The sequence below is a fragment of the Moschus berezovskii genome, chromosome 8 (genome assembly GCF_049115385.1).
Source record: "Moschus berezovskii isolate FMDL1 chromosome 8, NW_MosBer_1.0, whole genome shotgun sequence".
Classification (NCBI taxonomy): domain Eukaryota; kingdom Metazoa; phylum Chordata; class Mammalia; order Artiodactyla; family Moschidae; genus Moschus; species Moschus berezovskii.
In genome coordinates, this window is record NC_142467.1 from 81,947,474 (window position 1) to 82,212,266 (window position 264,793).

The 264,793-nt window shown below is 41.4% G+C and overlaps 2 protein-coding genes and 1 long non-coding RNA gene across 7 annotated transcripts; 2 read left to right on the forward strand and 1 right to left on the reverse strand.

The window, feature by feature from the left end:
• The first annotated feature begins 5,328 nt into the window (after nt 1-5,328).
• On the forward strand, nt 5,329-190,459 carry SNX24 (sorting nexin 24). 3 transcript variants are annotated; one of them, XM_055431322.2, is made up of 7 exons: nt 5,337-5,667; nt 110,735-110,818; nt 131,321-131,425; nt 182,559-182,653; nt 184,375-184,407; nt 184,928-184,992; nt 189,290-190,459. In XM_055431322.2, the coding sequence occupies exons 1-7, from the start codon at nt 5,608-5,610 to the stop codon at nt 189,355-189,357; spliced, it is 510 nt and encodes a 169-aa protein (XP_055287297.1). In that variant the 5' UTR covers nt 5,337-5,607; the 3' UTR covers nt 189,358-190,459. The 3 variants fall into 3 exon arrangements, with proteins under 3 accessions (XP_055287298.2, XP_055287297.1, XP_088694927.1); XM_088838801.1 differs by lacking the exon at nt 5,337-5,667 and adding an exon at nt 100,262-100,382; XM_055431323.2 differs by lacking the exons at nt 182,559-182,653; nt 184,375-184,407; nt 184,928-184,992; nt 189,290-190,459 and adding exons at nt 158,859-158,929; nt 160,656-167,258 and having other exon boundaries at nt 5,329-5,667.
• Nucleotides 190,460-193,791: 3,332 nt separating this feature from the next.
• PPIC (peptidylprolyl isomerase C) lies at nt 193,792-219,324 on the reverse strand. 3 transcript variants are annotated; one of them, XM_088838800.1, is made up of 5 exons: nt 219,128-219,323; nt 214,030-214,143; nt 213,198-213,291; nt 210,309-210,493; nt 193,792-194,766 (listed from the first exon to the last, which is right to left on the reverse strand). In XM_088838800.1, exons 1-5 carry the CDS (start codon nt 219,242-219,244, stop codon nt 194,710-194,712), a joined length of 567 nt encoding a protein of 188 aa, XP_088694926.1. In that variant the 5' UTR covers nt 219,245-219,323; the 3' UTR covers nt 193,792-194,709. The 3 variants fall into 3 exon arrangements, with proteins under 3 accessions (XP_088694926.1, XP_088694925.1, XP_088694924.1); XM_088838799.1 differs by lacking the exon at nt 193,792-194,766 and adding an exon at nt 205,026-205,732 and having other exon boundaries at nt 219,128-219,324; XM_088838798.1 differs by lacking the exon at nt 193,792-194,766 and adding an exon at nt 205,026-205,647 and having other exon boundaries at nt 219,128-219,321.
• LOC148777107 (uncharacterized) lies at nt 211,223-218,161 on the forward strand. Its single transcript, XR_016038060.1, has 3 exons — nt 211,223-211,842; nt 213,952-214,201; nt 216,670-218,161. It is a non-coding gene; the product is annotated as an uncharacterized LOC148777107 (long non-coding RNA).
• Nucleotides 219,325-264,793: the final 45,469 nt, after the last annotated feature.

Below are 264,793 nucleotides of genomic sequence, written 5' to 3' on the forward strand. Positions count from 1 at the left end.
GGGTCTTGTCTGCATCTTAAACTGCTCCCAGATTCCTGGACTAACAGAAACTCTATAAGTACTTCTTGCTTTAAGAAGCTAAAATTTAGGGATGACTTGTTACTCAATAATAGATAATTTATACAGTTTTGGTTTTTTTTGTCTGCTTGCATTCTTCTGGAAATTCCCTGTTCATACTGTGTCCATTTTTTACAATGCTATTAAGAAAAATTATATATTCTTTACACATAAAATGTACACTAATCCTTTGTTATACATGTTGCAAAATATCTTTTCAGTTTATTGAACATTTTTTAACTTAATGGTCTTGTTTTACATTAATTTAAAATCCTTATTTAGCCTTATATAGTATAATCTTTCCCCCAAAGTCTTTGTTTTGGTTTTTGTAATAAGGCTTTGTCTTCCTTTAGGTGTTTTACAGTTCTGTTTTTCCACAGAGCTTTTTTACTACACGTGGAATTCATTTTAAAAATAAATTTTGCTTTCAGGTGGAGAGTCAGTTATTCATAAACTATTCATTACACCATTTATTTATACTATTTTTAACATTTACTAAAACTTTAGTATTTAAATATTTATTAAAACTCAGCTATTTATTGAGCAGCTTTTTTTTTTTTTTTTTTTTACTCTCATGGCTTTGAAATACCGTTGTTGTTTCATATTATGTTCCTATATATTAGGGAATCTATTTCTGAGCTATTTGGTTCCCCCGCCATGTGTCTAATTTTAGCTCCCCTTCGATGTCATCTGTCTAATTTTGCTCTGGGATCATACTGGTTTAAATACCATGACTTTATAGTATGTTTTGATGTCCTACAAATTAACTTATCCTCTCATTCTTTCTTTCCTTTTTTTGTTCAGACCTGCCCTGGCTATTTATTTTTCAAACAAGCTTGTCCCTTTTCTTAGCATGTTGGTTATTTGATTGTATTAGCTCTGTAAATTGTTTTGGTGAAAACTTACAAATAAAGCAACAAAATATTGATTCTTCTCATTCAGAAATGGGATACAACTATTTTCAAACTTTCGTGTCCTTGCATGTCTTTTTAGTTTCCTTCATATAAATCTGGCATGTTTCTTAAATTTATCTTTAGAAATTTGTAAGTTTTTAATATTGTTATTCATGAAATTGTTTGGTTTTTCCTTGTTATTTTCAAATTGGTTAATGTTGGTGTGTGTAAGCAAGTTATTGTCTATGAAATCTATTGATTCCTATGTAATGATTTACTCTCTGGCACCTTATGAAGCTTTTATTCTAACAAATTTTTAGTTGATTCTGTTTTATGTATCTAGATTGTTTCATCTACAAATAACCTTAGTTTTATATATTCCAATCCAGTGTCTGTAACTGTTTATTTTGCTTTTCTTATTGTATTGAGTGGGGCCTCCAGCAAAATGTCAAATAATAATTGTGATAAAGTTATTAAGACTATTCTTATGCTTCCTCCTGTGATGTTTAATGGGATATTTGCTCTAGGGCTGTGGTACTTTTATCAAATTAAAACTTTTTTTTTTTTTTTTTTTTGCTGTTTCTAGGCTGCTGTGGGCATGAGTTTGAGTGAACTCCGGGAGTTGGTGATGGACAGGGAGGCCTGGTGTGCTGTGATTCATGGGGTCGCGGAGAGTCGGACACGACTGAGCGACTGAACTGAACTGAACTGAAGAATTATTAGGAAGAGGTGTACTGATTTATTAATGTTGCTTCAGAATTTACTGGCATACTCATTTATCTTTGTTCTTTTCTAATCTGACAATGTTGATATATATATCAACAGATTTTCTAATGTTTAACTGTCTTTATATTTCTGGAATAAATCTTGTTTGGTCATGATATGCTAGTCTTATAACAGAATGTTGAATAAGTAATATATTTTAGATAGATATTGGTCAGGACTTATAAGTTGGTATTTAAAGCAGTTTGTCATTAAATATGTTGAAGTATTTGTCTACCAAATACTAGGTTTTGTATTTTCAGTGCACGGATTTCATATTCTGATTCCAGCAGAATTTTTTTCTCTCTTTCTTCTTTTTCCCCTCTCCTCCACCCCTGCAGTGGAAGTGCAGAGCCCTAACCACTGGATTACCAGGGAAGTCCATTTTCTTATGTAATGTTTTTGCCTTTATTAACAGATATTAAGTGTACAACTTCTTATATAGTATTTGCCATGTATTTTTATTAATGTTGTGAGGAGATACTATTTAGCTGACCTGTCGGAGTGTAGAGAAGATATGTAAGAACATCAGGATAATACATTGGCCATGTTCTCTTCAGTTCAGCTCAGTTGCTCAGTCATGTCCAACTCTTTGTGACCCCATGAATCACATCATGCCAGGCCTCCCTGTCCATCACCAACTCCCGGAGTTCATTCAAACTCATGTCCATCGAGTCGGTGATGCCATCCAGCCATCTCACTCTCTGTCGTCCCCTTCTCCTCTCGCCCCCAATCCCTCCCAGCAACAGAGTCTTTTCAGTGAGTCAACTCGTCACATGAGGTGGTCAAAGTATTGCAGTTTCAGCTTTAGCATCAGTCCTTCCAATGAACACCCAGGATTGATCTCCTTTAGAATGGACTGGTTGGATCTCCTTGCAGTCCAAGGGACTCTCAAGAGTCTTTTCCAGCAACTTTAGTGCTATTCTCTTCTTTCCTTTATAGTGGTTAAAACCAGCAACCCGCTTGGCAGGGATCCCTCTTCTCAACCCACAGAACTTGATTAGAAATTTACCTCTTCTAATTATTAACTAGAATAATAATTAGCTCAGCTGGTGAAGAATCCACCTGCAATGCAGGAGACTCCAGTTCAATTCCTGGGTCAAGAAGATCCCCTGGAAAAGGGATAGGCTACCCACTCCAGTATTCTTGGGCTTTCCTGGTGGCTTAGATTGTAAAGAATCCGCCTAGGTCAGAAGACCTGGGTTCAATCCCTGGGCTGGGAAGATCCCCTGGAGAAAGGAATGGCTACCCACTCCATTATTCTTGCCTGGAGAATGCCATGAACAGAGGAGCCTGCTGGGCTACAGTCCATGGGGTCACAGAGTCGGACACAAGTGAGCGACTTTCACTTTCAATTTCATAGTTATTTATAATCTCTGAGCTTTAATTATGCCATCTGAAATAATTGAAATAACAGTTGCAGCTGAGCTTTTAGTCCCTCAAGAACACACCTGAGAGCCTGTATATATTTTCAGCAAGGCAAAATTAAATTATACACAGCTATTAGTAGAATACAGCAAAAAAGAAAAAGAAAAAAAAGATTCATTTGGACCACTTGTCAGATCTTCTTGGACCCATACATTTCTGACTCTTAAATTCAAAGGTAAATAGGTGAGCTATGCCGCCAGACAAAAATACATATGCCAGGCTACTAGCAGGTTGTTGTGAAAGGATCATATAAAAGTCATATTAAAAGTTTGATTAGCAATCTATAGCGCAGGGATTTTATGATTACACAATCCTCATTTACATTATACTCTCGAGACCTTAATAACCTGTTTCAACCAATCTTGAAATTGTTTTTTGGGGTGGAGTCTGCTGTCATCAGTAGCCATTATTTTAAAATAAAAACAGGAATACTACTTCTTAGTCCTTTAAAGTCCTACTGTACATAACACTTTCTCACATGAAGCTTAAATGAGACATGGGATGTAATAACATCCCACGTGATAACTGCTGCATCCCATTGGTTTTGTAAAGATGAGCATTTAAATGCTTATATAAAACTTTGAAGAAAAATGTGTCTAGCAATATACCAAGAAGGGGATAAAAAAATTTTTTTTTTAAATACTTTCTCTAGAATCTAGGAGATGAGGCAGGTAAGTACATGGCACAATACAGTGTGATAGTCACACAGAGGCTAAGGGGAACCTACAAGCTGGGCTCTGAACCCGGGCAGCGTGGAGTCCACAGATCTATTTGGTCACATCTGGAGGTGTTGGCTGGTGGAAGGAAAGAGGAGGGCTAGTCTTCACAGGGCCCAGCCTATGGGCTTCTGAGGGGCAGACACAACCTGGAGCTGCAAGTGTGTGTGTGGGTGAGGGCTTCACCTGAGGTTAAGGTCCACATCAGACAATTTCATAAAGCAAAAGGTCTGATTAGTCCTCTTTTCCATGACTAAGGTCTCATCATAAACTTAAGAGGCGTTTCAAGCTGAAAGGCCCCCCTGGCCTCAAGAGCAAACTCAGTTCAGTTCAGTCGCTCAGTCGTGTAGACTCTTTGCGACCCCGTGAATCACAGCACGCCAGGCCTCCCTGTCTATCACCAACTCCCGGAGTTTACCCAAACTCGTGTCCATCCAGTCGGTGATGCCATCCAGCCATCTCATTCTCTGTCCTCCCCTTCTCCTCCTGCCCCCAATCCCTCCCAGCATCAGAGTCTTTTCCAGTGAGTCAACTCGTCGCACGAGGTGGCCAAAGTATTGGAGTTTCAGCTTTAGCATCAGTCCTTCCAATGAACACCCAGGATTGATCTCCCTTAGAATGGACTGGTTGGGTCTCCCTGCAGTCCAAGGGACTCTCAAGAGTCTTCTCCAGCACCACAGTTCAAAAGCATCAATTCTTCAGCGATCAGCTTTCTTCACAGTCCAACTCTCACACCCATACATGACCACGGGAAAAACCATAGCCTTGACTAGACGGACCTTGGTCGGCAAAGTAATGTCTCTGCTTTTTAATATGTTATCTAGGTTGGTCATAACTTTCCTCTCAAGGAGCAAGAGCAAACTAGGCGCAGCCATTTACCTGCAGCCCAAGAAGCTCTCTGTACAACACACCTTCAAGTTTCTATTCTGCTCCCTGCTCTAACCTAAGAAAGAAACTCGTGGTTTGCAAAGGTATCCTGATAACCACATTGCTCAGCTGGAGCACTTTTATCTTTCAGGTACTTTCAGGTAATTAGCTTCTGGCCCGAGGGGCACATTCCAGCCCTTGCCTTTCTTTTTTCTTTTTCTTCTGTTTTCTCTTATAGTTAAGAAACTCTATACCGACAGCATTTTAGAACTGGAGCAAGAAGTCGGAATGTTTGTCTCCGTGAGCAGCCGACTTTCGGGCTCTGTATTCTGTGGTTCGACGGCTAACCCAGAACTAGACGCTGACCCTGGCATCGAAGGAGAATAGTAAAGTCTTGGTAAAAAGTAGTGCAGGGTTCGCTGCTGTTCATGCCAACCGAGAGTTAAAGCGAAAACTCAACCAACCAAAACAAAATCCAGAAGCTCCATGCTTTTCTGTTCCTCGTCTCGCGATCTGTTACGGGTGGTGTCTTGCAAACTGCAAATCCAGTGCCTGCTCGAGCCTCCAGGGCAGGGAGCGCCTGGGCGCGGCCCTGTCCCCGGCGCGGTGGCGCGCACACCCCTTTTCTGCAGACTCACAGGTTTCCAGGCCCCGCCTCCTCCGGGCCCAGCTGATCGCCGCCCTTCGGGCCTGGAACCCAGGCGCCCGGAGAGAGCCCCAGGCCGCCCCGGGAGCGGCGGGCGGCGGCGGAGCCGGGCCGCAGCCGCGCGGAGCCGGATCCCGCGGGCCCGGGGGAGGGAGGCGGGGCGGCGGGGCGGGGCGGGGCGGCCGCCGCGGCCCTGAGCCCGCCCCTCCTCGCCCTCCGCCGGCCGGCCGGCGCGACCATGGAGGTCTACATCCCGTCCTTTCGCTACGAGGAGAGTGACCTGGAGCGGGGGTACACGGTAGGTCCGGACCGGGCCCCGCGAGCCGGCCGCGCGGCTGCCGAGCCCGGGAGGCGCCCGCGGCCGCCGCCGCCCCTGCGCGGGGCTGTGTGTGTGGAGGGATTCCTTCGCTCCCCTCCCTCCCCTCTCCTCCCCTCCCCCGGCCCCTTGGGACGGCTGCGCCCGGGCGCGGTTGTCAAGGAAACGGGCGCCCCCTCCCTGGCGCGGCGGGCTCCCGGGGCGCCCCGGTGTGGTCCCTTCCCCCTCCCAGCCCCGCTCCGGGCCTGCGGGCTGCAGCGCCGGGAGTAGAGTCCTCGGACGCGGCCCTTGCGGTTCTCCCCGCCGCCCGCCCCCTGGAGCCCGGGATGGGCTGCACTGGTTCTGGCTCAGCTGCCCGCTCCGTCCAGACAAGTGGCTTTTGCGGCGGGCTGATGCTGTTGGTTTCCAAGTTCGGGAGGGATTCATTCAGATGGAAAACATGCTCATTAAGAAAAATAATCATCTGTAGAATTTATTCGCCGAAGTGAACCCGTGTGTTGCTCTTAAATGAATTCCAAAGTTTTGTTTGTTTGCTGTTTCTAGTTCTGCAGTGCTTTGAAATGGCAAAGTCAGGTATTCACTGAGCACCTGTTCTGTACCTAGGAGGACTAGGGTCTCAGGAATGAGAAATGGTCCCTGCTTTGACTAGTGGAGGAGTGGCGGGGAGGGCAGGGACCATGCCTGGAACCTCTGGGTGATAAATTTAGAAAGGGAACAGTTGATTTCCCAGTGAACATAGACATCTTCGTCTAGACAGTCATTGCTAGAGGGAGAAATGCCTCACCCTGGAGTTGACCTTGGACAATTTTATTTCCACTTAGAGAGCTGGTGGGCTTTGGAGGGACTTGCGTAGGGCACTGTGAAGGATTTTTTTTTATTTACTTCTAATTCACTCGCTAAACTCCAATTGCATTAAATTGGGAGCAGTATTTTAATCTCTGTCTTCTCTAAAAATTGTTGGGTTTTGGTCACAGTTTATTTGGCCCCTGTTTTTCATAAAGAGGATTAAATCACCCTCTCAAAGGAATTTTTAGAATTAAGAGTAGTGATTGAAAAAAGAAAATCCAAGAAGTACTGTGGGTTTCTAGAATTAGTAGACTGCTGGGTCCTTGTACCCCCCAAACAAGTTCTCAAAGTCCCTTCCCTTGGTGGGGGGATGGGGACACTTCAACCAAGGGAGAGCTGGGCTCCGTGGCCACTATCTATATAAACAAATGAGTTATTAATTTGATTAAAAAGATACCATCCGTTCTGTTCCGTCGCTCAGTCATGTCCGACTCTTTGCGACCCCGTGGACTGTAGCCTACCAGGCTTCTCCGTCCATGGGATTCTCCAGGCAAGAATACTGGAGTGGGTTACCGTTTCCTTCTCCATATCTTATTTTAAAAGGGAGGGGGGATGAATTTGAATGTGAACCTATTGATGCCTTTTCCTTAGGCCTAAACCGTTGGTTGTCTTTCATTCTTTCAGATGTCTCACCTGTCCCGTCAGCCCCAGTCAGCATCAACAGTCACGGAAGGCCTTCCATCTTCAGGGCATTCTTTAAGGATTTGGAGATATAAAAGCTGCTTGTCACAGCCCTTGGTCTCAGTAGTCCAAGCTAAAAGTTAATTACCTTCTCAAATAAGCTCTTAAGTGAATCAGAATGATTGATTTTCTTCCGTTAGAGGATCTGTGTTCTTAACCCAAGTTTTTGTGTTTCTTTTTTTACTGGTGTTATGGCCAGGCATGTGCCAGACCTCCAGGTTGTGGATTAAACTGATTTGGAAGGCACCTTTGTCTTGGTAAACTTGGTAGTTAGAAGATTGCTTCTGTGAGGAGAGTTTGTGTGCTTTTTTAAAAGTTTACTTTAAAAAGCAATCCTAATGTATTTAGGTTGGTAGCAGTTTGTTACTTCTGCAAGTGATTTTTTTCCTTTGTGAGTTTGTGAAGCAGATACTTTGTATCCTTGGCATAACAGTTTTGTAATTGTTTGGCAGTTTATTCATTCAGCAGGTATTAACTGGAATGCCTGCTGTGTGTCTCTATTCTGGATGCTAGGAAGTTAGCACCTTCTTACAAAAACCCAGAATTTAAAAGTTTAACCTCAGTTCTAATCTCAGTTTCCTAGGTAAAATCATGTATATGCATGTGTGCTAAGTCGCTTCAGTTTTGTCCAATTCCTTGCAACCCCATGGACTGTAACCCTCCAGGCTCCTCTATCCATGGGATTCTCCAGACAAGAATACTGGAGTGGGTTCGCATTTCTTCCCAACCCAGGGATTGAACCAGACTCTCTTAAGTCTCCTGCATTGGCAGGCAGGGTCTTTACCACTAGCGCCACCTGGGAAGTCTACAAATAACTTATATTTTACTGTAAAAGCTACATTTTTACTTTAGTGACTGTGCTTTAAATTTAAGAAATATTAAATTTCAATCTAACAAATTCAGTGATAGGACATTTTAAGTAGAGGATGACTTGCCCTCCTTGCTTCTTGTCCCATGCCCTCAGAGATAAGGCATAGGGATAATTTCTTAGAGACTTTCCCCCCTATGCTATGAAAACGTGTTTTTTCTTTTTTAGAATAAACAGCAATATTTCATTATAGCTGTCATCATATAACTTACAGATATCTTTCGGTGCCAATATGGACGGGATTGTATCTTTCTTAGTGATGGCAAAGGGATATTTCACGGAAGGAATGTACCATAATTTGTTTACACGGATCTCTGCTGATGGCCTTTGACATTTGCTTCTAATTTTTTTAGCAACTATGTCAAATATGTTGAAATAAGACATCCCTATACCTGCCTTTTTATGCAAGCTACTAGGATTTCTGTAGAACCATAAAAAGAAGGGCTACTTCTGGCCTTCTAAGTTTTTATCAGTATTGCTCAAGCCCTGTTATTCAAAAAACATATGCAAAGTTATGCTCTGTATACAAAGTAATTTACCTTTCAAGAGTGAATGTTTGCCCTTTGATTATTTAAACATTTACTGTGGGCCTGCACTGCGTGCGTTAGGTGGGGAATGGTGGAAGGATCTTGTTCTTCCTTGGGGACTCTCAGGCCATCCTGAAGGGGCCCAGTGGGGAAGAGTTAGGGTGCTAATGTCAGCTGGAGCCTTGAGGAAGAGGAGGAACTGGGCAGTTCTGCTGTGCCTTAGGGTGGTATGCTGGGGGTGGGGGTAGGGTGCTCAGGAATGCTGACTTTTGAAATCTGATGAGGTTTTTGCTGGGATTGTGAATTTTAAAAAGAGGAAGTGCAGGGCAAAATTTCTTCACCCAGTGTCGGGGGGAAGGCATTTTAAACTCCCAGATTCACCAAAATAAATAGACAAAACAACAACAAAAAAGATACTTCTACATCATTGTAGTTTACAAAGAATCAGGAAAGGATATTGTAACAAAATACAGGTCAACCCTTCCCACCCCAGGCCCACCCGCCACTGTGTGTTTATTTAATATCTGTTCCCGTTCTAGGCTATAAGCTTTTTGAGGCTAGGATAGTGTCAGTCCCCTATGCTTATCCGTGTTGTCCTGGGCTCATGCATATTGTCCAGGGTTTATCCATAGTGAAAATTCACTATAAATAGTGAATGACTGAGTCTTCCGATAAAACAAAGTCAGTCACTGGAGAGAAATCACTGGGCTTCAGTGATCCTGACGTGTGAAACAACTCCTCGAGTTGGACCTGGCTGGTGCCAAGTGATTCCTGATGGAGAGAGGTGTGGAGAGACCAGCTCGCTAGCTTTGAGAACCATAAAGGAGTATGGACTTCAGCTTCAGACCGTGGGACGTCGCTGGAGTTTTAAGGAAGGAAGTAACATGACTAGCTTTGCATTTAGAAAGATGACCCTGGAGCATTAATCATGGAGAAGATGCTTGCAAAATGACCAAAAAAGAGAGGATGAGGGCTGAACTAAGGCAACTGGGCAGGGAAGGGGGAGGTCTTACAGGAATCCCCAGGCTCTGGTAACTAGATGTGAGGCAGCAGGGTGACTCCTGCAAGCAGGGGTGCCGGTGACCAGAAAAGAACTGGCGCGCAGTCAGTTTCCTTTGGGGGCTTACTGGGCCTTTCTGTAGCAGATGAAGCTATTTTGCTCTGGAATTCAGGATACACAGAGCTCCAGGCTAGAAATATGGCTCCAGGGGGTCTTTTAGCATCAAAGATGGAAAAAAACCATATAAGTTGATGCTCTTCCCAGGAAAAGCAAGTAAAAGTGAGGAAGGAGGCAGGACTGAAGGTAAAGCCCTTCTCAGCACAGCAGCCAGAGCAGCAAGGAAACGCAGGGGTGTGAGGCAGGAAGAGAAAGAAAAGTAGATGCTTTACAAGGAGCACAGTGCTGGACTGACTCTCTGGCCTTTCCAGGAGAGGATGGAGCACAGCCCATTGGACGTGAGAGCAAGCAGGTCCTGGGTGCCCATCCTATAGGCTAGTATTGATATTTTCCATTTTCAGATACGTGGTCGGTAAAAACAAAATGGGCTTCCCTCATAGCTCAGTTGGTAAAGAATCTGCCTGCAATACAGGAGACCTGGGTTCAATTCCTGGGTAGGGAAGATCCCCTGGAGAAGGACATGGCAACCCACGTCAGTATTCTTGCCTGGAGAACCCCATGGACAGAGGAGCCTGGCAGGCTACAGTCCATGGGGTTACAAGAGTCAGACATGACTTAGTGACTAAAGAGAGAGAGAAAACAAAAGAAAACTAGAAAGACTGTTCAGGTAACAACGTAAAAGTCTGAATGTATTAGATTTCATTTTCCATAGCTGTAAAAATCAAGGCATTGAATTAGATAGATTTTCAAGTCCATTTTAATTAAATGTGTGTGACTGAGTGTGTTGTGCTTATACAAATATGTCTTTTTCTTGTGACTCTTTCACTGGTTTACTTCCTATCATGTTTTTTAGTGCATAAGGCAACTCCATATATACATGGTCATAATATTGAGATATATGTAGGGATAGTTACTTTAATATTTTCTGGATTGAAATACACAAATTGAACAATATAATGAACCACCATTTGCTCATTACCCACCTTCAATATTTTACAATACTTATTTCATTCACCACCTTTCATTCTTCCATTTAAAACAATTCTGCAGTATTGTAAAGCAAATCCAAAATAAAATTTCAACTGTAAATATTTTACTGTGAATATCTGTCAACTAGACTTTAAAGAAACATAGCCAAAAGGTAAATATTACTGCAAGGTTAGCAAAACCTTAATATCATCCCAATTCTTAGTTGTTTTTAATATAACCCCAGTGCAGATATTGCCTGAGAATTAACAGTGATCTGTGGCAAGTATTATTACTGCCATTTTATATTTGTGAGAATGAGACCCGAGAGATTGAGTAAGGGGGCCTGGCCACTTCCTCGCTCTGCTTACCTTCATCCTCAGAGTAGCTTCCACCTAGTGACAAAATGGTAACATGTTTCAGATTTAAAAAAAACAGAAACGTTGTATTCTACAACATCCAGAGGAAGAGAGGACGCTTCTTCAGAGCAGGGGCACTTTTCTTCCTTTGTATCTCATTGTCCCTAGTTGGTTCCTCAACCGATGCCGTTGCCAGGGGGATTCTGTGTGCTGATTGGCTGTCTTCACTATGTTTCATTACAGTCACCATGGCAAGGATAAGTTAACCAGATGGAGTGAAAATAGTTTGGGGGCATCTCTGGAGCTAGGAATGAGGTCAGTTCCTTCCGGCCGCCTAACCCTGTAGACACCGCAGTGGGAGAAGGTCAGAAGGATGGTGAAGCCACAATGCCCACAACAGTATCTTCCAGTCGCCCTTTCTTTATAAGCATCTTTGCTGCTGAAGGCCTCCGTGTAACAGGGCATAGCTGGCACAGTGTTGCGACCCCATGGACTGTAGCCTACCAGGCTCCTCCATTCATGGGATTTTCCAGGCAAGAATACTGGAGTGGGTTACCATTTCCTTCTCCAGGAGATCTTCCTGACCCAGGGTTTGAACCAGGGTCTCCCACATTGTAGGCAGATGCTTTACCATCTGAACCACCAGGGAAGTCTAAGCGGACATTAAACATGTGTCGAGTGATTAAGTCAATCATGTGTATGTTCCTTACTCTGAAAGACAAGACATGCAATTTGAAAAGATTCTTGACCATTAACAAACAGAATGCTCCATTCACTTGGAAATTCAAAATTTTACAAGACGATTGAATTTTCAAGGATGGTGCTTATATATTGATCGATTCTTTTCAAATAAGCTTTTGGTTTTGAAATAATTTTAGATTTTCCAAAAAGTTGCAAAATTAGTACCAACAGTTCACATACCCCTCACCTAGTTTCCTTTTTAACATCATCCATTGCCATGGTAATGGCAAAACAAGGAAACTAGCATCAGTACCTTGCTAAATAACTAAGCTCCAGACTTTTTGGATTTCACCAGTTTTTCCACTCATGTCCTTTTTCTGTTCCAGAATCTCATCCGGGATACCACAGTGCATCTAGTTCCATCTGCTTTGAAATGATACTGTGTTTGTAGTCCCAAGTTGTAGCACACTTCCTCTAAAAATGAGGCAGGCGTGTTATTAGATATGAACCTGTATGGCTTAAATCAAATTTTGATTATTTCAGATGCTTCCTTGGAAATTTTTGCCATTTGGCAAAGCCCTGTTGATAACATTCCACCAGTTTATGACAGAAGCTGACACAGCATCACAATGAAAAGCACGGGCTATGGAGGGACTCATGCTGCGCGCCTCAAATGTTGCTCTCAGTGCTTAGCCCAAAGTCGGACTTTGAGCAGGCTTCTTAATCTCCCTGTCTTATTTTCTAATTTGTAAAAGAAAATACTATGGGCTTTTTTGGTGGCTCTGGTGAAGAATCCGTCTAGTCACATGAATGTTTTGGTTTCCCAGAACTATAAAAATTATATTTATATTCTGCTGCTGCTGCTAAATCGCTTCAGTCGTGTCTGACTCTGTGCGACCCCATAGACGGCAGTCTACCAGGCTCCCCCGTCCCTGGGATTCTCCAGGCAAGAATACTGGAGTGGGTTGCTAGTTCCTTCTCTAGTGCATGCATGCATGCTAAGTCACTTCAGTTGTGTCCAACTCTGTGCGACCCTATGGACAGTAACCCACCAGACTCCTCTGTCCACTGGATTCTCCAGGCAAGAATACTGGCATGGGTTGCCATTTCCTTCTCCAGTAGTCTATTAAGTGAGTGGTAGCATTATGCCTAAAAAACCAATATATACACCTTAACTGAAAAAATACCTTACTGCTAAAAATGCTCACCTTCGTCAGAGCCTTCAGTGGATGATAATCTTTATGCTGGTCTCAGGTCTTGCCATGATATTGGTGTCTGCTGACTGATCAGAGTGATGGTTGTTGAAGGTTGGGGTGCTTTGGCTATTTCTTAAAATAAGACAACAGTGAAGTTTGCTGCAGTGATGAACTCTTCTTTTCATGAATGATTTCTCTCCAGCAGGCAGTGCGGTTTGATAGCATTTTACCCACAGAACTTCTTTCAGAATTGGAGTCAGTCCTTTCACACCCTATTGCTGCTTTATCAACTCAGTTTATGTCATTTTCTAAATCCGTTGGTATCATTTCAACAGTCTTCACAGCATCATCACTGAGAGTAGATTCCATCTCAAGAAACCACTTCTGTTGCTCATAAGAAGCAACTCCTCATCCGTTTAAATCTTATCACGAGATTACAGCCATTCAGTCATTTCTTCAGGCTCCACTTCTCGTTTTCTTGCTGTTTCCAATACATCCACAGTGGCCTCCTCCGCTGGAGGCTTGGACATCTCAAAGTCATCCATGAAGGGTTGGAAGAGCCTTCTTCCAGACATCTGGTTGTGTTGATGTTTTGACTTCTTACCATTAATCATGAATGTCCTTAATGGCATGCAGAACGGTGAATCCTTTCCAGAGGTTTCCAGTTTACTTTGCCCAGCCAGATCTATCAGAGGAATCACTGTCTATGGCCGCTATAGTCTTAGAAAATATGTTTCTTAAGAAATAAGACTTGAAGGTTGAAACTGCTTCTTAATCCGGGGCACAGGCTAAAAATAGATGTTGTGTTAGCAGGCAGGATAGCAGTATGAATCTCTTTGCCTTCATCAGAGCTTTCGGGTGACCAGGTGCATTGTCAATGAGCAGTCATATTTTGAAAGGAATCTTTTTTTTCTGAGCAGTAGGCCTCAACAGTGGGCTTAAAATATTTGATAAGCCATGTTGTCAACAGCTATACTGTCACCTCGGCTTTGCTGTTTCATTTAGAGAGCATAGACAGAGCAGATTAAGCATAATTCTTAAGGACCCTAGGATTTTCGTAATAGTGAAGGAGCATTGACTTTGTCTTCAATCACAATTTGCATTAGCCGCTAACAAGAGGTTTACCCTCTCCTTTGAGCTTTGCAGCCAGGCCTTGACTTCTCCTGTCTACCTATGAAAAGCCCTCGATGACATCTTCTTCCAATAAAGGCTGTTTCACCTACACTGAAAGTCTGTTGTGTACCGTCACTGCCTTCATTCATTATCTTAACTGGATGTTCTGGATAACTTGCCGCAGGTTCTACATCAGCACTTGCTGCTTCACCTTGCGCTCTGATGTTGTGGAAACGACTTCTTTCCTTCAGCTGCATGAACCAAACTCTGCTAGCTTCAAACTTCTCTTCTGCAACTTCCTAACCTCCCTCAGCCTTCACAGAACTGAAGAGAGTTGGGGCCTTGTGTGCATTAGGCTTTGGCTTAAGAGGATATTGTGGCTGGTGTGATATTCTACCCAGACTGTTACCTCTTTCTCTGTGTCAGCAGTAAAATTGTTTACCTTTTTTAATCGTTTGTATGTTCACTGGAGAAGCGCTTCTAATCTCCTTCAAGAACTTGTCCTTTGCATTCGCAAGTTTGGTTGGCTGTTTGGTGTTAGAGGTCTAGTTTTCAGCTTATCTTGGCTTTCAGCATACTTTCCTCACTAAGCTTTCATCATTTCTAGCTTTTGGTTTAAAGTGACAGGTGTGTGACTCTTCCTTCCACTTGTACACTTAGAAGCTATTGTAGGATTTTTAATTAGCCTGACTCCAGGTTATGTCTATTGTGTGTATATTGCTGTGTCTCAGGGACTAGAGAGGCCCGTGGTGAGGGAGAGAGACGGTGAATGGTCAGTTTGTGGAGCAGTCAAGCTCAACATTTATCCGTTAAGTGTGCTGTCTTACCTGGGCAGTTTGTTGTGCCCCCCAAACAATTGCAGTAGTAACATCAAAGATCAGCAGTCACAGATCACTGTAATAAAAATAATAGTAGTGAAAATGTTTGCACGAATTACCAAAATTGACACAGACACGAAGTGAACAAATGCTGTTGGATAAATGATGCTAACAGACCTGTTTCACGTAGGGTTGCCACAAAGCTTCAATTTTTTAAAAATGCAATTTATGCAAAGCCCAATAAAGCAAAGGGCAATAAAACAAGGTCTGTCTGTACCTACTTTGTAGGATGGTTTAAGGATGGGGAGAGAATCTTTACAAAGTGCAAGGAATGCTGTCTCTAGCCACGTTCATGATTTATTCATATTATTTCAAGTATGAACTGCCTTGAAGTTTACTTTTAAAAAAAGTTATTTAATGTGAATTAATAATGTAAACCAAAGTCCAGAATAAATATTTGTGCTATATAAGACAAACTCCTTGTAGATACTTTGAAGTACTACAGAAGGAACAATTACATTTAACCAACTTGTATTCTTATTACAGCTTTTGACTGTGTGTTCAGTTCAGACTTAGTTTTCTAGCCTTATTTACTACATTTTTTTATTCCTTCAAGATCCTAGCAACTAATATCTTTACATAAATGTTAGGATGTCTTCTGGAGGGCGTGGGGACACACATTTCCCATCTTCTCCATTCTCTTCCGTTCCCCACTGCATCTCTCCAAAACAAGTGAGTCATCAGGCTCATACCTTGTATTCTTATGATGGTTTTGCAAGTACTCATTCAGATTTTTAATGCAATTTCCTGTTATTCTGCTTTATATGTGTCTGTTCTAATTTTCAATTGTTGAATGTCTTTGTTAACTTCCTTGCTTTCTAGTATAACAAGATGTTCCCAGTAAATCTTTTACCTTTCCAGCCCCAAATTAGCTTTTTCTCTAATGGTCCCTGGTTCCCTTTAGTGGGAAATGATTCAGGGACCATGATCTGGACACGAGATACATACAGTCAGCTTTCTGGGTCTCTGTGGGCTTCGCACCCATTCAACCAACCAAAACTTTTCACAGTTTGTTGAATCTGGATGCCAAATGGGCCAATATGGGGAGCTGATTGTGTTCCCTGTACTGTGCCCTTTTATGTGAAGGACTTGAGCATACACAGAGTGTGAGGTTGGCTGGGGCTCTTGGAGCTCATCCCCCAGGGCTTCCAAGGGCTGACTGAGTTTGTGGAGATTTCTAGACCTTTTCTGTGGTCAAGGTAGGAATTTATCTTCTTAGTCTCTTGTGTCTTCAGCTGTGTCTTCTTTTTCCCACACTAAAAATCTCAGTTCAGTTGTCCCTCATTATCTGTGACCCGTTGGTTCCAGGATCCCATCTGCATACTCAGATTGGAGGATGTTACAGGCCTGTGGTCAGCCTCTGATTACACCAACTAGCTACCCATTCTCATTTTATTTTATACTCTTGTTAAGTGTTAAAGTGTTAGTCACTCAGTCATGTCCAGCTCTTTGCAACCCAAGAATGTAGCCTACAAGGCTCTTCTGTCTATGGAATTCTCCAGACAAGAACACTGGAGTGGGTAGCCATTCCCTTCTCCAGAGGATCTTCCCCACCCAAGGATCAAACCCAGGTCCCGGGCATTGCAGGCAGATTCTTTACTGTCTGAGCCTCCAGGGATGTTTAAAAATTAATTTTGTTTTGAACTTGTGTAAAGTATCTGCTGCATCAGGTGTATCTGCGGAAATCTGGCTTCTGTTTGTGTCCTTTTTCCCCTCAGAGGGTGCCATCGATGTCCATGAGGAAAAAAGTTATGCTTTATCCTTATATTTCAAATACATATGCACAAATACAGATATACGTGTTCCCCTACTCTTTTTCTTAGATTAAACAGTAGGCCACTGAGACATCTTCTTCCTCCTGCTTTTTTCTTCTTTTTAATGGAATGGTGTATCCTGGAGATGACCCCACGGGCATGTGTGGAGATGCTGTGTTCTTTTCTGTAGCTCTTTGCTTTCTGTTGTTGGCCGCATCACTACCCTTGTCCGTATTCTTTTCGTGTGTTTGTCAGTGTCTCTTTAGAGTCCTAGCAGTGGGTTATGAGATCAAAAGGCGAATGGGTATGTAATTTTGCCAGGTATTGTCAAATCCCCTTCCTGGGATTGTGTGACTCTGCACTCCCATAGCAGTTTATGAGAATACCGGTTTCCTCACAGGCTTGCCAACTGAGTATGTTGTCAGGCTTTTGGATTTTTGCCAATCTGATAGGTGCGCAGTATCTCCGTTTCAGTTTGCTGGCTGCATTCTGATGACTCGATTGGGCGTATTTGAAACAGCCTTGTGTCCCCTCCTAGTTGCTGTCCCTCCCCGATGCCCACCCCCCCCGACTTAAGGGAGTATTGTGGGTATTTGAAATACACGGTTGTCGTCTAGTTGATTTTTATTTAAAACACAGATTACCCCAGGTTTTCACCTTGCAATTTTTATTCTAAGGTAGAACCAATATGTGGGTTGAGTCTCACCGTCTGCTTTTTCTTAGTTCTTCGAATGTAGATAAATTTAGGAATTTAGAAGTTTTAGAAACTGTGAGCTCCTCTCTTTTCTATACCTTCCATGTTCTGTCTACCTTGCTAGTGGAACTTAATCTTATTTTCAAAGTCACACAAGCCAACCCCCACACCCCTATGGTATTACACAAGCCCATTAGAGCAGAAATTTGTTCTTGTGCTTATTATGTGCCTCTCCTCGCTCAGGCAATGCACTAGTATTGGGAATGCAGGGTAGCTGACCTCACGCCTGTCCTGGAAGGATGATGGAAGGTTGGCCAGTGTGGGAAGGGGAGGAAGATCATTTCAGGTTCAAGAAAGGGCCTGGGGAAGGATGAAAAGTGTGAGTGGTTGTAAGGAGGGTAGGTGGTGGGGGCGGGACTGGAGTTTGAAGGTTGGGTTGAGTGGTTTAGTGTCACTGTTGATGCCCAGATAAAATGTTGTCCTGGAAGCACTCCCAAGTAATGAGAGTACTTGTTTGCTTTTAAGAGGAGAGAAATATCAGAGGCAAAATAGCCAAAAACATATGATAAGATAGCCTCACTGGCAATTAAAGAAGGGCAGAGTTGAAAATGAGTTTTTGGTGTTTTTGTTTTTGTTTTTTTGTAATTTCAATAGGCAAAATGAAAAAGGTTGATAAAAACCAGTACTGATGGAAATGGGGGTGAGGGGAGTCAGGTTCTTTGCTGTCTGTTGGACAGACCTCTCTGAAGGGGCAAAAAACATGAAGATATTCGTGTCCCATGTGAATGCTTACCGAAGGGACCTCAGCAGAGGAGGATTTTAGTAGTCATGTGGATAGGAGGACCTGTTCTGTGGGTGCAAGTCAGCTTCTTTCCCCAGCCACCCCTCTTTCTCATCCCTAAGGAGCTTATGAACAGGTAGCCATGGTGGCAGGGATGGAGGTTATGCATGACCTTCCATTCACCAAGGCCAACCTGGCTACAGCCACTGATAAGTGCTAACCTGTCATTGCTTTGCCCTGTTGGAGAGGTCTGGTCACATGTCCTCTTCACATGTCCTTGTCATCATTTTCCAGTCGTGTTCTTTCCAGTTCTCTGATCATCCAGCCAGGTCATTGCTCACAACCTATGATTCGGTATGTGGTAGCATGGAAGGTAACATCTGGTTATTTCTCCTTCCTAGCTAAGTGAACCACCAAGTACATTGCTCATAGTGCTACTTACTGAATAATTAAAATTAGTCTTATTCTTAGGGTGGATTTCCCTTCATCAGTGTTGTCCCTGAAAGGGGCTTATATTGTTGCAGGTGTCCACTTTCAGGTAATGCCTGCCTTTGGTGCAGGACCATCTGTCATCATCGTCATTCAGTCACTAAGTCGTGTCTGACTCTTTGCAACCCTATGGGCTGCAGCATGCGAGGCTTCCCTTTCTTTCCTGAAGTTTGCTCACACTCATGTCCATTGAGTCTGTGATGTCATCCTACCATCTCATCCTCTGTCACCCTCTTCTCCTCCTGCCTTCAATCTTTCCCAGCATCAGGGTCTGTTCCAATGAATCACTCTTCGTATCATGTGACCAGTGTATTGGAGCTTCAGCCATCTGTAGACCAGGCTCGAGTCTTCTTCTATCACTTGATCATGAGGAATTCCCCCAAGAGGCCATAGGTTAGACTAGGAGACAGAATGTAGTATAGCTGGAGTGGGAACCATGGGCCATTTGGGCCACTTCTTCCAAGTGACTTGCTTGGACCGTCACAGCCTTCTTGGGCCCCATCACATCTGTGCCACTTTGATTTGATGATGGAGTGTTACTGTGTGTGCCCAGCGTTATGGCCTGGTGAGTCTCAGGTAACACCCAGTTCATGAGGAACAGCTCAGGGTGCTTGGTAACTTGGTCCATGACTAAGTGTGCAAGCTCTGCTCAGGCTCAGTAGCAGGTAAAGAGCTGTTTCTCAAAGGAAGAGTTGGTATCGACAGAGGGTAGCAGGGCTTTGCTCTAGAATCCTATAGGCCTGTGCTGTGATGAGCCTACAAGGTCCTGCCAAAGGCTCCAAACGTCGTCCCCATGTGCTGCTGCCCTTCTGGCACCATTGGATATGCTGGATCATCATGGAAGTGGCAAAGCAGGTTGAACAGCAGCAGGACCAATTGCAGAGCCTCCCCTTGTTCTGGGTTCCACTCAAAACTAGCAGCTTTTAGGTCATTGGTAAAGGGACCGGGATATATTGTGTCCAAAATCCAAAGAGGCCCGTGACAGTATGGAGGGCAACTTGCTTTATTCAGTCTACCAGTTTAAATATTAATCTCATCCCAAAACACTTTCATAGAAACACCTGGAGTAATGTTTAACTGAATATCTGGGCACCTCGTGCTAAAATTAACCATCACATTTGCTTCTAAAAGTAAAATCAGACACTATCCCTGTATAAACATTGTGATGTTGTTCTCCCTTTTGTTGTTGTTCAGATGAAAGTAACACGAGAAGATGAGCTCTTATATTTTATTATCTGAGATTTATTTTAAGTTATAATTTAGTCCTTCCTGTAGTTGGAAAGTTTGCTCTTCAAATACATACTATGGAAAGTTTGTACCTCCATTTTTGAAAAGTGATCATAGTGCAGGGAATAAAAGTTTATAGAGATGGTCTGTTTTCCTTGTTTATTGTTAGTGAACAATTAGATCCCATTGTCAGTAAAAATTGATGGCTGCAGCTTCCAAACTATTGAGCTTGTGCTAATAAATGCAACAGTTGTCCATAATTTGGTGGTAAATGACCTTTAAATGTAGATGTTTACAGAGACTGTCCTTGGGGAACAATTTAACTTCCAAATGACACCCATGAGTACTTGTTATCATTTAAATATGCTTCCTTTTGTCAATAGCAGAATAACAAATACTGGTTAGATTTCTAATGTTGATTCAGATACCAGGAAACCTGCTGAATAAATTAGTGTACATTTGATTTATATTGACCAAAATTTTTTACATTGCAGTGTTACAGGTCAAGGTGACATGCATTTGAATGCATTTAGAGCAGAGGTCATGCTTGACTGACATGAATGCTTACACTGTTTTTAATTAACTTTTAAATATTATCCTAAAATTCCTTCTCAACTACCAATTATTAGGTAGAGGATTGAAATTAACTTAGGACACTGGTGGATACCTTATTTTAAAAATCAATAGTCTTGATCTCTCCCATAAAAATTATTGGAGTAAATTATTGCTACATTTTATCTTATAATTTCTAGGGAAGTTAGATCTGTTTTTCTCACCGTAGACTCCAAATTATTGTCTGCAGGTTTTCCATTGACGGTTTTGCAGAAATAATCTGAGATAGCATGGAAAACATTTGGCAAAGTAATGAACAAAGTGTTACGTAGTACAGGAAGTATTTTATCAAGCAAATACATTTTTTCAGTTCCATGAACTTTTTTTTTTTTACTGATGTTGTGTATGCCTAGAAGGGGGATAGTTTTCACAGTAAAGATATGGATTAATTTTGTCAGCCATTCATTAGTAGCCCAAAGTAGTATGTGTTTTAAGGAAACTTTAATCAACACATGACTTGGTCTTTGAGAGAATATCTTCATAATGAATGCTGCTGCTTTTTGTTTTCAGTGTAGTTTTTTTCACTTGTGTCCTTTGTAAGAAGGTTTACATAATTCAGAAGTTTAGAACTGAAATGTGCAAAGGTTTTTATTCTTCTAAACTGTGAATATTTGTTATCAATCAAAGAGTCTGCTTTGGGAATTTTGGGATAACCTTCTGAGCTTTGCTTCTCAAGGAAAGAGAGCCCGAAGCACCTCTATTTTAAGGCTTTTCATGTGAACATTTACAGCTGTAAGCAGAACTACCCTCTAGAGCAGGGGTCCCCAACCTCCGGGATTTAATGCCTGCTGATCTGACCTTGGAGTTGATGTAATAATAATTGGTATAAAGTGCACAATAAATGTACTACATTTGAATCATCCTGAAGCCGGTCCTCCTGCCCTCATCCACCACCATCCGTAGAAAAATTGGCTTCCAGGAAACGGATCCCTGGTGCCAAAAAGGTTGGGACCACTGGTCTAGAGCAAAGAGGATGACTGCTCTGCCCCCCACCAGTGAATGGCAAGAGTCCTGGGATGTCAGGTTAGTTTCAGCCACACTGTAGCTTTCGGCCCAGGTTTCGGTGCCCAGAACAGCCTCAACCTCATATGGTCAACAAGGTCAGAAGAAGTGACAGTGTTGAAAATGTGAATAAATGAGAAAAGGAAGTGGAGATAATAAAATTGAAAGTGGTGAGAGACTGACTCGTGTTCCCTGCGGGTATGAGATGAATCATTCAATAGCAGGAATGATTCGGAAGGACCGAGGGGAGAGTCAGGCAGCATTGCTCGTGAGCGGACAGACACTTGTGACTGACAGATGGGAAGACCAGGGTGTCAGCCACAACCTCGGGACAAGGCAGGGAGTTGGAGAAAAAGTCCAGTGGTTGATGTGACAGTGCGACTGGTGGATGATTCGCTGGGATGCTGTCCAAATGACAAAGTGAACTTCTGGTGCGAATAATTACCAGCTAAAGCCGTGGTGCTCAGCTCTTGCTGCACTTTGGAATCACCTGGAGATCTTTATAAGCTAGAGATGCCCGGGTCCCACCCTCAGAGTTAGATGGGTCTGGAGCATGGGTTGAACACTGGAATTTTTTAAAGTCCCCTGGGTGATTCTGAACTGCACTAAGTGTCCCCACAATGCTTGTAGAGATCACTAAGGCAGGTCACTTGCCCCAGCACATCTTAATAGCAGAAGTCATTGGTTCTTAAGAGAAATTTCAGGCTCCACTCCCAGAGATTCTCAGGTGGGAGCTAAGGCCCAGGCTTTGGTAAGCTGAGCCCTTCGGGTGATTTTAATTTGTAGCTAAGCTGGCAAACTGTGGAGTAGCTGGTTTTGAAAAAGACGCCCTGTAGAGTGTATGAGGAGAGTGAAGAGTGTATGAAGGAGAAACGTCAGGTTTGTGTTAAAGCTTTAAAGGCTGATTTATATTCCAGTTCAGCTGAAGGGCACCTATGACTGAGTGCTTAACACCCTCTTAAGTCTTTGGATCCATGAACAAATGAACTTGAGAAAAGCGTTCGTGACGTCAGCAAGTTTGAGGCACTTCTAAGGAAAGTCACTAGCAAGCTTTGGTGTGAGATGGATCTGGTTCCACGTTCTGACTTGTAACTTCCCAGCCAGGGAACTCGTCATCACCCTCCCCCGGCTCCCTAAAGTGCTGGCCTCAGTTTCCTCTCAAGGACCCCATGGGACTCGCTGTGTGGGGCAGCTATCGTTATTTCCAATCCTTCTAATTAAATTTTTGCCAGTAGAGTTTAATATGTCATCGTATATTTTACCTTGCTTTCATCTATTAGGAAATTTTTTCACCTTTGAGTAGTTTCATATTTTATTCACTGCTTTAAATGAATGATTGTTTTTTATTTATCTTAGATTTTTATTGTATTTATTTGTTTGCTGATTTACAATGCTGTGTTAGCATCAGATGTACAGCACAGTGATTCAGTTATATATATATATTCTTTTTCAGATTATTTTCCCTTACAGGTTATTACAAGATATTGAGTATAGTTCCCTGTGCTATACGGTAGGTCCTTGTCGGTTGTTTATTTTATATATAGTAGTTTGTATATTTTAATCCCAAACTCCTCATTTATCCTTCTCCCCTTTCCCTCTTGGGAACCGTAGTCTGTTTTCTATGTCTGTGGGTCCATTTCTATCTTGTAAATAAGTTCATTTGTATCTTTTTAAGTGAATTTTCAAAAGCGTTATCAATAGACCCTTGCAATGCTTTCAAATTAGAGAATGACATCTGAAGTGTGCTTATCACCCCATATGTAAAAATAAATGAAGAATGTTGATTATGTGGTCAAACAACCAATTTTTACAACTGCTGTCTATTGATTGATCACTGAGTACCCAATGAAGTTCCAGCCCCTCTTCTTCACTGTAGTCTCCTAACAGTGTTTGCAGGTAAAACTGAGTTGCTTTCCTTCTTTCTCCTGATATAAGAAGGTCTTTTTGTAAGAAGTCAGACAGCCAAAGCTAAGTCTGTGTTTTAGCACACGGCTCTGACCTGGCAGTGGGGCTGGGCCAGTCCCCACCCAGACCCATGCTTGTACTTTGCTCTGAGCAGAAGTAGAACTTTTGACTTCTGACTCATCAGCTTTAGCCAGGTTCAGATGATGCCAGTTTGAAGAAATGTCATTACAACCTGGAGTTTTGTGTTAGAAGCTGTTTCTGCAGCCAGGGTTTGCTCCTTTAGTGAGTTCTGGGTCTAGAGAAGTTGTATGGAGTTCATCTTTCTCTGATCTAGAAAATTCTAAATGCCTGGCTGTGGAGGCTGACAGTGTACTCATTGGAAGCTTAGGTCAGAGTTCATGTGATTAGGGTGAGCACGTCTGTGTACAGGCTGCTGTGTAGGGCCTCAGGGGGCTGGCAGGGAGAGCCCAGCAGGAGTAGCAGGCATAGGCCAGAGCTGTGCGAGGGGGCAACGGGTGCAGGCTGGGGCAGCAGGCATGGAGATGTGGAGTGTGAGGCTCAATTTCATCAGCCCTAGTATTTACTTACACGCATTTATTCAGCTAGTGGTGGTTCTTCTTTTTTTTTTTTCCTTTTGGCTGTGAGGCTTGTGGAATCCTAGTTCCCTGACCAGGAATTGAATCCAGGTCCTTGGCAGTAATAGCATGGACCACCAAGGAACTACCCAACCTGTGGTTCTCGAAGGCCCGCAGTACAGCCTGTGTTGCACTGCTTTCAAATTACCAGGAATGCCATCACTTTGAGCACTTTCTTTCCAAAACCCTCAAGAAATCCCAGAACTCTCTTTCAGAAGATTCTTCCTGTTTGTGAACACCATGTAATCAACTCATCTGTGTCACTTCCTGGAGAGCTAAATGTATAACTACATTTATGTTAACAAGCTTAAATGTGAGCAAACTGTTAACCTCAGTTTTCTCATCTTAAAATAGGTGAACGATAATACCTAGCCATAAAGTCATTGCCAGTATTAAATGGCATGAGGCGTGTGAACTGTCTGGCAGATTACATTTAGTGCAAAAACAATTGCCCCTGTAATCGGGCCTCTCTCTGCCTTCACACCTTAGCTCAGTCCTTCTCTGAAAGCCAGGCACTACACAGTGAAGAAGCCTGTGAAAGACAGCCAGGACCAGGGTCTTCCAAGTTTCCTTGCTATCTAAATGCTCCCTGGGGAATGGATATGATTGTCCAAGTAGAAAGGAAAATTGATGTGTGTCTTTGGGTGCTAACCAGTATCAGCGTGTTCTGCTTGTTTTAATACTGGCCCATACAGCATCGGGCATCCCAGGTGGCACTAGTGGTAAAGAACCCGCCTCAATGCAGGAGACAAAAGAGATTCAGGTTCAATCCCTGAGTGGGGCCGATCCCCTGGAGGAGGGCATGCAACCCGCTCCAGTATTCTTGCCTGGGGAATCCCATGGACAGAGGGGCCTGGTGAGCTACAGTCAGGATCACAGAGTCAGACATGACTGATGTGACTTAGCCCCATATCGAATGAGAGCCAGCTTTTGTGAATCAGGAAGATACTTATGTTTATTTTGTAACCTTGACCTCCTTGAGAGGACTTTCAAGAGAAGGGAAGTAGCAATACCATTGAAGAGTGGACCTTGGATGTCTTCCAGCCACTCTCTAACCATGTGTTTAATGGGCTCCAGTTGTTTAAATCCTCTGAGCTTTGGGTCCCATAAATAGGGATAATAGAAACTGCTTCATATCCATTTGGGATTATTTTAATCAAATGAAATAATAGGTGTAAATCCCTTAACATGTGATTGGTTCTGTAGTAGTTAGTTTTTGGCATTTGTTTCTAAAAATTTAAATCTACATGTTGGATTTCTATGGCGCATTCCCTGAGTTAAGCTTTTGTGGAATTTCTGATTTGAATACATTTGATACTATAACCCCCTCTCCTGATCCTTCTTTTTACCACCAAAGCAAAACAAAACAACAAAAATAATGCTTTTCAAGTAAATATTTGATAGAAATTCCAGTGTAGCAAAGGGATTTGGGATTCATGAAGTTGAATTAAAGTTTGACCTATATTTGTTTTATTCATGAACTGTTTAGAGCATTCTCATGTCCAGTAGAACCAATTAATGATAAAGTTTTACCAAATGCAAAATTTGGTGCCATGAATAAAGTTTGTTTAGAACTTGAGAGTTCAACTATTATCACTTCATTTTGATGGGGAAAAAGTAGATGAGTCTTATGGATTGGCCATGCAGATATGCAGTTCTAAAATAATCTCCTTTTAATATTTTTCCATCATTTGCTTGAGGCTTGTGGAACAATGGACTGGTTCCAAATTGGGAAAGGAGTACATCAAGGCTGTATATTGTCACCTTGCTTATTTAACTTATATGCTGAGTACATTATGTGAAATTCCAGACTGGATGAAGCACAAGGTGGAATCAAGATTACAGGGAGAAATATTGATAACCTGAGATATGCAGATCAGTCAGTTCAGTTCAGCTGCTCAGTTGTGTCTGACTCTCTGCGACCCCATGGACTGCAACATGCTAGGCTTCCCTGTCCATCACCAATGCCCAGAGCCTACTCAAACTCATGTCCATCGTGTTGGTGATGCCATCCAACCATCTCATCCTCTGTTTTCCTCGTCTCCTTCTGCCCTCAATCTTTCCCAGCATCAGGGTCTTTTCCAATGAGTCAGTTCTTCGCATCAGGTGGCCAAAGTATTGGAATTTCAGCATCAGCATCAGTCCTTCAAGTGAATATTCAGGACTGATTTCCTTTAGGATGGACTGGTTGGATCTCCTTGCAGTCCAGGGGACTCTCAAGAGTCTTCTCCAACACCACAGTTCAAATGCATCAAATCTTCAGCGCTCAGCTTTCTTTATAGTCCAACTCTCACATCCATACATGACTACTGGAAAAACCATAGCTCTGTACCAGTGTATATGATTATACAGTGGAAGTGACAAACAGATTCAAAGGATTAGATCTGATAGAGTGCCTGAAGAACTATGGATGGAGGTTAGTGACACTGTATAGGAGGCAGTGATCAAGACCATCCCCAAGAAAAAGAAATGCAAAAAGTGAAATGTTTGTCTGACAAGGCCTTACAAATAGCTGAGAAAAGAAGAGAAGTGAAAGGCAAAGGAGAAAAGGAAAGATATACCCATTTGAATGCAGAGCTCCAGAGAATATCAGGGAGAGATAAAGCCTTCCTCAGTGATCAGTGCAAAGAAATAGAGGGAAAAAATAGACTGGGAAAGACTAGAGATCTATTCAAGAAAATTAGAGATACCAAGGGAACATTTCATGCAAAGATGGGCTCAATAAAGGACAGAAGTGGTATGGACCTAACAGAAGCAGAAGATATCAAGAAGAGGTGGCAAGAATACACAGAAGAACTATACAAAAAAGATCTTCATGACCCAGAAAACCACGATGATGTGGTCACCCATCTAGATCCAGGCATCCTGGAATGTGAAGTCAAGTGGGCCTTAGAAGCATCACTATGAACAGAGTTAGTGGATGTGATGGAATTCAGTTGAGCTATTTCAAATCCTAAAAGATGATGCTGTGAAAGTGCTGCACTCAATATGCCAGCAAATTTGGAAAACTCAGCAGTGGCCACAGGACTGGAAAAGCTGAGTTTTCATTCCAATCCCAAAGAAAGGCAATGCCAAAGAGTGTTCAAACTACCGCACAATTGCACTCATCTCACATGCTGGCAAAATAATGCTCAAAATTCTCCAAGCCAGGCTTCAACAGTACGTGAACTGTGAACTTCCAGATGTTCAAGCTGGATTTAGAAAAGACAGAGGCACCAGAGATCAAATTGCCAACATCCGTTGGATCATCAAAAAAGCAAGAGAGTTCCAGAAAAACATCTCCTTTTGCTTTATTGACTACGCCAAAGCCTTTCACTGTGTGGATCACAACAAACTGTGGAAAATTCTGAAAGAGATGGGAATACCAGACCACCTGACCTGCCTCCTGAGAAATCCGTGTGCAAGTTAAGAGGCAACAGTTAGAACTAGACATGGAACAACAGACTGGTTCCAAATCAGGAAAGGAATATGCCAAGGGTGTATATTGTCACCCTGCTTATTTAACTTACATGCAGAGTACATCATGTGAAATGCTGGGCTGGATGAAGCACAAGCTGGAATCAAGATTTCTGGGAGAAATATCAATAACCTCAGATATGCAGATGACACCACCCTTATGGCAGAAAGCAAAGAAGAACTAAAGAGCCTCTTGATGAAAGTGAAAGAGGAGAGTGAAAAAGTTGGGTTAAAACTCAACATTCAGAAAATTAAGATCATGGCATCCAGTCCCATCACTTCATGACAAATAGATGGGGAAACAATGGAAACAGTGAGTAACTTTGTTTTCTTGGGCTCCAGAATCACTGCAGATGGTGACTGCTTGCTCCTTGGAAGAGAAGCTCTGACAAACTTAGTATATTAAAAAGCAGAGACATTACTTTTCCCACAAAGGTCCATCTAGTCAAAGCTATGGTTTTTTCAGTAATCGTGTATGGATGTGAGAGTTAGACTATAAAGAAAGCTGAGCACCAAAGGATTAATGCTTTTAAACTGTGGTGTTGGAGAAGACTCTTGAGAGTCCCTTGGACAACAAGGAGATCCAACCAGTCCATCCTAAAGGAAATCCGTCCTGAATATTCATTGGAGGGATTGATGCTGAAGTGGAAGCGTCAATACTTTGGCCACCTGATGCGAAGAACTGACTCACTGGGGAAGACTGAAGGCAGGAGGGGAAGGGGATGACAGAGGATGAGGCGGTTGGATGGCATCACCGACTCGATAAACATGAGTTTGAGCAAGCTCTGTGAGTTGGTGATGGACAGGGAAGCCTGGCGTGCTGCAGCCCATGAGGTTGCAAAGAGTCAGACAGGACTGAGTGACTGAACTGAGCTATGCATTCTAAGGGGAGTACAGTGGGGCAGAAAGTGTCTGGGCTTGAAGCTAACCCCGAGCTGGGTGCTCACCTGGATCTGTCTCTTCATGGCAGTCTCCTCATTTGTAAGGTTGCGGGAATGCTGGCACCGTGAATCTTGAGGATAAATATGTAACTGAAATAATAAATGAAAAGCACATAGTATGGTGCTGGATATACAGTAAAAAAAAAAAAAAATAGTTGCTGTTACTATCCTGGATCCGAAAAACAGGAGGAGAATGATAGATTTCTTTATTGCAGCAGCTCACAAGAAGCACGTGATTCCCCTTTTCACATGTCTTCTCTGCCTCTGGCCTGGGCATCCCTGCTCTCCTGCTCAGTGTCACCTGCCCAGGGGTTCAAAGTCCCTTGGAGGTTACACTGCACAGGAGGAAACTGTTTGGCCTGCCAGGTAGATTGCACATGATAAGCCTTGTGTCTGGAGATTATAGTGAAGAGTGCTGTGATTCTCACGCTGTGAGAAGTGTGTGTGGAGTTATTCTTGTTGGGACCAATGTGCCAGCAGCCCCCGTAAGCAGAGCTCCCCCTGAACCAGCTGGACCGCAAGGGCTCTGGCCTTGTTGCTGCCCAAGTGGTGATGGTGGAGGGGCATTATCTAGTACCGTGTAGGAAGTTCCTGGAATTTGGAGTCAGATTTGGAAGCTATGCACCCAGTTCACTGGGAGTTTAATTTTGGCAACCAAGGAGTTTTCCAGTATTGCTATTAAACATTGGAGAGAAACTTGAAACAGAAACTCGGTACCAGGAATATAGCTCATCAGAGAATGAATTTTCGTAATTGGAGGGAGTGTTTTGTAAGCATTAATGTTCAGTAATGTGCAGAGTTAAAATACAGGAAACATTCTTATATTGAATATGGGTATAGAACAGGGTAGTGCTAGTGATAAGAACCTGCCTGCCAACATAGGAGACAGAAGAGACACGGGTACAACCCCTGGGTTGGGAAGATGTCCTGGAGGAGGACAACCCACTGCAGTATCTTGCCTAGAGAATTCCCTGGGCAGGGGAGCCTGGCGGGCTACAGTCCATGGCGTTGCAGAGAGTTGGACATGACTGAAGTGACTTAGCATCTATGTGTGCATGGAACCAAAAGTTCCAGGAAAAGTTTTATTAAATAATAATAATGAAAAATGATTTAAAATTTTGTGTGTGTTAATATTATGTGAAAGGTAGACTAAGTGATTCTTTTGTTTGATTTGTCCAGTGTTTGCTTCCTTTTGCTCCCCTGGGTCTGTGCAGGAACACCTCCTGGCTGGACACAGAACTGTAGAGCTATGACTTTCTTCCTGAGTTTCCCTGCCCCAGTTTGTATTTTTGCCTTCTAAGCAGTTCCACTGATGTTCCTCAAGTGATGTATGCACTGTTCTTCAATGAATGTGGGTAGGCCCTCGATTCTCAGTGGCTTCCATATTGTTATTTTGAAAGTATACATTTTCCAGGTTTTTACATTTGGAGAGTTTTTAAAAAGCAGCATTTGCTTTATGTTAGAGATATTTTCTAACATTTGTTTAGCATTTGTTTTAGCATCAGTTTATGTAAAAATAAAGAAACATTAGTCTTTGAAAATCCCTTAACATAATTTGAACTGATCAATTGCTTAATTTATTCATAACATTGCAACAGTTCATTTTTAGGGATAGTTCCATGAAAGATATATGGAGATGGTTAATGGTGACTGCCTTTTAACCTCTTGTGCTCTTAGCCTTAACATATAAAGGAATCAAAGCTTTTATCTCTAAAAAAGTAGCATAATTAATCAATATAACTTAGTAAATCAAGTCTTTGAATGCCTGCTTTGCCCACTATGGGCAATTGACAACAATAAGGCATGATTCTAACCCTCAAGGAGTTTGCAGTTTAGTTCCACACATATGACTCAGCACTCATGAAGCTACAGTGAATGCTTTATGATAATATGTAGGAAAGTAACAAGTCGTATTGAATGGAGGTTTTGAGAATGGCATCAATGAGGACTGAAGTACTAGGCAGATTTCCTACAAGGAATTGGGCTTATGCTGCATTCTGAAGTGTATGTTGGATCTAAATAAGCATATGGAAAGGATAAGGCTTTTGTGAAGGACCCCCCCACTCAAGTTAAAAACGTGAAAATGAATTTACGTGATGGGAGATGGGAAGAGAGCGGTGTCCAGTATGCAGGAAGTCATGGTGAGTGGAGAGGGAAGGACTCCAAGTGCCCAGCATCAGAGGTCCCCGTGGAGGACCGCTGTTTTCTGTTTCTCCTGGAGGGTGAGCACCACCGGTGTTGAGGTGTCAGAGTCCATTCCATTCTCAAAGGGTGGCAGGGAGAGGAGGGCACATTCCAGTAGGTGGAATGTCTGAATTGCTTGGGGGTGGAGAGGAGAGAACTCCCGTCACCAGTGTCAAGTAAGAATGGGATTGGAAACTGTGAAACTGTGAAATCTGATAACTTTATGCAGAAATAGACATCTCCATATCACCTGCCTGGTGCCGGTAAGGAATATCTCCATATCTAGAAGACAGTTTTAGGTTATAACCATAGAGATTGCCAGGAGAAATACCAATAATCTCAGACATGCAGATGTTAGCACTCTAATGGCAGAAAGTAAAGAGGAACTAAAGAGCCTCTTGATGAAGGTGAAAGAAGAGAGAGGAAAAGCTGATTTGAAACAGCATTCAAAAAAACCTAAGATTATGGCATCTGGTCCTATCACTTCATGGTAAATGGAAGGGGAAAAAGTGGAAACAGTGGCAGATTTTATTTTCCTGGGCTCCAAAATCACTGCGGACAGTGACTGCAGCCATGAAACTAAAAGATGTTTATTCCTTGGAAGAAAAGCTATGAACAACCTAGATAGCATATTAAAAAGCAGAGACATCACTTTGCCAACAAAGGTTCATCTAGTCAAAGCTACAGTTTTTCCAGTAGTCATGTATGGATGTGAGAGTTGGACAATAAAGAAGGCTGAGCACCAAAGAATTGATGCTTTTGAACTGTGGCGTTGGAGAAGCTTCTTGAGAGTCCCTTGGACTGCAAGGAGATCCAACCAGTCCATCCTAAAGGAAATCCGTCCTGAATATTCATTGGAAGGACTGATGCTGAAGCTGAAGCTCCAAAACTTTGGCCACCTGATGCGAAGAACTGACTCACTAGAAAAGACCCTGGTGCTGGGAAAGGCTGAGGTCAGGAGGAGAAGACGGTCACAGAGGGTGAGATGGTTGGATGGCATCCCCGACTCAATGAACATGAGTTTGAGCAAACTCCAGAAGATAGTTTAGTAGAGGGAAGCCTGACATGCTGCAGTCTGCTGCTGCTGCTGCTGCTAAGTTGCTTCAGTCATGTCCAACTCTGTGTGACCCCATAGACAGCAGCCCACCAGGCTCCGCCGTTCCTGGGATTTTCCAGGCAAGAACACTGGAGTGGGTTGCCATTTCCTTCTCCAATGCATGAAAGTGAAAAGTGAGGTAAAGTCACTCAGTCGTGTCCAACTCTATGCGACTCCATAGACGGCAGCCCACCGGGCTCTTCCGTCCATGGGATTTTCCAGGCAAGAATACTGGAGTCAGTTGACATTGCCTTCTCCATGCTGCAGTCTACAGGGCTGCAAGGAGTCGGACAGAACTTAGTGATTAAACAATGTAAGTCTGTATGTCCATTTTTGTTAAGTACCTATGTTTATTGTGGACAAGGTTCATTATTTAGATTTAAGGGACTAGATCTGATTGATAGAGTGCCTGATGAACTCTGGACGGAGGTTCGTGACATTGTACAGGAGACAGGGACCAAGACCATCCCCATGGAAAAGAAATGCAAAAGAGCGAAATGGCTGTCTGAGGAGGCCTTACAAATAGCTGTGAAAAGAAGAGAGGCGAAAAGCAAAGGAGAAAAGGAAAGATATAAACATCTGAATGCAGAGTTCCAAAGAATAGCAAGGAGAGATAAGAAAGTCTTCCTCAGTGATCAATGCAAAGAAATAGAGGAAAACAACAGAATAGGAAAAACAAGAGACCTCTTCAAGAAAATTAGAGATTCCAAGGGAACATTTCATGCAAAGATGGGCTCGATAAAGGACAGAAATGGTATGGACCTAACAGAAGCAGAAGATATTAAGAAGAGGTGGCAGGAACACACAGAAGAACTGTACAAAAAAGATCTTCACGACCAAGATAGTCACGATAATGTGATCACTGACCTAGAGCCAGACATCTTGGAATGTGAAGTCAAGTGGACCTTAGAAAGCATCACTACTAACAAAGCTAGTGGAGGTGATGGAATTCCAGTTGAGCTATTTCAAGTCTTGAAAGATGACACTGTGAAAGTGCTGCACTCAATATGCCAGCAGATTTGGAAAACTCAGCAGTGGCCACAGGACTGGAAGAGGTCAGTCTTCATTCCAATCCCAAAGAAAGGCAATGCCAAAGAATGCTCAAACTACCGGACAATTGCACTCATCTCACACGCTAGTAAAGTCATGCTCAAAATTCTCCAAGCCAGGCTTCAGCAGTATGTTAACCGTGAACTCCCAGATGTTCAAGCAGGTTTTAGAAAAGGCAGAGGCACCAGAGATCAAATTGCCAACATCCGCTGGATCATGGAGAAAGCAAGAGAGTTTCAGAAAAACATCTATTTCTGCTTCATTGACTATGCCAAAGCCTTTGACTGTGTCGATCACAATAAACTGTGGAACATTCTGAAAGAGATGGGAATCCCAGACCACCTCACCTGCCTCTTGAGAAACCTGTATGCAGGTCAGGAAGCAACAGTTAGAACTGTACATGGAACAACAGACTGGTTCCAAATAGGAAAAGGTTGTCAAGGTTGTATATTGTCACCTTGCTTATTTAACTTATATGCAGAGTACATCATGAGGAACGCTGGGCTGGAAGAAGCACAAGCTGGAATCAAGATTGCTGGGAGAAATATCAATAACCTCAGATATGCAGATGACACCACCATTATGGCAGAAAGTGAAGAGGAACTCAAAAGCCTCTTGATGAAAGTGAAAGAGGAGAGTGAAAAGGTTGGCTTGAAGCTCAACATTCAGAAAACAAAGATCATGGCATCTGGTCCCATCACTTCATGGGAAATAGATGGAAAAACAGTGGAAACAGTGTGAGACTTTATTTTGGGGGGCTCCAAAATCACTGCAGATGCTGATTGCAGCCATGAAATTAAAAGACGCTTGCTCCTTGGAAGGAAAGTTATGACCAACCTTGATAGTATATTAAAAAGCAGAGACATTACTTTGCCAACCAAGATCCGTCTAGTCAAGGCAATGGTTTTTCCCGTGGTCATGTATGGATGTGAGAGTTGGACTGTGAAGAAGGCTGATCGCCGAAGAATCGATGCTTTTGAACTGTGGTGTTGGAGAAGACTCTTGAGAGTCCCTTGGACTGCAAGGAGATCCAACCAGTCCATTCTAAAGGAGATCAACCCTGGATGTTCATTGGAGGGACTGATGCTAAAGCTGAAACTGCAATACTTTGGCCACCTCATGCGACGAGTTGACTCACTGGAAAAGACTGTGATGCTGGGAAAGGTTGGTGGCGGGAGGAGAAGGGGACGACAGAGAATGATATGGCTGGATGGCATCACCGACTCTGTGGACATGAGTTTGAGTGTACTCCGGGGGTTGGTGATGGACAGGGAGGCCTGGCGTGCTGTGATTCATGGGGTCGCGGAGAGTCGGACACGACTGAGCGACTGAACTGAACTGAGACTTTCTAGATATCCTGAAGTGACAATGCATGATAAAAAGTAAAGCTAATGAATTCACCCATTTGTAAATATCTTTGTTATAATTAATTTTTTTTAAAAAGGCAGCATTTCAGGCATGGACTTGCTAAACCATCAGGACTCATTCAGTAGGTTGGCAGCAGAGGGGCAGAAGGAAGTATAAAGGGAGGCATGTGTGTGGATGTGTTTAATAACAACTGAGTGTGCATCTCTTGGCTGTCCTATAGGAATGCATTGTTAAGTAACTCAGTGGAAACATACCTCCTTGCTGATACTTTAATAGTTTAGGTAGACAGTGACTCCTCCTAGAAGCATTGTACTTTCTACTCTATTGCTTTATGTCTAAATATCTTTATCTAGAGGCCCTTTGCCATTTTTGTCTTTTCTAAAATTTTTGTCTCCAAGCAAGGCAGGGTTACATTTCTTTTTTCCTTCTGGATTGAGTTGGTGTAGTGTATTCTTGGTTATCAAACTACCCATAGCTTTGGGACCTTGCTTAGCTGGTAAAGAATCTGACTGCAATACAGGAGACCCCAGTTCGATTCCTGGGTTGGGAAGATCCCCTGGAGAAGGAAATGGTTACCCACTCAAGTATTCTGGCCTGGAGAATTCCATGGACTATATAGTCCATGGGTTGCAAAGAGCTGGACACAACTGAGTGCCTTTCACACTTTGGGATCTTGAAATGGTAAATATTGATGATGTGTGAAAAAGCAGTATACATATGAAACCTGGAAGTACACATCAAACAGTACACTGGTTGTGATTATGGATGACTTTTGTTTTTTGCTCCTTGTGTTTTTTGGTTTCCTATTATGTACATATTAACTTTCAAGAAATAAATGATATTTAAAAAACCTTAATAAGAGAAACGGGGCTGCAGATCATATTTCTGCACAGTGTAGTGACATGAAAATGAGGATATCATGTTCATTAAACTTAACCTTGATGTACAGAATGTTTCCAAAAGGGGTTGATTTCCTAATGCAGGAAATGTAAGAGATGCAGGTTCGATCCCTGGGTTGAGAAGGTCCCCTGGAGCAGGTCATGGCAACCCATTCCAGTACTCTTAACTGGAAAATTCTATGGACAGAGGAACCTGAAAGGCTACAGTCCAGAGAGCCACAAAGAGTCGGACATGAGTGAAGTGACTTAGCATGCACGAAAGCCTCATTTCAGTTCAGTTCAGTCACTCAGTCGTATCTGACTCTTTTTTTTTTTTTTTTTTGATTAAAAGAGGATTTTTTTTTAAATTTATTTTATTGGAGGCAAATTACCTTACATTAATATATTGGTTGGTTTTGCCATACGTTGACACGAATCCGCCCTGGGTATACATGTGTTCCCTTTCTTGAACCCCCCTCCCACCTCCCTCCAGGTCATCCCCCTGCACCAGCCCCAAGCATCCTGTATCATGCTTCGAACCTGGACTGGTGATTCATTTCACATATGATAATATACATGCTATAATGCCGTTCTCCCCAATCATCCCACTTTCACCCTCACCCACAGAGTCCCAAAGACTGTTCTATATACCTATGTCTCTTTTGCAGTCTCGTATACAGGGTTAAGGTTACCATCTTTCTAAATTCCATATATATGCGTCAGTATACTGTATTGATGTTTTTCTTTCTGGCTTACTTCACTCTGTATAATAGGCTCCAAATTCATCCACCTCATTAAAACTGATTCAAATGCATTCTTTTTGATGGCTGAAAAATACTCCATTGTGTATATGTACCAAAGCTTTCTTATCCATTCGTCTTCAGATGGACATCTAGGTTGCTTCCATGTTCTGGCTATTATAAACAGTGCTGCAATGAACATTGGAGTACATGTGTTTCTTTCAATTCTGGTTTCCTTGGTGTGTATGCCCAGGAGTGCGATTGCTGGGTCATATGGCAGTTCTATTTCCAGTTTTTTTGGGAATCTCCACACTGTTCTCCATAGTGGCTGTACTAGTTTGCATTCCCACCAACAGTGTAAGCTGCTGCTGCTGCTGAGTCACTTCAGTCGTGTCCGACTCTGTGTGACCCCTTAGACGGAAGCCCATCAGGCTCCCCCATCCCTGGGATTCTCTAGGCAAGAACACTGGAGTGGGTTGCCATTTCCTTCTCCAATGTGTGAAAGTGAAAAGTGAAAGTGAAGTCGCTCAGTCGTGTCCGACCCTTAGCGACCCCACGGACTGCAGCCCACCAGGCTCCTCCATCCATGGGATTTTCTAGGCAAGAGTACTGGAGTGGCTTGCCATTGCCTTCTCCGAACAGTGTAAGAGGGTTCCCTTTTCTCCACACCCTCTCCAGCTTTATTGCATGTAGACTTTTGGATTGCAGCCATTCTGACTGGTGTGAAATGGTATCTCATTGTGGTTTTGATTTTCATTTCTCTGATTATGAGGAATGTTGAGCATTTTTTCATGTGTTTGTTAGCCATCTTTATGTCTTCTTTGGAGAAATGTCTGTTTAGTTCTTTGGCCCATTTTTTGATTGGGTCACTTATTTTTCTGGAATTGAGCTGCAGGAGCTGCTTGTATATTTTGGAGATTAATCCTTTATCAGTTGCTTCATTTGCTATGATTTTCTCCCATTCTGAAGGCTGTCTTTTCACCTTGCTTATAGTTTCCTTTGCTGTGCATGAGCTTTTGATTTTAGTTAGGTCCCATTTGTTTATTTTTGCTTTTATTTCCAATATTCTGGGAGGTGGGTCTTGGAGGATCCTGCTGTGATTTATGTCAGAGAGTGTTTTGCCTACATTCTCCTCTAGGAGTTTTATAGAATCTGGTCTTACATTTAGCTCTCTAATCCGTTTTAAGTTTATTTTGGTGTATGGTGTTAGGAAGTGTTCTAGGTTCATTCTTTTACAAGTGGCTGACCAGTTTTCCCAGCACCACTTGTTAAAGAGACTGTCTTTTCTCCATTTTATATTCTTGCCTCCTTTGTCGAAGATAAGGTGTCCATCAGTTCAGTTCAGTTCAGTTGCTCAGTCGTGTCCGACTCTCCGCGACCCCATGAATCACAGCACGCCAGGCCTCCCTGTCCATCACCAACTCCTGGAGTTCACTCAAACTCATGTCCACAGAGTCGGTGATGCCATCCAGCCATCTCATTCTCTGTCGTCCCCTTCTCTTCCTGCCCCCAACCTTTCCCAGCATCAGAGTCTTTTCCAGTGAGTCAACTCGTCCCATGAGGTGGCCAAAGTATTGGAGTTTCAGCTTTAGCATCAGTCCTTCCAATGAACACCCAGGATTGATCTCCTTTAGAATGGACTGGTTGGATCTCCTTGCAGTACAAGGGACCCTCAAGAGTCTTCTCCAACACCACAGTTCAAAAGCATCAATTCTTCAGCAATCAGCTTTCTTCACAGTCCAACTCTCACATCCATACATGACCATGGGAAAAACCATAGCCTTGACTAGACGGACCTTTGTTGGCAAAGTAATGTCTCTTCTTTTTAATATACTATCAAGGTTGGTCATAACTTTCCTTCCAAGGAGTAAGCGTCTTTTAATTTCATGGCTGCAATCAGCATCTGCAGTGATTTTGGAGCCCAAAAAAATAAAGTCTGACACTGTTTCCACTGTTTTTCCATCTATTTCCCATGAAGTGATGGGACCAGATGCCATGATCTTTGTTTTCTGAATGTTGAGCTTCAAGCCAACCTTTTCATAGATGCGTGGATTTATCTCTGGGCTTTCTATTTTGTTCCATTGATCTATATTTCTGTCTTTATGCCAGTACCATACTCTCTTGATGACTGTGGCTTTGTAGTAGAGCCTGAAGTCCGGCAGGTTAATTCTTCCAGTTCCATTCTTCTTCTTCAAGATTGCTTTGGCTATTCGAGGTTTTTTGTATTTCCATACAAATTGTGAGATTATTTGTTGTAGTTCTGTGAAAAATATCATTGGTAGCTTGATAGGGATTGCATTGACTGTATAAATTACTTTGGGTAGTATACTCATTTTCACAATATTTATTCTTCCAATCCACGAACACGGTATATTTCTCCATCTATTAGTGTCCTCTTTGATTACTTTCACTAGTGTTTTATAGTTTTCTATGTACAGGTCTTTTGTTTCCTTAGGTAGATATATTCCTAAGTATTTAATTCTTTTCGTTACAACAATGAATGGAATAGTTTCCTTAATTTCTCTTTCTATTTTCTCATTATTAGTGTATAGGAATGCAAGGGATTTCTGTGTGTTGATTTTATATCCTGCAACTTTACTGTGTTCATTGATTAGCTCTAGTAGTTTTCTGGTAGAGTCTTTAGGGTTTTGTGTGTAGAGGATCATGTCATCAGTGAATAGTGAAAGTTTTACTTCTTCTTTTCCAATTTGTATTCCTTTTATGTTTTTTTCTGCTCTGATTGCTGTAGCCAAAACTTCCAGAACTATGTTGAAGAGTAGTGGTGAGAGTGGGCACCCTTGTCTTGTTCCTGACTTTAGGGGAAATGCTTCCAGTTTTTCACCATTGAGGATAATGTTTGCTGTGGGTTTGTCATATATAGCTTTTATTATGTTGAGATATGTCCTTTCTATTCCCTCTTTCTGGAGGGTTTTTATCATAAATGGATGTTGTATTTTGTCAAAGGCTTTCTCTGCATCTATTGAGATAATCATATAATTTTTGTTTTTCAGTTTGTTAATGTGGTGTATTACGTTGATTGATTTGCGGATATTGAAGAATTCTTGCATTCCTGGGATAAAGCCCACTTGGTCATGATGTATGATCTTAATGTGTTGTTGGATTCTGATTGCTAGAATTTTGTTAAGGATTTTTGCATCTATGTTCATCAGTGATATTGGCCTGTAGTTTTCTTTTTTTGTGGGATCTTTACCAGGTTTTGGGATTAGGGTGATAGTGGCCTCATAGAATGAGTTTGGAAGTTTCCCTTCCTCAGCAATTTTCTGAAAGAATTTGAGTAGAATAGGTGTTAGCTCTTCTCTAAATTTTTGGTAGAATTCAGCTGTGAAGCCATCTGGACCTGGGCTTTTGTTTGCTGGAAGATTTCTGATTACTTCCTCTAGTTCCGTGCTTGTGATGGGTCTGTTCAGATTTTCTATTTCTTCCTGGTTCAGTTTTGGCAAGGTATACTTTTCTAGGAATTTGTCCATTTCTTCCATGTTGTTCATTTTATTGCCATGTAATTGCTGATAGTATTCTCTAATAATCCTTTGTATTTCTGTGTTGTCAGTTGTGATCTCTCCATTTTCATTTCTAATTTTATTGGTTTGGTTCTTCTCCCTTTGTTTCTTGATGAGTCTGGCTAGTGGTTTGTCAATGTTATTTGCCTTCTCAAAGAACCAGCTTTTGGCTTTGTTGATTTTTGCTATGGTCTGTTTTGTTTCTTTTGCATTTATCTCTGCCCTAATTTTTACGATTTCTTTCCTTCTACTAACCCTGGGGTTCTTCATTTCTTCCTTTTCTAGTTTCTTTAGATGTAGAGTTAGGTTATTTAGTTGACTTTTTTCTTGTTTCTTGAGGTGTGCCTGTATTGCTATGAACTTCCCCCTTAGCACTGCTTTTACAGTGTCCCAGAGGTTTTGGGTTGTTGTGTTTTCATTTTCATTCATTTCTATGCATATTTTGATTTCTCTTTTGATTTCTTCTATGATTTGTTCATTATTCAGCAGCGTGTTGTTCAGCCTCCATATGTTGGCATTTTTAATAGTTTTTCTCCTGAGATCTAATCTTACTACATTGTGGTCAGTATCTGACTCTTTGCGACCCCATGGATTGCAGCACATCAGGCTTCCCTGCCCATCACCAATTCCCAGAGCTTGCTCAGGCTCATGTCCAGCAAATCGGTGATGCCATTCAATCATCTCATCCTCTGTCATCCCCTTCTCATCCCACCTTCAATCTTCCCCAGCATCAAGGTCTTTTCTAATGAGTCAGTTCTTTGCATCAGGTGGCCAAAGTATTGGAACTTCAGCATCAGTCCTTCCAATGAATATTCAGGACTGATTTCTTTTAGGTTGGACTGGTTGGATCTACTTGCAGTTCAAGGGACTCTCAAGAGTCTTCTCCAACACCACAGTTCAAAAGCATCAATTCTTTGGCGCTCAGCTTTCTTCATAGTCCAACTCTCACATCCTTGACTACTGGAAAAACCAGAGCTTTGACTAGACGGACTTTGTTGGCAAAGAACTCCCTCAGCTTTTTGGTATGCTGTCTAGGTTGGTCATATCTTTTCTTCCAAGGAGCAAGCTCTTTTTAATATCATGGCTGCAGTCACCGTCTGCAATGATTTTAGAGTCCAAGAAAATAAAGTCTGTCCCTGTTTTCATTGTTTCCCTATCTATTTGCCATGAAGTGATGGGACCAGATGCCATGATCTTAGTTTTCTGAATGTTTGAGTTTTAAGCTAACTTTTACCCTGTCTGTGTCCAAGGGCAAAGCAGAAGCCCCAGAAAGATGGTAGAAGGGGCACAATTGGGTTTAGAATCAAACCCTATACCTGCCAGAGATGCTCAGAGGGCTCAAACAAAAGTTTGTGTGCACCAGGAGACCCCACAGAGACTGAGCCAGACCTGCCTTTGAGTGTTTGAGTGTCTTCTGCGGAGATACAGGTCAGCACTGTCCTGCCCCAGGGGCAGGGGCTCTGGTCTGCAACAGACCTGGGTGTGGCATAAGCCCTCTTGGAGGAGGTCGCCATTAACCCCACCATAGAGCTTCCAGAACTTACACAGGACTGGGGAAACACTTTTGGAGGGCACAAACAAAACCTTGTGCACACCAGGACCCAGGAGAAAGGAGCAGTGACCCCACAAGAGACTGACCCAGACTTGCCTGTGACTGTCCAGGAGTCTCCAGTGGAGGTGTGGGTTGGCGGTGGCCTGATGAAGTGTCAGGGGCACTGGGTGTGGCAGTGCGTGCATGGGACCTTTGGAAGGAGGTCACCATTATCTTCATTGCCTCCACCATAGTCTTGTCTCATGTCAACAACAGGGAGGGAACACAGCCCTGCCCATCAACAGAAAATTGGATTGAAGATTTACTGAGCATGTCACCCATCAGAACAAGACCCAGTTTCCCCCTCAGTCAGCCTCTCCCATCAGAAAGCTTCCATAAGCCCCTTATCCTTCTCCATCAGAGGGCAGACAGAATGAAAACCACAATCACAGAAAACTAATCAAACTGATCACAGGGCCCTTGTCTAACTCAATGAAACTATAAGCCTCATTTAGTGATTAATTAAGGCATGGCTTCCCTTGGTGGCTCAGTGGTAAAAAAATCTCCCTGCAATGCCGGAGCCACAGGAGATGAGAGTTTGATTCCTGGATTGGAAGATCCCCTGGAGAAAGCATGGCAACCCACTATGGCATTCTTGCCTGGAGAATCCCATGGACAGAGGAACCTGGTGGGCTACAGTCCATAGGGTTGCAGAGTCAGACACGGCTGAAGCAACTTAGCATGCACGCATGGGACTGTTGCGGTGGGCCAGGCTAGGGTAGGGGGTTGGAGAAATGACCAGATGAAGGTTGGATTGGGCGGTCCTGTGAAGTAAACGTGAGAGATTCCAGAACAGTGGTCTTGAGAAACTGTCTAGGATGGGTAACTAAGAGAAAAAGGTAAATACAAGAATAAGATGTAGCATCCCCCGCCTCTGGTCTCTTCACTTGGCACTCTCTGACCTACATGCCTGAATGTACCCCACGCCCTCTGTTGCTGGAGGACCTGGCCTTCTCACGCCTCTGAATCTCGCATTCTTCAGTCTGCAGGAAGCCCACCCCACTCTCCCACCCACCTGCAGTTTCTTCGCTTGTGTCTTCCCTTTCTGAACCAGTTCCAGTTTCACTTCCTCCTAGGAGCCAGTGACGAGACTTTCACCTTTGCCCCAGAGTTGGCTTCTTATTCCTTCGACAGTGCCTGCAAGTCTGTAGGCCGGGCCCTGAAGGTGGCTCTACACATTTCCACTGTTTGGATGATGCTTGAGGCTCAATGTGGTTCTGGGCAGGAAAGGCAAGGGGAGAGGGCTGTTACCTGAAAACTGGGTTTGCGTCTTGGTGGTTGTTGAGCCAGCAGATACAGCCAAACCACAGATCTGGAGAAGGAAGGATTTATTGGCTCGCAGCAAGTTAGGAGAACACTGGGGATCTTTCCCAAAGCAATGTCTCCCTGAACAGCAAAATTGGGGAAGTTTTCAGCTGAGAATACGTGTATGTTCATAAAGGGGCTTGAGCAGAGAATTTGCATAGAATTGGGGTGAAGTCCACAGAGTCCAAGCTTTAGTGGATCGAGGTCAGGAGGGTCAACGCCATCATTCCGTCCTCCACCTGGTGGGAGTGTTAGTTCCTGCAGAGCTCTCAGACTGTATCAGATTGTGGTGTGTATCCCTTAAGGAGGAACAGGGACTCTAATTGCTGAACTATTCTTTCTTGATGGCTTTTCCTTTGTTTCTGCTTCCTCTCACTCCCCTTATGATCATTGATGAACATGTTCAAGGACAAGAATTTTGGCCAGCCTTGGATCACAAAATGGTTGAGGCCAAAATGGTTTCTCTTATGTCAAGGAAGTCATGCCAGGGACTTCCCTGAATGTCCAGTGGTTAAGACTTTACGCTTTCACTGTGGGGGGTGTGTGTTTGATACCTGGTTTGGGAACTAAGATCCTACATGCTGTGGCCAAAAAAAAAAAAGCAAGCCATGCATGGTTCTCTTTCTGCGGGGGCCCCCTACCCTATCTGCTTACAGGACCCTACAGCAGAATCACGGTCCACCAGGGAGGATCCATGCACAGCACAGCTGCCATGAGCCAAAGAATTCCTGGATAATGAGAGAGCATCGTCCTTGGGACCAGCGGTGGGAGAGTGGCGTTTTGAGGGGGAGGTTGGTGCCATGACCTTTTTCGTTCTCAGAGCTTGATACACAGGTTTCCGGCCCTCTCTTCCAAGGTCCTCATAGGTGGTCAGCCCAGTGGAAGCGTGTGGGTAGGTAAGGCCTGCTGTGTGGCTGGGGGCCCGGCGGTTGTTCTAGAGAGAACAGAGAGGTCAGGAGGACGAAGTGAAGATGGGGAACCTTCCAGGAGCCATCTTAGCGTGGGGGCTGGAAGTCGGGCTGCAGTGGATTAGGGAAGTTGGAGAGAGGGTGAGGAAAATGGAGGGTGGGCCCTTCCTGTGCTCTGACAGTGAAAGGAGGGAGAGAAAGCCCAGCGACAGGGAGCAGCGCAGGGTCAGATCAAGGCCCTTTCTAGATCAGAACTCTGACAGGAGCGCTTCAAGGGCTGGGGGGGCACTGCTGTGAGAGCCTGAGGATTCTGAGAGTGGGAGAGCAAGTGGGAAGGGGGCCTCCTGCCAGGCAGACTCTGTTCTCCGAGTTACTTTTCTTTTGACCAACTTGTGTCGATGACTCAGCCATGTAAAGATCAGCACCAGGTATGAATAGAGAGCACGTCATCTCATAGAAATATAACGCAAACGACATAGGATTTTAAATGTTCGAGTAGACATATTTTTTAAAGTGTCAAGAAACAGGTGAGATGAATTGTAATGATAAATTTTATTTAGCCCAGTAAATCCAAATAGCATTTAACTCATCATCACTATAAAATTATTAATGAGAGAGTTTATGTTTTGTAGTAGTTCTCTAAATCAGATGTGTTTTACACTTAGAGGATGCCTCCCTTGGGACTAGTCACATTTCAGATGTCCAATAGCAGTTTGTCGTGAGTGCTGCCATGCTGGACAAGGCAGGTTTGGAGAGTGGAAGTCAAGATATTCACTTCAACTACTGATGAGAATTTAATCTCACCATTATTTGTCTATATTGTCAAGCTGAGTACTTTCCAGGCTCTTAGTTTCTGCTCAGGTGAGGTTATGTCATGCTTGTGGTGGAGCTGACCTTGAGTAGCTGGAGCTATGGAAATAGGAAGCTGTATTCAAGGCAGCTCAAGTCACTCTTCGGCTCAGTTCCCAGCTGCAACCACTTAGTAGCTGTGAACTCACAGAGCAAGTTACTTTACTTTTCCTTGCCTCAGTTTCCTGATCTCTAAAATGGGGATAGTAAATGACAGTCTTTATTATATAAAATTCTGTACTCGTGTCATAGTGTTGTTGCAAAAGTTAAGTGTGAAGGACTGACCTATACTTAAGGCCTAACGAAGTTTAAAAGAGGATGTTCAGATTACTCTGTGTCAGTGTTAGCCATCATTATAGATTTTTTTTAAATAAACTTTTCTAGGAATTAGAACTTTATGCAATGTTACTCGAGGTTGGAGTTTAAACAAAGCACCACCTCCTTCAGTCTTGTATTTTCCTTTGGAAAAATATGAAGGCTTCATTTCAGTTTAGTTGTGTCCGACTCTTTGCGACTCCTTGGACTGCAGCACATCAGGCCTCCCTGTCCATCACCAACTCCCGGAGTTTACTCAAACTCATGTCCATTGAGTCGGTGATGCCATCTAACTGTCTCATTCTCTGTTGTCCCCTTCTCCTCCTGCCTTCAATCTTGCCCAGCATCAGGGTCTTTTCCAACAAGTCAGTTCTTCGCATCAGGTGGCCAAAGTTTTGGAGTTTCAGCTTTAGCATCAGTCCTTCCAATGAATGAATATTCAGGACTGATTTCCTTTAGGATTAACTGGTTGGATCTCCTTGCAGTCCAAGGGACTCTCAAGAGTCTTCTCCATCACCACAGTTCAAAAGCATCAATTCTTTGGTGCTCAGACTTCTTTATGGTCCAACTCTCACATCCATACATGACTACTGGAAAAACCATAGCCTTGACTAAATGGACCTTTGTCAGCAAAGTAATGTCTTAGCTTCTTAGTATGCCATCTAGATTGGTCATAGCTTTTCTTCCAAGGAGCAAGTATCTTTTAATTTCATGGCTGCAGTCACCATATGCAGTGATTTTGGAGCCCAAGAAAATAAAGTCTCTCACTATTTCCGTTGTTTCCCTGTTTGCCATAAAGTGATGGGACTGGATGCCATGATCTTAGTTTTCTGAATGTTGATTTTTAAGCCAGCTTTTCCACTCTCTTCTTTCACTTTCATCAAGAGGCTCTTTATTTCTTCTTCACTTTCTTCTGTAAGGGTGGTGTCATCTGCATATCTGAGGTTATTGATATTTCTCCCGGCAATCTTGATTCCAGCTTGTCTTTCATCCAGCCCAGCATTTCAAATGATGTACTCTGCATATAAGTTAGAATTCTTTCACAAGTGAAATAACAGGCTTGAATGTAGAGTCTCTTGTGTTTCTGAGAAGCGTGCCACGGACAGGGCAGCTTGGTTCTAATTGTATCCCAAGTTGGGAAAACTTTTTTATTTTGAATATCTGAGTACGAGCTGTTAGGATAGAGCTGGAGACAAGGGGGAGGGGAACAGGAAGTAGAAACTTTGTAAAAGCTGCTGCTCATGTGCTCTTCATCTGTCAGTTGCCCATTTTTCATATGAGCTTTTGCAATAACCTGGTAGCAGGAACCCATCCTTAAGTGAGGGTTGCAGGAAGCGGCCTGTCTGCTTTTCCAGCTCACCCTTTCCAACTGAGCCCAAAGTTGAATTTTGCCTCTGAAAGTGGAAAATGAGACTGATGAAAAATGTTTAGTCTGCCAGGCCTTGTTTTATTTATCATATCAGAAAAGAAGAACAATGTTGTGTTGTGCTGTGGTCAGAATAGAAGCCGACCTTGCTTGTTCACAAAAGCTCAAATCCTGGAGATAAGGGGGCAAAATAATAGAGTACAATGGAAAGAGTAGAGTGTAATTATTTGTAGCTTGTCAAGGGAAGCCCTCTCAAGCCCCAAGCGATTCAAATCTGGGAACTCTGCACAATTCTGTAAACCAACCCCAAGCAGCATCAGAGAAATCTCCCCTGACCCACAGACAGGGCTGAAATTGCATCCGTTTGTCATGCACTGAGCATGCCAGCCTCACACAATATCATTTGGTTGCAAATGGGCCTGCCCCCAAAGCCCTGAAATACATTCTGCGGTATCTGACTCTTGGCCTGCGATTTGTCATGTCCCCACTGCTATCAGTGTACAGTAATTTTAATAGATTCTGATGGCTTCGTCGTAGAAACATGGAATGCATCTGGTTTGGGCGTAGGACCCCGAAGAAACTCTTCTGGTTGAAAACAACAGGAGTGCATACAGAAAACATTTGCAATGCATTTTATTTCATTAAAAATTGGTTTTAGGTTACATGCTTGTGTTTTCTGAATTACAAAGAAAAAAAAAATCCCTGCACAGTTTCATAGAGGTCGAACAAGCTTGTTTTTCTCTTTGAAGCGGTTAACTCTTTAGACGTGTATGGCTGGCAGCAGTCTCAACTTTTAGAAGTCACAGCTGTTAGGATGGAATCAGTCTAGTAAGTGTAACTCTCTTTAACCCCCTTGCTACTCTGCATGTGGTCCATGGAGCAGCAGCAGGCGTGGGAGTTTGTTAGAAATGTATTCTTAGGCCCCACGCCAGACATAAGGGAGTCACTCTGCATCCTCACAAGATCCCCAGGAGATACACAGGCACAGGGGAGGGTGAGAAGCTGAGAATCTCAGGCTTAGAGCTTCCAGTCCGAGAGCTGTGTTCAGATTCCATCTTCCTGACTGTGTTTGACTTTGGGCGATTGGTGCTAAAGCTCCAGATTGCTCATCTGCAGAGTGGGGTTTATATAACTACATCATATGGTTATTTTGAGGATGAAATTAAGTTATGATTATGCACAAATATATCTCTACCTATACCTCTGTATATAGCCGTGGTGGTTGTTCATTCTCTCAGTTGTGTCCGACTCTTTGCAGCTCTCCGGACTGCACCACGCCAGGCTTCCCTGTCCTTCACTATCTCCTGGAGTTTGCTCAAACTCATGTCCATTGAGTTGGTGATGCCATCCAGCCATCTCATCCTCTGTATTTATATGGTGCCTGTATTTATGCGGAAGGCATGCATGCGTGCTTAAGTCATGTCCAACTCTTTGCAGCCCCATAGACTGTAGCTTGCCAGGTTCCTCTGTCCAAGGGATTCTTCAGGCAAGAATACTGGAGTGAGTTGCCATGCCCTTCTCCAGGTAATCTGCCCAACCCAGGGTTCTAACCCACGTCTCGTACGTCTCCTGCATTGGCAGGCAGATTCTTTACCACTAGTGCCACCTGCAGCCACTAGTGGACTGCAGCCCACCAGGCTCCTCCGTCCATGGGATTTTCTAGGCAAGAGTACTGGAGTGGCTTGCCATTGCCTTCTCCGGTTCTGTCATGACTTAGAGTATACGGCGGAGTGAGGGACAGTGCCAGTCCCTGGAGAGGTATCTTAGATGCATCCACCAATTCCTGGAAACCGGGCTCGGTGCCACCTCAGCTTCTGCCAGGTCCTGGTTGTAGACGATGCCCAGCCCCCTGGTCCAGCGTGGAAGAAGCATGCTCTCCTCCATAGGCCCTGTGTTCTGGTCCCACAGTGGGTGCTCAGGGCTGTCTATCTTCCCAAAACCTCTTGATTGTCACAGGCAGTGGGTGCAGGCACTTTCTGCTAGTGTGGGCCTGCTGGGGGAAAGTACAGAGACATAAAGGAACAGGGATATAAAACAACTTTTCTTTTTTAAATTAGGAAACGCTGATTTTTCCTCCCTTCATCTTTTTCTCCCCCACACCCCCCCTTCTAATCTCTCAGTCTCTGTCTGTAAATGTAAAATTTTGGGCTCACTGGCTTTTAAAATTATACACCCATGGCTGACTCATGTCAATGTATGAAAAAAACCACTACAATATTATAAAATAATTAGCCTCCAAATAAAATAGTTAAAAAATTGTGAACAGTAACATAAAACTTTAGTTAAATCACTCAAAGATAATATTTTATTTCCATATCTTGACCAGGTAAGGCAGTGGAAGATATAAGGGAGAAATGGGAGGGGGTGAGGAATTGGGGAAGACTCGGCACAGAGACAGGGGAACATGGTATAGGAGCGAACAGGTGAGCAGAGAGGAAGGGATGGTGTGCAGAGCAGGACGTATAGAGGCAAGAGGGAGAGTCAGATAGGCTACCAAGGTTTGTGCAGGATCAGTTGTGAAAGTGAAAGCCACTCAGTCACTTCCAACTCTTTGTCACCATGTGGACCATACAGTCCATGGAATTCTCTGGGCCAGAATACTGGAGTGGTTGCCATTCTCTTCTCCAGGGGATCTTCCCAAACCAGGGCTCAAACCCAGGTCTCCCACATTGGAGGCAGATTCTTTACCAGCTGAGCCACCAGGGAAGCCCGAGAATACTGGAGTGGGTAGCCTGTCCCTTCTCAAGGGGATCTTCCTGACCCAGGAATCGAACCAGGGTCTCCTGCCTTGCAGGCAGATTCTTTACCAGTGGAGCTAAATTAGCTAGCACATCTATGTTTCAGAAGATGGAGGCAACTGTCCCTCAGTGAGATTTCCTCATCTTGAAACTACACGTAAAATCTTGCACATTATGTGTATGTATGTTTCCACAGAGGTCTGTAGATTTTCACATCTGTGACCCCAAGAAAGGCTGAGAAATCATTTACTCTAAATCACAATTCCAGGTGACCTTCCTGTCAGAGATGAAATGGCTAAGTTGTATTTCTGTATATTTGATTTCCTCTTTTGTTAAGCAGTCTTGTTCATGTCATAGCATCTTTCTGTATTTGTTCACATATGCTTAGTATCTAGCCCAATTTCTTGATGAGTCTTGAAATGAACAAATGGCATATCTTTCTGAATATTACATCTTTTTTCTTTAGAGATGGTTCTCTTTTGCCATAACTCTCTGAAATTCTGTTAATGTTTGTGCATTACGTTAAGGAGTTAATGCATCCAGTAGGCTTTCAGAACTGTCAGAAATGTATTACCCAAGATTGTCATATCATTGATTCTTATGTTAGAACTTTGCCTGGATAGATTGATAAATATTTCCTGTGGTAATCTCATTGGTTGTATAGAGGGAGCAGATTTAGTGTCAGAGTATTAATGACATGGTTTGATTTATTCAATTGAGTATCTGAGTCCATTTTAACTTATGAAATTAGAATTTGGACATCTCAGATGTGAAATACATTTTCTAACTTTTCCTTGGGTTCATATATGAATTTTATATGAATTTATATGAATTATGATTCTTCTTTCTACTTATTGTGATGTTGAATTACCCTCAGTTTTTTTAAACTTTTTATTTTATATTGGGATATAGCTGATTAATAATGTTGTGATAGTTTCAGGTGAACAGTGAAGAGACTCAGCCATACTTATACATGTATCCGTTCTCCCTGAAACTCCTCTCCCATCCAAGCTGGCACATCACATGGAACCGAGTTCCATGTGCTGTACAGCAGATCCTTGTTGGGCCCTCAGTTGACAAAACATACATCAGACAATCCATTTCTTTCCACAGTAACATCTGTACTCAATACTTACAGTCCAGCTCCAGCTGACTCATCTTAAACTTTCATAGAGCTTCCCTGGGGAGTGACTCAATGGTAAAAAACCCACCTGCTAATGCAAGATGCAGGTTCGATCCCTGTGTTGGGAAGATCCCCTGGAGAAGGAAATGGAAGTCCCATGGACAGAGGAGCCTGGCGGGCTATAGTCCTTGGGGTCACAAAAGAGTTTGGATGCAACTTAATGACTGAACAACAAACTTTAATAATACAGAGTAAGCAATAGAGACTGTACAGTATGTCAGGTGAGACTAAGGGAAAGGTTCTGACAGAAGAGTGGGCAGATGAGATTGAACACAGACCCCTCATAGAGATGTTCTCCAGTCTTGATACCCATACAACTCCCCACCCCCCGCAGTTCTTGACACCTGTTATTCAATATCAGCATATTAAACAGAGAAAGGGCAGGTCATAGAGGTAATGGGACCAGAGGAAATGTATTTTAAATTTTATTTTGAAATAACTTCAAATTACAGAAAGTTGCAAGAATAATACAATGAATTCTCATTGCTTTCTAACCAGATTTACCAATTTTAAACATTTTGCCACTTTTGTTTTATCTTCTTCCCTGCCTTCCTCTCTAATATACATAGTTTTTCTTTCTGAACCATTTGTGAGTAGATTGTGTACTTTATACCTCTCTTAACATAACCACAGTGACATTGTCAAATCAGGAAACGTAACATTGACCCAGGATTATTTGGTAGGCTGTATCACAAGCTTGTCAGTTGTCTGAATAATATCCTTTAGAGTAGAGGGCCCCAGTTTCCAGGACCTAGTCCCTGATGATCTGAGATGGAGCTGATGTAATAATAATAGAAATGAAGTGTGCAATAAATGTAATGTGCAAGAATCATCCTGAAACCGCTCCCATCTTGGTCTGTGGAAGAATTGTCTTCCACAAAACCAGTCCCTGGTGTCAAAAAGACTGGGGACCGATGCTTTAGAGCATTTTATTCCTGCTGGTACAGAGTCCAGATAAGCGTTTTATTTAGTTGTCATGTCTTTTCAGTCCCCTTTAACCTGGAATTCTCTCTCAGTCTTTCTTTGTCTTCCATGACACTCTTGCTTTTATAAAAGACAGTTCAAATAGACCATCCTTAACTTTAGTTTTGTCCTCTGGCTCCTAATGGGTAGAATCAGGTCATAGATTTCAGCCTGGAAATCCCCATTCATATCATTTTGTCCTCGGCAGGATTTCACATTCAGAGGCACTTGGTATTTTTGCCCCAGTTGGTGATGATTGTTTTGAGCACTTGGTTAGGTTTTGTTGAGTTTTACTGTTGTAGATTTACTGTTTTCGCTTTTGTAATTAATAAGTAACATTTGAAGAGCCATTTTATGATTACATAAATGTTCTCTTCCTCTTGAGGGTTCCTCCCTGATGCAGCACCCACTGATGATTCTTGCCTGAGTAAGTTTTTCTGTGATGGTGGCAAAATGGAGATTTTCTAACTCCATCATTCTTTATCATGTAAGGAAGAGGTTTGCCTTTAGAGGGGCTTTTAAAAGTGCAGACTTAAACAGCCTGGTCCTAAAAATTAAGCCCCAGTGTTATCCTCTCTTTGACTGAAATTGATTATTTTTAAGGAAATGTGCCCTAGATGTGCAGTGACTATAATAATAATCCTTTTTTAACCTATTCAAAAACATTATTAGTTAAAAATTTTATTCCTTCAATAACTTCCAGTAAGAGTTATAAAACACAGCAGAAGGGTGTGAAATAGAAACTAAAAGCCTTTTTTCTTCCCTTTTGCTCATCTCTCAGAGGTTATAGGTATATATGCCCTTCAGACAAAATATAATTATCATTCGACAAATTGCTTTTTTCCTTTTTAAGTTTATTTGGCTGTGCCAGGTCTTAGTTGCAGCATGTGAATCTTGTTTCCTGATCAGGGATTGAACCCAGAACCCCTAAATTGGGAGCTCAAAATCTTAACCACTCTACTACCAGAGAAGACCCAAATTGCTTTTTTATTTTTTTTTTCAATATTTCTGCAGGTTTATTAACATCGTAAAATACATTTCAACTAAAATTCACAAATCTAAAAACCTGTTAGGCATTTTTAGGCGTTTTAAGATGGAAATGAAGACCAATGTTACATCGTAATATGCCAATTACAAATAGTACTTCAAATAGCAAATACTACAGTTTGTCCCAAACTTTAAAAACTATTCATGAACTCAACACTGAACTATTGATGGCTATGAGAATTGTTTCCTAGCCTTTTTGAAAATTTCAACCCATTTACGTTTAAGGTAATTATTGATAAGTACGATCCCGTAGCCATTTTCTTTATTGCTTTGGGTTCAAGTTTATACACTCTTTCTGTGTATCCTGTCTATAGAAGATCCTTTAGCATTTGTTGGAGAGCTGGTTTGGTGATGCTGAATTCCCTCAGCTTTTGCTTGTCTGTAAAGCTTTTGATTTCTCCTTCATATTTGAATGAGATCCTTGCTGGGTATAGTAATCTGGGCTGTAGGGTATTTTCTTTCATCACTTTAAGTATGTCTTGCCACTCCCTTCTGGCCTGAAGAGTTTCTGTTGAAAGATCAGCTGTTATCCTTATGGGAATCCCCTTATGTGTTATTTGCTGCTTTTCCCTTGCTGCTTTTAATATTTGTTCTTTGTGTTTGATCTTTGTTAATTTGATTAATATGTGTCTTGGAGTATTTCGCCTTGGGTTTATCCTGTTGGGGACTCTCTGGGTTTCTTGGACTTGGGTGATTATTTCTTTCCCCATTTTAGGGAAGTTTTCAACTATTATCTCCTCAAGTATTCTCTCATGGTCTTTCTTTTTGTCTTCTTCTTCTGGGACTCCTATGATTCGAATGTTGGAGTGTTTAACATTGTCCCAGAGGTCTCTAATATTGTCCTCATTTCTTTTAATTCGTTTTTCTTTTTTCCTCTCTGTTTCATTTATTTCTACAATTCTATCTTCTAGTTCGCTTATCCTGTCTTCTGCCTCTGTTATTCTACTGTTTGTTCCCTCCAGAGTGTTTCTGATCTCATCTATTGCATTATTCATTGTATATTGACTCTTTTTTATTTCTTCTAAGTCCTTATTAAATCTTTCTTCCATCTTCTCAATCCTTTTCTCCAGGTTATTTATCTGTAACTCCATTTTGCTTTCAAGATTTTGAATCATTTTCACCATCAAAATTTGAAATTCTTTATCAGGTAAATTCCCTATATCTTCTTCTTTTGTTTGTGTTGGTGGGCAATTATCTTGTTCCTTTACTTGCTGGGTATTTCTCTGCCTCTTCATCTTGCTTATATTGCTTTGCTTGGGGGTGGCCTTTCCCTCTTCTTGCAGTTTGTGGAGTTCTCTTTATTACGTAGTTTCTTCGCTGTGTGTGGGGTTGGACGGGTGACTTGTCCGGGTTCCCTGGTTAGGGAAGCATGTGTCGGTGTTCTGGTGGGTGGAGCTGGATTTCTTCTCTCTCCTTTAGAAGACAATGGGCTGCTTTTCTGGGAGCCTGATGTCCTCTGCCAGTATTCAGAAGTTGTTTTGTGGACTTTACTCTTGGACGAGGGGTATCTCCTCAAGGCCGCGCCTCCTGCTTTGAATGTAGATCAGCTCCTCTCGGCCCTCCGGTGCCCAAGCAGCCACCGCCTCCTGAACGTGGTACAGCTCCTCTCGGCCACCGCCCTAACCCTGGGCGCGGGGTAGCTCATCTCAGCCACGATTCTGCACGTGGTCGGTTGGGCCGGAGCCGGGCGTCTCCCGCGTCTGCGCCGCTGGAGTCGGGCGTCTCCCGCCCAAATTGCTTTTTTAAATTGAGGATTTATGTATCAAGTCTTTCTGACCTTATAAAACCTTACCCAACACTTTTTACCTGACGATATTTTTTCTTTTTCCTGTTTGGAATTGTTCAGAAGTGTTGACTTTAAAGTGCTTATTTATTTGAACATTAACACAGTCTGTTTTAAAAAAATACTGATGAGTAGGTAACTTTAAGAACTCTCTGTAGAATAGTGTTAAATAATAATAAAAGCAAGTTAAATTAAAAAAAGAAGTTGTCAGAAGCTATATATAGTATGAGGGCTTCCCTGGTGGCTCAGAGGGTAAAGCGTCTGCCCGCAATGAGGGAGACCTGGGTTCGATCCCTGGGTCGGGAAGAACCCCTGGAGAAGGAAAAGGCAACCCACTGCAGTACTCTTGCCTGGAAAATCCCACGGACGGAGAAGCCTGGTAGGCTACAGTCCATAGGGTCGCAAAGAGTTGGACACGACTTAGCAACTTCACTTCACTTCATATATAGTATGAAACTGTGGGGGAAAAAAACAAGTCAGCTTTATTTTTTCAGGTACAAATATGCCAACATGATAATCATAGCTACCTCTAGGGAGGATAATGTAGAGAGGGGAAAATGTGGGAATTTTAGCTTTGTTTTGCTTGCATTTTTTACAGTGACAATATATCCATATGAAAAAAATAAAGTATAGTCTATTTGTTAAAAGCGTAAGTTTTGCAGTTACCTCAAATGTTCATTTGTCTCCTCCAGCACTTATTCACTTTCCAGTAATAATGCATCCTCCCAAAAAAGGCCTCTCATTATTCTGGAGAAATATTACTAGATCTTCAAGTTTTATTAAAAATTAAATTGGCTTTGGTCTGAGTTATTTATGAAATAAATAACTGACTATTTCAAACTCATTATTATATTCAGCTGTATTATTCTTTGAATAGATTCTTTGGAATAGCCAGGAAAATTAATGTTTCTGTGGAGGGATGTGTAGTGAGTGGTAGATACTGACTTATGGGCAAACACATAAGAACAAAGAGTGTGTGTAAGTTGGAGACCGTCTAGTGACCAGTGCTTCTGCCATTGAAATATGACTAGTAAGGGTAAGAATACGATGTTGTGAGGTCAGAAGCATATGTCTTTAACATAGCACCAACGAACAGTGGAGTAGTCCTTGTAGCAGGTTGATTTCTTTTTATTTCTCTTCCCGTGATTTATTTTGGAGGAATCCTGGTGGCACAGTACAAACAGTACTTCATTCACTCAGTCGTTAACATTTTGCCACTTTCGCTTTTTTCTCTCTTTCGCACACACACAAATTTATTTTGGACGAATCCTTTGAAAATAAGTTGCACGGTTACTTTCACCCCTAAATTGCAACATTTCATTCCTTTGACCCAGTGGTTAACTACAGTAATGGTCTTTGGCCTGGTTAAGCCATTAAATTGATAGTTGCAAAATGATTTTCTAATTCCATCATTCCTTCCGTGTCTATTAACTGGCATTCTGCTGTGAAGAGGAGCTTCTCCCCTTCCTAGTTCTCCCCTTACATCTCTATAGACTTTTTTAAATTAAAAGTTTTTTCTAATGTTGTCATTATTCTTTTAATGCCCAAATTTGTCCCATGGGATCTCATTGAAGTCAATGTTTGTGTCCTTTTGACATGACCCTATTTGTCTCTGGTCACCATTTCTTGCTTTCTGTTCAACAAGATACGAAGGTTCACCATGGACTTGCCCAATTCTAGACTTTCCCAAGAACCTTGCTTCCTTTTAGCAGGGAATGACATCTAGAAATGAAGTTATGGATGCTAAGTGTGCTATAGTTTATCATTGCTACCAGACCCTTTCACTTGCTAGAACAAATATAGTTATATAAAATATATTGTATACTTATTATATATGCATGTGTTATATATATGGGATATGTATATATAATATGTATATATTATATTATATACAATGCTGCTGCTGCTGCTAAGTCACTTCAGTGTCATATGAATATATACAGTTTAAAATTTTTGACATTTCATGAATCTCTTTTTTCTTCATACATAAAATTTCCAGCATTTCAAGCCCAAAATCATTCTAACAGTAAGCCTACTGAATAAAATGTAAGACCTTTATGCAATCCTCTTTATCCTAGAATATGACCTGTTATGTTTGTGTGGTTAGAGTACTGTGTTCAAAAGTTACTTGAATTATTTACTCCATATTGTTATGTTAAAAGTTTAATATACATTCAGGTTCCTTGTTTATGTTCAATTTGTGGGTTTTTTTTTTGTTTGTTTTTAGCTTTTTAAATTTAAATTTATGAATATATAGGACAATTTATTTGGTTCAAAACAATATAAAAATGTACTTTTGGAAAAGTGAGGCTCCCCTTATGCACATATCTACAGGAGTTAGTGTTACTGTTCTGGTTTATACTTCTTGTATTTCTTTTTTTGTACACACACACACTTATCCTAATGTATCTCCATTCCTTAGTTTACCATTCATAACAATTAATATGCCATATATAATCTTTCTTATTGTTTTTTCAGTTGGCATATCCTAGAAAATGCTCCATATGAATTCATAAGAATCCTCCTTATTTGTAATGGGTACATGGTCCTTCATGTGCGGCTGCTGTCCTATGGATGGGCATTTGGGTTTTCATTGTTCTGCTCTTACAAATAATACTTTTGCAGCAACTTTTAATGAGCAACTGCTATAGACACAACATTTTCTCAGTACTGCTTTGTGACATGTGCTGTTCTGTGCTTAGTCACTTCAGTCTTGTCCGACTCTTCGTGACCCCATGGCCTGTAGCCCGTAAGGATCCTCGGTCCATGGGGATTCTCCAGGCAAGAATAGTGGAGTGGGTTGCCATGCTCTCCTCCAGGGGATCTTCCCAACCCAGGGATCAAACCCAGCTCTCCCACTTTACAGGTGGATTCTTTACCATCTGAGTCACCAAGGAAGCCCCTTTGTGACATAGTGAATAAGGTTTATTTTCTGCCCTTGAAATGCTACAGTCCAGTGGAGGGAGGCTTTTAGAAGTGGACTAGGAAAATAAATGGCCCAGTATCTAGTAGTTTAATATAATCTAGATATTCTCAGTAACTTTTAATTATCTAACTGCACATTCTCATAGAGACAACATGAGACAAATATATGGGAGCATATATTATGCTGTCTAGCTTCCAAGTAAAAATAAAAGGAAAACTTTTATGGTAAATACTCTTCAATAAATCAGCACTAATTTTATTGAGCTACAAGTGCTAGGCTTTATGAAATTGTCTTAGTTTAGCAGCGCTCTCTAGATGTAAAATATAGTTAGGGAAATTTTTCTTTTATTGGTATTATTCAGCCAAAGTCTGAATAATAAAACAGGGAAGTCTGTCTTATTTATTTTCTCTCTTTTTAAAACTTTTTATCTAACTTGCATTCCTGCACAGTGAAAACAAATATGGTTGCATGACCCATTCATAGTTCTGGAGGACTTGTTGCCTTGGTTTCAGACAATTTGTTTGATTTTTCAGTAGTCTTTAGCGTCACACTCACATATTTAATGAATGTGCTTGCCCACATGTTCAGTCATGTTTGACTCTTTGTGACCCCGTGGACTGTAGCCCACCAGGCTCCTCTCCATGAGGGGATCTTCCCAATCCAGGGTTCGAACCCAAGTCTTCTACATGTCTCCAACATTGCAGGCAGATTCTTTAAAGCCAAATACCTTTTTAGTCTCATGCAGTTATTACTTGGTATTACAGAATATTTCATGTAGATGTAGACATGTACTCTGAATACGTTGGCATTGCTACATTCATTGTAAATCACGTGCACTGCGTTATCCATATGTGATGGCTGCCTTTTTGGCTTGTGGTTACACCTGGACTATAATACATTTTGGCTCAGGGAACTTAGAGATTGAGCACATGGCCATGGTTACAGTTCTAGCTGACTTGAGCAGTATCTGGCCTCTCTCTTTCTGAGTTCTCCTTCCTCATTGTGTAGCCTTGTACCTGCCTGTTGCCTGTTTGCATCCTGGCATTCATTCTGCCATGCTCAACCCCTAAAACCTATAGCTATTAATTTTTAGAGAAAGTTTCAAATAAATACTCCCTATGTTTAAAGGACAGTTTTGTAAATCTTATTAACTTGTTTCAGAGATAGTTTACATTTTATTTTAATTGGGCCAACCCCCCTCCCCAACAAAATCTATGAAAAACTTAGAGATTATACAGTTTTAAAAAATATTTTAATTAATTTCTTTATTTGTCTGTGTCAGGTCTTGGTTGCAACATGTGAGATCTTCCTTGCATCACACGAGGTCTTGCATTGCCATGCACAGACCTTCTAGTTGTGGCCTGTAGGCTCAGTGGTTGTAGCACACAGGCTTAGTGTTCCATGGAATGTTGGATCTTAGTTCCCTGACTAGGGATCAAACCCGTGTGCCTTGCATTACAAGATGGATTCTTAACCACTGGACCCCCAGTGAAGTCCCAGAGATTATATAGTTTTTAATAGTTGTGGAAGGAATGGTGATCTTTTGTTTTTAAATTACTTTCAAAGAAAATAGTATGTATCTGTAATAGAAAAGTTGTAGAGGAATAAATAAATAAACCTAAGGGATGGGTTTAACCATTAATTTGTTTATGGCCAACTGATTCCATTTACATTAGTTTTATGTAAAACACATCTCATTTTACTATGATATCATGTCTGCTGCTGCTGCTAAGTCACTTCAGTCGTGTCCGACTCTGTGTGACCCCATAGACGGCCTCCTACCAGGCTCCCCCGTCCCTGGGATTCTCCAGGCAAGAACACTGGAGTGGGTTGCCATTTCCTTCTCCAATGCATGAAAGTGAAAAGTGAAAGTGAAGTTGCTCAGTCATGTCCAACTCTTAGCGACCTCATGGACTGCAGCCTACCAGGCTCCTCCGTCCATGGGATTTTCCAGGCAAGAGTACTGGAGTGGGGTGCCATTACCTTCTCCAGATATCATGTCTAACTAATGTAATACATTATAGGCTGGTTTAAAGTTCCAGTGATTCAGTGGTGGAGAAGCGAGTTCACTGTTTGGATTTATGTGTCAGCCCCCCTGAGGTAATTCACACCATCTTGTCTTCCACATCTTGGGCCAAGAGTATAGGCGCCCTGGGGTCCTGGTGACTTGACACACAAACTGGGCTGTGTTCTTTGTGTTAAAGACCCTCAGCTGTCACCCCTGAGGGGGTGAACCTCTGCATAGTCTGTTCCATGAGAACCAGCAGTCACACCCATTTCAGGTCAGTGCCCTGCCTGCTTTAGCAGTTGTCTCTGCCACCTTTCCTGTGTCTTTCCAGCCAGCCAAAGAAAATCTCCCTTTCTTATTTGAGCCAAAGTGGGGCTGTTTCAAAATAAATTTTACTTGGAAACAAAGGCAAAGACCAAAGACAAGAAAAAAATTGCAGCAGGATAGACATGGGTAAAGTTATGAAGCAGAGTTGTTTTTTAAATCTTAGGATAATGAGGTTGCAGATCTTTGGCACATGCATTGTCATTTTTCTTCTCTGTGTCCATGGCAGACATTGCTAATCAATCCCAGCACTCTTTTCTGTTGATTCATCCTTGGGAACCTTAGCAGTGCAGTGCAGCCATCCTTGGCAATCCGACTTGGCAGGTGAGATGCTTATCCTGTTCTTAAGGTAACTGCATTCTGTCAACAAGTTCACTTCACAGTCAGAAATTACCAGGCACATGTTTGTGGCATTCTGTCTGATTCTGCTTGACTGAGGCCGATTTAGTTGCTGCTGGCCAAGGCTTGTCTGCTTTCATACCTTGGTGGCCTCCATGGCAGGCAGCCAGCCACCATTCCTATTCTCTTGGAAACCTCTTGTCCTGTCCCAGCCCTTCTGTTTCTTTTTTTTTTTTTTTAAGTAATCTTAAATTCCATTTCTATTTTAGAGTTAGACCACTTATAGTTTACTAGATTTCTGATGGATCCTCTGTTCACTTGCCCATATTTTCCCCACCAGCTTCATCTAGAGTTTATTTCTCTCCCTATGGCCAGATTCAACAATAGCACATACTAGTTGGGGGAAGAAAAGTCTTGTAAGTCTTGCCTTTTTCCTATGATGCTGCTGCTGCTAAGTCACATCAGTCGTGTCCAACTCTGTGTGACCCCATAGACGGCAGCCCACCAGGCTCCTCTGTCCCTGGGATTCTCCAGACAAAAATAATGGAGTGGGTTGCCATTTCCTTCTGCAGTGCATGAAAGTGAAAATTGAAAGTGAAGTAGCTCAGTCGAGTCTGACTCTTCGCGACCCCACGGACTGCACCCCACCAGGCTTCTCCGTCTATGGGATTTCTCAGGCAAGAGTACTGGAGTGGGTTGTCCTTGCCTTCTCCATTTTCCTATGATAGACCACAGCTGATTGTAATAGGACACAACTTATTTGTAATATCCCACAGCTTGTTTATAAAGCAGGTAGTTCCTCCCAACTACTATTTTCTTGGTTTATACATTTTTAAAAAATTATCATGTAATGCAACTGCCCTCAGCCAAACATACTGACTCAGTGAGGTCTGAGGTTTAACTCCAGCCACTGAAAATAAATGCTTATGGCTTTTGGAAAATGTGAACTGAATGTTTAAATCTCCAAAACCCCATGTGTGTCAGTTTCACAGCACTTCATAACTTAAAATTGAAAGCCCTAAATGTGGGCTTTCCTCTAGCTTATTTCTGACATTAGATCAGTACCGTGCTTTAGAACATCCTACTAACTGAAGTGTCATTTAACATAAGGGGCATGAACATATGTATTTCAGAGGTCTCTGCTTATGCGTAAATTTCAGATCTTCCTTGCCTCATAAGTATGCCAGTAGGTGTCACTGTGTACATTAAATGGAGATCAAAAGCTGTCATTAAGCAAATTTCCAAACTTAAGTATCATTATAGTGGTTTTCAAAAAGAGAGCTTATAAGAGTAAGCAAGAATATTGTTACCCCTTCCTGTTTTTATTTTAATTACCTTCTTAAGCTGTTTTAAGAAAATATGGCCCAATTCTTTCTTTCATGCTATGTTAGTCTTTTCTATGATCTTTTACATACATGTACAAACATTTGTTTTGAGTATATTCACAAGAAGCAGAAGGCAGGATCAGTTCAGTTCAGTTCATTTCAGCCGCTCAGTCATGTCCGACTCTGCGACACCATGAATCACAGCACGCCAGGCCTCCCTGTCCATCACCAACTCCCGGAATTCACTCAAACTCATGTCCATCGAGTTGGTGATGCCATCCAGCCATCTCATTCTCTGTCATCCCCGTCTCCTCCCACCCCCAATCCTTCCCAGCATCAGAGTCTTTTCCAGTGAGTCAACTTGTCGCATGAGGTGGCCAAAGTATTGGAGTTTCAGCTTTAGGATCAGTCCTTCCAATGAACACCCAGGATTGATCTCCTTTAGAATGGACTGGTTGGATCTCCTTGCAGTCCAAGGGACTCTCAAGAGTCTTCTCCAGCACCACAGTTCGAAAGCATCAATTCTTCGGCGATCAGCTTTCTTCACAGTCCAACTCTATAACCTACCTATTAAATGGAAAGAGTGGCTGTCACTTTGCTGATGTGGAACTTGATCATACCAGCTGTTGTGAGGAGGGGTATGATTTCTTCATTCCAAATATTTTGTTGTGACAACATAACAATATTTTTTAAAATCTAACAAGGTGCAGTGAGTTAATCTGTTAGGGCACAAACACATGAATCACAGCACGCCAGGCCTCCCTGTCCATCACCAACTCATTCTCTATCGTTCCCTTCTCCTCCCGCCCCTAATCCCTCCCAGCATCAGTCTTTTCCAGTGAGTCAACTCGTCGCATGAGGTGGCCAAAGTATTGGGGTTTCAGTTTTAGCATCAGTCCTTCCAATGCCTGTAATATTAGTGGAACTTAATTCTTTAAATATCTGAGACTTTAATAGATTCACTGTTCTCCTGAGCCCTTCAAAACAAGTGAAAGTGTTTGAGTTTTTCATAGGAAAAAGGCAAGACTTACAAGACTTTTTTTCCCCCAACAGTGTCTTCTATTATCTTTGGTGGTGGGGGTGGTGGAAACAGATGTTCGTTTATTCATTTATAAGGCTTTAATGTGAAGGCAATGGCAAGCCACTCCAGTACTCTTGCCTAGAAAATCCCATGGATGGAGGAGCCTGGTAGGCTGCAGTCTGTGGGGTTGCTAATGGTCGGACATGACTGAGCGACTTCACTTTCACTTTTCACTTTCACACATTGGAGAAGGAAATGGCAACCCACTCCAGTGTTCTTGCCTGGAGAATCCCAGGGAAGGGGGAGCCTGGTGGGCTTCCGTCTATGGGGTCACACAGAGTCGGACACGACTGAAGTGACTTAGCAGCAGCAATGTTAAGATCAGAGGTATTGATATAGTAGTTACAAATCAAGATGATACAAATGTTCTCCTGTGTGTGTATTGTGATCTGTGTGTGTTGGGTGAAATGTGATTTTTCTGTTCAGAAGAAGGTTGATGTTACTGTTATATAGGGACTTAGAGAAGATTCACAGTGTGAAACTTTAAGGCATAGAAGTTCTCCTATGGAGTCAGTGTTAAATTGCCTTCAACTTTATTTTCCCCGACATATATTATAAAAGTGGAAGTGTATTCTATTGATGGCAAGGGGAAAGTTGGCTGCGATTAAAATGCAGCAGGTCTTACTTAGAATCCCTTTCCATTTTTAAATAATAATCAAAACCCAGGTTCCTGCAGGCAGGGTGGTACAGTGCAGCCGGCCATGTGCCTGGGGTCAGAGGCAAGCTCTGGTCAGTCCACTGGCACTCCCAGTTGTGTATTTATGGCAGAGCTTAGGTCAAGGAAGGAAGGGGATGGGTGGTAATGTGAAGGTTAAATATGGCTTCTGCTGAATCAATAACATTTCATTCTTAGAGGAAAAAGTGAAATCAAAGTCAATATGGAAAAATGTAAATATCTGTCAGATCTTAATGACTATGGATGTGTCTGTTTGTACTGTTTTCTGCCCAGAAACTCTGGTGCAATTGGTCAGGATGAAGGCCTGGACATTAATGATTTCAAACATCCTTCAGGTTTATAGACCAGAGCTGTGAATTACCAGGACTTTTTGTTACCAAGCAGGGCTTTTATTGTTGCTAAGAGCTTTTTGTTACCAAGCAAGTGGGCCAGATGTGGTGATGGGGCAGTTTCCAAATCGAGGTCTGGGAGTTGGAGTCAAAGAACCTTGAAAGTGGATCCCATCCATTGGTGGATGTGTTATTTGGTGGCTAGAGGCTTCATGTATCTGCATTATTGGTGGTGGGCTATCCTGCCCATTTTTGAGAACTTTTTCTAGGTGTGAGAACTTTGCTCTTTGCCATTCCCAGTGGATTAACTTTCAGCACCTCCTGCCAGCCTCTGCTTTATCTGAAGTAGCCTGGTCTCTTCTCTTGCCCTGCCATGGTCATCAGTGTCCACCTGGGAGCTGTCATAATGACTTTGGAGCTAGCACAATGCATCCCTTGCTGTTGGTAGATTTCTGGCATCAGATGCTCTATCACTAACTTCAATGGATTTATTTCTTCAACTATCATGAGGTCAATGGAAATTTATTGCTGCACCAGGAAAAAAAAAGTCTTCACATATAGTCTATTGATTATGCTTCTGTTGAGTAATATAAAATTCCTTCAGCAGTTACTTGAGCTTCACTTTTTGTTGGATGCTTCTGACAATGATGAAGGAATTCAGTGAAATCTACATTTTGAGGACAGCATATGCTCTTATAAGGATAATCCTCATAGCAGAGGAAGGGGAAACTTTTTAAAGAATGATTTACTCACAAATGGAAAAAAAAAAATAAGGGTCTTAGTAGAAGCAGTTTTTAAAAATGCGAAATACAAAACCTTCTTTAAAAATTAGAAGCAGGGAAAACACAAGTCTTTGCATTGGAAAGTACACGTGTTCAAACTTGAGTTCTGTAAGGTTTCAGCGCTACTCTCTCAGTGCATCCCACCCTCTTCCTCTCCCACTGTGTCCACAAGTCTGTTCTCTAAGTCTGTCTCTATTGCTGCCCTGCAAATAGGTTCATCAGTACCATTTTTCTAGACTCCGCATATATGCGATAATATACAGTATTTGCTTTTCTCCTTACTTCACTCTTCAGTTGCCTGGTCATGTCCGACTCTTTGTGACTCCATGGACTGCAGCACACCAGGCATCTCTGTCCATTACCAACTCCTGGAGCTTGCTCAAACTCATGTCCCTTGAGTCAGTGATGCCATCCAGCCATCTCATTCTCTGTCATCCCCTTCTCCCCCTGCCTTTAATCTTTCCCAGCATCAGGGTCTTTTCCAATGACTCAGCTCTTCTCACTAGGTGGCTGAAGTATTGGAGCTTCAGCATCAGTCCTTCCAATGAATATTCAGGACTGAATTCCTTTCGGATGGACTGGTTTGATCTCCTTGCAGTCCAGGGGACTCTCTTTTCCAACACCATAGTTCAAAAACAGAAATTCTTCAGCACTCAGCTTTCTTTAGGGTCCAACTCTTACATCGATATGTGACTACCAGAAAAGCCATAGCTTTGACTAGATGGACCTTTGTCAGCAAAGTGATGTCTCTGCTTTTTAATATCCTGTCTAGGTTGGTCATAGCTTTTCTTCCAAGGAGCAAGCGTCTTTTAATTTCATGACTGCAGTCACCATCTGCAGTGGTTTTGGAGCCCAAGAAAATAAAGTCTGTCACTGTTTCCATTGCTTCCCCATCTATCTGCAATGAAGTGATGGGATCGGATGCCATGATCTTAGTTCACTCTGTATACCAGGCTGTAGTTTCCTCCACCTCACTAGAACTGACTCGAATTTGTTCTTTTTTATGGCTAAGTAATATTCCATTGTATATATGTAGCACAACTTCTTTATCCATTCATCTAGGTTGCTTCCATGTCCTGGCTATTGTAAATAGTGCTGTAATGAACATTGGGGTGGTGGTGATGTTTAGTTGCTAAATCATGTTTGGGTCTTTGTGATCCCATGGACTGTAGCCCACCAGGCTCCTCTATCCATGGGATTTCCCAGGCAAGAATACTGGAGTGGGTTGCTGTTTCCTTCTCCACAGGATCTTCCTGACCCGGGGATTGAAGCCATGTTTCCTGCATTGGCAAGCAGATTCTTAACCACTGAGACATCAGGTCAGTTCAGTTCAGTTCAGTCACTCAGTTGTGTCCGACTCTTTGCGACCCCATGAATCACAGCACGCCAGGCCTCCCTGTCCATCACCAATTCCCGGAGTTCACTCAAACTCATGTCCGTCGAGTCGGTGATGCCATCCAGCCATCTCATTCTCTGTCGTCCCCGTCTCCTCCCGCCCCCAATCCCTCCCAGCACCAGAGTCTTTTCTAGTGAGTCAGCTCATCGCAAGAGGTGGCCAAAGTATTGGAGTTTCAGTTTTAGCATCAGTCATTCCAGTGAACACCCAGGATTGATCTCCTCTAGAATGGACTGGTTGGATCTCCTTGCGTCCAAGGGACTCTCCAGAGTCTTCTCCAACACCACAGTTCAAAAGCATCAATTCTTCGGCGATCAGCTTTCTTCACAGTCCAACTCTCACATCCATACGTGACCACGGGAAAAACCATAGCCTTGACTAGACGGACCTTGGTTGGCAAAGTAATGTCTCTGCTTTTTAATATGCTATCTAGGTTGGTCATAACTTTCCCTCCAAGGAGTAAGTGTCTTTTAATTTCATGGCTGCAATCAGGATCTGCAGTGATTTTGGACATCAGGGAAGCCCAAACATTGGGGCACATGTGTCTTTTAGAATTGTGATTTTCTGAGGGTATATGTCCAGTAGTGGAATTGCTGGGTCATATGGTAGCTTTTTTCCTAGTTTTTTGAGAGAGCTCCATACTGCTCTCCATAGTGGCTTTATCAGTTTATATTCCTACTAACAGTGCAAGAGGGTTGCCTTTTCTTCATATCCTCTCCATCATTTATTATTTATAGATTTTTAAAAATTAATTTATTTTAATTGGAGGCTAATTACTTTACAATGTTTTGGGTTTTGCCATACATTGACATGAATCAGCCATGTGGTATACGTGTGTCCCCCCAGTCCCGAACCTCCCTCCCACCTCCTTACCCATCCCATCCTTCTGGGTTGTCCCAGTACACCGGCTTTGAGTGCCCTGTTTCATGCATCGAACTAGGACTGGTCATCTACTTCACATATGGTAATATACATGTTTCAATGCTATTCTCTCAAATCATCCCACAGAGTCCAAAAGTCTGTCCTTTATATCTGTTTCTCTTTTGCTGTCTCGCATATAGCGTTGTCGCTAACCATCTTTCTAAATTCTATTTATATGCGTTAATATACCATATTGGTGTTTTTCTGTCTGATTTCCTTCACTCTGTATAATAGGCTCCAGTTTCATCCACCTCATTAGAACGGACTCAAATGTGTTCTTTGTAACAGCTGAGTAATATTCCATTGTGTATATGTACCACAACTTTCTTATCCATTTGTCTGCCAATGGACATCTAGGTTGCGTCCGTGTCCTGGCTATTGTAAACGGTGCTGCAATGAACACTGGGGTACACGTGTCTCAATTCTGGTTTACTCAGTGTATATGCCCAGTAATGGGATTGCCGGGTCGTATGGCAGTTGTATTTCCATTTTTTAAAGAAATCTCCACACTGTTCTTCATAGTGGCTGTACAAGTTTGCATGCCCACCAACAGTGTAAGAGGGTTCCCTTTTCTCCACACCTTCTCCAGCATTTATTGTGTGTAGACTTTTTGATAGCAGCCACTCTGACTGGCGTGAAGTGGTACCTTATTGTGGTTTTGATTTGCATTTCTCTGATAATGAGTGATTTTGAGCATCTTTTCATGTGTTTGTTAGCCATCTATATGTCTTCTTTGGAGAAATGTCTATTTAGTTCTTTGGCCTGTTTTTTGATTGAGTCATTTATTTTTCTGGAATTGAGCTGCATGAGCTGCTTGTGTATTTTTTAGGTTAATTTTTTGTCAGTTGCTTCATTTGCTATTATTTTCTCCCATTCTGAAGGCTGTCTTTTCACCTTGCTTATAGTTTCCTTTGTTGTGCAAAAGCTTTTAAGTTTAATTAGGTCCCATTTGTTTATTTTTGCTTTTATTTCCTTTACTCTGGGAAGTAGGTCAAAGAGGATCTTCTGAGATTTATGTCAAAGAGTGTTCTGCCTATGTTTTCCTCTAAGAGTTTTATAGTTTCTGGTATTACATTTAGATCTCTAATCCATTTTGGGGTTTTATTGTGCATAGTGTTAAGAAGTGTACTAATTTCATTATTTTACATATAGCTGTCTAGTTTTCTCAGCACCACTTATTGAAGACACTGTCTTTTGTCCATTGGATATTCTTGCCTCCTTTGTCAAAGATAAGGTTCTCATAGGGGTGTGGGTTTATCTCTGGGCTTCTGTCTTGTTCCATTGGTCTGTATTTCTGTTTTTGTGCCAGTACCATGCTGTCTCAATTACTGTAGTTTTGCAGTATAGCCTGAAGTCAGGAAGGCTGATTCCTCCACCTCCGTTTTTTATTTTCAAGAGTGCTTTCGCTCTTTGGAGTCTTTTGTGTTTCAATACGAAGTATGAAATTTTTTATTATAGTTCTGAGCAAAATGTCATTGGTACTTTGGTAGGGATTGCACTGAATCTGTAGATTGCTTTGGATAGTAGTTGTTTCCACAATATTGATATTTCCAGTCCCGTAACATGGTGTATCTGTTTATGTCGGCTTTGCTTTCTTTCATCACTATCTTCAGGTCTTTTGTCTGTTTCAGTTCAGTTCAGTTCAGTTCAGTCGCTCAGTCGTGTCCGACTCTTTGCGACCCCATGAATCACAGCACGCCAGGCCTCCCTGTCCATCACCAACTCCCGGAGTTCACTCAAACTCATGTCCATCGTTTATTCCTAGGTATTTTATTCTTTTTGTTGCAGTGGTGAATGGAATTGATTTCTTAAATTCTCTTTCTGATTTTTCATTGCTAGTGTATGGGAATGCAAAGGATTTCTGTTTATTGATTTTGTATCCTGCAACTTTACTAAATTCACTGATTAGCTCTAGTAATTCTTTTATAGTATCTTGTTAGTTTGATTAACATGTGTCTCAGTGTTTTTCCTTGGGTTTATCCTGTATGGGACTCTGTCTGCTTCTTGGATTTGATTGACTATTTCTTTTTCCATGTTAGGGAAGTTTTTGACTATATTCTCTTGGAAAAAATGTTCACATCCTTTCTTTTTCTCTTCTTCTCGCATTCCTGTACTTCTGCCTCAGTTACTGTGCTATGGGTTTTTTTCTAGAAAAAAATTTTTATTTCACTAATTGTGTTATTTATCACTGTTTGCTTTTTCTTTATTTCTTCTAGGTCCTTGTTAAATGTATTAAATGATTCTTGTATTTTCTCCATTCTGTTTTTGAGATATTTGAGTCATCTTTATTATCATTACTCTGAATTTTTTTTTCAGGTAGTTTGCCTGTTTTGTCTTCATTTATTTGATCTTGTGGGTTTTTACCTTGTTCCTTCATTTGCACAGTATCTCTCTGCGTTTTCATTCTGTCTAACTTTTACTGTGTTTGAAGTCTCCTTTCCCCAGGCTATAGGGTTGGAGCTCCTCTTGCTTTTGGTCTCTGCCCTTGGTGGGCGTGGTTAGTCCAGTGGCTTGTGTCAGCTTCTTGTTGGGAGGGACTTGTGCCTGTGAACTGGTGGGAAGAGGTTGAAATTTTTTTCCCTCTGATGGGCAGGGCTGTGTGAGGTGATTATGTTCTGGGGTGTCTGTGGGAAGCTTGTCTGCTAATGATTGGGTTTGTATTCCTGTCTTGCTTGTGGTTTGGGTGAAGCATCCTGCTCTGGGTGATGCCCGCAGATGGGTGGTGCCAAGTCTTGGATACAGGTGGAGGTCTTTGTGGAAGTTCCCACTGATTAATACTCCCTGGGATCAGGAATTCTCCAGCAGTCTAGTGTCCTGGACTCAGGACTCCCACCCCCGAGGTTCAGGCTCTACCTGTGATTGAGGAATCAAGATCCCACGAGCCATTTGTTATGGCAGTAAAGGGGATTAAAGCAAACAAAAACAACAAACAAAAAACAGGAAACAAAAATGAACCCCAGACAAATGGTAAAAGTAGAATCAGACAAATAGTAGAAACAAAAGCAAAGGAACACACACACACACACACACACACACCCCCAAAACAGAACAAAAGCAAAGGAACACACACACACACACACAAAACAGATCAAAGAAGGCCAAGTACAAGAGAGTGAGTCAGTGAGCAAAGGAAACCAAAAATGATATCAGTCAATTAAAAACAAAACTAATTACAACAGAAAAAAAAAAAAAGACCAAGGCAGAGTGCCAGGTGAGGAATAAAGCAAGGAAAACAAAACAAACAAGCCTGAAAAATAGAAGAAAAAAAAGAAAAAGTTACATAGAAGTATATTAAAAAGATCTGTATGTATTAAAGAATAACTGCAACAAGAAAAGAACAATAGCAAAAAGTAAAGAAAAAAAGAACCACAGAAACACAGAAAGCCAAAGTAGAAGTGGATATATGTAAAAGAAATAAAAAATGTGATTAAAAACAAAACCAAAAAAGTTCTCAAAACCCTCAATAGAGATAATAGTAATGAAACAACAGCCACAGCAACAAGAAAAAAAGAGAAAAAAAAATCCAGAACCAACTACAGAATGAATCCAAATATGAGAATAATAATAAATGTTTTTCTTGGGTCTCAGCTGTCAGTGTCCTTTCCCCCATCGTGAGCCAGAGCCCACCTCGGCCTCCCTAGGAGGCCCTCCAATACTGTGGCAGCTGGTCTCTGGACCTGCTGTGAGGACAGCTCAGGCCCTAATCTAGTCCTACTCCTGCATGTTCTTGTCTCCAGTGTTCACAGCTGCCAGAGCTAGGGCTTTTTCTTTTGTGTGAATACTCATTGTCCTTTTCTGTAGTCTGCCGACATAGAGTCTACCTGCTTGATCGTGTGGATTTAATCTGCAGCTTATACAGCTGGTGAAAAGGTTTTCGATCCTCTTAGTCACTCTTCCTCTGAAGCTCATTTGTGGTTTTATCCCTACCTCTGCCTGTGGATCATCCACAGGAGTTTGCTCCTGAGGCAGTCCTGGAGGGCTTGGGTCTGCCCCGGTGAGGACTGAGCGTGGAGGTAGTGCAGCTGCTTGGATCCCAGCAGCAGTAGGTGTGCAGGAAGTCAGCAGCCACAGGTGCAAGAGATATGGCACTATTCAAATTCTTTTCTAGCTTCTGGCAGCTAGTGCTTATAGGGCCTCCCTGACTAGGGCCCTTCTCTATTACTCGCTGCCTCAGGCACTCAAAGGGCCCCCCTCTCTAGGGTTTTTCTCTACTGATGGGCTGCCAGCGCTGGCGTTTGCAGAGAGAGAAGCTACAGTGATGGTTTCACTCCCTGCACATGACTCAGCGGTAGTGCCCTGCCTCCATGGCTGCCCAGCATTCCTCCAAAAGCACTCCCCACCGTGGACTTTCTCCCCACAGCCAGCAGCAGTTCTTGCCCTGGGATTGCTGTCCAATGCCCATGCTCCTCCAGCTCCCAGCCACCGTGCACTCTGGTGGCCTTGCGTTCCTGTCCAGAGTATGTAGGGCTGTGGCACAGATTTTCTGCGTGGTTCTCGCTCCATTCAGACTGTCACAAGAGAGCTGCTGCAGTTTCCAGCAGTCTCAGAGGCTTCCCCTCTGTCCCAGCCGATGCCCCCATGTGGGGATCTGACCGCTGCTTCAGCTCCTTACCCCCCAGGTGCAGGTCAAGTATGTTCATTCTCCTCCTTCCTTCGTCTTACCGAGTTTTGAATGGTATTATATCTTCCTTTCTGATGGTCAGAGACTCCTGACAGTACCCAGCTAGTTCTATGCGAGATCTTCTGCACCTGAAGATATATCCCTGATGCATCCGTGGAGAGACATACTCCATGTCCACCGGCTCCTCCACCATCTTGACTGTTTTTCTTTGAGTGAGAAAAAGACCTGGATACTTAAGAAGAAACTATTTATTGGAATATAATTGCTTTACAGTGTTGTTTGTTTCTGCTGTATAATGAGGTGAATCAGCATATGTACACATATATCCCTCCCTCCCACTCCACCTCCATCCTACCCCTTTAGGTCATCACAGAGTCCCGAGCTGAGCTTCTTTTGCTTTATAGCAGGTTCCCACTAGCTGTCTTACACATGCTAGTTTTTATTATGAGGAACTATTCCATACTGATACTGAAGCTGAAACTCCAATACTTTGGCCACCTCATGCGATGAGTTGACTCACTGGAAAAGACTCTGATGCTGGGAGGGATTGGGGGCGGGAGGAGAAGGGGACGACAGAGAATGAGATGGCTGGATGGCATCACCGACTCTGTGGACATGAGTTTGAGTGACCTCCAGGAGTTGGTGATGGACAGGGAGGCCTGGTGTGATTCATGGGGTCGCAAAGAGTCGGACACGACTGAGCGATTGAACTGAACTGATTCCATACTATTTAAGTTTTGAAATTCTTGAACTATAACTTCTTTTCTTTTCATTTAACTAGTATTTGTTGTTCCTACTTTATGCCTTGCACTGTGAGTGACACTAAGGAGAATGTACAGGATCCATAAAAAGTAATTTCTTTCCTTTGAAGTATAGGCTATTTGAAGATACTGCAGTTATAACAGTGAAAACCAGTATATGGTTAAGGATAAAATGCAAAGAGATAATAAGTGGTCTTGGAATTCAGGAAAGATCAGCCTGGTCCCTTACTGCCCACATTCTCCTTGTTGCTTTAAAGCAATTATATTCATTCATGTAAAGCAAGTATATTCCCCTCGTTGCTCCTCTGATGGCTTTGTTGCGTACTGTACCCCAGGGTTTACCTGGCCTCTGACTCTTTTGACTTTGTCACCTGTCACTGCCCCTTGGACTCCACACATTTCTTTCAGGATCTTGACCCTCCATCCTCTCCCTGAGAGTGTCTTGCATATTTGTTCCTGTTCTGTCTGACCCTGGCCTTGAGGTAGACACGGTGCCCTCCTCCATTGTCGTCCCTTTGGCATCACCCTTCTGTGTCTTGCTTTTTAATGGTGTCTGTCATGATACTCTGTAGGTACCTAAATTCAGGAGGCCCCAAACTGATTTCATTGCCTCCTTTCTTTCTCTCTTCTAGAAACAAACAATGGTTTTTTTGCCTTCTGTATCTTTGAGTCTGGGTCCCACCATCCACCCAGGTTCCTGACATAAAACCCAAGATGATCGTTGTTTCTCCCTCAACTGGGATTCAGCGATTTATGGGCAATATCTGTGGCCCCAGGTCCCTGTTCTCGGTCCCCTCCGTCGCCCCTGTGTTCTCACAGTGGCAGTGTCAGCTCAGCCCTCTAGAGGAGCCTCTCCCTCATGATGCCCCTCCACGCCCTCTCTTGAATTTTCCTTTCTGCTGCCTCTTGGCCCTCTGCAGCCCAAAGCTTAAAGTTGTGGGTAAGAAAAGCCCCTTCCTGATCTCATCCCAGTCTGCCTCTTCACCTCCTCTCAACAACGCCCCCACCTTTCTCCCCTCTCCCACGACTCAGCCAAGCCTCACCTCCCACCAGTTGATGAAGGCCACACAGGTGTATCGTATCAGTTCTGGATCTCTGTCCTTGTTGTTCTGTAGTCCTGGGGCCATGTCTGCCCTGTAGACAGAGAACCCAGTCAGCACCCAGCTCAGACACTTGCTTCTCTTCGGATCATGGGCTAACGGCCCCGGGTGGAGTTGTTCGTACTGTCTTCTGTGCCTCTACTCTATCCCGTTTATGTCTTTTATACCAGTTTTTGCATTGTGTTACAATGATCGGCGAGCAGGCGTGTCCCCCCTCCTGGCCTATGAACTCTGACCTGAAGATTATGCTTTATGCATCCACTTATATCCCAAGTACTGGGCATCTTCACGGTGTTCAGTTCATATTTTTTTGGATGAAAGAAGAGTCATGTTGAATGGAGTTTTAAAACATGGGGAGTTTTTGGCCATGTGTTTAATATTGAGTTTTGTTTCCTAAATATTCTTAATTTTGGTTTACTGTAGTTTATCTGCCCCCTTGTTCCTATAGTTTAAAGTGCAAATACTTTGTGAATCTGTTTGAGAAGGGTATGTTTCTAAACTTCCCTACTTTTGATAACATGCTTTGTTCCACTGATGATATGGTCCCATCTGGGTGGACTCCTGTTCCTAATTGAATTACTCCATTTACTGTACAAATGCGTCTGGTTCTCTTCTTTTCCTAGTTATACAGTATTTTCTAATAACTGCATCAAAAGATGTACAAGCATAATGCATAATCAAATGAAAAACAATTTTATGAATATTGTGTTTAGTTGGTCCTAGAGTAAATGACACAGTATGGACAAGAGACCTTACAGTTGTTTTTTGCAGCCCTTGTAAAATCTTGAGTTCGGTGGGTTAAGTTGAACACAGTTTTAAAAACTAGAGCAAGAGAGTGAGTGAGTGATAGTCGCTCGGTCGTGTCTGACTCTTTGCGTCCCCATGGACTGTAGCATGCCAGGCTCCTCTGTCCATGGAATTCTCCCAGCAAGAATACTGGAGTGGGTTGCCATTGCCTTAATCACTTGTTGAAGTAAATCAGTCACCCAGTGGAACGTTTCGTCTTTTAAAAATTATGTTTCTTAATTATTTTAAGGTCATTAAATGTCTAAATGCCTTTTTTACAAATCCACAATTATATGCTCTTAGGTTTTAAACAAAATGTCTTATAGCTTTTGTCTATATTTTATAGACTCTTAAATTACTAGTAATTTACATAATCATCAGTGATTTGGCTTCATGTGTTTAATCCTGTTCAACATGCTATTTAAAATAAACTCTGGAAACACAGTTACGAATGCAGAATGTTTCTTGATAATAAATCCAAGATTAGTTTTGCTTTTGACTTTGACTTAAGCTCCATGGAGTTTAAGTGAAAATAAAAAGAATGCCATTGGGTTAAGTCATAGGCCATGTGGAAGAATACAGCCTTGGTCCAGGCACCTGCCCACCCCTGAGCTGTCACACTGTCGAATTCTGGGGGCCTGGCGAGGGTCTTAGCTACCGGCGTCATTTTAAGTGAAAGATATCTCAGTTCAGAAAAGTTCTTCGAAGTCCTTAATATCCTCAGTGGAAGTATACGTGAGAACGTAGTGTGTATTTATAACCCACATTCCAGCCGTGAAGATGTGAACCAGGACTCCAGTAGACATGTTTGATTTTAAGGGTTTTCTGGTAGGTGAGGGTCCTGACTTCACTCTGAGGTTATCAGCAGGGGCAGAGGGTAGAGAAGCACGTGGGACCCTGGGAGGTGGGAGGAGTGTGTGAGAGGGTCCATTCCTGACAGTTGGGTTCATTCTGCCAGTGCATGCGAGACAAAGCCTGAGATTCTAGATCTTCACTCTCTTGGTTAGGGGTAGCCTGTCTAAGCCACTCATTCCAGAGGTTCCCTAAATACAGGTAATACTGGCTAACTGCATCCAAAAATCTTCGTGGTAAAGCGTTGCAACTTTCTCCTGGGAACACTTACTTGAAGATCTGCCCACATTTTCCAAGCACTTGTCCTTACTTTCCACCTCAGATGTTACTCCTATCTGTAAGATTCGTAATTTTGGTTTTCAGATTCACAGACATTACTTAAGAATTTCAGTTTAAATGAATTTCACTTGGCCATTCACCAGTTTCCTTAGTTAAATTCCATCCCATGTTATAGTCTAGTTTATTGAGTTGAGGATGTCTTGGGATGAATCATTCAACCACAGATAAGTACCTACTATATGGGGAGGTCTCAATTAGGTACTAGAGGCAGAATTAGAATAACAACTAAGAGTCAGGGGAAAGATGCATATAAAAATAAATATGTATAAAACAGTGAGCCGCAAAGACATCAGTGTATGTAAAGAGCCTTAAGACCACAAAAACCTGCATGGGGTGGGATGTTCCTCTGCATTCTTAGGGTGGCCACAAAATTTATCATCCAAACTGACATACTTCTGAAAGGGAAAGGGCCGTTTGATTGGGCTGGGATAAGGGCGTTAAAGCTGGGCTCTGGGGCTGGTGGGGGTGCACGCTTGCTTTCTGCACTTACCACTTGCACCTGATGGTCTGGGTTTCACCATGATGCTATGTCTGTTTCCTGTCATCGTGTACCTTGCACAATTATATATAATGGTTGTCATGTGCCATATTAAGTATTAGTACAGCAGGATGAATCTGATTGAGCCAATTTTTTGCTTCCATGTAGGAAGCACGTTTAGGGCATGAAACAAAAGTATTTGGAGAATAACATGCGGCCTGTGACAGAAGCATTTTATATGGTGTGATTTGTGAAAAGTCAAAAAAGTATTTCTTGAAACACTGACATGTTTGAAATAAAGATACTAGAGTGATCTGATGGCATTCATTTCACCCACTCCACGCCATGCTTGTGGCCAGCCAGGTGCTCAGCTGGATCTGAGGCTCAAGAAGCTGGAGGGTGGATGAGAGGGTGTGAGGGGATTTGAGGCCACTGTCTTCAAGAAACCTCAGCTCTGAAGGGGCAGGCAGCTGAGTTTGAGTGAAGTGTTACTGGAGCCTAGACAGGAGCTTTGCCAGAAAGAAGGGATCAGAACCTGGGTGAGGTGGGGAAGGAGAGCTTTGCCAGCAAGGAAGCTGCAGAAATGAGTTTGAAAACCCTCTGTATTTTCAACTCCATTTTTTCCCTCTTTAATCTGTGTGCTTCTCTTTCTCTTTTTCTCCATTTCTTTTGTTTCTTTCTTTCTTTTTTTTTTTGTATTTTAGCCTCGCTGCATGGTATGTGGGATGGTTCCCTGACCAGGGATCAAACCTGGACCTTTAGCAGTGTAAGCACCAAGTCCTAGCCACTAGACCACAAAAGAAGTCCTTCCGTTTCTTTCTTTTCTTCATGTACCCTCTGCCTTGAGCTTCTTCTGTCCTCTGTCCTTTTGTTTTATGGTTTTTAAACTCAAGGTATACGCAAGGAGATGGAAAGAAAGGAATAACAACAACTATTTTCTTAATGTTGCCTACTATGCTAAGTAGTGTACATGCATGATCTCTTTTACTCCTCAGAATAATTCTTTAAGGTTTGTATGTAGTCAGAATCTCCTGTTACAGATGAGGGGAAAGTAAGGCTCATCAGTCAGTTCAGTTCAGTCGCTCAGTCGTGTCCGACTCTCTGCGACCCCATGAATCACAGCATGCCAGGCCTCCCTGTCTATCACCAACTCCCGGAGTTCACTCAAACACATAGAGGTTCAATAATTTGATGGGGGCCATACAGGAAGTGGGAGGGATGAAATTTGAACCCAGCTCCTGCTCATTCACTGTACTGTGCCTGTGTTCCCTGGGTTTGAATATGATGCCAAAAATTCACTTTCTTTGTACATGCATGCTAAGTCACTTCAGTCATGTCTGACTCTTTGTGACCCCATAGACTATACCCTGCCAGGCCATGGGATTTTCCAGGCAACAATACTGGAGTGGGTTGCATGCCCTCCTTCAGGGTATCTTCCCAACCTAGGGATCAAACCCACATCTCTTATATCTCCTGTATTGGCAGGTGGGTTTTTTACCACTAGCACCACCTGGGAAGGCCTCTCTGTACACTGGTGCCAAATCAGTTCTTGGAGACAGAGTTTTGGGTGAAGTAGAGAAGGATAAGTTTATTGCCTTGCCAGGCAAAGGGGAACACAACAAGCTAATCCCTTCAAAACTGTGTGTCCCAGCTTTGGAACAATAGTGACAAGTTTTATAGTAATGGTTCAAAGAGGACATATCAGCTCATGGACATTCTTCTGATGGGCCAGTGGTGAGGTAAGTAGGAGTCAGCATCGTCACCTTTCAGGTCCAGCTGTCTAGGGTATACATGCAGCATACCATCGTTAATCATTAACTTCTCCCAATGGGAGGGGGTTTCTGTGTCTGTAAAATTGTTGTTTGTTGTTTAGTCACTAAGTCCCATGTCTGACTCTTTGTGACCCCATGGATTGTAGCCTGCCAGGCCGCTCTGTCCATGGGATTTCTTAGGCAAGAATACTAGAGTGGGTTGCCATTTCCTTCTCTAGGGGATCTTCCTGACCCAAGAATCGAACCCAAGTCTCCTGCATTGGCATTTGGATTCTTTATCATTGAGTCTCCTTGGAAGTCCCATCTGCAGAATAGCTCAAAGATACTGTTGTGTGTATCCCTTGGTGGGGGAACAGGACCTTGCCCAAGGCTGCTCTTCACTGTTTCTCCCTGGTCTCCCATCCCCTCCCTTCTCTAATTAACAACTGCTTGAATCTGGGAAGGTCATGGAGACTGAATGAAGGCTGTTGCCTGTAATCAGAGACATGGGGGACACAGAAAGGCCATGTGCCCAGGAGCCCCACAGGACCCTGCACAGTATCAGATACAGGCCACTAGTGCTACAGGGCATGATTTCAGTGGTTACCCGCACTTTCAATAATTCTGATAGACAGGGGAGAAGGTTCCTCCTGTTCACTTACCTTTTCATCCTATGCCATTTTGCCCACCACCTAAAATTTTTCCAAAGCATTTAACTTGGCTTTACTTTGCTGATCTCCCTTTCTCAGGACTGGAGCACAGGCTGCAGGCTTATAAGCTTCAGCAAGAAACATGATTTTAAAACGTGTTTCTCTTCTTATTCACCTTAAAGTTCTCTTTAACTTTTATTGAAGTAAAAAGGCTATTTAAAGAAAAATACTGAGTCCAGATAAGATGCAGATGTGGACAGGTTGTGAAGGTGCTGTGGGAATGCGTAATCTGGGAGAACACGCCTGCCTCAAGGGAGGAATTAAAGACAGAAGATGAAAGCCAGACAACCCTCAAGGTAAAGTTTTAGCATTTTTTCAGCTAGGAGTCAGGGAGGGCTGGTGATTCTGTCCCATTTGCTGACTTTTCCTTTCTTTCTGCCTTTTCTCTTAGTTTGTGGCAAAACGTTTTGAATCTATTTGGCTTAATGATCCTTCTATCAGACATGTACTGATTTATAACTTTATAGTCAACTCTCTGCCTGCATTGACGGTGGAAATGGGAAATTGTTGAAATGGTTATCTTTAAAACAAAACAGAACAGTTTGTATGCCGAGGGCCTTAATCTGGTGTTTTTTAGTGAAGTTACTCTTCGTATCCAACCCTTTGCAACCCCACGGACTGACTATAGCCCGCCAGGCTCCTCTGTTCATGGAATTTTCCAGACAAGAATACTGGAGTGGGTTGCCATTCCTTCTCCATTTTAGTTCTTAGAAATAACTAAAATTTCCCATTTCTTTAAACTACGTAGTTACGGCCCACTAAGTGGTAATTCTCTTTTTCTTTTTTTTAAGGACAGCGCAATTAGATTTTAGCAAGATTGAGATTTCAGTGTCTTTTGGTCTATTTGTCAGGACAGACCACGAGCAGTTTGCAAGTGTCCATGAACAAATCAGGTTAGCAATACATTGAAACCAGTGCAAATAGATTGTGCTCATCACCACATAGACAAAACAGTCAGGAGATGGGCTTGGTGCCGTAAGCACAAGTGGCATGATATAATGAAGTTGTATTCCATTAAGCTCTTGTGTACGGGGAGCAAAATGTCATCACCTGAATGTGGCTGCATTTCTGCGATACAACCTCATCTGTTCCGTCAACTAGTTTTGCTCTGATCAATAAGCAGTTTTCTGTGGCCTTTCACTGCTGTCAGATGTCATTGAGTGATGTAAATGCACGTCAGAAACTAGAAACTTGACAGCTCACCCAGAGTGGGAAGGGAGAGAGGAGAGGGAAATCACAGCAGAAGACATGGTTGACAGCTGACATCTCCTCAGGGTAACTGACTGGATACTGTAGCAGCCAGCGCTTTTCCCCATAGAAACACGAAGGAAGACGATCCCGGAACGTGTAAAATAGAGAACAGATGTCCTGAAATAATTTAAGAGAAAAGTTATTATTGTGAACTGAAGCATAGTGATTGTGTAAATTGTTTAGGTAAAATACACCAAAAGTAACTAGTTGCTCTTTATTTTTTGACTAAGAATGATCTAGGCAGATGACAATATATTTCTACCCATTTTCTTCATCACCCACTGCCAAGACTACAATTAGGAAAGTTTGTGTCAATCCAGAAAGATGTAGCCAAAAAGACTTTTGTTCTAACAGTATCCATGTAAGACAATATTATGTGACAGTAAAAGGCGGGAAAGGACAGTCTTGTGTCCTCCTATGGGAAAATGCTGGGGTCCATTGCTAAGTGAAAAAGAAGAGGTGGAACGGTGTGTGAGGTGCTGCCTTTGGCGTTAAAGTGAAGAACGTAAGGCTGACTCAGTCAGGTGTGCACGTAGCGGGGCTGAAAGGGCCTGATCACAGCATCCGAAGTAGGGTGCAGCCTGGTCACAGAGTGTCGGGATTTCAGGGGAGGCTTCACTGTGTATGTTTTCATATCTTTTTTTAAAAAAGGCTTTTAAAACCATAGGAACATATTCAGTTCAGTTCAGTTCAGTCGCTCAGTCGTGTCCGACTCTTTGCGACCCCATGAATCACAGCACGCCAGGCCTCCCTGTCCATCACTAACTCCTGGAATTCACTCAAACTCATGTCCACAGAGTCGGTGATGCCATCCAGCCATCTCATTCTCTGTCGTTCCCTTCTCTTCCCGCCCCCAATCCCTCCCAGCATCAGAGTCTTTTCCAGTGAGTCAATTCGTCGCATGAGGTAGCCAAAGTATTGGAGCTTCAGCTTTAGCATCAGTCCTTCCAATGAACACCCAGGACTGATCTCCTTTAGAATGGAATGGTTGGATCTCCTTGCAGTCCAAGGGACTCTCAAGAGTCTTCTCCAGCACCACAGTTCAAAAGCATCACTTCTTCAGCGATCAGCTTTCTTCACAGTCCAACTCTCACATCCATACATGACCACGGGAAAAACCATAGCCTTGACTAGACGGACCTTTGTTGGCAAAGTAATGTCTCTGCTTTTTAATATACTATCAAAGTTGGTCGTAACTTTCCTTCCAAGGAGTAAGCGTTTTTTAATTTTAGTTACCATATTTAACAAAGGACACATATTCCAAGACCAGTCTTTCTAGACTCTTCATTTCCAAAGGGAGTCAAAGACATTCAGTTCATTTCAGCTGTATTAAATGAGGGGTCATTAAATACTAGTTCAAATAGTTTTAGTAGCATTGACTAAAATTCAGGGATACTTAGGTCATGAAAATGTTTTTTTTTAAACACTTGTTGAGTGCTTACTGTATGCTAGACACCCTACAGTGCATTTGTAAGTATTAACTCATTTAAATCCTCACAGAGAAGGTGTTATTTCTATTTAACAGATGAAAGTTTTGATGCCCAGTAAGTTTAAGTAACTTAAATAATGTTGGAGTATGAACCTGGGTTTTTGGTCTCCAAGGGTAAGTCTAGGGTCTGAGTAGCAGAGTGGAGAAAGCTATATGCAACCCAGGCCTTTGTAAACCCTGAGGACAGTGGCCTTAGCCTGTCCGTCTCATCCAGGTAGTCATTTAGTCACTTAGTCATGTCTGACACTTTGTGGTCCCATGGACTGTAGCCCGCCAGGCTCCTCTGTCCATGGCATTTCCCAGGCAAAAGTACTGTAGTGGGTAGCCATTCCCTTCTCCAGGGGGTCTTCCTGACCCCAGGGATCGATCCTGTGTCTCTTGCATTGGCAGGCGGGTTCTTTACCACTGAACCACCTAGGAAGCCCCATCAGGAATAGAGCACAGTGTTAAATCACAGGGTGGTCCTTACTTTCCTAGGCTTCCCTGTTAGGATAACTTCCTTTCAGCTCCTATTGCAGTCATAATCATGCACTTACAAGTAATTCATCTCTGTCTCTTCTCTGAGTTCCATCAGGGAGAGACTCTCTCTCTCTCTGCCCCACTGTATGCCAGCTCAGAGCCTGATCCACCAGAGTACTTAAAAATTACCCACTAAGGGAATGACTTATTTTCAGAGGCAGGCCCTGTAGTAATGACTGGATCACATTACATTGGTGTGGTTATCTTTTGCAAGCTACCTAATGGAATAATCCTTTCTAGTGCATGCTTTTCACTATTGAGGAATGCAGCTTTGAGGCCAGAGAGGATGGAGGGCTTGTAGGTTCAAGGCAGAAGGATATCAGTTTATTCTATAAATAGTCAACCATCACTTTACTATTAGGAGTAGCAACTGTAAAGGGAGACGATTAGGAAGTTACAATCACCAGAGATAAAGTTTGCTTTGACAGTGGGAAATGTAATTAAAATAATCCAATGTAACAGAGTTGCATTAGAACGTCCAGGATCTGAGGCACTCTTTGCCTCCTGTCTGGGTGTCTTGAGACCTCCCCTCTCCTTGGCTTATCCCCTGGACTCCAGCCCAGGCTGCTGCTTTTTTCATGGTCATCACATCGCCACTCATTGTGCTGTCACTTTTACTTTTGAAGTTCTTTTCCCTTTATTTCAGGACCAAGGTTATAAGAATATGGTGGTGGTGGTTCAGTCGCTGAGTCGTGTCTGACTCCTTGCGACCCCACAGACTGCAGTGCACCAGGCTTTCCTGTCCATCACCAACTCCCGGAGTTTGTTCAGACTCATGTCCATTGATTCCATGATGCCATCCAACCATCTAATCCTCTGTCACCCCCTTCTCCTCCTTCCCTCAGTCTTCCCCAGCATCAGGGTCTTTTCCAGTGAGTCAGCTCTTCTCATCAGGTGGCAAAGCGTCAGTCCTTCCAATGAATATGCAGGGGTTGATTTCCTTTAGGACTGACTGGTTCAAAATAGGGCCATCCCAACTAGTCTTCCAAGCCCTAGCCTGAGGCAAGATAGGAATTGATGAGTGAGTGGTGGGGGAGGGAAGGATGTTAGATGGGGCGACTGTTGAGAATGGAGACAGAGTAGGTGGTTCCTGGCCATCTCTCCTTTTAATCAGACTGAGGTGGCGAGCAGGGCAGGGGGACGCAACTAATGGGTATGTGAAAAACTCTGCTTTGATTATTATCAGTCCCTTCCCTATCCATCCCCTTTTGAGGACTGGCTTGCTCTATCCTCAAATGCTTTCCACAATGCATGAGTAGGCTACCCATACTCCCAGTCATGTGCTGGATAGGAACCAGGCCTTGGTTGGTACTTCCTTCCTATAGTTCAGAATTATGTCACCAGCCTAATCATTACATAGTTTTGACAGAACCCAGGGTTGATCTTTGTAAGATGGAATCCCAGTTGTAAGTGGAATGCATCGCTTCATCCTGATGAACACAATCCTAAAGCTTGTAGTTTGTAACCCATCTTTACCTGGATCCCCATCCCCAGATACTTACTTAGCATGTAGAGTTTATCTGGGGACCTCAGAGTTCTTCCCCTATGGTATCCTTATGGGACAAGTGAAATAGTTCTGATTCTCTTTCAAAATGCTCTCTCAGTGGTCTTACCCCCATGGTGACTTTGGTTTTCGTATATCCATTGATTTTTGCTCTTTTCTGTTTCACCTCAATGGGCAACTGACTTCACCCTTTGTCCAGCACTGAGAGGGCCCTGAGAATGCCTTCTGCTTTTGCATTCTCCTTCAGCCAGCCTTTATAGTATTCTTGACTCCCAACACCTCTCCTCTCCCTTTCCCCCCCAGTCCCATCCCTACTTTTTTCTTCATTTGTTTTGTTTCCTCTGGGGACACCTGCAAACTGCCTTCATTGCCTCAGGGGGCCTCCACACATCCCCTGTGAGGTGGAAGACAACCAGGCCCCTCTGTTCCTCCTTAGACCAGTGCCCACAGCCTACAGTGATTTTCTCTGTTGTCTTAACCAGCAGAGCAGCCTTCTCTTGGTCTTGTGTGGGTAAGGAAGGGAGAGTAGCCTTTGAAGAGAGGGGTATTAAAGGGTCCTCGTGACTTCCTTTTTAAAAAGGCCAACTATTCAACGTTTGATGGGTGAGTTTTATAATTGTTATATGACTGAGTTCATTTTAAAATTGATACATGATAATTATAAAATGCTTAAATGAAAATGTCCAAAACATAAAATTTTCAGCGTGAAGCAGAACATTGGAGAAGACTTTATTAACTTCCTACTCAGTCTTCCCCCATCCACTCTGAACTGTTTGGAATGCAACATTTTGCAGTCAGCATGATTTTTCTGCACATCTGATCAGGTTGGCCTCTGCTTACCAGCACTGAGCAGCTCCTCATTGCTCATTTGGTAAAGGCCAGTCAGTCTTTAGTGTGGCTTAAGGGGCCCAGTGTGGTCTGGCCCCTCCCTTCCTAAGGATCTTTTCTCCTGGCCCTGAGTTTTAGTCTCACAGTCCAGTTACTCAAATGAATCTTCTTTAGTTAAAGTAACCTGTCCCTTGGCCCTGCTCACCTTCCCCTGAGGCTTCAGGTCTCAGTGTCTGCATCACTTTCTCAAAGACTTAGCCCTGACTGGGGTGTCCTATCTCAGCAGTTGTCCTTTCTGGCAGAGCCTGTGTAAGGCCATTCATTGTGCTGTTAGTTCACTGAACACAACAGCGTCTAGCACACGTTTACACATAGAAGTGAACTGTATAGTTTCACTAGATGGGTGGATGGGTAGATAGATAGGTAGACAGACAGAGTAAGATCAGAAGTTAGAGTAAATGACCCTTCAGGGTAGCATGGCTACCTAATATCAGAATTAACACAAAACCCGAAGGATGTTACAGGGTATCTAGTTTTTGCTTCTTTGTTTGGAGTCTGTGTCCACACATATGGCTTGTTTATTCTACGTGATGAAAATGTGCTCCTGGCTCTGTTCTCAGGGTGAGCTGGATCTCTGCTTTTTGTTCCCCTCTCCTCTGTGGATTTGGATCCTTTGGGTGCATTTTCTGTGTCCCCTCTTAAGGTTCATCACTGGATTTGTTCCCTTGGTGTTTCAAAGCTGGAAGTTGAAAGTTTACCCCCTTGTCTTAATTCTTTTAAGTGACTACTTCAGATTTTGTGTTTATAATTATTTGTGCTTTTGTGTTTTAGAAGCTTTTACTCTGGATCTCGGTCCCTGGGCCTCCTTGTAAAATGGTTTCCTTTGAATAGTTAATCTGAGGTCTTTATCTTTAATATTCTGCATCTCAGATTTTATGTTAGTTATTTCTCTGGCTTAATGACACCCGGGCCCGTATTGACTCACTCTAATGAAAGGGGCTGTTTACTTAACAGTGGCATGCAATCTGTTTTCCCCAAACACAATCTTTGACCAGAGAATGGGTTGAATAGTAGTCCTTTTTCACATAAGCTGCCTGGAAGCTGTCCGTTCAGCCTTATCTGGTGGGTGACTTGAAGTGTGGGCTCATTATGCTTGCATGGCAAACTCTTAAGTCACAATCCTTTTTCTCAGCTTTAGACTATATGGCAAATTTACTAGCTGGCCTTAATTTTGTTGTTGGGGTCGATGTAACTTCACCATGATTCCTGTATTCATTTGCTCTGTAAATATTCAAAGATTGCATTTGCTCCCCCAGAGTAAACATCTTTCCTTGCTCCTCAAATGCCACAGGGAAAGGCCTCTGGTCCTGCCAAGGCTTCTCCATGGAAAAGACCCTGCCTCCTGCGACAACGATGTTCTTAAAATGTAGCTTCCACCTTGAAGGGTGATTCAGTATGGACATAGTATACAGGTTTTCAACTTAGAATTAAAGGAAGAACCATGTGGTTTGTTTGCTTGATGGCTTCTGTTTCCCATTTTTCCCCCTTGACTTCTAATTTGGTCGTTTAGACCTTCATGAAGGAGGATTTGAAGCATGGTTTTGAGTTTGCAGTTGTCCCTTAATGGTAGTAGTGATGATGCTCAATGTAAACTTTAAAGCTTCGGTGTAAGGGTGAAAAATCACAGGGACAGGGGCTTCTATGGACTTATTCAGCAATTAATTTTGCAGAAAGGCTACTAATGATTGTATTCCAGAAGACAAACCCCTGATTAGCTATGAGGCTTCTGAGAAGTCATCCACTTTTCTCATTCTCAGTCTTATCTTTAAAATAATGACACTAACCTGCACCTTCTGCCTCTCATGAGTTAATAAATAATATCATAATACTGAGATAAAGTTGAATGGTCTGAGATAAATGTGTCACTACATGCCTACCAAATGTTTCAGAGGCATTTTGGTTTGGGGACAGTGGCTCCATTCAGAGTTTGTTGTTTGTGACTATATAGCAGATGTTCCACTATTTGCCTATAGATAGAAAGCCAAATTATATAGTTTGGATAACTGTCAAAGAAGCTGTATCCTCCATTTCATATGTACAGCTATTCCTTAGGACATTTTGGAAAATTAATTTGGTTTATATCAGTGGATAGCAGTTTTATATATTGCTTTATATTTATATTATTAATATTAACTATGTTTATTTTTCACTAAATTTTAAGCTTTGGAAACTGTGTAATACTGAGCCTACCAGAGATTAAGCATTTAAAAAATGGTTCATAGAACTTTAGGCTAAAAGAGTACTTGGTAGCCATCCAGTTTAACATTCTCACATATTAATATTTATAGCTGTATGGAATGGAGAAGGCAATGGCAAGCCACTCCAGTACTCTTGCCTAGAAAATCCCATGGATGGAGGAGCCTGGTAGGCTGCAGTCCATGGGGTCGCTAAGGGTCGGGGACACGACTGAGCGACTTCACTTTCACTTTTCACTTTCCACTTTCACACATTGGAGAAGGAAATGGCAACCCACTCCAGTGTTCTTGCCTGGAGAATCCCAGGGAAGGGGGAGCCTGGTGGGCTTCCGTCTATGGGGTCACACAGAGTCGGACACGACTGAAGTGACTTAGCAGCAGCAGCAGCAGCAGCTGTATGGAAAAAAAGGATATCTAGGGGAGTTAAGTCCTTTACGAAAGTCATAAAGTCCTGGAGAAAGAGCAGAGTGTAGCTTTTTTGAAATGGCCTTTCTGTTCTTTCCAGCACAGAGCACTGCCGTTGAATAAAGTTTCAATGCAGGTTTGAAGAGAGCATGCTCTATATATTATTTTAAATATGTCTCCCCAGATACAGATTCAAGGGTGTATATGTCGAATCCATAGAAAATTTCATTTTATACTCTTAGTGCAATTACAACTTTTTACCACTTATTAAGACTTCAAAGATACAAACCAGTAGCTCAGTAATTGCTTTCTTGAATCTGCCTTTAATAATTACATTTAGTAAAGCTGTATCGAAAATTAGAAAGGCAGAGACTAATGGAAAACTAGATTTTTCACTGAATTAGAAAGCAAGACAATCCATATATTGACAACACTTCAAGTTGAAACAGATCAGGAAAACTGTTTTGGACTGTTTGTGCAGAGAGGCAAACCTGGGCCCTGATGGGCAGTGGCACACGCATTTTATGGAAGCAGAGAAACTCTAAGAGATTTCATGTAAATCGGCATGTTGAGAGGAGAGAGTCCAGGTCTGATTTAGAGACAAGTCATTTGAATCTTTTAAAGCCTGGAATTTCTCCTTCGTGCTAACAAAGCAGTAAAAAAAATGAAGAATTGTGTTAATGAAGTAGGAATATCTTTAGATTAAAAAAAGCACAAAACTCAGTTGGAGGTTATATCTTGCAGTCAGAAGCAAACCTGGAAGGGAAAGTGGTGGAGGGCTTCTTTTAACTTGCTTCTGTAGGGTTTGGTGCAGTGTTTTTACTTTGTTGCCAGAAAAATTAGTCATTTTAGTTATACTTATTTCAGAAAGCCTATTAAAGAGATACCAACAGTAGATTAACTCCAGGTTGCTTAGATATTAGAAAAATAATTTAAATGAGATATAATGATGTTAACTAGAAAAGCAAAACAAAACCGGCACCTCAAGGACCTGCTGCACGGAACTCTGCTCAATGTTGTGTGCCAGCCTTGGTGGGACAGAGGTCTGGGGGAGAATGGATCCATGTATATGCCTGGCTGAGTCCCTTCGCTGTTCACCTGAAACTATCACAACAGTGTTAACTGGCTATACCCCAATACAAAATTGAAAAAGCAAACTTGGTACCTCTTCACCTGTCAGACAGACAGTGTGCTTTGTCACAGTGGCAAGAGAGGGGTCTGAGTAGCCAACTAATGGAACTGCTCCCCACTGGCGCCAGACTGGCTGCAGAGCTCACCCACATCAGGACCCAGCACACCCTTTCATACTGTAGAGGCACAAGATTGTAACAGCTTCATAAAAATGCCTTTCAAAGGACCTGCTTTTATGTGTCCCTTTATCCTGGTTATCCTAGCTGCATCCTTTCAATAGCAAGCGGTTGGCCACATCCGTCCTTTCCCGAGTAAGTGCGAGTATGTGCTCACAACCTCTGACAATGCTGCTGTACGTTCCCCTCCAAGGCAAGAGGAAGTGTCTAGGAACTAGAGAACTCAGGCGAATAGTCGCATACAGGGCCTACTGCATTCACTTTCAGACCAAGGAAGAAAGAGGGGTGAGCATTTTGGAAAAGAAAAAGAAACCGTGGGATGAGAAGTGAGCAGAGGATGTGTGGTCTAGTCTCTCTGAAAGCCATTGTCTGGCCCAGATCAATGTAGGGCTGACATTTGAAAGAGCACCCTGATTTCACAGCCAGATATTGCACATCCAGTAGGAAAGATGGGGCATGCGTGCAGGCTCAGTTGCTCAGTCGTGTCTGACTCTTTGTGACCCCATGGCATATACATGGCCCACCAGACTCCTCTGTCCATGGGATTTCCCAGGCAAGAATACTGGAGTGGGTTGCTATTTCCTCCTCCAGGGGATCTTCCCAACCCAGGGATCGAACCCTCCTGTCCTGCATCTCCTGCACTGGCAGGCAGGTACTTAACCACTGAGCCACCTGGGAAGCCCTAGGGGAGGATAGCTGCTGCTACTGCTAAGTCACTTCAGTCATGTCTGACTCTGTGCGACCCCATAGATGGCAGCCCACCAGGCTTCCCCGTCCCTGGGATTCTCCAGGCAAGAACACTGGAGTGGGTTGCCATTTCCTTCTCCAATGCATGAAGGTGAAAAGTGAAAGTGAAGTCACTCAGTCGTGTCGGACTCTTAGCGACCCCATGGACTGCAGCCCACCAGGCTCCTCCGTCCATGGGATTTTCCAGGCAAGAGTACTGGAGTGGGGTGCCATTGCCTTCTCCGCTGAATTTGCTATGTGATGAGACAGAGAGAGAAAAACAACTAACTGAACAGAATCTGACCCTGAAGACAGTGATTTTGAACAATAGGGGTACACATGCGCAGTTAGTTGTGAATGAGTTAACATTTATTTGCCCTGATCATTGGTTATGCAAAACAAAGCACAGAATACATGCATATGGCACAGTCCCTGCTGTGGAGTGGATGTGGAGAAAAATGCATGTGGCAAAGCAATATGCGGTTGTTATACTATACATAAGTAAAATAGTAAGAGATTAGAAAGCATCTGGTCAACACCCTCATGTTATAGATGATGAAAGGGCATAGTACTCAGAAGTGGTTTTTCTATCTTTATGGCTAATAAGGATCAAAGAGGAACCTGGAACTCAGGATAGCTGATTTACAGCTTATTTCCTCTCACTAGAGAGTATTATCACTCAAAACTTGAGAAAACAATATGAGATGTATCTTCAATGCAGAAAAATTGGAGGCAAAAACCTTGAAAAGTGAAAAGAAGAAAAAACATTATTCATCCCTTCAGAACATTTTAGTGTTTTATTTTTCTTCTGACTTTTTTAGTACATACCATATACATACACTCATGATTATGTATTTCGTTAAACACAAAAGTGTACTCTCTCTATAGTTTGCTCTTATCTTTAACAAGATTAACATCTCATTTCATGTTAATAAATCTTCTATGACATGATGTGAATGTGCTATGTTTATTAACTCTTTCTACTAAATATTAGGTTGTTCACATTTTTATAATTATGAACATACTTTTTCACCTTTGAAAGTCATATTTCAATTTCAGTTTGGTGCCACTGTGTGGAGCAAATAATTAATATCAACTTACATTCACATGTTAGTTGAGAAATAATTATCCTTATGCATTTTTGTTCTATGTTCTTCATATGTATCTTTGCAGATTAATATACTTTTGTAGTATGTCTCTGAAAAGTTATATAATAAAATGGATATAGCTCCTCTTTTTACTCTCAACTATTTAAATTGAATGTACTGTTTATCTCTGAGGGCCAAGCAGCTCACCCATCTGGAAATGCTTTCATGTTTCCATATTACACTGATCTTGTACATTTCAGTTTATAAAATTTAGGATCACTTTGGCAAAGCCTTGGTGAGGAGCAGAGTGCCCAGACACTCACAGAGCAAATGTCTGGAAAAGGGGATGGACCAATCCTAGCTGTAGGTGTTAATTCCCTAAATGGTGAACCAGTTTCTTTTGTCCAGGAAGAGACATCAGAGAGTTCCCTTCAAATCTGTGTTGTGCTCTGTGGGGGAATGCCTGGGCACAGGGTTCACAGTTGCACCGACTCTGTCCATGCAGAAACACAATGAAGAGAAAGAAAGCAGATGATCACACCCAGGTGTTGAAGGTGATTTAATTGTGAGTGTCATTAAATCTAGAGGTACGGCTTAGGGAAAGTCTTCATCCTTCCTGCCCTCGGGAGCGGTTTTAGACTTTTCAGATGCTGACTGCTTTAGATTTAGCTCAGGCCCTCGGGGAATGGCAGGAATTAGAGTTAATGCTTTTTTTGTTTCTCTATAGAGACCACATATGTCATATTACTAAGGTAAAAGTGACTCATACAAACAACAGAATCTTGCAAAATGATTCTATTTTTGCAAGTCAACACTTTTTCTTGAATTCATCATTCTGTATCTTTAAAGGAGTCAGACAAATTAAGTGATTATGATATATCATGTAACTAGGAAAATCTCTTTGTTTAGCGTAAAAGAAATCAATACAAGGAACTCTTGGAATATTTCTTTTTTGTTTCCTCTTTAGCTGCTCCTTCTATATGGATTTAGAAATGCTGATTCTACGTGAAGAATGGCAATGATACATGTTGAGTCCTGGCTCGTTAGACTTCAAACTTCTCTCTGAAAGTCTTTGGCAGTGGTGTGTGTTATATGGATTTGGAAAAGGTGGTGCTTGTTTAATTAAAGACATTTGCTTGTAAGTTTTTTATTAGATTAACTCAGTTTTTAAATAGTCCTGTATCAGTAAAATTTTAAAAGTAGGTTAATTTGAATTGTTTTTTTAAATCAAAGTGTAGTTCATTTGCTTTCCTGGTGATTCAGACGGTAAAGAATCCGTCTACAGTGTGGGAGACCTGAGTTTGATCCCGGGGTTGGGAAGATCACCTGGAGAAGGGAACAATACCCACTCCAGTATTCTGACCTGAAGAATCCCATGGACAGAGGAGCCTGGCAGGCTACAGTCCATGGGGTTGCAAAGACTCGGACACGACTAAGTGACTTTCACTTTTTGTAGTTCATTTACAGTGTTTCGTTAGTTTCAGGTGTACAGCACAGTGATTCAGTTGTGTATATATATATTCTTTTCTAGATTCTATCCCGTTATAGATTATTACAAGACACTGAATATAGTCCCCTGTGATATTCAGTAGGACCTTATTGTTTATCTATTTTATATATGTGATAAGTCGCTTCAATCATGTCCAACTCTGTGCGATCCTGTGGATTGTAGCCCTCCAGGCTCCTCTGTCCATGGGATTCTCCAGGCAAGAATACTGGAGTGGGTTGCCATTTCCTTCTCCAGGTATTTTGTATATAGTAGTGTGTATGTGTTAATTCCAGCCCCCTAATTCATCCCTTCCGCTGCCCTTCTCCTTTTGATAACCATACGTCTGTGAGTCCTATTTCTGTTTTGTAAATAAGTTTGTTTGTATCTTTTTGTTATTCACGTATAAGCCATATTTATGATATTTGTCTTTGTCTGACTTCTCTTAGTATGATAATCTCTAGATTCATCCATGTTGCTGCAAATGATATTATTTCATTCTCCTTTAATGGCTTGACTGATACGTTAAATTTTTTTAAATTATTTTTTAAATTTTAATTGGAGGCTAATTACTTTACAATATTGTATTGGTTTTGCCATACATTGACATGAATCTGCCCCAGGTATACATGCGTTCCCCATCCTGAACCCCTCCTCCCACCTCCCTCCCCATCCCATCCCTCTGGGTCATCCCCGTGCACCAGCCCCAAGCACCCTGTATCATGCATTGAACCTGGACTGGCAATTCATTTCACATATGATAATATACATGTTTCAATGCCATTCTCCTAAATCATCCCACCCTCGCCGTCTCCCACAGAGTCCAAAGACTGTTCTATACATCTGTGTCTCTTTTGCTCTCTCGCATACAGGGTTATCGTTACCGTCTTTCTAAATTCCATATGTATGTGTTAGTATACTGTATTGGTGTTTTTCTCTCTGGCTTACTTCACTCTGTGTAATAGGCTCCAGTTTCATCCACCTCATTAGAACTGATTCAAATGTATTCTTTTTAATGGCTGAATAATACTCCATTGTGTATATGTACCACAGCTTTCTTATCCATTCATCTGCAGATGGACATCTAGGTTGCTTCCATGTCCTGGCTACTATAAACAGTACTGCGATGAACATTGGGGTACACATGTCTCTTTCAATTCTGGTTTCCTCGGTGTATATGCCCAGCAGTGGGATTGCTGGGTCGTACAGCAGTTCTATTTCCAGTTTTTTAAGGAATCTCCATACTCTTCTCCATAGTGGCTGTACTAGTTTGCATTCCTAACTTAAATTTAAGAAAACAAAACTCTTACTAAGTTGAGTTCTGTGATACAGCTTCATCACCTGCCCTTGCCATCTCAGTGCTGTCCAGCCATTCTGTTTAAACTTACAACTCCACCCCATTTTCCTCCTCCCTTCCTGTCCCCCCACAGCACTCCTAGTTCCTTTTACCTGGTTCTGTTTTTTCCTCCCATACCAGATAATCACTTTTTAAAGCATACTGTATAATTTACTTATTTTAAAAATATATCTATTGTTCTCTGTCTTCCCTGCTAGAATGTAAATTTCATTAGGGCAGTTCCCTTTGCCACTTTACTTCACTAATAAATATCAGACACTTTGAATGGGAATTAGCACATAGTAAGCTGATCGCCGAAGAATTGATGCTTCTGAACTGTGGTGTTGGAGAAGACTCTTGAGAGTCCCTTGGACTGCAAGGAGATCCAACCAGTGCATTCTAAAGGAGATCAATCCTGGGTGTTCATTGGAAGGACTGATGCTAAAGCTGAAACTGCAATACTTTGGCCACCTCATGCAACGAGTTGACTCACTGGAAAAGACTCTGTTGCTAGGAAAGGTTGGGGGCAGGAGGAGAAGGGGACAACAGAGAATGAGATGGCTGGATGGCATCACCAACTCTGTGGACATGAGTTTGAGTGAACTCTGGGAGTTGGTGATGGACAGGGAGGCCTGGCATGCTGTGATTCATGGGGTCGCGGAGAGTTGGACATGACTGAGCGACTGAACTGAACTGAACTGAAGTGCTCAATAAATATGTGGATAAATAAATATCATCATCATCTGTTTTTAAACGAAACATATATTGGGAACATAAAATACTTGATATTTTTTCTCATTTGGAATTTTGAAAGAAGGTGGAGAATTCTACAGTCTTTAAGAACTTCCTTCCTTTGTGTAAGTGGGCATTTTAAAAATGTGGATGCCTGCCTTCTAATACTATCTATAGAACAATAAAAGCCTCTTTCCCTTCAGCAGGAATAACAGGGTGTTTCTTCAGCATCCTTGCTTGTAAAGTCTATAAAACAGTCTGTATTTTATTACGGAAACAGAGCTTGACCTCTCCACCTGCTCTCTGCCCATGTTTCAGGGTTGAGCAGCAGAGCTTTGAAGCTGGCAGGCATATTGCAAATGGCCTGTGCTCATATAAACTTCCTCCGTGGGGTCCACTGAGGACCATTAGTTCCGTGCTGAGAGAACACAGGAGGGTCTTGGATTCTTGGATCTTAAATTCTTGATGCCAATAGAAAGAAGCTCAACTTGTCATGAATAAGCAGTAGTTCTTCTCCACCCAAGCTTACCCTTTGCACTTCTTTGAGTTAAAAAATAATCATCTGTCTATCCTTATTTATCTATGTGCGTATATATGTTTGTGTGTATATGTATATTCATAGTGTGTGTGTGTGTGTGTGTGTGTGTGTGTGTTCAGTTGTGTCCAACTCTTTTGCGATCCCATGGACTGTAGCCTGCTAGTCGCCTCTGTCCATGGAGGAATTTTCCAGACAGGAATACTGGAAAGTGCATTGCCATTTCCTTCTCCAGGGGATCTTCCTGACCCAAGGCTCCAACCCCCATCTCTTGTATCTCCTGCATCAGCAGGCAGATATTTTTTCCCATTGCACCGCCTGGGAAGCTCATTATATAGAGAGAATACACATTCTAGTCTCTTCCCAAATGTCATTGGGAATACTTGAACTTTTGAGTTGCATGATTTTTTGTGAGGATGTTTTTTGAGATAGAAGCATAGTGCATCATAGAGCTTCATGGTGTGTTAGAGAATTGGAGGTTATTAATGGCCTCAGATTCCGTTCAGATTTGTGAAAAACCCAGTGACATTTGGGAAGAGACTAGAATGTATTGGGCACCAGTCTTGTGTCCAGTGAAGAGCCAAGTGCTTTATATACCATGTCTTAGATATTTACTCTGCCACCGGCCTAAAGAAACAGGTATTATCATCTCCATTTTCCATATGAGGAAATTGAGGCTCAAAGTGAATAAGCAATATCCTTAAGGAATCACAGCTGGCAAGTGACAGATCTGGGTGTCAGGTGTCTGACTCTAGATTGGCATTCTTTGTACCATATCATGTAGCTTCTCCACAGTGGTGCTAATTATTAAGACGGGTAGTTTCTTTTTAATGAAAGGGCTATATTTCAAAACTCTTTTCATAGCACTCATGCCCTCGTGAACAGTATTCTTTAGACCAGCTACCACGAATTTTTCTATAGGAAATGATCTGGTTCTGCACTGTCTGTTCTATCATGTCTAACTTACTGATTTTTCTCTCTGACAAAAATACTTCATCTTACTCTTTTTTCCTGTCAGACTGCTGGCCTGGGCTGAGTCGTGGACGTGTCCTTCCCAGTGTGCTGTCTTGCTGTTAATTACTTGTTCACCCTCCTTCCCCTCTTTGCCTCCTCATTTACTTCCTGCATTCAGCCTGCTTTGTTGCCAGATGTTGTTAAAGGCTGGAGAAAGAAACGGCAACCCACTCCAGTATTCTTGCCTGGGAAATCCCATGGACAGAGGAGCCTGGTGGGCTATAGTCCATGGTTTCGCAAAGAGTCAAACACAACTCAGCGACTAAACAACAAAACAACAGCAACAACAAAAACCCTAAAGTTGATGGTCAGTAAGGGGACCGGTGATGGGCAGGGAGGCCTGGCATGCTGCGGTCCATGGGGTCGCAGAGTCAGACATATCTGAGCAACTGAACTGAACTGAACTGAAGGGGACTGGTGTGCATAGACCAGGATAAGTAAGAGGAGGATTAGGAGATGTAGAGGAGAGAGGGGCTCTGAACCCTGTGGGTATAGGGCTTTGTAGGCTACAATAGGGACTGGAATTTTACTCCAGGAGTGGTGCAAATCCATGGAATGAGTGCAACAGAGGATTCATGTGATCTGGTGGAGACCTGAAAAGGGCTACTGTGAAACACAGATGGTTACAGGGCAAGAATGGAGCAGTGAGACCAGTGGGGAGGTTGTAGAATGAGTTTTCGGGCCTGAATGAAGGAAGGCTACTGCAGACTCTCCAATGACACAAGGCTTGGCAGAAACACTGGCTTATGATTTGGATGACAGCATAAATTTTCAGAAAACTTGCAGCATCCTCATATGATGGGTGGAAATGGACATGGTCCTTTGTAAGCCTGACCTCAGTTCTCACAATCACCTGTTCCGTAATTATCAGGGAAGGCCTAGCGCTTTTGTTTGACCTCGAGGTTCTCCATGAGCCAACAGTGAACTGCTGCTGCTGCTACTGCTAAGTCGCTTCAGTCGTGTCCGACTCTGTGCGACCCCATAGACAGCAGCCCACCAGGCTCCCCCGTCCCTGGGATTCTCCAGGCAAGAACACTGGAGTGGGTTGCCATTTCCTTCTCTAACAGTGAACTAGAGCTTCCAAAAAGATTTAGGAGAATACGGGTCAAAGATAAGGAATCTTAAACTAAGATCAAGGGAAGTTAGGATTCCACTGGGTCTTAGTGGATGGGTCTTATCAGCAATGCAGGGTTCTGAGTGGGTGCTGATAGAGGTGAGTGCAGGAGCCACAGGTTTGCCCTGTAGTCTCAATCACCTCTGCTGATGGGAGAAAAGTCCCTCCTCCCTTGTGGAGATGGATGGATGTGGTCAGTAGTTACACTCCTGTGGGGTCATCTTTTTTCCCTCTCTATCCACCAAGTCTCCCTCCCCCGTGCTGATACAGAAACAGCTGTGAAAATGACTAGATGTTAATAATGATATCAATAGATAACATTCTTGTTTGGGTTCTTGCTAAATGCAAGGTAATGTGGTAAATTATTGACACTGATAATCACATTTAATCTTGAAAACAAACATATTTGAAAGGTACCATTATAAGCTTCATGTTACAGATGGGGAAATTGAGGTTTATAAATGTTAAATAATTTGCCCCAAATCATGGAGTGCTACCCAAGTCCAGCAGAGAATTATAGAAAACATAGGATTCAAACCCAGGCAGTTTGATTCAAGGGTCAGAAGTCTTAACCACTGTGTTATCCTGCAAAGCTGGTGGGTGAAATAAAAATATTATTGTTGGAGAAGGAAATGGTAACCCACTCCAGTATTCTTGCCTGGAGAATCCCATGGACAGAGGAGCCTAGCGGGCTACAGTCCATGGGGTCACAAAGAGTTGGACATGACTGAGCATGCATGCATTATTTCATGTAACCATTATATAGAGGACAGAATCTGTTAGAATGAAAGGTGGCTTATGATGTTTAAATGGAAAAAATGTTACAAAATGTAGGTATGATGTGATGACTCAGAGTCTTTTCTATCCTCTGTTATTTGCTTGTTTTCTATAATGAACATGTTTAATTCTTCAAGTAAGAAAGAGTTCTTTATAAAATGGTGAGAAATTGTATTCCTAAGATCTCATAGAAGCACAGGAAGAAATCTACAATAAAAACATGTATATGAATAATTCCTACCAAAAAATATTATTGTCATTTCTGCATATATGGGCTAAAGTGAAGTGAAGTCACTCAGTCGTGTCCGACTCTTTGTGACCCCATGGACTGTAGCCTACCAGGCTTTTCCATCCATGGGATTTTCCAGGCAAGAATACTGGAGTGGGTTGCCATTTCCTTCTCCTGATCCTTAATACAACTCAAAAATATGCAAAATTCAGAAAGGTCAGTTCAAAAGCTTAAATTTTACATCACTTACAATTTCAATAATGCTGACATTTTAATTTAGTATTGTGCTTATAGTGCTATCCCTATATTTTGTTCATAAGAACAAAAGTCCAACATTCCCTGCTATATAAAATATTCATGTTCATATTTTAGAGATATATTTATATAAATATGGGCTAAACAGGGTTTTTTTTATGAGTTGAAATCTTTTATACTTATTATATGAGAAAATCTGTGTTGAGTTTTATTTATTTTTTTTTGGTTTTGAATTTATTTATTTATTTTTCTTTTTTTTTTTTAATCAAATAATCCAATTTTATTTATTTTTTTTTCAAGTTGAACAGACTAAATTTCTTTAAACAAACTTACTTATACTCCAGAGTCCTTTAAAAACTTAATAGCATTTATACATTGAAGGTATTTGATTTTCTTGTAACTAGCACTTCAAATGCAACAAGCATTTGACCCAACAAGTAAAACTTTCTACAGTTCATAACTTTTATAAATAAAATAAATTAAATGTACAGTGAATAAGTTCTCTGAAATATTTCAATATTTCTGCAGGTTTAGTAACATCGTAAAATACATTTCAACTAAAATTCACAAATCTAAAAACCTGTTCGGCATTTTTAGGCGTTTTAAGTTGGAAATGAAGACCAATGTTACATCGTAATATGCCAATTACAAATAGTACTTCAAATAGCAAATACTACAGTTTGTCCCAAACTTTAAAAACTATTCATGAACTCAACACTGAACTATTGATGGCTATGAGAATTGTTTCCTAGCCTTTTTGAAAATTTCAACCCATTTACGTTTAAGGTAATTATTGATAAGTACGATCCCGTAGCCATTTTCTTTATTGCTTTGGGTTCAAGTTTATACACTTTTTCTGTGTTTCCTGTCTATAGAAGATCCTTTAGCATTTGTTGGAGAGCTGGTTTGGTGATGCTGAATTCCCTCAGCTTTTGCTTGTCTGTAAAGCTTTTGATTTCTCCTTCATATTTGAATGAGATCCTTGCTGGGTATAGTAATCTGGGCTGTAGGGTATTTTCTTTCATCACTTTAAGTATGTCTTGCCACTCCCTTCTGGCCTGAAGAGTTTCTGTTGAAAGATCAGCTGTTATCCTTATGGGAATCCCCTTATGTGTTATTTGCTGTTTTTCCCTCGCTGCTTTTAATATTTGTTCTTTGTGTTTGATCTTTGTTAATTTGATTAATATGTGTCTTGGAGTATTTCGCCTTGGGTTTATCCTGTTGGGGACTCTCTGGGTTTCTTGGACTTGGGTGATTATTTCTTTCCCCATTTTAGGGAAGTTTTCAACTATTATCTCCTCAAGTATTCTCTCATGGTCTTTCTTTTTGTCTTCTTCTTCTGGGACTCCTATGATTCGAATGTTGGGGCGTTTAACATTGTCCCAGAAGTCTCTAATATTGTCCTCATTTCTTTTAATTCGTTTTTCTTTTTTCCTCTCTGTTTCATTTATTTCTACAATTCTATCTTCTAATTCGCTTATCCTGTCTTCTGCCTCTGTTATTCTACTGTTTGTTCCTTCCAGAGTGTTTCTGATCTCATCTATTGCATTATTCATTGTATATTGACTCTTTTTTATTTCTTGTAAGTCCTTATTAAATCTTTCTTCCATCTTCTCAATCCTTTTCTCCAGGTTATTTATCTGTAACTCCATTTTGCTTTCAAGATTTTGAATCATTTTCACCATCAAAATTTGAAATTCTTTATCAGGTAAATTCCCTATATCTTCTTCTTTTGTTTGTGTTGGTGGGCAATTATCTTGTTCCTTTACTTGCTGGGTATTTCTCTGCCTCTTCATCTTGCTTATATTGCTTTGCTTGGGGTGGCCTTTCCCTCTTCTTGCAGTTTGTGGAGTTCTCTTTATTATGTAGTTTCTTCGCTGTGTGTGGGGTTGGATGGGTGATTGTCTGGGTTCCCTGGTTAGGGAAGCATGTGTCGGTGTTCTGGTGGGTGGAGCTGGATTTCTTCTCTCTCCTTTAGAAGACAATGGGCTGCTTTTCTGGGAGCCTGATGTCCTCTGCCAGTATTCAGAAGTTGTTTTGTGGACTTTACTCCGCGTTCAAATGTTCTTTTGATGAATTTGTGGGGGAGAGAGTGGTCTCGCCATCTTATCCCTCCGCCATTTTGTTCCTTCCTCCCCAGAACACTGGATTCTTATATTCCACTTGGTCGTGGAGTATCTCTTCCCAGCTGCTCCAGCAAGGCGCAGCCGCTGTACCTTACCTTGGACGAGGGGTATCTCCTCAAGGCCGCCCCTCATGCTTTGAATGTGGATCAGCTCCTCTTGGCCCTCCAGTGCCCAAGCAGCCACCGCCTCCTGGACGTGGTACAGCTCCTCTTGGCCACCGCCCTAACCCTGGGCGCGGGGCAGCTCCTCTCAGCCACGATTCTGCACGTGGTCGGTTGCGCTGGAGCTGGGCGTCTCCCGCGTCTGCCTGTGTTGAGTTTTAAACTACCTCAATTGTAGATTTTGGAGACATAATCCATTCACTAACTGGGAAATGGCCATATTTTCTTAAGTCCTGGATTCTATATTTTAGGTGAACAGTGACAAACTATATTTTAACAGAAGGTGGGTCTTCTGAAGGACAGCTAGAGGAGCTAGAGAAGTTTCAATCTGGAAGGGGAAGACTTTCAAATGCAGCAAAGTTTTCTCATACTAGAATGGAAAACCATAAGCTCTGATATGGTCTCAAGACTGCAGAATAAACTTCTCCTCCTAGGTAATCAGATCCTGTCTCCTGACACTAGATCACATTCACAATTAGATGATTCCCAAATGTATATCTCTGGCCAAGACCTCTCCCTAAGCCCCAAACGTGTAAATTCAGTCCACTGAACATCTCCACTTAATGTCTATCTAACATGTATCTCCAACTTAACGCAACAAGTGCAGAGCTCCTATTTGCACCTGCCCCCACCCCCGATGGTCTTCCCAGCTCAGTTACTGGCACCACCATCCTCCAGATTGCTCAGATTCCCAAACCTCACCATCGTATTTGTTTCCATTTCTTTCTTTCATTATTATTTTTTTTTTTAAAGAAACTCCACATCTAATTATGTTAGCCTGTCCTTTGTTTCTAGTTCTACTCACCTCTCTCCACTGCTATTCAGACCTTATCTCTGACTCTTCTCCCTCCTCATCTCTTTAGGCACATAACCATGTCAAGTGTTTAATCTTCCACCTGCCGGGACCATCCTGCCCCCACACCCAGATATTCTCACTTCCTCTAGGTCTGTGATAAAAGTAATAGTGGATCCCCCAAAATGTCTGCACCCTAATTTCCAGAACCTGTGAATGTTTCCTGATATACAGAAGAGACTTAATGGAGGTGGTGAATATTACAGACCTTGAGATCACAGAGACAATTTAGCTTATCTGGATAGGATCAATATAATCCCATGAGTCTCTCACTTAAAAAGAAGGAGAAGCAGAAAAGTAGGTCACAGAATCAGGACATGAGAGTCTTGGTCTCCTGTTGCTGGCTTTGAAGATTGAACGAAGGAAGACAGGTGCTTTCTAGAAGCTGCAAACTTTACCCTTAACTGAGGGTCGGCAAGAAAATGGAGACCAAGTCCTACAACCACAAGGAAACAGAAACGTTTTCTCCCAGTGAACCACTGAAAGGAGCCTAGCCCTGCCAATACCATGATCTTAGCCCAGTGAGTTGTTGTTGCTCAGTCGCTAAGTCTTGTCCAATTCTTTCTGACCCCATGGATTGTAACCCACCAGGCTTCTCTGTCCTCCAGTGTCTCAAGGAGTTTGCTCAAATTCATGTCCATTGAGTCAGTGATGCTATCTAATTGTCTTCTCCTTTTGCCTTCAATCTTTCCCAACATCAAGTGGCCAAAGTGTTGGAGCTTTGCATCAGGTGACCAAAGTACTGGAGCTTCAGCATCAGCATCAATCCTTCCAATGAATATTCAGGGTTGATTTCCTATAGGATTGACTGGTTTGATCTCCTTGCAGTCAAAGGGACTCTCAAGAGTCTTCTCCAGCACCACAATTTGAAAGCATTAGTTCTTCAGTGCTCAGCCTTCTTTATGGTCCAACTCTCACATCCATACATGACTACTGGAAAAACCATACCTTTGACTGTATAGACCTTTGTCGGCAAAATGATGTTTCTGCTTTGTAATATGCTGTCTAGGTTTGTCATAGCTTTCCTTTCAAGGAGCAAACATCTTTTAGTTTCATGGCTACAGTCACCACCTGCAGTGATTTTGGAGATGAAGAAAATAAAACCTCACTGCTTACATTTTTCCCCTTCTATTTACCATGAAGTAATGGGACCAGAAATAGATGTTTTTCTGGAACTCTCTTGCTTTCTCCATGATCCAGCGGATATTGGCTATTTGATCTCTGGTGCCTCTGCCTTTTCTAAAACCTGCTTGAACATCTGTGAGTTCATGGTTCAAATATTGCTGAAGCCTGGCTTGGAGAATTTTGAGCATGACTTTGCTAGCGTGTGAGATGAGGGCAATTGTCCGGTAGTTTGAGCATTCTTTGGCATTGCCTTTCTTTAGGATTGGAATGAAGACTGACCTTTTCCAGTCCTGTGACCACTGCTGAGTTTTCCAAATTTGCTGGCATATTGAGTGCAGCACTTTCACAGCATCATCTTTCAAGATTTGAAACAGCTCAACTGGAATTCGATCACCTCCACTAGCTTTGTTCGTAGTGATGCTTTCTAAGGCCCACTTAACTTCACATTCCAAGATGTCTGGCTCTAGGTCAGTGATCACGTTATCATGATTATCTTGGTTGTAAAGATCTTTTTTGTACAGTTCTTCTGTGTATTCTTGCCACCTCTTCTTAATATCTTCTGCTTCTGTTAGGTCCATACCATTTCTGTCCTTTATCGAGCCCATCTTTGCATGAAATGTTCCCTTGGAATCTCTAACTTTCTTGAAGAGATCTCTTGTTTTTCCTATTCTGTTGTTTTCCTCTATTTCTTTGCAGTGATCACTGAGGAAGTCTTTCTTATCTCTCCTTGCTATTCTCTGGAACTCTGCATTCAGATGCTTATATCTTTCCTTTTCTCCTTTGCTTTTCGCTTCTCTTCTTTTCATAGCTATTTCTAAGGCCTCCTCAGACAGCCATTTTGCTTTTTTACATTTCCTTTCCATGGAGAAAGCAAGAGAGTTCCAGAAAAACATCTATTTCTGTTTCATTGACTATGCCAAAGCCTTTGACTGTGTGGATCACAATAAACTGTGGAACATTCTGAAAGAGATGGGAATACCAGACCACCTGACCTGCCTCTTGAGAAACCTATATGCAGGTCAGGAAGCAACAGTCAGAACTGTACATGGAACAACAGACTGGTTCCAAATAGGAAAAGGAGTACATCAAGGCTGTATATTGTCACCTGGCTTATTTAACTTATATGCAGAGTACATCATGAGGAACGCTGGGCTGGTAAGAAGCACAAGCTGGAATCAAGATTGCCGGGAAAAATATCAATAACCTCAGATATGCAGATGACACTACCGTTATGGCAGAAAGTGAAGAGGAACTAAAAAGCCTCTTGATGAAAGTGAAAGAGGAGAGTGAAAAGGTTGGCTTGAAGCTCAACATTCAGAAAACGAAGATCACGGCATCTGGTCCCATCACTTCATGGGAAATAGATGGGGAAACAGTGGAAACAGTGTCAGACTTTATTTTTTTGGGCTCCAAAATCACTGCAGATGCTGATTGCAGCCATGAAATTAAAAGACGCTTACTCATTGGAAGGAAAGTTATGACCAACCTTGATAGTATATTGAAAAGCAGAGACATTACTTTGCCAACCAAGGTCCATCTAGTCAAGGCTATGGTTTTTCCCGTGGTCATGTATGGATGTGAGAGTTGGACTGTGAAGAAAGCTGATCGCCGAAGAATTGATGCTTTTGAACTGTGGTGTTGGAGAAGACTCTTGAGAGTCCCTTGGACTGCAAGGAGATCCAACCAGTCCATTCTAAAGGAGATCAATCCTGGATGTTCATTGGAAGGACTGATGCTAAAGCTGAAACTCCAATACTTTGGCCACCTCATGCGACGAATTGACTCACTGGAAAAGACTCTGATGCTGGGAAAGATTGGGGGCGGGAGGAGAAGGGGACGACAGAGAATGAGATGGCTGGATGGCATCACTGACTCGATGGACATGAGTTTGAGTGAACTCCGGGAGTTGGTGATGGACAGGGAGGCCTGGAGTGCTGTGATTCATGGGGTCTCAAAGAGTCAGACACAACTGAGCGACTGAACTGAACTGAACTGAACTGAATGGGACCAGATGCCATGATCTTAGTTTTATTTGAATGTTGAGTTTTAAGCCAGCTTTTCTATTCTCCTCTTTCACTTTCATCAAGAGACTCTTTAGTTCTTTGCTTTCTGCCATTAGAGTGGTATCATTTGCATCAGTTCAGTTCAGTTCAGTTTAGTTGCTCAGTTGTGTCCAACTCTTTGTGACCCCAGTAAATGACTACTGGAAAAACCATAGCTTTGACTAGATGCACCTTTGTCAGCAAAGTGGTGTCTTTGCTTCATAGTTAGCAGTTTTTTAAAATTTTTAATTGGGGAATAATTGCTTTACAGTGTTCATAGTTAGCGATTTTTTATTCCATTTCAGAGCATCTTACACACCTCCAAGACATTTATTATTTGACAAACTAATACGGTAGGTATCATTTCATCTTCTGTATTTTATTAATGAAGATTCTGTGGCTCAAACTCTCTGTTTCTTTTGCCCAAGTTAGGAAGTAGTGCAGATAAAATTTATTTATCTATTTTCCTTCTTTCAAAGCAGGTCATAAAATAAAATAATAAGGTTCATATAGCATCTGTCTTCCAGAATGCTTAATTGTTTAACATAATATGCCATATAAAATTTATTGCTGTAACAATTCAGGTAAGCAAAGAACTAGCAGCATTCACATTTTATAGAAAATCTAAGTTAAAGTTATATGATATTGAAACTAATGAAAAACTATGTTAACCAATCAATATGTATGACCTGATGTATTTGAGTGCATTTTTTCCCTCATCCTGAATTGATTGATTGGGTTTGTGTCATAGATGTGGCTGAAGAGGAAAAGTAAAATGAAGACTTTTCATAATCAAGTAATCAGTCAGGGAGCTGCAGCTAAAATTAGTCAGTAGTAGGGTTTACACTGAAAACCTGTAATTCTGTAAATATTAATAAACTCAAGAGAATCTTTGCTTTATAACGAGAGAGATGTAAAACAAAAACATTTAGCAGAGGTTATGTCATTTTTCGGTTATCTGACAGTACGTCATATACACGGAAAAAATTTCGACACTTCATAAACGTGTAAAAGGAAAAGTAAAATGTCTAATACCTTCTAGAACCAGAAGTTAGTTGAAAAGTTACTAATTTATTTTAAGCAATGTTACTGTAAGTATTAATAATATATCTGAATTTCTATTTCTTGGTGTCTTGGAAAATCTCTATGTCCCTCATAATCTCTTAGAAATATGAATTGAGTTGATTCCACTCCTGTATTAAACTCTCCTCTACTCCATTTTCACTATGTATATGATTTTAATTTCATAATTAAAATCTTTATATTTGTTACTGTGTAACTTGAACAGCTTTCATTCGCCAGCTTTTAAGCAGCATGCTTTGACTGTCAGTTATGTAAGATGGAAAGATTTGGACCTGGTTTACTTCCTTTACACCCAGTTCCTTCCCCATTCATCTCTCGTTTTCTGCTAGTTACGCCATTAGGTTTTATACAAAAAATATTTACAGTCTGTTCTGTAAAAATAATTGTCTTCTCTGTTGTATAGATTGATTCTAAAAGCTGAGGACAATAATTAATGTTCCCATATGATAATTATATGTGTGTGTGTACAGATATTTATTTATGTTTTTCACCATGTAATCAAGTTTTTGGAATTGTAAAGAAGGAAAGGTAGCCTTATAAATTGTTAACCTGTACTGCTTGGTGGAGAATGTTTCAAGCATTGCTTCAAATGGACAATCTTGTTCAGGTTTTTGTTTTTTGTTTTTGATGTGGACCATTTTTAAAGTCTTTATTGAATTTGTCACAATATTGTTTCTGTCTTATGTTTTGTTTTTTTGCTGTGAGGCAAGTAAGATCTTAGCTCCCCAACCAGGATAACCCTCACCCCCACCATTGGAAGGGGAAGTCTTAATCTCTGGACTGCCAGGGAAGTCCTGACACTCTTAATTCTTTAAACTGTTTCAGGTCATGTTGCATTTATTTTGCTTTATATTTGGAGCTGTACATTGTATACAGTTTTGTTTAGTTGATTTTCTTGAAATTCTTAAGCACTTTTTTTTTCTTAACAGAGGAAGGTGAATGCTTTGATGCTATCACTAAAACCTCATTAATGATAATAGGTATTAATCACACCCATTTTGTTCTTGAAAGCATTCTTCTTGGAACCCTTTGGCTTCTTACTCTAATTTGAATACTTTTTAGGCCGCATAATTGGTATTTTAGGATTCCCCAATACCCACATATTGTGTCTAGATTTCCACCGTTTCTTGACTGCTTTTTTGAATTCCTTTTTTGAAAACAATCTTCAAAGAGAATTTCATAAACATAAACATAGTACATAAAGTATTCTCTCTCCAGCATGTCTGAGACAAGCACCTTCCCATCTTCCTGGTGGAAAATTTGCCTAGTATATATATGTAGATATATAAAGAAAAGTCATTTTGAAGCTGATAGTGTATGTTTATGTGTATTCTTAGGATAATGCTTTACTATATCCTTATTATAATGCATTAGTGACCCAAACTACTTGGAAGACTGGACTTAAAAGTTTAATTTTATATAGAGTTTCCATCTTTATTTGTAAGGCACCTAGAAGTTATTTATTAGACACTTTTAGGTACGAAAACTTTTTTTTTTCTTTTGTTGAAAATAAACGACTATGAAAGATATGAGCTTCTGAAGATGGAGATCATTCAACCTAGAACATAAGTTAAGTCCTTCTTTAGCTTAAGTTTATTTTGTTTTTTTAGGTACATTCCTGAAAAAAAAATGTGTGTAAACCAAATTATAAAATATTTTATCTTTGATTTACAGTTTAACTTCAGAGATGTTACTGAATTGGGGGGGGGGCGGGAAACTGACTCTAACAGGTAGTCAAAACTGCACTTACAAATTGAAATCTTCTCTTTAAAGTAGTATTTATTTTTCTTTTCAATTGGAAGTCTAAGGACTTAATAATGTTCTTAGGACTGTGGCCAAATAATATGAACAGTATAATTTCTTTTTTTAAACACACTTAAATGAAAATCTTAATATGTTTATTTAGTTACATGAAGCTTCCCTTGCTTTATATAGAGGAATTTCTAGAAATCTCTGAAGGCAAGGATGTCTCCAAGAGTAGAGGGCTAGACGGATAGGTCAGGTCTCTATGTGTTTTTATGTAAGACAGTTGGAATGGAAACTTATGCTACTATAAACCCTGGGCAAAATATTCCCAATTCGTTCTCATTTCCTCATCATACTGCCAAAGTGACTGGTAGCCAGTGTTGGTCAGGATGAGCCAGGCATTCCATATCCTTTTGGTGGCAGGGTAACTTAGTACATTTGAGGGGGATGAATGTGGTAAAATTTTTGGTAATTTTCTTCTGTATGTGTGTGTGTAGGTTCATACACAGGACCAAGAATGAGATGTGTATGTCTATACAGATACTTTACTCATTAACATATATAAATAAAATATATGTAGGTATATGCAGATGTAAAGAAATAAATATATATGTACATATTTATATGAATAAATGTATATAAACATATTAAAAATATACAGTGAAAAATACTCCAGTAACTTAATATTCACCTTGATTAGGGCCCTAATTAAATAAAGTGTGGTAACAACATACTTGGAAGTACTATGTAATTAAAGAATGAAGTATGTCAAAATGTGCTCATTGATGAAGGTGTCTATGTATTAAGTAAATAAGGTAAAAAATAAAAGTAGTAGAAAAAACAAAAGTAGTAGAACTATATGCTCTAGCTACAGCTGTATTTAAGAAAATAACTTATATTTTATATGTACATTAAGAGCTTATATGAGTATAGACAATTTCTGAAAGGAAACAAGTAGCTTAAACGGATCCAAAAAGAAAACTTAATATGGTTTTATCCAAGTCTCTTATGTATTAAGCATGCTTTGCAGTTTATTTCCTTTGGACTTTTGAAAAGTCTTCCTTGTAAGCGTATATTTTTGTAGCAAAACCGTACAAACTGAGTTTTGGGACAACAATGTAAGGAGACTGACTGAGGAGGTGGTGTGGGCGCAGATCCTGGCAGAAGTATTTTTTCCACTCTGCAGAATTGTGTGCCTTCTACATAGATCAGTGTTTGTTTGAGAGGAGCACAGGCTGTAGTTGGGGGTAAATTCCTCATGCCAGCATCACCACCACCCTCTCTGCCAAGGGTCCTAGGTTCTTGCAGAGCCTCCTTGAGAAGAGACTGTATGGAAGGCATTGTTCTCACTCTAGAGTTTTTCTCCCCACTTGCAGGTGTTTCACTTCCCCTAGTGAACAGGACTATACGGGAGTCTGTTCATTGGGAATCAGTATTGTGCAGTGGTTAAGAAGGCAGATGCAGGAACTGAATCACTGAGTTCAAATTGTAGCTACCATAGGCAAGATACTTAACCCATGCCTCAGTTTCTTTACCAGTAAAATGGGGATCATACTACCTATCCCGTGGGGGGTTGTTGTGAAAGTTAAATGATTGATTGTCATGATAAAGGAGCTTGGAGCAGTGCCTGCATATAAGAATTATCAAAGTCTTTGTTATTGTTGTTATTATTGGTCTTACTATTTGGGAAAAATTCCTAAACACTTTAAAAATAATGATTAAAAGTTTAACACTGAATCATACGTTGATTTTTTATATGCCATTTTACATCGAACATATTTACTTAACCGAAATGTATATGCATTGACTCACTCTGACAGGAGTGAGTCATTGGTTATTTATAGAAACATTTGAAAAATTTGTCCTCAAACTTATCTTTCTTTTCTATGTGACATCTCTGTTTTCCTCCAGGTTTTCAGGTTTTCTCTTTCTTACTGGTTTTTAACAATTAGATTATGTTTTGCCTTGGGTTTTTTTTCCCCTGTTTCTTGTACTTGGTCCATTGGTCATCTTGGACTTACAAGTTTATAGTTTATATCAAATCGGGGAAATTCTTGATCAAGATTTCTTCAAACATATTTGTCTTTCTCTCCAACCTCTCTCGCCACATCTCACCTCTCCTATGAGTACTCTAATTATACATCACTTTGATGTTTAAAGTTGTCCCATGGTTCACGAATGCTTTGTTGATTTAAGTTGCTGCTGCTGGATTTTTAACTTTACTTATCTTTTCTTCTGTAGTATCTTACCTGCTGCTAATCTCCTCCAGTGTATTATAGTTTTATTCACAGACATTTTTCACTCTTCAGGAGGACCCAGGCCTGTTATCTAAGTCTTGCTTATATCTTCCATGCCTCCACTTAACATAGTCAACCTTGCTTCTAGATTCTTGAACATAAGAAATTTTCTTATAACAAGTTAATGCTTTAATCTGCTAATTTTATCACCTGTGTCATTTCTGGACTAGTTTCTATTTACTGTTTTTTCTTCTCATTATGAGTTGGATTTTCTTGCTTCTTTTGGATTAAATGCCAGGCTTTGTACATTTTGTCTTGTTGGCTGCTGAACATTTTTATGCTCTCAAAAATATTCGTGAACTTTGTTCTGGCACGTGGTGAAGTTACTCAGAAACAGCTTCTGAAGAACTCTCTTCAGGTTCTTGCTTTTAAGGTTTGTTACTCTGGATTAGAAAAGCTTTTCGTTAACAGTTACTTTAGCTCTACTACTGAGACAGGACCCCTCTGAGCTCTCCAACGAGTGCTTCCCACAGAGGCTTTCTACCTTGGCTTTTGGGAACAAGCGCTGAGCCCAGGTGTCTGTGGGCTCTGAGCCCTGGTGCCTCTAGTCTCTTCCTGTCCTTGGGTAGTTTCCTCAGTCCCATGTGCTGATGAGGGTTCAGCTGAATGCTGGAGGGAGACGTCCGGCCAGTCGCAGACATTTCCTTCTTCTGTGGCTCTCACTCCTCTCCAGAACTGGGCCCCGGAAATCTCCATGGCTTCCTGTCACTCTCTGCTCCCTGTCCCTAATTCGGGCCACCCTGTGGCCTGGGGTAATCTTAGGAGTCACTGTTTCCCATCTCTCCGTGTCATTCATTTCCTCATGTCCAGTGTCTTAGGAGCCACTTCTCCCACTTACTTTGTCCAATTGTATAATTGTTTCTCCTTCTCTGGATTCTTCAGCCAGAGTTTTCAGCTGGGACGGTTATTGGACACTGTTACTCGATCTTGGCCAGAAGTGGAAATCACCCTGCTCTAGGCTTTACCTTAAATATGGGGGTGGGAGGGGGGAGGAAGGAACAGAAGCAAACAGTCCTTGTCCACCCAGTCTGAAATTCCAGAGGCAGCCACATTCAACTCCTGCATACACTTTTTCCTGGTATTTCCTGTCAGATTTTGTACCCCTCATTGCCTCTGGGTTCAGAGAGACCTCTTCTTCCCAGTGTCTAAAAGAGCACCGTTGTCCAGCTCTGTGTTACCCTGCTGTATTCTCCACTGCCCTTTTGTCTCTCGACTTCACCGTGTTTTTTTATATGTGTATGATCTGCCTTCCTCACTGGATACTTTAAAGGAGGTGTGCTCCGTGAAGTCTGGGCTCTTGCTTGTCTTGTTCTCTGCTGAATCCTCAGAGCCTCAAACAACTCCTGGGCCCATTGTAGTCCTTCAGTAAATATCTGTTAAATAATTGAAAGAATGAATGCCAGATACCGTGCATTCATTCCAAACATCATCTGTGCTGCCCCCACCTTAGAGGCAGATAACAGCTCCTAGGAGTTTGCCAGGAAAGGCAAGAGGGAAAATGTTTTCCAGGCAGCAGGGACAACATGTGTCAGAAACTATTAAGAAAAAAAAAAAATCAGTCTGCTATGGAATTTAGGAACATAAGATTTATTAAATGGACTCCATTTCTTGCTTCGTATTGTCATGGAAATTCTGATTAAGAAACTTCCTTTCCAAGGTGTTTTCCCATTTAAAAGAAAAATATCTTAACAGTATTAGGAATATTGTGCATTTAAAAAATAACAACCTAATAAAAATATTAGAATTAAAATTTATCACATACTTTTCTCTTTGTGTCTGTGTGTGTTACGTATACCCCAGCCCCTCCCCACCAAAGTGAAATTTAGTGATTGTGTGAAGTAACTGTGGAACTTGGTAATGGAGCCATCTGGTCGATAGGAGGGGTGACATTCCATGAGGCAGCTGCTGTGTAATGTGTCGTATCGGTGGCCTTCAGGAGGGAGCACCTGAGGGCAACCTAGTAAGCTGAACCTTTCTGAGTCTTCAACTTTCTCCTTCTCTGGGTTCTTCAGCAAACGTGCCAATTAAAGTGGTGGTTTTTGTGATGAAGCCTCAAGTAACTGAACTCAGAACACAACTTCATCTATTCCATACAGCTCTGAAGATAGAAAGTACTTCATTGCTCCCACATCATCCTGATTTAAATCTGAGACCTGACACTAAAAAGGAGACTCTGATTTCTCTTAACCAAGCCCCTGAGTTGAAGCTGTGCTTCTTTTGTTTGCATTTCTCAGGGTGATTTTCTCATTGTATTCCTGGCTTTGAAGGATCTTTGAAGAAGACGGATTTGCTTTAGTGAACTAGTAAATTTTTTTTCTAAAAAATAATGTATATATATCTTAGAGTCTGAAGTATATACATATGTTTTTTGAAGAAAATATTTTCACTAATTCACCAAAGAAAAAGTACTTTTTAGAGGGATTTCTTGAGGAAAAAAGAACAGTTGGTTAAATTGATAAAAATTTAACTTATTTAATAAAAACAGGTTTCTTAAACTGAATCATGGAACAGAAGATTTTGTTTCTAATTGGAAGAAGTACAAAAATATGAACACGTTTTGTTTGATGACATGATTGCTGGCTTTCCAAAACATTCATATTTACATGTAAGACAGAAATTTAGAGCCATAGAGAGGTATTTTCATAATGAAGGTGTGTGATCTTGTATCTCATATGCTTAAGTAGTTATTTTTAGGGTTAGCATAATGTGTTTAACACTCTTTAGTGTCACGCAACCTCAACTTTAGTTTTGTTTCCTTCAGAAGGGCAATTGAAATGGGAAACCAGGCTTTACTAGGTCATGGAACAATTCTCCTTCATCTTGGTGATGACAGACTTTCCCTCAGCAAAGCAGACAGAACCAAAGACAAACTCTTGGAAATACAGAGCATCTGCTCTTCAGCTCCTGCCGAGCATCCTTCCCCCACCTACCTTAGTGTTGTGTTCTCAGGAGCATTTCACCATATTCCTCATCCCTTGTTCCCCGTCTTGACCCATGACCTAAGAATCAAGAAAGTGTCATGTTAGTGCTTACTAATTAGTGCACCCAGAGAGCCTTTTCATCTGGCCTTTCAACCTCCTGAAGGTGGGAGCACAAGCTGTCACTCGTATCATGCAGGGAAAACGAACCTTTACTACATTTTCCCCATTTTGCAAACAGCAGAATAAGCCCAGCTGAGACTGGAGATGAATATGCAGGTTAGAAAGAAATTAACCTAAAATGTACTACTGTTTGCTTGGTTGTCTTAAAGACACAGCCCTGCCGTCATTGGAATACCCATAATGGGCCGTGATTTTTGACAGACTGTTTCTGTGGCATCATGCTGTATTTTGATGCCACCATATGCATTTAGTGAAATAATTTTAGGAGAGGAGTATTCTCTGATTAAAAAGTTAAGGAGCATTTTAAGGCATTTAAGTTGCCGCTATTTTTAAACATGTTTGTGGGGTTGCTGTCGTTTGTTAGTGAGCATTTGACTCCAGGGCTCATTAATCAGTGCTGTTGGGCCATGGTCTCCTGAGCCTTCTGGGTTTTGGGGGATCAGCTACTGTAATTAAAGGGATGAAATATATCATGGTCACAAACTTACCACATCAGACAATTGAGGGTTTGGAACTGGTGGAATTAATCTTTTTTTTTTTTTTTCTTTAGGTGTTTAAGATAGAAGTTCTAATGAATGGAAGAAAGCATTTTGTTGAAAAAAGGTACAGCGAATTTCATGCCCTGCACAAAAAGGTAACTTTTCCCCCCAACTCTTCTCTACAGGGCAGATGGTATAACATTAAGACCGCTTTCTGTGGTTCCTTAGAGCTTTAACAGTTCTGAGAACAGTATGATTTCTTTTATCATGAAGTAAATTTCCTTTTAAAATGAATTGTTCAGTCTTTTCAAAGGTATGCTTTCTGAGTAGGTGGATTTTCCATGAAGATCTTTTGCATAAATAGATGTGTGATGGCTAACTGTATTGTACTATGCTGGATGTTGTAGGTTCGGAAAGAATAAGACTCAGATCCTATTTTATCCATAAAATATCCCTAAAGCTTTACGAAAACAGAGGGGAGTCAAAGGATTATTTTACAGAAATAAATTTATCAAAATCAACTTATACTTAAATATATCTGCAAAAGATGACATCTGTGTCTCATGTATTCAAGGACTGTTTGGGGATCATGTAAAGTGGGCTCACGGCTTTCTTTTGAATTATCAAGGCCATGTTACAAGACTGGTTTTTCAGTTCTCAGAACCATTTCGTTAAAGCCTTTGAGAAAAGGAATAAGAATGCAAAAGGAATAGCTGAGGTTTTGGAAAAATGGTCAGTGAAAAGGAGAAGAGAAAATACTTTTTTTCTATCAAATTTTAATATTTCACAGGTTATAAATTATTATTATTAAAGTGTTAAAATACCTTAATAACTAAAATATCTCATGAAATTGCCCAGGAGATCAGCACATATGAGTTAACACAGTTTTAGCATTTTTCTTTCTTATAATGCATATTCATATCTTTGTATATGTATGTGTGTATATATACTTCCTGTATATGAACATGTATTATTATATACATACACATATATAAAATGTGTGGCACAGTTCGGTTTCTTCAAGGTTAGAGGTTAGATTGGCGGGGGGAAGCTGGATGGAAAGATAGTATGTTCAGAAATAATATATGCTTTTATTTTTTTTATTTTTTATTTAATTATATTTATTATATATTTTATGATATTTAATCTATGCTTTTAATTTCATTAAGGACAACTTAAATTTTTCTGGGAAATATCAGTGCATAAATGATGTGGTAGTGGGCTTACTCTGTATTAAAAGCTGTGTAGCATTTCTTCTGTATCATTTTTAAAACTTAAAATTTTTATTTTATAATCAGAGTATTGAGTACAAAGTTGAAACAGATTATACTGGGAAGTGAGTAAGCCTTTTTCCCCCTTGTCTGAGGTTATCTGTACACTTTTCCATTAGGATAGCAAGGGATAATTGACACTGAATTTTCTACTTAAAATTGTCTTACCTCCAGGTTTACTTCCGCAAGAAACAGCACAGGTGAAGCACAGAATTAGGCTGGGCATTGCCAGCCGACTTTACAAAAGCTCCCCCCACCCAAGGGCCTCACAGAGAAACAAATGTGAAGTCTGGACTTCACTTCCTTCTCGAGGAATTCTGGTTTTGTTTGCTTGTTTATTGAGGAAACAGATTCTAGAGAGATTTCTGCTGGGGCCCTTATGAAATCTGTCCATACAATGAAATTAAAACTTGAACTCCTCCCCCTCCCCGGCCTGATACAGTAGCTGGACCTGGCAGCCTGTCACATGCAAGCCTCCTTCCTACCCTGCCAGGTCTCCATGACCCCAACACAGCCCAGCTGTCCCCCAAGATACTTGGGGGCCAACTCCACCCGAGGCACAGCTGGGTGACTGCCAATTAGGCCTGCCCTGAGCAAGAGGCTGCCCATGCTGCTTATCAGTGGAGGGTCACTCATGCTCTCTTCTCTATTACGATTTATTTTCTTCTACAGAAGAGGACCCTCTCCCCAGTGATTATAGGCAAGTTCTTAGATTCTCACAGTCAGAAAAAAATTCCTAGATTTCCTAGGATCCTTCTTTCAGCTTCTACAGTTCTGTTAATAATTTGAGCTATTCTTAAAATTATATCATCAAGGCGATTAGGATTAAGAGAAAATAGAAATTCTCAAATCTCTCAGTTTTGCATGTTTTTAGCAGCCTCGTTAAAACATGATTACAGGGATTTGGAGAAAAATATAACATTGTGCGATAGAGTTTTAGTGGGGAAACACTGACTCAAATGTATTATAGAGCAGAAAGTGGCTGTTAGAAGTCCTCTTTATTTGTCCCATTTTAATTGTATTAGATTTGGCAAAAAAGTAACTAAAAAGCAATAAAGTGCAAATAAACGCAGGGTGTAAGAATAAATATAAATCTGTAATCCTGACTGTAAATTGTAATGTTAAGGAGGGATTGACATGGGCAAAAATTTAATCAGAATACACAAGCTTTACTGATCATTGCTGCCATGGTGTACAGTTTTATCCTCTTATTAGAATTTTGATACTCCAGTTTTCATGTTTGAATTTTGTTGTGTGCTTTGAATGTTCTGTTTTTACCTAAAATATTTTCTCTTTAAATCAATTATTTTTTTTTGAATATTCAATTATTTCTGCAGTGGATGCAGTTTGCTCTGTTGCCAGTGTCCTGGTTTTTCTTACACTGTACATTGTATTTCTCACTTATTAAAAGTTTTTAGCCAATGTTCCCAAATTAATTCTAAAATCATATATGAACTATTAATAAGTGCTTTGTACCTTTAAAATAATAGATGCATGGTTTATATCCATTTACCACAAACACACAACAATGCCTCCTGGCTTACTGTCAGGCCCATTTAGAAACAAACCAAAACCGTTACTCATTTGACAGTTTATCTACTTATCTGAAGATTATTATTATACTTCTCTCAAGCTCATAATTTTGTATAATTATTATCCTTCTCGCAAAACATTCTCATCCTCTACACTTTTCTTAGAATTTCTTTCTAATTTTTTGAAAAATTCAGGAGGGTTTTTTTTTTCCCCTTTCCTATGTGCTTTATTTTCCTCCCGTCAAGTAGGCTGAGTTGTTTTTGGATAATAAAGCTAAATCTTGCAGAAAGTTTGGAGGTGGGGGAAATAACCCATTGTTACATATATTTCTACCGTGCTGCTACAATTACTGTTTTCCTTCCTTCCTTGCCTTGCAGTTTTTTAAACTTTATTTTATTTTTATTTGGAGGAGAATTATTTACTTTATTGTGTTGGCTTCTGCCATTCATCAGCATGAATCACCCATCGGTATACGTATGTCCCCTCCCTCCGGAGCCTCCCTCCCACCTCATTCCGCATCCCACCCCTCCAGCTTGTTACAGGGCACCAGCTTTGGGTTCTCTGTGTCATACAGCAGATTCCCACTAGCGATCTACTTTACACATGGTAATGAATGTGGTTAAATGCTACTCTCTCGAATCATCCCGCCTCTCCCTCCCCAACTGTCTCCAAAAGTGTGTTCTGTATGTCTACATCTCCTTTGCTACCCTGTAAATAGGGTCATCAGTACCATCATTCTAGATTCCACATATATGCATTAATATATGATATTTGTCTTTCTCTAACTTCATTGGAAGGACTGATGTTGAAGCTGAGACTCCAGTACTTTGGCCACCTCGTGCAAAGAGTTGACTCACTGGAAAAGACTCTGATGCTGGGAGGGATGGGGGCGGGAGGAGAAGGGGATGACAGAGAATGAGATGGCTGGATGGCATCACCGACTCGACAGACATGAGTTTGAGTGAACTCCGGGAGTTGGTGATGGACAGGGAGGCCTGGCGTGCTGTGATTCATGGGGTCGCAAAGAGTCAGATATGACTGAGCAACTGAACTGAACTGAACTGAACTGAACTTTGTGTAATAGGCTCTAGGTTCATCCATCTCATTAGAACCAACTCAAATGCATTCCTTTTTAGAGTTGAGTAACGCCAGGCCTCCCTGTCCATCACCAACTCCTGGAGTTCACTCAAACTCATGTCCACAGAGTCGGTGATGCCATCCAGCCATCTCATTCTCTGTCGTCCCCTTCTCCTCCCGCCCCCAACCTTTCCCAGCATCAGAGTCTTCTCCAGTGAGTCAACTCATCGCATGAGGTGGCCAAAGTATTGGAGTTTCAGCTTCAGCATCAGTCCTTCCAATGAACACCCAGGATCGATCTCCCTTAGAATGGACTGGTTGGATCTCCTTGCAGTCCAAGGGACTCTCAAGAGTCTTCTCCAGCACCACAGTTCAAAAGCATCGATTCTTCGGCGATCAGCTTTCTTCACAGTCCAACTCTCACATCCATACATGACCACGGGAAAAACCATAGCCTTGAGTAGACAGACCTTTGTTGGCAAAGTAATGTCTCTGCTTTTTAATATATTATCAAGGTTGGTCATAACTTTCCTTCCAAGGAGTAAGCGTCTTTTAATTTCATGGGGTCGTGGAGAGTCGGACACAACTGAGCGACTGAACTGAACTGAATAGTCCATTGTGTATATATACCACAGCTTCTTTATGCATTCATGTCAGTGGACCAATAGGTTGCTTGCAAGTCCTAGCTATTGTACATAGTGCTGCAGTGAACTTTGAGGTACATGTGTCTTTTTCAGTTATGGCTTCCTCAGGGTATATGCCCTGTATTGGGATTGCTGGGTCATATGGTAGTTTTATTCCTAGTTTTTTAAGGAATCTCCGTACTGTTCTTCATTTCTTGCATTTTCTAATGAAACAAATGTTACTGTGTTGCAGGATTCCCTCATGGTGATAATATGGTATAAAAACTAAGTGTAGAATTTCTGGTGACAGAATGTTCCTGAACTTGCCTTTACCTTGGAGCAAGTTGAGTACCTCCATTTCCCTAGTTTTAATATGGGAACAATGAAAGTGCTAGCTGCATAGGATTGTTTGATAGATAAATGAAATCGTGTTCTTCACACAGTCAACTTCTGATGATTGATAGTCTTCATTACATAATTTTTTTCCCCAATATCCAAGACAGTTTCAAGCTAGATTACAAAAGGAGCATTCTCTGTCAAAGAGTATATCTATTTTTACAGCTTTGGTTGCTGCTGCTGCTTCTGCTAAGTTGCTTCAGTCGTGTCCAACCCCGTGCAACCCCCTAGACGGCAGCCCACCAGGCTCCCCCGTCCCTGGGATTCTCCAGGCAAGAACACTGGAGTGGGTTGCCATTTCCTTCTCCAATGCATGAAAGTGAAAAGTGAAAGTGAAGTCGCTTAGTCGTGTCTGACTTAGTGACCCCATGGACTGCAGCCTACCAGGCTCCTCCCTCCATGGGATTTTCTAGACAGGAGTACTGGAGTGGGTTTCCATTGCCTTCTCCGACAGCTTTGGTTATGTATTGCCAAATTATTTTTTTACAAAATGGTTTTAGCTGGTTTGTAATGCAACCAGCAAGCATGAAATTACCTCATCAGCTTTGAATATTAGCACCCCCACCATGATATTTGTTTACTTAGCAAGCAATGTGTGTTGCCTTGTTGCTGTTTTAATTGGTATTTCTTGCATTTATGATTGTAGTCCCTCTTTTTGGAATTCCATTTATGTGCTTACCCATTTATCTGCTAGGGCCTCTGTTGTTTTTGCTTGTTAGTTTGCATAGCCTATTAATAAAATATTAGTCACTTGATAAAACTACTTTTCACTGTGGACTTTTTTATTTTGGCTATGACGTTTTAAATTATAAAAGTTTAACATTTTTATGATCTCAAATATATGTCTATTTTCACTCTTTCAGATTTTATGTAAGATTGTTTTTTCTTCCAGCACTCGAAGAATTCTATTTCACTTTCTTTTAGTTTTTCTTGATTGGTTATTTTTTAAACTATGAATTTTGGATGACTTGAATCCAAACAAATGTTTATTAAATTGCAGATTCCTGGGCACCACCAGGCATGCTGAATTGAATCTCTGTTATGGAGCCCAGAAATCTGCATGTTAAACCAGCATCCCAGATGACCTTCATGCTAATTGAAGCTTGAGAATTCCTATTGTGTGGTTCCATTTTTAAAGGCATCTCATAGACATAACCCTCCCTACATTACCCCCATCACACACACTGAAGCCACAAGGTTTGAAACCTTGAAAGTCTTTCCTACCTTTCTCTTCTCTTTCATTTCCAGAGTGTCAACAAGCCTATTGATTCATTCTTCCAAACTTCTGTAATATGTGCCATTTAATTTTTCGTTTTCTGCTCTTATCGTCTCAATTCAGTGTCTTGCTACTTCATGTATTTCTTTAACTGTTTCAGATCCTTTTCTTTTTATTCATCCTCTGGTACAGATAATCTTCCTAAAGCACTATTTTCATCTTCATTTTTTAGCTCAAAAACATTGAAATCGGCCTATATTATCTACCAACTCAATGAAATGCACGTTGCCTTTCAAAACCAAAAATCTTAAACTGCGTTAGTTTTCTGTTACTGCTATACCAAATCATCACAAACTTAGTGGCTTAAGACATTTGTTATTTCACTTTGAATGTGTCAGTAGGGGTAGGTTCGTTCTGGGGGTCTCTAGAAGAGAATCCATTTCCTTGCCTTTTCCAGCTTCTAGAGGCTGTCACTTTTCATGGCCTTCTGCTGTCTTCAACGTCAGAGAGCGCATCTTCTGTTTCCATTGCCACATTTCCTGCCATCACATCCCCTCTCTCTGACCTAGACACTTCTGCCTTCTCCTTCAGATTACATCGGGCCTACCTGGATGTGCTTAGTTGCCCAGTTGTGTCTGACTCTTTGTGACCCCGTGGACTGTACCCTCCAGGCTCCTCTGTCCATGGGATTCTCCAGGCAAGAATACTGGCATGGGTAGCCATTCCCTTTTTCAGGGGATCTTCCTGATCCAGGGGTTGAACCTGCATCTCCTGCATTGGCAGGTAGATTCTTTACGGGCTGAGCCATCAAGGAAGCCCAATCTTTCCATCTATAAGTACTTGTTTTAATCACACCTGTGAGGTAGTATATTTAGAGGTTCCAAGGATTAGGACGTGGACGTCTTTGGGAGGACCAGGATTCTGTCTGCCATATACCCCTTTACTGGCCAGCTGTATTTCTCGCTGCTTCTCCTAAGAAAATGCTAGTGGCAGCCAAGCCAGCCTTCCCCATCAAGCCAGTATATGCAGATCACTGCCTCTCTGACTTTGCCATGCTGCTTTCCCTCTGTGTTCTCTTCTATTTAAATAAAACTGAAACATTCCAGGTTCTTCTTCAAGGTGAGTTTCTTTTATTCCTGAATCTCTCTGTCCTTGGAACTCCTTTCCCTTTTAAAATAGAGATTTCTACTTAAATTAAGAACAGGCTTCCCTGGTGGCTCAGAGGTTAACACGTCTGCCTCCAATGCGGGAGACCCGGGTTTGATCTCTGGGTCGGGAAGATCCCCTGGAGAAGGAAATGGTAACCCACTCCAGTATTCTTGCCTGGAGAATCCCATGGATGGAGAAGCCTGGTAGGCTACAGTCCACAGGGTCGCAAAGGGTCGGACACGACTGAGCGACGGAACAGAACAGAACATGAGATAATTTAAACTTTTTTGTTGTGTTAGTCGCTCAGTCATGTCTGATTCTTTGTGATCCCATGGACTATAACCTACCAGGATCCTCTGTCCATGGAATTTTCCAGGAAGGAATGCTGGTGTGGGTAGCTATTCCTTTCTCCACGAGATCTTTCTGACACAGGTCTCCTGCAGTGCAAACAGATTCTTTACTATCTGAGCCACCAGGGACGTCCCAATTAAAATTTAGTTATCCCTGAGTTTTATCTAACTAGAAGATACATTCTAAAAAACTAGGAACTATGTCCTTAACTAGACTATCCAGGTGATCATTTTATATTGCATAGAAATATCCAGTCAGTACTAGGAACTAACATAGTGTTTGTAGGTTAATTATACTTCAAAAAAAAATTCATAGAAAAGAAGTCAAATTTGCGGTTACCAGAGGTGGGGGTGGGTGGAGGTTTGGGGAGTGTGTTGGGGGAAACAGAATTGGATTAAGGTAGTCAAAAGAAACAAACTTCCAGTTATAAAATAAATAAGTACTAGGGATATAATATACATCATGATAAATATAATCAACACTGCTGTACATTGTATATGAACACTGTTAAGAGATTAAATCCTAAGAGTTTCATCACAAGGAAAAATAGTTTTTAATTTCTTTAATTTTATATCTATATGAGATGATAGTCACTGAACTTATTGTGGCAACCATTTCATGATGTATGTAATTAAAATCATCTTACTGTACACCTTAAACTTACGTAGTGCTATGTGTCACTAAAATCTCAAAGAAAACTAAAAACGAAAAAAATAAATGAATAAATAAAAATAGGGAACCATGTCTTTGATATTCCCCACTGTCTGTTAGTGTTGGGCACATATTAGGCATTAACTAAGTATTTGGCAAATGAGATATTTGGAGAACATTATACATTTTTATGAATTACCAGAGGAATATTTGGTCAACAAGAACAGTTTTTATTGTGGGAGTTTAGTTTACGGAAAGTCTAACCACATCCCTGGTGGCTCAGATGGTAAAGTGTCTGCCTACAATGTGGGAGACCCAGGTTCTATTCCTGGGTCGGGAAGATCTGCTGGAGAAGGAAATGGCAACCCACTCCAGCACTCTTGCCTGGAAAATCCCATGGACGGAGGAACCTGGCGGGCTACAGTCCATGGAGTCACAGAGAGTCGGACACGACTGAGCAAGTTCCTTTCACTTTCACTTAACCCCAGGTTACACTTGCCCCTGTTCTATAGGTCTGCTAGTTCTGGGTGGGAAAGCACGACCACCACACTGAAACCAAAACAGAGCCCCCCCCACCCCATCCCGTTCTTCTCTGGTCACTCTTAGCATGCATGTGCGTGCTTGGTTGCTCAGACGTGTCCAACTCTTAGTGACCCCGTGGACTGTAGCTCTTCAGGCTCCTCTGTCCATGGGATTTCCCAGGCAAGGATACTGGAGTGGGTTGCCATGCCCTCCTCCAAGGGATCTTCCTGATCCAGGGATCGAACCCACATCTCCAGCATGGCAGGTGGATTCTTTACCACAGTGCTACCTGGGAAAGTACACTCTTAGCATAATATCTTAAAACAAAAATTGTAGGGTTCTCTCCTTACAGCTCAGACCCAGGCTGTGACAGGGTAAGACAAGAACCTTCTCCATGCTCCCCCCAGCCCAGGCTCTGCCCCTCTGCAGCCAAGGTATTTGCACTGTCAGTGTTGGGTCCTTGAAAGCAGCTCTGCCTTCCTTGGCCCAAATCCTGGGTGTGGAGAGGAAACATCCCCACCTGGCAAACTGCTCGACACAGTTCATGTGGCCTTCCCAGCTGTTTCCTTTCCATTCTCAACCAGCCTTTTATTCACAAAGGTTTCCAGGAAACCTGGTGCTGTTCCTTCCTAAATGAACGAGTTCTTGTGCCTGCCTACTTTTGGCTTATGTAGACTACTGCCTTCTCTAATTTAACAAAGTCCATGTTTCAGAAGAACCAAAAACCTGCTGTATGGGGTTAAACTGGGGGTATAGCACCTTGTGAAGTGTCCTTCAAGGGAACCCTGAGAAGACAGGATGACAACATGGAGTAAAAAGACTGAATGCCCACCCCCATACCCACCATGAAATGTTCCCCACTTCTTTCTTTAACATTTTTTTTTCCCTTTTCATCGTTTTATTCCCGTGCTTGGGGAAAGTATTTTTGGTCCTTTTGGTGGCAAATGGTTGCTGTCACCAGTGTACATATGGCAGGTCTTTGTGGGGTAAGTTCTGTGTGAAGTCCTCTAACAGTATGAAAAGGGAAGGGAGTGGTCCTGCCAGGCAGAGGGGGATTATGTTTGTGGCATCGTGGAATCTGGTTGCTATCTTTGGGGATCAGAAAGGCTGTTGGTCTGGACGCAGCCCGGCCCAGACAGTTAATCATCGGATGGAGCCGCAGAAGAGCGTTTTTCTTGTAAGCAGCTGAGCCCTCCTGGAAACATATTGTCTTGGGTTTGTCTCTCCTCATCTCGAGCCATTCATTACTCACCTACAAATGCTGTCACCGAGCCCGGCAACTGCGATGATTGGCTTCCTCAGTACTTCTGACATAAATACAAAGGGAAAATCTTTTCAGTACTGTATCTTCAAGATTTTTTTTTTTTTTAAGAAGGAGAGAGAGAGACAGATAATGGAGTTGATTTTCTATTCTGAAACATAAGAAATGTTGTGGTTCAGTTGTGTTAAAGGCAACTTCTTTGTGTTTAAAGTAAAACTTAAGAAGCTTATTACCGCAGGATAATTAGCATTTTTTGGCTTTGTTCTTGTTTGAGAAATACCTCAGATAGTGTAGCAATGAGGTATATATTTATTCCCTTACAGGTATTCATCAATTATTCCTTTCATCCCACCCAGGACTGAATTAGTCTAATCAATAAATGAGTATGTTATAATATTTCCCATTGAACATAATAGAACCTACTTTGACTCCATGCTTCCCTCCTATGTTTACCGCCTTGCTCTCCTCTCTCAGTATAATTCCTGGGAAGAGGAGTCTCTGCCTTCCTGCTTCTTGGCGTTTCTGATTTTGTAGTGTCTGCACAGTCTGATCATGTCTCTTCTAGAAATACTTTCGTTTGTTTATTTATTTATTTGTTCAGTTCAGTTCAGTCACTCAGTCGTGTCCGACTCTTTGTGACCCCAGGAATCACAGCACGCCAGGCCTCCCTGTCCATCACCAACTCCCGGAGTTCACTCAAACTCATGTCCATTGAGTCAGTGATGCCATCCAGCCATCTCATTCTCTGTTGTCCCCTTCTCCTCCTGCCCCCAATCCTTCCCAGCATCAGAGTCTTTTCCAGTGAATCAACTCGTCTCATGAGGTGGCCAAAGTATTGGAGTTTCAGCTTTAGCATCAGTCCTTCCAGTGAACACCCAGGATTGATCTCCCTTAGAATGGACTGGTTGGATCTCCTTGCAGTCCAAGGGACTCTCTAGAGTCTTCTCCAGCACCACAGTTCAAAAGCATCAATTCTTTGGCGATCAGCTTTCTTCACAGTCCAACTCTCACATCCATACATGACCACTGGCTAATTACTTTATACTAATATATTGGTTGCTTTTGCCATACATTGACATGGATCTGCCCTGGGTGTACATGTGTTCCCCTTCTTGAACCCACCTCCCTCCTCCCCATATCCTCCCTCCAGGTCATCCCCGTGCAGCAGCCCCGAGCATACTGTATCATGCATCGAACCTGGACTGGTGATTTGTTTCACATACAATGCCATTCTCCCAAATCATCCCACCTTCACCCTCTCCCACAGAGTCCCAAAGACTGTTCTATACACCTATGTCTCTTTTACTGTCTCATATACAGCGTTAAGGTTACCATGTTTCTAAATTCCATATATGTGTGTTAGTATACTGTATTGATGTTTTTCTTTCTGGCTTACTTCACTCTGTATAATAGGTTCCAATTTCATCCACCTCATTAAAACTGATTCAAATGCATTCTTTTTGATGGCTGAAAAATACTCCATTGTGTATATGTACCAAAGTTTTCTTATCCATTCGTCTGCAGGTGGACATCTAGGTTGCTTCCATGTCCTGGCTATTTATAAACAGTGCTGCAATGAACATTGGAGTACATGTGTTTCTTTCAATTCTGGTTTCCTGGGTGTGTATGCCCAGGAGTGCGATTGCTGGATCATATGGCAGTTCTATTTCCAGTTTTTTGAGGAATCTCCACAGTGGCTGTACTAGTTTGCATTCCCACCAACAGTGTAAGAGGGTTCCCTTTTCTCCACACCCTCTCCAGCATTTATTGCATGTAGACTTTTGGATAGCAGCCATTCTGACTGGTGTGAAATGGTATCTCATTGTGGTTTTGATTTGCATTTCTCTGATTATGAGGGATGTTGAGCATTTTTTCATGTGTTTGTTAGCCATCTTTATGTCTTCTTTGGAGAAATGTCTGTTTAGTTCTTTGGTCCATTTTTTGATTGGGTCATTTATTTTTCTGGAGTTGAGCTGCAGGAGCTGCTTGTATATTTTGGAGATTAATTCTTTGTCAGTTGTTTCATTTGCTATTATTTTCTCCCATTCTGAAGGCTGTCTTTTCACCTTGCTTATTGTTTCCTTTGCTGTGCAGAAGCTTTTGATTTTAATTAGGTCCCATTTGTTTATTTTTGCTTTTATTTCCAATATTCTGGGAGGTGGGTCTTGGAGGATCCTGCTGCAGCAATCAGAGCAGAAAAAGACATAAAAGGAATACAAATTGGAAAAGAAGAAGTAAAACTTTCACTGTTCGCTGATGACATGACCCTCTACACAGAAAACCCTAAAGACTCTACCAGAGAACTATTAGAGCTAATCAATGAATACAGTAAAGTTGCAAGATATAAAATCAACACACAGAAATCCCTTGCATTCCTATACACTAATAATGAGAAAATAGAGAAATTAAGGAAACTATTCCATTCACTGTTGCAACGAAAAGAATTAAATACTTAGGAATATATCTACCTAAAGAAACAAAAGACTTGTACATAGAAAACTATAAAACACTGGTGAGAGTAATCAAAGAGGACACTGATAGATGGAGAAATATACCGTGTTCGTGGATTGGAAGAGTAAATATTGTGAAAATGAGTATACTACCCAAAGTAATTTATACATTCAATGCAATCCCTATCAAGCTACCAACAATATTTTTCACAGAACTAGAACAAATAATCTCACAATTTGTATGGAAATACAAAAAACCTCGAATAGCCAAAGCAATCTTGAAGAAGAAAAATGGAACTGAGGGTATCAACCTGCCGGACTTCAGGCTCTACTACAAAGCCACAGTCATCAAGACAGTATGGTACTGGCATAAAGACAGAAATATAGGTCAATGAAACAAAATAGAAAGCCCAGAGACAAATCCACGCACCTATGGACACCTTATCTCTGACAAAGGAGGCAAGAATATTCAATGAAGAAAAGACAATCTCTTTAACAAGTGGTGCTGGGAAAACTGGTCAGCCACTTGTAAAAGAATGAAACTAGAACACTTCCTAACACCATACACAAAAATAAACTCAAAATGGATTAAAGATCTAAATGTAAGACCAGAAACTATAAAACTCCTAGAGGAAAACATAGGCAAAACTCTCTCCGACACCGAAACACTTTCTTAACCCAGCTTACCAGTTCACTGCCTCCTCACTGCTTGTCTAGCCTCTTTTCTCTGCCCATCAGAGTTGGGTGTCTCAGACCAAGGCATTTGCATTAGTTTTCTACTGCAGCATATAGTGGCCACAAACTTAACATCTTTAACAAGATAATGTGTTACCTCAGAGTTCCCATGGATCAGGAGTCTCGGCACAGGTTAGCCAGATTCTCTGCTTGTGGTCTCATGGGGCTGAAATCAGATGCAGCCAAGGCTGTGGTCTCATCTAAAGCCCAGGGTCCTCTTTACTGTCCTATTCTCATATGAGTGGAAGTCAGTTCCTTGCAGTTGTAGGACTGAAGTCCATTCTTTTCTTGCTAACTATTAGCCAGGGACTGTTCTTAGCTCCTTGAGGCCATCCTCACATCCTAGCCATGTGTCCCTGTCATTACCTACAGCTCACTTCTCCAAAGCCAGGCCTCGGCTCGGACTGGGTCTCATAGAGTGGAACCCAATCAGAGGAGCGACTATCTTCCCTCATTCACCGGTCCTCTCCAGATCCAAGGGAGGAATTTTACAGGCATGTAAAAGGAGGCAAGGTCTTGGGAGCTTCTCAGGATTCTGCCCCTCACAGCCCTTTTCCTCTGTCTGTACCCAATTCCCAATGTCATGGCATCTAGCTCTGTAGCTATCAGTATCACTCAAATATTCTCCCTCTCAGTTTACAGACCCATATCCAACTGCCTACATGTTATCTCTACTTGGATGCTGACTTGAAATCACCAAAATGGAATAATTGATTCCTTTGTGTTCAGTTCAGTTCAGTTCAGTTGCTCCAGTCCTGTCTGACTCTTTGCGACCCCATGAACCACAGCACACCAGGCCTCCCTGTCCATCACCAACTGCCGGAGCCTACCCAAACCCATGTCCTTTGAATCGGTGATGCCATCCAACCATCTCATCCTCTGTCATCCCCTTCTCCTCCTGCCTTCAATCTTTCCCAGCATCAGGGGTCTTTTCAAATGAGTCAGCTCTCCGCATCAGGTGGCCAAAATATTGGAGTTTCAGCTTCAACATTAGTCCCTCCAATGAACACCCAGGACTGATCTCCTTTAGGATGGACTGGTTGGATCTCTTGCAGTCCAAGGGACTCTCAAGAGTCTTCTCCAACACCACAGTTCAAAAGCATCAATTCTTCAGTGCTCAGCTTTCCTTATAGTCCAACTCTCACATCCATACATGACCACTGGAAAAACCATAGCCTTGACTAGACGGATCTTTGTTGGCAAAGTAATATCTCTGCTTTTTGATACGCTGTCCTTTGTGTTAGGAATATATTTTCTTGGATATGATAGAAACTTGACCAGTTTTCTTAAACAAGTAAGAGATTAATAATTCTCCTATTGCAAGAAAGCTAAAGGCAGGTAGTCCAAGTTGATATAGCAATTCTAACTCCGGGAGTTTGTGATGGACAGGGAGGCCTGGCGTGCTGTGATTCATGGGGTCACGGAGAGTCAGACACGACTGAGCGACTGAACTGAACTGAACTGAACTGAACCATATCCATGTTTCAAGTTCGTTTTATCTTTCTGCTTTACTGTCTTCACCTTAGCACGTGACTGTCACCCTCTGGTTCCAACATAGCTGCTGTCCCTCCAGCATTACTTCCATGTTTTCTGGCAGGAAGAAAAGCCTTTTTTCTTTTTTTGAGGAAAAGAGGAGACCTACTCAGTGGACTAACACTGCATTTCTGTTTTTATTTGTTTGATTGTCTTTTTTAGTTTTTATTATTGATTTTTGGCTGTGCTGGGCCTTCACTGCTGTGCGGACTTTCTGTAGTTGTGGCACACAGGCGTAGTTGCCCCTGCAGCACGTGGGTCAAACCTGTGTCTCTTGTACTGTCACGTGAATTCTTCACCACTGAGCCAGCAGTGCACCCCCTGCACTACATTTCATTAACAACTCCATTACATGGCAATCCTAATTACCAAGGAACTTGGAAAATTAGGATTTTTTGCTTAGCATAGTCGCCCTCTGAATGGCATTTGTGTTTTGTTTTGTTTTACAGGAAGGAGGAGGAAGTGAATATTGGATAGGCAGCCTACAGTATCAGCCATATCCTTACTCATGTGATGTGTGACCTTGCTGCAAGTGACTCTAGAACCAAAATAATGGTGACCTTAACACATACTCCTTTATTACTCCCTTATGTAATGACTAGGGCTAATGTAACAGTTACATGATCCTCAGGGACCCCGGCTTTTGTGACTTTCCTCTTCTCAACACATAGCTTCCTCCTCATGGTGGAAGGTGACTGCTCCAGGTCTAGCCCTTACATGGATGCCAACAGGAAGGAGGACAGGAAAGAAGGAACAGTCCCCTTTAAGAACACTTCCTGGGTTTCCCTGGTGGCTCAGTAAATAATCCACCTGCCAAGGCAGGAGACACAAGTTCAATCCCTGATCTAGGAAGATCCCACCTGCAACAGACCAGCTAAGCCTGTGCACCACAACAATTAAGCCTGTGCTCCAGAGCCTGGGAACTGCAACTCCTGAAGCCTGTGCAATCTATAGCCCCTGCTCCGCAACAAGAGAAGCCGCCTCAATGAGAAACCTGTGTATCACAACTAGAGAGTAGCCCCTGCTCACTGCAACTAGAGAAAAGTCCAGGCAGCAACAAGACCCAGCACAGCCAAAAATGAATAAATAAATACTTTTGGGTTTTTTTTTACTTTTTTTTTTTTTTCTTTAAAAAAAAAAAGAATACTTCCTGAAAGTTGCACAAACGTTACCTGCCTTTGTCCAGAATTCAGTCATTCAGCTTCACATAGCTTCTAGGGAAATTGGGGGATGTAGTCTTTATTCTAGGCAGTCATGTACTCAGCTGAAAATCAGGAGTTCTGTTCTATAGAACTTCAGGGTTCTACAGAACAGTCACTTTGGGGAGGTAAGTAGTGTGCTCTGCCACCTACTCTAAACCTGTCATTACTAAACCTTTTAGTAAACAGGATGCTGCCAGATGAGGTCAAGGTCAGGGCGTCATTCTAACCACCTCTACTTTTCACGCCCTCTCCCAGCCTTCAGCTTCTCCCCACTCCACTGCCAGGACCATCATCCACATCACCGTCCTTCCTGCCTGGACTTCCTTAGGAACTGCTGACTGATCTGCCTGCTGTGATTCCACCTGCTACAGTCCATCTTGCTCGTAGAATATAGCATGATCTCTTTCAAATAAAAATTCTATCAAGCCATTCCCTTGTTTAGAACAGTGTGTTTCCCATGTGAAATGACAGTCCAGTTCCCACCATCACCTCCAAGGCCCTACACTGTCTGATACTGCTGCCTCTCTGCCTCAGCTTTTTGAACAACAGGCTCGGCCCTCCCTTTCCGTTGCTCTGCTTCTGCTGGAACGTTCCTTCTCCAGCCCCTTACCTGGTGGCTCCCTCCCAGCATGATTTATGGCTCCTCAGACATTCTCACCTAACCCAGGCCCTTCCCCAGGTGCCCCCCAGTGCACACCCCATCTGTTCCTGTCTGCCTTCACCCTGCTTTATTAGCTCATTTCTTGTTTTTTGTCTTTCCGGGAAGCCCCACAAAGGCAAGAGTGTGTCTAACACAGGAGGAGCTTAGTGTCTTCTGTTCCGTGATGTTCTTTAGGCCTCTTTGTTTTCCCTGGTACTTAATTTTATTCTATTTTTTTTCTGACAGACCAAAGAATAATGTACTTTAACAGATCTTGAATTTGTCCATCTTACCCATGCTGTCTATTGCATGGACTCAGCCTTCTTCTGGGCAGTTGCCTTCTCCAAGTGCTCTGACCTTCTGCTCTAACCTAGACAGACAGTTCTCAGGCCTGCCATGCACAGCTGCCCTTGGACTTCCCTCTCCATGCTGATGGCACAGAGTTATGAGTCCTGATACCATTTTTCCTCTTCCTTGCTTTAATTTCCCAGTTTTCTGGAATTACGTGCTTACTTCTGTGTAAGGAAGGAAGAGCAGGTAAACCTTCTCTCACACTTTATTGATGATACGCTAGTTATAGTAATCTATATCATATTAGATCTCTGAAGCATTGTTCTAGCATTCATTATTGCTGATGACAAGTCAGTTGCCAGTGTGGCTCTGCTTCCTTTGTTTGCCAACTAATGTTTTTCTCTCTGTCTTCTCTTTTTCCTTGATATTCTGAAATCTCAGCAGGTGAATGTCAGTAAATGTAGATTCTTTTTATACAGTACGCTGGCAGTGGGTTCTTAATCTGAAGACGTATATTATTAGGTCATAGAAAAACTTTTTCTTTGAAACTGTCTTTTAGTCTTTATTACTTTCATATTAAATCCCCTGGATTAATCCTGTATGTGTTTTATCTTTTCACCTACCTTTTCTCTCATTTTGTTTATTCTACACTTGGAGAGACTTCCGTGATTTTATATTCTGCCTCTTTTAATTTATTAATTTCTCTGTCATGTTCTTTAATTTCTGAAATCTTTCTTCTCTGATGATTTCCTTAGCAACCGTTGCTGTTTAATAGAAGCATTATCTTCTCAAATCTCTCTTCAGATACTAAATAGAATTTTTAAAGATCTCTTCTATTATTTGATTTGTGTTCCTTTTGGGATTAGTTGCTCCATTTTTCTTATCCTTTCTCCTGTGCAGTGCTCGCTCTCCTATGAAAGCAATCCTGATTGTCCATCCAGTTAGATGAATTATTCTTGGTATTTGTCACTGCTTCCTCCACTTTGAATGCATGGTCCCTCTGTAGGGTGTCTGTCAACTGAAGGGCTTCATTATAGGGAATGAAGGGAGAGAGGCAGATTCTAGACTGGGAACCTCATGAAAACCAGAGTGACCAGAATGGCAAACACCCTTCTTCAACCCAAACCTTTCATGAAATTTCCTTAGGAATGCTGACCCTCTTTTTTTTTTTTTTAATTTATTTCTCATTGGAGGATAATTGCTTTACAATGTCATGCTGGTTTCTGCCGTACAACAGTGTGAATCAGCCATAAGTACACATATGTCCCCTCTCTCTTGAATCTCCCACCCACCCCACCCCTCTAGGTCATGGCAGAGCACCAGGTTGAGTGCCTTCTGTTATACAGCAAATTCCTGCTGGCTATCTGTTTTCCATTTGGTAATGTATATGTTTCACTGCCACTCTCCCAATTCATCCCACCCTCTCCTTCCCCCGCTGCTTTCACAAGCATGTTCTCTATGACACTGACCCTTTTTTATAGAATAGGGCTGTGCATGCTTAGGGATAACACTGGGCTGCTCTTTACCTCTGTGGTCTTTGGCACAGGCTAAGACATCGTCAGTTCTGCTTCTTGCTCCCTCCTCCTCTTAACGCCAGTCCTGAGCTCACAGCCTCTCAGGCTTCTGAGAAGACTGACATCCAGACCCTTTGCAGTCTGCCTCCTGAGGAGGTCTGGGCTGGGGCTTCCTCTGCTCCAGCCTTTTCTTTAGCATCCTGCTCCTGCTTTCTCTCTTTTACAAAGCTGTTAATCTCTTGCTTGCTGATTGCTCCTTCCTCCTTGCCCTGTTTTCTGTGTTGTTGTAAGTCCTATTTCCATTGGCATTCTTTTTTTAATGTCTACCAGGATTAAATTCAGGTTGATGAAACAAACAGAAAGTCCACATGCCAGTAACTTTAAAATAGGAGGGTGGGGGGACATATTTTTTTTGTCGTAAAAAACAAGTCAGGCTGTTGTGGCAGCTCCAGGAGGTGCTCAGGTGACTAACTCTCTTTTTTCTGCTCAGTCATCTGGACACCTGTCTTCCATCTTCAGAACTCTCACCTCATGGTGGCAGATGGTCGTAGCAGCTCCAGCCATCACAGTCACATTCTAGTAAGGAAGAGGTAAAGGGGAAATAGGACAGATGGTGCAAGTCAGCTGAGTGTGCTGCACTTAGTATTTATGGAAAACTTTTCTTTATGACTTCTGATTGCCTTTGGCCCACTCTTTGCAAGGGGATGTGGGAAATTAAAGCTGAATTTAGCTGAATGTAGTATTATTTCCAATAATTTAGGAGTTTGATGAGCAAGAGAAGAAGGATAGATTTGGGTTTGCAGCTAGCACTTTTACCCTATGTTAGCAGCACTTCAGGTGTAAACGGAGGAAGCAAACCACGGGCTCAGCCTAACATCTTGAACTAGAAGCACTGATCTTTGAAATGCACAAGACTCTTTCTTTCAGCCTAGACTGGTTAGTGGTGAATATATGCTTATGAATGAGAAAAAAATTTTATTACAGTTTTAGATCCTGGGGTTTAGCGGTATGTATTAATATTTTCTTAGAGGTCATTATGCCATTGCTTCTCATGTAAAGGAGCAGTTTAGTAGGGTTTCCAGGTTTTTAAATTAGAGCATTAAAATATTTCCACTTTAGAGGCAGTGTGTTAGATTTTTATGCATTGCTGCTGTAAGAAGTTAGCATAAACTTAGTGACTTAAAACAACACAAATTTATTATCTTATGCCTCTCAAGGTCAGAGATCCAAATTGAGTTTCATTGAGCTAAAATTCAGATATGAATGGGTTGTAGGGGATAACTGATTCCTTTCCCTTTTCAGCTTCCAGAGGTCACCTGTGCTCATGACCTTTACTTTGTTGCCTAAGCCAGTCCTGCGTCGTCTTCCATTCTCTGATTCTGGTCCTCCTGCCTGCCTCTTACCAGGAGCCTTACGGTTACGTTGAGCCCGCCTGTGTAATCTAGGATAATCGCTCCATGGTAATATCATGTAATCAGATATACACAGTAGCAGCTGGGCCTGTAAGGTAGTATTCACAGGTTTAGGATGTGGTAGGAGGAACCTGCAACAGGCAGCTCAAGCTCAACTTCCAAAAGAATTTTCCTTTATTTATCTAGTCCCTTAAAACTGCTGCCCAGAAAGGACAGAGCACCCTTTAGCTGAGAGCCATCACTCAGTTTTCATGAACAAAATTTAGACCTAGTGCTTAGGAATATTGGAAGGACCAGTCTTTTTTAAATTGTTTTTCCTTAGTTCTTTGTACTATAGAACTTTTAAGAAACCCTCCATATGATGTGGTCTAGTTCATATGGCATTTCCAAGAATGATGATTATTGGCAGTTGCATTTTGTTTTGCCTTTTTCTGTGAAAAATATGTAGAAAGACCTTTCATCAGAAATGTACTTCTTCCAACCATGATGTTATTGAATTCATTGATTTTGGAAATTATAAACTTATATAGTTTCTTTAAAATTCATTTATTGAACTCTGAATTTTTCAGAAAAAAAATTCCAATCTGTTATACCAGATGATGTATAACAATAACAACAACTACTAAAACAGAGAACTCATGTTCTGAAACATGAATATTTAGGACAGCACAAGAAAGAATTGTCGATGAAATTTCAGTGTATATATATTTTACTCTTTCTTTTTATTGGAGATCACAGTGGTTCACTCTCTTTTATTGGCTTTTCCCTCAAATAATGTCTTTATAATCAAAAGATATTTTCTGTGTTTCTTTTCATTTCTGTCTTTCTAGCTTAAGAAATGCATTAAAACTCCAGAAATTCCTTCTAAACATGTTCGGAACTGGGTCCCAAAAGTCTTAGAACAACGACGACAAGGTTTGGAAACATATTTACAGGTAAGATGTGTTTCGATCCTCAATTAATATAACGTCACTTAAAGAATCATATATCTCAATGTTTTTTCTCGGAACTTACGGGTGAGATGCAGACCGTATCAAGAAGCCAAACATTCTGAATGAAAGTTTAAAATTATAAATATGTTGTTGGTTGATTCTTTTATCTTTAATTAGGTTCTATTTTAAAATGGTTATGTGGAAGTGAAAATTTAGTATAAAAGTAAAAACCAGTGTACAAGATGTCTGTCTGTTTTTTTGTTCAACCCTACAAATTGCTTTTTTGTTTTTAGTTTTCCTCTTCAAGACTTGTCTCTTCCTCATAGGCTCAGACGGTAAAGCATCTGCCTGCAATGTAGGAGAGCCAGGTTCAATCCCTGGGTCAGGACGATTCCCTGGAGAAGGAAATGGCAACCCACTCCAGTACTCTTGCCTGGGAAATCCCATGGATAGAGGAACCTCGTAGGCTAAAGTCCGTGAGGTTGCAAAGAGTCGGACACAACTGAGCAACTTCATTATTAGGGCTTCCCTGGTGGCATAGTGTTCCTAGCCTTTAGATGTTGAGTGATTGAGAGAAAATGAGAGAAACTGCATTTTCAGTAGGCCTGGCTGGTATACGTCTGGAATCAAATTGAGAATAAGTATATAAAAATAGCCTCCAACGAAGTACTAACTTCTTCTAAAAGTAGAATGTATGTTTTTAAAACAATCCATAGGACTCTCTTTCCTGCAGCTATGAGAAGCAAACAGATCTACCTAAGTAAGATAAGACAAAGCAGTCTCTCTGCCAAGTGACAGAAAAAAACAAAAGGAAAGAGTGAGGCAATGTCAGCTTCTCTGAGTTTTAAAACAAAAAGTGCTCGTGGCTCAGGTGAACAGTCAATGTAGCCAGCATTAATCCAAAGAGCGCCCTGTGCAGTAGGCACTGAGAGGAGGGCGTGGGGCTTGGGCGCCTGTGTTCATCAGAACCTGAGTCCACTTGAGGGGCTGATGCGTGAGGCTGACTGACCAGGAGTGAGGGGTTGGTGTAGGGGGATCTTGGTTCTCAAAAATGAAGAGCTGGGCATCACCTCAGAGTTCTGAATTTACCATGGTGATCTAACCAGGACATGTTTCTTCAAAGAAGTTGGTGTTCGTCCATAGCTGTCTTTGTAACCGCCTTCAGCATTAACCCTCAGTGGATTCTGTTTGGGCAGGCAACTCTGGACTGCATGAAGCCTTTATCTGCTGTCCTTTACAGAGCTTTTCTGGTTGGTTGTGCTTGAATGACTATTAGCTAGAAGCTCAAGAGGGGCTGTTGACACAGGCTTGTACTTAGTGATCAGTTCACAGGACTCTTCCCCCAGTAGAAAAATTGTCAAGGAGCGTCCCTGGTCTCCTGCAGTTTTCTTGGTCTTTACAGTTTTCCCAGGGGAAAGTTGATGTGTGGAAACCCCCAGAACCCAGAGGAAGGCTGTGTTCACTGCTTTTGTTCTTCTGCTTGGGGATGTGGTAGATGGAGCCTTCACTGCCTCTCCCCCGCAGTGGGAGATTAAAGTAGAGACTGCAAATGACAGGAAAGTGTGTGGCGTGCGCCTTGAGACTCTGTATATGGAGCCATGAGATTTCCAGAGCTTCGGGCTGCAACTGCAGAGCAAAACCAAACCCAAAAACCCCAAAACGAGACTTTAGATTTTGTACGCAAAGGGTAAAAATGCATGTTCTCTATAATTATATGGGCTTGGTAAACAATGCATTTTAATTTGTAAGCCAGATTTTCCACAGATATTGTATATCTTCAAGCTTCAGTTCTGAAGAAAGCTTTGCTCTTTCCTCCCATTGTATTTGACACATGACTCCCATTACTACTCAGTGTAAACATTTTAAGATGTTTGTACTTTGGATATAAATATGCAGATAAAATCATCTGGCATAGAGAGGAGTTTACAATGACACTCAAATTGAGCTTAGAATTTTCTATTCTCAGAAACAGAGCTTGGAAGATGTGGTTGAAGGACTGAGAGGGCTTGTTTGCTCTTGTGTGTTTAATATTCAGTTTGTTGTCAGTTAAGTCCTGAAGGAGTTCAAGGATGCTTTCTCTTCTCCCCCTTTTCTCTGATTCTGTGTGTGCCATGGGAGCCAAATGGAAGTTACAAAGATGAGTGTGGATGAAAGATGAGTGCAGATGCTTGATCAGTCCCCAGGGAAATGAAAACCCTGGCTTAGGGCTCACTTCTTAATAGCTTTTGGTGTTTAAGTCTCTTCGGAAGTAAGACAGTTCCCACTATTCCTTCTCCTCACCTGTGTAACTCCAGTTTGAATCCCACTCACCCTCTGTGCCAGTCTGAACCCCTGAGTGTAAGTGCCACGGCTCTTCTTGGCAGGCACCACCCTGCAGCAAATCCATCTCAGCCTGAGGTACAGAGGGTGGCCTCGTTCAGGCCCATATGCTTGAGAAAATATTAATACCCAAGCCATAGCATCTTAAGCTCATCGAGATCTCAGACCTTATCCAATCCAGCTTGTCTTCTGCCCTTCAGTTAAATTCATGAGCATCCCTCTGGTCTCAGTTTACCACCCATTAAACAGGCAGATTAACTCTTGGAAGGGCTAAGGAAAACCCTTCCTTTTGTCCCCAAAGCAACTAATACACTCTAGACCATGGATGGATTCAACACACATTTCCTGAATTGGCCCATACTGCTCTTTTATTTTGGAGATGGAGAACCAGGATTCCAGTGGGGTTAAGCAACTTGCTCACTTCCTGGAGTATATTAGTTAAAGAGATAGGATTGGAATTTTAATTTCTTAACTTCCACTGTAGACTCTTTTTATTATGTACTGTAGGTTTTCTAAGTCAGGAGAAATTTTCAACCTTAACAAATAGTTCGTTTTAAGGGTATGATAATAAAAGTAAAGGAAAATAGCTTATAAACCATCACAATTTAACTGGCTGTCTATCCCCAACTTCTTTGATCAATAGATTTTTTTTTATATCTTTGACTTCAATATTTAGAATCCTTTAAAAAACTGTGAGCAATGTATCTGTTTTTTGTGTTAAGTCATCTGGATAGAAACAGAAATCTTAAAAATAAATTAGTTTGGGTTTCCCAAACTTATTTGACCATCAAACATGGTTTATGTAATATTTTATCTCCCAGTTTGAGAGGATTTTCCACCTTTCCTAAGACCCCACTGAAACAAAAGTATAAAAACTTAAAAAGAAATAAACCACAGCAGTTAGGTGGTGGACGAGCAGGGAAAAGAGGGAATCATCAATGGAAAAAAAAAAAAAAATTGACAGTTTTCTAGAAGATGGAATGTTCTGGTAACATGCGACGGGTGCTACAAAGTGAAATGCAAAGCTCAGCCCTGAGAGCCTGTGTGGATGTGGGGCAGCATACTTAGAGCTGTGGTGGAGATCGTCTTCTGGACATAGAGTCGGCAGGTGGGGCAGAGGCTGAGGTGAGCAGTGAGACTGAACACGGAACGGTGCCCAGGCTACTTATTCTGTACAGAATACGTCCTCATGCGTATGACCAGGTGCAGAATTTGTAAAGACTGTTTTCTTGAAAATAAAACAGCGCAACAAAATACTAAACAGAATGTGTGAGGAAAGCTAAAGCTTCTAAGCTGAATATCAGGACCCCCAAGTTGACAACGCCCTCTCCCTCCTCTTACCCCAAGGAGAAGCCCATCAAACTGCATGGTCCACCCACACTTTCCCCCTCAGAAGGAAGCACTCCTGCTGACCGGACAGCAGAGGAAGTCCCCTCAAGCTGCTTTCTGCAGTGAGATCTGATCACCAGGGATCTCCAAGCATGGAAGAAAAAGGCCAAGATGAACGAAAGCACTAACTCTTCAGGAAAGAGATAATTCAGAACACAGCATATATCATAAAAGTGGATTTCATAAATCTCAGTCAGTCAGTTCAGTTGCTCAGTCGTGTCAGACTCTGCGACCCCATGAATCACAGCACGCCAGGCCTCCCTGTCCATCACCAACTCCCGGAGTTCACTCAAACTCATGTCCCGATGCCATCCCAAAGGTATTACACTCAAAAAATGACTCTAGGATACTGTGTGAAAGGACCAATTGGAGAACACACGAGCGTTCTTAGCATTAGTAGTTTTATCCAATTGAAAGTGATGGGGAGCTGCTCTCCCTAGCTGGGAAACCATTCCACAGGGTACAGAGACAAAAGCTCCAACAGAAGACAAGAGACACGGAGGTCAGTTCAAGTCTGATGTCCTCTTTCCTTCTGGAGGCCCAGGGAGAAGGAAGAGTAGAAAATACAAAAGTGGGGAAGAAAATAATCAAACGAAAAACACTTAACAATTTCACCTTTACTCAGGCAAGGTTCTCCAAGGGCAGAGCACAGTGAATGAAGAAACCCTCTAATCCCTAGACATAATCTGGCAACATTTCAGTACTTGATCAAAGATGAAGACCCTTGATTTTTCTTCCAGAAAGAGAAAACAGTGGTTAACAAGGCTGAGGTTTAGTTGTATCTTCACTTATTTATTTAAGGCTGATTTAATGGGCAAGTCTCTTATCATTCTTTATTAGCAACTTTAAATTGGAAGCTCTCATGATTTTCAGACAAGGAATTTCACGAGAACTTTGCATGAACAGCACCTTTGTACTGTTTATTGCAATAATGTGAAATTTATCTTTCTAAGAAAGGGACCCATGTCTTATGTCACTTATTCAGGAACAGCAGTTGTTTCTGTTTTCATCTTTATCACATGGACTGAAAAGTTATTAAAGTTTTGGGAGCTGACAAGAAATAGCTCATAGCAACTCATGACAAAGGATAACCGAAGCTAATATTTTAACCCCTTAGAAAAAAGTTCATTTGAAGAAAATAGTGCCACAGCTGGGTCAGGCTGGGTAGAGGCAGAGTGCTATCATCAGAAGACCCTGTTTACCTGACTAGCCTGCCCCTCACTCATTCTTTAAATTATACTATGCAGTATAATGTTCCATTTGGTCAGAAGTCTGAATTAAAGAGTATTGTAGTTTTGACTTTTCCAGTAGTGCCTGAGGTATCTGTTAAAATTGACCATGTGCACTTGCAAATTTCTAATCCCTTGAGTGCAGTGAACTATATATAACCAGATGACATTTTTAAAGCGGATCTCCTGTATCTTAACTTGACTGCTTAATCTGTAAGAAAAAAGGTATGTTAAAACTCCCCACTTATGTTTTCATGATTGCTGATATAGTTGGGCTTACTACAACCATCCATTTTGTTTGTTTGTTTGCTTATATTCAAATAGTATATTTAATTTTTATTTGTGTTTTTTATTAGTTCCCTTTTTGCTGAATTTTTCTTTCCTTGCTTGCTTTTGGACTGGTGGCAGATTTCTTCCTCCTTTTTCTTTTTCCATTTTACCTTGTTAGTATGTATCTATCTTTTCAGTGATTACCTATTATCTTTAGATGCCTCCTGACATTTACAAGGACCTTATTCCAATCCCAAAGAAAGGGAATGCCAAAGAATGCTCAAACTACCGCACAATTGCACTCATCTCACATGCTAGTAAAGTCATGCTCAAAATTCTCCAAGCCAGGCTTCAGCAATATGTGAATCGTGAACTCCCAGATGTTCAAGCAGGTTTTAGAAAAAGCTGAGGCACCAGAGATCAAATTGCCAACATCCGCTGGATCATGGAGAAAGCAAAAGAGTTCCAGAAAGACATCTATTTCTGCTTCATTGACTATGCCAAAGCCTTTGACTGTGTGGATCACAATAGACTGTGGAACATTCTGAAAGAGATGGGAATCCCAGACCACCTGACCTGTCTCTTGAGAAACCTGTATGCAAGTCAGGAAGCAACAGTTAGAACTGGTCATGGAACAACAGACTGGTTCCAAATAGGAAAAGGAGTACGTCAAGGTTGTATGTTGTCACCCTGCTTATTTAACTTATACGCAGAGTACATCATGAGGAACGCTGGGCTGGAAGAAGCACAAGCTGGAATCAAGATTGCCGGGAGAAATATCAATAACCTCAGATATGCAGATGACACCACCTTTATGGCAGAAAGTGAAGAGGAACTCAAAAGCCTCTTGATGAAAGTGAAAGAGGAGAGTGAAAAGGTTGGCTTGAAGCTCAACATTCAGAAAATTAAGATCATGGCATCTGGTCCCATCACTTCACGGGAAATAGACGGGAGAACAGTGGAAATAGTGTCAGACTTTATTTTTTGGGGGCTCCAAAATCACTGCGGATGCTGATTGCAGCCAGGAAATTAAAAGACACTTACTCCTTGGAAGGAAAGTTATGACCAACCTAGATAGCATATTAAAGAGCAGAGACATTACTTTGCCAACCAAGGTCCGTCTAGTCAAGGCTTTGGTTTTTCCCGTGGTCATGTATGGATGTGAGAGTTGGACTGTGAAGAAAGCTGATCGCCGAAGAATCGATGCTTTTGAACTGTGGTGCTGGAGAAGACTCTTGAGAGTCCCTTGGACTGCAAGGAGATCCAACCAGTCCATTCTAAAGGAGATCAATCCTGGGTGTTCATTGGAAGGACTGATGCTAAAGCTGAAATTCCAATACTTTGGCCACCTCATGCAACGAGTTGACTCACTGGAAAAGACTCTGATGCTGGGAAAGGTTGGGGGCGGGAGGAGAAGGGGACGACAGAGAATGAGATGGCTGGATGGCATCACCGACTCTGTGGACATGAGTTTGAGTGAACTCCGGGAGTTGGTGATGGACAGGGAGGCCTGGCGTGCTGTTATTCATGGGGTCGCAAGGAGTCGGACACGACTGAGCGACTGAACGACTGAACTGAACTATAATGTTTTAAATCTCATCTCCTTGAATGTAGGATTCTGGGTTGACAATTCTTGTTTTTTTCAGCACTTGGGAAATATTTGGAAACTTCGTTTTGCCCCTGTGGTTTCTGATTAAGTATCCACTGTCACATTAATTGTTTCTCCTGTGTGTAAGATGTTGCTTTAAGCTGGCTGTTTTCATAGTCTTTGTGGCTACTCTAGCATGGTGACGGCAAGATGCTTTATTTGTTTGTTGAAACAATTATTGTTTAAATACTGTCTAAGCACTTACACCTCTCAGGGCACAGAGTGGGTACTCTGTGTGCCGTGCTGTGCTTGGTCGCTCAGTTGTGTCTGACTCTCTGTGCCCCCAGGGACTGTAGCCCACCAGGCTTCTCTGTCCATGGGGATTCTCCAGGCAGAAATACTGGAGTGGGTTGCCGTGCCTTACTCCAGGGGATCTTCCTGACCCAGGAATCAAACCAGGGTCTCCTGCATGGCAGGCGAATTCTTTACCAGCCGAGGGTACTCTATAAATATTAGTTAAAGAGAGGAAGAAATATAGAAAACTTTTGTGCTTGCAAAATAAAAATCAAATGACATTTTTTCAAGATTTTGTCTTTGTCTTTGGTTTTCAGAAGCTTAATTATTGTGTGTCTTGGTTTGTGTTTCTTTAAGTTTTTCCTGTTTGGAATCCTAGCAGCTTGTTGAATCTGTAGGTTTCTCTCTTTTGCCACATGTGGAAGTTTTTAGCCATTATTCCTTTGGGTACTTTTTCAACCCCTTTCTCCTACTCCTCTCTTTCCAGGACTCCAATAATGGGAATGTTCTATTTTTTATTGTAGTTGCACAAGGCCCCAAGACCTTTATTTATTTTTACTGTTTCTTTCCATTGGTCAGATTGGATACTTTGTTTTGTTTCTATCTTCCCAATTAACTGATTCTTTTCTCTTTTCCTTCCATTGGGCCATTGAACCCTGTACTGAGCCCTTTCTTTATGCTATTGTATTTTTCAGTTCCCAAGTCCCCATTTGCCATTTGATTTTTCTTTGTAGCTTTTGCTTTTTGCTGATACTTTATATGTATGTGTGTGTGAATATATATTTTCCCCCTTTTTTAGACATGTTGCACAGGTTGCAGGATCTCAATTCCCTGACCAGGAATCGAATCGGGGCCACAGCAGTGAAAGCACTGAATCCTAACCATTAGACACCAGGGAACTGAGACTTTTTATTTCTTTGTTGAATTTTTCTATTTCTTCCTTTTCCTTCAAATATGCTCATAATTACTCATGGAGATATATTTATCATGGTTGCCTTAAAACATTGTCAGATAATTTTAACATGTCTCTGTCATCTCAGTGTTGGCATGTATTGGTTGACTTTTTCATCCTGTTTGAGATCTTCAAGGTTTTTGGTATAATGAATGAGTCTGGTTGAATTCTAGACATTTTTGTGTTATGGTACGAGACTCTGAACTTTATTTAAATCTTGGTTGTTTTAGCTTGCTTTCTCTGATTCTGGTCAGTCAAGGCAGGGGACTCCACCTTCTTTTTGCCAAGTGAAGACGGAAGACCAGATTCCTCACCTAGCATCACTGACAGCTGGGTTGGGCTGGGCGCTTCTCATCACTGCTGAGAGGATGGGAGTTCCAGCTCCCCACGTGGTCTCCACAGACCCTGTAGGTGGGGCACATTACTGGCTGTGGGGATGAAAGTCCTGGCTGCTTTCTTGGCCTTCTCTGACACCACCCCAGCGTGGAGTGCTTCATTACCAGCCTTACGAGATCGGAAGTTTGGGGACGTTACTGGCATGAGTGGCAGTTGGCCACAGATTCTTCTCTGGTGTGTTAGCTGTAGTAGAACAATTTAGAGTTGGAGAGTTTTCTGTCTTGCTAGGTTGTCTCTCGTATGCTTTTGCTAGAGGAAACAGGATTTTACTGGGACCTTGTTTGTCTGCATAATGTTGGTATTTCCTGGTTGCTAGTTTTTTCTTCTCCAAGTCAAGATAGGTGAGGCAAAATGAAAACCAAGGAAAGATAAAGCTCAACACTGTGTCAGTTCTTGGGTCATAAAAAGTCTATTTTCTTCTTTCAACCTGTTATAATCTTGTTTGCTTTATATACAGGGCCCAGTGGTTTTAGTTGTACTTAGCAAGATCAATGGGAAAAAGTATATCTGCTCCATCTTATTGGAAGTCGAAGCCCATACATTGATTTTGAATTTAATATTATGGTTTTTTGTTTCCATGAATTCTGTTTTCATTTTTTTCCTAATCTGCCTGGGTTTTACATTTTTTTAATAGTCCTTATATTTTTGCTTACATTTTCAAACCTCTTTTATATTTTATCTCTTAGACCCATTAACTCATTTCCTCAGGAAAAATTGTCACCACCACATATCATCTGAATTCAGTGGATCATGTTTAGTTTTTTTCTAATTATAATTTATAAATAATTTACAGAAATTCTTTAAAACTTTTATCAGAATTTCAAAATGGCAGATCCAAAGTCAGTTCATGTTTTCCTGTTTTTCAAAAGGACAGCATCCTTTGAACAGGAAACCTAACTGTTCATCAGCTCCTATATATGAACATGAAACATAAACCATCTTATAGATACTGATTCCAGATTTTTATATTTATCTCTAATAGGTTCCAGTGTATCATTGTTTCTGATTCTTTTCTTTGGACATGCATTGTTAAAACCCCAAACCACAATGGTTAGTAGTTTTCTTGAGACAGTGGCTAATATCTTTGCTGCATAATTACAAAATATTTTCATTTTTAAATTTACAAATACCAACTAGAATGACTAAATCAATGAAATTTTTTTAAAGTTTCTGTATTATCTGTTTCCTTCTAGTCATCTTTGTATAGCCTTTTGTCAAGTAAGGTAAATCATTTGTCAAATAAATCTTGGGGTACAAACATTGCAATAAGTGAAAGAATACTATTCCAGGTTGTTTTAGTGAAATGAGATGGTCCAAGTTCTTGATGCAAAGCTTTGTATGGTAAACAATTCTTACGCATGCTTTGAACTACTTTTTTGCGTTTGAAAGTAATGTCAGTTTTCTCTGATTCTTTTAGAATTTTCTTTTTATCTTTGGTGTTATTGCATTTTACTGTAGATCTTTATTACTATATTTATTCTGTATTTAGATGTAATCTTTGTAGATTTTTTAATTAATATTTTTGAGGATTTTTTGAGTCTCAGTAACTGGTATCTTCATAAGTCTAAGTTGATTGTTCTTTCTGCTGGTTCTTGCTCATGGTGCTTATTTCCTCATAGTATATGTATATAGTTTTATAATTTGTGCGTTTTTTGGTGGGAGCTGATTAATCAATGTCCTCATATCTTTATCTTGGGGATTTTTTTTTACTTATCAAGACTTAACTGAATTTTCACATGGAGTTTTGTGCAGAATTTTTTTGACTGGGGCTTACCTGGTGGCTCAGAGGTTAAAGTGTCTGCCTCCAATGCGGGAGACCCGGGTTCGATCCCTGGGTCGGGAAGATCCCCTGGAGAAGGAAACGGTAACCCACTCCAGTATTCTTGCCTGGAGAATCCCATGGACGGAGAAGCCTGGTAGGCTACAGTCCACGGGGTCACAAAGAGTCGGACACGACTGAGCGACGGAACAGAAACAGAAACATTGTCAACTGAGACTTCTTAGTTGAAGGGTTTTTTGTGGGGTTTTTTTGCCACTAGAAGGCACTAATTTAGGTTACCAACCTGTGAAGGGGCCAGTTTGTGGTTTTAAATTCTCAGAGAATGTTTCTTCTCCTCTCCTTTACTTCCAAGACTACTCTTCACAGTTCTTTATTCTCCCCTCCCCTGGTGAGAAAGCAGCTTTACTTGGAGCTCATCTTTCAGATTCCCTACACCCTCTTGCCCTGACCAAACCTCAGGCTTTATCTTTATTTCTTTTGTCCATACACTCCCCAACCAAATGCTCAAAGTTACAGAGTTCACAATATGTCCACAGGACAGGGATATGTGATTTTAGGATCTTAATGATTCATTTCCAAGATAATCTGAGCCATAGGAAGTTTTAAATGCCAAATCACTCTTCACAGTTAGCCAGGCTCTACTTTGGAGACTACATAATTTCCTATAACACATTCTTCAAACATACATGGAAAGGTTTGGAAAATGAGTTTAATTATTTTCCTGGCTATAAGAATTTATTTGACAGAGTTTGCTTCCCAAATCAAAATGGATTTTATATTTCATTCATTCAGGGGTGAGAATGTGCTTAGGCAGGAACCTCTGGTAGGGTCCATCATGGTAGAAAGTGAATGGTCATACAGATAGTGCATTTCAACTCAACCTAACTGGAACATACCCTTTTTAAAATGCAGCAGTTATATACATGTGGTGTAGAAGAGACTTTCAACATTCCTACAAGATAATCCCCAGAGAGGTTGCATCATGACCTAATCCTGGTAGGCTACAGTCCATAGCATCGCAAAGAGTCGGACACAACTTCACTTTTCACTTTCACTTTTTTATACTTATGTGGTGTAGAAGAGACTTTCAACATTCCTACAAGATGATCCCCAAAGAGGTTGCATCATGACCTAAACATGTTTTTGTTTATTTCTTAATTTTTAGGTAGCCTGTATATAGGCTTAATGTTACAGAGTTCACAGAATAATAGGGTCTCTCAGTATTCCTTTGACCCTTTTTAACCAGCTGTGCTCAGACAGTAAAGAATGCACCTGCCATGCAGTAGACACAGGTTCAATCCCTGGGTTGGGAAGATCCCCTGGAGAAGGGAATGGCTACCCACTCCAGTATTCTTGCCTGGAAAATCCCATGGATGGGGAGCCTGGCGAGCTAGTCCATGGAGTTGCAAAGAGTTGGACACAAATGAGTAACTGGCACTCAGTCTGCCTGTGACCCTTTTTAACCACCCCCAGTGCTTCAGAAGATATTTGCTTATAAATTAGGTTGCCTTCCGACTTCCACTGGGCATGTGTTCCAGCCCTTTATCTTTCTCTTCCATGAGCTTCTTTACTTTTCTCAAGATACAATTCTCTGGTAACTTGGTCCCCTTCCCTAATGTGCCCCAGGAACTGCTTCTGAAATGGTGGAAAGGTATTTTATTTCGAAAAGAGTTTGGTTAACATCTGCTCTGCTGCCTCATCACCTGTTGCTAGGTGCCAGAGCTTGATAAGGTCTGTTACCCCCAGAATCAGGTGGTCATAAGGTGACAGGCCAGTGTGTCTGGTACCACCATGGTGTCTTCTCTGAAGTTCTCTTTTACTTGATGAGCAGTACTTACTGTACTTACTATACTGGTTGCCCTTAAACATCTTATGAACTGCATTTTCTTACTTCCATACTACAGTGCATTTGTGGACTTGATTTTCACAACTATAGACCACTGACAAACTTGACGTTTTACTGTTAAATTACTAAAAATATCTTTTTTATGACCAAGAGCCAGTACTAGCAATTAGTATTCTTTGGTTGGGGGAGCTTTTATCCAAGTCTTGTTTGGAACCCCCAAAGGTTTTTGGTTCTTGTCAGTCATTCCATGAGAGTTGCACAGTAGGCATAGCTGAGTGGAGGACAGTAGACTAACTGATACTGAACTGAGATTCAGTTTTTAACATTTTCAATGTCCACTTACCAGGTCTGCAGCTTCTTCTTGCTTATGTCAGCAAACTTGCAAACCACTGCATATCACACTGCTGGGATTGTAAGCAGTCAGTACTGCAAAGGTTAAGCTTGGAAAAGGTTTCTAATTCAGATGTTAAAATTATAATAATCTCCAAGCTAGCTTTACTTCTTAAAGGAGTTTTCTCATTATTATTCATGTAATCATAGATATCGAAAAGTTAAAAACTATCTCTTGCACACAATCTAATTTTATTCTTTCCTTTTCTCCACCTTTCATTTCTGTGGTTTTTAAGTCATATGTCTGCATATCTGTTCCTAGCCATTCAGCTCTGGTTAAGGACTAATTGAAATTTTCTCATTTAATCCGGCCTTGATTCGGTAAAGGCCTTGATGAAGCTGGGTCAGCTCAGTTCAGCAGAGAAGCCCTGTGTTACCCCAGTGACCAGCAAAGGACCTGATAGCCCAAGTCTTTAGAATTTTGAGTTTAATTCACAGATTAAGAAGTGATAATATGACAGCTTAGCTTCTTGTAAGTGACTTTTTTTAAACTGCTACTGAACTAAAGAACAAGACCTTACATACATTTTAAAATAAATAATGAACCTTATTATTTTCAACAGCAGATGAAAATCAAGCCTGAAATATACAGGCATTAAGTAGCCCCACCATGGAGGTGGAAGACCTTATGGTTTTTTGGGGTTTTTTGAGAGATGTACAGCTTGAATTTCATAAAATCCCTGTGGAAACCCATAGAAGTAAGAGTATCTGTGGAGAGCCTGCTTATAACATGAGACAAACCGTTCTTTGTTCTCGTTAAAGATTGTGAACAGTGTGTTAAATAATATTAATGGCTAGGATTGTCAGTACTTAACAGTACTTTCCTTGTACAAGTGATTTTATTGATTGATACAGACTCAGTGTAACAGGAGCAGATTATTTTTACTGATTTTATCGAAATCTTAACCAAGTTTGTTAGTGCCCCACATATCTTTAAATAGATCTAGATGATGATGTAGATTAAGAAAAGCAAACCGCCATCCATCTCTTTTTGATCTGTTAATAACTTAAATCCATCATTGCTAGCAAGTGTTTTCAGATTCTGTTGTGCATACATGTTTCTCTTGTCCCTGGTTAGAAATCCTATAACCTTGTTTCAGTGGTTGGCTTTTCGTACAAGAAAACCCTAACCACTTATCCAGAATTTGGCAGACAAGTTTGTCATCAGAATTGTTGAAGTAATTGATGAAACACAAAGGAAAAAGTAAAACTGTACTAGTCTCTGCTATTAAATTTTATTTTTGTCAGCAGTGAGCTGTGTATTTTTTGGTTTTATAGTAGTTCTGTAAGAGTATTTTTGTGCTAAGTTGAAAGTACCGTATGAAGGCTGTAAACAATTACTTAGGACAGTGTATGATATTTCTTCTGATTATACTGTATTTAAAGGTTTTCATTTTAATTACAGAGAATTGTGCTGTTTAAGCTCAACTGTTCTTTTTCCCCCAATGATTTACCTACTTCCCATTGATCTCAAAATAATACTTTGTTTAAAATAATTTTTAGTGCAGAAAAATTTTTTAATTTTCTAAAGGCAACCACACATATTATTTCTTTAAAGATCACAGCATACTTTTCTTTCAAGGAAATAAACCAGTATTTTAAAAATTCTGTTAATGCATTCTTGCTCCCCTTGGTGGATAAGTCTGGTGGAAGCCTGTCCTACAAAACTATAGATAATGAACTTTCAGAGGTCAGATGGGTCAGTGGAGGTGTGATTAGTAATGGCTATTTAAGAAGCTTTAGGGTCTTCAAAAATGTTTCTGATTTCATGAAGAAGACCTGTGTGAAAAAAGGAGATAGACTGGAAATATGCACTACAGTGCACTGTGGCCTGAAAGCTTTGATCAGACTTAGAACTTAAAACTTTGGAAGTTTTTTCCCAAACCTCTGAATTACCAAATATCGACCACCCAGTTTGGCAGTCGGTACTGATTTAAAAAATTACTCTAAGGGGTCAATAACTAAGGTTCAGTGCTCTGAACAAGAACACTGGGTTAATAAGATGGATGTTTTGGGTTGAGTCTCCCTCTTGAGCTGTCTATGCTTTGCTGCCAGCTCATGACTGCATGCCTTTTCTAGAAAGAAAATGGGTGAGGTGTGTGTGGTGAGAACACACAGACCTGCACTCATTTATGCAAAGCCAGCTCAAAGCCCCTCCTAGAAATAGGTTGTTGGTGATGCCATTCTAGGCTTGTGAAGAGAAAGATGGACTACATATTACTTCTTCACGTCCAAACTTCTCTTAAAAAGTAGATGGATTTAGATGATAAAAACTTCACATCTTGAGCTAGCATTATATTTCTTTAACTGTCAGTTCCTTTAAGGTGGCTATAAGGTGTCTTGAGTCTCTCTTTACTAATACTGCTGTTTTCTATTCAGAGAAGATTTTAGGAAGCCCAGCATTATTCTTGAGATACTTTTGTATATTATCAGATTCATTGTAATGGATTCATGAATTTTTTAAAACTGGCTTTTGTAGTGAAGTTCACTTTTAGCTTGATGACTGTAGTTTAATCAAAGGAAGAATATTATATATCTTTTCTGTGGTCATTTATTTTCTGATCATTGTCTGTTTCTTTCCAGGCATCAATCCTTGCAGGTTAACATATTTTTAGTATTACTGTATTTTTTGTTATTGTTCTGACTTACACGTATGTTCATACTCAACAACATTGAAAAATACAAAAGAATAAAAATAATTGTGATTCTTCCACTTAGACCACTGGTTCTGATTCGGGACATTTGATGATACACAGAGATATTTTTAGTTGCTATAGCTGAGGATGTGGCTGCTGGTAGCATGCATCTAGTGGGTACTTCAAGAATGTTAGCCATCCTACAGTGCATGGGACAGCCCCAAACAAACAAGCATTTGACCCCAAATGTTACTGTTGACCAGGATGAGAAACCCTGATTTAGACGTCTCAAAACTGTAGTGTGCTTCCTTTGTCTTTTTCCTATGTATATTTTCAATCCTGTATTTTAAAATACTTTTATATCATCTATAATGCTTTATAAACTCCTTTTTTAAAAACAGATCAGGAACATTTATCATGTGTTTGTTAAGTATTCCTCTAAGAGAAGGCTTTTTAAAAAACTATTTTAACTTTTACTATGGAAAATTTCAACATATAAAGACTTGGCAGAATAATGTAATAAAATCTTATATTTCCAACATCAGCGTCATGGTTGATAATGAAACATTGTCAATACAGGGGCAATCTAGCCTCACCTATATCTTACCCCACCATCCCATGTTACTTTGAAAAAACTCCAAAATATTTTTATCTATAAATATTTCAGTATGTATCTCTAACAGAAAGTTTCTTTTAAAAAATAATTTTAATAAAGGCTTCATAATATTTTACCCTATCCTTTGGATATATTATAATGTATTTAACTAAGTGCCTACTGTTGAGTTTTGCATTTTTTTTCTTACTTTTCCACTGAAAAAAATTTTTTTTAATCTTTATATGGCACAATCTCCTTGTTCTACAGGTGAAATAGAAAGTGTGCAAACTAAGCAAGGAGAGAATGAGCACAAGACCCTTAATTTCATTAAACACTGTATAACTGGTAAAGATTAATGTACATATCTCTTGCTAATTCTTTCCAATTACTTAGTTCATATAAATTCCCAAGCCTGGTTAATTATGCTGAAGTCAGGTAGTAATTTTGAGCAGTGTTCCGACGACAAGGGAATTTTCCTGGTATAACCTTGCCCTCTCACACAGGCTCTCAGCAGATTAGGCGCTCAGCCTGGAGTCCATTCATTTTCTGCTCAGGCCTAATTGCTGCCGACTGGCTGCCACAGGTACCTGGATAGTCTGTGTTTAAGGAGGCAGGGACTTGTGAGAACAAATAAGGAAAGATTAATTGTTTGTTTTGTTCCCTCCCAAGAGAAATGTGGGTGCTTAATCAAGAAAAATAATTTCTTCTGTTGATTTGGCTTATTTGGAGAAAAGATAATCGTGTAAAGCTAGGCGCAGAAATGATGCCTTTTAAGAGGTATTGCCACTTACCTACACAGGAGACAAGGATCCAGGGAAATGAATGTAAGATCCCGATGAAATGGATGAGGATGGCTCACATTTCTCATCGTAAGTAATCTGGCTGTTGGGCTTTTATTTGTACCAATAGTGCTAGCTAGTATTGTCATTTGTTTTGTCTGGCTCTTCGGAAATCTAATCAAGGAGACAATAGTGTAAAAAAAATCAACAACACTTTTCCAAATTGTTCTTAATTGCTGGAGTACAAAGTGAGCTAAATGCTGTGATGTTTCCAATTAAAGGACCTGTTTTAAGCAAGCACTATTAAATCTATCTTTCCTGATCTGATAAATAAGCAATCAAAGAGTGGAGCAGATTAATTGAGAGTCATTAGTTCCAGATTCCTTATAACAGGAAGTGTGAACCAACATTATTAATGAGCTTTGGCAATTTTGGGCTTGATACCTGTGTCACTTGTATCTTCTGGTCCATCAAAAAAAGGAAATTTATTAAGTGTCATCGTATTGCTTGTGATCCTTCATACCCCAAACCATTTGCTTTCTAAAATCTCAAGAAATATTAGAAGGACTTTTGATGTGTTCTGAATCAGAGTTTACCATTGAATCTGGAAGGTGAAAGTGAGGGAATTAAAAGAGAAATGTATATTGTCCCTCTGACAGGAAGTGGTACAGCTATAAACACAAGAGTTTTTACACTCGGCAGGAGCTGGCAATTTTTTTCTGTGAAAGACCAACTAGTAAATGTTTTAGACAGTGTACCCTGTATGGACTGCCACACTCCTCACCTCTGCCACTGTAGTGTGAAAGTTGCCCTGGATGATGTATAAAACAGGGAGAGGGGCTGTGTTCCAGTTACTGTTCAGTCACTCAGTCGTGTCCAGCTCTTTGCAACTCCATAGACTGCAGTACGCCAGGCATCCCTGTCCTTCACTATCTCCCGGAATTTGCTCAGACTCGTGTGCATTGAGTTGGTGATGCCATCCAACCATCTCATCCTCTGTCAGCCCCTTCTCCTCCTGCCCTCAGTCTTTCCCAGCAACAGGATTTTTTCCCAGTGAGTTAGCTGTTTGCATCAGGTGGCCAAAGTATTGGCGTTTAGCTTCAGCATCAGTCCTTTCAATGAATATTCAGGGCTGATTTCCTTTAGGATTGACTGGTTTGATCTTGCTGTCCAAGGGACTCTCAAGAGTCTTCTCCAGCACCACAGTTTGAAAGTATCAATTCTTTGACACTCAACCTTCTCTGTGTTCCAATAAAACTTTACTTATAAAAGCAGACAGCAGGCCAGATTTGACTTTTGGGCTCTAGTTGAGCCCTGGATTTAGAGGCCAATGGCATATTTGGGTGGATGGGCAGCAGCAGATGGCTGGAATGAAGAATGTGGCCTGGCATCAGGTGAATATGGGTTCAGAGTCCTGAATCTACTTGCTGCTATATAAGCTAAGGTAGTTAATTAACTTCTTTGAGTACTAGTCACCTTTTCCGTAAAAAGGAATAAGAAGATACACCTCATAAAGTTGTTAGTGAGGATTACATAAGCTAATGTACATGAAGCATTATCCAGTTCCTGATATAGAAGCGGCATTCAATCAAAAATAGTTATCATTTTTTTCCCATCAAATCCAAGTCATATATGACATGTTTGTCCTCATTTTTCTGAAATTCCAGAATATTCCTAGGACTCCATGGAGCCATGGGGATTAATGCCTAATCTTATTTGGCCATGAAAATTAAATTAGAAAGTATTCTTTTAGGAACCCATCTAAACAATTCAGCTAAAACTGTAACTAATTAAAAATGCTGTTGGAGGCCATACAAGGCAGAAATCTTGAAGATGATGCAGAATGTTGTCCCGGGGAAGTGCTAGTGTTAATCTTCTGTCCATTCACTCCTGTATTCATTAATTCGTAAAATAAACATTCTTCAAGAGCTATTCACTATCAGATACTCTGCCTCAGGCTTTACGTTTATTGTTTCACAATCCTCACCACCATCCGTGCTCAGCAGCATCATCTGGCATTGAAAGTCAGCCCGCTTAAACATGGACTGTTCTGTATAGAATGACACCTATAAGCCCATCTGTAAAGTTTCCCTCCGTAGACAAACAATTGGCAGGCATTTCAGGTTGAATTGTTTAAAGAACCTGCCAGTCAAGGGAGAGATTTGAGGAGTGCTGGGGTGGGAATCTTGTCCCTAAGGGAGCAGTGCATGCAGGACTCTCGCTAGCAAGTCTCCAAGGTGGAGTGTTCATGATGACCCACTGTTAGAAAGCAGTCACGCAGCTTGCAAGTATATTGATATTTTTAGTTTGATAAAGAAGTAAGTTAAGCTTTATTAATATTGCTGTAGAGGGAACTCCCTGATGATCCAGTGGCTAGAGCTTTTTACTTTTACTGTCCAGGCCCAGATTCAGTTCCTGGCTAGGGAACTAAAATCCCCCAAAATATGTGACATGGCCAAAAAAAGAAAAAGAAAGAAAAAAATTGCGGTACAAACCAACACTGGCCCTCTTGCAAACCCGAACGTCAGTCAGCCTGGGGTCCACAACCAGGAGCCCTCATTTGTTTGTACATTCCAGTCTGTTGCACTTTGTAATGCTTGATTAGGTCAGTTTATGATCTATATTACCTCCTTTCAGCTAAATCTCACAGAAGTTTGTTGTTTAGTTGCTTAGTCATGTCCGACTCTTTGTGACCTCATGGTCTGTAGCCCACCAGGCTCCTCTATTCATGGGATTTTCCAGGCAAGAATACTGGAGTGGGTAGCCATTCCCTTCTCCAGGGGATCTTCCCAACCCAGGGATCGAACCTGTGTCTCCTGCATGGCAGGTGGATTCTTTCCCACTGAGCCACTGGAGAAGCCCTAAACCTCATAGAAGATTCAGTAGCTTAATAGGAGCCCTGGAAAGAAGTCACAGATTGAAGAGAAGGCTAGGAAATGCTCTTCCAGGTGCATGGTGAACAGCAGAAATATGCGGCCCTGATCCCAGCACTGCTTCCGGTTCTACAAGCTCCAAGGCCCTCACTTAACCTGGCCCTTCAGATGAAAGGCCTAGGAACACCAAGTAGGAGGGAAAGTAGCTTTTGAAAGGACACAAGCCTGTGAGACAACATGATGAAATTGGATGTTTGAAAATTTTTCTGTCATTGTGGGATTTTGTTGCCAGAATTAATGTTTATAGCCTGAAATTCTCTCCAGCTCCCTTAATACTTGGAAGCAGCATTTTCTAGCCTCTTCAGAAATCTTTCACAAGAAGAGTTTCAGTGACTCTTGGACCCAGATTTTTCTAAACACAATATTTTGTAATTCTGTAAGAACAACTGTGCAGCATCAAGAAAGGGAGATTCCTGGCCCCATCTCATTAAAAAATTTGCCTTTGTGGTGGTGGAGATTAGAAGTTGAAAAATTACTATTATGATTCAGTAAGTACAGTCATTGGATCTATTTGTCTTTTGGGGATACTGTTTTCTACAATAGCGGTCATTAAAATCAAATATTATGAAATAAACAGAATTTTCAGTCACTCTTAAACACAACTGGAGAATAATCAGTGTATTTCAATCTAAGAGAGCTTCGTCAGTCATATTACTCTCCTGTTAAAATATCATTATCTGGAATTTTTAATAGGAACAGAATTCGTCTTTGTATCATTAATATATGCCATAAAAGAGAATTTAAATATTAGTTCATCTTTATATGACTTTAAATTTTCCTTTTGTGTATGTTTTAAATAGAACATAATTAATACAGTAGTACCTTTATTTCACATATAATTAAGTAAGTATTAGAGTGAGGGTTCAGCCCTTTTTCACTAGAGATGTGTATGATAAAAAATGTTTGGGAGACATAGAGACACTGCTTCAAGTCACTGGAACCTCCTGTTCCATTCATGCCAGTGTTTTAAGTAAGTAAAATGTGTTTAGAATTTTTAAAAAATATTCTTCCCGTGGTTCTTCTTTATTAGAGAAAATGCTGGTATTTATTTTAAAAGACCTCTCCCAATTCAGAATTTGGCAACTCCCATCTTGCTTGTACTAAAGGAAATCAACCCTGAATATTCATTGGAAGGACTGATGCTAAAGCTCCAATACTTTGGCCACCTGATGCAAGAAGCTGACTCATTGGAAAAGACCCTGATGCTGGGAAAAATTGAGGGCAGGAGAAGAAGGGAGCAACAGAGGCTGAGATGGTTGGATGGCATCCCTGACTCAGTTGACTTGAGTTTGAGCAAACTCCAGGAGATAGTGAAGGACAGGGAAGCTGGCATTTTTTCACAGGGAATGCTTGTTTCCTCAGTGGGAGATTGTGGCTTTTATTCCATTTCTTCTGACCCCGCCCCTCATAGTGATTGAAGAAGACTTGTTATTGTCTCTTGTCCCAGAGTGCTTTTAGGCAGTGGCCACACCAATAAATTGAATTCTTTCTATTTTCTCCCTCATCCACCTGAGCAGGAGAGTAGGGTCACAACATCGGAGCAGGGCGTGGGATGTTGGAACTCTGATCATCTGTCTCTGTTATGATTTTAAACCATCCGTGATAGGAGAGTCGCCTCCTACCTACTGAGAGCTTCCTTACATTCTACACACACAACTGAATCCAACACGTCATACTTAGGATGCTCTTGGGCTTATTTCAGGTACTACTTGTTATCCTGCTGTTGGAGATTCGTATCTTGTTCTGGAAACATCTGGGACATTCTTAGGTTCCTTTATGAAATCACCCTTTCACTAAAACTAGTCCTAGCACTGTGTTCTGGAAGCTATTCTCGATCAAGCAAAGGAGGACTTTCCCTGTTTGTCACCCCCACTGCCATTTTCATTGTTTAGTGCCTTATTCCTTCCTGATCATCATGGTGGTTTCCTCGGTAGCTCTGGCTATTCTGCACAGTATCCAGGGAGATGTGCCTTCTCAACTTCATCTCTGTTCATGATACTCACCTACCAAGAATTATGTCCTGGCTCCTTGCTCGCTACTGAACTGTGGTGTTCTTAGGCCAGATACTCAGAACCGCAGCCTTACTCTGCATGGATCTTACTGCCTACTAGCCTGCTAACTGCCCCTTGTCTTGGCTCCTGTGTTTACCATACATTGCACTCTGTTTACCACAAGGTCATTTCTAGGACCTCCTCTTTGTGGGTCCTTTTTCAGTTCTCCACACCCAGATGTAATTTCCCAAATGTATTATAGTTGACTGCTATCCCATCCCTTTTACCTTCTGTTATAGCTCACTATTTCTCCACACTCAGTTTTCAGTCCTGCAGGCCACCCATCTGCCTCCCCAAATATGGAACTTTAGCTCAGCCCACCGTGACTCCTGGGGCTACCTGATGGCTCAGCAGTAAAGAATCCACCTGCAGTGCAGGAGACCTGGGTTTGACCCCTGCACTGGGAAAATCCCCTGGAGAAGGGACTGGCTACCCACTCCAATATTCTTGTCTGGGAAATCCCAAAGACAGAGGAGCCTGGTGGGCTACAATCCATGGGATTGCAAAAGAGTCAGACACAGCTGAGCAACTAACACTTTAACATACACTGTAACTGCTACTTCAAGTCTGCCAGATAGATAGTTTGGTTTTAATGATATTTGATATTATTCTAATTTTTTATTTTGTTATTTTTGCTCCTCTCTGATAGTTTGGGATAAAATATTAGATTCAAATGGAAATGTACACCCATGGCTGATTCATGTCAATGTATGGCAAAAACCACTATAATAATGTAAAGTAATTAGCCTCCAATTAAAATAAATAAAATAAATTTTTAAAAAAGATTCAAATGGAATATCTACTTTGATTAAGTAGTATTTCAGTGTGTGATGTTTTATGCAGCCTAAATGTTTCACATAACAAATAATACAAAAGTACCACTACCAACTTAAAGAACATTTGATGTGTGTAAGGCATTTATTTCATTGTAAATATAATTATAAAAGTTTCCCAATAGGAGTAACATTGGTTAAAAATGTATTGAAACAGCCATACGGTGGAGGGTGATACAAAATATGCGATAGCAGTTCAAAAGAATGGTGTAATTCTATATGTACCAATAGGAAAAGATGTCTAGGACCTATGGGCTGATACAGAAAGAAAGAAAAAAAGAGAGGGAGGGAGGGAGGAAGAAAGAAAAACAAAGGAAGAAAGTTCTCCAAAGACAAAAAAATGTTTAAGTAATGCTTTGTCTTATCACCAGTAACATTCACAATGTAGAGCTCTGTGAGGATCAAAATACAGGAAAACCTTATAATCAGAGTTATAGAAAACCAGCAACTAAAAGACGTTACCTTTCTATCGTTGAAGTTTTAAGTCTTTTTAAAATATATGAAATCTGTATTACTTATTCTCATAGCCACAACTTTTTACTGTTCTTCTTCTTGGCAAGACAAGCCACATGAGTTTAGTAATCCTATTGTATTATCACCAGCCACATAAGAAAATCTGCTGTAGAAGTATACAGATGACATTCGCTCTTCCAGATTGATGCTATTTATTTTTCATTGGCACACAGAAGGTTGCTAAGCTTCCCCTGGTCAGGTTCTACCAGCCCTTTACGCCCAGTAATTGCATTGTTCCGTGTCTTTATCAAGGAATCCCTCACCAGTAAGTTTTTGGGAGGGACAGGTGTCAAGGATGAGAAGCCACAATGAAGTGCTTGGGACTGAGCAGAGATTACACTGCTCAGGTCATCCTACAAAACTTGTCAGTTTGCTGCCCAAATAAATGCCTTGAGTGTGTAAAACGCGGAGCATAGTGACCCCAGGAAGAAAAATCAATTGCAATTCATATTTCATATGTCTGTAATTGCTTGCGAAGGCACGGCAGCGGTTTGTTTGCAGGGCAGCTCTTCTTCTCCTGTTGCCTGCTTTCTTTTCTTGGTTCTAATGGTCACGTCTTTCACATGCTCAGATTTACAGTGAAGCAAAATTTGGGGCCTTTTTTCTTTCTGGTCCACATTACCATTCTTATTACTGGTGCCCTGTACCGGGTTTGATCCGTGCATTGAACTGTAAACAGGCTGAGATCATGCAGTAGACATGGCTAGTTCACTTTGCGGTTCTTGAACGTTTGGGCGTTTCTATTATTCGTTCATCTGTTTTGTTTTGAGGTGAAAGAGGCAGGTTGTGGAAAGCATCATCTTTCATCAGGAGAATTACTCATTTATTGGGATTATAAACAACAAAAGTGAATTCTGTGTGCATGTGGAGGTGATCATAAATGCTTTTTTTTTTTTTTGTAATAAAATCAGAAGAGGGGGTTAAAAACCTGCTTAATTTTGAGAATCACCCAGTCCATCTACCCTCTCAACCCTCTTTTGCTCCAATTCCCTTACCCAGCTCTTTCTCACACGAAGCTGCTCTTGAATTCGTAGCCCTTCTCTGGACTGAGATGTCATAGGAATGGAGAAAATGCTGCTCACTTTATGGATTACTGTTAAGTCAACAAAACTTTGGCAGCATTGATTAACTTGACAGTGAGTACAGCAGTACATTTATCACTTATGGCTGTGCTGTAGAAAATCTAATAAGAGGCAAACAATTCCCTTTAGAGCAGTAACAGGTTCACTGTGGCTAACGGTGCATGCACTGGAAATTTCTGCCTTTAAATTATACCCTTGCTGCTGGTTGGGTCATTGACTCAAAGCTTCTGCACTTCTGTAGTCATGCTGTTGTTATTAATTTCATCACAGTTATTTGACTTAAATGCATGTTTAAATTTGTATGTATATGTAGTGTTTTTTAAAAGCTGAGAAGAGGATTAAATACAGTTCTAGAATGATAATCTTAAAGTAATAGCTAGAAATAGAGAGCTCTGCTGTATGAAGCTAAGAAGATCACAAGGAAATTACTTCCCACAGTTAGTGCTATATAATTTAGCCTGTTTCACAAAGGAGAACATGGAGAAAATTTTAGTCTCAGCTAAATAATTTGTAAAGAAAAGTATTTATGATAGTATTAGATGTGAAATTGTTACAAACGTGTACTGATAGAAATTTGATAGGATTTTTTCATTTTTTTTTCTTCATACTAAAGATATCGCATTAAGACTGAAAATTTTCTTTCCTTCTATCCATTAAACAGCATTACTCATTTCCCCCATATATCATTAAGATCTTTCATAGTACACTTAGGTAAACATGTGAAAAAATAGAATAAAATATGTTTAGTGGATGATACTAATTGTATCTAATGATTGCAGAGGTATGGGTAAGTGTGATGAATTCAGTAGATCAGGGTAAGGAGTAAGGAAATTAGGTTTTTAAACTGTTATAATGGTTATGTAGTAAACTGAAGACTATTTGATTCTCACCCTTATAGTATACAGAAAATCTGATAATCTGCTAAAAAATAAAAAAGCCACCACCTTGTCAGGGCAGTTCTTATTTCACATGGCAATGTTTTTCTTTCTGTTAAACTGTGTTTTAACAGAAAGGTATTCTGTTCTAGAAAGGTGTCTAATTTATCATTTTTAAAACAAAAAATTCCTGTGATCTGCTTAAATCCACAATTCAGCTGGAGCGAACTGGTCAAAATGAGGGGAAAAAAATCCTTTTTTTTTTCAGTGCTTTGTGTTTTGCTAGGAAACAGTCTTGAATTGAGGGCTCTTATATGGTAGCATCTGTGAGATGATGTAGTTTTCTTTGTTGGGAGAGAAGTATTCTGCCTGAATCAATTGTCAAGAGGTTTAATATAATAAGGCAGCTTGTGGTATGACTAAAAGAAACACCGTGCACAAGAAATTCCCACAGCAGTTTGTTTTTAGAAGAAAAACTGAGTTCACCTGAAACATGAATACATTGAAAGCCAAGACTTAATAAGACAGAGCTTAGAAAGGGTTGCTGTCCAGAGGTCTGTGTCAGTGATCTCATCCAGTTGTCTTTGAGATTCTAAAAGACATATGAAACAAAATTGCTTTTTTGTGAGCTTTGAGGAGTACTGGCTTGAATCAGTAACATTCAAGCCTGTTGATGTTAGCGTTTGGATTTAATTCAATAAGAATGTGTTTTCCTTTTTAATCTATAGGGCAAATGTAATGTATCTCCCTTCTGAAAACAGTCTTTTCTGCCACGTCGACCACTCTGGATTTCACAGGTTACAATAGGAGTGCCCCCACCACTTGCCCTAGTGAACAGAGGCCGGGTATTGATTAACTATCACGCTGGCATCAGAACTACTCTTAGGATTCAATTTTTTTGTTGTTTTGCATATTTTATTGATCAAAATGGTAAATGAGCATCAAGCGTGCAAGAAGACGATGAATTGTTTACTTGCATAAAATAACCTTTCAATAAGGGAAGATGCATGGCTTACACTTTGGTTCTGTTCTGCGGCCCGAAGCAGATGGCATTCAGCTGCTATTGATTTGCTTCCATAGTTAAGGAGCAGCCTGCAACCCTGCATGCCCACTGTGAGAAGGGGTGTAGATTTGGGGACCAGAATGGAAGCCAAGAAGGAACTGATTGACCCTCCCTAAAATCCTAAGGAAAAAAAGGAAACAACAACAACCTTATTTGGAAACCGTGAATATCTACTAAATGAAAACTTGAATTAATGTCATCATATGTGGGCTGATGCTTTTAAAGGAACAACATTTGTGGTCATCACTAAGGCAGGTCTCTCTAGTGAATACCAAATAGACTACTCATCACAGAATGCTGATTATAAGCATTTATACTTAAAGGAAACTAAATAAAATTTTTTCTCCTTCCTTTGGGGTAGAACTATGTAATCTTCACATGTCTCATGTGATGTCCACAGCAGAGCTTTGTGGCCTTAACATAAATGTACACATAAGTTGGGCTGACAGCCTCCCTCTTATTTACCAGTTGTGTGATCTCCATTTATACAACGGTCCACCCAGATCCTTTGTCAGCAATCACATTTGGTTTTAAAATGTCTTTCCATAATAGGTAGTTACAGATGTTGAATTTATAAATGTTTTCCTTGAAGCTGTGTCCAACAATGACTTTACGTCTCAAAAACGAAGGATAAGCTGACCTACCAATTATGGCTTTTTTTCCCCCCTTCCAGATGCATGAAATACTGAAAACCACTTGTTCAAAACCATAGGAACAAATAGTAGATATATTAACATAATAAAACAGGTATTTATTACTCAATAATGCATATATTAGTCAAGCTTAGCTAAATATCTTAATTTTTCTTGCAATTTATAATTTAAATATGAGTAAAATCTTAACAAAAATTTCTAATGAAGCTGCTTGCCCACAAGAGTTGAACTTTACAGACCTACTTCACTGGGTTCCTTCTCATAAATAAACTGTTATTACAAATGATTGTTCTGAAAGCATTTTCCTGTTACTCTTTATACTTGGAACATTTTATTATAAGCTGTGCTGCTTGTTTGTGATGGGAGAGTGGCCAGTTCAGTTCAGTTCAGTCGCTCAGTCGTGTCCGACTCTCTGCGACCCCATGAATCACAGCACGCCAGGCCTCTCTGTCCATCACCAACTCCCAGAGTTCACTCAAACTCATGTCCATCGAGTCGGTGATGCCATCCAGCCATCTCATTCTCTGTCGTCCCCTTCTCCTCCCACCCCCAATCCTTCCCAGCATCAGAGTCTTTTCCAGTGAGTCAACTTGTCACATGAGGTGACCAAGGAGTTTCAGCTTCAGCATCAGTCCTTCCAATGAACACCCAGGACTGATCTCCTTTAGAATGGACTGGTTGGATCTCCGCAGTCCAAGGGACTCTCAAGAGTCTTCTCCAGCACCACAGTTCAAAAGCATCCATTCTTTGGCAATCAGCTTTCTTCACAGTCCAACTCTCACATCCATACATGACCACGGGAAAACCGTAGCCTTGACTAGACGGACCTTTGGTCCTGAGTAAATGTTAGCTTTGTCTCTTCTCTACTCTACCCCTTACCCTGGTGATAAAGATTTGGGGAAATGAATTTAATTTACTCTGTTACAAAAAGCAGTCACCCTTTATGTTTCTTTCTCTTCTCTTCTTGTAGTACCAGAAAACCCAACTAATTTCTCAAACCTTTCATGCAAGAAAGAAGCTTGGAGAGCAGAAGGCGTTAAGGTGAAGGAGGCATGCTGGACATGCCGGTGTTGAGTGGCTGTCGCGCCCTTATGGACCATCACCATGTTTTATTTACTGTGTCCCTTTTGGTGTCTAGTATGATGCAGAGAATACCTACTCTGTGCTTCTTCTGTAAAATGCAGCCCTCATTTCCAGGTTAGAGAGAGAAGACTAGTTGGCATCAGGTTCGTCAAACTCAAAAGAACTCTCAAAAGAGGGAAGCCTTTCTCTTCCCTGCTCCTGTGAGTAGGGGAGCAGGACACATCTGGGAAGGGAGAGTCAGGCCAGAGCCTCTGCTATTGACAGTGCTCATGTCTTCTCTCAGACAAACAAGAGCTGTGTTCGTGAAGCCAGAAGGTAATCAGCAAGCTGAAGTTGTCAATGACACTGTAGGAGAGTTACTGGGATGCTTCAAAACCAAGCTATCAGCACAACATTTGCGTGGCAATATGGTGAAAAAAAATTAAGCAAGATGATTAAGGTTAAGATTGATGGGCTTGATTAGTTAGCCATAGTTATCAAAATCTACTTAGAATTTCTCATGTGGAACTTGTCCTAATTCTGGCAAGATATGTAATTGGGGCCAATTTAGTATGTTTTGAGCAGGTAGTTACTGTTTCTAGCTGACATACCTTTCTGTGTATAAAAGTGGTATGTATGTTTCATTCGTTTTTCATTAGGAAAAAAAAATCCCCCACTCTATTTTCTTGGCAACATCTAACACCAAGTATCATCTCTGTTTAGCAGTCCTTTTGAACTTTGCTGGTGGCATAGTGTATAAGAATCTGCCTGCCAATACAGGGGACACAGGATCCCTGGTCTGGGAAGATCCCACATGCCCTGGAGCAACTAAGCTCGTGAGCCCACACACTGCAACTACTGAAGCCCGTGTACCCTAGAGCACATGCCCTGCAACAAGAGAAGCCACCACAATAAGAAGCCCACACACCACAACTGGAGAGTAGCCCCCACTCACCACAACTAGAGAAAGCCCTTGCAAAGCAGCGAAGATGCAGCACAGCCAAACTAAATAAATAAATAATTTTAGAAAACAGTCTTTTTGCTGACCCATTAACAACTTCATCAGCATCTTATTTAGCAAAATCAACTGACAGTGAGACTCCTGAAGATCAACTGCAGGAGAATGAAAAGACAGAAAAGTTACAGTTTTAAATAGCTTTATTGAGATGTAAACTATATACCATGAAATACACATAAATGTTGTACCATCATTTTTAGCAAATTTGTAGTTATGAGACCATCAACACAATCCAGTTTTAGAACACTTCTGTGACACCCCCAAATTACCCTCATGCCTACTCAATCTACTTCTTTTCCTGCCCAGTTTGAGCAACTCTTATTATAAACTTGAAAAAGCAGATACATGTTAACAGCTGAAGGCGCCACCGTTTTCTTATTCATTACTCTGAATCTCATCAGTCTGCTTCAGGTTTGGGAGGTGACTTCTTCTTGCAATGTAGACCGTCTTGAAAGATGATATCTTTATCTCAAATGTGGCTTTTTGAACCTGTACCCCCAAACAGTGAAGAGAACAAAATGAAGATAGGAATTTGTGGGAAAGAAAGGCAGGAAGGCAGTAATTTAACTCATTATCTTTGTGCCTGAGTTATTTTCTTTGGGGGCATACATTTGTTTTCCAGGGAAGAATGACTGGCAGATAATAGAAATCTCTTCTGCGTTAATTTTATCCCTGCCTCCCAGATAGAAATGAATGCTACCGGGAAAGAGAAGGGAAACTGAGGGCGTCCAGCGCCAGCTGTGTTTCTGGCCCTCTGGTGCTCCTCGGCGTGGTGGAACCGAACTGAGGGAGCTGACGTGTCAAATCTCAGTGCTGCTCATTCACCTGATGAAGATCGAGGCCCCCTTTTGAACAGCTTTTACCATATATTTGATCGTATACCATTTAGCATGTAAAATGTAGTATTATGCAGCAAATTAAACTAGCTTATTAAAGTGTTAATACTTTAATATTAATGTATTAGAAAATATATATATATATATTAGATTGAAGGCAGGAGGAGAAGGGGACAACAGAGGGTGAGATGGTTGGATGGCATCACCGACTCAATGGACACGAGTTTGAGTAAACTCCGGGAGTTGGTGATGGACAGGGAGGCCTGATGTGCTGCAGTCCATGGGGTCGCAAAGAGTTGGACATGACTGAGTGACTGAACTGAACTAAAAGTTTATATTTAATATATACTTTAATATATTTATATTTAATACTAATGCTCTAGTGTTAAAGTATTCCAAAGCTTTAGGATTTAGGCAATTTAATTATTTTGCTATGGGGAAAGAAGACTGATGAGTCATCTGAAATACAAAAGCATTTCTTATGGAATACATTTTGTAATTATCCAAATACGCAGCTTACTGTCAACAGCTGAGAAAAAAGATGTCAGTGTTCAGTATATACTTATTGAATATCTACTGTGGGTGCTGCCTGGCACAGAGTAAATTATTCACACCTGATCCTTGTCTTTGAGGAATTTGGTTTGGTCATTCATTACCTAGACAAGTAACTAAGAAGTGGTATGTGTGACATTATTTTGTACAGTACATTAAGCATTTACCTATTCATTAGATATTTCCGTTTTGAAAACTATTTTTTAATGGTTTATTTTTGGCTGCACTGGGTCTTTGTTGCTGCACATGGGCTTTCTCCAGTTACAGCAGTGGGAGCTACTCTCTCGTGCCCTTGCATGAGCTTCGTGTGAGTCACTGGTCAGAAGACTTTCAGGCCAAGATCAAGAGTTGGCTTATAGCGTTAGCATGACTCAGACTTCATCAAAATCCTTCAAACGCATGCAGCAAAGTAATGAGCAATTATTTTAAAACTATGATTGTATCGCTTCTATTTTTATTTATAGTGAAGTTACTTGAAAAGGTATACTTTGGGGTTTGCTAACTAGTCTTATTAATTGTGATAGTCATTCATCAAATTAATAACAGACGGCCACTGAAAAATCATTGAAATCCATTGGTTTGGTATAGCGTCAGCATCAATGGTTTTTTCAGAGTATCCCTTTTTGCATAAATTAGTGGAGAAATGCCTATCTATCGAAACTGGGTTTACTGGTAGAAGGTTCAAACAGAAATACAGATCCATCACCCTTCTCTCTGCAGCCCGTTCCTGCCTTACATGTGTATGATCATCCAACAATCCATTGAAAGTCTTAACTTGAGAGGTTGAACCCTTAAAATGTAATTAGTCAATTAGTTCTTAAGCAGTTACATTTCAGAGTATATTCTAAGAGCAGCTACTATACAGCAAAAAAAAAAAAAAGCGTTTTTTCTCCCCGATTTATCAGATTGATCCTTCTTTTATCTCTGCACAAATGACACCGTTAGTGGACCTGGGGATATCTAAGCTTAAAGAAGCTCCTAAAAGATGAGAACATTAACCCCAAGTGCACTGAATTCCCTGAACGTCTTGCATTCTCCTGCTCAGACTTGAAGTGGGTACCTGCTGTTTAACGTAATTAGTTTCAAAGGGAATGTCAGATCCGTCCTCAGGAGTTTACTCTGACCCAAAAACCCTTGTAAGAAAATATCAGTGAGACAAAACAAGAAAAGTTATCACAGTTGGGAAGCTCCTTCTCACTGCGTTATTCGTTACTCGGGGGCATGTTTTAAAAAAGAGTCCTATTTGCTGTCTGGCTCGGTAATTTTCTGGTTGCAAACCTGTGCTCAAGACAAAGTTGCTCTAGCAGGTAGCTGTTTTCCTCTTCTAAAAATGAAGACATGGTGGGCCGAGTACACAAAAAAAATAGAAAACAGCTGACATTTTAACAACAGTTTTAGCATTTCTTATGAAAGTAAGATTTAAAAATTAAAGACAAATTAAGCTTATTAATTTTCAACTTACATTTTCCCCATCAAAAAGTATACTGAAACAAGGCTATTTTCAGCTTCTCTTTTTATCCATATTGATGTTCGGCTTATAATGAGCTGTAATTAAGAGGTTGAAAGGGGTCTCATTTGAGTAGCAGGATAAGTCAGACAACAAATGGCAGCATCACAGTTCTCTTTGTCTTCTTTTCCCTAAGACAGAGACGAGCAATTGCTTAAAACTTGTTGTAATTTGTAAGCCACTAGTCTCGTGACCCTTTTGTTTATTCCCCTCTGCCACCCTCCTTTGTTGAGTCTTGCTGATCTATTCAGCCACACCTTGGCTGAGCTCCAGAGTTTAAGGGAGGGGCTGTGGGCCCCCTCCTTGCCAGAGGGTGAGGGGGGAGCAGCTGACCCTTGAAGGACCAGAAGGTTATTAAAGAAGGAACTGAAACTACCCTTTAGGGAGCCAGTGCAGCTGAGAAATAGTACAAGACCCGTATGCTCAATTCACCCACCTCACGGGGCAAACTGTCCACTTTAGAGGATGTTATTAACAGCTAGTCATTTGACATCACAGAATTATTTTTCCTTAAAATGTTCTTGATCCTATCTGCCTCAACGGCGGTGATGAGAATTAAGTGATCCTGTATATGTAGGGCTACTTAGCAAGCCATACAATATTATGCCAGTATTATATATTACTGTTTTTCTTAGCAAATCCCTTGCTTAATTTCCTGTCTATAAATTCTTTCTACAACATTCTGCAGCAATTGGGCCTCAACTACATTTGGTCAAATATTTGCTGGGGTGGTACCTGTTATCTCCCAAAGCATAATCTTCCATCAGAGACTTCAGTCATAAAGTTTCTCTTTATATTTGGTCAAAATTTACCTCCTCAGTATTCGTCTTTGTTGCGCTCTGCCTCTGGAGTAACCCTCACGCATTCAAAGCCCTGTCTTGGATGCAGAGATAGAAGAGTGAGTGAAGCAGACTCGGACCTGCCATCTTGGACCTGGAGCTGAAGGGACTAAAACCAAGTAAACTTATAAATGAAATAACTGCAAGCACTGTAAGGGAAACAGAAGTAAGGGCACAAGGAAAAGACCATCAGGGAGTGAGAGTAAGTGCTTGAATGGTCAGAAAAGGCACCTCTGGGGTGACATTTAGACCAAGAGAAGAGTTAATCATGTCGAGCCCGAGAAGAAGGCGAAGGGAACCCCAAAGGCAGAGGCTGTGCTGGAAGGAGCACAGGCCCCTTGGTGGCTCTGAAGACCACCGTGGCTATCGCTCTAAGAGCCAGTGGGAGGGGAGCTCCAGGTGATGGATATGGAAGGTGAGGGGCAGGAAGCCTGCAGCTTGGCAGCTGGGTAGGGCGGTGCTTTCAATGACTAAGGTGAAGAGGTGGCAGAGGAGGGGTAGCAGGTTTATTTATTCATTTTTTTAAGGAATTATCAATTTCTGTTTTGCACATTTTTAATTGAAGGGATCTATAAGAACTGATAAACTCAAGTGGAGATGTTACGTAGGTATTTAGTTCTGAGAGTCTGGAGCCCAGAAGAAAGTTCCAGCTTGGAGATAAGAATTTGCATCTCATCAGAATAAAGGTATTAAAATCAATGGCTATTGATACATTCCAATTTGAATGTGGGGAGACAAGAGGGCACTGGCTAAGCCTTGAAAAATCCCAGCATTTTTGAGGTCAGGTGGTAGAGAAAGAGAAAACAAAGGAGAGTGAAAATGAGATAGGAGGAAACCGCAAGAGTTACAGAAACAAGGAAAGGAGTTTTTCCAGAAGTGGGAGAAGGGTTGTTTGGTTGAGTGATGGCTGCTCAGAAGTTGAGTATGGTGAGGACAGAAGTGGCTGTGGAATTTAGCAACACAGAAGAGATCTGTGACCTTGACAAGCTGAAAATGGTGGCGACCAAAGCCATTTTTGACCAAGGTAGAGTAATGGATGAAGTAGAAACAAGAAAAGAAAACAGCATCTGTAGTACACTGGTGAGATTAGGCCATGAAAAGAAGCAGAGAAGTAAGCTGTGTTCTCAGAGATTTTTTGTTTCTTTGTTACTTGGTTCTGTGAGATCCTGCTGCTGCTGCTGCTAAGTCACTTCAGTTGTGTCCGACTCTTCACGACCCCATGGACTGCAGCCTACCAGGCTCCTCCATCCATGGGATTTTCCAGGCAAGAGTACTGGAGTGGGGTGTCTGTGAGATCCTAGAGAATGTTTATAAGCTGATAGGAATGATTCAGCAGAGATAATAGAAAGATTGATTGATGGATGGAATTAATACTGAATAGGCAGAGGAAGGAAGGTTATAACTAAAGAAATAGCTGGGAAAGTCAAGAGGTGGACTGAGAGCTAGAACGTAACTAGAGGAATTGGCCTCTGCGAGAAGGAGGGGCACTCCCTCCACTCTAGCAGAGGAAGGAAGAGAGGATTATGGAAGGGTGATGTGGATAGAATACGGGTAAAGATGAGGGATGTCGTCTGGTGGCTTCTGTATTCTCCTTGAAGTGTGAAGAGCAGTTCTCAGCTCAGAGGGAGAGTGGAGGAAGGGATAAGGAAGATGCAAAAAGAAGGGAAGGTATGGCATTGTTGATGGTGGTTCCTCTGGAGCAGTGGTTCTCAACATGTGGTTCCTGGACCGACAGCATCAGTATCACCTGGGAACTTTTCTGAAATGCAGTTTTTGAGATCCCATACCATACCTATTAGATCAGAAACTTGGGAGGTGGAACCCAGAAATTTGTGTTGTTTTTGTTATCAGCCTCCTTACCATTTATTGAGTTGTAAACTGCTGCAATCACTGCTGAAATCTGAGACTCACTCATCCTGATCCTTCTCTCAGCTTCCCCTTGAAAAGGACGCCTGGAGCAGAACCAACCCCAAAGCCCAGAGGGTAGAAAGAAGACATGTGGGGGATGCAGGGAGATGGGAGGAAGGAAACAGGACCAGTGTGCAAAGTTAGACTCCTGGGGACGCACACGCACTCCCACAGGCAAAGACCAGGGGTATCCATCTCTTCCCAGTCAACGACCATGAGAACATTAGGGAAGGACCAGGTGTCCACAAGACATTTCAGTCCTTCCTGTCATGAAGCATCGGCCAAGAGGGGCTGAGCCAAGGTCACTGGCCTCTGCCTTCAGGGCACATGAGGGCTGAGCCAGAGCAGCTCTGATGGTGGCCACCAGCTTTAGAAACTTGCTCTCCAGGCCCACGTAGCCATCGCCTCCCTTCTTGGAGTGATCCAGCTTCCCTGCTGCGAACACTTCAAAGAAGCCAGTGACCTGGCAAGTCCCCTTGCCGCAAATGTCCAAGCATCCAGGGAATCCATCTTCCAACTTCTTTTTGAGCTGAAGATACTTGAAGTGCCACAGTACTTGAAGATACTTAAGTGCCACAATAAACCGCTTGGATGATGACCACAACAATTCTGGACCACAGTCCTCTATAGTGAGGACTTTGGATCCGAATCCCAGGAAGGAAAAGCGAGGTCTGCCAGAGATCTGTGTTTGAACAAGTCTTCTTGGTGATACTGATGCTAGTTGAAGTTGGAGAATCATTGTTCTAGAGAGAAGTAGCAAGACAACGTTTTGTAGCTAAGAGCTTGAATTTAAAGTGAAGCCAGTTTCTTTGTACTGTGTGGTTTTCTCTTGCTGCTTAGAAGCTGGGGTTGAGGCATGGGTGAGAGGTGCCAGGATTCAACTAGAACTGAGGGGTCCTAAGTACACAGAGGTGAGAGAGGGGGCCTGCTGGGGTTGGAAGCATTTCAGGGAACTGATTATGATGGTCAGTCATGCAATCTGAAGCTGAACAAGGAGGACAGAAAAGTCAGAAGGGACCAATGAAAGTAAGAAGTCTTCAGATGGAAAAGGGAACTCTCTTACACTGTTGGTAGAAAAGCAAACTAATACAGCCACTATGAGAACAGAGTGGAGATTCCTTAAAAAACTGGAAATAGAACTGCCATATGACCCAGCAATCCCTCTGCTGGGCATACACAAAGGGGAAACCAGAATTGAAAAAGATACATGTACCCCAGTGTTCATCGCAGCACTGTTTACAATAGCCAGGACATGGAAGCAACCTAGATGTCCATCGGCAGATGAATGGATAAGAAAGTTGTGGTACATATACACAATGGAATATTACTCAGCCATTAAAAAGAATGTGTTTGAATCAGTTCTAATGAGGTGGATGAAACTGGAGCCTATTTTACAGAGTGAAGTAAGTCAGAAAATCACCAATATGGTATATTAACACATATATATGGAATGTAGAAAGATGGTAACAACGACCCTATACTCGAGACAGGAAAAGAGACACGAATATAAAGAACAGACTTTTGGACTCTGTGGGAGAAGGCGAGGGTGGGATGATTTGAGAGGATAGCTTTGATACATGTATATTACCATATGTGAGACAGATGACCAGTCCAAGTCATACATGAAACAGGGCGCTCAAAGCCAGTGCACTGGGACAACCCAGGGGGATGGGATGGGGAGGGAGGTGGGAGGGTGGTTTGGGATGGGGACACATGTACACCTGTGGCTGGCTGATTCATGTGACTGTATGGCAAAAACCACCACAATATTGTAAAGTAATTAACCTCCAATTAAAATAAATAAATTAAAAAGAAGTCTCCAGATCAGTTGTTTGAAGTTTCACTCATGGTAGCTGTTAGTGGGGGTGGTGGGGGGCAGGGGGTAACACCATTGAAAAGAAGGGCTCTGTATAGCACAACTAGATCATGTCTGAGTTCATGAGTTCACAGAGATAGAGCTTTAGAGATCTGACTAAATGAGTTCTGTGTAAAAATTACATAAAACAAATACTTGCCCTGTGTGCCTGCATTAGTGTATGCATTAAGAGGCCAGGAAGTTGTAAGATAGCTGGATCTCATACAAAGCACAAGCCTTTTTTAAAAAAAAATTAGCAATGACATAAGTAAAACCATATAAGAAAATGTTTACTTTCTTTAAATCAGCTTTTTAAAGTATTCAACTTCTGTGAGAGATTATTTTTGTTCATCTTAAACTACTGCTACTAAGAATAATAGTAAATAGCATTTACTAGGTACTTACAATACAGCAGGCACCTTAGCGGTTTCTTTATAGACATGAGTCATTTCATCATGACTGCAGCCTCTGGAGTAGACTGTTATTGACCTTGTTGAAGCATGGAGTATCTAAGAAAATTGCCTATGATTAATTTTAAACAATTTAAGTAAGTAAATGTTCAAAGGTACATACAATTCTTACAAACCTAAACAATCTACCTACCATTGCTTCAGTAACTGTAAAAGAATAAGGTGTAGTTTTCACTTGATCAGTGACCACCCCCAGGTGATAGCACCCAGCTGAGCCTTGAGGAAACATGCATGAAAAAGACGTGTTGGCCAAAGTTAGGAGCATGCCTGTTAGGTGCTCCCTGGCTCCCTCCCTGGGGCACAGCTGGGTCAGGCTGAGGCTGAAGGTGGCTGAGTAGACCGCTGCCTGGGACGGTTGATCTGGCCGACTAGCGCAGTCAGTGTGTGCGCCTGGCGAGATGTCCAGGTTGCTGTGAATCGGTTCCACTGTTGTATTCGTACCCTTGTGTTTCTCCTGTATCTCCGCCTATCCCCAGTGATGTCTGACTCCTCAGCAGGAAGGACAGCTGGACAGCACTGGGACAGCCAGGGACAGGGAGCAGAAGTGAATCCAAAAATGTTATCTTCAGGCCCCAGAGACACATCTTCTAGCTTCTCCTCCTCCTCCTCCTTTTTTCAATAAATCCGTGTTTTACTCTCAAACTTTGCTAAGATCTTCAAAATGTAAAACTTCTGCTTGAAAATGTATATAGTCATTTCAACTTGCTAGAGTATCATCGTAAACCTTTGGTATTTCCCTTTAATTGCTCTTAATAGAGAGCTGTTAAAAGATCATAAAATTTGTGATTAAAAAGCTAAAGTGGAACTGTATTTTCTTCCACTAGCCAATGCTAAATTATTCCCTCTGGGTCATTTTAGAGTGATTTGGACAGTTCTTTGTAAAATAAGTTTAATGAAACACATAAGGATGCTGTATGTGGTTTGTGAAATAGACTCGATTTAGTAGGATATTTTTCTGGATAATCAGCTTACCTTTTTCCTTTTGTTTAGTCTTATTACCTATATGCTTGAATTCTTTACTATTTGGTAATATGTGTTCTTGGCACCTGCTGTGTTAGGCAGACAAGTTTTTCATGTATTGGTCCTTTTTTTTATAGACAGTGCTGTGTATGTGTGAACCCTAATTGCTTTTTCATTTTTAATAGGCTGTTCTTTATACTGTGGGCTTTTTTAAAGTGAAAGTCGCTCGGTCGTGTCTGACTCTTTGCGACCCCATGGACTATACAGTCCATGGAATTCTCCAGGCCAGAATACTGGAGTGGGTAGCCTTTCCCTTCTCCAGGGTATCTTATTAAGTTAAAAATAAAAACATCTAGGTTGCTTCCTTCCTCCCTTTCTATCTCCCTCTCTCCTTTCCTTCCTTCCTAAGTATTCTACCCAGTACTAAAGTAATGAATTAAAAGTAAAATAGCTGAGTTGGGTTTTTTCTTTTCTTCTCTCTCTTTATTAAAGTATTCTACCCAGTACTCTGCTCTTTGGACCAAAAATTGGACTTTATGATCTGCAGAGGCAAGAAGTCTGTCTCAGTAGAGGTTTGTGTTCTACCACAGGTAACAATCCAATGAAAGAACTTAACTGAAATTGGGGTTTCTCTTTCTTGGGCTTATTATTTCCTCAAGCATTGCCAGTGGCAGGTAATTGTGGGTTTTGTTCCCGTAATTCAAAATCATCAGGGATTGGATCTCTGGGTTTTTTGGCTTTTCCATCAGGATCACAAGATAACAGATAAACTCAGAGACTACATGCATGTTCCAGGCACGAGGGGAGAGGAAAGGGGTGGGAAAATGAGCAAAAAGATGAGAGACAGCAGAGCCTCAATATTCACTTTCAGGAAACATCTTGGGTCTTTTCCATTCAATGACTACCACTGACATCTTAGTGGCCAGGTCTGTGCCGTGTGGCAAAGGAGTCTGGGAAATATTGGGTGGGGGTGTTGTTTTTTGTTATTCTTATTTATTTTTTTTTTAGCTTGGCTGTTTACCACCCCAAAAAAACAAATTGGTGTTTTATTAATAAGGATGAAGGGGAGAATGAATCTGCGTTAGGCAACTGACAGTCTGTCACAGCCTCCAGTGGCGGAAGGCAGACACAGAATTCAGGGTTATGTGTGAAGCAGTTGTCCCTGCCGTCGTTCTCTGCCTTCGTCCTGGGAAACCTGGGAGCCTATCAGAAAAAAGACTGGTGTAATCTGGAAACCACCAGGAAAGGATCCAGACTCATTGTTGAGTGTAAATTCCTGAATGAAAGTGAAGTGAACGTCACGCAATCGTGTTCGACTCTTTGTGACCCCATGGACTATATGGTCCATGGAATTCTCCAGGCCAGAATACTGGAGTAGGTAACCATTCCCTTCTTCCCAACCCAGGGATCGAACCCAGGTCTCCCGCATTGCAGGCAGATTCTTTACCAGCTAAGCCACAAGGGAAGCCCATAAATTCCTGAATAGACATGTATAGTTTAACTCCAAGTTATGAGAGGACTTATTTCAGCATTAGATTTGGGGGGAAGGGCCAGAGTAGGTACGTTCTCTCCATGGACTCGAGCACAGGCTCCTGCTTGGACATACAAGGCAATGGCTAGTAGTCATGTGTACAGAGGCCCCTTCTCATCTTTCATGCTGTTAGGGTTGCCTTTCTTAGTGTAGTCCCTTTGGGCTACTGATAGCCCACCTGTGTATTTTATGTGAACAATTTCGTTAGCATTCTGTGCTGCTGCCAAGAGGTCAAGGGCCCCTCTCCCACTTCCATTATTCTTTCCTATAGATACTTGTTTTCAACTATAGACCTATGAACTGTCTCCGCAAGGGCTACTTTTCATTTCTGGTACATTGCTCTGAGGACTTGCTACTGCATCCTGAAATAAGTCTGTGTCTCACTCTCTAGCTGCTTCCCACTGAGTGTTCCCACTGAATTCTATGCACTGTGAACTTTCAAATTCAGCTTCTTTCAAGGTTCTTAAACATTCACGTAAAACATTACTTGTATAACTTCAGCATTTTAAAAGGAGATTCAATGCAGTACTTATAACAACTGTAAGTTGTTGTCAGTTACTGTTGGCAGTCTTCATTTAAAATTTTAAAAAGATATTTGCCCAGTATGCTATATCTTACCTGTAACGCAATGAGAATGTATATACTTCAGAAGGCCTGCTACTGCTGCTGCTGCTAAGTCGCTTCAGTCGTGTCCGACTCTGTGTGACCCCATAGACGGAAGCCCACCAGGCTCCCCCATCCCTGCGATTCTCCAGGCAAGAACACTGGAGTGGGTTGCCATTTCCTTCTCCAATGCGTGAAAGTGAAAAGTGAAAGTGAGGTCACTCAGTCGTGTCCAATTGAGTGACCCCATGGACTGCAGTCTACCAGGCTCCTCCATCCATGGGATTTTCTAGGCAAGAGTACTGGAGTGGCTTGCCATTGCCTTCTCCTCAGAAGGCCTAGTTGATCTAAACTACACCTCCAGCAAAGGAGATGCAGACATAAAGAACAGACTTAGGGTCACAGTGGGAGAAGGAAAGGGTGAGATGACTTAGTGAGCAGCATTGAAACATATGCATTACCATATTTAAAATAGACAGCCAATGGGAATTTGCTGTATGACACAAGGAACCCAAAGCAGGTGCTCTGTGATAACCTCGCAGGGGGTTAGGGGTTGGGGGGAGGGGGTTGTGCGGTGGGGAGGGAGATGGGAGTGAGGTTTAAGAGGGAGGGGACATATGTATACCTATGGCTGATTCATGCTGATGTATGGCAGAAACCATAACAATATTGTAAAATAATTACCCTCCAATTAAAAATTAAATTTAAAAAAAAAGAAACTACACCTCTTCAAACTCAGCTGTGCTTGAGCTGTGTCACAGTATACAGGATGTGAAGAAAGAGAATACTAAATAAATCAGAGGAATAAAACAGATAGTTGGGACCATGTTTAAGTGACTTGAGAGGGCAAATGGTTTTCAAGTACTTTAAACACTTTAAAAACATCAATTCCTCAACATGCTTAGGCTATGTTAATTGTAAATCTTTCATTAAAAACCAGTCTCTAGAGGCTCTCTCCAGGCAACATCTTGCATGCCTAGTTCTGATTACTATTTCTTCTTTAAAGTAAAAAGACAGTGCTTCCATAAGCATATTCCATAATTTGTATTTCAGTTGGTATCATACCATATTCTTTGAATAACTAAATCAGTTTTGAGGTGCTTTGTAATATATGGTTTTATTCAAATGTGTCAGTCCCCTGATCTCAGTTTTGACTTATAGGTAAGTAGCTAGTTTGTAACTGCTTTTAGAATTTCTTTTTCTATTGGATGATCAAGAACATGATCATCTGTGAATGTTCTCATAAATCTGACATTATCTATAAAGTGTAATTGAGCCACATTGTTCTTCAGCGTAAGTTAGGTAACTTAAATAGATCAAAGGTATATAAGATGTCACTTTAAAGCATTTTGCCAAGTCAAAGAAGAACTGAGTTGGTCAGGGGTTGTCAAATAGATTTTGAAATGTTTCTGTCTTTGCTTTTTTTTTTAATATAGGACAGAAATTAATGGAGTTTATTGTCTTCTTGAAGTCCTTATATACTTGTAAGAATTAGTTGAGATCTTAAGAACTTTTAGAAAAATATTTTATTTATTTATTGGGCTGTGTTGGGTCTTATTTGCAGCATGTAGGCCTTTGTTGCAGCACGTGGGCTTCTCTAGTTGTGGACTCGAGAGTGCGTGGGCTTCATTGCCCTGAGGCATATGGAATCTTAGTTCCCCAACCAAGGACTGAACCTGTATTCCCTGCATTGGAAGGCAGATTCTTAACCACTGGACCCCCAGGCAAGTCCCTAGAAAATTTTTAAATCCAAAGAAAGAAGAGTTATTTTAAGGGAGCTCATTTCAGTAGTTCCTTTAAATTTATTTATGAGATAAATTAAATCTATAAAAACAGTAGAAAAATATGTATTGGAAAAGATAAAGGATTCCAATAAAATTTGCTAAGAAAAGAACTAAACTATGTAGCCCAATGCTGTTGTGGGTGCAGTAAATGTCAGTAAATATTTCCAGAATGAATGAATGACCCAGTGAATAGATAACATTTGTAGATCAGTAGATTTACAGCAGATGAGACCTGGGTTCCAATCCTGCTTGACCCCTTACCCTTTGAGAAAATATGTACAGGTGATTTTGCCTTTTCTGAGCCCCAGATTTCTCATATTAGAATGTGGATAATGAACATATTTCATAGTACTGTGAAAATTAAGTAAGATTAAATAAAAGCCCAGTACAGACCAGGCATTAAATAAAGATTATTGTTGTTATAAACATATGAAAAAATGCCATATGTGGTAGGTTAAAATTGTCAAAAGCTAGTATGACTCAATCACATCACAAAATGATTTTGTTATTTCACACACAAAAAGTGATAACTTAGCCCAACCTGAGGATCTTGGGAATGTTTTTTAAGGAAACTAACACTTGAGCTGAGACTTGAAGGAGAAGTAGGAGTTGGCCTGTTGAGAAGGTGGGAAGGGCATTTCTAATAATAGAGCTATCCCCTGGGAAAAGTAGGGCTTCCCTCGTAGCTCAGTTGGTAAAGAATCTGCCTGCAATGCAGGAGATCCAGGTTCGATTCCTGGGTCTGGAAGATCCCTTAGAGAAGGAAATGGCAACCTGCTCGAGTATTCTTGCCTGGAAAATCCCATGGACAGAGGAGTCTGGCTGGCTATGGGCCACAGGGTTGCAAGAGTCCAACATGACTTAGTGTCTAAACCACCACCACCTGGTAAAAGTATAACCAAGTCTAAGGTAGACTATTTGAATAGTATTGTTTGGCCAGATTTGGTCTTAATGGCTTTTATAAACCCTGTGTGCACTGTAATCAGAGTAATAATCTATTAACCGAGGACTATATTATCCTTATCAAAAGAAAAGTTGGAGCATAATACTTCAATATATGCATATTTAGTAATGTTTTTTACATATACTGCTATAAATCCATTAAAAATTAAAAAAGATAGATGTATTTATTTTTATTATTATTTTCAATCTTTTAAATATATTTTTAATCTTTTTTAACATTTGTTTTTCTGAATCACAATTAATTATCTTGCTCAACTCCCCACATGTCTGCAACCTACTTTGGAGATCACTGGCCTATGAAAATCCATTGAACGTGAACAAGTTTCCCTCCTGCTTCCCAACCATGTTTTGTGAGAGTTTAGGGTTTGTATTTTCTGCATCTGCATGATCTCATGACTCCAATCTAGAAAAGTAACATATTTTCCCCCAGCTGACTGTATCTGTCGGGGATGTGTTTCCTCAGAGCAGAAGCAAAACCACTCAGGCAGTGCATACCTTGAACCTGGTCTAGTCTTTCCCACAGATAAAGCTCTGCAGAAGATGAGTTCATGCACCAAAACTGCAAAACAGAAGAAATGAACAGCTATGAGTGAGAGACACAAAAACAGGACTAAATCCCAAGAAGCTCAAGTACAAGGATGATTGAATGGAACTAAAACAGTTGAAGTCATAAGAAAAGATCATGAACCTATGAATAGCAAAACAGGCAGGTTTGAAAAGGAACCAAATATGAAATGAAAAATCTGGTCATCAAAATTAACTCCCTGGATTAAGAGGCCATTTATGCTCATGCTTAGTTACTCAGTCATGTCCGACTCTGAGACCCTATGGACTGTAGCCTGCCAGGCTCCTCTGTCCATGGGATTTTTCAGGCAAGAGAGAGGCCATAATGCATGATCACTGGATCTGAGAAATGCTTCTGCTGTTCCAGTTGTAATCAAAACATAAATCATCTTTCACATGACGCAGAAGCCCCAAACCACCTTTATAGTTCAGGCTCTCCTATGTTATTGCTCAGCTTTATTTTCCTCAGGCACAACCTCACTGACCTTTCTGTTTTTCTAATGCCATGCTTCCACCTTCCACAAGCCTTTGAACACACTGTGTTTTGAACAGTATGCTGTGCTTTGCATCTGAAATATCCCACTGCCTTTATTCTGTTAGCTCATTCAACTCTCAGCTCAAGGGTCACTTTCCCAGGGAAGCTTTGTTAATACTTCACAGGTTAATGGGGGCTCCCCTGGTAGCTCAGCTGGTAAAGAATCCACCTGCAATGCAAGAGACCACAGTTCGATTCCTGGTTGGGAAGATTCCCTGGAGAAGGAAGAGACTACCCACTCCAGTATTCTTGGGCTTCCCTGGTGGCTCAGCTGGTAAAGAGTCCTCCTGCAATGCAGGAGACCCTGATTTGATTCCTGGGTTGAGAAGATCCCCTGAAGAAGGGATAGGCTACCCACTCCAGTGTTCTGGTCTGGACAGTTCCATGGACTGTATAATCCATGGGGTTGTAAAAAGTCAGACACGACTGAGCATACATATACATAAATAGGGTGATTTGTTACTACTGCTTAGAGAAGCAGATTCCTTCCCTTCAAGGTACTTGTTTCAGTTTGTAATCTCATATCCATCCCTGTGATTATTTGAACACTATCCATCTTCCCCACTAGACTGTAAGTCCTGGGAAGACAAGATCATGTCTGTTTGGTTACCCACTGTGCCAGAGGTTGTACTTAATGCCTGGTAAATAAATATCTTTTTTTTATGAATAGATATTCTAGAAACATAAGAGACTTAAAATTTGATATTAGAATAGCTCAAAAGGTGGTTGTTTTCCAGTTTCCATTGTTCCCTGGTTTTATCTTTTTATCCATATTATCAGAAATTAGATTTCTTCTGTCAAATATTCCTGAAGCCAAATCACATTGTTTCCTTACACAGATTCTTTCCCATTTTAAACAGGCCCTTGTCAGAAGCCTTCAGCTTTTTATGCAAGTCCTCAGATTTCTTGTAAGATAGTCTATAAAGCCCTGTGAAATGATAGCAGATGTCTGTTTGAATCTCTGAATAGTGCAGTTTCCACCAGAACCAGAGCAGACTCATCTTAGGAAGGGTGGCACACAGAGGGATGTGTGCTGAAGTGGGCTCCTCCGAAGCACATCTGATTTTTATTTTTCAGGTGATCATGAGCCTTCTTAGATCTGTTTACTGGCTGACTTTTTAATAATGTTCCTTCAGTAACCTTCCTATGGTTCATGTTGTGAAATTGTGAGCAAGTACTGGGCAGGAGGTACATGGAGGACTGAGGACCGCAGAGCCTCTTTGAGCTGGTAGGTTTGGTTCCCAAAGGACAGCACACTGAAGCCCACTCACTGCAGTGAAAAGGTATTGATTTTTCTCCCTCCCTGTTCTCAGCTGCACCTCCGAAGTCGGTATGGTGCGCAGTTATCTTTCCTGGGAAAGAGAGGAAAAACTGTCACGAACTTGGTCACCCCAATTGGGCATTTCAAACCAAACGAGATGGAGTAGGAAAAGAGCTTTCCAAGCTCTTGGAAACCTCCCGACTTAATTCAGTACCCTGACTTTTGTGACCAGGAGGTTCCTTTCAGTTCATAACAAACCTTGATAGACAATGGGAAGAAATGTGGTGGGTTTTTTTTTTTCTTTTAATGTTTCGAAAAGAGAATAAAGGGATCAAATCAGTGAAAACAATACAGCTTTGTGCAGTGATCTTGGAAGGTTAGCACAGTGGTCTTGTTCAAGTTTTCAACAAGATTCTCCGTTCCTGTTATAATTGGCTGCTGGCTAGGTTTGGACCTAACTAGAATGCCAGCGTTCGATTTCACCGTGTCCTCGGTGGAGATATGTCACCGTTTATGCTCGCCTTAGTGACAATTTTCTAAAATGGAAACTCGTGGGAAATCATTACAGTGTTTATACGTCTCCCTTGTCGGACAGCGTTGTCCTGTGATATTTTCCCAGTGTTTTCCACTGCATGATGGCACCTAGTGAAGGTTAAGGCAGCGCGGGTCCCTCTGTAATTTTGTGACTGCATTTTACTTACTGAGGAAGAAAAGATAACTGACAATTAAGTGTTTGGGATGTCACAGAAAGAACATGTGCAACTAATCAATGCTATCCTTTGGGAACACGATTTTATAAAGCTGATAAGGTAGAAAAATCGGGATTTTGTGATTTGTGTTACATGATGATAATTGCACCTTTTCAATAAAAGAGACATTTCTCCTGGAGTAAACACTTAGCTGGTGGAGGATGCTGGTACCAATGCTATTGTTTTTCTGCCCCCTTTAGGCAATTTTTGGGTAAATACTTTCATAGAGACTTTTTTTTCCCATTCTTCTTTTAGAGTGATATTTTAGTCTATAAAAGGAAAGTCATTTATTCTTCTGTGACTGAGTAATATGGTTGTAAAGAATGATTATTTTTTGCTTCTTACAAGGTACACCCAATTGCCTGTGTTCATGTTTATCAGAGTTGGATATCGTCTTAGCGAAGTCTGTTACGTGATCTATCACACACTTGTTAAAATTCTTTGATTTAGCCCCATTTTCTTTGTGCATCTTAATAACAACCTGGTTTTTAATCTTTGTACTTCCTTAGTGGCAAATTGGATGGAACTTTCTTTACTGTGGCTTTTCAGTTAATTTGGTAGCATCTCCAGTCTGCATGTGTATGAAAGAGCAAGTAACAGACATTCAGAACCCAGATATTTAGAAGCTCTTAGGAGCCTACTCTTCCCATACATGCACTGCTTCTCCTAGTTTTATGGCCCAGGTTTCAGCTAGAGATAGATTCCTTCTCTGCTGGTTTAAGCAGTAGTTTCTTCTTGTTCCAGCAGCTTTGGAAACTGCCACTCTTCTTAACAGAATGGTTAGTTAACCTGAAGGCCACATTATCTCCTTGGTCCTTCACCACCCCTTCCATGCTTGGTACCCACTGTTGAGTAACCTCTTCATGTGGAAATCATTCTGAATCTTTTAGTCATTTTCACTGCTTGCCTCTAGCTTGACTGAGTTTATTTTTATTTCTCTTTCCTTGGGGGTTAACTAGTATTGCATTCAGTAGAGTGAGAGGGCTGCTCAGCTCATTTTAGACCTTTGTGGAAACAGCACTTTCTTGCTAACCCACCACTTGCAACCAGCAGGGCTAATGACCTACTATCCAGCTTGCATCTGTGTGCTTCATTCTGCCTTTTACATAGTTGACTTGGTACTTTAACCTGTACAGTTTAATGGGATTATTTCTAACTTTTTCTCCAAAGTGTTACTTTCATTTTGAATTCTGATGTTTTACTGCATAAATTAGCTACCAAACCATGCCATCCTCCTTAACAAAATAGTTAGTTAATCTAATTCACCATCTCAACTTGCATCTGCTGTCAGGACTCTACCATCAGAGTTTTTAATCAGTTAGAAAGCACTCAGCCCGGGACCCAATACTGCCCAGCAATTCAAATTCCCCCTCTCATAACAGGTGGGGCATACTATCATATACTCTGCAGAAATAGAGTTTAACTCCTACCTTCCCTCCTTTTTGGCTAATTTAGGAAACCTTCAGCACCATGGCTTGTTGAATTCTAGAGTTATACACAGAAGACGTAGATGCCATAAATATGAACTGCTTTCTAAATCCAGCACTGCAATAGATTTTGGTCTTGCAGAAAAAAATCCTTTACCAGGGTTGCCTCACGGCCAGACCCACAGCCTAGAGCTGAAAGCACTCATGAATTCTAATAGCAAGGCAGCACAAACTCCGGTGGGGTTCTAATTGACAAAGAGGTGGAAAACTGAAACAAGAAGGCTAAGCGTGTCCTTTTGGGGGCTGCCCTTCAGCACAGGCTCAGCAGTGCTTCAGGCTCCAGGCCAAATGAAGAGTGTGCCCAGCAGCGCTGCTCCACACCCGAGCTGAGAGGGGGCATCCTCGGCGCGGCTGTCAGAGGGCTGTTGGACCCCCTACCACTGGCAGCACAATTATATATGTGTGTGTATGTTTCAGCAAGCAAGATTCTCAGCTTTCATCATTTTCAAGGGGATCCATGAATCGCAGAGGACTAAGAAGTTTTGCTAAATAGACAATAATCCAAACCTCCAAAACCAATCAAATAGATTGCTGAGAATTGATACAGCAAAAAAAAAAATTCAAAGAAAACAGAAGTAACATTTATTGAATGCTAATTATGCCAAAGACTCTTGGAGACATCACCTAATCCTTACAATGGCCTTTAGGGTAGGCAGAGGAGATGCTCAAACCCAGGTCTTTGTCTAAATCTACATATTCCAGCTACACAACTTACCTCTATAAAGAATGAAAATGACTAACCATTGAAGATCAATCAAAAATAAAGATAAGCAAGCTAAAACAACAGGGAAATATGATTTGATATTTAAAATGTAATTTTTATGTATATAACAGAAAGTGAAATTGTCACTCAGTCGTGTCCAACTCTTTGCGACCCAGTGAACTGTAGCCCACCAAGCTCCTCCATCCGTGGGATATAGATATATATATATATATATAAAGTAAGAGCTTATCTGGTGAACAGTTCTGATGATTTAGACCAGACTGGGGTCCCAAGCATGTGGAATGGCCCAGGATCCAGCATCAGGAAGGAGGGGTTTTTCTTATATATATTTTTAGTAAGAGCTTACCTAGTGAATTGTTCTGGTGATCTAGACCAGATTGGGGTCCCAAACATGTGGAATGGCCCAGGATGCAACATCAAGAAGGAGTGGTTCTTCTTGAGCAGCAGCTTTTTGAGAAATGGAGGAAGATTTAAATGGAATAGGTCATGAGGCCCTTCTTCACTGATGGGTCTCTCATGGAATTAGGTCATGTGTTTCTGAGCCAAGAGATTTGGTTGAGCTCAGTTGCTCTTCTGCATCTCTGTACTAACTGATGACAATCATTTCACTTATACGTATTTTATTAAATTAGTTAAGTTCTACTCTATTCTGTCTCTGGACTTAAGTATTATTTTCTTACAAGACTTCTTAGCAGAGTTTAGGGAATACTCCCTCCACATAACTGAATGCTTAACTAACTGGCCAGTGCTGCTTTCTTACAACTGTAAATCCTGAAATCCACATTGGTCATTGGTTTATAGAAAATATTATTTGAGGCTATTCAGCTTCCCTGGTGGCTCAGATGGTAAAGAATTTGCCTGCAGTGTGGGAGACCTGGATTTGATCCCTGGGTTGGGAAGATCCCCTGGAGGAGGGCATGGCAACCCACTCCAGTATTCTTGCCTGGAGAATCCTATGGACAGAGGAGCCTGGTGGGCTACAGTCCATGGGATTGCAAAGAGTCAGACTCAAGTGACTAAGCACAGCACAGTGAACATTTAAATAAAATGCTCACAAATTTCTGAAGTCTTCTGTATTCTTTTTCCCCTAGTATATCTGACTTAAAACAGTGTGACCATCTATTTGGAGTACTCTGTTCAGGGAGGGTGAGCAGGATTAATTCCTGTCTTGGTGTTGCAGTGTAAACAGCTTTTTGCCTGTCTTTTGTCATTAATGATCATGCTGTAGATGTACCCAGTGCATTGTAAGCCAATCTGTCAAGGCAAATAAACAATTCACCTTGTTAAAATTCCCTAAATCTTGCATTAATAAAACGAAAGTAACCCCCTGAACACTCAGGAGATGTCTTCCTGCATACTACAGTGATGGATGACGTGTCTAAAGATCCTGGAAATTAAGTAGTTCAGGTCATTAAAAGTGTCCCACACTTGTTATTGATTTAATTTATTTTAAAAGGTGGGGTTGGAGATAAGAACGGTTACCCCCTCCCCTGTTGTGTTTTTTTTTTTTTAATCTGAAAGCTACCACTTGTTCACATAATTAAAACTATCGCCAGGGTGAACAGCTCCGTGTTTGTTACAACATGAAACTTTATTATTCAAATAAGTATATCATCTTAAGCAAATATCTACAAACAATAATCATTGCATCTTGTATTATGGCAGAAATTCCTTAGAACCGCACATGTATCATGATTCCTGAAATCTTTCATTTCTGGGCACTGAAATAATGACCTTCTGAGTACCCCCCAAAATGTCCTCAGTTAGATAAAAATTTAGATGAAGGTCAAATGAATTGAAGGAAACTAACGGAAATAGTAATAGAAGTATGCCTCTGAATAAAGGACTTGTTTTTTTTTTCTCTCCATTTTGTCCATTTTTCATTTTTCTACTTTATAATCAAGAAAAGAGTGAACATTTGAGAAAGATGAATGGATGGATGAGCGGGTGGGGGAATGGATGGATGTGAAAGTATTCAGAGGATTCAGACCCTGAGTCACTATATTCTAAGGCAAGATTAAGTTATGTGTGTTTGCGTTTACTTGTTTATCACCAGTTTTCTACACCAGCCCACACTCCACTGGACACGTAATATTCATTGTCATATCCCAGTGCCTAACATAATAGGTACTCAGTAAATATTTGTTTAATGAATGAAGTATTACCCCTAATACCTTTTTTTCCCTCTCTTTTTCATTGCTTAAGCTTCAGGGAGTACAGCGGGCTGTGTAAGGAATAGTAAGAGCCCCAGACAAGGTTGGTTCTTCAGTTGAGCCCTAGTATCAAGCAGAGATCAGTCTGCTAGCACTGCTGACCTCTGTGGTAGCTCATTCCATTTATGCGTCCTGAACTGGGTAACAGAATTCCAAAACATGGTGAGAAATGGGGCAGCTCCAGATATAAATCATAACTAAAAACAATACATTATGTAGAATTACGTGTATACAAGATGCACGCAGTTTGATCTTACTTTTGTTATTTGTTATATACATTTTGCATCACTTTGCATAGCTATTCCTGATCAGCTGTGTGAGTGACATTTCACCACCAATTCTCATTGTTTTTTAAATAGTGTATGTATTAGGGTGGAAAAAAAAAAAAGCCATGGTAAATTGCAAAAAATGACCCATAAAATGGTTATATTAATTTTAGAAATTATTGCACAATGTTTGATGCTTTTCCCATGGTCTTTATTTTTTTAAAAAATGCCAGGGAGGGAGGTGCAATCATTTCTCTGGCAGACCCTTTCAAAAATAAATACATATGAAAATGCACTCTTACAGTTCTCTATTCGATCCCTCCTGGAAATTGCATAATTTGGGTATCTGAGAACTGACATAGTTATGCCATTATGGCAGCTATTTAGCAGAGCTCCCTAAATGGAAGAACTCTATAGATTTTTTTTCAGTATATACACTGATTTACACGTAGTGGTAAAATTGTTACTGACCCTTTAAGTGGAGCTGTCCAAATAGCAATAAATGTCAGTTGATACTGTTGCTGAAATAGGTAATAGCTAAAAGATCTTGACTAAATCTTCTAGTTTAAAAAAACATGTATAGCACTTCCTGAACAATTGTGGTCTTTTATACAAACACAAACACACACACTCACAGTCAAACCGTTTGTTTCATCACTAAATAAAGAAAACTTGATGAAACTGTCTTAGCAGTATTGTTGGTGTTCCCAGGTTTTGAAGTACTCTGGATTAGAACCTCCTTGAAGACAGGGAACTGTGTCTACCTGGTACCCAGCTGTCTTGCCTAAATGGAGCATTTGCTGACACCAAATAGCATGTGTATTGGCCTGAATTTTTGGTGGGTGAAATAGGGACCACTCTCATTTCACTTTTGAGTAATAATGCTGGTAAGAACTTTGATGGGTGGTTATGACTTTTCAGAATAGTTTATTTGATTAATTGTCTAGCAAACTTCACTTTCTAATGGTTTCCTACTTTCACAGGCTGTCATTCTGGAAAATGAAGAACTTCCCAAGCTATTTCTCGATTTCCTAAATGTGCGACATTTGCCCTCTCTACCAAAGACAGAGAGTTGTGGGTAAGAGTTGTTGTTTACCTGTTGGACATTAAGTTACTTTGCAGTCACTTATTGTCCTAACAAATAACCCTAATGATGCCAGAAGGGCCAGCCTGGGCACACCCATTCTTCTGGCTTGGGACAGCACTCGCTCGCCCCCTACTCGTAGTCAAAGGAATTGCTCTTGAGTCCTCATCTCCATATTGTGGCCAAGGGGCCAACTAACTCGGGTTTAGACTTGAAGAATTGACTTTTTTAATTATTCTGTTACGTGGAATGATGTTACATGATGGGAATTATGGCTCTCAATAGCCTGTTCAAGAACTGATACATTTATTTGTGGGCTTCCCTGATGGCTCAATTGGTAAAGAATCTGTCTGCAATACAGGAGACCCTAGCTTGATTCTTGGGTTGGGAAGATCCCCTGGAGAAGGGATAGGCTACCCACTCCTGTATTTTTGGACTTCCCTGATGGCTCAGATGATAAAGAATCCTCCTGAAATGCGGGAGATCTGGATTCGATCCTTGGGTTTGGAAGATCCCCTGAAGGAGGGCATGACAACCCACTCCAGTATTCTTGCCTGGAGAATCCCCATGGACAGAGGAGGGCTGGGCTACAGAGACTGGTGGGCTACAGTCCATGGAGTCACAAAGAGTCGGACATGACTGAGCAACTAAGCACAGCACATGTTTATTTGTGGATACTTGGGCAAAGTCTTTATCCCCTTGACACATTTATTCATGTAAGTTTAAAGCTGTAAATGATCTTAAAAATGATTTTAAGATCAGCTCCCTTCATTTTATAGTTGAGCAAACTGAGCCACAGGAATAAAGTGCCTTTTCCCAAATCTCCTGCCTTATAGCTGGCAGAGTCCAAGCCTCTGGCATAAACTCTTTCCCTACCTCCCCACTGCCTCCCTCAAGAGTTTCTGAATGCAAAGCTGCATATCCTAATCTCTCTCTACCAAGAAACCAGACATTTGATATCATCAGCAATCAAGAAAAGTTCTTCTGAAGAGTTAACTCTGAACCAAGCCACTCACTCAGCTCTGGGCACCTGTGATGATCTGACCTCCAAAGACCATCAGCAACACCCCTGACATATTAGATCTGTTCATTCAGAACTCCATCAGCACAGACTCTGCAGATCCAAGTTGGGGAGAGTGTTGGATCCATTTTCTTGCTGCCTGAAGGACCCACATTAGCTACAAGATGTTTAAGCTAACCACACCCAAAGGCATGTTAAACCCCAGCCATCTGCTGGTTGAGAAAACTCTAAGACCTGTCACAGCTTCCTCACTGGCAACATTCACTCAGGGCCACTTTTCAGTCACCTCAGAACAAGAACCATATACCCCACTCACCAAATCACATACATAGCCAGTGTATTCCTGTTTCAACTTGGTGCATTTGCTGGGAAGTTGGGCTTCATATGTGGTTATGTATTTTTAAGAAGTAATGGGAATGAAGTAAGTGAGGTCTTTTCTCCATTATATAAGTCCAAAAGCAAAACTGTAGGATTTTTGAGTGATCTTCAGGAAAACTGAAATACAGGAATATTACCATCTCAGGATTCATTAGGAGGAGGCATCAGTCATGCTGTGACTCTGTGAAAATACCAGTCTCTTTCTCAAAATGTCTGCCAATTTAGAGCTCTAAGAATACTAGCTATATCTTCCTTTGTTAGCATAAGCACTGACCAGCTTTTATTGTCTTTTTCTTTTCTTTTCAAAAAACTTTAGATCTTTTGATGAGACAGAATCTGAAGAGTCAAGGTAAGAACAAATACCAGTCAATCAGGAGTTATAGAAACCGAGAATAGGACTGTGGTTTTGTTAAATGTTTCTTTACCATCATCTAATTGCTTCAAGTCAAGGTTTTCTTTAAAATCTTTGGTAGAAAATTCATTTTAAAATGACAGATCTTTGATGGGAAGTTACAGAAGTAGCCAGTTCTATTTAAGGGTGGAGGAATAAAACCCGACATTGTTTCATACATGAAATAAGAATAGTATTTCATCAATAGTCGTACTACAAGATTTCAAAAAATAAAACACTTTGCATCAGTGATTTATTGTATATCTGCTTCCGACTCCACAAAGACATGAATGGAAGATGAGCGCGCCGCTGGTGATTTGTTCCTCCAGCTCTGCTTGCTATTATTCACCCACACCGTTAGATACATAAACCTTGAGATGTCCCCGCACAGCAGTTTGATCCCCTCAAAGCTAGTTTGTAGTGTTTTCTGTTTACCGTCGTCCCCTGATGCTGACATGCCTGTTCTTGACCTTTCCAGCAAACTGTCCCACCAGCCGGTGCTGCTGTTCCTCAGGGATCCATACGTCTTGCCTGCAGCCAGCGGTAATCAAACCTGTCATCTGCTAACAGCTCTTTACTGATCTGACCCTGCACCACATAAACCACGTTTTTAATACAGGTCTAACAGAGTGACATTGGTCCAGGGCTTAATAATCTGCCAATAAACCAGTGCTCTTGGTGTAAGAGACATTCAGAATTTTAATTGGGGCAGGCCTTTCAGGAAGAAATGTAATTTTTCTTTCTCTCTCTCCAGTTTGTTTTGAATTAGAGTGATAAGGGGGTAAAGGTATTAGTTTTGGGGATGGTGATATTTTGGACTATGCCAGTTTTTATCCAGGTGCTAGGGTTTGAATCCAAGGCCCTGGTCTTTTTTTTTTAATGCTTCTTTCCCAAAGCTGTGTATATACATTACATGTGTCTCCATTTCCATTTAGATTACAGCATCTTTGACAGTCAAATATCTTTTTAAAGTTTGTATGTTTAAGTATAAGGGAGTAATTTAAGTGTAATGCCGTATTTTAGCCCAAGTCCTTTCTTTGTGCCAAGAAATTTAAATTATTCAGAGTCCCTCTCAAAGTGTTCTGATATTCAACTCTTTGTGAGTATATTCTCAGACATTGTCTCATTTAATTTCCTTAACCACCTTAGGAAGTTGGCAGGGCAGGTATCATCATTGGATCGATCTTGAGAAAAGTAGATCTCAGGGAGGTCCCTGACTTGCCTGGTTTCACAGGTCTGGGGGGTGGATCTCTTTTTACCTAATCTCTCCTTCTGTGCTCTGCGTACAGTGGATTTGTAGCCTTTGTTTCTGCGAGGAACTAAATAGCATAGCAGCTAAATAGCAGTGGACACCTTTCCTACATTCTGGCAATAAAACCTTATCCCCAGCAAGAGAGAAGGGACTGTGTTCTCTTGTGCTCAAGTCAGCCACTTGCTGTCCATTTAAAGAAGCCAGGCTCGGACACAGCCCCACTCTGTGGAGGGACCATTCTAGAAGAAAGCTGCCTTTTGTCATGTGACTGTATACACATATGGTCTTGTAGTAGTATTTCCCCTATAAAATTCTTTCAGTGAGGAATAATTACCTTTCTTTAGCATTTGCTTGGACTTCCCTGGTGGCTCAGACAGTAAAGCATCTGTGTACAGTGCAAGAGACCTGGGTTCGATATCTGGGTTGGGAAGATCCCCTGGAGAAGGAAATGGCAATCCACTCTAGTACTATTGCCTGGAAAATCCCACGGACAGAGGAGCCTGGTAGGCTACAGACCATGGGATTGCAAAGAGTTGGACACAACTGAGCAACTTCACTTTCTAATGTGCACCAAATATGCCTGGTGTGTTAGGTTGATACTATGTTAACCCATTTAACAGATATTCATTATGTAGCCTAGTCTAGCGTAAACAGGCCGTGATTTATAAAGTAGTCTTTCTAGCTTTTAATAATGGTTCCGCAAGCACTCTGTCCAGGTATTGTTTCTGCTCAGATATTTTGTGCCTTTGACTGAAATTTCTAGAAAGGTGTAGAGAGAAGAGTGATCACCGTGAACTAGAGTAGGCAGTTTGCTGTCTAAAAGAGGGAAGATAGTTTGTGGTCTTTGAACTCGATTCATCCAGGTTGTTAAGTAGCATGTGCTACGCACTTGGCTTGACCATGAAGAATGGCAGAACTTTCTGGGAAGGAGTATTGGGGGCAAAAGTCTGAAGCTGGAAAGAGTAAAAAGTATGGATCGTTGGTAGAATGTTGATGTAGTAGAATGACTTGCACCAAAAGGGAACTCCTGCTTAAGAGTAAGTGAAAATCATGAATTTGATGTAAAGAATGGAACCAGGTGTGAGAGAGCCAGTCACTAAATCTCCTTTCATGGAACTTTGGCTGGACACGCGTCATAAACCAGATTCCTATTGTCTTAGAGGTATTATACTAGTGATGCATTCTTGCGGTTCTTTAGCATTTAATTTAAAGATAAATTTTACTCGTGTCACATATTCACGTTGTATGGCTTCTTAACAAAATGTTGAGGTTACTTTTCCAGAGGATACAGAATCTGGAAATACTTTCACACAGACACTGAGACCCATAAAGTCAGAGGAGTGTCTGTCTTTAAAATTTTGGCAGTTAAGCACTGTCCTCTTCTCAAATGCTAAAAATAAAGCATTATTCTCTTAGCATGTGATTTTTGGCCTTTGTTTAGGTTTTTCTGGGGAATTCCTAATAACTCTTGTCCAGGTCCCCAGGGCCAGCTGTGTGACTACACTCTGTGGGCTTTCTCACCATCCTCTTCCTTGACCTCTCGACTTTATCCACTCAGGACCACATTCCCTGTCTTCCAACACCACCTCCCCTTGGCTTTCCCACCTTTCTGCTCTTCTGGCAGCTCTCCTGAAGGCTCTCCTAGACTCTCTGTTCTTCTACTTTTACTTTCTTTGGAACAATCTCCTCCTTGCTGTGGTCCTGATGACCTTGAGTGTACAGCTGAGTCACAGTATTATTTTTCCATCTGAACCCTCTCTGTGAGCCCCAGACTCATGCCATGGTTGACATGTCCCTGCATGGGCTGGCCTTGGCTCATGCTTCTGCTGGGACGCCCTCACACACTGATCCAGCCACACTTCAGTTCTTCCTGGGTCCTGGATGTAGTGAGCTCTCCCCTCAGGGTGCTTGCCTTTTCTTCTTTCTAGAACCCCCTTCTCATTCTCATACATCGTTGGCCTTCTCCTCTTTCAGGTCTAACTTCAGGGAGCCTTTGCTGATTCTCCTTTTGAGTAACCTCCAAGAGCCCCTCCACCCTGTTCACTAATTTTTTTATAAGCTTCACAATAAATGTTTCTAAAAATAAATGAAAACCAATAAAAATAACAACAAAACCTACCCTAAATCACATTCCTTCTCATCACCTCTCAGTGAGAAGCAAAGGCAAGGGCAGTTTTCTGAGTAACTCAAGCGGTCGTGGAGTAATCAATTGCTTGTGTATGAGAGATATTTTTAAACACATTTTGTTTGTTTATTCACTTATCTCCTGGACTAATATGTAAGTTCCATGGCTAGGCGAGCACTGTTATTTATATCCCCAGTAATTAGGCAGTGTCTGGTACATCATAATAGCTAGTACTTACCCTGTACAAGTTCAGGTCCAAGCACTTTGTTTCATTCACTGATTTTTACAATGACCTATTCAGTAGGTACTGTTGTGAAATCCTTCACTAGTCCCATCGAATCCATCACCACCTTGCTCCTGACTGCTGTCTGAATGTCAACCACAGACAACTTTTCAAAACAATTAATTTCTGTCTCACTTTGTTTAACGTCCCTCCATAGCTTCTCCTTGTTTTTCAGATAAAGCCAGATTTCCTGTCCCTTCTTAGCAGGCTTGACTTGTCCCCCTGCCCTCACTGAGGCCACTCCTCTTGCTACCTTAGCCTCCATGCAGGTCTCTGAACCCTCTACAGGGTACCCACCTGCCTCAGACTTCACAGCCAGTCAGCTCCCTCTCCCAAGCTCTCTCCTCTAAGAGCCTCTCTGTTCCCCTGACGAGGTCCAGTGCCCTTGTAAGTGGTTTTATGTAGTGGGTCCTCTGTACAGGTTGAATTAATAAATGAACATACTTAGGGATCTCTTGCTTTCCTCATGTAATAACTACATTTATGTAAATCCTGGGTATAATTATGCGTAGATGTGATAGATTGGTTCCCTGTTCAATTTATCCGTTCATGTCTTACCTACTCTGATAACTAAAATGTGATACAACAGAAACTACACCTCTGAATTTCCTTTGTGTCTCCTATAAAAATGGAGCTGATTTTTCAAGTTTGACAAAGGGGGCCTTTTGTCAGAGATTGGCCCTTTTACATTAGGAAGACAGGCTCCCGTCCTCCTGCTCTCTAGAAACTAGCGTAATAGAACAAGCAGATTCAAGACACCTTGAGCTAAACGCTGCTGTAAACCACAATGGCAAAACTGCCGCAAAGTATTCCCAGTAGAAATCTTGGAATTCCTTCAAGTATATTGAGATTTTGTTAGAAATTGAATTGCCAGTGTAATCTATCTTCCTTGTGAGAAAACATTCAGATAAAGAGCTGGGGCCTGGCAGCATTAACCATTAGAACATCCCTTAAATCAATAAGCTACAAATCTGGCCGCGCATTCCGGCAGCTCGCAGTGGTACCCTCAAGTGACTCGAGGCCAAAGCAGCATGTCTGATGTCACATCTGAAACAAGGGCGAACTGTATGGCGATACACAGCCCTAAGTTATGCCTAGGCCTTACCTTGTTGTATTCTGCAGAATGCACGTATGTTTCATTGATGTGCATAAGAAAAGCAGTTTTCCTTTTGTTTTTCAGATTTTCCAAACGTGGTTATTGAAGGAGTTCTCCATGGGATATTTTACCCTCATCCGCAGCCTAGGTAGAAATCCTCCATGGCTAGAAGAAGCTGAAGCAGGTTTCGAAGTCGTAGTCAAGGAGATCAATACCTACCAAATTAACCTAAACTCTATGACATAACGGCTCTCTCGCTAGTGGTAAAATCCACAGTCCCAGCTTAATTCAGAGCAGGGACATTTCCATTAGAATGGTGCTTTTAAAAATAGAAACTGAATTGGGGCGGTGCTGGGGTGAAGGCGAAGTGTTTAAGAAGTAGAATGTAGCTGCCAATTTAGAAACCCCGGGAAGAGAAGACTAAAGAAGATCTTTGGGACCTCCAAGTGTAGCAAAACAGTTCCTCTCCACTTCAGTCACACCATTTGCTAATTGAAAATCTTACCCTGAATCATCATGAGACCGATCAGCTTTGGTAGCTTTTTTTGTTCAGATTCTATGACACACTAATCTTTTCATCGTGAGATTTTTTTTCTCAGCCAGTGATAGATAATATTCTGAAATGCTGGCACCAGGAGAGCATTACAGAAACACACTGCTAAATGTGAGGAAGGAACTAAACTGGAAATGAAATTATACTGACCATACTAGGGCATTTTAATAATCATGGCATTTTAATTTGCATTACAGTGGAGTTGCATCATATGCTTTTAATGTCAGCACATAAGATAGAAAGGGGGTCTCAAGATTATCCTTGAAAGCCCTTTAGAATGGTGTCATATTGGAAATCTCCATCCACCACAGCCAGTTTTTCCTCCAGTGTTGGAAGAGATAACTGTTGAAGACCAATTAAAGTTGTTGGTGTTTGTTCAGGCACTATTTTGAGAAGAAACACATGCCTTTAAACACTAGAATTATACTTCGCCTTGCAAGATGCTTGCCTGTAAAAGATAAATGTGAACTGACAGTGACTGATGCAACAGCAGATTGACAGCACTCATCTTGGTTTACTCAAGGGCATCCATTCACTGAAGAGGTGGCACAGTTGCCAGATTGTTACTTTCCTTATTGCTTATCATTTCCTTTTCACTGACATCATATTTTGTATTAATATAAATTAAATGGGTTGTTGATGCACCTCCACTGTACATCTTACCGACATTCAGATTTTGTCTAATAAAGGATAAACGCATATATGCAGCCTGTATATGTGTGCTGTATTTGGGCATTCCCTTGAAAACTAATTAATAACTAGCCTATTTATGATTATTAGCTTAATTAGCTTCTGTATATGAGAAAAATATTTAACTTCAAAACTAATAAGTAAATCGTGGTTTTTTGACTAAGCTCTAAACATACAGGTTTAAAGCTTGCTGCAAATTCTTGACGATGTGTTTATGCTAGATGTGTGACAACATGGGAAAGAAAGTAAGAACTGAATAACCAAGTGTCATCAACCAAAAATGACGGAAGAGTCAAGTGTTGGAGACATTTTTTAAATGTTTTTGTTATTAGCTATTTTGAGTTAAATAAATATGAAGAACCCAAAGTATCTGAATATGTCTTCTACCGCCAGGATCTTATAATGGAGACACAAACTGTGTCTTTTCTGTTTACACACATGCCCGCACACAAACCTTCTCTCATATTCACATAAACATTTATTTCTAATCCAACACTGTAAGAGTTAAATTACCTCACCTATTAAGCCAGTAGATATGCAATAAATAATTTATTTGCCAAGATAGTAAGAATTAAAAAAAAATAAAGATCAACCATCATTGGTGACACACTACTGAAGGAATCTTTTGTGAGAATTAAAATCTTTTTTAGTGATGACTTTCATTTTTAATTTAAAGTTTACTATGTCATTTCATATTTCATTTCAGTTCCATTACAGGAAATAGAAACCACAACTACAGTAGGTGTTTTAAGCAGAATGGAATCATAAGAAACAGTGCTTATAGAATCTTTTAGAAGGATGCAGGGAATGACCTCCTGTGGCACAATTTCCAGAATGCCCCAGCAATTTCCAGTACCCTCCTTCCAGGGAAGCTACAGCCTCTGTCTTAAGAAATTCAGGGAGCAGTGAGGCTGCTATGGAAGGTATTGAGGTCAAAAACAGCACATGTAATTATGATCCGGGGATCAGCACATAGATTCAGGAGGTATCTGTTACCATAATTGCCTCATGGCAGCACCCAGGAAGCTGGTGACTGGGCACAAGAACAAGTGTCCAGCTGTCACCACCTACACCGCGGTTGCCTCTCAATACCCGTGGCCTTGCTTGTCAGCAGCCGCAGCACAGAGCAGCAGGATAATGATATTCACCCCCTTCTATCTTCTTGTCTATTGCTCGTGGAAGCACATGCAATTGGCAGAAACTTCTTCTTGATCCCCAACTTCAAGGGCGTCTGGGAAGGAGTTGGAACTTCCTGGTCTCAGCAGCTCAGAAATGCATGTTGTAAAGAAGATGGAATGTATTTCCACAGTCCAAATTTTAATAAAAACATATAAAAAGATAGATAAAAAGAAAAATCTTCTCCTATCCTGTCTCTTCGATTCCCAGTTCCTTTCCTAGAGACACCACTGGACTTCGTTTATGTGTGTACTTTCAGAAATTCTCATCCACATGCAAGCAAACACTGTGTATTTAGTGTACAAACAGTCTTCTGTTTCTCCATTTTTATAAGATGGATTTTTCATATCATGGATTCATAGCCAGTAAAGAAGAGTACAGAGAAGAGAAGAGAATAAAGAAAAGGAAAAGAAGCCCTCTTACCACTTAAGACAGGATATAGAGACAACCCTCACACTCCTTCATCCCCCAGTTCTTGGATTTGGAGCTTTGCTTGGGGTTGGTCTCAGAATGGCTCCCTCCACCTCCGCCCTCCCATTGCTGTTTCACGCAGAGCCTTTCTCAGACCTAACCTCTGCCTTCTGGCCAGTTTGCATATGGCAGCCCTGATATCCTTTCTCTTGGTGTCCTTCCTTCTCCTCTCCTCTCCCCCATTTCAAACAGCAGGCTGTGTATACAATCCCAGTAGCACTGTGACCATCACCACATGGTAAATTCTTCAGTCACTTCACTTTGAAAAGTGTATAAGTCTTATGATCACAGTTTAGGAACAACAAAGGCTTTTATCTCATACTTGGTCAATTGATAATGGCTGTCTAAAGTGCTCAGGTAAGGATTCTGACTCACCAACCAGAGTGGAACTATCCAAAACAAGCAGAAAATAACAAGTGTCAGCAAGGATGCAGAGACCTGGAAACCCTTATACGTTGCTAGTAGGAATGTAAAACGGTGCAGACTCTGTGGGAAATAGTATGGCAGTTCTTTAAAAAATTAAACTTAAAATTACCATATGATCTAGCAATTCCACTTCTGGATACATACCAAAAAAAAAAAAAAAAAAGTGAAAGCAGGGGCTTGAACAGTTATTTCTACAACCAAGTTACAAATGAGTTTCACAATAACCAAAAGGTGGAAGCAACCCAAGTGTCCACTGATGGATGAATGGATAAAATGTAGTTTATACATACAGTGGATTATTCAGCTTCCAAAGGAAGGAAATTCTGACGCCTGCTACAACATGGATAAATCCTGAAGACATTATGCTAAGTGAAGTCAGCCAGTCATGAAAGGACAACTGCTGTATGATTCCACTTATTGGAGGTACCTGGAATAGTCAAACTCCTAGAAACAGAAAATAGAATGGTGGTTTCCAGGGACTGGGGGTGGGGAGAGATGGGGAGTTAGTGGGTTTCAGTTGGGGAAGGTAAAGTTCTGAAGATGGATGGTGATGATGGTCGTTGCACAGTGGTGTGAATGCACTTAATGCCACTGTAAAAATGAATGATTAAAATGGTAAGTTTTATGTTGTGTATTTTACCACAGGTCTTTTAGAATAGACTCAGTGAGTAAGGGTGTGGCAACCAATTAGTGATATTTGTCAAGGGTGCTATTCTCATATCCCCGGTAACCCATGAGATTCTAAAAACAATAGTTCTGAACCAGAGATGTGCATCAGAATCACCTAAAACTGAATCAGTAAATCAGGGAGGTGGGGGCTGAGGATCTGTCCGTGGGTACTCAGAGAAACTTCCCAGTTGATTCTGACACAGGTTAGGAACCACTGTTTGATGCTTTGAGAGTGTGAGATGGTTTATGAGCTCCCCTTCTTTGGTGAGTATTGACTTCCCTACCTCCTGCAGAATCTACTATGAAACAAAGATTTAACTCTCCTAGTATTGCATGTAGCCACGGGGCGGAGGGGCTTATCTATGTTCATTCTGGCTGTGGTAAGAGAAAAAGCATAGACTGGGTGGCTTATAAACAACAAATATTTATTTCTCTCAGTTCTGAACTCTGGGAAGTACAAGATCAGGGCACATGTGGTATCTAGTAAGGGGCGCTGTTTTCCCTATGTATTTATGTGGTGGGAAATTTACCAGGGATCTCTCTGGGGCCTCTTTCACAAGGGCACTAATCCCTAATTACCTCCCAAAGGCCCCACCTCCAAACACCATCACTTAGGGAATTTGATTTCAGCATATTAATTTGGGGGAATAGGTATGGACCCAAACATTCCGTCTATAGCAGGATTCTTTGAAGAAGCAGAGAGAATGACAGACAAGTTTGGGTAGTGGTCTCAATTGACACCATATAATGAATATATATATTTGTTTATTCATCCATTCTTTAAATGAAATTACAGCATGGTGTTAGTTATCTAAAGAATAAAGAGACATAATCCTTGTTTTCCAGAATTTTTAACCATTTATGAGGGAGTATCTTTCCATTTAACTAAACTGGATATAAAGTTCAGTGATTAAAACTATCTTCTCTAGTCTTTCTAACTCAACTTTAAAATGATCACTTTTCATCTTGGCTTTGTTTCAGTTTTCATCCTTGATGATAATGATAGATTTCGAATTCAGCAGTAGAAACCCAGGAAAATAACAAACAGTAATTCAAAACAGAAAATTCTGCAACATTTATGTTTTCTGTCCATGAAGATGCAGAGTGATGGTCTGGATTCTGAGGGTGAAGAGGTGTTTATTTTTGTGTGGGAAGGAGGAGGTCACGTTGAAATGTTAAGTCTTTGGAGTACACGTAATTGACTAAAGAAAAATTCTGTTTTATATTCTCAGAGTATAATTGTAAATCTGACCTATAAGATGTGAAACATTTTCAGTCTTCTTTTACTTGAACATCAGCCATGGTGCCATCAACAGAGTCTCCAGCTCTGATCATCTCTTCCCTTAGATGCTCTTATGTACTGAGCCTCTGTTGTGATACTAAGGCTTTTCATACTTGATCTTATTATAACTTGACACAGCTTTTACACACTTTTATAGAAGAAGAAATTGAAGATCAGAGAGATTAGTAAGTAACTAACACGGTAAAGCACTAATCTGGGCTAAGTCCTGTCCATGGATTATCCCATAAAAGCCTTCCAGCATCTTCCTGAAGTATGTGTTCTTATTTTTCCATTCTACAGTGAAAAAAATGAAGGTTAGAAAGGCACGATAGCTTGACTAAGGCCACCAGGTTATAAAAGGGATCAGGATTAGCTCTGATCATCCACAAAATTCGGGCTCACTTCTCTCCCCCATCAGCCTCCCGTTAGAACTGTTTTTGTTTTTTTTTTTAATTGTATTGTGCATTTTTGAATCACATTTGAATACTTAAGTCAGAAAAGTGTTGTGACAGTTGCTGGTGTTTCTACCCTACATTATAAGTCAGAGTGCTTTTCCATCTCCCTTGATTAAACCGAGGGAGTCCTCTTGCTTTAATGAGTGCTCTGTGCTCTCAGCTGCAGCATCCTGTTGGGCCTCTCTCTTTCCACTTTCACTGTAGTCTATCCTTCACACAAGAGCCAGAGCCATCTTTTTGACATGTCCATCGGGTCATGTCACTCGCTTGCTCAAAATTATCCAGTCACTTCCATCCCCACTTAAAATGGAAACTCCTGCCACCCTCTCCAAGTTCCTCACCCTCCTCTTCCTGGAACTTATCTCACCGGTGACACTAGCCTTTCTGTTCCCAGGACTTGCCAACCTTGGTTCTCGCTCACGCCCTTTGACCCTGCTATTCTCTCCCTGAAACACTCTTCTCTCATCAGAAGGCTGGCCCACTCTCACCTATTAGGTCTCAGCTTAGATCTTATGTAGCACCCCAACTCCCACCTTGCCCCCTTCTCTCAGAGCACACTGGTACCATCTTCATCTGTTTATTTGTTTAATGCCTTTCTCCCCAGGAAAGCTGGACAGAGCTGCATGAGGGCAGGGGCAGTATCTGACTTGTTTACCCTGTTTCTCAGTGCAGAGATGGGTAGATCCCAGAACCACTGTTGAAGGAGTAGGTGGCCAGCAGCCTGTGTTCCCATGCCATCACCCAGCTCAGAGCTGGCTATGTGTGCGTCACAGCAGGGCCTTCAGAAATGTTTGTGGCGTATGTAAATGACCTTGACCTTGCAGTCAGGATTTGCGAACATCTTCCCAGAGTCATTTGCATAACTATTCATTACCTACTGTTTGTTCTAAAACAGTGGTTTTCTACACTTTGCTCACCAATTTGATACAAGTTCTAATGGCTCGAATGATTTCTTAAATGTCTATCCTTTACAAATGCATTACTAAGCTAATTCAGTGATGAAAAACCATGGTTTTGTGACATCTCAGGGCTGTGGTTTTCAAAGTTCAGACCCTGGATCAGCAGCATCAGCATCACCTAAGAACTCGTTAGAAGTACACATTCTCAGGCCCTTCCCTGGACACTTGGAGGAGAGTGGGACCCAGAAATCTAACAAGCCTTCCAGGTGATTCCGATGTGCATTAAAGTTTGAGAGCCACACCCTTCATGCTGCATATTTTTTTCAATGCTTAAACTTTTTTTTTTAATTGAAAAAACCACAATACTTCTCGGAAGAGCAGGTACAAAATCAGACAATGCCAGATGGTCACTATGAAAGGCTGATGACACCTTTAAGACACCAACTTAACAAAACCAAAAAGGTATTTTAAATGCAGTAAAAGATAAGAGATATCTTACATTTAGAAGCTGTTTTCTTTTACGTGAGCTTTTATATCTTGCTATCATAATTTTTTTCATCACATCATGATGTTGTTTTAAATCTGTGATATCTTTAAATGTGAATCTGAGTAAATTAGAATCCTTGGCTTCATGGAATTTATAGAATAATGTAATATTAGAGGGATAAATAACCCCCCAAATGTGTCAATGTGAAGTATGTTACATGCTATAAAGGAAAAATAAAGAGGTTTACTTATGTGCAGGGAAGATATCTAATTTAGCTTTGAGCGGGTCAGGAACCTTCTCTGAGGTAGTGATATTGAAGTAGAGACATAAGGATGTTAAGAGGCATTAGCTGACAAGAATTGCGGGGAGGGGGGTGTCGCAGAGACATCAACAGGTTCCAAAGCGCAAATGAGAGAGCATCAGTCAAGGTCCCCAAGGAAAGCTGGTGAGTCAGAAAGATAGTGAGGGGCTGGGGCTGGATCCCACAGGGCCCTCCTTGTGATGTGGAGGAATTTGGTTTACAGTCTATGTGCCATGGGAAGCAACTGACTGGTGTTACACAGGAGGGATATTTTATTCAAATTTATTGAGGTATAATTGACAAACAGTGATTTGTTTTGGTTTTTTATACCCATTTATTTTTCTTGATCAGGCAGTGAAATTTTTAAAAATAGGAATTTTTAAGAATCCTTCCAACAACTCGCAAGCATCAGCAAACAATATGTAATTTAGAATAAGGTATATGATGTATTACCCTTGATCTGATTTATTCTTAAAAGTACATTCTGGTCACCTGTGGAGAATGGACCAACTGGACAGGTGCAGGATCGGAAGCAGAGAGGCTGTTAGGGGGCACTTGAATAACTTGGATGAGAGGTGGCCTATTTTAGGAGGGTGGCTGTGGAGAGGGTGAGACAGATATTCAATATGTGTCGAAGAGCTACCCATGAACTTGCTGATAGGCATGGATGTGGAAGGTAAAATGAGGGGAGAAAGAAGTTGGTAAGGGTGGGTTGGTTGGAATAATTGGTTGGATGATAGTGCCTTTCATTGATTGGATCTTGGAATGGGAGGTTGGGACCTGCTATAGATTGAACATTTGGTTCCCCCACCCCACCCAAGGACTTCCCTGGTGGCTCAGATGGTAAAGAATCTTCCTGCAATGCAAGAGACACAGGTTTAGTCCCTGGGTTGGGAAGATCCCCTGGAAGAGGGCATGGCAATCTACTCCAGTATTCCTGCCTGGAGAATTCCGTGGACAGAGGAGCCTGATGAGCTACAGTCCATGGGGCTGCACAGAGTCAGACACAGCTGAGTGACTAACACCCCCACCCAAATTCATATGTTGAAAACTAGTCCCCAGTATGATGGTATTTGGGAATGAGGCTTTAGAAGGTGATCAGTTCTCAAGTGTGGGGAATTCACTTGTCTCTTTTGCCATGTGAGGACACAGCAAAAAATGGCAGTCTTGAACCAGCAAGAGGGCATTTGCCAGACTCCAAATCTGCTGGTGCCTGCATCTTGAATCCCAGTCTCCAAAATGGTGAGAAATAGGCACGTGTTGTTTATAAGCCCTGCACCTCCCACCGGTCCATGATGTTGTGTTGTAGCATTCTGAACTAACATAGGATCCCTATCTTCAGGGAGCCCCAGGTTCCTGGATAAATCCTCTGCCAGGTCTTGGTGGCTCCTGGTTTGCTGGTTAGTGTCTGCCCAAGCATGGAAGCAAACTAGATGCAACATTGATTCAGCGGCAGAAGGAAACTAAGCTAGATTTTCCTCATTGCAATGATAGATTTATGCTGCTGACTTATCTCTAATTTCATGCCTGGTTCACAAGGGTCAGGAATATGCTCCAAAGCAGGAACAAAGCCAAGCACGGAGAGCATATCTGTGACTTTGACCACAAAGGATTTCCTGTTGCTGCCTAACTGGGTTTACACGTGGTAAGTGGTGTGATTGTGCAGTTTTCTCAATGAGCCACATAAATGGCCCAACAAATGAGGATTCAACTGAAAGGTTTCCAAAGTGGACACCATGACTTCCCAACATAGTACCTACAACTCAAGAGAGAGTGGTTTCTCATTGCTTCTCAGGTCAAATCCGCAGTGCTTAGCAGAGGACTTGGCTTCACCAACTGCCAGCAGCTTGCCTCGCTCATGACCAAGGCAAGTCACCCAAGCCAGCTTCTACCCACCACAGGCACTGCCACTGAAGGCTTGCCACCATCTGGGGCTCTCCCCTTACTGCTTGACAACCATGTCACTTTTGCTAATCTATTTCTGTCATGCCCTTCTAACCTCAATTCAGAAAATAAAGAGGAAAAACAAAATTATTTTTAACATAACAGCCTTTGAAAAAGAGTAGAAGCAGTCCAAATACAAATGCCAGTGTTGAACAATCTTAGTCCTGGGTGGGTGGGTGTTAGTCACTCAGTCATGTCCAACTCTTTGTGGCCCCATGAACTGTAGCCCACCAGGCTCCTCTGTCCATGGACTTCTCCAGGGAAGAATATTGGAGTGGGTTGCCATTTCCTTCTCCAAGGGATCTTCCCACCCCAGGGATCGAACCCAACTCTGCCACACTGCAGGCAGACTCTTTACCAACTGAGCCACCAGGGAAGCTCAACTCTTTCTAGTTTAGAAAGAGTTTAAATACCTCTTAATAGTATAATTATAGTATTCTTTTTGGTTACCATTTCTCATCATTCTTGTTGAGCATCAATTATGCATGAAACACTGCCTGGGGGGAGATAAGGAGTGTGGTCTAATCTTTGACCAAGAGCAACTTCTGGTCCAAGGAGGAGACAGGAGATGTCCAGGAAGTTAACTGCTAGACCAAGGTGTGAGGAAGTCTCCAGGGAAGGCTCACCAGAGGAGGGAGCCCAGAAGGATATGTTGGGGAGTAGGAGGGATGGGACAGGCTCTCCAGGCAGAGAGAGCAGCTCGCACAGGCTTGGAGGTGATTTAAAAGTTCTGGGGTCTTTATAAATAGACAGCTGTACTTCAGCATGGCAGGGATAAATCGAGTCTTGACTTTTCTCTGCTCCAAGCTGACCAGTTCTTAACTCCTCTCCTCAAGACATTCTGTCTCAATGTAGGTCCTAGTGTCTAGAGGAAGCATAGGAAGCAGACCTGTCTTTTGTCCAGGTTGGAAGGAACAGGTTCAAGTTTTCAAATTGAGATATCTATCCAAATGACGGGATATAATATTTATCACTTAAGACAGACAGTGATCTTAGTTTTAATAGCACTATAAAGGCCCAGTATGCTTCAGAAGAAAAGTCCTTCACACCCTCTGAAATGTGGAAACTTACATGATTCCTAATAAAAGCTTAGAAATAGGTAATAGAAGGGATATTGGCATGTTGAATCCTCTCTATATCCCCCAAACTTGTGACTCCCAAGCATCCTGATGGAACTAGTGATGGGTTTACAATTCCATTTGTGGATCCCATGGTGTACTTTGTTTTGACTCTTACTATGTGTCAGATGTGGCTTCTCCAGTGGCTCAGCGGTAAAGAACTCACCTGCCAGCATAGGAGATTCAGGTTCGATCCCTGGGTCGGGAAGATCCTCTGGAGGAGGACATGGCAACCCACTGCAGTATTCTTGCCTGGAGAATCCCATGGATAGAAGAGCTGGTGGGCTATGGTCCATGGGGTTGCACAGTCAGACACCACTGAGCGTCTCAGGTAGCCTTTTTCACCCCCAGACAGGATTCCTGTGACTAGTTGCTCTGATTCTACAGCACTGCCAGTTGTTTTTCCATCACTCAATAATATCAGTGACTCTAGCAAATCTCTAAGTAGGTGATGTTATATTAATATCCCCCCTAACACTTAAACTTGGCCAAAATGAAGTCCACAAGATGAATTGCAGACATCAGTAAAAACAGTTATGTATTTAATAGCACCAAAGTTTTCCATTACAAATACTGTTTTTACTTTTTCTTAATTAAAAAAAAAAAAGTGCCTTGAGGGGGCTTTGAATTTCTAAGCCTTCCAGATCAAAGATTTCTTCAGCTGTCTGAATTATAGGAATGTTGAAAAACAAAACCAAATCCTTTCCTGCTTTAAAATCCTTGCCATATTTTTGTCTTTAAGTAACTCAAGACAGCTGAACTAAAAAATGAGGTTGGTGAGTTCTGAAAATTCATCAGAAATAGAGTAGTCAATAATTTTGAAAGTGTCATTCTAATTACTCTGACCCAAGAATAAATTTTACTGAATTTTTATTTGATAATCCAGGAAATTGCTAACTAGCACTTAGAATAAAACAACTCATGGCTAAGGATGCCAAAACATTTTAAATTGTTTATTGAAGTGATTCGAGACTAAGCTGTGATAATTTGGGCATGGTGGTAGGAGCAGCTATTATAATTTTCCTGATTCTGCTCACACCCTTGGCTACATTATGTGTCCTTTTAGCAGCATGACGGGCCAGTGATGAGCTGTTTCAAAAGCTCCTGCATAAAGCATAGGCTTTTATAAAGTAGTAGTTTATATGTAGTCATCAGTTTGCTCACATTTTCAGCATACAGCCTGACCCTCAGGATAAATGGCTTCTACCAGGGGGATGATGTTAACTCATTGGTCATCTGGTATAATAGACACCCTAACAGTTTATTCAGTAGAGAAATCAGAGTATGCTCATAGTCATGAAGAAACTAGATGGCAAATACAGTAAAAAGTACATGTTCTTTGCACGGGGCAGTAGCAATGGCTTGCTTATGTGCTTTCTGACATTTGAAGACTTAAGGCACTTTTTATGTTGAAGAGGACATTTGATTCTAATTTCCTTCTATGTTACCTCTAAAATTTTTTTAATAAGTTTTTTCTAAGTAGTTTATAAAGAAATATAGAGAAAAGTTAGAAGACAAAAAAGTTAAAAAATTACAAACAGAACAGAGTTTTAAAAACTCCTACCATTGGCCTTTGTTTTATGTCACTCTACATTTTGTTGATTTTGTTTTGTGAGAATGTATTTACATAACTGAGATCGTGCTGCATATAGAATTTCTCCTTTTTTCCTTAAAAAGTGTAGCATTAGTCTTAATGAATGCATGCTATTGCTTTACAACCATTTGGGGACATTCAAGTTGCTTCCAGTATTTTGCTATCATAAATAACTCTGTAATTTTCATCTTCATACATAAAACTTTTCCAACATTACTGTATTAGACAAAGGTTTTGGGTTGTAAGTCACAAGAAATCAATTCACCCTGGTTTAAGCACATGAGGGAATGTAATAGGTTCAGTCAGTTCAGTTCAGTCACTCAGTCGCATCCAACTCTTTGCGACCCCATGAATCACAGCACGCCAGGCCTCCCTGTCCATCACCAAATCCCGGAGTTTACTCAAACTCATGTCCATCAAGTCGGTGATGCCATCCAGCCATCTCATTCTCTGTCGTCCCCTTCTCCTCCTGCCCCCAATCCTTCCCAGCATCAGACTCTTTTCCAGTGAGTCAGCTCGTCGCATGAGGTGGCCAAAGTATTGCAGTTTCAGCTTTAGCATCAGTCCTTCCAATGAACACCCAGGACTGATCTCCTTTAGAATGGACTGGTTGGATCTCCTTGCAGTCCAAGGGACTCTCAAGAGTCTTCTCCAATACCACAGTTCAAAAGCATCAATTCTTCGGCGATCAGCTTTCTTCACAGTCCAACTCTCACATCCATACATGACCACGGGAAAAACCATAGCCTTGACTAGACAGACCTTTGTTGGCAAAGTAATGTCTCTGCTTTTTAATATACTATCTAGGTTGGTCATAACTTTCCTTCCAAGGAGTAAGAGTCTTTTAATTTCATGGCTGCAGTCAGCATGCACAGTGATTTTGGAGCCCAAAAAAATAAAGTCTGACACTATTTCCACTGTTACCCCACCTATTTCCCATGAAGTGATGGGACAAGATGCCATGATCTTTGTGTTCTGAATGTTGAGCTTCAAGCCAACCTTTTCACTCTCCTCTTTCACTTTCATCAAGAGGCTTTTGAGTTCCTCTTCACTTTCTGCCATAAGGGTGGTGTCATCTGCATATCTGAGGTTATTGATATTTCTCCCAGCAATCTTGATTCCAGCTTGTGCTTCTTCCAGCCCAGCGTTCCTCATGATGTACTCTGCATAGAAGTTAAATAAGCAGGGTGACAATATACAGCCTTGACGTACTTCTTTTCCTATTTGGAACCAGTCTGTTGTTCCATGTACAGTTCTGACTGTTGCTTCCTGACCTGCATACAGGTTTCTCAAGAGCCAGGTCAGGTGGTCTGTTATTCCCATTTCTTTCAGAATTGGAATTGTAATAGGTTGGGTAACTGAAAAGCTGGGGTGGAGACTGGCTTCGGGCATGGCTGGATTCAGAGACTGAGCAGCATCTTCTACCATCTCTCTTTCCATCTTCCCTTCCTGATTTCATTCTCACACCTGCCCCTTCTCCTCTTCCCTTAGATCTGTCCTGATATTTCCCGCAGAATTCTCACAGCTGAGGCTCACTAATATGGCTGGGGTCAAGCACACATCCCTGAGCCTGTCACTGGGGCCAGGGCAAGGGAATGGTCTACAGGACCACCCCACCTCTCTCACCTGACTCTTCCAGCACCCTCACTCTGCACACCTGGACCTTTGGCTGTTTCTGGAACTGTCTAGTCTGCCACTCATCAAAGGCCACAGCTCTGGTTCCCTCTGTCTCACTCACTCTGCCCCAGTGTCCCATGGCTTGCCGTACCCTCACTCCCGTCAGGTCCCCTGACCGCCTCTTCACTCTCTAGTCACTTTCCTGGCCTGTTTCTCTTCATGGACGTATAACCACATGATGTTGTTATATATTCCGTTCCGTTCCGTCACTCAGTCGTGTCCGACTCTATGCAACCCCATGGACTGTAGTCTACCAGGCTTCTCCGTCCATGGGATTCTCCAGGCAAGAATACTGGAGTGGGTTACCGTTTCCTTCTCCAGGGGATCTTCCCATAACCTCTGAGCCACCAGGGAAGCCCGTTATATATTCACATGGTATATATTTGAATTATTTGTCTCCTTCCAACCGAACCATGAGGGCTGTTTGTATGCAGCTTTCTCCAGCATCTAATAGTTATCAAGTGAATTAATGAATGAGTTTGCCAGGCCAGGCATGTACCTGTCTGAAGGGTCAGTACACACTAAGGATAAGAAATGCCTGTGGGGATGACGTGATTCCTCAAAGAAAACCGGTGGCCATCTCTGGATCAAGGGGGATTGGATGACAGACTGACCAAAACAGTGTAACGTTTTTAAGTTCAGATCACTTTCTACAGCAAGGTCCCAGCAGTGGAACGTCGGTGGATACGCATGTTTTGAATTTCCAGGCATGTACTTTAGCCTTGTTGTTTAGTCAGTCGTGTGTGACTCTGCGACCTCATGGACTGTAGCCTTCCAGGGTCAGCTGTCCATGGGATTTCCCAGTAAGAAATACTGGAGTGGGTTGCCATATCCTTCTTCAGGGGATGTTCCCAACCCAGGGATAAAACCTGGATCCCCCTGCATTCTTTACCATCTGAGCCACCAAGGAAGCCCTCATACTTTAGCCTTCCGGCCCCATAACAATCCTCCTCATGGTAGGCAAAATAATCTTAAATGCAGATCACACCATGCCCCCCACTTGTTAAGCCTGAGAGCTTTCCATTGTACTGGAAATAAAAGAAGAGCTGTGCCCTGGCCCCTCAGGCCCCGAATGCTCTGCGCTCAGCCTTACTCTCTGACCCTCAGGCTACAGCACATTGGCTTGCTGTTCTGGGCCCTCTCATTGCACCTCAGGATCCCTGTATTTTCTCTCCCCACTGGCATGAAGACCTATATCCCAGGTCTGGCCTGACAGCTACCACTTCTGTCTCCTCCAAGATCAGCTCAAATGTCCCTTCAGGAGGCCACCTGAACAGCCCTCACCACCCACACCCCAGCCTCTCCAGCAAACCTGTTGTGTTCTCCCTACAGTATCAACACCCTTTTATATGGCACCTCATTTAATCTGTCTTCATCACTAGAATGCCAGTTCCATGATGCCTGTCACTGTCCACTGCTGTATTCCCAAACTCAAAACGGTACGTGGCATGTTAAAGGGATTTTAATGATTTTGTTTGGAAAAATAATGGAAAACTGCTTTTAGGAGGCTTGAGCAATTAACACCACCATCAACAGTACAAGTACTCATCATCTTATCTCTCACTGAAGCAGTTTTCTTAGAACAGTGCTCAAGAGATGGAATTCTGGGGGACCCTCACAGCCTGCGCCCTGCAGGAGAAGCGACGGGATCATTCTGTGATATCTACCACTCCCGTCTGAACAGAGATTAGGCACACTCTGGTATGCCTAATGTAGGTATGTTACAACAAGAGCCACCAATAGGATTTTATTTTCCCATCCAGCTTAAGTATAGCCAGAATCTTCATCCCTATTATGTAAGTGGAAAAAAAAAAGATTCCTTTCTGTGGCAACTAGACTCCAGTGAACTTTTTAAACATATTGCACTGAGTAAAAACTGGGTGAATAATCAGCTCAAGTGTCTGGAATGTGGATGGGCATCAATTCTGTGCATTCTCATCGCAAATTATCCAGTTGTGTTAATATTTTGAGTTGCAGAACCTTTATTAATCTGTTCACTGGTGACATTAAAATGCATATATTTCTGTACATTAGTTTTTAAAAAGAACTTTAGGTTAAAAAATGTGTTTCAAAAATAATCAATTTACATAAAAAGTATTTAATATAGAGAATAAGCACCTTTCAAAGGTAAAAGTCCCTGTGACATAGATAATACTAATCAAATCTCCCTTGACCTGAAAAGAATTTCTGTTTGAATACAAAATAATACACTTCTTGTCTCCATCTTTTTCAGACAAACCTTCAGCATCATTCAATTTGGGAATCACACTTAATCCAGCAAAGTAATGATTGTGTGTCTGTTCTTCAAAAGAAGATACCAAATATAAAGTTTCTAGTTTAAAAATAGCACCACTGAAGGAAAGGGATAAGTCTTTTAAGTGCAAAGTCCCTAAACAAGTGATTTACCAAAATTCACGCTAACTAAATTTTGAGTGGTTGATGGTTATAACCCTTCTGTAATCTGGAGTGGAAAACAGAATAAAGTTTAAAAACAAAGCAAAGCAGTAACTTTGAAGAATCAACACACACACACCCCTGCCAGACTGTGTTCTCTGTTCTCTGCCAGTCGCATCACCAGTCAGCGACCTCTACCACAAAGGGCGTTTTCACATCTATCTTGCCGCTGTTGATGATGGAGCAGTCGCTGAGTGGGCGGTCGTGCCCGTCAGTTGCCTGCAGTTCTATGGAGTGGACCACTGTCTGGTGAGAGAAAAGGAGAGCCATGGATCACGTCTGACCAGCAACTCTGATGATCAAGAGGTAAAATCGATGTGAAGCCTGAGCCCTAGTAGGAAATAAGTTTTCACTTTTTATGATTACAAAAACCATGCAAGCTAACTATGGAAAACTTAGGAAACCTATATATGACAGATAAAGTTTACCTGCTGCTGCTGCTAAGTCACCTCAGTCGTGTCCGACTCTGTGTGACCCCATAGACGGAAGCCCACCAGGCTCCCCCGTCCCTGGGATTCTCCAGGCAAGAACACTGGAGTGGGTTGCCATTTCCTTCTCCAATGTGTGAAAGTGAAAAGTGAAAGTGAAGTCGCTCAGTCGTGTCCGACCCCTAGCGACCACACGGACTGCAGCCCACCAGGCTCCTCCATCCATGGGATTTTCTAGGCAAGAGTACTGGACTGGCTTGCCATTGCTTGCTAATCAGAGGACATATTTGTGTATTTCCTCTCTTCTTTTTATTAGCAACCTAGTTCTAATAAAACAATATTTCTATTCACCTGTTATAGCCCAACTTATGAGTTAACATGGAATTTGAGATAAATTCAGCTCCACTCTGTAAGAGGGCTAAGCATAAGAAAATGAACCAGAAAGCAGATTTAGTAATGGAGCTAGTTCTGGGTTTGCCCATTTTAAAGCTGACTCCAGCCAGTGATCTACAGGTTGTACGTGTGTGTACCCAGGCACTTAGTTGTGTCTGACTCTTTGCAACCCGATGAACTGTATGTAGCCTGCCAGACTCCTCTGTCCATGGGATTCTCCAGGCAAGAATACTGGAGTGGGTTGCCATTTCCTCCTCCTGGGGATATTCCTAACCCAGGAATTGAACCTGCATCTCTTCCGTCTCGTCTCCTGCATTGGCAGGCCGATTCTCTACCCCCAGTGCCACCTGGGAAGCTGAATCTACAAGTTGAGTCTGATACTAATGTAACCTCTACCCAACGGGCTTCCCTGGTGGCTCAGACAGTAAAGAATCCACCTGCAATGTGGGAGACCTGGGTTCGATCCCTGGGTTGGAAAGATCCCCTGGAGAAGGGAACGCTACCCACTCTAGGATTCTGGCCTGAAGAATTCCATGGACTGTATAGTCCTGGGGTCACAAAGAATCAAACACGACTGAGCAACTCTCACTCACTACCCCACCGGTAGTATAAAGACCCCTTTCTCTACTCTGGATGGTTTCATAGCCCATGGACCACTCTGTCTCATACAAGGCAAGGACTAAGCTGCTGCTGCTGCTGCTGCTAAGTCACTTCAGTCATGTCTGACTCTGTGTGACCCCAGAGACAGCCTCCTAGCAGGCTCCCCCGTCCCTGGGATTCTCCAGGCAAGAACACTGGAGTGGGTTGCCATTTCCTTCTCCAATGCATAAAAGTGAAAAGTGAAAGTGAAGTCGCCTAGTCATGTCTGACTCTTAGTGACCCCATGGACTGCACCCTACCAGGCTCCTCCATCCATGGGGTTTTCCAGGCAAGAGTACTGGAGTGGGGTGCCATTGTCTTCTCCAAAGGACTAGGCTAGTAGATCTCTAATGAGTTTCTAAAATAGGTTGAAACAAAATAGCAACAAAGTTTCTCAGCGCTTTGGACATGGTGTCAGCTAATCCAAACTAACTTAAGATAAAAGATCAGCATTCTTCTAATAATAAATATTTCTAAATAGATTGTGTGTGTGGGTTCATATGTGCTGCTGCTGCTAAGTCACCTCAGTCGTGTCCGACTCTATGTGACCCCATAGACGGAAGCCCACCAGGCTCCCCCATCCCTGGGATTCTCCAGGTAAGAACACTGGAGTGGGTTGCCATTTCCTTCTCCAATGTGTGAAAGTGAAAAGTGAAAGTCAAGTAGCTCAGTCGTGTCCGACCCTTAGCGACCCCACAGACTGCAGCCTACCAGGCTCCTCCATCCATGGGATTTTCTAGGCAAGAGTACTGGAGTGGCTTGCCATTGCCTTCTCCGTCATATGTGCATATGTGTACCTAAAGCAGCAGCTACACACCTGACTTACCTGTGGCAGGTTAAAAACTGCTGATTTAATGGTTAAAATGGAAATTTCTATGTTGGGTATATTTGACCACAATTTTGAACATGTTTACAGGCCCACCTGTGAAGATTCTGATTCTACAAGTCTGGGGTGAGGTCCAGTGTTAAGAAAACCACCTAGACAGTCTCTGGAGGGTCAGGGGGTGGAAGGCAGGAGATTGTGAAAATTCCTTGAAACTGTATGACACACACACTTTCTTATTTTCCTTCTAGAGACAGTCTGTAGTTTTCAATAGTTTCTCAAAGTAGTTTATGACTCATAAAATGTTCAGGACTGTTTGTCTAGGACCAGGAAGCAGATCTCCCAGGATACATGCCAATGGTGGAGGGAGATTAATACAGCCAACCAGGGCACCAAGACATAAGATCCAGAAGACCGGAAGGAAAACCATGAGCAGAAGAAGGAAGCCCCAGATGCGTACTCTTCGTTTTTCTTACAGCCTAGCATTAAAGTGAAAGTGAAGTTGCTCAATCATGTCTGACTCTTTGCGACCCCATGGACTGTAGCCTACCAGACTCCTCTGTCTATGGAATTTTCCAGGCAAGAGCACTGGAGTAGGTTGCCATTTCCTTCTCCAGGGGAATCTTCCCGACCCAGGGATTGAACCCAGGTCTCCCACATTTCAGGCAGATACTTTACCTTCTGAGCCACAAGGGAAGCATTATGTTGTATTCAAAAATGCTCACTTGAATCAGTTTACATTTAAAATACTTGGAATCTGATTAGACTCAGCAGTCAAAGCTCCAAACTGGTTTAACACATGCATGCCTATGTTTAGCTCATTTAAAAAGCAGTTAAGAGGCTGGAGAGTAGGATTCCTGGCTATTTGAGAATACATTCTTTTGAGGACACTGGCTCATGAAAATGTAGGCATGTCCTTCACTATGATGGAACCTAAAGTGACATATTAAGTGACATGTGTTTGCCCCATTTGCTTCTCATCCCGCTTGTTGTTTAATCATTAAGTTGTGTCCAAATCTTTGGGACCCTGTGGACTGTAGTCCACCAGGCTTCTCTGTCCATGGGATTTCCCAGGCAAAAACAATGGAGTCATTTGCCATTTCCTTCTCCAGGGGATCTTCCCAACCAAGGGATCAAACCTGCATCTCCTGCACTTGCAGGCAGATTCTTTACTACTGAGCCACCTCGGAAGCCCTATCCCACTTGCCAAAGATAATTATTTGACAGTTCTGGTTGAACACATTTTTGCCTTGGAAGGGAAGTTCTGAGTCAGCCAGCTCAGTTCCTGCCCTTTAGTTGAGTAGAATCAGAATAACAGGTAGAAGTTGTGAAAGAATTACAGTGAGTGAGATTAGTTTATTTATATTTGGATGAGTTCACATGAAAACAATGAAATATGGCAGAGGGAAGGGACTCAAGGATGCTCCAGGGTTGTACCGGGCAGACCTTACAGCTGCCAGTTGAGGAGCTGGAAGAGCATCTTTGGGCAGCTGCTAAGGAGGAAAAATGCAGGGAGTGGAAGAGAATGAGGATTTTAAGAATTCTTCCTGTGGATTATGAGTTGGACCCTTGATGTTCTTTGAGACACAGGAGCATAAATTTGAATTCTCTTTAGGAAGTCTGGTTGTTATACTGTGCACCTCTGAAAGTGACTTATATCTGTACTGAACTACATGGGCTCAGGGTTTTTAAAAATATTTTGAATTGTGGTAAGGAACACATGGAAAAGAGAATGGCAGCCCACTCCAGTATTCTTGCCTGGAAAATCCTATGGACAGAAGAGCCTGGCAAGCTACAGTTCATGAAGTTGCAGAGAATCAGACGGGACTGAGCAACTGAGCACAAGACATACATAACATATAATGACCATCTTAGCCACTTCTAAGTGTAACTTTAAGCTCATTAGTTTAAGCATATTCACATTGTTGCGCAACTAAATCTCCAGGATTTTTTCATCTCGTAAAACTGAAGATTCATAGAGAAGCTCACTGAACACCAGCTCCCCATTTCTTCATCAGCCCCTGGAAACCATCATCCTGCTCTGTGTTCCCATGTATTTGAATGGAATCATACAGTCTTTTTGTGACAGGCTTACTTTACTTAACAAGACATTCTCAAGATTTATCCATGTTCTAGCCAGTGACAGGATTTCCTTCCTTTTTAAGTTTAAATGATATTTCATTGTACCTACAGGATTTCATTTGGTTACATTAAAATGAGTTTCCAATTATATCTAATAGTATGATAAATTAAGGACTCAACTTCTCCCCCAGCTTCTGCCCCAATACTCCTAACAATTAAAATACCGTGTGTGTGTGTGTGTGTGTGTGTGTTAAGTCGCTTCAGTCATGTCTGACTCTGTGAGCCTATGGAAAGTAGCCCACCAGGCTGCTGTGTCCATGGGATTTTCCAGGTAGGAACACTGGAGTGTGTTGCCATGCCCTTCTCTAGGGGATCTTCCCAACCCAGGGACTGAACCCATGTACCATATATACTTTATTCACCTTTGAAGAGGCCAGTCAGCATACAATTATGGCTCTCTAAGAAGCATAATTTGAGAGCAAATCACTAAGAGTACTTTCATTATAAAGCTTTGAATGAGAAAAAATAATATATCAAGTTACCATTCCATCGAGGACTTTTCCAAATACCACATGTTTGCCATCCAGCCAGGTGGGCTTGGTCAAGGTGATAAAGAACTGAGAGCCATTGGTGTCAGGCCCAGCATTGGCCATGCTGACCCACCCAATGCCATAATGCTTCAGTTTGAAGTTCTCATCTGGGAATGTCTCACCATAAATGCTTATACCTGGGTGAGACAAAACAAAAAGGGTAGAGTCAACAGATGTTATACAAAAGTAAATTCTTCAAAGGGAGGTATAAGGTTTGAGTAGAACTGGTTAAGAGAACCCTATAGAAGATGGGAATGAGGAAAAGATAGTCAAACATAAAAAAAAATTAAGCAGAGGATAAATTTTACTCCTTAAGGAAACAGAGCACCAGGGACCAAAAGAAACAAACAAAAAAGCCTTAAGTATGACAAAAGGTGGCAAGATGCCTTCTGGCCTCAAACGAAGACCCAAACCTTGACCAAGCAAGTCAGTGATTTCACTTTGAAATGAGAAGGAATGGAAGGGCAGGATGACATGGTAATGTCTGATGGAATGATGGGTAAGCCATCCTAGTGACCCCATCTCTGTTCTGAGGGTCAGGTCATTTGTCCTGGGTCACTCATACCTCAGCAGCCAAGCCAACTGCAATATGCACTTAATATACACCCTTAGCCAATCCTCATAACAGTCCTATTGGATAGGTTCTCTCATTCCCATTGTGAATGGGAAACTTACCAAACTTATCAAATGGGAGCTTATCAAACTTGAAAAAAGTAAATTGAACTTCTGGCTCCAACTCTGGTTCTCTAAGCACTTAAAGCCTCAGTACTAAGAAGAATAGTGCCAGCTTGGAAGTCATTAGGCTTGATGACTTCAGGGTACAGAGGGTGACAGCAACAGGGAGCAGCTAGGGAGCCAACCTTGAGCCAGAGGCAGGCATGGGGGCTGGTCATCTAGCACAGCACATTTTTCCTATAAAACAACAGTTGAAACCATCTGCTCCATCCCCCAACCCTGAGTGCCTGTGATACCCAACTTCTCTGCTGCAGGGCACCTTATCCATCAGTGGCCAACCTTAAAGTCCTGGCTCAGTTAGCGCTCATGTTATCTCCTTCTTACTATGCAGTACTTGTGAAGGACCAGGCAAAAAGTTTCCTTAAGACTTGGGTCTTACATGGGCATTTTTCTTCATGCATATACAACCAAAACCTCTTCATAGCTAACATAGTTAACTTTTCAAACAGGTTATCTAAAAAGCGTTGCCATAGAGGAATAGTAAGGACATTTTGTGAATCCTGATGATTTTTCTTCTTAAGGTGTACATCTTGGGATATACAGCTTCTAAATAACTGGATATTTTGACAACTTCACTGCTTTGTAACTCTTATTTTATACTTATCTGAGTAATTAATATTTAATAATTTAAGGAACCCTTCCCCCCACCTTTTTTTTTGTAGAAGAGGTCAAATAAAATTCATCTTCCTAAGGGGAAAAAAAAACAATCCAATCCTGGCTCAGTTAGAACGACCAGAAGTGAATACCAAAGGTAAGCAATTTATAGCTGGTTGGTAAGTGACATATGGAGTGGCCTGGCAGGAAAGTTCTGCCTACAGAGAGGTCTAGGCTAAATTTAAATGATCCAAAAGGTCCTATCTCCAAAACTCGGAGAATTTTAATTCTGTACATGCACGTGCATGTGCGCGCACACACACACACACACACAAACACACAGGGCAGAGAAGCAGAGAGAGCAAGAAACAGGAGCAGAAGAGAGAACACAGTGAAGTTCCATCGCCATTCCTGCCGGGCCCCAGGCAGGACGGTGGAGTGCCAGTCCTGAGGGGGCCAGCACTGGAACTGCAGGCTTTTCCACCAGAGACCCAGCTCTGCAGCAGCCCCATTCAACCAGGTAACCTGAACATGTTCCTCTGATCCAGTCTACATCCCCATACCCAGCGGCATTTCCACAGGTGTCTTGACAAATCCAAGCATTTAATGACAGTCATTTTGTTATTTTAAAAAACCACTGCAACATAAAATTAACAAGTGTTTGAACATGGCTTGTTTCTTTAAAACGTTAGCCATTTACTAAACCCAGTATTTGCTGAATTAAAAATCTTAAACCTGAAGTAAATAAAAATTCGGTGTAGTTCCATCTTGTATGTATGTTCAGGAAAAGAACCCACTGCATTTATGAGGAAAAGACAGACCAGGGATCTGGGCAGCTGGAATCTTCAATGAGAAACAATAAGTTCAGATATATTTGAAATTCTATAAACTGAATTATGGGTTCTTTATTGAATTCTAATGGTGTTGATAAAAATTAATTTACACTATAATTGTGACAAGTGGTCTATTACTTATTTTTTTATTACTGCAAAAGCTGATGATAAAGAGAATTTTGAAAGAAGGAGGTAAATTCACCTGTGATCTGCCACCTAAATACCAGTCTTATCATTCTGGCATGATGCTTCTGGACCACCACCCCCCCACACACAAAATGCACTTCAGGAGCTGGCTGTCCCCCTCCAGGGCACACGGCTTTTCAGTCTACCTCTCCTTTCTATGACAGACATCTTTCCATATTGCTACATACCAGGAGTCTAGGATTTTCATAACTGCAAAACAGCCTACTAAATGAATACATCTCCACTGAAGAAGGATAACGAACACCCAAGCAAAGGCTGTTTAAAATTAGGAGGCCTCATTCATTTGCATCTACCAAGATTTTGTTAGATGAGGCCCCCCCACCAAAAACTCTTATCTTTCTGGAAGAATTAGTTTGTCTTTTTGACTCTGTTCCTTAAAGCTGGGAGTTCAATATGCTGGGTAAATATATCATCTTAGTCTTAGGTTTCACTTGGGTAAGAAGGAAAGGAAAAGTTTAAGAGACAACGTTACCACCAGTGCCATCTCCCCGGGTGAAGTCTCCTCCTTGAATCATGAAATCTTTGATGACGCGATGAAATTTGCTTCCTTTATATCCATATCCTTTCTAAAGAGATTATGTCAATTGAATACACAAGCAGATATAACCCATACTGTAAGATAAACCCCAGTGTTTATCTGGAAATGACAAAATGAGAAAATTACACAAAATATCTACAGAACTAAGTTAGGTACCTACAATAGTTTACTGACAGATATTTATCATTAGCTGACTTTTACAAACTATGGAAGTAAAACACTAACATGCACAAGTGAAAAGAGAGAAGTCTGCATTTTCACTTAATGACTGTTTCTAGAACCTTGATGAAACTGAGTGCTTAAAGAATACAGATTTTATAGAAAAACAAAGTAAAATATTATTAGATGTCTCATGTTCATCTCATCTACTAATTTAGTACTTATTTTCCCAGGTACAACTTTTTTTTACATTTACATTTTTTTGAATGTATTTATTTTTAATTGGAGGATAATTGCTTTATAATATTGTGTTGGTTTCTGCCATACATCAACACGAATCAGCCATAGATATACATATGTACCCTCCCTCTTGAACCTCCCTCCCACTTCCCACCCTATCCCACCCCTCTCGGTTGTCACAGAGCCCCAGTTTGAGTTCCCTGAGTCATGCAGCAAATTCCCACTGGCTGTCTGTTTTATATATGGTAGTGTATATGTTTCTATGCTATTCTCTCTGTTCATCCCCCAGAATACATCTGTATGTTTGGCTTAAAAGGAGGAAGATTCAATTCTGCGCACAGTTAAAGGAAATAAAACTGAGACATACCTCTCCTGTTGCCAGAGCGACAAAATTCTCCACAGTCTTGGGCACGACTTTTCCAAAGAGGCCGATTACGATCCTGCCAACATCTTTTTCTCCAATCCTCACATCAAAGAAGACCTGCATGTGGTTGAAAGGTGGAGCGCAAGGTTACACTGTGGAGAAGCCACAATACAAGGTAAGTGAATATGACAGTCTGGGAATGGAACCACATGTGAGGGCACCGGCCACCAGCATTTTATAACGAGGGGGTGAAGGAGCAAGAGATAAAGAGTTCTGAAACCATTTTTGTGGGTGCATTTCACTCACAAATATTCATTCACCAAACAGTTATGGCGCACCATCACTGAGTCAGACATGGTACTAAGAACTGGCTTTAAAGTTGGACTCAGTACTGTCAGAATGAGCCAGTAACGTCTTCAAGAATTCCTCTCCCCCAAGTACCCCAGATACACACCGCTGTCGCCTCCTGTTTCCTAGCTCTGTGGACAAAGCTAGGGGTTGAGAGTGGAGACGACTGTTCTTCAGAAAGGTGATGCTCTCCAGTTTTGGCAGGAGAGAAAAAAAAAAACCGGTGAGGAAAGAAATAGTCTAACCGTCCAGATTTATTTTTTTGTAACTTCAAGCAGCACCAAATTCCCAATGAGTTCTCAATTGATGTCTGCTGTCAAGGGGCCTGTAAAAGATGATCAAAACACACAGCCCTGCTCCAGAAGGCCTGCCACCCACATCCAAACACACTAAGACACCCGGGTCTCTGCTGAGTCCTAAGTATAGCAAACATTGCATGCTGGTCCTGACAGAACCATTTTCCCTGTACACTTAAGACACCAAATCCAGTCCTCACGTTCCCAAAGCTGCCCAAGTAGAATGTGCCCTTTCTCGGTCACAACATTTTAAAACAGAAGCAAGCAAGCACAACTCCAGAAGTTAGTCACTTCTCTCTTTGCAGATAAGCCTTAAAAGTTCTCTTGGAATTTTTTTAACTGTTTCACCTAAAATGAAATTATATACACTCTGCTTCACAAATCACTGTGTTAAGATGATTTCGAGACAGAACGTTTGAAAAGGCCACAGAGTCGAAGGGCATTCTGTTAGCAAGTTTAGATTATATGAATCAATTCACTATTTGAATGGGTAAAAAAAAACAAAAAGACATTCAAGAGATGGCTTTAAAAAAATTTAAGAAGGTGTCAAAGAGAAAAGATGTCATACAGTTTAGAAAAATCGCAAAATAAAGACTGTCAAGCTTTAGTTCAAGACAAGAGCCTCTGCCAATACATCAGGACGTCTGTCATAGGATGATGTGATATTTAGTGTTCCGTGTGGCATTTTGCGATTTTACATGGCCAGAGCTGCAAAAATCTGTTATTATTATTTATGTGGTAAAAGTTTAGAGAATGCATAAAAGACCAGGCCCTTGAGATCAGGCAGTGCAGTGAAGGAGGATGATTCAGGAAGCTCCATTAATGCCCACAAGAGCCTGGCAGGCAGAGCAGGGGTCAAAGAAGCTGTTCTCCAAAGGGATTTCCAAACCAAGGAGTAAATTCAATAACAAGCAATAATGAAGAGGCTCCAGGACAAGAATTGGGTATGTAATCGTAAGGAAGCATCACATAACCCTGCCAGACTTAAAAAAAAGAAGAGAAAAGAAAGTCTGTGAACATTTCAACAGCACAGAGAATAAAATGTGGGAGGACAGCATGAGAAGATGAAGAAAAAGCGTCTGTGTCACCCAGCGTAACTCTCCGATAACCATCTTGTTTTCCTACATGCAGCCTAGCACATGTATTAATATGATGTTTTTTCCCAAACCACAGTGTCCTTCAACTTCTTGCATGATGGCATGAAAATACAGCAGAGTTTCCCTAACTCTAATGGAAATGATAAAATCAAATCTTATTAAATACTTGTCAAAGATCTCTGCAGAAGGCAGTGTGAGGGTACAAGTGGAGGACGTCCTGTCCTCAGGGAGATTATGGAAAGAGGCCAAGTACATGAACAGCCATAGCACAAGGCTGCGGGTGACAAGTGCCCCAAGAACACTGAATACCAGTGTGCCGGAGGGATGCTGAGGGCTGAGGGAAGGCATCCTGACAGAGGTGTGATGGGATGCAAGGCTGGAAGGAGGGGAGCAGCCTCCGGGAACAAGAATGGGCACCAGCCCCACCTGGCAGTTCTTTCTGGAACTAAAGCACTGAGGCAGGTAAAGGGATCCATGTGCAGAGAAGCAATACAACCCTTCTGACCACAACCAGCTGAGAAGGAAGACTCTCACCCATTTCAGAAGACGAAGGAAGGATGCTGGCTAAGAGTTCCAAGTTTTGTTAGGCAATACTAGGAACATGAAAGACAGAATTTCAATTTGAAGCTGTGTTCACTTGGACTGCCGTTTGTCATGAATGTGGCTCTCTCTGTCTAGGCAATTTCTACCTGAAGGGGTGGAAATGGCATTTTTAGATCCCCAGTGCCCAGCACAGTGTCAGCTCAAGCAGGTACTAAAAAAAAAAAAAAAAAGGCAATACTGAATACAGACCAGGGCATATGCACATCTAAACAGATGGTGAGGTGGGCCTGGGGTGGCTCCCAGGCAAACCCTCTTACCCTGAGATCGACTCTGACTTTGCTGCCTGTCCTTGGGAACAGGCCCTGTGAAAGGGATGAGACTACAAAGTCCCACAAAAGAGGAAGCACTATGATGGGAAGTCAAGCTTTACAAGAAGTCCCACAGAAGAGGAAGTCACTCTGATGGGAAGTCAAGGTTTACAAGAAGGTATGTACAGATAAAATGTCATGGTGAGAGGTGGTGATTATCTGTGGCGATCAGGGCAGGCTTCCTGGAAAAGGTGGCGCTTGAATTCCACATTGCACTTCAAGAGCTGGCCCCTTGGTCCCTCCTTTTTTCCCTTGAGGCTGCCTTTGAAAGTCATTTGAAAATTATGGGGCATTAGAGGGTGGGAAGAGATAGGGGAAGAGGCAAGAGGACCTCACAGAGCCTGCCCCAAACCTTTGTAGGGTTAACTGTGCTTCCATTCCCAAAGTAACTGGGGAAGACACTAAGTGCAGGAGCCGTGAGGTCAAGGAAACTGTTCTCAAACCAGCTCCACCACTTATTGGCCATGGGACCTTGGGCAACTCCAAGCCCCTGCTCCTCATCCGTACCTGCCCTGCCGCAGGAGGATTAATAAGATCACACAAATAACACTAACAGTTGACCTCTTAAATCAGGAACTTCAATCAGGGCTAAGCACTTTACCTGTTCTATCACATCTAATATGCAGAACCTTGCCAGCAGGTATTATTTCTATTTCCACTTACAGAGGAGGAGCCTCAGGCATTCTTGGTAACTTGTTATTACCTCAGGTGAAGCCTCTTAGCCACTCTGAGAACTGCAGACAGTGACAGCAACCTGTGACCTGAGCACAGCTGGAAAGATGGCAGCATTATTTTCTACACTCTCAGGGGCCTGACGCGGCACAGAGCCCATGGCATCTGCTGGAAAATGCAAGGGTGCAAATGCCAACTGGGTGGATTTTGAGACCAGTGAGGCTCCGAGACTGGGCAGGAGGCCGAGGTGGTGGCTGGCAGCAAGATTCACAGACAAGAAAGGGCCCTGGGAGGGACAGCACTTCATACCTCTCATTTACAGATCCTGTTTTCAAACTATCAAAGGAAAAGCTAAAGACTGCTGGGGAAAACATTCAATACACTAGAGTGATGGCCAGTTCATCTACTTGTCCACACTCAGAGAAATCATTTTTAATGTTTCCACTTCCCAACAGAGTAGTTGTCTTAAAATGTCCTACTGAAAAAGTAACTCAGCAGAGTCGACTCTGTGGCAGGCCATGCCTGCACAGTTAGTTTTTAGAACTTAATGACAAATGGGGTGGGAAAAAAAGGAGATAGTGTTAAGTGACTATTCCAAACCTTAGTGCATGAAAACTCACTCAGTGACAGCACCCTGGCTAAGAAGCCCCACTCTTCTTCCCCTCTCCCTGAGGTTCCCAACCACAGTTCATTTATCACTGCACCCCCGCAGCAGGGCCTTCCTGTTCACTCTTCACCCTCAGACTACATCAGGTGCTGGGCTGTACCTCTCCCGCCCCGCGTCCTTCCGGTTCCTCCAGTGGGGTCTGCAGTGGAGGACTGAAACACCCAACACTGTCATTTCTACTGGCAGACAGGGGACCGATTGTTAAGACCACCTGCAGCTGCTCCTCCTTCCAGATTCTAAGACACTCCTGCCAGTGGGTTTTCTAGAAGTGGTGATCAAGGGCACCAAACCACTCCTTTCCTCCCTCTGTCTCTCCGGGCATCCTCCCATTATCTTCTAACCTTGGGTAAACATGCTGAAAGAAAGACCTGAAGCTGTAAGGAGGCAGTCTAAAGCAGATGTCCACCCCAACACCGCCCATCGAGACTGAAAGGCTGGCCTCAGTCATGCAGGGGCCTCCTGGGCCTCTCTCAGCAGCATCCCAAGCCCTGTGTCTACTCCCCAGGCTGAAAAGCGCACCTCTCCCTCCCTGGCGGGGATTGACGTGGTTCCTAAACACGAAAGGGAGGACAGTCCTTGGTTAAGCAAGGCCGCGTAACGCCTACCCTACCCCAGGCGACAGGGGCTGGCCCCGGGGCTCTGAGCGGCCGGGTCACATCCGCGGGGGCGGTCCGGCTGCAACCCCTCCTCTCGCAGCGCGCCTCCTTCGCCCTCCTGCATTCTTCCTGCTTCTATTCCCAAATCCCCGCCACGCCGAAGGAAGTCCTCCGCTGTCTCCTCCCTAGAGAAAGGGCTCGCCAGTTCCGGAAGCTTCTCCCGGCTCGCCGGCTGGTGGCCACGTCGGATCACCAGCCCAGGAGATGACGCTCAGGCAGCCCGCGGCGGGGGCGGGCTCGGCCTAGCGCCCCTAAAGTCTCCCACGAGAGCGAGGGCGCCCCCCACCCACGCGCGCGCGCGGGGACCCCACCACCACCTCCTAGCCCCGCGGCCGCCTCCCATCCTCTGCGCTTGCGAAGCCCCCGATCGCCCCCTGACCCTGGGCTTCCAGTCCCCAAAGCGCCCCATCCCCCGGGCGGCACGAGGGGAGCTCGCTGCCCGCTGCCCGGTCACCTTGGCCGTCACCGAGGGGCCTCGCTTGCGGAAGCCCGAGGCTCCCGCGGACGGTACGAGGGCGCCGAGCCCCACGCAAAGCACGAGAGGCAGCAGCTGCCGGAGACCCGGGCTCATGATGCGCGGCGGCGGCGGCTGGGGCGCGACCGCAGACTCCGGACTGCCCGCGGGACTGCGGCCGGCTGCGCCTGCGCGCTCCCGGCTGGAGGGGCGGGGGCGCTGGAGACGCGGCTCCCCGGGCAGGCCCGGAACCTGGCGCGCCTCCTCCCAGGTTCAGCCCGGCGACCCGAGCTAGGGACTCGAGAGGCGCGCCACGGAGCGCGGAGCCGAGTCCAGCCGCCGCGCGGGTGGAGGGTGCACTGGGCGCGGGGATCCGGAGCAAGCCGGCGCAGCTCCGATGATGCCTGCTGGGTCCGGAGCTGAGGGATGCACGCTGGGGCCTCGCCGGGAACTTACAGCGTAGACGCGTATTAAACCCGACGGAAAGTCGAGGACTCTCCGGGCTCCGGGTCGTCCTGGCGTCTTGCTTGCCGCGACGGGTCCCCCTCTGAGACCGCAGCCGCCGTTGGAGCGGAGCAGCCTCTGCCAAGCCTGCCAGGTTCCAATGTTCCAACAGAGGCTTTAGCTAAGTTCTGGACTTCTCAGAACTCCTGAGACCCTGGATGTTTCTACATCGATTACACAGGACGAATGACCTCTAATTGAGATGATTCAAATTCGGGATATACTTTTTACAAACTTAAAAATTATGTTTAGAAGTTAATGACGTGGGAAATACTAATATTTTTAAATGAGTATTTGCAAAATACTCATGTTGCAAAATCGAACCTCGATTGTGTAAATGTATAAGGGCATTTTAAAAACGGAAAGAAATGTACCAGAACATTTACAGAAGCTATGGTGATAGAATAATGGGGTTTAGTTTTCTTTGTAATTTCCTGATTTCCCAGATGTTCTACATTGAACATGTAAGTATTTTATCATCAGGAAAACGTTTTAAAACTCAATGCTGTTTGCCTTAGGACTTCAAAGAACTTTTTTAATGTAATAGAGCCAAAATTAACTACAAATTAATGATAGTTTTCTCTTAGTTTTCTTAGGGGCTAGTGCCATGACTTTCAAGCCAAGATTTTCCTTGGGTTAGCAGATAGGATTCCTATGTGTAACTAAGTGTAGGTCTAAAATTACACTGGAACCATTTATTATGTATACAAAGGGTAACCACCACGTTTGAAGGCTGGGCAGAACACTTGTGAGCTATTTTCGTATTTCAGTCCAGTGAAGGATCTAATGGCTTTCCTCATCACTCTCACTCCCAATAAAGAAAGAATCGCCTTTTTGTAGCAAGCTAGGAGTCGGACATGACTGAACGACTGAACTGAACTGAACTGAAGGGTATCAGAGGGCTTATGCCTGTATTTATTTCTCCTGATTCAGATCTAGTACAATGTCAGGTATATACTTATTCTCAACATATATTTGTTCAGTGAGTGAATGTGTCTATCTCCTTAAATTTTTATATTGGGAAGATTAATACAAATAAAGAGAAGTGAACAAAATGTACATGTACAAATCAACAAATTATCAAAAAGCAAATACAGCTAGAACCCCACATATCTAAAGAAATGAAATACTCACTAGCTCTCTAGAAACTCCTCTTGTGTTCACTTGCAGTTGCTAACACTTTCTTCTCCCTAAATTAACCACGACCCTGACCTCTTTCAGTAAGGTTTAGTTTTAACTTTGTGTGACTGGAATCTTACGTGTTCTTTTTGCTGAAATTTATGAAATTCATCCATAATTTTGTGTGTAGCTATTTTGATGCATAGGACAAGCTAGGGGTCGAATTTTTTTCTGTATGAATTCCATTGTCTCCGCATAATTTATTGAAAAATGACTTCTTTACTTATTGCTCTGTAATGCTACTTCTGTCATGGAATAAGCATCCCTACATATATGGGTCTGTCTGTGTACCCTCTTTTCTGTCCCACTGACATATTTGTCTATCTTCATGCCAACACTACATTGTCTTAATGAAAATAGTCTTATGATAAGTCTTCATAGTTAGTAGTAAAAGTCCTCTTACTTTGTACAATAGATTTCTGGCTATTCTTGACCCTTTCTGTGTTCATATAAACTTGAAAATCAGCTTATCAGTTTCCATAAAGTGGGATTTTAATTGGATTTGCATTGCATGTATACCTCCTTTTGAAAAGACTTTGCCTATTTGTAATATTGTCTTTCATTCATAAACATGGCATATTCCTCTATTTATTTCCCTCTTCTTTAATTTCTCTCAGTAAGATTTCATAGTTGTCTGTCTAAAAACCTTATACATATAATGTTAAGTTGATTTCAAGGTATTTGGCCTTTGTTTTGTTTTTTGCTATTGTAAATTATGTCTTTTTAACATTTACCTGTTTGTATTATATCATAGTAAAATAAATTGTGTATATTAATCTTGAATAGGCTAGTTTGTTAAACTTGTTAATTACAATGATTTATCTGTGAATTATTTAGGATTTTCTACATAGACAACTATATTATTCATAAATAATGACAGTTGTATTCCTTCCTTTCTAATCTTTATAACTTTTATTTCTTTTTCTTGCCACCAGGACTTTGAGTACAAAAAAAAAGTGACTATAGGATGAGTCATTGTTTTGGGGGTTAAATTTTGCCCCCAAATGGGTACATCAAAGTCAGAAACCCCAGTATCTGTGAATGTGACCCTATTTCCAAATAGGGGTTTTTTTTGCAGATGTAATCAAGTTGAGATCCTATTGAAGTAGGTTATGTGACTAGTGTCCTTGTAAAATGGTGAGAGACAAAGAAACACCCCCCGCCCCCAGGGGAAACACCATGTGAAGACAGAAAAAGAGACTGGAGTCAAGAAATGCCCGGGGTAGCTGGCACCACCGGAAGCCAAGAAGAGGCCAGGAAGGACCCTCCCCTAAGGAGAGCATGGCCCTGTCAGCACCTAATTTCAGACATCTAGCCTGCAGAACTGTGAGACAATACATTTTTGTTGTTTTAAATGATCCCAGTTTGTGGTACTTTGTTATGGCAAGTCTAGGAAACTAATAATACACTTGTCTGTCCTAATGCCAGAGGAAAAGCTTTCAATATTTTACCATTAACTCCGATATTTGCTGAATATTCTTTTGAGTGAGGATATCCTTTTTCAGCTTAAGAGAATTCCTTTTTAGTTCTGATTCGTTAAGAGGTTTTGTCACGAATTTGATCACCATCATGTACTGAAAGCAACCAGAATAATCACATGATTTTCCCTTACTCTGTTCATGTGAGTTGCATTGATTGTCAAATCTTCAGCCATCCTTGCTTTCAGGAATACACCCAATATGTATTAACCTTTTTTATATTGCTGTATATGTATATAAAGCAAACTTAACAAGAATTGAAAAAAGGCATTTCTCCTGAAATGAATTTCAGGAAAAAACACCAGTAAATAAATTTGATTTGGCTTTCCAGTTCAGGCCAAGCAAATCGCCAGCTTTCCATTTTTATGTTAATGGGTAAGTTTCCTATTTTTTGTTCAGAATATTTGCATCTATATTCACAAATCAGACCAGCTTAAAAAAATTTCCTTTTTGGAATTTCCTGTCAGTGTTTTTTTTTTTTTTCTTAGTCAGGATTATTTTAGCACCTTAACATGAATTGGCAAATGGTAGGGGTTTTTCCCTATGCTCTGAAAAGATATGTTAATGATTGCCATTATTTCTGCCTTGATTGTTTCTTTTAAGCCATCTGTGCCAAGAGTTTTCTTTACTGTAGTTTTAAATTATAGGTTAATGTTTTTAATGATTGAAGGGCTATTTAAGTTTTGTATTCTGTCAATTTTTACATGTATATTTTGAGAAATTTACTTCATTTATATTTTTAAATTTATTTACATAAATTTGTTTAATACATCTTTTATAATTTTGTAGGTCTGCAGGACTTATAATAAGGTTTTTTTCATTCCTGACACTGACTGTTTTTACCTTTTTTCTTTTTTTTTTTTAACAGCTCCATCAAATGACTTTAGGATTATAATATGTTTGGTTTTATTTCATTAGTTTACGTCTTCTTTCCTTCCTTCTCTGAGTTTAATTTCCTATTATTTTCTATCTCATTGAAATAGACTCTCTTTTTTCACTTATCAGTGTGCATTACCATCTCCTCCATGTCATTTAATGGCTTAATACTCGTTTGTTTTTTGTTGCTGAATAGCTCTCCATTGTCTGCTATACCACTGTTTTTCATTTACCTACTAAAGGACATCCCTTGATTGCTTCCACATTATGGAATCATGAAAAAAGGCACTATTAACTCTGTATACACGTTTTTATACAGATGTAATTTTTCAATTCCTTTGGATAAATACCTTGTAGAGTGATTGCTGGATCATGCGGTAAGAGTATGTTTCATTTTGTAAGAAACTGCCAAACTGTCTTCCATGGTGACTGTACCAGCAATGAGTGAGAGTTCCTGTGCCTCCACATCCTGGCCAACATTTGGTAGTGTTAGCGTTTTCAATTTTAGGTATTCTAATAGGTGTGTGTGTGTGGCAGGGTTGGCAGGGGAGGGTGGGTGTGATAATTTAGCTATTAATGTTGTGTAAGCCGAATTCTTTTTTTTGTTGTTCTTAAATCCATGGATAACAACATTCCTGAGAAGAATGAATTCTGAAAACTATGATACAAAGAACTTAGGTTGTGTTTTTTTCCATTTGTTTAAACTAAAAACAAAACCAAGAATAAGTTACCCATTTCTCCCATCCCCAACTCCCACTGCTGGCAATCACCATCTGTTCTCTGTATGAGATTAGTTGTTTTTTTGTTTGTTTGCTTTTGATGTTTTTAAGAGTCCACCTATGAGAAATCATGTGATACTTGTCTTTCTCTCTCTGATTTATTTTCCTTAATTCATCAAATTTTTTAGCCTTTCTTCTTTTATATCTATGTGCAATTAAAATGATAAAATTCCCTTTAAGAAGCACAACTGTAGATGCTTTCCACATCTAAAATTTTGATATGTAATATTTTCAGTATCATTCAGTTAAAAATATTTTCAAATTTACACTTTAAAAAACTCTTGTTGCTTAGAAGTATAGTTTATTTCCAAAATATAACTCTTTAACAATCCTTTTATTAATAAGTCCTAGCTTAGTTGTATTGTGGTAAGAAAGCATACTCTTTATTATTTCATTCTTTTAAAACACTTGGAGACTTGGTTTATGACATAAGATCTGGCCTTTTTGGGGGGTGAACAGTTTCCTGTGTATTCAGTGCCTTCTGCCCTTGCTGGACTCAGTATTCTGTGTATGTTCATTAGATCGAGCTTGTTAATCCTGCTTTTCTTATCTCTCATTCTTGACCTTTTATCTGCTTGTTATAAGGGTTATAAGTGTTACTATCAGTTCAGTTCAGTTAAGTTCAATTGCTCGGTCGTGTCCGACTCTTTGCGACCCCATGAATCAGCACGCCAGGCCTCCCTGTCCATCACCAACTCCCGGAGTTCATTCAAACTCATGTCCATCGAGTCGGTGATGCCATCCAGCCATCTCATTCTCTGTCACCCTGTCTCCTCCCACCCCCAATCCCTCCTAACATCAGACTCTTTTCCAGTGAGTCAACTCGTCGCATGAGGTGGCCAAAGTATTGGAGTTTCAGCTTTAGCATCAGTCCTTCCAATGAACACCCATGATTGATCTCCTTTACTATAGGAGTGTGTTAAAATCTCTCGTTATCACTATAGATTGTCAATTTCTCCTCATCGATTTGTAAATTTTTCTTCATGTGTTTTAAGGCAACTTTATTATTTGAGTGCAAAAAACACAATATTATTTTTTGATAAATTGAATTTTTTGTAATTATGAAGTATCACTCTTTACTTCTGGTAATGCTTTCAGCCTTGAAGCCTGAATTATAACTCACCATCTTTCTTTTGGCTACCCAGTGTATGGATTATCTTTTACTATGATTCTACTTTTAACTATCTGTCCTTATATTTCAATGTATCTCTTGTAAATAGCATAAATTGTTTCTTTAATAAGGTTTGGTATCTTTATCTTAAGTAGAATATATAGCCTGTTTATGTTTAATGTATTTACTTCATGTTTCAATATAAATATAATATCTTCATATTTTCTTTCTATTGGTACCCTATTTTATGTTTCTCTTTCTCCTTTTCTTGCCTTACTCTGATTTGATGGAACAGATTTTAGTATTCTGAATTCCTCCTATACTAGTCTGATATTTACTCATCCTTTTAATACTCTTTCAGTAGTTTTATTAGAGATTACAGCATGGAATCTTGATTTTTCAAAGCCTAGTATTACTTGTTAATTTTATTCTCTTTCTGAATAATATAAAACCTCAGGACACTTAATTCTATTTGCTTTCATGTAATTTTGTGTAGGTGTAGTCATGATTTTATTTTTATCCCCACAATCCACAATCAGTTCAGTTCAATCACTCAGGCGTGTCCAACTCTTTATGACCCCATGGACTGTATCACGCCAGGCTTCCCTGTCCATCACCAACTCCCGGAACTTGCTCAGACTTATGTCCATTGAGTCAGTGATGCCATCCAGTCATCTCATCCTCTGTCGTCCCCTTCTCCTCCTGCTATCAATCTTTCCCAGCATCAGGGTCTTTTCCAGTGAGTCAGTTCTTCACATTAGGTGGCCAAATTACTGGAGTTTCAGCTTCAGCATCAGTCCTTCTAATGAATATTCAGGACTGATTTCCTTTAGGATGGATTGGTTGGATCTCCTTGCAGTCCAAGGGACTCTCAAGAGTCTTCTCCAACTCCACAGTTCAAAAGCATCAGTTATTGGGCACTCAGGTTTCATTATGGTCCAGCTCTCATATTCGTACATGACTACTGGAAAAACCATAACTTTGACTATGTGGACCTTTGTCAGAAATGTCTCTGCTTTTTAATGTGCTGTCTAGGTTAGTCATAGCTTTTCTTCCAGGAGCAAACGTCTTTTAATTTCATGGCTGCAGTTACCATCTGCAGTGATTTTGGCATCTCCCCAAAATAAAGTCTCACTGTTTCCCCATCTGTTTGCCATGAAGTGATGGGGCCAGATTCCATGATCTTTGTTTTTTGAATGTTGAGTTTCAAGACACCTTTTTAACTCTCCTCTTTCACTGTCATCAAGAGGCTCTTCAGTTTTCTCTTTCCTTTCTGCCACAAGGATGGTGTTATCTGCATATCTGAGATTATTGATATTTCCCCTAGCAATCTTGATTCCAGCTTGTGCTTCATCCAGCCCAGGATCTTGCATGATGCATATGAGTTAAATAAGCAGGGTGACAATATACAGCCTTGATGTATTCCTTTCCCAATTTGGAACCAGTCTGTTGCTCCATGTCTGTTGCATCATGACCTGCATACAGGTTTCTCAGGAGGCAGGTAAGGTAGTCTGGTATTCTCATATCTCGAAGAATTTTCCACAGTTTGTTGTGATCCACACAGTCAATGGCTTTGGCATAGCCAATAAAGCAGAAGTAGATGTTTTTCTGGAACTCTCTTGCTTTTTTGATGATCCAGCGAATGTCGGCAATTTGATCTCTGGTTCCTCCGCCTTTTCTAAACCCAGCTTGAACATCTGGACGTTCTTGGTTCACGTACTGTGGAAGCCTCACTTGGAGAATTTTAAGCATTACTTTACTAGCGTGTGAGATGAGTGCAGTTGTGTGGTGTTTGAACATTCTTTGGCATTCCCTTTCTTCGGGATTGGAATCTGACCTTTCCAGTCCAGTGGCCACTGCTGAGTTTTCCAAATTTGGTGGTCGGACCTAAATCAAATCCCTTATGATTATACAATGGAAGTGACAAGTAGATTCAAGGGATTAGATCTGATAGAGTGCCTGAAGAACTATGGATGGAGGTTCATGACATTGTACAGAAGGTAGTGATCAAGACCATCCCCAAGAAAAAGAAATTCAAAAAGGCAAAATGGTTGTCTGAGGAGGACTTACACATAGCTGAGAAAAGAGAAGCTAAAGGCAAAGGAGAAAAGGAAAGATACACCCATTTGAATGCAAAGTTCCGAAGAACAGCAAGGAGAGATAAGAAAGCCTTCCTCAGTGATCAATGCAAAGAAATAGAGGAAAGCAATAAAATGGGAAACACTGGAGACCTCTTCAAGAAAATTAGAGACACCAAAGAGAACTTTTCATGCAAAGATGGGCACAATAAAGGACAGAAATAGTATGGGCCTAACAGAAGCAGAAGATATTAAGAAAAGGTGGCAAGAATAAACAAGAACTGTACAAAAAAGATCCTCATGACCCAGATAATCACGATGGTGTAACCACTCACCTAGAGCCAGACATCCTGGAATGCAAGGTCAAGCGGGCCTTAGGAAGCATCACTACAAACAAAGCTAGTGGAGGGGATGGAATTCCATTGAGTTATTTCCAATCCTAAAGATGATGCTGTTACAGTATTGCATTCAGTACGCCAGAAAATTTGGAAAACTCAGCATTGCCTAATAAAATCATATACATTTAGATTTGTCCAAATATTTGCATTGTCTTTGCTCTTTATTACTTCCTGTACTTCTAACTTTATACACTGATCATTTTCCTCCTGCCTAAAGAATTCTATTTGGTATTTCCTTAAGTGCTAGTCTGTTGGTGAGAAATTATTTTATTTTTATCTGGAAATGTCGTTGCTGAAGGATATTTTTGCTCAGTATAAAATTATTTTCATTCAATGATATGAACATGTCATTTCTTTTGACCTCTCATTTCCATTATCTCTATTGAGAAATCTGCTATTACTCTTTTGAAAGCAATCTGTTTTTAAAATCTAGATGATTTTAATATTTTCTATATTATATTTTCAAAGCAGTTATATTAGAATTTGCTTAAGTGCAGATTTCTTTTTATTTATCCTGCTTGAGATTGATGAACTTCCCTTGTAGCTCAGTCGATCAAGAATCTGCCTGCAATGCAGGAGACCCAGGTTCGATTCCTGTATTGGGAAGATGCCCTGGCAAAGGAAATGGCAACCCACTCTGGTATTCTTGTCTGGTGAATCCCATCTACAGAGGAGCCTGGCAGACTACAGTCCATGAGGTTGCAAGAGTCGGACACGACTTAGCGACTAAACCACCACTACCGAGGTTTGTCATAGCTCTTCTTCCAAGGAGCAAATCTTTGGGCTTCCCTTTTGGCTCAGCTGGTAAAGAATCCGCGTGCAGTGAAGGAGACCTGGATTCGATCCCTGTGTTGGGAAGATCCCCTGGAAAAGGGAACCACTACCCACTCCAGTATTCTAGCCTAGAGAATTCCACAGACTGTATAGTACATGGGGTCGCAAAGAGTCGGACACAACTGAGTGACTTTCCCTTCACTGAGATTCATAGGGCTTCTTAATTCTGTGACTTGATGTCCCTTATCAACTTTAGAAAAGTTTCAGTCATTCAAAAATCACTTATAAACTGTGCCACTACCTAAAGCAATTACTTTCATTTGTGTGCATTCCTTAATGGTCTCTTTCACATGTTTCTAAAGCATTTTTGTGATACAATAGTGGTATAAATTGTATAATTTAAATAACAGATAAAAGGTAAGATTGATATAAAATGTGTACAGCATATATTTCATCTATGCAAATGTATTGAATTTATGAAATGTGAAAAGTATTCACTAGTGTGTTGGCAGTTATCTTTTGTAGTATCAAAATAAACTGGAGGTTTATATTTGTAGCTTGCCACTTTTGTTGTAGGTTTGATTCATCATAAAGAGTGTTGCATTTCACTTACTAATGATTTATGAGTACCAGAGAGTACAGTTTTATCATATTTAGGTTTTTTCCTAGTACATCATAAGCAAGTTTTACATTTCTGCTGCTTTTAACATAAATATGGCTCTCAAAGCTACCTCTCAGTGTCATTCAAAACACTTTCTTTGCCATTGTGTTACTTTTTTCCTCATTTATAAATGACACCTTAATTGAGTCAAATGTTACCTTCTCTCAAACTACAAAGAAGCTTTGCTAAATTAAATTCATGTTTAGAAAATAAATGGTGAAGGCTTTTGTTAATTACTGCATTTGAATGGTGAGTTTTTGCCTGGAAAATTCCTTTCAGTTGTTGGGATGAGGGTGAAGTCACCTTCAATCACTAAGAGGAGCTAGGGTCTGGCTAGGACTCAGTATCGGAGTGAAGTCACTGGGACTCTCTTACTGTTTCCATCTTTAATGTGCATTTTTTCTGGAGCTAATTGTTTACTCAAATGTTCTCCCTTCACGGACCACCCACGCCAAACTTCAGTGACAGTCTTCAAGGAATTAGAAGGTCATCTTGCCTTTCTTCTCACCTCCCCAGAGCTCCTCTGCCAGCCAGAAGAGAAGTGGGAGCATTGACTTCTGTTGACATTTACCCACGCTAGAAACTGGGTTAAAAAAAACGAAGATTTGAAGATCCTTGGTTCCTGCCCTCAAGGAGCTTCAGAGGTAGAATGTGTATATGAAATGGGTTTAAACTATATAAAGTGATTTTTCGTTCATGCAGTCAATGGCTCTGAGAGTATGAGGTGGAGATCAAGTCCATTAAACATGACCATGGAGATGCAATCTCACCTTCATTGAGTTCCTACTGTGTGCCAGACCCTGAGAGCAAAGGATTATTAGAAACATATAAAACTGAGGAACTGAAGTTCATCTGAAACTTTAATATGCCTGTTGCTATGAATTTCAAGTGTGAAATTACACACTTATCTAACTTTAAGTCAGTGGCCACAAACGGTTAATTTGGGGAACATAGAACAAACTGTGGAAAATTCTTCAAGAGATGGGAATGCCAGACCACCTTATCTGCTTCCTAAGAAACCGGTATGCAGGTCAAGAAGTAACAGAACTGGACATGGAACAACAGACTGGTTCCAAATTGGGAAAGGAGTATGTCAAGGCTATATATTGTCACCCTGCTTATTTAACTTATATGCAGAATATATCAAGAGAAATGCCAGGCTGGATGAAGCACAAGCTGGAATCAAGATTGCAGGGAGAAATGTCAATAACTTCAGATACGCAGATGACATCATGCTTATGGCAGAAAGTGAAGAGGAACTAAAGAGTCTCTTGATGAAAGTGAAACAAGAGAGGGAAAAATCTGGCTTAAAACTCAACTTTCAAAAAATGAAAATCATGACATCCAATCCCATCACTTCATGGCAAATAGATGGGGAAACAATGAAAACAGCAAGAGACTTTATTTTCTTGTGGTCCAAAATCACTGCAGATGGTGACTGCAGCCCCGAAATTAAAAGACGCTTGCTCCTTGGAAGAAAAGCTATGACCAACCAAGACAGCATATTAAAAAGCAGAGACATTACTTTGTCAACAAAGGTCCGTGTAGTCAAAGCTATGATTTTTCCAGGAGTCATGTATGGATGTGAGAGTTGGACCATAAGGAAAGCTGAGCACCGAAGAATTGATGCTTTTGAACTGTAGTGTTGGAGAAGACTCTTGAGAATCCCTTGGACAGCAAGGAGATCAAACCATCCATCCTAAAGGAAATCAGTCCTGAATATTCATTGGAAAGACTGATGCTGAAGCTGAAGTTCCAATACTTTGGCCACCTGATGCAAAGAACTGACTCATTGGAAAAAACCCTGATGCTGGGAAAGATTGATGGCAGGAGGAGAAGGGGATGACAGAGGACAAAATGGTTGGATGGCATCACCAGCTCAATGGACATGAGTTTGAACAAGCTCCAGAAGATGGTGAGCAGGGAAGCCTGGCATACTGCAGTCCATGGGGTTGCATAGAGTTGGACATGACTAAGCAACTGAACAACAAGAAGCATAAGTTGGGTTTGAGTATGATGATTGGGAAGGGGTGAGAAGTGGAGAGCAAGTGAATATGGTTCTTGCAACTTAGAGTGAAAAAGGAGATTGATTAAACACATTATATTCCAGAAATTAGGCTAAATCTATTTACTTGAGAGAACTAAAATTGAATGCTATAAAACCCTGATGATTCTTGCTGCATGCTGCATTGATCTGAGTGCTGAATGTGTCTACCCTGACAGGTTCAGGCAACCTTTCCAAAAAATTCTTTGGAAAAAAAATCAATTATTTAATTGATCTATATATTTATGTTTGCTCCTATTCACTATTATTTACTATTCACCTTAGCTGACAACTTTTAAACAATCTTGGTACAAATGTTTGGTCCTAAACCTTAACAGATAGATGTGTTTTATGTAACAATTATGGAATCCATTAACATGAAGCACTAAAGCGCAAAAAGAAATGAAAGAGATTTATAAGCATGTAAAATGCCCTCACCAGAGACAGTTGAAATAAATCCAAAGTCAGAGGAACATTTATGAAGTTACTGCAAGCAGATTTATCTACTTCAAAACATGTTTTGTGGGGCTGAAACATACCATCTACTATGCTTAATTTGAAAGGTAAAATCTACAAATTGACTCTTATTTATTGGTTTAACGGTATCTCCCTATATTTAAGGAAACCTAACTGCTGCAGAAGAGAGAAATCTCCATTTAAATATTTCTCTGTCATGTGCATTCTTGGTAATAGAAATTGCCCTAATAATTTTTCTTTAAAAATTGGAAATTTGGGAAAGCTTAAATTATTAAAATTTTTAAGTGACTTTAGAAGACTTCTAGCACTACTGTTTCACAGAAATACCCAATTCTGAGCCCAAGTGCTGGTAACAACAGTAGTCTAGAGGGCAACTTTTTCTTGGCTGCAACTAGAGATATTATTAGCATCTTCAGAAGCAAACATCATCTCCCCCACCAAAAAAAAAGTTGGCAAAGTAAGATGGTGGCATTTGTCTCCTCGTTAAAACATCAGATTGACAAAGTCCATGTACAAAGTCCGTTTCAAAAAGTCCCAGCTCTTTTAAACACTGGCATTCTTATCATTTTGTGCATGCAGTGCTGACTGCTGGCTAATAGTGTCTGTGTGGATTTCTCCTTGAATATCTTTCCCCATCAACTGATAAGCCAGTCGCTCCTAGGATTTCTGGTCAAGAGCAGTGCTCAAGAAAGAAAGCTGATAGTACATATTTGAAATTGTTGCAGTCGACATTCCTTCTCTTCTTGTTCTGTTTATTTGTTTCTTTCTTTCTATTTGAAGGTAGGTCTAAAGGCTACTTACTGTGCTTTCAGATTGAGATGGCCTGGGCACAGAGTGGCAGTTTAATACACTTTCCTTGGGAAGGAAAGACACCGACACTGTAAATCTAGCTTATATTTGCTGTTGTAGGGCTAATCCATGGCCATAAAATTAGAGTCAAATATAAAATAAACGGCAAGCCACTGTGTTCACATCAATCTATACAAATAAGCTAATGTATTATTTTAGGAGTGAAAACAATACTCTTAATAGCTCCTTAAATATGTGTTAAAGTTCCAGTATGTGCGAATTTATTTTTACAATAAAAATGTTAGGATTAAGGAAAATAGAAAAAAATAATCAAAGTCCCATTCTCTCGAAAGACGTACCTTCAGGGCTTTGTTGTTTTTCCTTAGCCTTTTGGCTGTTTTGCTCATCTAACATTTTATTTTATTTTTCATTGCATTTGATTAATATAATGCTCTCTGGGGTCTTTTTAGTATTTATTTATGTAGCCTGCAGTAGATCTTTGTTGCCGCATCTGAGCTTTCTCTGGTTGCAGTGTGCGGGTTTCTCATGGTGGTGAATTGACAGGTGGATTCTTTCCCGTTGGACCACCAGAGAAGTCCTGAGATGTCTTTTATGATGATGTGTAAGTCATGACTTTAAAATGTTTTTGGAAGATAGAAGATGGTTTACAGAAATGAAAACGTGTTAAGTATTCTCTCCTGCCACAACAAAGACATTGTTCAAAAGAAAAGATTTTTCAGATCTTGCAAGCACTGCCATCATTTTCTTTTTTTCAATTTATTTTTAGTTGGAGGATGATTGCTTTACAATGTTGTGTTGGTTTCTGCCATACAACAATGTGAATCAGCCAAAAGTATACATAGGTCCCCATTCCCCACCCCATCCCATCCCTTCAGGCTGGCCCAGAGCACCAGGGTGAGCTCTCTGTGTCACACAGCAAACTCCCCCTGGCCACCTGTTTTACATATGGTAGAGTACATGTCTCAGTGCTACTCCCCCAATTCATCCCACCCTCTCCTTACCCTTCTGTGTTCACAAGTCTGTTTGCTATGTCTCTGTCTCTATTCCTGCCCTGCAAATAGGTTCATCAGTACCATTTTTCTAGATTCCATATATGTGCATTAATAACGATATTTGCTTTTCTCTTTCTGACTTACTTCACTCTGTATAGCAGGCTCTAAGTTACCTACCTCACTAGAACTGACTCAAACGTATTCCTTTTTATGGCTGAGTAATATTCCATTGCATAAATGTACCACAACTTCTTGATCCATTCATCTGTCAGTGGACATCTAGGTTGCTTCCATGTCCTAGCTTTTGTAAATAGTGCTGCAATGGACATTGGGGTTCATGTGGTCTTTTTCAATTATGGTTTTCTCAGGGTATGTGCCCAGGAGTGGTATTGCTGGGTCATATGGTAGATTTCAGTCATTTTTAATGGCAACCCACTCCAGTGTTCTTGCCTGGAGAATCCCAGGGACGGGGGAGCCTGGTGGGCTTCCGTCTTTGGGGTCACACAGAGTCGGACACGACTGAAGTGACTTAGCAGCAGCAGCAGCAGCAGCAGCAGCAAGTGAAAATGGAATTTGAAATGGATATAGAAAGAAGGGAAAAGAATCCCCAGTCCAGGCAGGCCCAGTTGTGAAGAGTCACCCATTTCTCGGGTGAGCCCTCTGAGCCCACCTGTTCTTGGGGTGATACCAGCTTCTTGCACACCTGAGTGCCTCCTCTGAGATGCTGCCACCACCAACCAGACCCAGCTTCCATCCAGCGCCTCCCAGCCTGACAGAGAATGGTGATGTTTGGGAAAGGAAAAGAACTCGGTGCAGGGTCGCCAGCAGCCTGGAGGGGAAAGTCTCCTGGGGCTTCCAGCTGAGGACTTCCCTGCAGGGACAACCACACTTGGTCTGTTCTCAAGCATAGGCCAGATGAAAGATTTTAAATAGGGGAGGAGGGAGGATTTTTTAGCTCTCTTTCTACCAAGGACCCATCATAAACTGATCTCAATGATCTGAAAAGCCCCTGAGATTTACACTGAATGAAGGAACGGGCCAGAGACAGTTGGAAACTATAACGTTTTCAGTTACAGGAGTCAATAGAGTCCTTTACGGCTGAACATAGGTCCTTGTTGCTTGGAGGGGCTTTCTGAAGGTAATATTTCTGTTACAAGTGGATGACTTTTCAGCTAAAATTCAAAAAAATTAGGTGGTTACTAATTCCATCATAAAGTGGTTACTGAAAATTCTTGCCTTCAATGACAGTTATAGAAAAATAGTTTTTCAGTTTTTCTGAATTAAAAAAAAAACAGTGGGAAATTATTAATCACAATGATGATTGTGTTTGCCTTGTTAAGAAGATGAGTATTGAGCTTGGAATTTCTGTCATCACTGAATCCTCAGTTGTTCCAGTTCTAAATTTATTGATGTGTGATGGATCATTTAATGACAATAAATCCTGTCCCCCTACCCCTCCCCTTCCCCCACTTCCCAGGAGGCATTCTCTTTTTTCAGACTATGTTTTTCTGCATATGTGTGCCCAGGAGTAGGATTGCAAGGTCATATGGTAGATCTGTTTTTAGTTTTTTAAGGGACCTCTAGACTGTTCTCCATAGTGGCTGTACCAGTTTACAGTCCCATCAACAGTATAGGAGGGTTCTCTTCTCTCTACTCCCTCTCCAGCATTTATTGTTTGTAGATTTTTTTTTTTTACGTTGACCATTCTGATCAGTAGGAGGTGATATCTCATTGTAGTTTTGATTTCTATTTCTCTAATAATTAGTGATGTTGAACATCTTTGAATATGCCTGTTGGCCATCTGGTCTTCCTTAGAGCAATATCTATGTAAGTCTTCTGCTCATTTTTTGGTTGGGTTGTTTGTTTTGATGATATTAAGCTTCATGAGTGGTTTGTAAATTTTGGAAATTAAACCCTTGTTGATCACATCATTTACAAATATTTTCTCCCAATCCGTGGGTTGCATTTTCATTTTGTTTATGCTTGGAAACACTCCCTTTTTTTAATGTGACTTTGGGGCTTGTTTCATCCAGAGGTGGTATTCATTTCTCCTCTCTGTTGAGTTTGGACTGGCTTTGTCTGACCAATAGAATGTGGTGAAAAGGAGGTGGTTTGAGTTTGTAAGCCTTGGTCTTCCGTGGTCTTGCACTGAGAGAGATGGCTCTCTGTCAGCCTGAGGCAGTGGGTCTAACCTGCAGGAGACGGTGCAGTTGTATAAAGTATATAATGTAAGATTATATGATAACCGTGATACTTCTATAAATAACAACTTCAGTCAGCTCAAATGGAGCAGAATCAGGCAACCACAGCCCTCACCAACTGCCAAACACATGAGGGAGGTCACCTTAGACTGCCCACCCAGCCACGCAGCCAACTGCATGCAGCTGTGTGGCTGAACAAAAACAAGACCAGCGAGAAACTGCCCGAGCAACTTACAGAAGTGTGAGGCGTAACAAGCTGTTTTGGGAAGACACTAAGTTTTTGGGGTGATTTTGTTATGTAGTAACAGATAACTGATCCAACTCATGAAACCTTTTAACCTGTAATTGTGATAATAAGAGCTCATTTGCTTAAGGGAATTCCTTGTAATTTATCTGCAATTTTCTATTGTTCCTCAGGCAGAGACTGGCTCCCTAGGTAAGGAAAGCTGTTTACTTTTTTTTTCTTCTTTCTTTATTGTTACTACTTTTAAAATTGAAGTATAGTTAATTTACACTTCTAGTTTCAGGTGTGTAGCAAAGTAATTCAGATATATGTATATATATTCTTTTTCAGATTCTTTTCATTTATAGATTATTATAAGATATTGAATATAGTTTTCTCAGGTGACTTAGTAGCCTCCTACCACACGGTTCGTGCCTGGAGAATCCCATGGACAGAGGACCCTGGCAGGCTACCATGGGTTTGCAGAGTTGGACATGACTGAGCAGCTTTCACTCAGTCACCACAGGCTTGCCTATTCTCATTTCAGTGGCACAATATATAGGACATCTCTTAAATATAGTCAGTAATCTTTTCTCCTTGTGGCATGAGGAAATGATATCTCCTGGGAGTCGGACACGACTGAGCGACTGAACTGAACTGAACTGATCTGAACCCAAATATCAGAGAGACATTTCAGAGAGTATTCTTTGGATCACTCATTTTAAGAATAAAGTAACTTTCACTCTGAGTAAGCTAATGTCAGATCATGAATACATTTTGATTTAAGTTGTAAAATGAATCAGAGGTAATTTGTTTCAGTCAGCCAATATATCACTAAAAAATATTTCCATCCCAAGTGTTACTTTATAAGTAAGATAAAGTAAAGCCAATGGGAAGAAATAAAAGCAAACCAGAGTTACATTATTGCTTCTGATGAGGTAAACCCTGTGCAGAGGAATTATCCAGGAGCAGGTGTTCTCTGATTGACAGGTAGGGGTGGGGGTTTTGAAAGGGAAAAAACCTTATGAGGTGAGGAAGGGTACTGCAGTAAAAAATAGTTTGTCTGAAGCCCAGGCATTTGACCATCAGTGAGGGATGTCTTTCCATCATGCCTGCCATCAGCTGCATCTACCTAAAGGGAGAATACCCAAACTTGGAGAATACCCTAAACTTGGGGCTTCACCTTTATACTCTTTGGCCATAACAATGCAGTGAATATGCTTTAAAAAATAATCTATGTGACTGAAGATTTTTCATAAACTCTCTCCTCTTGCCCAGATTCTTCTAGCTAATTCTGTGATGTTATTTGCAAATCCCAGTGGCCTAGGTATCTGACACTGACTCTTCAGCAGGTCTCTTTGTGAAACTTAGAGGAGGGAAACCTAAGAGGAAGTGCAGGGTGGTATACATGACAGTTATTTGGCACTTCTCACATTTTAATTCCTACTTCTTTCATGAACAGGCACTGAAAAAGTCGTTGCTTTGAGGGACTACCTTTCAGTTTTCCACACAAGGAGCCATGTATGTTAACTGCATAACTGTAGATTATAGTAGATTTCAGCTGTCCTACAGGAAACTATAGGTTAATGTGCATCTGAAATACAATAAAGACTTTACTTGTTTTACATAATATAGAAGGGGACTGATCAGAGTTTGTTTATATCAAACAGTAAAATGTCATAGATTATTTTCAACTTTTATTACTACATATATTGATATCAGGGTTTTTTCTTGGAACTGTCTCTCCCCTTAATTGTTTGGTTGCCATTTTAGGGAGATTTAATCTACATTTGGACTGATGCTAAAGTTGAAACTCCAATGCTTTGGCCACCTCATGCGAAGAGTTGACTCACTGGAAAAGACTCTGATGCTGGGAAGGATTGGGGGTGGAAGGAGAAGGGGACGACAGAGAATGAGATGCTGGATGGCATCACCGCCTTGATGGACATGAGTTTGAGTGAACTCTGGGAGTTGGTGATGGACAGGGAGGCCTGGTGTGCTGTGATTCATGGGGTCGCAAAGAGTCGACACGACTGAGCTACTGAACTGAACTGAACTGAATCTACATTTATCCTTTTTTTCCACCTAGTCATTTCTGTTTTCTCTATTGGAAGTTGAAACATATAACATCATGCACAATAAATTAAATTTTTTCTTTTCTCTCCTTTTCAGAACATTTCTTCCCTTTAAAATTCAGTACCTCTGGTCATTAGCTCATGGTTTTATCTGACATGGCTACTTTAGTTAATTAAAGTGATTATTTATATAAGTATCATAGTTATCTTTACTATGTAACCTTGAATTAAAAACTTTACACAGTTTGCACAAATATTTCTACAGAGTAGAAAAGAACACAACAAGAGCTTCCCAGATGATATAACAGACTGAACACATTTGTCTAATTTTACTCCCTCCTGATAACCTGTGAAAACTACTGTAACGTGATTTAAAATAAAAAATGAACTCAGCTGGGCCAGGTACAATAGGAGAGAAGGGCAATAGTTTCGCAAATCAGAAAGCAGATGGACAGGAGATATCTTTAAAAATGCAGGAAACCAAATTCTAAGCCCGGACTAGAGAAAGCTGAGAACCAACCTGATTTCCTTGCATAGTCAGTCCTCAGAAGGCAATGCAGAGTCTTCTGGAAGAGGAGGGTTGAAGTGAGGAGCAGGGTGAGGAGATCTGATGGGAACTGTTATGGAGGTGGGTAGATTTCATGCCTTGCTGCCTCTTCATCCTGGGAACCAGCCTCTTGTCCAGCCCTGCAGAGCACAGGAAGTTTCTTCCCAGCAGAGGGGAAACTGAGGCTGTCTGGTCTAGGGGTGGGAGTGCCAGACAATGCTAAGGGTGGGATTTATTGTTGTTCAGTTGCTCAGTCATGTCTGAGTCTTTGAGACCCCATGGACCGCAGCACACCAGGCTTCCCTGTCCTTCATCATCTCTAGGAGCTGATAAGGGCTTCTGTGTCAAAACAGGGAAATTAAGCATTTGCCCTCTGGATGATGATTCCTTTCAACATTTTTCCTATTTAGCTCTCAGTACAAGAAGTCAGCTGTTGACCTTCTAGACAGGAGAGAGAGAAAAGTATTCCAGCTGGAAACGGATCAGCCCTACAGGAAAGACCTTGTAGCTTCCCTTGTAGCTCAGTCAATAAAGAATCTGCCTGCAAGGCAGGAGACCTGGGTTCAATTCCTGGGTCAGGAAGATCCCCTGGAGAAGGAAATGGCAACCCACTCCAGTATTCTTGCCTAGAGAATCCCCACGGACAGAGGAGCCTGGCAGGCTACAGTCCATGGGATCGCAAGAGCCAGACACTACTTAACGACTGAACCACCACCACCAGAGGAAAGACCTAAACCTAATAACATCAAAAGTTCCCCAACAAACAACCTAGCCAGATCATTCTACACTGAAGGTCAGTGTGGAAAAGCCTAATCCAAACCCTTAAGACTTCCCTCAGCTTTCTGTCTCCTCATGTTAAATGTAAGTGGACCATCAAGGATTGCCAGATATCTGCAGGATGTTATAAACTTTGAAGATAGAAGGTAAAATGATCCAACAGGTTAAAATGCAGCTTGGGGAAATCAGAAGCAATGCAAAGAAAAGAAAGCAATAAACAAAATACTAAAAGATCATTAACATCCTCAGAGAGTTAAAAGAAGACACCACATTTTGAAAACAAATGCTATTAGGCAGAAGCAAACAAATGGAACAAACACTGAAAACCCAAGCACTTTCAAAGAACAAAGCACAATTTTTAGAAATTGAAAGCATAAAGCAGAAATGATATTAGTGTTGGAATTAGAAATGTTGGTAAAGTTGAATAAATTTTCTGGAAAATACAGAAAAAAGACAAGAGGGAGGAAGCACCAAAAAATTGTTTCAGAAAATTTTCCTAGAATCGAAGAACATGAATCTTGACTGAATGGGCCTACTTGATATCCAGCATCACTGATCACAGTGATCCATATCAAAAGATACCACACTAAAATTCAAAATAGGAAGATTCTCTAAGTTTCAAAAAAGGAAAAACAAGGTGCATCCAAGGAATCAGGGATCAGGATAATTTCAGACTTCTCACCTGCATCACTGGAAGCTAAAAGACAATGGAAGAAGGACTCAAAATTCTGCAGCAGAGTTATTTCTAGCCCAGAATGCATTGTCAGCCAAAATATCAACCAAGCGTAGAATAAAGACATTTTCTGACATGAAAGTTCTGAAGAATATCTCCCATGCACTGTTTCTCAGGAAGCTCCTGGAGACCCTGTTTCACCCAAACAAGGTAGTAAGTGAGCCAAGAAAGAAAAAGGAAGACCTGGCACACAGCGCTCAGAGCCGGATCATAGGAGCTGGTGATGCGAATCCTCAGGATAGATGGAAACAGGGGGATATCTGCTCACCAGGTGAGGAGGGAGACCAGTCCTGACTGGAGCAGTGTGACTCACGAAATAGGGTCCCTCCTGCTGCTGTTTTCTCCTCATGAACTTGCTAGAGGCTCCATCCCACCAAGACAAGGGAGTACACCAAGTGAGACCAGGAGACCTGAAATCTAGATTTGGAAACAGGCTAAGGCTGGTCAAGGATGACAGCAAAGGGAGAGTGGAGAGCTCCATGAGGGAGGTCTAAAGACAAAAACCAAATCTCCAGATAGATAAATATAGATGTAAATCTGTGAGTAAAATGTGTTAAAAGGCTTTTGGGAGATGTCAAAGAAATGAATAAGAAACTAAGCAAACCAATTAAGCAAATGAAAAGCAAAGGCAGTTATTAATGTCAGGAAAAAAGATTATACAACATTGAATATATTTAAGTAAAAATTATACTATAACGATACAGGATGGATGGGAGACTGTGAAGCAGATGGATGGTGGTGAAAACTGAACCCTAAATAAACATAACAGAAAGTCAGGTGATATTGTCTAAAAACAGTGGAAGCAAAGATAGCATAATTAGTGTTTGCTGCATAGTATTGAGGAGTGAAGTATCATGATACTTGCAACTTACTTTTTAAGAATTTATCTGAAGTGTATGTATATTGTTGCTTAGGCACTGAATCGGGTCCAACTCTTTTGCGACCCATGGACTGTATCCCTCCAGGCTCCTCTGTCCGTGGGGTTTCCCAGGCAAGAACACTGGATGGGTTGCCATTTCCTTCTCCAGGGGATCTTCCTGATGCAGAGATCAAACCCATGTCTCCAGCATTGGCAGGCGGATTGATTACCACTGAGCCACCTTGAAAGCCCAAAGTGTATACACACACACACACATATATATTTATCTGGCATTTCTTATAATAAAAAAATTAGGGATAAAAGTCTATGGTATAGAAAATGATGATGTATAAACACCGGAAGCAGTAGCTCAGAGTGGAACTCTCTGAAGATGGAGACTAGGGCTGTGGTGAGGAGTGGATCAAGGGACTAGTGTTATTTTGTGAGACTTTTTGTGAGACTTTTTTTGTGTTACTTTTTGACTCTCTATGCTATGAGCCAGCCTCACTTGGATAAAAGTAAAATTTTATTAGAAAGGAAAGGAAAAAAGGACTCACAGTCCACTTTGCTTCTACCCCTACTAGTTTCATGATCATGGGTAAGTTCTTATCCATGGAAGACTGCAGGCTTCCGAACTATTACATGAAAAATTTCAACTAGACCCTCTGCTTGAAGTCAAAACTGCTGACTCTCTGATCAGATGCAAACTTATTTGTTTATTTAAACTTTGTATTTCTTCATTACCTTTAATTTTGTTTGTCTGAAGATCTAAAACTTTTTCCAGATTATCAAATTTCACTGAATAGAAAAGTAATTCTTAATAAGAATGACAAAAAGTATTTAGCTGTTTGTCACAAAAATGCGCCCTTAGACTCAAGTTTATTATCCTCTTCACCAACAACAAGAAACCTGGTCTTTCGAGATTCCTAGTCTCTGACATGGAAAAAAAATACGGAGCGTGTGGAATAAATATAGCTCAAATGTAGAATCACTTGGGGAATAATTTGGACTTACATAGTTAAACGAAAAATCTCCAAAGTCATATTCGCCAGAATTACATCCAAGAACAACGTTTTATTTAGCAACTAACTGAAATGAATAGCAGCTTCAGTAGCTCTAAGCAAAGGCTCTATTCATCAAATTTAAGGACACAGGCAAAGGAAATTGATTCATTTCTGGACCTGATTGAGTTTCCACAGTTAGATGCATTGGAGGGAGACAGAGTGTGAATGCTTCAATTCTGTGGTTGTTGCCTGCATGTAATCTGGTCTGGAACACCCCACCCTATGTCAAGTCTAAGCAGGCTCCCCACATGGACAAGGCTCTTATCTCCATGCCACTTGTAGAATAATCAATGAGATCTTTAATAAATACTTGTGATCTTTCACCGGAAGTCCAGCTTTCTCTCTGGAGATGCCTGTGTGCCTGAAATAGAAGAAGCATGAAACATTAAAAACCTGGTGAAAGGGAGGGCTCAGCATGGTGCCCTGCACTGTCGGTGGTCTATCTATGCCTGTAAAATCAATGGAAAGTCTCATGTTAAATTTGTTATGTTTGACACAGTTATAAGATTTATTTTCACCTTCTCCCCATCATCCTGAGGGTATGCTTGGAAGCCAGAAGGCTCTTCTCCTGTGACATGTTGTCACTGCTACTTCCATAGTTCTTTTGAGTCGTTTTGAGTCATCCTGGCTCAGTGTCCCAGCTCACATCTGCAGGGTAAGGTCTGTGGAAGCAGGCACCGTGTGTTTCCTTCACCCATCAAGAGGCACATGGCAGACGTTCAGAAATACTTGTTAAAGGAGCAAGTTTGGTTCTAGTTTTCTATTCTCACCACCTATGATGTTTGTTTGATGTCAGGATGTTAGTTTCTTAGTTAACACGTTAACCTGGGGTTGTAAGTCTTGCCCTTGGAGTCAAAAGACCCTGGGTTTGAGCCTCAGTTTGGCCTATTAACTGTGAAACTTCAGACAATTTATCAAACTCTCTGAACTTCTGTCTTAATCTCTATAAAGGAGGTGATAATAACACCTTCACAAGATTTTAGTGAGAGTTAAATTATATGTATATGTGAGTGTGTGTGTATATATGCAACTATATATGCATACACATACATGTGTATAACCTGGGACCTCCTGAGTACACAATAACATTAAATCTCTTCTGTGCACTGATCACATTACTGATGTGTAGTGTAGAATTCCTTGAAAGTAGTAATAAATGGCTGCAAATTATTTGTAATAGTTCAAAAAGACTAAGGATTGTTGCATTTCCTTATAATAATAATGACAGTGTTAAGCTTTTTGGGTATCTACTCATTGACTCTGGCTAGTCAGCAATCTCTCTAGGTACATACGTGTTTCAGATTAATTAAAATGAGGAAATGAACTATTCCTATATATAACAGTATAAAAACTCAGAGTATGGAGTTTATGAGGTGTCCTTGGTTACTTGCAACTACTATGGATTGCAGGTTATTCAGAAGCATGTGTTTTGGATCTAGCCCTCAACTCAAAAATTTATGATGAGCTTACAGAATTTGGGGGACTGACATGTTTGTTGCTGGGCACTTCAAGTGTGTTTAGTGATAAAACTAAACCAGTTTCACCATAGTAAGAACGCTGCTGACTAGACTGAGCTATTGTAATTTTTCTTGAAACTCATAGCAACCACATATGTCTAGTTCATGTGACAGGATTTTATTGCAAATTACTAAATAGTGGATAACGAATAATTTTACCACAGGCTTTTATTACTAGATGGTAGGAATCTAACATTGGCATGAAATGACTATGGCATTCTAAAGCAAAGTAGAGTTATAGTGCAGATTGAGAAACCCTATAAACCCTCAACTCTTTTCTATTTTACCCTTTAAAATGTTTCAAGAAGTTATCAGCTAGTATACTTTGGAGAGATAGTGTAGAGATATAAAATCAGAGAAGAGAGACTATTTACTAACCTCATAAATATGTTATAAAAATCCTAATGATTTCATCAGACTACCCTTGTTTATTACCAAAGTGTTATCTAATTCCAATGGGACTGCTTATAGTATGAGAGAAAGAGAGAGAGAAGAAAGAGACCTTTTGATCTTTGGGTAGTATTTCCTAACTCCTTTAGTTTGTGGATGATTTTTATATTATTTTTGTATTGTTACATCAAATTTCCCATTATCCTGCTCTGAACTAGACTGAAGCCAGATTGAAATTTGGGAGAGGGTATTTTTTACTAACCGGGCAATTAAACATTAAGCCATTGCTACCGTCTAAGTCCTGTTTATATTTCCTTAAGCTAAAGATGTTTCAACTCCTCTATCCCATATTTTTTTATCATTACTCTGTTGAAAATACTGTGAAAATCTGCTCCACAGAAGCCTGATAAACCACAAGTAACGATGTGTCATTTGTGCCTGTTGGGCGTTTAAACCCCTTACATTTCTCACTTGTCCATAAAGAAACTGTGAGATATAATTTATCTTCCTCCCCTTGGATCAATTCTATGATAAGACTTGATATCCTAAATAAAATTTTAAGATGTTGCCTACTTATTTACTTAAAAGAATTATCTATTTTAATTCTTTTCTTGCAAAATATTAAATACTTAAAAGAGAACTCTGTTAATACATTTCCAGAATTTTGGATCTTATAAAAGTATGAAAGGAAGCTTTCAGTTTTCTTACCAAGTGTATATTTTAATGACTTACCTCAATAACAATTATAACTAGCATTTTTATCCCTGTTACATAATATGAATACGTAATCAACAATATCTCATTTTGTTTCTACAATAACCCTATGAAGTAAGTGGTGCAAATATTATCAGCCTAATGTTATAGATAAACAAGGCTCCAAAAACTGAGACTAGAGGGAGTTTGTTATTGTCCACAGTGAAGTGGCTAATAAGTACAAAAATCAGGACTCACTCTCTGGTCCTCTTCCTCCCACTTCTGTATCTCTTTTACCCTTTTGAAAAAAAGGAGGTGAAATTCACATAGCATGAAATTAACAATTTTAATGTATATGATTAAGTTACATTTAGCCCATCCACAATACTGTGCAATCATTCAGTTCAGTTCAGTTCAGTCGCTCAGTCGTGTCCGACTCTCCACGACCCCATGAATCACAGCACGCCAGGCCTCCCTGTCCATCACCAACTCCCAGAGTTCACTCAAACTCATGTCCACAGAGTCGGTGATGCCATCCAGCCATCTCATTCTCTGTCGTCCCCTACTCCTCCCGCCCCCAACCTTTCCCAGCATCAGAGTCTTTTCCAGTGAGTCAACTCGTTGCATGAGGTGGCCAAAGTATTGCAGTTTCAGCTTTAGCATCAGTCCTTCCAACCTCTATCTAGTTTAAACCATTTTCATCTAAAACCCAAAGGGAACTCTGTACCCATTAAGCTGGCAGCCACCAGCCCCTGGAAACCACTAATATGGTTTGTGTCTCTGTGGATTTACCTATACTGGATATTTCATATAAATGAAATCATATAATATGTGACCTTTTGTGTCTGCCTTTTTTCACTTAGCATTAATGTTTTTGAGGTTCATCCACATTGTACTTCATACCTTTTTATGTACGCGTAATATTCCACATTTTCCATGCAATGTAATTTCTTTACTCACTAATGACTGTTTGACTTGTTCCCACTTTTTGCTTTTTATTAACATTAGTGCTGAGACCATTCACACATTTGTTCATATAATGCTAATTACTGCTAGTGGATATTTGGATTGTTTCCATTTTGGGGCCATAATGAATAATGCTGCTATGAAAATTCATGTACAGATTTTTTTGTGTGAGCATATGTTTTGAATTCTCTCACGTATATATCTAGGAGTGGAAATGCTGGGTCATGTGATGATTCTATATTAAAATTTTTAAGGAACTGTCAAACTGTATTCCACAGTGGCTGTACCATTTTACATTCCCACCAAAAATGTATGAAGGTTCTAATTTATCCACATCCTCACTGATGCTTTTTAGTTTGTTATTTTAAAAATTGTAGCCATCCTAGTGAGTGGTATCTCATGGAATCAACAGTTTTACTTCCATTTTCCTAATAACTAATAATGTTGAGCATTTTTTCACATACTTGTTGGCCCTTTACATATCCTCTTTGCAGAAATTTGTTTGTTGAATTCTTTGCCCATTTTTATTTAATTGGAGGCTAGTTACTTTACATTATTGTATTGGTTTTGCCATACATTGACATGAATCTGCCCCGGGTGTACATGTGTTCCCCATCTTGAACCCCCCTCCCACCTCCCTCCCCATCCCATCCCTCTGGCTCATCCCAGTACACTAGCCCTGAGCATCCCGTATCATGCCCATTTTTTAAAAAGTATTTATTTCCTTGGCTGTGCCCAGACTTTGTTATGGCTCTTGGGATCTTTAGCTGGGGTATGTGGGAACCCTGGCCCCCTGCATTGGAAGCACAGAATCTTAGTCACTGGACCACCAGGAAAGTCCCAATTCTTTGGCCATTTTTAATTTGAGTTGCCTCCATATTTAAAAATAATAAGTTATGCTCTTCCCCCTAAAATTCCACTCATGCTCGTTTGGAAATTTTACCTTCCTGATCCCTTAGTGTGTCATTATATACGGAAAATACAGTTACACATTCTTGAGATATTTTCATGTGTGTGTGTGTATGTGATCTGGGGTCATCCTTATCTAGGAATAGGATACAAAGTTCTCCACAGGTGATGGAATTGATAACCTAACATGAAGACTGAGGTCATCCATTTGTCAGTTACCATGGTGCTATTCCCTGGTGGCTCAGACAGTGAAGAATCCACCTGCAATGTGGGAGACCTGGGTTCGATCCCTGGGTTGGGAAGATCCCTTGGGGGAGGGCATGGCAACCCACTCCAGTATTCTTGCCTGGAGAATCCCATGGACAGAGGAGCCTGGTGGGCCACAGTCCACAGGGTCACAAAGAGTCAGACATGACTGAGCAACTAAGCGTAGCTCATGGCTCTACCCTCAGGCTGGGGTGCCCCTCAGAGAAGGAGCCAGGGTGGATGGCAGATTTCGGAACATGGGCTTCTACTTAACTTGGACCAGGGAGAGGAGGAGTTGCCTGGTTTGCTGCCTTGTGTCAGGGGATAATGTGGAGCCTGCTCTGGAGTGAAAGGTCAGGATGGGGTGGGAGTGAAGGGAGAAAACCATACACTCTTCTTAGTGGCTGTAGCGGCCTCTTGGGCCAAAGGCATTTTCATGGTCAGACACTTGCCCAAGGGAGTCATAATGTTTATGCTATTTGTATTTTCTGTGACTACTGCCTTTTTGTCTGTCTTGGTACAGAGAGCAGCTCCTTGGAGAAGTGCCACCTGTTCTAATTGTGCTAAGAGGAACACAAGCAGAGGTTCTGTGAAGATTTGGACCAGTGTTCTGAAGGAGAGAGCTGAGTGAGGTGTGGCTGCCATGGAAGAAAGGCTGAGAAGATACCAATGGGAGGGAGGGGCCTGGGAAAAGGCTTCCAGCAGGCTTCCTCTGGGGCCTCTCCTTAACACGTCTCAGTGTTTATCCCTCACAAAAGCCTGTGTTCTGCAAATGTGACTGAATAATACTGTGAGATATTAATGTACAGACTTTTCTCATATTTCCCCCTTTCACCTCCCCCCTTTAAATCAAATGGTTGGCTCTGCACCATAATCTCAGGAGAAAGAGGTGACTGGCCAAAAAGCAGACTCACACCATAAATTGCATTCTGTGTGTGTTCTGAAAGCCCAAAGAGGGGAGCGTAGGAGATTCTGGGTTTGAACACAATGATTGGGTGAAGGGGGCTTTCCTTTGACCTTCAAACTTGAAGAAAGGTCCTCCTGGGTTGGTGTAGGGATGGGGCGGGCTAAGGTGGGTACATGGGCATGAACACAGAGAGGAGTGTGGGTCCCAGAGCAGAGGGGCCTGAGCCTGCTTTCCAGGGGAGCTTGGGAGGTCCCAGGGAGGGAAAGAGCGTGTGGGTTGTGCTAGGCTGAATGCGTGCATGCGTGAATGCTCAGTCGTGTCCAACTCTTTGCGACCCCATGGAGTGTAGACCACCAGGCTCCTCTGTCCATTGGATTTCCCAGGCAAGAATACTGAAGTGGGGTGTCATTTCCTTCTGAAGGGGATCTTCCCAACTGAGAGATTGAACCCCTGCTTCTTGCATTGGCAGGTGGGTTCTTTACTGCTGAGCTGCCTGGGAAGCCCCCACTAGACTGAATAAAGGCCCCTAAATGTCCGCCCTCTAATCCCAGAACCTGTGAATGTGTTACTTCACATGACACAAAGGGACATTGCAGGTAAGATTAAGTTAAGGATCTTGAGATGGGGAAAAGGAGCCTTGTACACCCAGGTGTGTGCAATGTAGTGACAGGAGCCTTAGGCGAGGGAGGCACTTGAGCGCAGTGGGTCGTGAGGATCCTCCAAGCCGGCTTTGAAAATGGAGGTAAAGGCCGTGAGCCAAGGAGTGCCTGAGGCCCCCATAAGTTGGCAAAAGCAAGAAAACAGACTCTCATCTAGAGCTTTCAGGAAGAACCAGACCCACGGACACCTTGATTTTGCTCATAAGACCCATTTGGACTTCTGATCTCCAGAACTGTAAGGTAATACTTGCCCTTTGTTTTAAACCATGGAGTTTGTGGCCATTTGTTACAGCAGCCCTTGGGAACTAAGAGTGGGGCGTCTCCTGGAGCCCACATGGGGCGCCGGCTGTATCAAGACACCGACAGGAGGGCTTAAAGAGCCACATGCAGGGGCAGGGGGAGCCCAGCTGATTGTGTGGGCTGGGAACTGGGGACCTGGTAGGCTCCTAACCCAGTGCCCTGGCATGACAGCACCCCAGCATTTCCTGTCACAGTCCTAGGGAAGGCTGGAAGTTCTCTCCAAGTGACATTGAATTTCTGTCACCAGCCTAAGTGAGCACTTAAAATATAAATAAAGGAAGTGATTATTCTTGAACACAGAGCTTTGGATCTGAAATTCTTCTCTTCACATGATGTTTCATTTCAAGTTTAGGGGATAGGGCAACCACTGTGTGCCACATACTTTATATATGCATGTTCATTTTCACAGCCCAGTGAGGTAAGTACACCTCATTATCAACTTAATTTGTTCCTGGAAATATGACAGAGGATTTAGGGAATGGGAGAGACTATATTTCATTATTTTAAATAGTTAAAAAAAAAAGTGAGTTCCAGGCTTGTCCAAACAATACAATCAGTTTGTTCTAAATAGCACTGAACAATAGCTCTGCTGTCATTCATTCATTTTTTAAAAAATTATTGAACTATAGTTGATTTACAATGTTTTAGATGTATAGCAAGGTGATTCAGTTGTACATATGTATATTCTTTTTCAGATTCTCTTCCATTATAGGTTATTATACAATATTGAACATAGTTCCCTTTGCTATACAGGAGGTCTTTATTGGTTCTCTATAGTATATGTAGTAGTGTATATCTATTAATCCAAAATTCCTAATTCATCCCTCGCCACCTTTCCCCTTTGGTAACCATAAGTTTGTTTTCTGTCTGTGAGTCTATTTCTGTTTTGTAAAGAAGTTCATTTCTATCATTTTTTTAGATTCCGCATATAAACGATATCATGATATTTGTCCTTCTCTGACTTGGTATGATAATCTCTAGGTCCAACCATGATGCTGCAAATGCATTATTTCATTCTTCTTTATGGTTGAGTCATATTCTGTTGTATACATATCGCACACTTTCTTTATCCATTTATACATTGATGGACATGTAGGTTTACTTCCATGTCCTGGCTGTTGTGAATAGTGCTGCTGTGAACACTGGGGTGCAGCAGTCTTTTCAAAGTAGTTCAGTTGAGTTCAGTCACTCAGTCGTGTCCGACTCTTTGCGACCCTATGGACTGCACCATGACAGGTTTCCCTGTCCATCACCATCTTCTGGAGCTTGCTCAAACTCATGTCCATCTTTTCCACATATATGCTCAGGAGTGGGATGGCAGGATCGTATGGTAACTCTGTTTTTAGTTTTCTAAAGAACCTCTGTACTGTTCTGCATAGTGGCGACACCAATTTACATTCCTACTCAGCAGTGCAGGAGGGTTCCCTTTTCTCTACATCCTCTCATTGACTCTTTCAACTGATGCTTACTGTTTTTTTGCATGTAACTCTGATTCTTTTCATGATCCCTGTATTAGTTTTCTTAGGTTACTCTAACAAAGTACCATAACTGGGTGGCTTGAAATAAAAGAAATTTCTTCTCTCATGGTTCAGTTCTGTTGAGTTCAGTAGCTCAGTTGTGTCCAGCTATTTGTGACCCCATGGACTGCAGCCTGCCAGGCTTCCCTGTCCATCACCAACTCCCAGAGCTTGCTCAAACTCATGTGCATTGAGTCAGTGATGCCATCCAACCATCTCATCCTCTGTCACCCTCTTCTCCTCCTGCCTTCAGTCTTTCCCGGCATCGGGGTCTTTTCCAGTGAGTCCATTGTTCCCATCAGGCGGCCAGAGTATTGGAGTTTCAGCTTCAACATCAGTCCTTCCAGTGAATATTCAGAACTGACTTCCTTGAGGATTCACTGGTTTGATCTCCCTTCAGTCCAAGGGACTCTCAGGAGTCTTCTCCAACACCACAATTCAAAAGCATCAATTCTTCAGCACTTAGCTTTCTTTATGGTTCAACTCTCACATCCATACGTGACTACTGGAAAAACCATAGCCTTGACTAGATGGACCTTTGTTGGCAAAGTAATGTCTCTGTTTTTTATTATGCTGTCTAGGTTGGTCATAGCTTTTCTTCCAAGGAGCAAGCATCTTTTATGACTGCAGTCACCATCTGCAGTGATTTTGGAGCCCCCAAATTAAAGTCTCTGTTTCCATTGTTTCTCCATCTATTTGCCATGAAGTGATGGGACCAGATGCCATGATCTTAGTTTTTTTAATGTTGAGTTTTAATTTTCACTCTACTCTTTCACTCATGGTTCAGGGGCCAGAAATCTGAAGGCAAAGTGTCAGCAGGGTCATGCTCCCTTCAGAGGCCTTCAGAATCCTTCCTTTTTTCTTCTAGCTCCTGGTGATTCCTGGTGTCTCTTGACTTCTGACAGCGTAGCTCCAATCTCTGCCTCCATCTTCCTGTGGCTGTCTTCCTGTGTGTCATTGTCTCCACACAGCCTGCTTACAGGGACATTGATAATTGGATTTAGGACCTACTCTTATCCAGTGTGACCTTATCTTAAATACTTACTTGTGCAAAGACCTTGTTTACAAATAAGATCACATCGTGAGCTTTCAAGTGGACATGAATTTCAGGAGACACTATTCAACCCATTGCAACCCCCCCACGCCGCTCCCGCACCACCACCACTTCTATGCTCTTGCCAAGGCATGATTAAGAGTTAATTTTTTTTTACTTTTTCTTAAATGTGATATATTCCTGTTACATCTGTCTGTCACTTATATCATTGGCCACCTGCCTTGTACATCACTTCATTTTCTTGATTTGCCTCAGTGCCTCTGAAGGAATCTGCCAGGTACCTTTGTACAGCATGCACATCATCACTGGGCTGTATACATCTTATGAGGAGGTACTCCCTCTTTCATCTTGGCATCGCGTGGATTTTACAGTGTGCTTGGTCAGAGGTGATGCTCATCTGCATGTTTGTTGGAGGAGGGAATGCTGTATATGAGAGAGAGACAAATTGTATCTCCTCTGCTAATTGGATGTGCTAATCTACTTAAGAAGTTTCACTCTCCTCTCTGGCTGCTGCAAGGATTACCCATTTGTTCCTGTTACTACCTGGTAGCCTCTGCTGGTACCCCTGCTGATAGGTTAGCCTGATTCATCCCTCCACCTAATAGCTATTGCTGCTCTGTGGATCCTGTAACAAAGAACATGTGAGCTGCTCATTAGTCATAATTGGAATCTTGTAGAGCACAGGTACACATTCAGATGTACAGCACCTCATGAATGTGTAGAGGAGCTGGCTTGACACACACCAGGTGAGGTTACTGCTCAGTTCCATGCAGGATCGGCACAGTACCCTGCTGCCTTGTGAAACCGCCTGGTTTCTACAGAATGGAAATAGTCTAATGACGTTTATACCCCGTGAAGAGTACAGATGTGCTCCATGAAAAGAAAGTATGGATAATTTATGAACCAAGCCTAGGACAAATTATGGATCATTAAAACCAGCTTGCCTCAATCTAAGCTTTCAAGACTCACAAGTTGAAAGTAGTGAGTGTTGAATTTTCCAACCAGGCACCCTTCAACCATTTCAAATTCTACCTTTTTTGTGGGAATTATTCCTAGAAAACTCTCTCCTAACTCACCTTGTCATCTGCTGCTGCTGCTACCGCCAAGTTGCTTCAGTCACATCTGACTTTGTGCGATCCCATAGATGGCAGCCCACCAGGCTCCGCCGACCCTGGGATTCTCCAGGCAAGAGCACTGGAGTGGGTTGCCATTTTCTCCTCCAATGCATGAAAGTGAAAAGTGAAAGTGAAGTCGCTCAGTCATGTCCGACTCTTCATGACCCCATGAATTGCAGCCTACCAGGCTCCTCTGCCCATGGGATTTTCCAGGCAAGAGTACTGGAGTGGAGTGCTATCACCTACCTTGTTGTCTGCTGCTGCTGCTGCTGCTAAGTCACTTCAGTCGTGTCCGACTCTGTGTGACCCCATAGACGGAAGCCCACCAGGCTCCCCCGTCCCTGGGATTCTCCAGGCAAGAACACTGGAGTGGGTCGCCATTTCCTTCTCCAATGTGTGAAAGTGAAAAGTGAAAGTGAAGTCGCTCAGTCATGTCCGACCCTTAGCGACCCCACGGACTGCAGCCTACCAGGCTCCTCCATCCATGGGATTTTCTAGGCAACAGTACTGGAGTGGCTTGCCATTGCCTTCTCCACCTTGTTGTCTAGAGAAACCCTAATAATTATTTCTCTTTCTTATATCTCTCCTTTTGCCCACCATTAATTTTGGTGATAAAGGGATATCCTGACTATTACTTAGGATTGGCCACAAAGTTCATTAAGTTTTTTCCATAAAAACCTAAGTGAACTTTTTCAGTTCAGTTCAGTTCAGTCACTCAGTGGTGTCTGACTCTTTGCGACCCCATGAATCACAGCACGCCAGGCCTCCCTGTCCATCACCAACTCCCAGAGTTCACTCAGACTCATGTCCATAGAGTTGGTGATGCCATCCAGCCATCTCATTCTCTGTCGTCCCCTTCTCCTCCTGCCCCCAATTCTTCCTAGCATCAGACTCTTTTCCAGTGAGTCAACTCGACGCATGAGGTGGCCAAAGTATTGGAGTTTCAGCTTTAACATCAGTCCTTCCAATGAACACCCAGGATTGATCTCCTTTAGAATGGACTGGTTGGATCTCCTTGCAGTCCAAGGGACTGTCAAGAGTCTTCTCCAGCACCACAGTTCAAAAGCATCAATTCTTCGGCAGTCAGTTTTCTTCACAATCCAACTCTCACATCCATACATGACCACGGGAAAAACCATAGGCTTGACTAGATGGACCTTTGTTGGCAAAGTAATGTCTCTGCTTTTTAATATGCTATCTAGGTTGGTCATAACTTTCCTTCCAAGGAGTAAGCGTCTTTTAATTTCATGACTGCAATCAGCATCCACAGTGATTTTGGAGCCCAAAAAAATAAAGTCTGTCACTGTTTCCACTGTTTCCCCATCTATTTCCCATGAAGTGATGGGACCAGATGCCATGATCTTCGTTTTCTGAATGTTGAGCTTCAAGCCAACCTTTGCACTCTCCTCTTTCACTTTCATCAAGAGGCTTTTGAGTTCCTCTTCACTTTCTGCCATAAGGGTGGTGTCATCTTCATATCTGAGGTTATTGATATTTCTCCCGGCAATCTTGATTCCAGCTTGTGCTTCTTCCAGCCCAGCGTTCCTTTTTAGTCAACCCAATATAACATGTATTGCATTTCAGCCCATGGAAAATCAAATGAGTTATCTAACTTCCTTTCATTTTCCTCATGATAACAAATGGCAACATTGAAGGGGTGGGGATCACTTTTGGTCTCTCATGTCTCGTCTCTCCTTGATCCTGTGACTTCGTGAGAATTCAAGACCAAATGATGTTGTCTCCTGTCATTGCTACCATTCACCACTCCACCACATTTTACATTATATTATATTGCTAAGCCTCAGTTAATTTCCCCAGCCCTGGCATTCTGTTCCTTCGGAGAAGTGAGAGGAATTCTCTGTGCTTTGTCCTCACTCTTTTCTTTCCTCATGAGACCTCCATCTACCCTGGCCTACCATATCCTCCCCTACCCCAGTACCATAACATCCAGCTGTTCAGGGTCTCTCTCTTGAGTGTATATATTTGCTCAGCTTTGACTCAGAATTCTATCTGCGAATTTGGCGTGTTTAATAAATGAAACTCTCCCATTGTTCCAGAATCTGATGTAGCTTATATTATTTCCAAAGTATATTTTTCATGTGGAATTCGTGAAAGCCATGGAGTTCAAAGTTCATTTGATTACTCGTTCAGATTATTCGGGGTTTTGCTAAGACTGGCCAAGTTCCTGCTTCTTTCCTCCGTGTTGATTAGATCACATCATGTTTTATACTAAGATTTCTCTGCACCATTATTACACTCAATGGACTTCATTTAGAATGTCATGGCATCACTCTGGTGTGAGATCTATGAGTGCATTCTGCCAGTCCACAGACATGTGCTGTCATTTCCTGTTAAAAAGAAAATGGACCACATACTTCTTGCTGTGCTTATGAGGCCTTAATGGGAATTATTAGACCAGAGGGAAGATTTGTAGGAGATAATGGTAATGTGATCATTTTATCGATCTTTGTATTTGAAGGAAGGAATCCCTTAATTTTACCTGCTCCATAGGAAGAACTGTTGATGAAGGTATAGTTCATTGAATCCAGAGGGCTGTGTGAGGGCCACATGGGGGTCTCAGACAGAGACCCTTTTCTTCAGGAAGGATATAGAAGTATAAACGGGTGTGGATGGGGAAATAATTCAGTTTGTAGTTAACTTGTGCACGGCATTATAAAAGAGAGTGAGCTCTGTGTACCTAGGGCAAAGACAGCACTCTCCTGGTACAGGGGGCCAAGGTGGACTCAAACACTCCTGGTCTTCCAGCTTCATCTTCTGCCCCTGCCGCAGTCTCTGAACACCTGCTGGCTTTGACCCTTCAGGTTTTGCCTCTGACATGTCTCCATGTGGTGGGATCTTGGGGATAATTCATTCACTCACTTGGACATGCATTTCTGTGCACCCTTGTTCATTCATTCCCTCACTAAAGCGTTCACTCATTTGACCGTGATTCAGCAGTATTTGATGAGAGCCTCTGTGTGCCTTGCGGCATGGCAGGTACTCAGCACTGTATACAGATAAAGGTTAGTCATAATCCCTATCCTCCAGAAACTTACTGCTTTCTTTGAGAGAGAAATCTAGAACATATTTTTGAGTTTAGTGCAATACGTTGTAGTTCAGAGTTTCAGCACCAAAAACATGACCCAGAGAGGAGGAGCTACAGGAGATCAGGGAAGGTAAATGTGAGCAGTGGGGGCTACCTGGATACAGCAGGACATGAACAGGACCCTAAAATAGGGGCCTTTGGCAGGTATGGAATAAAGAAAAGGAAAGCCAAAGCAGAAAATACAGGATAAGCTAAGGCAGAAGATCATACATGATAATGGTCTATAGGGGAGAGTGGAGAGACCGTTCTGGCGAGAGGAAAAGGGCCATGTGTGGAGTTGTAGGAAGTGAAAGTCAAATTAGATCAGGACCAGACTGATGAAAGAATCTGAAAGAAACAGCACCTTTTGACTTTATTCAGTACAGGTTTGAGAACCACTGGCACTCGAATATAAATGTGATGCTGTTGCAACAAACTTAAGATAGTTCGGGATTTTACCATTACCCAATAGTCAGTTGGTGTGTCTGGGAGTGCAGGGTGAAAATGAACCCTGAATAAGATGACCTTTTTAACAGGCAATGGGAGGGGGACAGGAAAGTGAGCAAAGGGGTCAATGTCCAATTTTCCTAACCATATGTGAAACGTTGAAGAATTTTCTGATGTAAGTTTACATGGGTAAACGAATCAAACAGGGTTTGCCAATGAGAGAAAGCCTTGTGCGCAGCAGCTCATTTAGAAAGGACTATGTACTGGCTCAGCTACCTAACTGTAGGAAGGCTAAGGATATGGCTCAGGGCAAAGAGGGGTTTCATTCATAACTCTAGTCATTTTACACAAAGTTAAAGACAGTTATTGTTATTTATTTTTTGATTAACATCCAAATAATTCACATATTTAACCAAGTATATTTCTCTTAAAGACTTTGCACCAGTTACATATCCAAATTCCCAGACAATTTTTTCCCACACTTTGAACTTTTTGTTTTGTGTTGGGGTGTAGCCAGTTAACAATGTTGTGGTAGTTTCAGGCGAACAGCAAAGAAACTCAGCCATGCCTATACATGTATCCATTCTCCCTCAAACACCCCTCCCATCCAGGCTGGCACATACCACTGCACAGAGTTCCATATGCTCTACAGCAAGTCCTTGTTGGTCATCCATTTTAAATATAGTGGTGTGTACACAACCATCCCACACTCCCTAACTATCCCTTCCCCCCAGCACCCACAAGTTTGTTTTCTAAGTCCGTGAGTCTCTTTCTGTTTTGTAAGTAAGTTCATTTGTATCATTTCTTTTTAGATTCCACCTATAAGGGATATCATACAATATTTTTTCCTTCTCTAACTTCCTTCACTCAGTATGACACTCTCTAGGTCCATCCTTACCGCTGCAAATGACATTATTTCATTCTTTTAATGGCTGAGTAATATTCCATTGTATATATATACTACATTTTCTTTATCCATTCCTTTGTTGATAGACATTTAGGTTGCTTCCATTTCTTGGCTATTGTAAATAGTGCTGCAGTGGACACTGCGGTGCATGTATCCTTTTGGATCATGTTTTTCTCTGAATATATGCCCAGGAGAGAGATTGCAAGGTCATGTGATAGCTCCACCCCATTTGGTAGCTCTATTTTGGTTTTTTAAGGAACCGCCATACTGTTCTCCATAGTGGTTATACCAGTTTACATTCCCACCAACAGTGTAGGCAGGTTCTCTTCTCTCCACACCCTCTCCAGCAGTTATTGTTCCCATAAACAATTTTAAATGAGAAGAACAAACCTACTATATAAACATGTAATGATGCCCTAATGATCACTTATATAGCATGTACTATGTGCCAGGCCCTATTGTAAGCATAGTACAGCACTTACAGTTGGTTTCCCAGGTGGCACAGTGGTAAAATATTTGCCTGCCAATACAAGGAACATAGGAAATGTGGGTTCAATCCCTGGGTCGGGAAGATACCCTGGAGTAGGAAATGGCAACGTACTCCAGTATTCTTGCCTGGAGAATCAGGCTACAGTCCATGGGATCACAGAGAATCAGGCATGACTGAGCACACATATTTTATATACATATATTTTTTTGGTGGTCAACAGGGAGGCCTGGTGTGCTGTGATTCATGGGGTCACAAAGAGTCAGACACGACTGAGCGACTGAACTGAACTGAATTCATATACTCCTCAAAACAACTTTATCAGATAAATTGTTATCAACCCAATTTTTGAAATGAAAAATTGAGCCCTTTGGATTTATGCATTTAGTAAGTTGTATAGATTAGATTTCAACCTAGTCATCCAGACTCCAGAGTTCATGCTCTTAACCATCCCTGGTGGCTCAGACGGTAAAGCGTCTGTCTACAATGCTGGAGACCCAGGTTCGATCCCTGGGTTGGGAAGATCCCCTGGAGAAGGAAGTGGAAATCCACTCCAGTACTATTGCCTGGAAAATTCCATAGACAGAGGAGCCTGGTGGGCTACAGTCCATGGGGTTGCAAAGAGTCGGACACGACTGAGCGACTTCACTATTATACTTATACTACCTCTCAATATAAAAGCTATTAAAAAAGTATATTCTAAAACTAGCATCATGCTTAAGAGGGAATCACTGTTACTATCATTATTTAATAATCTTTTGGTGACACTAAACAATGCAACTACATATGAGAAAGAAATCATAAATATGAAACATTGCAAAGCAGGAGATAAAATAATTATTTGTAGATACTATGATTCTACACCTGGAAAACAATGAGAAAATCAGCAGAAAAACTGCTGCAAATAATAAGGGAATTCAGACCATCAACTTGTTATAAAATGAAATATAATATCTAGTCACAGTCATATGTAAAAACTACATAGATGGAAGATATAAGTGAAGAAAAGCCCCACTTGCAATAGTAAGAAAGCTAAAACTCTTTAAGATAAACCAAACAAAATTCATGCAAGATGCACATAAAGAAAACTTTAAAACACAAAGACACAGGAAAAGACATGAGTAGGTAGAAAGGCATGCCATATTCTTGTCTGAATACCATAAAGGCGTTTATTCAGGTATCTTAATTTAAAGATTAACTTGAACTTAGTAAAATTCCAAAAGCTAATTTTGTAGTTCATATAGAAAATATATAAAAGCAAATATAAGATTGGCTTAACATCCAAAAACCAATGTAACATACCATATCAATAGAAAAAAGGTCAAAATCACATGATCATCTCAGTGGCCCGGAAAAAAATCATTCATGATAAACAAACAAACAAAAACGCTGAAAGGGGCTTCTCTGGTGATCAGTGGTTAAGAGTCCACCTTGCATTGCAGGGGACACTGGTTTGATCCTTGGTCTGGGAAAATCCCACATGCCACAGAGCAGCTAAGCCCATGCACTGCAACAACTGAGCCCATGTGCCATGACTACTGAAGCCTGTGCACCTAGAGCCTGCATGCCACAGCAGGAGAAGCACTGCGCTGAGAAGCCCACACACCACAGCAAAGAGTCGCCCCTGCTCGCTGCCGCTAGAGAAAAGCCCACACAGAGCAACACAGACCCAGCAGCAGCCACAAAAAGTTAAATAAAATTACTTATCTTTAAAAGATGTTTTTAAAAACACTGAAAAACTTGGAAAGGGAAGGAATTTGCTCAAACTGTTAAAGGTCATCTATGAAAAATTCCCGCTAACCTAGTGAAAGACCAATTGCTTTCCCCTCGTGATCAGAAAAAAAGACAAGGATGGTCACTCTCACTCCTTCTATTCAATATTGTCCTGGAGATTCTCAAGGCAACCAGGCAAGAGAAAGAAAGAAAAGGCATCCAGATAGGAAAGTGGAAAGTAAAACTGTCTCTATTAGCAAATGACATGATCTTGTATAGAAAATCCTAAGGAATCAGAATAACTGCTAGAACCAATAAATTTTTTTAAAGCTATTAGAATTAACTAAGTTCAGCAGCAACGTGGAAAGATACCAGATCAACATAAAAAATCAATTGTATTTCTATACATAGCAATGAATAAGGCAAAAGTGTAATAAAGAAAACAATTCCACTGTAAATGCGTTAAAAAGAATAAAATACTTAGAAATAAATTTAACAGAAGAAGTGCAAGACTTATAACTGAAAACTATAAGAAACTGTTGAATGAAATTAAAGACAAAAAAATGGAAAAAAGATCTCATGTTTCTATATCGGATGATCTAATATTACTAAATTACAGTACTCCCTAAACTGATCTACAGATTCAACAATCCCTACCAAAACTTCCCAGGTAGCTCAGATGGTAAGGAATCCACCTGCCATGCAGGAGACCCTAGCTCACTTCCTGGGTCGGGAAGTTCCCCTGGAGAAGGGATAGGCTACCCACTCCAGTATTCTTGGCCCTCCCTGGTGGCTCAGACAGTTAAGAATTCACCTGCAATGTGGGAGACCTGGGTTTGATCCCTGGGTTGGGAAGATCCCCTGGAGGAGGGCGTGGAAACCCATTCCCATGTTCTTGCCTAGAGACTCCCCATGGACAGAGGAGCCTGGCGGGTTACAGTCCATGGGGTCACAAAGAGTCAGACATGACTAACTAAGCACACACACACTAAAACTTCAGGTGGCTTTTTTGCAGGATTTGACAGGCTGATCTTCAAACTCATATGGAAATTCAAGAGGCCCAGAATACCAAAGAAAAAAAAAAACCTCAAAAAAAAATAGTGAAGTTTGAAGCAGCAGCAGCTTCTAAGTCGCTTCAGTCGTGTCCAACTCTGTGTGACCCCATAGACGGAAGCCCACCAGGCTCCCCCATCCCTGGGATTCTCCAGGCAGGAATACTGGAGTGGGTTGCCATTTCCTTCTCCAATGCACGAAAGTGAAAAGTGAAAGTGAAGTTGCTCAGTCGTGTCCGACTCTTAGCGACCCCATGAACTGCAACCAGGCTCCTCCGTCCGTGGGATTCTCCAGGCAAGAGTACTGGAGTGGGTTGCCATTGCCTTCTCCATTGAAGATTCATACTTACTGCAAAACTTAAAACATAGCTGCAATAATTAAGACAGTGTAATACTAGCATCACTTCATGGGAAATAGATGGAAAAACAGTGGAAACAGTGTCAGACTTTATTTTTTTGGGCTCCAAAATCACTGCAGATGCTGATTGCAGCCATGAAATTAAAAGACGCTTGCTCCTTGGGAGGAAAGTTATGACCAACCTTGATAGTATATTAAAAAGAAGAGACATTACTTTGCCAACAAAGGTCCATCTAGTCAAGGCTATGGTTTTTCCCGTGGTCATGTATGGATGTGAGAGTTGGACTGTGAAGAAAGCTGATCGCCAAAGAATTGATGCTTTTGAACTGTGGTGCTGGAGAAGACTCTTGAGAGTCCCTTGGACTTCAAGGAGATCCAACCAGTCCATTCTAAAGGAGATCAACCCTGGGTGTTCATTGGAAGGACTGATGATAAAGCTGAAACTCCAATACTTTGGCCACCTCATGCGACAAGTTGACTCACTGGAAAAGACTCTGATGCTGGGAAAGGTTGGGGGCGGGAGGAGAAGGGGACGACAGAGAATGAGATGGCTGGATGGCATCACCGACTCTGTGGACATGAGTTTGAGTGAACTCCGAGAGTTGGTGATGGACACGGAGGCCTGGCGTGCTGTGATTCATGAGGTCGCGGACATGACTGAGCGACTGAACTGAACTGAACTGAATACTAGCATAAGGATAGATATATAAATCTGTGGAATAAAATTGAGAGTTCAAAAATAAACATTTATGGTCAGCTGATTGTCCACAAGGATGCCAAGACTGTTCAATGGTGAAATAATCTTTTGAACATACAGTGCTCAGAAACTGAATTTCTACATGCAAAAGAATAAAGTTGGACCCCTATCTCACATCAAGAGGTGGCAAGAATACACAGAAGAGGTGGCAAGAATACATAGAAGAACTGTACAAAAAAATCTTCATGACCAAGATAACCACGATGGAGTGATCACTCACCTAGAGCCAGACATCTTGGAATGTTAAGTCAAGTGGGCCTTAGAAAGCATCACTACGAACAAAGCTAGTGGAGGTGATGGAATTCCAGTTGAGCTATTTCAAATCCTGAAAGATGATGCTGTGAAAGTGCTGCACTCAATATGCCAGCAAATTTGGAAAACTCAGCAGTGGCCACAGGACTGGAAAAGGTCAGTCTTCATTCCAATCCCAAAGAAAGGCAATGCCAAAGAATGCTCAAACTACCACACAATTGCACTCATCTCACACACTAGTAAAGTCATGCTCAAAATTCTCCAAGCCAGGCTTCAGCAATATGTGAACCGTGAACTTCCAGATGTTCAAGCAGGTTTTAGAAAAGGCAGAGGAACCAGAGATCAAATTGCCAACATCCGCTGGATCATGGAAAAAGCAAAAGAGTTCCAGAAAAACATCTATTTCTGCTTCATTGACTATGCCAAAGCCTTTGACTGTGTGGATCACAATAAACTAGAAGATTCTGAAAGAGATGGGAATACCAGACCACCTGACCTGCCTCTTGAGAAACCTGTATGCAGGTCAGGAAGCAACAGTTAGAACTGGGCATGGAACAACAGACTGGTTCCAAATAGGAAAAGGAGTATGTCAAGGCTGTATATTGTCACCCTGCTTATTTAACTATATGCAGGGTACATCATCGGAGAAGGCAATGGCAAGCCACTCCAGTACTATTGCCTAGAAAATCCCATGGATGGAGGAGCCTGGTAGGCTGCAGTCCGTGGGGTCACTAAGGGTTGGACACGACTGAGCGACTTCACTTTCACTTTTCACTTTCCACTTTCACACATTGGAGAAGGAAATGGCAACCCACTCCAGTGTTCTTGCCTGGAGAATCCCAGGGGCGGGGGAGCCTGGTGGGCTTCCGTCTATGGGGTCACACAGAGTCGGACACGACTGAAGTGACTTAGCAGCAGCAGCAGCAGAGTACATCATGAGGAATGCTGGGCTGGAAGAAGCACAAGATGGAATCAAGATCGTCAAGAGAAATATCAATAACCTCAGATATGCAGATGACACCACCCTTATGGCAGAAAGTGAAGAGGAACTAAAAGCCTCTTGAGGAAAGTGAAAGAGGAGAGTGAAAAAGTTGACTTGAAGCTTAACATTCAGAAAACTAAGATCATGGCATCTGGTCCCATCACTTCATCTTAAATAGATGGGGAAACAGTGGAAACAGTGACAGACTTTATTTTTTTGGGCTCCAAAATCACTGTGGATGATGATTGCAGCCATGAAATTAAAAGACACTTACTCCTTGGAAGGAAAGTTATGACCAGCCTAGCTAGCATATTAAAAAGCAGAGACATTACTTTGCCAACAAAGGTCCATCTGGTCAAGGCTATGGTTTTTCCAGTGGTCATGTATGGATGTGAGAGTTGGACTGTGAAGAAAGCTGATCACCAAAGAATTGATGCTTTTGAACTGTGGTGCTGGAGAAGACTCTTGAGAGTCCCTTGGACTGCAAGGAGATCCAACCAGTCCATTCTAAAGGAGATCAGTCCTGGTTGTTCATTGGACTGATGCTAAAGCTGAAACTCCAATACTTTGGCCACCTCATGTGACGAGTTGACTCACTGGAAAAGACTCTGATGCTGGGAGGGATTGGGGGCGGGAGGAGAAGGGGACGACAGAGAATGAGATGGCTGGATGGCATCACTGACTCTGTGGACATGAATTTGAGTGAACTCCGGGAGTTGGTGATGGACAGGGAGGCCTGGCGTGCTGTGATTCATGGGGTAGCAAAGAGTTGGACATGACTGAACGACTGAACTGAACTGAACTGATCTCACATCAAACACAAAATAACTCAAGATAGATCAGAGACTTAAATGTAAGAGTTAACTAGATAACTTAGAAGGGAAAAAAATGAGTAAATTTTTTGTCTTTCATCACAAAATGACACTAAAAGCCTAGTGACAAAAGAGACAATTGATAAATTGGACTTTATCAAAGTTAAAAGCTTTTGTGCTTCACGCTGATCAGCAGTAGCTCTCTCTTGAGTCCCCCATTCTGCAGACTCTAGCCACCTTGGACTCCCCGGAATCTTGACTCTGTCTCCTGTACTCAGAGGGTCTGCTGGTCTCCACCTGGTCTCCTCCTCGCTGTGCAGTGTCCTGGAAGCTATCTCAGGGCAGTAGGCTGGGACAGTTAAACAGCTTGTCTCATTTGCGTTTGACCTCTCAGGAATCACTGTCCTTCATGGCCTCATGTTACTGTTTTGGCAATGATTGTCATGTGTTTTGTTCAGTTTCTCAGTTCTTTTGGACAGGAGGGTAAATGTAGTCCCTGTTTTCCCATCTTGGCTGGAAATTGAAGTTTATCCAGAAATTGAATAATTTTTAGGGAAAAAAAAATAGAATATATTCATGATCTCAGGATAGGGAAAGATGTCTTAAGCATTAAATATTGCTCACACAAAATTAGCATTTTATATTTAATATTAAGACCCCATAAAGAGAGTGAATATGTAAGTCACAGAAGGGGAGACGATATCTGTAGTGCATATAATAGACAAACAACTCATAAATAGACTTATATGAGAAGAAGAAAAAAAACTCTGCAGATTAAGATCTAAAAACTATCACTCAAAGTCATACAAAAGCCATCGGTAGGCACCACACAAAAGAGAAATAGCCAATGACCACAGTGGCTGTTAATAGAATGATGTTAACTCATTAGAAATCTGGGAGATGCAAATTAATATCAAAATGTCATGGGATTCTGCAGGCAAAAATACTGGAATGGATTGCCACATCCTCCTCCAGGGGATCTTCCTGACCCAGGGATCAAACCAGTGTCTCTTACGTCTCCTGCATTGGCAGACAGGTTCTTTACCTCTAGTGACACCTGGGAAGCCCCCCAAGCTGCCACCAGGTAGACAAACATTTTAAAATCTAACAACTCCAAGGGTTAACAAGACGTGGTATGCAAAGAACCCCTTTCCATTGCTTATGGGAATACGAATTAATGTAACTATTTTTGAAAGCAGTTTGATATTTTCTAGTAAAGTTTAAAATATATAAACCCTATGATACACCAAATTCACCCATGGGTCTACAGCATACAGAACCTCACACATACATGTAACAGCATACAGGTCCAAGAATGTTCATGGGGGCATTTTTCACAATAACCAAATAATGAAAACAACTCAAATGTCCATCCACAGTAAAATGGATAAATAAAAGTATATTCTTACAATATGCAGCATTAAAAATGAGTGAGCTGTGTCACACAACAATGTGGATAAACTTTACAAATATAATTTTGAGCAAAAAGAGCAAGATTCTAAAGAAAGGAACAGTATGATCCTATTCATCAAGTTCAAAAACATGTGAAATGAAGTATATTATTTAGATATGCACTCTTAGGTAGTAAAACTATAAAGAAAAAAGCTAAATGTTTCCCTTAAAAAGTAACTCATATCCTCCAATTAAAATAAATAGAAAAAAGAAAAAAAAAGTAACTCATATCAAAGTGAATATTACATGAAATAATACGTGAAAAACAATCCACGATTTGGCACACAGTCTATGCTCAGTAAATTTTAGTTGCAAGTATTTATCTTTATCTTGAAACTCCGTCCTTTTTCTGGCAACAGCATGTACTTAGGTTGTGAATCTGAGTGTGTTAAGTTAACCAGTTAACTCTGAGTGTCCTAATGATCAAGAAAGTGACCAGCTACTTAGCC

Excerpts from the sequence above, each read along its gene's own strand:
- SNX24 (XM_055431322.2), top strand. The coding sequence starts at position 5,608 with ATGGAGGTCTACATCCCGTCCTTTCGCTACGAGGAGAGTGACCTGGAG. Across the intron at positions 182,654-184,374 it reads CCAAAGACAGAGAGTTGTGG|ATCTTTTGATGAGACAGAAT; the intron begins GTAAGAGTTGTT and ends AAAAAACTTTAG. Across the intron at positions 184,408-184,927 it reads ACAGAATCTGAAGAGTCAAG|CAAACTGTCCCACCAGCCGG; the intron begins GTAAGAACAAAT and ends TGACCTTTCCAG.
- PPIC (XM_088838798.1), bottom strand. The coding sequence starts at position 219,244 with ATGAGCCCGGGTCTCCGGCAGCTGCTGCCTCTCGTGCTTTGCGTGGGG. Across the intron at positions 210,494-213,197 it reads CCGGGGAGATGGCACTGGTG|GTATAAGCATTTATGGTGAG; the intron begins GTAACGTTGTCT and ends TGTCTCACCCAG. Across the intron at positions 205,648-210,308 it reads GAAAAGTCCTCGATGGAATG|ACAGTGGTCCACTCCATAGA; the intron begins GTAACTTGATAT and ends TTCTCTCACCAG.